Source organism: Camelus dromedarius, chromosome 11, assembly GCF_036321535.1.
Source record: "Camelus dromedarius isolate mCamDro1 chromosome 11, mCamDro1.pat, whole genome shotgun sequence".
NCBI lineage: Eukaryota > Metazoa > Chordata > Mammalia > Artiodactyla > Camelidae > Camelus > Camelus dromedarius.
The window spans coordinates 63,570,552-63,858,909 of record NC_087446.1 but is presented as its reverse complement, the minus strand read 5'-3'; the positions used below and the strand labels follow the sequence as shown (position 1 = coordinate 63,858,909).

The 288,358-nt window shown below is 38.4% G+C and overlaps 3 long non-coding RNA genes and 2 pseudogenes across 4 annotated transcripts; 2 read left to right on the top strand and 3 right to left on the bottom strand.

Annotated features, from left to right (window-relative positions):
• The first annotated feature begins 126,508 nt into the window (after window positions 1-126,508).
• On the top strand, window positions 126,509-243,115 carry LOC116150253 (uncharacterized). Of its 2 annotated transcripts, none has more exons than XR_010382965.1 (4): window positions 126,509-126,737; window positions 136,922-136,972; window positions 198,142-198,349; window positions 242,999-243,115. It is a non-coding gene; the product is annotated as an uncharacterized LOC116150253 (long non-coding RNA). The 2 variants fall into 2 exon arrangements; XR_010382966.1 differs by lacking the exon at window positions 242,999-243,115 and adding an exon at window positions 232,165-232,290.
• On the bottom strand, window positions 160,449-269,614 carry LOC135322408 (uncharacterized). The gene is made up of 3 exons (XR_010382968.1): window positions 269,516-269,614; window positions 168,703-168,779; window positions 160,449-161,323 (listed from the first exon to the last, which is right to left on the bottom strand). It is a non-coding gene; the product is annotated as an uncharacterized LOC135322408 (long non-coding RNA).
• LOC135322407 (uncharacterized) lies at window positions 213,346-226,015 on the bottom strand. Its single transcript, XR_010382967.1, has 3 exons — window positions 225,753-226,015; window positions 220,371-220,525; window positions 213,346-213,559 (listed from the first exon to the last, which is right to left on the bottom strand). It is a non-coding gene; the product is annotated as an uncharacterized LOC135322407 (long non-coding RNA).
• LOC116156585 (olfactory receptor 10P1-like) lies at window positions 261,144-262,167 on the top strand (annotated as a pseudogene).
• Window positions 269,615-273,376: 3,762 nt separating the features above from the next.
• On the bottom strand, window positions 273,377-274,312 carry LOC105105380 (olfactory receptor 10P22-like; annotated as a pseudogene).
• Between the last annotated feature and the right edge of the window lie 14,046 nt (window positions 274,313-288,358).

The following is a 288,358-nucleotide window of genomic DNA, read 5'->3' as shown; positions in this document are numbered from 1 at the left end:
ACTTTTGGAAAACTGCACAGCTACATGCAAAAGAACCAAATTGGGTTTTCTCACATCATTAAGATAAATAAATTAAAAATGGATCAAAAACTTAAATGTAAGACCTGAAACCATACAACTTCTAGAATAGAACAGAGGTGGTGTGGCCTTTTACTTTGATCTTAGTAATATTTTTGGATATGTTTACTTAGGCAAGGGAAACAAAAGTAAAAATTAAAAAATGGGACTGCAACAAGGCTTCTGCACAGCAAAGGATATGATTATCCACAATTTCCAGTTCCATTTTCCTTAAACTGGATCCTTAGAAATTACTCTGAATGCAGACAATGTTTTGATTCATACGATTTATCCCAGTTACTTAATTTGGCAAATTTTTTCTCATTGGCAGCACTTTTATTTCAGCGCTTTGAACATGTTATCTCTCTGCCTTTGGTCTCCACCACTGCTGATGAGAAACCACCTGTTCATCTTATTGAGCATCCCTTATATATGATGAGTCGCTTCTCTCTAGTTGCAGTCAAGACTGTTTCTTGGCTATTTCATGCAGAAATCTGAGTTTTGTCTATGTGGAATTCACTGAACTTCTTGGATGTGTAGACTAATAATTTTTATTAAATATGAGAAGTGTTCAGCCATTAGTTTATCAAATAATTCTTTCCTTAAAGGCTTGGAATCAGTAAGCACCCAAAGTCTTTGCTGATTGGCTCAATGTGGCCATTGAGGCATACCCTCAACTCTGCGTTAGCCTTCCTCTCATGCCTGTGCAGAGTCTTAACGTCAGCCAGGGGTGAGAGCATAAGCCCTACTTACATCATTCTTAGCATGCGCAGAGCCAGGGTTGAGTGCACAGACCTATGCATGTTCATAGCCCACTAGTTTCCCTGGAATGTGCTGGAGATTTTCACACTGTCTTTGGACTTCTCATTCCCCTGCTTTTCTTTTTAAGCTTGTTGCTTAGCTTAAAATTTTATTTGATATCCAATGCTTCAAGCACCATTTAAAAAAATTCTTTATGACATACACCCTTGGATAGCTAAAGGGCTTTTCACACTGGGAAATTCCTAGTTGATAACTTTTGGAAGCATAATTGTTATGAAACCTTCATTTTCTTAATAGAAAGTTATTTTACGTAATTAACCAATTAAAAATTTATACTATATTTTTTCACAATGTAAAGGTGATGATAAGAGCAAATATATTACCCCTTGGGGAATCCAATGGAAAAGCAAGTGGTAGATAAAGAGTTTTTAATTGATGATTGGAAGAGAGTAGGTATGCGGATAGTTAAAACATAAAATGCGAGGTTTGAGCATAAAATAGTGGATTGATGCATGACTGAAAGTTTCAATGTATATATATACTATATCATTACATAAATTATGATAATTTATTACATATTATTTAGAAATTAGCATAAATGGATATCTATGTGTTATTATACAAATTAAGATAAATTACAGCAATATAAACATTAAAACCTAATAAGTTAAACACCAGCTTTGCATTTATAAGTAAAGAAGTCTGTTTTCTACTTACGATTGTGACTGGAATTACCTGTCCTTTTAAACATGAAGAACATTTATAACAATCAGTTATTTACCGTTATAACAGGAAAAAGCATATTCATCATACAGAACATACAGAAGAACTGATTTTCAATGGTCAATTAAAAGTAAAATGTATTCTGAAAACGGAAATTCTCTATTTATTGTGTATACTTCAAAGTGAAAATCGATCATTTTGTAATAACATGAAAAACAGATATGTATGAAATTTCAAAAGTTTTAACTTATAATAGTATTTTTATATGCAGTTGCTTTTTAGTTGATTTTGAAGAAGGAATAGAAAGCTTCTATTCATAGTCAACTAATAGAAATCATATCAAAAAAAAAAAACCTTAAAATATTGGAACCAGTTGAGAAAGTACAAGTAATCAAATGCAGGAAATCATGATTTTATAACATAATAATGTGATCTATTCTTGGGATACAAAGTTAACCAAACCGTATTTCTGTACAGGAAATATTCCAGCATACATTTGCAATAATTTGTGGTGAAAGCTTACAGCTGCAGATTTATCACCTGCAAAGCCCCACTGTTATTGTGGCTTACTGCATTTCATGAAGACTGCCTTTCTATCTGGAATACCTTCTAAGGAAAAGAAGACACAAAGTGCAGATTTTATTTTCCCTTGGTATCAGAATATGGTAATTTAAGAGTCCTGAGAAATACTTTTTTAGCATTTAAAAGGAAAAGTGTAAGTTTATTTAATTAGGATCTTTGTTTGGTTTGGTTTTTCAAAAAAATCAACATAGACACGGTTATCTTATCAATTTATCAAGTTACCAAGTTTCAGGAAAATGCAGGTGTGTAATATGATGTCTTTCAAGATAATAGTTCCCATAAAGACAAATAATATAAATATATTAAGAACTTCTGAGTCAAAACAAACTTACTGCAGGGGCAAATGCTCTATTTTATCATTTCTTTTAATGAGACTACAAACCCTATATTCAATAGTGTGCTCTACTCTCAGCTCTAACTATTCAAGTATTTTACTCATCTGTATGGAATAGTCAGATATACACGGTACACTGTAAAGAACACTAACAAGGAAACAGGGGAGCTTAACTCTAATTTCAAATTAGTTGCACACTAGTTTTTAACCTTGAGTTGAAGTCAGTGACCCAATTTGAGCCTCACAATTCTTACCTATAAACAAAATTAGATGATGGATTAAGACAACTCCAGCTCTTTAAAATTTAAAGTGATAAAGATATATATATATTATATATAATATATATATAATATATATATATTACAAATACACATACAAATATATATTTTACATAAATACACACAAACACACACACACATATCAGCTATGGAAGGCACAGATATTGCCTCTCTACAAACAAAGTGGCAGCATGTTTGCCTCCTTTTCAAAAGATTCAGGTTCCCCACGTTTGGGGTTCCTTTATTAGAATGTAACTCACTGTGTGTTTAAGTGTCACCTGGCTGTCTTTCTGTTACTCAAAGGGAACTGAGCTTGGGGAACTAGCACATGTGCAGACACTCTGTTGTCGATAATACACTGTCCTTCATCTGTGATCCTGCATGCACCTATTTTCTACAAACGTCCATGAGACTGTGGCAGGCTAAGTTGTTTACTTGCAAATGGGGTAAACACTTCAAAATTTTTGACACCTACACTTTATTTAGCATATATTTTTCTATGTATCATATATATCCTATACAGACATAAATGTATATGTAAAAGTGAGATTAAATAGCCTACCAATTATACTTTGTTTGTTCACCAAATATTTATTGTTTCTAGGATAAGGGCAATCTCAGGATACAGCGGTCAACAAGGGAGACACACGTGGTTCGTGACTTCATGGAATTGATAATAACGAACATAGAGTTAAGTACTTAACTTTGCCAGACACGACTTAAAGTGTGTGAAAACAATTTTTTTCACACAATTACTCCGTACTTTTCTAGTAAATTTGAATCCATCTTTAGAGTCCAAATTAATGTGGTTTAACTATTTATAAGTGGGAGGATTTATTTTCTCAAAGCCTAATAAATGTAATTAGGGAGGTGAAAGAATTCTACTTGGAAAACGGTAAGGTACTGATGGAAGAAATTGAAAATGATGGAAACAGATGAAAAGATATACCATATTCATGAACTGGAAGAATTAATAGTTTTAAATGACCACAATATGCAAGACAACCTACACATTTAATGTAATATCTATCAAATTACCAAGGCCAATATTCAGAACAAATAATTCTAAAATTTATCTGGAAACAAAAGACCCTCAATAGCCAAAACAATCTTGAGAAAGAAGAAGAAAGCTGAGGGTATCATGCACCCAGATTTCAAACTAAATCACAAAGCTATAGTTATCAAAACAGTATGGTACTGGCACAAAAACTGATGCAGAGATCAATGGAACAGAACAGAGAGCCCAGAAATAAGCTCTCACTTCCATGGGCAATAAATCTACAACAAAGGAGGCAAGAATATACAATGGGGAAATGATAGCCTCTTCAATAAATGGTGCTGGGAACTTTGGGAAAACTGGACAGCTACATGCAAATAACCAAATTGGATTTTCTCACACCATTAAGAAAAATAAATTAAAAATAGATAAAAAACTTAAATGTAAGACCTGAAACCATACAACTTCCAGAAGAAAACATAGGCGGTGTTTTGACTACTACAGTGATCTAGGTAATATTTTTGAGATGTGTTTACTTAGGCAAGGGAAACAAAAGTAAAAATTAAAAAATGGGACTGCATCAAGGCTTCTGCACAGCAAAGGAAATGATCAGCCACAATTTCCAGTTCCAGTTTCTTTAAAGTGGATTGTTAGAAAGAAATCTGAATGCAGACAATATTTTGATTCTTATCATTTATCCCAGTTACTTAATTTGACAAATTTGTTCTCGTTGGCTGCCCTTTTCTTTAAGCACTTTGAATATGTTATCTCCCTTCCTTTGGTCTCCACCACTGCTGATGAGAAACCACCTGTTCATCTTATTGAGTATCCCTTATATATGATGAGTCGCTTCTCTCTAGTTGCAGTTCAAGACTGTTTCTTGACTATTTCATGCAGAAATCTGAGTTTTGTCTATGTGGAGTTCACTGAACTTCATGGATGTGTAGACTAATAATTTGTATTAAATTTGAGAAGTTTTCAGCCATTAGATTTTCAAGTAATTCTACTTTGTTAAAGGCCTGGAATCAGTAAGCTCCCACAGTCTTTGCTGAGGGGCTCTATGTGGCCGTTGAGGCTTACCCTCAACTTTGCCTTAGCTTTACTCTCCTGCTGGTGCACAGCCTTAAGGTCAGCAAGGGGTGACAGCATAGGCCCTTCTTACATCATTCTTAGCACGCCAAGATCCAGGTGTTAATGCCCAGACTTATGCATTTGTATATCCCACTAGTTTCCCAGGAATCTGCTGGAGCTTTTCACACTGTCTGTGGACATCTCATTCCCCAGCTTTTCCTTTGACGCTTGTTGCTTAGCTTAAAACTTTATTTGTTATCCACTGTTTCAAGCACCATTTAAAAAAAATTCTTTCTGACATACACCTTTGGATAGGTAAATGGCTTTTCACACTGGAACATTCCTAGTTGATAACTTTTGAAAGAGTAATTTTTATGAAAGCTTCATTTTGTTAATAGAAAGTTATTTTACCTCATTAACCAAGTAAAAATGTATACTATATTTATCACAATGTCAAGGTGTTGATAAGATCAAATATATTCCCCCTTGGGGAATCCAATGTAAAAGCACGTGGTTGATATAGAGCTTTTAATTGACAATTGGAAGAGAATAGTTATGCGGATAGTTAAAACATAGAATGTGAGGATTGAGCTTAAAATAGTGGATTGATGCGTGACTTAAAGCTGCAATGTATATATACATTTTATCAATACATGAATTGGGATAATTTATTACATATTATTATAGAAATTATGATAAATGTATATCTATATAATATTATATAAACTATGGTTAACATTCAGTAATATAAACATAAAAACCTAATAAGGTAAAACACCAGCTTTGCCTTTATAAATAAAGAAGACTGTTTTCTACTTATGATTGTGACTGGACTTAACAATCCTTTTAAACTAGAAGTACGCTTATTACAATCAGTTATTTATGATTATAAGAGGGAAAACATATTCGTCATACCGAACTTAGAGAACAACTGATTTTCAATGGTCAATTAAAAGTAAAATATATTCTGATAATGGCATTTGTCAGATTTTTTGTCAACTTCAAAATAAAAATGGATCATTTAGTAATAACATGAAATATGGATATGTAAGTAATTTCAAATATTTTAGCATATAAAATTATTTTTATAGGTATTTGCTTTTTAGTTGATTTTGCGGAAGGAATAGAAAAGAGTCTATACATCTTCAACTAATAGAAATCATACAAAACAAAAAAAAAGTTAAAATATTGGAACCAGTTGAGAAACTACAAGTATTCAAATGCAGGAAATCATGATTTTATAACATTTTAATGTGATCTACCCTTGGGAAACAAAATTAACCAATCTTTATTTCTCCACAGGAAATAGTCCAGCATAAAGTTATAATACATTGTGGTGAAGGCTTACAGCTGCAGATTTTTCACATGCAATGCCCCACAGGTATTATGGCTTACTGCATTGCATCAAGACTACCTTCCTATCTGGAAGACTATCTAAGTACAAACAAGACACTAAGTCCAGATTTTATTTTCCCTTGGTATCAGAATATGGTAATTTCAGTGTCCTGAGAAATACTTTTTTAGCCTTTAAATGGAAATGTGTAGCATTCTTTTATTAAGATCTATGTTTTGGTTCGATTTTCAAAAAACTTAACATATGACCAAGTTATCTTATCAATTTATCAAGCTACCAAATTTCAGGCAAATGCAGGTGTGTAATATGATGTATTTCATGATAATATTTCCCATAAAGACAACTAATATTAATATATTAAGAACTTCTGGGTCAAAACATACTTACTGCAGGGGCAACTGTTCTAATTTATGGTTTCTTTTAAAGAGACTACAAACCCTAAACTCAATAGTGTGCTCTAGTCTCAGCTCTAACTAATCAAGTATTTTCCTCATGTGTATGGAATAGTCAGATGTACACGGTGCACTGTAAATTATGCTAAATAGGATCTGGGGAGCTTAACACTAATCTAAACTAAGTTGTGCACTAGTTTTTAACCTTGAGTTGAAGTCAATGAAACAATTTGAGTCTAAATAGTCTTACTTTTTAAAAAAAAATCAGATGGTAGTATAAGACAACTCCAGCTCTTTAAAACTTTAAAGTGATAAAGATAGATATATATATTATATCTATAATATATATACACACACACATTTATATTATATACACACACACGCATACTAATTATATTTTATTTGTTCACAAATATTTATTGTTTCTAGGAAAATGGCAAGCTCAGGATACACAGGTCAGCAAGGGAGAAAGACGTGGTTCGGTACTTCATGGAACTGACAAATAACGGACAAAGAGTTAAGTACCTAATGTTGTCAGACACGATTTAAAGTGTGTTAAAACAATTTTTTTCACACAATTACTATGTACTTTTCTAGTAAATTTCAATCCATGTTTAGAGTCCAAATTAATGTGGCTTAACTAATTATAAGTGGGAGGATTTATTTTCTCAAACCTAATAAATGTAAATAAGGAGGTGAAAGACCTCTACTTGGAAAACTGTAAGGTACTGATGAAAGAAACTGAAGATAATATAAACAGATGAAAAGGTATACCATCTTCATGCACTGGAGAATTAATTATTTAATGACCATAATATGCAAGACAACCTACAGATTAAATGTAATATCTATCAAATTACCAATGGCATAATTCAGAACAAATAATTCTAAAATTTATATGGCAACAAAAATCCCTCAATAGCCAAAACAATCTTGAGAAAGAAGAGGAAAGCTGAGAGTATAATGCACCCTGATTTCAAACTACATCACAAAGCTATAGTTATCAAAACAGTATGGTACTCTCACAAAAACAGATGCGGAGATCAATGGAACAGATCAGAGAACCCAGAAATAATATTTAATAAATTTTGCTAATTTATGTTAACATATAATGTATATATACATTGCATCTATCAGTCATGCATCAATCCATTATTTTATACTCAAACCTCACATTCTATTGTCATACCTACTCTCTTCCAGTCATCAATTAAAACCTCTTTATCTACCTCTTCGCTTTGCATTGTATTCCTAAAGTGGGAATATACTGTGTCTTATCACCACCTTCACATTGTAGCATATATTTTTTCTTGCTTAATAGGTAAAATAACTTTCTATTAACAAAATGAAAGTTTCATAACAATTAAACTTTGAAAAGTAATCAACAAGGAATGTTCGAGTGTGAAAAGTCCTCTAGCTATCCAAAGGTGTATGTCAGTAAGAATTTTTTTTAAATGGGGCTTGAAGAATTTGATATCAAATAAATTTTAACCTAAGGAACAAGCTTCAAAGTCAAATCTGGGAAAAGAGATGACCACAGACAGTGTGAAATGCTCCAGCAGATTCCTGGGAAACTAGTGGGATATGCACATGCATAGGTCGGTGAATTCACCCCTGGTTCTCTGTGTGCTAAGAATGATGACAGAAGGGCCTATGCTCTCACCCCTGGCTGACATTAAGACTCTGAAAAGACAGGACAGGAAGGCTAAGGCAGAGTTGAGGGTATGCCTCAACAGCCACATAGAGCCCCTCAGCAAAGACTGTGGGTGCTTACTGATTCCAGGCCTTTAAAGAAAAAAGAATTATTTGAAAAACTAATGGCTGAACACTTCTCAAATTTAATAAAATATATTAGTCTACATATCCAAGAAGTTCAGTGAGCTCCACAGGACAAAACTCAGATTTCTCTATGAAATAGTCAACAAAGAGTCTTAACTGCAACTAGAGAGAAGTGAATCATCATATATAAGGGATACTCAATAAGATGAACAGGTGGTTTCTCATCAGCAGTGGTGGAGACCAAAGGAAGGGAGATAACATATTCAAAGTGCTTAAAGAAAAGGGCAGCCAACGAGAACAAATTTGCCAAATTAATTAACTTTGATAAATGGTAAGAACAAAAATATTGTCTGCATTCAGAATTTTTCTAAGAATCCACTTTAAAGAAGCTGGAACTGGAAATTGTGGCTGATCATTTCCTTTTCTGTGCAGAAGCCTCAATGCAGTCCCATATGTTAAATTTTACTTTTGTTTCCCTTGCCTAAGTAAACATATTCCAAACATATTACTAGATCAATGTAAAAGAGCACACCACCTATGTTTTCTTCTAGAAGTTGCATGGTTTCAGGTCTTACATTTAAGTTTTATAAACATTTTTAATTTATTTTTCTGAATGGAGTGAGAAAATCCTATTTGGTTCTTTTGCATGTAGGTGTCCAGTTTTCCCAAAGCTCACAGCACCATTTATTGGAGAGGCTATCCTTTCCAAATTGTATATTCTTGGTTCCTGTGTTGTAGATTTATTGCCCATGTAAGTATGAGTTTATTTCTGGGCTCTCTGTTCTGTTCCATTGATCTCTGCATCTGTTTTTGTGCCAGTACCATACTGTTTTGATAACTATAGCTTTGTGATGTAGTTTGAAATCAGGGTGCATGATACCCTCAGGTTTCTTCTACTTTTCCAATATTATTTTGGCTATTGAGGATCCTTTGTTTCCATATATATTTAAGAAATATGTGTTCAGAATAATGCCCTTGGTAATTTGATAGATATTACATTAAATCTGTAGGTTGTCTTGCATATTATGGTCATTTAAAAATATTAATTATTCCAGTGCATGAATATGGTATATATTTTCATCTGTTTCCATCATCTTCAGTTTCTTTCATCAGTAACTTACTGTTTTCCAAGTAGAGATCTTTCACCTCATTATTTTCATTTATTAGGCTTTGAGAAAATAAATCCTCCCACTTATAAATAGTTAAACTACATTAATTTGGACTCTAAAGATGGATTCAAATTTACTAGAAATGTGAGGAGTAATTGTGTTAAAAAAACTTGTTTTAACACAATTTAAACCGTGTCTGTCAACATCAGGCACTTAACTCTGTGTTCGTTATTTGTCAGTTCCATGAAGTCACGAACCACGTGTGTCTGCCTTGTTGACCGCTGTATCCTGAGATTGCCCTTATCCTAGAAACAATAAATAGTTGGTGAACAAATAAAGTATAATTGCTGAGCTAATTAATCTCACTTTTACATATACATGTATGAATGTGTTGTATATATGTGATACATAGTAAAATATATGCTAAATAAAGTGTAGGTGTGAAAAATTGTGAAGTGTTTAACCCATTTGCAAGTTAACAAGTTAGCCTGCTACAGTCTCATGGACGCTGGTAGAAAATGGGGGCATGCTGTATCAGAGACAAAGGATAGAGTATTACCGACAAAAGAGTGTCTGCACATGTGCCAGTTCCCCAAGCCTCAGTTCCCTTCGAGTAACAGGAGGAGAGCCAGGTGACACTTAAACACACAGTGAGATAAATTCTAAGAAAGTAACCCCAAACTGGGGGATCATGAATCTTTTGAAATGGAGGTAAACATGCCTGCCACTTTGTTTGTAGAGAGACACTATCTGTGTCTTCCATAGCTGATATATGTGTGTGTGTGTGTGTGTGTGTGTGTATAATATATATATATGTGTGTGTATATATATATTGTATATATAATATATATATCTATCTTTATCACTTTAAAGTTTTAAAGAGCTGCAGTTGTCTCATTCCATCATCTTATTTTTTTTATATGTAAGGAGAGTGAGAGTCAAATTGGGTGTTTGACTTCAACTCAAGGTTAAAACCTGGTGTGCAACTAATTTGACATTAGAGTTAAGCTCCCCTGATACCTAGTTAGCGTTCTTTACAGTGTACAGTGTACATCTGACTATTCCATATAGATGAGTAAAATACTTGAATAGGTAGAGCTGAGACTAGAGCACACTATTGAATTAGGGTTTGTAGTCTCTTTAAAAGAAACCATAAATTAGAACAGTTGCCCCTGCTGTAAGTATGTTTTGACTCAGAAGTTCTTAATATTTATATATTATTTGTATTTATGGAAAATATTATCTTGAAAGACATCATATTACACACCTGTATTTGCCTGAAAATTTGTAGGTTGATAAATTGCTAAGATAACTGGGTCATAGGTGAAGATTTTGAAAAACAAACTCAAACATAGATCCTAATAAAAGAATGTTATACATGTCCTTTTAAAGGCTAAAAAGTATTTCTCAAGACTCTTAAACTACCATATTCTAATACCAAGGGAAAGTAAAATCTGAACTTAGAGTCTTGTTTTTACTTAGAGGGTCTTACGAACAGAAAGGCAGTCTTGATACAAAGCAGTAAGCAACAGTGACAGTGTGGCATTGCAGGTGAAAAATCTGCAGATGTAAGCCTTTACCACAATGTATTACAAGTGTACGCTGGAATATTTCCTGTACAGAAATAAGGTTTCGTTAGCTATGTTTTCCAAGAGTAGATCACTTTAAAATATTAAAAAATCATGATTTCCTGAATTTGAAACTTTGTAGTTTCTCAACTGGTTCCAATATTTTAAGGTTTTTTTTTTTTTGTTTTCTGGTATGATTTCTATTAGGGGAAGATGTAAAGAAGCTTTTCTTTTCCTTCTTCAAAATCAACTAAAAAGGAAATACCTATAAAAATAGTTTTATAAGCTAAAATATTTGAAATTACATACATATGTGTATTTCATGTTATTACTAAATGTTCGATTTTTACTTTGAAGTAGACACAGAAAACTGACAAATGCCATTATCAGAATATATTTTACTATTAATTGACTATTAAAAATCAGTTGCTCTGTATGTTCTGTATGAAGAATTTGTTTTTTCCTGTCATAATGATAAATAATTGATTGTAATAAATTTTCTTCATACTTAATAGGACAGTTAAGTCCAGTCACATTCATAAGTAGAATACAGTGTTCTTTATTTATTAAGGCAAAGCTGGTGTTTTTGCATGTACAGATGTTTTGTTTATATTGCTGTAATTTTATCTTAATGTGAATATTAATATATAGATACAAATTTATCCTAATTTCGATAATAATATGTAATAAATTATCCTAATTTATGTAATGATATAATGTACATATACATTGCAACTTGCTGTCATGTATCAATCCACTCTTTTATGCTCAATCCTCACATTTTATATTCTAACTATCCGCATACCTACTCTCTTCCAGTCATCAATTAAAAACTTTTTACCTATCTCTTGCTTTTCCATTGGATTCCCCAAGGGGGAATATATTTGATCTTATCACCTAGACATTGTGATAAATGTAGTACACATTTTTACCTGGTTAATGAGGTAAAATAACATTCTATTAACAAAATGAAGGTTTCATACAATTACTCTTTCAAAAGTTATCAACTAGGAATGTTCCAGTGTGAAAAGCCCTTTACCAATCCACGGGTGTATGTCAGAAATTGTTTTCTTTAAATGGTGCTTGAAGCATTGGATAACAAATAATCTTTTTAGCAAAACAACAAGCTTCAAAGGAAATGCTGGGGAATGAGATGTCCACAGACAGTGTGAAAAGCTCCAGCAGATTCCTGGGGTGTTAGTGGGATATGCAAATGCATAGGTCTGTGCATTCATCCGTGGCTCTGTGTGTGCTAAGAATGATGTAAGAAGGGCTTATGTTCTCCCCTCTGGCTGACCTTAAGCCTCTGAACAGGTAGGAAAGGAAGACTAAGGCAGAATTGAGGCTATGCCTCAACGGCCACATAGAGCCCCTCAGCAAAGAATGTGGGTGCTTATTGATTCCAGGCCTTTAAGGAAAGTAGATTTATTTGAAAAAATAATGGCTGAACACTTCTCAAATTTACTAAAAATTATTAGTCTACACATCCAAGAATTTCAGTGAACTCCACACAGGCAGAACTCAGATTTCTGCATGAAATAGTCAAGAAACAGTCTTGACTGAAAGTAGAGAGTAGCGACTAATCATATATAAGGGATGCTCAATAAAATTAACAGGTGGTTTCTCATCAGCAGTGTTGGAGACCAAAGTCAGAGAGATAATATATTCAAAGTGCTGAAAGGAATGGGCTGCCAATGAGAAAATTTGCCAAATTATGTAACTTGGTAAATGGTAAGAATCAAAATAGTGTCTGCATTCAGAGTTCTTTCTATGAATCCACTTTAAAGAAACTGGAACTGGAAAGTGTGGCTGATCATTCCCTTAGCAGTGCAGAAACATTGATGCCGTCCCATTTTTTATTTTTACTTGGGTTCCCTTGCCTAAGTAAACATATCTCAAAAATATTACTAAGAGCAATGTAAAAGAGCACACTGCCTATGTTTACTTCTAGAAGTTGTATGGTTTCAGGTCTTACATTTAAGTTTTTGATCTATTTCTAATTTATTTTTCTTAATGGAGTAAGAAAATCAAATTTGGGTCATTGCACGTAGGTGTCCAGTTTTCTCAAAGTTCCCAGCACCATTTATTGAAGAGGCTATCCTTTCCCCATTGTATATTCTTGCCTCCTTTGTTGTAGATTTATTGCCCATGCAAGTCCGAACTGCTTTCTGGGGTCTGTGTTCTGTTCCATTGATCTCTGCAAATGACTTTGTCCCAGTGCCATACTGTTTTGATAATTATAGCTTTGTAATATAGTTTGAAATCAGGGTGCATGATACCCTCAGCTATCTTCTTCTTTCTCAAGATTGTTTCGGCTACAGAGGGTGTTTTGTTTCCATATAAATTTTAGAATTATTTGTTCTGAATTTTGCTGTTGGTAATTTGATAGATATAAAATTTAATCTGTAGGTTGTCTTGCATATTATGGTGATTTATAAATATTAATTCTTCCAGTCCGTGAATATGGTATATCTTTTCATCTGTTTCCGTCATGTTCAGTTTCTTTCATCAGTAACTTACCGTTTTCCAAGTAGAGTTCTTTCACCACCTTATTTGCATTTATTAGGCTTTGAGAAAATAAATCCTCCCACTTATAAATAGTTAAACCACATTAATTTGGACTCTAAAGATGGATTCAAATTCACTAGAAATGTGCAGAGTAATTGTGTTAAAAAATTGTTTTAACACAATTTAAATCGTGTCTGGCAATGTCAGGTAATTAACTCTGTGTTCGTTATTTGTCGGTTCCATGAAGTCACGAACCACGTGTGTCTCCGTTGCTGACCACTGTATCCTGAGCTTGCCCTTATCCTAGAAACAATAAATACTTGGTGAACAAATAAAGTATAATTGCTGGGCTAATTTATCTCACTTTTACATATACATTTTTGTATGTGTTGTATATATGTGATACATAGTAAAATATATGGTAAATAGAGTGAAGGTGTCAGAAATTGTGAAGTGTTTACCCCATTTGCAAGTTAACAACTTAGCCTGCTACAGTCTCATGGACGCTGGTAGAAAATAGGGGCATGCTGGATCAGAGATGAAGGACAGAGTATTATCGACAACAGAGTGTCTGCATATGTGCCAGTTCCCCAAGCCTCAGTTTCCTTCGAGTAACGGTTAGAGAGCCAGGTGTCACTTAAATACACAGTGAGATACCTTCTAAGAAAGGAACCTCAAACTTGGGGAACATGAATCTTTTGAAATGGAGGTAAACATGCCTGCCACATTGTTTGTAGAGAGACACTATCTGTGTCTTCCGTAGCTGATATATGTGTGTGTGTGTGTGTGTTTGTGTATAATATATATATGTGTGTGTGTATCTATTTTATATATATAATATATATATATATATCTTTGTCACTTAAAAGATTTAAGGAGCTTTTTTGTCTTATTCCATCATCGGATTTTTTTTATAGGTAAGAAGATTGAGGCTCAAATTGGATCTTTGACTTCAACTCAAGGTTAAAAACTGGTGTGCAACTGATTTGATTTAGAGTTAAGCTCCCCTGATTCCTAGTTTGTGTTCTTTACAGTGTACAGTGTACATCTGAGTATTCCATATAGATGAGTAAAATACTTGAATAGGTAAAGCTGAGACTAGAGCACACTATTGAATTAAGATTTGTAGTCTGTTTAAAAGAAACCTTAAATTAGAACAGTTGCCCCTGCTGTAAGTATTTTTGGACTCAGAAGTTCTTAATATTTATATATTATTTGTCTTTATGGGAAATATTATCTTGAAAGACATCATATTACACACCTGCATTTGCCTGAAAATTTGTAGCTTGATAAATTGATAAGATAAGTGGGTCATATGTTAAGATTTTGAAACACCAACTCAAACATAGATCCTAATAAAAGAATGTTGTACCTTTCCTATAAAGGCTAAAAAAGTATTTCTCAGGACTCATAAATTACCATATTGTAATATCAAGGAAAAATAAAATCTGAACTTAGAGTCTTCTTTGTATTTTGAGGGTCTTCTGAACAGAAAGGCAGTCTTCATGCAATCCAGTAAGCCACAGTAACAGTGGGGAATTGTAGGTGAACAGTATGCAGATGTAAGCCTTCAACACAATGTATTAAAACTGTATGCTGGAATATTTCCTGTACAGAAATAAGGTTTGGTTAACTATGTTTCCCAAGATTAGATCACATTAAGATATTATAAAATCTTGACTTCCTGTATTTGAAAATTTGTATTTTTTCAACTGGTTCTAATATTTTAAGGTTTTTTTTTTTGGTATTATTTGTATTTTTGAAGATGTATAGAGCTTTTCTTTTCCATTTTCAAAATCAGCTAAAAAGCAAATAGTTTTAAAAGAGTAGTATTAGCTAAAATATTTGAAATTTCATACATATCTGTATTTCATTTTATTACTAAATGATCAATTTTTACTTTGAAGAAGACACAATAAACTGACAAATGCCATTATCAGAATACATTTTACTTTTAATTGACCACTTAAAACCAGTTGTTCTGGGTGTTCTGTATGAAGAATTTGTTTTTTCCTGTTATAATGATAAATAACTGATTGTAATAAAAGTTCTTCCTGCTTTAAAGGACAGTTAAGTACAGTCACAATCATATGTAGAATACAGTCTTCTTTATTTATAAAGGCTAAGCTGGTGTTGTAGCTTTTAGGTTTTAATGTTTATATTTCTGTAATTTTATCTTAATGTGTATAATAATATATGGATGCACATATATCATTATTTTGATAATAATATGTAATAAATTATCCTAATTTATTTAATCATGTAATGTATATATATTACATCTTTCAGTCATGCATCAATCCACTATTTTATGCTCAAACCTCACATTCTATGTTTTAACTATCCGCATATCTACTCTCCTCCAGTCATCAGTTAAAAACTCTTTATCTACCTCTTGCTTTTCCATTGGATTACCCAAGGGGGAGTATATTTATTCTTATCACCACCTTGACATTGTGATAAACGTAGTATACATTTTTACTTGGTTAATGATTTAAAATAACTTTCTATTAACAAAATGAAGGTTTCATAACAATTACTCTTTGAAAATTATCAACTAGGAATGTTCCAGTGTGAAAATCCCTTTACCAATCCAAGGCTGTATATCAGAAATAAGTTTTTTTAAATTGTGCTTGAAGTATTGGATAAGAAATAAACTTTTAAGCAAAGCAACAATTTTAATAGGAAAAGCTGGGGAATGAGAAGTCCACAGACAGTGTGAAAAGCTCCAGCAGATTCCTGGGAAAATATTAGGCTATGAAAATGCATAGGTCTGTGCATTCATCCCTGTTTCTGCACGTGCTAAAAATGATGTAAGAAGGGCCTATGCTATCACCTATGGCTGACCTTAGAACTCTGCACAGGCAGGAGAGGAAGGCTAATTCAGAGTTGTGGCTATGCCTCAATGGCCACATAGAACCCCTCAGCAAAGACTGTGTGTGCTTACTGATTCCAGGCCTTTATAGAAAGAAGAATTATTTGAAAAACTAATGGCTGAACACTTCTCAAATTTAATAAAAAATATTAGTCTACACATCCAAGAAGTTCAGTGTACTCCACATAGACATAACACAGATTTCTGCATGCTATAATCAAGAAACAGCCTTGAATGCAACTAGAGAGAAGCGACTCATCTTATATCAGGGATACTCAATAAGATGAACAAGTGGTTTCTCATCAACAGTGGTGTATACCAAAGGCAGAGAGATAACATTTTCATAGAAGTGAAAGAAAAGTTCTGCCAATGAGAAAAAAATTGCCAAATTAAGTAACTGGGATAAATGGTAAGAATGAAAATATTGTCTGCATTCAGAGTTCTCTGTAATAATCCACTTTAAAGAAACTGGAACTGGAAATTGTGGCTGATCATTTACAATGCTGTGCAGAAGCCTTGATGCAGTCCCATTTTTTAACTTTTACTATTGTTTCCCTTGCCTAAGTAAACATATCTCAAAAATATTACTAAGATCAATGTAAAAGAGCACACAGCCTATGTTTTCTTCTAGAATTTGTATGGTTTCAGGTCTTACATTTAAGTTTTTAAAAAAATTTTAATTTACAGTTCTTAATGGTGTGAAAAAATCCAATTTCATTCTTTTTCGTGTAGCTGCCCAGTTTTCCCAATGTTCCCAGCACCATTTATTGAAGAGGCTATCCTTTCCCCATTGTATATTCTTGCCTCCTTTCTTGTAGATTTATTGCCGATGTAAGTGTGAGCTTATTTCTGGGCTCTGTGTTCTGTTTGATTGATCTCTGCATCTGTTTTTGAGAAAGTAACATACTGTTTTGATAACTATAGCTTTGAGGTGTAGTTTGAAATCAGGATGCATGATACCCTCATCTTTCTTCTTCTTTCTCAAGATTGTTTTTGCCATAGAGTGTCTTTTGATTCCATACAAATTTTAGAAATATTTGTTCAGAATAATGCCCTTGGTAATTTGGTAGATAGTACATTAAATCTGTAGGTTGTCTTTCAAATTATGGTCATTTAAAAACATTAATCCTACCAGTCCATGAATATGGTATATCTTTTCATCTGTTTCCATCATGTTCAGTTTCTTTCATCAGTACCTAACCGTTTTCAAAGTAGACATCTTTGAACTCCTTATTTACATGTATTAGGCTTTTAGAAAATAAATCCTCCCAATTATAGATAGTTAAACCACATTAATTTGGACTCTAAAGATGGATTCAAATTTACAGAAAAGTACGGAGTAATTGTGTGAAAAAAATTGTTTAACACAATTTAAATTGTTTCTGGCAATGTCAGGTACTTAACTCTCTTTTCGTTATTTGTCACTTCCATGAAGTCATGAACCACGTCTGTCTCCCTTGCTGACTGCTGTATGCTTAGCTTGCCCATATCCTAATAACAATAAATATTTGGTGAACAAATAAATTATAATTGGGAGTCTAATTAAACTCACTTTTACATATACATTTATGTATGTGTAGTATATATGTGATACATAGAAAAATGTATGCTAAAGTGTATGAGTCAAAAGTTGAGAAGTGTTTATCCCATTTGCACGTTAACATCATAGCCTGCCACAGTCTCATGGACGCTGGTAGAAAATAGGGGCATGCTGGATCAGACATGAAGGACACTGTATTATCGACAACAGAGTTTCTGCACATGTGCCAGTTCCCCAAGCCTCAGTTCCCTTTGGGTAACAGGAAGACATCCAGGTGACACTTAAACACACAGTGAGTTACATTCTAAGAAATGAACCCAAAACTTGGGGAACGTGAATCTTTTGAAAAGGAGTTAAACATGCCTGCCATTTGTTTCTAGAGAGACACTATCTGTGTCTCCATACCTGATATGTGTGTGTGTGTGTGTGTGTGTATGTATGTATAATATATATATGTGTGTGTGTGTATATATTATATATATATAATATATATATCTATCTTTACCACTTTAAAGTTTTAAAGAACTGGAGTTGTCTTATTCCATCATCTGATATTTTTCACAGTTAAGAAGAGTGAGGCTCTAATTTGGTCATTGATTTCAAAACAAGTTTAAAAAACAGCGGGCAACTAAGTTGAGATTAGAGTTAAGCTCCCCTGATTCCTAGTTAGCATTCTTCACAGTTTACCTTGTACATCTGAGTATTCCATACAGATGAGTAAAATACTTGTGTAGTTAGAGTTGAGACTTGAGGGCACTATTTAATTTAGGGTTTGTTGTCTCATTAAAAGAAACCATAAAATAGAACATTTGCTCCTGCTGTAACTTTATTTTGACTCAGAAGTGCTTAATACATTTATATTATTTGACTTTATGTGAAATATTATCTTTAAAGACATCATATTACACACCTGCATTTGCCTGAAACTTGGCAGTCTGATTAAATGATAAGATAACTGTGTCATATGTTAAGATTTTTGAAAAACCTAACAAAACATGATCCTAATATAAGAATGTTATGCATTTCCTTTTTTAGGCTAAAAAATTATTTCTCAGGACTCTTATATTACCATAATCTGATACCAAGGGAAAATAAAATCGGCACTTATGGTCTTGTTTGTTCTTAGAGGGCCTTCCAGAAAGGAAGGCAGTCTTGATGCAATTCAGTAAGCCACAATACCAGTGGGGTATTGCAGGTGAAAAATCTGAAGCTGTAAGCCTTCACCACAATGCATCACAACTCTATGCTGGAATATTTCCTGTACAGAAATAAGGTTTGGTTAACTTTGTTTCCCAAGTGTAGATCACATTAAAATGTTATAAAATCATGATTTCCTGCATTTGAATACTTGTAGTTTCTCATATGGTTTCAATATTTTAAGGTATTTTTTTTTTTGGTATGATTTCTATTACTTGACAACGTATAGAATCTTACCTTTTCTTTCTTCAAAATCAACTGAAAAGCAAATACATACAAAAATAGTATTATAAGCTAAAACGTTTGAAGTTACATACATATCTCTATTTCATGTTATTACTAAATGATCGATTTTTACTTTGAAATAGACACAAAAAACTGACAAATGCCATTTTCAGGTAACATTTTACTTTAAATTGACCATTGAAAATCAGTTGTTCTGTATGTTCTGTATGATGAATATGGTTTTTCCTGTTACAACGATAAATAACTCATTGTAGTAAATGATCTTCTTGTTTAAAAGGACAGCAAAGTCCAGTCACAATCATAAGTAGAAACAGTCTTCTTTATTTATAAAGGGAAAGCTGGTGTTTTAGCCTATTATATTTTAATGTTTATATTGCTGTAAGTTTATCTTAATTTGTATAATAATATATAGATATCCATTTATCATAATTTCTAAATAATATGTAATAAATTATCATAATTTATGTAATGATTTAATATATATATACATTGCATCTATCAGTCATGCATCAATCCACTCTTTTATGCTCAAACCTCACATTCTATGTTTTAACTATCCGCATACCTACCCTCTTCCAGTCATCAATTAAAAACATTTATCTACCACTTGCTTTTCCATTGGATTCCCCAAGGGGGATTATATTTGTTCTTATAAACACCTTGACTTTGTAATAAATTTAGTATACATTTTTACTTGATTAATGAGGTAAAATATCTTTCTATCAACAAAATGAAGCTTTCATAACAATTACTCTTTCAAAAGTTATCAAGTAGGAATTTTCCAGTGTGAAATTACGTTTTCCTATACAAGGGTGTATGTTAGAAAGAATTTTTTTTTAAATGGTGCTTGAAGCATTTGATAACAAATAAACCTTTAAGCAAAACAACAAGCTTCAAAGGAAAAGCTGCACATGAGATGTCCACAGACTGTGTGAAAAACTCCACCAGATTTCTGGGAAACTAGAGGACTATGCACATGCATATGTCTTTGCATTCATCCCTGGCATTGTGCGTGCTGAGAATGATGTAAGAATGGCCTATGCTCTCACACCTGGATGACCTTAAGACTCTGCACAGGCAGGAGAGGAAGGCTAAGGCAGGGTTGTGGGTATGCCTCAACGGCCACATAGAGCCACTCAGCAAAGTCTGTGGGTGCTTACTGATTCCAGGCCTTTAAGGAAAGAAGAATAATTTGAAAAACTAATGGCTGAACACTTCTCAAATGTAATAAAAAATATTAGACTGCACATCCAAGAAGTTCAGTGAACTCCACATAGACAAAACTCTGATTTCTGCATGAAATAATCAAAAACAGCCTTGACTGCAACTACATGGAAGTGACTAATCATATATAAGGGATGCTCAATAAGATTAACAGCTGGTTTCTCATCAGCAGTGGTGGAGACCAAAGGCAGAGGGATAACATATACAAAGTGCTGTCCTAAGGAATGGGCTGCCAAAGAGAAAATATTTGCCAAATTAAGTAACTTGGTAAATGGTAAGAATCAAAATATTGTCTGCATTCAGTGTTCTTTCTACGAATCCACTTTAAAGAAACTGGAACTGGAAATTGTGGTTGATCATTTCCTTTGCAGTGCAGAAACATTGATGCAGTCCCATTTTTACATTTTTACTTTTGTTTCCCTTGCCGAAGTAAATATATCTCAAAAATATTACTAAGATCAATGTAAAAGAGCACACTGCCTATGTTTACTTCTAGAAGTTGTATGGTTTCAGGTCTTACATTTAAGTTTTTGATCCATTTTTAATTTATTTTTCTTAATGGAGTGAGAAAATCCAATTTGGTTCTTTTACATGTAGCTGTACAGTTTTCTCAACGTTCCCAGCACCATTTATTGAAGAGGCTATCATTTCCTCATTGTATATTCTTGCCTCCTTTGTCGTAGATTTATTGCCCATGTAAGTGTGAACTGATTTCTGGTGTCTGTGTTATGTTCCATTGATCTCTGCATTTGTTTTTGTATCAGTGCCATACTGTTTTGATAACTATAGCTTTGTGATTTAGTTTGAAATCTGGGTGCATGATACCCTCAGCTTTCTTCTTCTTTCTCAAGATTGTTTTGGCTATTGAGGGTATTTTTTTCCAATATAAATTTTAGAATTATTTGTTCTGAATATTGCTGTCGGAATTTTGATAGATATTACATTACATCTGTAAGTTGTCTTGCATATTATGGTCATTTAAAAATATTAATTCTTCCAGTCCATGAATATGGTATATCTTTTCAACTGTTTCCATCATGTTCAGTTTCTTTCATCAGTAACTTACCGTTTTCCAAGTAGAGATCTTTCACCTCCTTATTTACATTTATTAGGCTTTGAGAAAATAAATCCTCCCACTTATAAATAGTTAAACGACATTAATTTGGACTCTAAAGATGGATTAAAATTTACTAGAATTGTGTTAAAAAATTGGTTTGACACAACTTAAATCGTGTCCGGCAAATTCATGTAGTTAACTCTCTGTTCGTTATTAGTCAGTTCCATGAAGTCATGAACCACGTGTGTCTGCCTTGTTGACCGCTGTATCCTGAGATTGCCCTTATCCTAGAAACAATAAATATTTGGTGAACAAATAAAGTATAATTGATGGGCCAATTAATCTCACTTTTACATATACATGTATGTATGTGTTGTATATACGTGATACATACTAAAATATATGCTAAATAAAGTGAAGGTGTGAAAAATTGGGAAGTGTTTACCCCATTTGCAAGTTAACAACTTAGCCTGCTACAGTCTCATGGACACTGGTAGAAAATAGGGGCATGCTGGATCAGAGAAAAAGGACAGAGTTTTACCGACACCAGAGTGTCTGCACATGTGCCAATCCCCCAAGCCTCAGTTCCCTTTGAGTAACAGGAAGAGAGCCAGGTGACCCTTAAAAACAGAGTGAGATTTATTGTAAGAAAGGAACCCCAAACTTGGGGAACATGATTCTTTTGAAAAGGAGATAAACATGCTTGCCACATCGTATGTAGATAGACACTATCTGCGTCTTCCATAGCTGTTATATATGTGTGTGTGTGTATATATATATATTATATATATATATATATATATTTCTTTTTTCACTTTAAAGTTTTAAAGAGCTGGAGTTGTCTTATTCCATCATCTGATTTTTTTTATAGGTAAGAAGAGTGAGGCTCAAATTGGGTCTTTGACTTCAACTCTAGTTTTAATATAGTGTGCAAGTAATTTGACTTTAGAATTAAGCTCCCCTGATACCTGGTTAGCGTTCACTACAGTGTAAAGTGTACATTGAATATTCCCTACAGATGAGTAAAATACTTGAATATGGAGAGCTGAGACTAGAGCACACTATTGAATTTGGGTTTGTAGTCCCTTTAAAGAAACCATAAATTAGAACTGTTTCCCCTGCTCTAAGTATGTTTTGACTCAGAAGTTCTTAATATTTATATATTATTTGTCTTTAAGGGTAATAGTATCTTGAAAGACATCATATTACACACCTGCATTTGCCTGAAAATTTTTAGCTTGATTAATTGATAAGATAACTGGGTCATATGTTAAGATTTTGAAAAACCAACTCAAGCTTAGATTCTAATAAAAGAATGTTATACATTTCTACTTAAAGACTAAGAGGAGAGACGGAGAAGTTGGCGGAGTAGAAGGACGCTAACAGGTCACCCTCTCACACAAATACACCAAGACCCACATCTACAGACCCAGTCAGCCAACCAGAGCACCTGTGCAACTCCGAGAGAACATCGCCCTCTTCAAAAGATTAAGACGCCAAAAATCTGGTAGGAGAAAAGGAAAAAAGAAAGAAGAAAAGGCAAAGCAGCGCAGGATGGGTCCCGCGGGGAGGGAGCGGCAAAGGAGGACTGACGCTCACTCACTGGGTCTCCCCTCTCCAACTGAGAGGCCAGCGGGACGGAAGTGGAGCCTCCAAGGTTCGTATCTGTACAGAGCAGACCTTGACTAACAGATCTAAGTTAAACTGGCACAGAGCGTCCCCCCCGACACCCAGCCTGAGACGCGGGCTGGCAGCGGAGGGCAGGGCCAGGAAGGACAAGCAGGCTGAGGATGGAAGTGGCTGCACGGAGGCAGCCCCAGGGGAACGCAAGGGGCTGCACGCCATGGCTGTGGGTGCACAGGGCAGAACAACCTGGGTCCTCCATAAAACAGCAAGGTTGATGTGCTCTCGAGGGAAGGGTGCACACCCCCATCTCTGAAAACCCGCAGAAAGTTTTTAGGGGAAGAGAGGCGGGGCTCATGCACAGCCGCCATATCCTCCCCGCTGAGCACCCAGGCCGAGGCGGGGGCGAAACCTACATCCGCACCAAAGGGATTAGCAGCCTCAAAGGCCAGACTGAGACTGACCTGCAGCCCGCGGCAGATAGGATCCTTCCATCCTGGTCCCTCATAGAACTTGCTCCACAAAGACAAACAGGGAGCTGGGTTTTGGCTCGGAGCAGGGACAAGGCAGTCTGTCGGTCTACCCCGAGACCACACGCGGAGTGCCGACCAGGGCGGAGCGCTGACCAGGGCGGAGAGCGCAGCCGCACAGAGCAGCAGAGCGAAAAGCGGCGCAGGTAGAGTGAGAGCGGCCCCCAACCTTTCGAGCATGAACACAGCCCCTGACCTAGGGGCTGGGAGGGGGTACGACACGCCCTCCTACCTGCCCAGTCTGCAACATCGGACTGCGGAATTGGGAGGGGCAGCGACCCACCAGCCCACAGCAAAGGACAGCTGCAGCTGACCCAGTGTTGGGAGGAGGCGCAATCTGCTTGCCGACAGGTGCTGGGAACAGCACAGAAGAGGGCCCCAACGGAGGGCCTCTGAAAACAGCAAGCTGAGCTTCCAAAACAGGACGAAGACAGAAAGACTTCACATTAAAAGCACACAGACTCCAGGAGAACACCGACAAACCCCCCACCTTTTTTTTTTTTTAAATCTGATTTTACCTGTTCTATTTTCTATTACTCTCTTAATCTTTACTTCTTAATTCATTTCTATTTCTCTTGGGTTTTGATGTCCTGCTATTGATCAGACACAGGTTTCAAATACATCTATTCATCCCCCCCTTTTTCTGTAAAGGTTTTAAAAGGACGTCTCAACCCGATTAATACTCTGCTTCAACTCACTCTTCTATTATTCATTATACACTGTTTTCAAACCCTCTTTCTCCCTTCTTTTAAAATTCTTTCTCTCTCTCTCTTATTTTTTTTTCTTTTTTTCCTAAGTCCTATTCCTAAATAGGCATCAGATAGATAAAATCCTTAAGGACCAAAATAAACAACTGATACTCCATAAACCACAGTGCCAAAGAGGTATGAGCAAGATGAAGAAGCAGAAAAACCTTTCCCAATTAAAAGAACAAGAGAAATCCTCTGAAAGAAAGATCAACAAAATAGACATCGATAGCCTACTAGATCAAGATTTCAAAAAAGGAGTGATCGAATTGCTGAAGGAATTAAAAGAGATAGTGTCTAGAGATATAAAATATGTCAAAAATGAAATTGAAGCTATAAAGAAGAGCCAAGTAGAATGGGTAAACCCATTGACAGAGATGAGGAATGATCTAATAGCTGTGCAAAGCCAACTAGATAATGCAGAGGAATGAATTAGTGATCTAGAAGACAGGGCAATAGAAAGCACCCATTCAGAAGAACTACAAGAGAAGCAAACAAAAAATAATGAAAATAGCATAAGGGACCTATGGGATAATATAAAGCATCCCAATCTTCACATAATAGGGGTCCCAGAAGGAGAAGAAAGATCAAAGGGGATTGAAAAGGTTTTTGAAGAAATCATGACTGAAAACTTCCCAAACTTAAAGAAGGAATCAGATATCTGAGTACAGGAAGCTCAGAGGGTCCCAAACAGGAAGAACCCAAATAGACCCACTCCAAGACATATCATAATCAAGATGGCCAGAGTCAAGGATAAGGAAATGACTCTAAAGGCAGCAAGAGAAAAGCAAAGAGTAAGTTACAAGGGAACCCCCATAATGCTCTCAGCTGATTTCTCTACACAAACACTACAGGACAGAAGGGAGTGGCAAGATATATTCAAAGCCCTGAATGAAAAAAAGATGCAGCCTAGGATCCTTTATCCAGCAAGGCTATCCTTGAGGATAGAAAGAGAAACAAAGAGTTTCACAGACCAAAAAAAAAAAAAGCTGCAGGAGTTTAGCAACACTAAACCCATGCTAAAAGAAATATTGAAAGGGCTATTCTAAATAGAAAAGCAGCAGGATGCTACAGAAATGAGAAACACACAACTGGAAAGGTGATAACTCATGAATTACAAATAAAGTAAACATGAAATTATAAAAGAAGACATACAAATCACTGAGAGTGGGAGAGGGAGGCAGGGAAATATAGAATACTTTTTTCTTTCTTTTTTAAATTTTTTTAACAGTAGGATGGGTTTGAGATCATGTTACTATCAGTTTAATAAAAACACTTATAGTAATGGGTTGATAGATTTACAAAAAAGGGTAACCACAAGCCAAAAATTTACAAAGGAGTCACAAAAAGTAAATAAAATCCATGATAATACAAACGAAAATTACCAAACCACAAAAGGAAGAAGAAAGGAACAAAGAGGATATACCAATTCAACTGCAAATATAAGTTCAAAATGGCAATAAACACACATCTATCATTAATTACTGTAAAAGTTAATGGACTAAATGCTCCAGTCAAAAGACAGAGAGTGGCAGACTGGATAATAAAGCAAGAACCTTCAATATGCTGCATACAAGAGACCCACTTTAGGGAGATGGACACATATAGATTGAGAGTGAAAGGATGGAAAAGGATATTCCATGCAAATGGAAAAGCCAAAAAATCAGGTGTTTCAGTACTGATTTCAGACAAAATAGACTTTAAAACAAAGGCCATAAAGAAAGATAAAGAAGGACATTTTATAATGATTAAAGGAGTGATACAAGATGAGGATATTACACCCGTTAATATATATGCACCCAATATAGGAGCACCTAAGTACATACAAGAATTACTAACAGAGATGAAGGGGGACATTGATGGGAATACAATCATAGTTGGAGATTTTAACACTGCATTAACATCACTAGACAGATCTTCCAGACAGAAAATAAACAAGGCAACAGAGAAATTACATACTACAATAGAAAAACTAGATTTGGTGGATATTTTCAGAGCATTACACCCCCCAAAAGTAGGATATACATTCTTTTCAAGTGCACATGGAACATTTTCCAGGATCGATCATGTACTTGGGCACAAAAGAAACCTCAACAATTTTAAGAAGATAGAAATTATCTCAAGCATCTTTACTGACCACAATGCCATGAAACTGGAAATCAACAACAGAGAAACAAAGGAGAAAAAAAGGAAAGCATGGAGATTAAACAAAATGTTATTGGAAAAACAATGGATCAATGAGGAAATCAAAGCTGAAATTAAAAAATACCTTGAGACAATTGATAATGAAAGCACAACCACTCAAAACCTATGGGACACAGCAAAGGCAGTGCTAAGAGGGAAGTTTATAGCGATACAGGCCTTCCTCAAAAAAGAAGAACAATCTCAAAGAAACAATTTAACCCACCACCTGAATGAATTTGAAAAAGAAGAACAAAAAGCCCCAAAAAGCAGCAGAAGGAAGGAAATAATAAAGAATAGAGAGGAATTAAATACAAAAGAGATTAACAAGACCATAGAAAAAATCAACCAAACCAAAAGCTTCTTGTTTGAAAAAGTAAACAAAATCGACAAACCTCTGGCCAAACTCACAAAGAATAAAAAAGAGAGAGTGCAAATTAGCAAAATAAGAAAGGAAAACGGAGAAATTACAACAAACAAAGTAGAAATACAGAATATCATATGAGAATATTATGAAAAAGTATATGGAACCAAGTGGATAACCTAGAGGAGATGGACAAGTTTCTGAAAATATATTGTCCTCCAAAACTGAATCAAGAAGAATCTGAACACTTGAACAATCTGATCACTAGAAAGGAAATAGAAATAGCAATTAAAAACCTCCCTACAAATAAAAGTCCAGGACCGGACAGCTTCACAGGGGATTTCTACCAAACATACGAAGAAGAACTCATACCAGTCCTTCTCTAACTCTTCCAGACGATTGAAAAGATGGAATACTCCCAAACTCATTCTATGAAGCCACCATCACCCTGATACCAAAACCAGGCAAAGACACTACAAAAAAAGAGAATTATAGGCCAATATCACTGATGAACATAGACGCGAAATTCCTCACCAAAATTTTAGCAAATAGAATCCAACAACACATAAAAATGATTATACATCATGACCAAGCGGGGTTCATCCCAGGGACACAAGGCTGGTTCAACATATGCAAATCAATCAGTGTAATACATCACATCAACAAGAGAAAGGACAAAAACCACATGATCATCTCAATCGATGCAGAAAAAGCATTTGATAAAATTCAACACCCATTTATGATAAAAACTCTCACCAAAGTGGGTATAGAGGGAACATATCTCAACATAATAAAAGCTATATATGACAAACCTACAGCCAGCATAGTACTCAACGGTGAAAAACTCAAAAGCTTCCCACTAAAATCTGGGACAAGACAAGGATGCCCACTATCACCACTCCTATTCAACATAGTCCTGGAAGTCCTAGCCACAGCAGTCAGGCAAGAGAAAGAAATAAAAGGGATCTAAATTGAAAAGAAGAGGTAAAAGTGTCATTATATGCTGATGACATGTTACTATATATAGAAAACCCTAAAAGGTGCACACAAAAGCTACTAGAGCTGATGGAAGAATTCAGCAAGGTAGCAGGTTACAAAATTAACGTTGAAAAATCAGTTGCATTTCTTTACACTAACGATAAATCAACAGAAGAAGAAAATAATGAAACAATCCCCTTTAAAATAGCACCCAAAGTAATAAAATATCTGGGAATAAATCTAACCAAGGAGGTGAAAGAATTATACACAGAAAACTATAAACCATTGACGAAGGAAATTAAAGAAGACTTTAAATAATGGAAAGATATTCCATGCTGTTGGATTGGAAGAATCAATATTGTTAAAATGGTCACACTGCCCAAGGCAATCTACAGATTTAATGCAATCCCTATCCAATCACCCAGGACATATTTCACAGAACTAGAAAAAATCATAATAAAATTCATATGGAACCATCAAAGACCTAGAATTGCCAAAGCATTACTGAAGAGAAAGAAAGAGGCTGGAGGAATAACTCTCCCAGACTTCAGACAATACTATAGAGCTACAGTCATCAAGACAGCATGGTATTGGTACCAAAACAGACATATAGACCAACAGAACAGAATAGAGAGCCCAGAAATGAACCTACAAACTTTTGGTCAACTCATCTTTGACAAAGGAGGCAAGAATATACATTCGAATAAAGACAGTCTCTTCAGCAAATGGTGTTGGGAAAACTGGACAGCAGCATGTAAAACAATGAAGCTAGAACACTCCCTTACACCATATACAAAAATCAACTCAAAATGGATTAAAGACTTAAACATAAGACAAGATACAATAAACCTCCTATAGGAAAACATAGGCGAAATATTATCTGACATACATTTCAAAAATTTTCTCCTAGAAGAAATAAAAGCAAGAATAAACAAATGGGACCTAATGAAACTTACAAGCTTCTGCACAGCAAAGGAAACCAGAAATAAAACAAGAAGAAAACCTACGGAATGGGAGAAAATTTTTGCAAGTGAAACCGACAAAGGCTTGATCTCCAGAATATATAAGCAGCTCATATGACTCAATAAGAAAAAAATAATCAACCCAATCGAAAAATGGCAGAAGACCTACACAAGCAATTCTCCAAGGAAGACATACAAATGATCAAAAAGCACATGAAAAAATCCTCAGTATCACTAATTATCAGAGAAATGAACATCAAAACTGCAATGAGGTATCACCTCACACCAGTCAGAATGGCTGTCATTCAAAAATCTACAAATGACAAATGCTGGAGAGGCTGTGGAGAAAGGGGAACCCTCCTACACTGCTGATGGGAATGCAGTTTGGTGCAGCCACTATGGAAAACAGTGTGGAGATTCCTCAAAAGACTAGGAATAGACTTACCGTATTACCCAGGAATCCCACTCCTGGGCTTGTATCCAGAAGGAAATCTACTTCAGGATGACACCTGCACCCCAATGTTCATAGCAGCACTATTTACAAAAGCCAAAACATGGAAACAGCCAAAATGTCCATCAACAGGTGACTGGATAAAGAAGATGTTGTATATTTATACAATGGAATACTACTCAGCCATAAAAACTGACAACATAATGCCATTTGCAGCAACTTGGATGCTCCTGGAGGATGTCATTCTAAGTGAAGTAAGCCAGAAAGAGAAAGAAAAATACCATATGAGATCGCTCATATGTGGAATCTAAAAAACAAAAACAAAAACAAACAAACAAAAACAAAGCATAAATAAAGGACTGACATAGACTCACAGAGAATACAGACTTGTGGTTACCAGGGGGGTGGAGGGTGGGAAGGGATAGACTGGGATTTCAAAATTGTAGAATAGACTACATTGTATAGCACAGGGAAATATACACAAAATGTTATGATAACTCATAGAGAAAAAAATGTGACAATGAGTGTGTATATGTCCATGAATGAGTAAAAAATTGTGCTGAACACTGGAATTTGACACATTGTAAAATGATTATAAATCAATAAAGTATGTTAAAAAAAAGAAAGTTATTTTACCTCATTAACCAAGTAAAAATGTATACTACAGTTATCACAATATCAAAATAATGATAATATCAAATAAATTCTCCCTTGGGGAATCCAAAAGAAAATCAAATGATAGGTAAAAAGTTTTTAATTGATGACTGGAAGAGAGTAGGTATGCGGATATTTAGAACATAGAATGTGAGGATTGAGCATAAAAGATTGGATTGATATATAACAGAAAGATGCAATGTATATATACATTATATCATTACATAATTTAGGATAATTTATTACATATTATTATCAAAATTAGCATAAACGTGTATCTATATATTAATATACACATTAGGAATAAATTACAGAAATATGAACACTAAAATCTTACATGGAAAAACACGAGTTTTGCGTTAATAAATAAAGAAGACTGTATTCTACTTATGATTGTGACTGGACTTAACTGTCCTTTTATGGAAGAAGGAAATTTATTACAAGCACTTATTTATCATTATAACAGGAAAAAACAACATCTTCATACAGAACATAAGAACAGCTGATTTTCAATAGTCAATTAAAACTAAAATTTATTCTGTTAACGGCATTTGTCAGTATTTTGTGTCTACTTCAAAGTAAAAATCGAACATTTAGTAATAACATGAAATACAGAGAAGTATGTAATTTCAAATATTTTAGCTTATAATACTATTTTTATAGGTATTTGTTGTTTAGCTGATTTTGAAGTAGGAAAAGAAAAGCTTCTATACGTCTTCAACTAATAGAAATCATACCAAAAAAAAAAAAAAACCTTAAAATATTTTAACCAGTTTAGAAACTACAAAATTTTAAATTAAGGAAATCATGATTTTATAACATTTTAAAGTGATCTACACTTGGGAAACATAGATAAACAAACCATATTTCTGTACAGGAAATATTCCAGCATACAGTTGTAACACATTATGGTGAATGTTTACATCTGCAGATTTTTCACCTGCAATGCCCCAGTGTTACTGTGGCTTACTGCTTTGCATCAAGAATGCCTCGGTTTGGAAAACAGTGTAAGTACAAACAAGACTCTAAGTCCAGATTTTATTTTCCCTTGGTATTAGAATATGGTAATTTAAGAGTCCTGAGAAATACTTTTTTAGCCTTTAAAAGGAAATTTATAACATTCTTTTATTAGGATCTATGTTTGAGTTGGTTTTTCAAAATCTTAACATATGACACAGTTATCTTATCAATTTATCAAGCTACAAATTTTCAGGCAAATACAGGTGTGTAATATGATGTCTTTCAAGATAATATTTCCCCAAAAGACAAATAATATATAAATATTAAAAACTTCTGACTCAAAACATACTTACAGCAGTGGCAAGTGTTCTAATTTATGGTTTCTTTTAAAGAGACTACAAACCCTAATTCAATAGTGTGCTCTAGTCTCAGCTCTACCTATTCATGTATTTTACTTATCTGTATGGAATAGTCAGATGTATACTCTACACTGTAAAGAACGCTAACTAGGTATCAGCGGAGCTTAACACTAATGTCAAATTAGTTGCACACTAGTTTTTAAACTTGAGTTGAAAACAAAGACCCAATTTGAGCCTCACCCTTCATACCTATAAAAAAAATCAAATGATAGAATACGACAACTACAGCTCTTTAAAAATTAAAGTGATAAATATAGATATATACATATATATTATATATATAAAATATATACACACACAAACAGACACACACCCATATATCAGCTATGGAAGACACAGATAGTGTCTCTCTACAAACAAAGTTGCAGGCATGTGTAACTACTTATCAAAAGATTCATATTCCCCAAGTTGGGGTTCCTTTCTTAGAATGTATCTCACTGTGTGTTTAAGTGACACATGGCTCTCTTCCTGTTACTTGAAGGGAACTGAGGCTTGGGGAATTGGCACATGTGCAGACACTCTGTTGTCGGTAATACTCTGTCCTTCTTCTCTGATCCAGCATGCCCCTATTTTCTACCAGCATCCATGAGACTGTAGCAGGCTAAGTTGTTTACTTGCTAATGGGGTAAACACTTCACAATTTTTGACACCTTCACTTTATTTAGTGTATATTTTAGTATGTATCACATATATACAACACATACATACATGTATATGTAAAAGTGAGATTAATTAGCCCATCAATTATACTTCATTTGTTCACCAAATATTTATTGTTTCTAGGATAAGGACAATCTCAGGATACAGCAGTCAACAAGGCAGACACACGTGGTTTGTGACTTCATGGAACTGACAAATAACCAACAGAGAGTTAAGTACATGACTTTGCCAGACACGATTTAAATTGTGTGAGAACAATTTTTTTAACACAATTCTAGTAAATTTGAATCCATCTTAAGAGTCCAAATTAATGTGGTTTAACTATTTCTAAGTGGGAGGGTTTATTTTCTCAAAGCCTAATTAATGTAAATAAGGAGGTGATAGTTCTCTACTTGGAAAACGGTAAGTTACTGATGAAGGAAACTGAAGATGATGGAAACAGATGAAAAGATATACCATATTCATGGACTGGAAGAATTAATATTTTTAAATGTCCATAATATGCAAGACTACCTTCAGATGTAATGTAATATCTATCAAATTACCAAGAGGAATATTCAGACCAAATAATTATAAAATTTATATTGAAACGAAAGACCCTGTATAGCCAAAACAATCTTGAGAAAGAAGAAGAAAGCTGAGGGTATTATGAACCCTGATTTCAAACTGAGTCACAAAGCTATAGTTATCAAAACAGTATAGCACTGGCACAAAAACAGATGCAGAGATCAGTTTAACAGAACACAGAGCCCAGAAATAAGTTCACACTTACATGGGCAATAAATCTACAACAAAGGAGGCAAGAATATACAATGGGGTAATGATATCCTCTTCAATAAATGGTGCTGGGATATTTGCGAAAACTGGATAGCTACATGCAAAGGAACCAAATTGGATTTTCTCAGTCCATTAAGAAAAATTAATTAAAAATGGATCAAAAAGTTAAATGTAAGACCTGAAACCATACAACTTCTAGAAGTAAACATAGGCAGTGTGCCCTTTTACATTGATCTTAGTAATATTTTTGAGATATGTTTACTTAGGCAAGGGAAACAAAAGAATAATTACAAAATGGGACTGCATCAATGTTTCTCCACTGCAAAGGAAATGATCAGCCACAATTTCCAGTTCCAGTTTCTTTAATGTGGATTCTTAGAAAGAACTCTAAATGAAGAGAATATTTTGATTCTTACCATTTACCAAGTTACTTAATTTGGCAAATTTTTCTCGTTGGCAGCCCATTCCTTTCAGCACTTTGAATATGTTATCTCTCTGCCTTTGGTCTCCACCACTGCTGATGAGAAACCACCTGTTTATCTTATTGAGGATCCCTTATATATGATGAGTCACTTCTCTCCAGTTTCATTCAAGACTTTCTCTTGACTATTTCATGCAGAAATCTGAGTTTTGCCTATGTGGAGTGCACTGAAATTCTTGGATGTGTAGACTAATAGTCTTTAGAAAATTTGAGAAGTGTTCAGCCATTAGTTTTTTAAATTATTCTTCTTTCCTTAGAGGCCTGGAATCAGTAATTTCCCACATTCATTACTGAGGGGCTCTATGTGGCCTATGAGGCATACCCTCTTTTCTGCCTTAGCCTTCATCTCCTACCTGTGCAGAGTCTTATGGTCAGCCAGAGGTGAGAGCATAAGCCCTTATTACATCATTCATAGCACATGCAGAGCCAGAGGTGAATGCAGAGACCTATGAATTTGAATAACCCACTGGATCCCCAGGAATCTGCTGGAGCTTTTCATACTGTCTGTGGACATCTCATTACCCTATTCTCCTTTGAAGCTTGTTGCTTTGCTTCAAAGTTTATTTGTTATCCAATGCTTCAAACACCATTTAAAAAAAACAATTTCTGACATACACCCGTGGATAGGTAAAGGGATTTTCACAATGGAATATTCCTAGTTGATAACTTTTGAAAGAGTAATTGTAATGAAACCTTCATTTTTTTAATAGAAAGTTATTTTACCTCATTAACCAAGTAAAACTCTATACTACATTTATGACAATGTCAAGCTGATGATAAGGACAAATATGTTCCCTCTTGGGGAATCCAATGGAAAAGCAAGAGATAGGTAAAATGTTTTTATTTGATGACTGGAAGAGAATCGGTATGCGGATTGTTAGAACATAGAATGTGAGAATTGAGCATAAATAGTGGATTGATACATGACAGAAAGTTGCAATGTATATATACATCATATCAATATATAATTTAGGAAAATTTATTTTATATAATTATTGAAATTAGGGTAAATGGGTATCTATATTAATATACACATTAAGATAAAATTACAGCAATATAAACATTAAAACCATACACGCAAAACCACCAGTTTGCCTTAATAATTAAAGAAGACTGTATTCTACTTACGATTGTGACTGGGCTTAACTGTATTTTTAAGCATGAAGGAAATTTATTACAATCAGTTATTTATCATTATAACGGGAAAAATCAAATTCTTTATACAGAACATAGAGAACAACTGATTTTCAATACTCAAAAAAAAGTAAAATATATTCTGATAATTGCATTTGTCAGTTTTTGTGTCTACTTCAAAGAAAAAATCGAACATTCAGTAATAACATGAAATACAGCTATGTATGTAATTTCAATTATTTTAGCTTATACTACAATTTTTATAGGTATTTGCTTTTTAGTTGATTTTGAAGAAGGATTAGTAAAGCTTCTATACATCTTCACCTAATAGAAATTATACCAAAAAAAAAAAAAAACCTTAAAATATTGGAACAATTTGAGAAACTACAAAGTTTCAACTACAGGAAATCATGATTTTATAGCATTTTAATGTGATCTACTCTTGGGAAACATTGTTAACAAAACTTATTTCTGTATAGGAAGTATTCCAGCATACACTTGTAATACATTGTGGTGAAGGCTTACATCTGCAGATTTTTCACCAGCAATGCCCCACTATTACTGTGGCTTACTGCTTTGCATCAAGACTGCCTCTGTTCAGAAAACCATCTAACTACAAACAAGACTATAAGTTCAGATTTTATTTTCCCTTGTTATTAGAATATGGTAATTTAAGAGTCCTTAGAAATAATTTTTTAGCTTTTAAAAAAATGAATAACATTCTTTTATTAGGATTTATGCTTGAGTTGGTTTTTCAAAATCATAACATATGAACCAGTTATCTTATCAATTTATCAAGCTACAAATTTTCAGGGAAATGTATGTGTGTAATATGATGTCTTTCAAGATACTATTACCCTTAAAGACAAATGATATATAAATATTAAGAACTTCTGAGTCAAAACATTCTTACAGCAGGGGCAACTGTTCTAATTTATGGTTTCCTTGAAGGGAGTACAAACCCAAATTCAATAGTGTGCTCTTGTCTCAGCTCTACGTATTCAAGTATTTTACTTATCTGTATGGAATATTCACATGTACACTGTACACTGTAGAGAACACTAACTAGGTATCAGGGGAGCTTAACTCTAATGTCAAATTAGTTGCACACTAGATTTAAACTTGAGTTGAAGTCAAAGACCCAATATGTACCTCACTCTTTTTACCTATAAAATAAATCACATGATGGAATAAGACAATTCCAGCTCTTTAAAACTTTAAAGTAAAAAAGTATATATATATATATAATATATATGTAATAAATATACACACACACAAATATAGAATACACACACACACACACACACACACACACACACACACATATACCATCTTGGAACACACAGATATTGTCTCTCTACAAGCAAAGTGGCAGGCATGTTTACTTCCTTTTCAAAAGAATCATGTTCCCCAAGTTTGTGGTTCCTTTCTTAGAATGTATCTCACTGTGCGTTTAAGGGTCAGCTGGCTCTCTTCCTGTTACTCGCAGGGAACTGAGGCACGGGGAACTGGCACATGTGCAGAAACTCTGTTGTCGGTAATACTGTGTCCTTCATCACTGATCCAGCATGCCCCTATTTTCTACCAGCGCCCATGAGACTGTAGCAGGCTAAGTTGTTAAATTGCAAATGGTGTAAACACTTCACAATTTTTGACACCTACACTTTATTTAGCATAAATTTTAGTATGTATCACATATATACAACACATACGTACATGTATATGTAAAAGTGAGAGTAATAAGCCCAGCAATTATACTTTATTTATTCACCAAGTATTTATTGTTTCTAGGATAAGGACAAGCTCAGGATACGGTGGTCAGCAAGGGAGACACACCTGGTTCGTGACTTCATGGAATTGACAAATAACGAACACAGAGTTAAGTACCTGACGTTGCCAGACACGACTTAAATTGTGTTAAAACAAGTTTTTACACAATTACTCCGCACATTTCAAGTAAATTTGAATCCATATTTAGAGTCCAAATTAATGTGGGTTAACTATTTATAAGTGGGAGGGTTTATTTTCTCAAAGCCTAAAGAATGAAAATAAGGAGGTGAAAGATCTCTATTTGGAAAACGGTAAGTTACTGATGAAAGAAACTGAAGATGATGGAAACAGATGAAAAGATATATCATATTCATGGACTGGAAGAATTAGTATTTTTAAATGACCATAATATTAAAGACAACCTGCAGATTTAATGGAATATCTATCAAATTACCAAGAGCAATATTCAGAACAAATAATTCTAAAATTTATATGGAAACAAAAGACCCTCAATAGCCAAAAGACTCTTGAGATAGAAGAAGAAAGCTGAGGGTATCATGCACCCTGATTTCAAACTAAATCTCAAAGCTATAGTTATCAAAACAGTATGGCACTGGCACAAAAACAGATGCAGAGATCAATGGAACAGAACACAGAGCCCAGAAATAAGTTCACACTTACATGGGCAATAAATCTACAACAAAGGAGGCAAGAATATACAATGGGGAAAGGATATCCTCTTCAATAAATGGTGCTGGGAACTTTGAGAAAACTGGACTGCTACATGCAAAATAACCTAATTGGATTTTCTCACACCATTAAGAAAAATAAATTAAAAATGGTTCAAAAATTTAAGTGTAATAATGAAACCATACAACTTCAAGAGTAAATATAGGCTGTGTGCTCTTTTACATTGATCTTAGTAATATTTTTGGGATATGTTTACTTAGGCAAGGGAAACAAAAGTAAAAATTAAAACATGGGTCTGCATCAATGTTTCTGCAGTGCAAAGGAAATGATCAGCCAAAATTTCCAGGTCCAGTTTCTTTATAGTGGGTTCGTAGAAAGAACTCTGAATGCAGAGAATATTTTGATTCTTAACATTTACCAAATTACTTAATTTGGCAAATTTTTTCTCATTGGCAGGCCATTCCTTTTAGCACTTTGAATATGTTATCTCTCTGCCTTTGTCTCCACCAGTGGTGAAGAGAAACGACCTGTTAATCTTATTCAGCATCCCTTATATATGATGAGTCGTTTCTCTCTAGTTTCAGTCGAGACTGTTTCTTGACTATTTCATGCAGACATCTGAGTTTTGCCTATGTGGAGTTCACTGAACTTCTTGGATGTGTAGAATAATATTGTTAATGAATTTGAGAAGTGTTCAGCCATTACTTTTTCTAATAATTCTTCTTTCCTTAAAGGCCTGGAATCAGTTAGCACCCACTTTGTTTGCTGAGGGGCTCTATGTGGCCGTTGAGGTATACCCTTAATTCTGCCTTAGCATACCTCTCCTAACTGTGCCGAGCCCTAAGGTCAGCCAGATGTGAGAGCATAAGTCCTTAAATCATCTTTAGCACACGCAGAGCCAGCGGTTAATGCACAGACCTATGAATTTGCATATCCCAATAGATCTCCAGGAATCTGCTGCAGCTTTTCACACTGTCTGTGGACATATCATTACCCTGCTTTTCCTTTGAAGCTTGTTGCTTTGCTTAAAAGTTTATTTGTTATCCAGTGATTCAAGCACCATTTAAAGAACTCAATTTCTGACATACACCCGTGGATAGGTAAAGGGCTTTTCACACTGGAACATTCCTATTTGATAACTTTTGAAAGAGTAGTTGTTATGAATCTTTTATTTTCTAAATAGAAAGTTATTTTACTTTATTAACCAAGTAAAAATGTATACTACATTTATCACAATGTCAAGTTGATTATAAGATGAAATATATACCCCTTGGGGAATCCAATGAAAAGCAAGAGATAGCTTAAAATGTTTTTAATTGATGCCTGGAAGAGAGTAGGTATGCGGAGAGTTAAAACATAGAATGTGAGGATTGAGCATGAAACTGTAGATTGTTGCATGAGAGAAAGATGCAATGTATATATACATTATATCATTACATAAATTAGGATAATTTATTACATATTATTATCAAAATTAAGAGAAACGTGTATGTATATATTAATATACACATAAAGATAAAATTACATCAATATAAACATTAAAAACATACATGAAAAACACCAGCTTTGCCTTAATAAATAAAGAAGACTGTATTCTACACATGATTGAGAGTGGACTTAACTGTATTTTTAAGCATGAAGGAAATTTATTACAATAAGAAGTTATTTATAATTATAACAGGAAAAAACAAATTCTTCATACAGAACATACAGAAGAACTGATTTTCAATAGTCAATTAAAAGTAAAATATATTCTGATAGTGGCATTTGTCACTTTTTTGTGTCTACTTAAAAGTAAAAATTGAACATGTACTAATAAAATGAAATACAGATATGTATGTATTGTCAAATAGTTTAGATTATAATAATATTTTTATAAGTATCTGCTTTTTAGTTGATTTTGAAAAAGGAAGAGAAAAGCTTCTATACATCTTCACCTAATAGAAATCATAGCAAAAAACAAAACAAAACAAACAAAACAAAAAAAGAAACCTTAAAATATTGGAAACGGTTGAGAAACTACAGACTTTCAAATACAGGAAATCATGACTTTATAACATTTTAATGTGATCTATCCTTGGGAAACATAGTTAAACAAACCTTATTTCTGTACAGGAAATATTCCAGCATACACTTGTAATACATTGTGTTGAAGGCTTACATCTGCAGATTTTTCACCTGCAATGCCCCACTGTTCTTGTGGCTTACTGCATTGCTTCAAGCTTGCCTTTCACTTCGGAAGACCCTCTAAGTACAAGCAAGACACTAAGTTCAGATTTTATTTTCCCTTGGTATTAGAATAATGTAATTTAAGATTCCTGAGAAATAACTTTTTAGCCTTTAAAAGGAAATGATTAATATTCTATGATTCGGACATATGTTTGAGTTGGTTTTTCAAAATCTTAACATATGACCCAGTTATCTTATCAATTTATCAAGCTAGAAATTCTCAGGAAAATGCAGGTGTGTAATATGATGTATTTCAAGATAATATTTCCCATAATACAAATAATATATAAATATTAAGAACTTCTCATTGAAAACATACTTCCAGGAAGGGCAACTGTTCTCTTTTATGGTTTCTTTTAAAGAGACTACAAACCCTAATTCAATAGTGTGCTCTAGTCACCGCTCTACCTATTCATATATTTTAGTCATCTATATGGAATAGTTAGATATACACTATACACTGTAAAGAATGCTAACTAGGTATCAGGGGAGCTTAACGCTAATGTCAAATTTGTTGCACAGTAGTTTTTAAACTTGAGTTGAAGTCAAAGACCCAATTGGAGACTCACGCTTCTTACCTATAAAAAAAATCAGATAATGGAATAAGACAACTCCAGCACTTTAAAACTTTAAAGGGATAAGGATAGATATATATATTACATATATATACACACATATGTATATATATTATATATACACACAAACACCCACACACACATATATCAGCTAAGGAAGACACAGATAGTGTCTCTCTACAAACAAAGTGGCAGGCATGTTTACCTCCTTTTCAAAAGATTCATATTCCCCAAGTTTGTGGTTCCTTTCTTAGAATGTATCTCACTAAGTGTTTAAGGGTCATCTGGCTCTCTTCCTGTTACCCTCAGGAAACTGAGGCTTGGGGAACTAGCACATGTGCAGAAAGTCTGTTGTTGTTAATACTGTGTCCTTCATCTCTGATCCAGCATGCCCATATTTTCTACCAGTGTCCATGAGACTGCAGCAGGCTATGTTGTTAACTTGCTAATGGGGTAAACACTTCACAATTTTTGAAACCTACACTTTATTTAGCATATATTTTACTATGTATCACATATATACAGCACATGGTTACATGTATATGGAAAAGTGAGATTAATTAGCCCAACAGTTATAATTTATTTGTTGACCAAATATTTATTGTTTCTTGGATAAGGGCAAGCTTAGGATACACTGGTTAGCAAGGGAGACACACGTGGTCCATGACTTCATGGAACTGACAAATAACGAACGCACAGTTAATTAGCTGACGTTGCCAGATATGATTTAAATTGTGTTAAAACAATTTTTTTAACACAATGACTCCGCACATTTCTAGTAAATTTGAATCCATCTTTAGAGTCCAAATTAATGTGGTTTAACTATTTATAAGTGGGAGGATTTATTTTCACAAAGCCTAATAAATGTAAATAAGGAATTGGAAGATCTCTACTTGGAAAACGGTAAGCTACTGAAGAAAGAAACTGAAGATGATGGAAACAGATGTGAAGATATACCATATTCATGGACTGGAATAATTAATATGTTTAAATGACCATAATATGCAAGACAACCTACAGATTTAATATAAAATCTATCAAAATACCTAGAGTAACATTCAGAACAAATAATTCAAAAATTTATATTGAATCAAAGGCCCTCAATAGCCAAAAGAGAATTGAGAAAGAAGAAGAAAGCTGAGGGTATCATGCACCCAGATTTCAAACAAAATTACAAAGCTACATTTTTCATAACACTATTGCACTGGCACAAAAACATATGCAGAGATCAATGGATCACCACACAGAGTACAGAAATAAGTTCACACTTACATGGGCAATAAATCTACAACAAAGGAGGCAAGAATATACAATGGGGAAAGGATAGCCTTGTCAATAAATGGTGCTGGAACTTTGAGAAAACTGGACAGCTACATGCAAAAGAACCAAATTGGATTTTCTCCCTCCATTAAGAAAAATAAATTAAAAATGGATCAATAACTTAAATGTAAGACCTGAAACCATACAACTTCCAAAAATAAATTTAGGCGGTGTGCTTTTTTATATTGATCTTAGTAATACTTTTGAGATTATGTTTACTTAGGCAAGGCAAACAAATGTAAAAATTTAAAAATGGGAATGCATTAATGTTTCTGCACTGCAAAGGAAATGATCAGCCACAATTTCCAGTTCTAGTTTCATTCACATGGATTCTTAGAAAGAATTCTGAATGCAGACAATATTTTGATTTTTACTTATTACCAAGTTACGTAATTTGGCAAATATTTTCTGGTTGGCAGCCCAATACTTTCAGCACTTTGAAAATTTTATTTCTCTGCCTTTGTTCTCCACCACTGCTGATGGGAAACCACCTGTTAATCTTATTGAGCATCCCTTATATATGATGAGTCGCTTCTCTCTAGTTTCAGTCAAGACTGTTTCTTGACTATTTCATGCAGAAATCTGAGTTTTGCCTATGTGGAGTTCACTGAAATTCTTGGATGTGTAGACTAATATTGTTAAGAAATTTGAGAAGTGTTCAGCCATTACTTTTTCAATTTACTCTCCTTTCCTTAAAGGCCTGGAATCAGTAAGCACCCACAGTATTTGGTGAGCAGCTCTTTGTGGCCATAGAGGCATACCCTTAATTCTGCCTTAGCCTTCATCTCCTACCTGTGCAGTGTGTTAAGTTCAGCCAGATGTGAGAGCATAAGCCCTTCCAACATCATTCTTAGAACACTCAGAGACAGGGGTGAATGCACAGTCCTATGCATTTGCATATCCCACTAGCTCCCCAGGAATCTCCCAGAATTTTTCACACTGTCTGTGGACATCTCATTCCCCAGCATTTCCTTTGATGCCTGTTGTTTTGCTTAAAATTTAATTTGTTATCCAATGCTTCAAGCACCATTTAAAGAAAACAATTTCTGACATATACCCATGGATAGGTAAAGGGCTTTTCACACTGGAACATTCCTAGTTGATAACTTTTGAAACAGTAATTGTTATGAAACCTTCATTTTGTTAATAGAAAGTTATTTTACCTCATTAACCAATTAAAAATGTATACTACATTTATCACAATGTCAAGGTGATGATAAGATCATATATATTCCCCCTTTGGGAATCCAATGGAAAACTAAGTGATGGGTGAAATGTTTTTAATTGATGACTGGAAGAGATTAGGTATGCGGGTAATTCGAACATAGAATGTGAGGATTGAGTATAAAATAGTGTATTGATTCATGACAAAGATGCAATGTATATATACATTATATCATTACATAAATTAGGGTAATTTATTACATATTATTATCAAAATCAGGATAAATGTGATCTATATATTAATACACACATTAAGATAAAATTACAGCAATATAAAGATTAATACCATACACGCAAAAATAGAAGTTTGCCTTAATATTTAAAGAAATCTGTATTCTACATATGAATGTGACTGGACTTAACTGTATTTTTAAGCATGAAGAAAATTCATTACAATCATATATTTATCATTATAATGGGAAAAAACAGATTCTTCATAGAAAACCTACTGAACAACTGATTTTCAATACTCAATTAAAAGTAAAATATATTCTAATAATGGCATTTATCAGTTTATTTGTCTACTTCAACGTAAAAATCGAACATTTAGTAATAACGAAACACAGATATGTATGTAATTTCAAATATTTTAGCTTATAAAACTATTTTAGTAGGTATTTGATTTTTAGTTGATTTTGAAAAGGAAGAGAAAAGCTTCTATACATCTTCACTTAATAGAAATCATAGCAAAAACCAAACCAAACAAAAAAAATACCTTAAAATATTGGAAACAGTTGAGAAACAACAGATTTTCAAATAAAGGAAATCATGATTTTATAACATTTTAATGATATCTACTCTTGGGAAAATTAGTTAAGTAAACCTTATTTCTGTACAGGAAATATTCCAGCATACATTTGTTATACATTCTGGTGAAGGCTTACATCTGCAGATTTCTCACCTGCAATGCCCCACTTTTCCTGTGGATTACTGCATTTCTTCAAGCCTGACTTTCTCTTCGGAAGAAATTCTAAGTACAAACAAGTCTCTAAGTTCAATTTTATTTTCCCTTGCTATTAGAATATTGCAATTTAAGAGTCCTGAGAAATAATTTTTTAGCCTTTAAAAGGAAATGTTTAATATTCTATCATTAGGAACTATGTTTGAGTTGGTTTTTCAAAATCTTAACATATGACCCACTTATCTTATCAATTTATCAAGCTACAAATTTTCAGGAAATTACAGGTGTGTAATATGTTGTCTTTCAAGATAATATTTCCCATAAAGACAAATAATATATAAATAGTAAGAACTTCTGAGTCAAAACATACTTACAGCAGGGGCAACTGTTCTAATTTATGGTTTCTTTTAAAGAGACTACAAAACCTAATTCAATAGTCTGCTCTAGTCTCAGCTCTACCTATTCATGTATTTTACTCATCTGTATGGAATAGTCAGATATACACTATACACTGTAAAGAATGCTAACTAGGTATCAGGGGATCTTAACTCTAATGTCAAATTAGTTACACACTAGATTTTATCTTTGAGTTGAAGTCAAAGACCCAATTTGAGCCTCACTCTTCTTACGTATAAAAAAAATCAGATGATGGAAGAAGACAACTCCAGCACTTTAAAACTTTAAAGGGATAAGGATAGATATATATATTACATATATATACACACATATGTATATATATTATATATACACACAAACACCCACACACACATATACCAGCTATTGAACACACAGTTATTGTCTCTCTACAAACAAAGTGGCAGGCATGTTTACCTCCTTTTCAAAAGAATCATGTTCCCCAAGTTTGTGGTTCCTTTCTTAGAATGTATCTCACTGTGTGTTTAAGGGTCACCTGGATCTCTTCCTGTTACTCCCAGGGAACTGGGGCTTGGGGAACTGGCACTTGTACAGAAACTCTGTTGTCGGTAATACTGTGTCCTTCATCACTGATCCAGCATGACCCTATTTTCTACCAGCGTCCATGAGACTGTAGCAGGCTAAGTTGTTAACTTGCAAATGGGGTAAACACTTCACAGTTTTTGACACCTTCACTTTATTTAGCATATATTTTAGTATGTGTCACATAAATAGAACACACACTTTCATGTATATGTAAAAGTGAGATTAGTGCATCAATTATACTTTATTGGTTCACCAAATATTTATTGTTTCTAGGATAAGGGCAATCTCAGGATACAGCGGTCAACAAGGGAGACACACGTGGTTCGTGAATTCATGGACCTGACATACAACGAAAAGAGAGTTGAGTACATGAATTTGCCAGACACGATTTAAATTGTGTTAAAACAACTTTATTAACACAATTTTCTGCACAATTCTAGTAAATTCGAATCCATTTTAAGAGTCTAAAATATGTGGCTTAACTAATGGTAAGTGCGAGGATTTTTTTTTCTCAAGACTAATAAATGTAAATAAGGAGGTGGAAGATCTCTACTTGGAAAACGGTAAGTTACCGATGAAAGAAACTGAAGATGATGGAAACAGATGAAAAGATATACCATATTCATGGACTGGAAGAATTAATAATTTTAAATGACCATATTATGCAAGACAACTTACAGATGTAATGTAATATCTATCAAATTACCAACAGCAATCTTCAGAACAAATAATTCTAAAATTTATATGGGAAAAATAGACCCTCAATAGCCAAAACAATCTTGAGAAATAAGAAGAAAGATGAGGGTATCATGCACCCAGGTTTCAAACTAAATCACAAAGCTATAGTTATCAAAACAGTATGGCACTGGCACAAAAACAGATGCAGAGATCAATGGAACAGAACACAGAGCCCAGAAATAAGTTCACACTTACATGGGCAATAAATCGACAACAAAGGAGGCAAGAATATACAATGGGGAAATGATAGCCTCTTCAATCAATGGTGCTGGGAATGTTGAGAAAACTGGACAGCTACATGCTAAAGTACCAAATTGGATTTTCCCACTCCATAAAGAACAATATATTAAATATGGATCAAAAACTTAAATGTAAGACCTGAAGGCATACAACTTCTAGAAGCAAACATAAGCTGTATGCTTTTTTACATTGATTTTAGTAATATTTTTGAGATATGTTTACTTAGGCAAGGCAAACAAAAGTAAAAATTAAAAAATGTGTCTGCATCAATATTTCTACACTGCAAAGGAAATGATCAGACACAATTTCCAGTTCCAATTTCTTTAAAGTGGATTCTTAGAAAGAACTCTGAATGCAGACAATATTTTGATTCTTACCATTTACCAAGTTACATAATTTGGCAAATATTATCTCTTTGGCAGCCCATTTCTTTCAGCACTTTGAATATGTTATCTCTCTGCCTTTGGTCTCCACCACTGCTGAAGAGAATCCACCTGTTAATCTTATTGAGCATCACTTATATATGATGAGTCGCATCTCTCTAGTTTCAGTCAAGACTGTTCTTGACTATTTCATACAGAAATCTGAGTTTTGCCTATGTGGAGTTCACTGAACTTCTTGGATGTGTAGACTGATAGTTTTTAGTAAATTTGGGAAGTGTTCAGCCATTAGTTTTTCAAATAATTCTTCTTTCATTAAAGGCCTGGAATCAGTAAGCACCCTCAGTCTTTGCTGAGGGGTTCTATGTGGCCGTTGATGCCTACCCTCAATTCTGCCTTAGCCATCCTCTACTACCTGTGCAGTGTCTTAAGGTCAGCCAGCGGTGAGAGCATAAGCCCTTCTTACATCATTCTTAGCACACGCAGAGCCAGCGTTGAATGCACAGGCTAATGCATTTGCATATCTCACTAGATCCCCAGGAATCTGCTGGAGCTTTTCACAATAACTGTGGACATCTTATTACCCTACTTTTCCTTTGAAGCTTGTTGCTTTGCTTAAAAGTTTATTTGTTATCCAATGCTTCAAGCACCATTTAAAGAAATCAATTTCTGAAATACAGCCATGGATAAGTAAAGGGTTTTTCACACTGGAATATTCCTAGCTGATAAATTTTGAAAGGGTAATTGTTATGAAACCTTCATTTGTTTAATAGAAAGTTATTTTACCTAATTAAGCAGGTAAAAATGTATACTACATTTATCACAATGTCAAGCTGATGATAAGATCAAAAATTCCCCCTTGGGGAATTCAATGGAAAAGCAAGAGATAGGTAAAAAGTTTTTAATTGATGACTGGAAGAGAGTAGGTATGCGGAGACTTAGAACATAGAATATGAGGATTGACCATAAAAGAGTGGATTGATTCATGACAGAAGGATGCATTGTATATATACATTATATCATTACATAAATTTGGATAATTTATTACATATTATTATCGAAATAATGATAAACATGTATCTATATATTAATATACACATTAAGATAAAGTTACAGCATTATAAACATTAAAACCGTACATGCAAAAACACCAGCTTTGCCTTAATAAGTAAAGAAAACTTTATTCTAGTTAAGATTGTGACTGGACTTAACTGTCCTTTTAAGCATGAAGAAAATTTATTACAATCAGAGATTTATCATTATGACAGGAAAAAACAAATTCTTTATACAGAACATACGGAACAACTGATATTAAATTGTCTTCTAATAGTGAAATAGGGGTGACGGAGATGATGGCGGAGTAGAAGGGCGCTCGCAGGTCACCCTCTCCCACAAATATCAAGACCCTCATCTACGGACCCACTCAGCCAACCAGAGCACCTGTGGAACTCCGACCGAACATCGCCCTCTTCAAAAGATAAAGACGCCAAAAATGTGGTAGGAGAAAAGGGAAAAAGAGAGAACACTAGGCAAAGTAGCGCGGGATGGGTCCCGCGGGGAGGGAGCGGCAAAGGAGGACTGGCTCTCGCTCGCTGGGTCTCCCCTCTCCAACTGAGAGGCCAGCGGGAAAGAGGGGGAGCCTCTGAGGCTCGGATCTGTACAGAGCAGCCCTTGACTAACAGAACTAAGTTAAACGGGCACAGAGCGTCCCCCCCAGCACCCAGCCTGAGACGCGGGCCAGCAGCGGCTTGCAGAGCCAGGCTGCACAAGCCCGGAAGAGGACGGAAGTGGCTGCACGGAGGCAGCCCCGGGGGAATGCAAGGGGATGCGTGCCGTGGCTGTGGGTGCACAGAGCAGAACAACCTGGGCCCTCCATAAAACAGCAATGTTGATGTGCTCTCGGGGGAAGGGTGCACACCCCCATCTCTGAAAACCCTCGGAAAGATTTCGGGAGAAGAGAGGCGGGGCTCAGGCACAGCTGCCAGATCATCTCCGGCGCTGAGCACCCAGGCGGGGGCGGGGGCGAAACCTGAATCCTCACCTAAGGGCTTAGCAGCCTCAAAGGCCAGACTGAGACTGGCCTGCAGCCCGCAGCAGATAGGATCCTTCTATCCTGGTCCCACAAAGAACTTGCTCCAAAAAGACAAACAAGGAGCTGGGTTTTGGCTCGGAGCAGGGACAGGGCTGTCCCTCGGTCTTCCCCGAGCCCACGTGCGGAGCGCCGACCAGGGCAGAGCGCGAAGCCGCACAGAGAGCGGAACTACCGGCGGTGCAGGTAGAGGGAAAGCGGCACCCCCGCCTTTCGGGCAGGAACACAGACCCTGACCGAGATGCTGGGAGGGGGCACAACTCGCCCTCCTACCCGGCCAGTCTGCAACATCTGACTGCGGCATCCAGAGGGGCAGCGACCCACCCGCCCACAGCAGAGAGCTGCACCTGACCCAGTGTTAGGAGGAGGCACGATCTGCTTGCCGACAAGTGCTGGGAGCAGCACAGAAGAGGGCCCCAACGGAGGGCCTCTGAAAACAGCAAGCTGAGCTTCCAAAACAGGACGAAGACAGAAAGACTTCACATTAAAAGCACACAGACTCCAGGAGAACACCGACAAACCCCCCACCTTTTTTTTTTTTTAAATCTGATTTTACCTGTTCTATTTTCTATTACTCTCTTAATCTTTACTTCTTAATTCATTTCTATTTCTCTTGGGTTTTGATGTCCTGCTATTGATCAGACAAAAGTTTCAAATACATCTATTCATCACCCCCCTTTTTTTGTAAAGGTTTAAAAAGGAAGTCTCAACCCGATTAATACTCTGCTTCAACTCACTCTTCTATTATTCATTATACACTGTTTTCAAACCCTCTTTCTCCCTTCTTTTAAAATTCTTTCTCTCTCTCTCTCTTATTTTTTTTCTTTTTTCCTAAGTTCTATTCCTAAATAGGCATCAGATAGATAACATCCTTAAGACCAAAATAAACAACTGATACTCCATAAACCACAGTGCCAAAGAGGTATGAGCAAGATGAAGAAGCAGAAAAAGCTTTACAAATTAACAGAATAAGAGAAATCCCCTGAAAGAAGATCAATGAAATAGGCATCAATAGCCTACTAGATCAAGATTTCAAAAAAGGAGTGATCGAATTGCTGATGGAATTAAAAGAGATAGTGTTTAGAGATATAAAATATGTCAAAAATGAAATTGAAGCTATAAAGAAGAGCCAAGTAGAATGGGTAAACTCATTGACAGAGATGAGGAATGATCTAATAGCTGTGCAAAGCCGACTAGATAATGCAGAGGAACGAATTAGTGATCTAGAAGACAGGGCAAAAGAAAGCACACATTCAGAAGAACTACAAGAGAAGCAAATAAAAAATAATGAAAATAGCATAAGGGACCTATGGGATAATATAAAGTGTCCCAATCTTCGCATAATAGGGGTCCCAGAAGGAGAAGAAAGATCAAAGGGGATTGAAAAGGTTTTTGAAGAAATCATGACTGAAAACTTCCCAAATTTAAAGAGGGAATCAGATATCCGAGTACAGGAAGCTCAGAGGGTCCCAAACAGGAAGAACCCAAATAGACCCACTCCAAGACATATCATAATCAAGATGGCCAGAGTCAAGGATAAGGAAATGACTCTAAAGGCAGCAAGAGAAAAGCAAAGAGTAAGTTACAAGGGAACCCCCATAATGCTCTCAGCTGATTTCTCTACACAAACACTACAGGACAGAAGGGAGTGGCAAGATATATTCAAAGCCCTGAATGAAAAAAAGATGCAGCCTAGGATCCTTTATCCAGCAAGGCTATCCTTGAGGATAGAAGGAGAAATAAAGAGTTTCACAGACCAAAAAAAAAGCTGCAGGAATTTAGCAACACTAAACCCATGCTAAAAGAAATATTGAAAGGGCTATTCTAAATAGAAAAGCAGCAGGATGCTACAGAAATGAGAAACACACAACTGGAAAGGTGATAACTCATGAATTACAAATAAAGTAAACATGAAATTATAAAAGAAGACATACAAATCACTGAGAGTGGGAGAGGGAGGCAGGGAAATATAGAATACTTTTTTCTTTCTTTTTTAAATTTTTTTAACAGTAGGATGGGTTTGAGATCATGTTACTATCAGTTTAATAAAAACACTTATAGTAATGGGTTGATAGATTTACAAAAAAGGGTAACCACAAGCCAAAAATTTACAAAGGAGTCACAAAAAGTAAATAAAATCCATGATAATACAAACGAAAATTACCAAACCACAAAAGGAAGAAGAAAGGAACAAAGAGGATATACCAATTCAACTGCAAATATAAGTTCAAAATGGCAATAAACATACATCTATCATTAATTACTGTAAAAGTTAATGGACTAAATGCTCCAGTCAAAAGACAGAGAGTGGCAGACTGGATAATAAAGCAAGAACCTTCAATATGCTGCATACAAGAGACCCACTTTAGGGAGAAGGACAAATATAGATTGAGAGCGAAAGGATGGAAAAGGATATTCCATGCAAATGGAAAAGCCAAAAAAGCAGGTGTTTCAGTACTGATTTCAGACAAAATAGACTTTAAAACAAAGGCCATAAAGAAAGATAAAGAAGGACATTTTATAATGATTAAAGGAGTGATACAAGATGAGGATATTACACCCGTTAATATATATGCACCCAATATAGGAGCACCTAAGTACATACAAGAATTACTAACAGAGATGAAGGGGGACATTGATTTGAATACAATCATAGTTGGAGATTTTAACACTGCATTAACATCACTAGACAGATCTTCCAGACAGAAAATAAACAAGGCAACAGAGAAATTACATACTACAATAGAAAAACTAGATTTGGTGGATATTTTCAGAGCATTACACCCCCCAAAAGTAGGATATACATTCTTTTCAACTGCACATGGAACATTTTCCAGGATCGATCATGTACTTGGGCACAAAAGAAACCTCAACAATTTTAAGAAGATAGAAATTATCTCAAGCATCTTTACTGACCACAATGCCATGAAACTGGAAATCAACAACAGAGAAACAAAGGAGAAAAAAAGGAAAGCATGGAGATTAAACAATATGTTATTGGAAAAACAATGGATCAATGAGGAAATCAAAGCGGAAATTAAAAAATACCTTGAGACAAATGATAATGAAAGCACAACCACTCAAAACCTATGGGACACAGCAAAGGTAGTGCTAAGAGGGAAGTTTATAGCGATACAGGCCTTCCTCAAAAAAGAAGAACAATCTCAAAGAAACAATTTAACCCACCACCTGAATGAATTAGAAAAAGAAGAATAAAAAGCCCCAAAAAGCAGCAGAAGGAAGGAAATAATAAAGAACAGAGAGGAATTAAATACAAAAGAGATTAACAAGACCATAGAAAAAATCAACCAAACCAAAAGCTGGTTTTATGAAAAAGTAAATAAAATCGACCAACCTCTGTCCAAACTCACAACGAAGAAAACAGAGAGAGCACAAATTAGCAAAATAAGAAAGGAAAACGGAGAAATTACAACAAACAAAATAGAAATACAGAATATCATACAGGAATATTATGAAAACCTATATGGAACCAAACTGGATAACCTAGAGGAGATGGACAAGTTTCTGGAAACATACTGTCCACCAAAACTGAATCAAGAAGAATCTGAACACTTGAACAATCCGATCACTAGAAAGGAAATAGAAATAGCAATTAAAAACCTCCCTACAAATAAAAGTCCAGGACTGGACGGCTTCACCGGGGAATTCTACCAAACATACAAAGAAGAACTCATACCAGTCATTCTCAAACTCTTCCAGACGATTGAAAAGATGGAATACTCCCAAACTCATTGTATGAAGCCAACATCACCCTGATGCCAAAACCAGGCAAAGACACTACAAAAAAAGAGAATTATAGGCCAATATCACTGATGAACATAGACGCCAAAATCCTCACCAAAATTTTAGGATATAGAATCCAACAACACATAAAAAAGATTATACATCATGACCAAGTGGGGTTCATCCCAGGGACACAAGGCTGGTTCAACATACACAAATCAATCAGTGTAATACATCACATCAACAAGAGAAAGGACAAAAACCACATGATCATCTCAATCGATGCAGAAAAAGCATTTGATAAAATTCAACACCCATTTATGATAAAAACTCTCACCAAAGTGGGTATAGAGGGAACATATCTCAACATAATAAAAGCTATATATGACAAACCTACAGCCAGCATAGTACTCAACGGTGAAAAACTCAAAAGCTTCCCACTAAAATCTGGGACAAGACAAGGATGCCCACTATCACCACTCCTATTCAACATAGTCCTGGAAGTCCTAGCCACAGCAGTCAGGCAAGAGAAAGAAATAAAAGGGATCTAAATTGAAAAGAAGAGGTAAAAGTGTCATTATATGCTGATGACATGTTACTATATATAGAAAACCCTAAAAGGTCCACACAAAAGCTACTAGAGCTGATGGAAGAATTCAGCAAGGTAGCAGGTTACAAAATTAACGTTGAAAAATCAGTTGCATTTCTTTACAGTAACGATAAATCAGCAGAAGAAGAAAATAAAGAAATAATCCCCTTTAAAATAGCACCCAAAGTAATAAAATATCTGGGAATAAATCTAACCAAGGAGGTGAAAGAATTATACACAGATAACTATAAACCATTGACGAAGGAAATTAAAGAAGACTTTAAAAAATGGAAAGATATTCCATGCTCTTGGATTGTAAGAATCAATATTGTTAAAATAGTCACACTGCCCAAGGCAATCTACAGATTTAATGTAATCCCTATCCAATTACCAAGGACATATTTCACAGAACTAGAAAAAAATCATGATAAAATTCATATGGAACCATCAAAGACCTAGAATTGCCAAAGCATTACTGAAGAGAAAGAAAGAGGCTGGAGGAATAACTCTCCCAGACTTCAGACAATACTATAGAGCTACAGTCATCAAGACAGCATGGTATTGGTACCAAAACAGACATATAGACCAATGGAACAGAATAGAGAGCCCAGAAATGAACCCACAAACTTTTGGTCAACTCATCTTTGACAAAGGAGGCAAGAATATACATTCGAATAAAGACAGTCTCTTCAGCAAATGGTGTTGGGAAAACTGGACAGCAGCATGTAAAACAATGAAGCTAGAACACTCCCTTACACCATATACAAAATTCAACTCAAAATGGATTAACGACTTAAACATAAGACAAGATATAATAAACCTCCTAGAGGAAAACTTAGGCGAAACATTATCTGACATACATTTCAAAAATTTTCTCCTAGAAGAAATAAAAGCAAGAATAAACAAATGGGACCTAATGAAACTTACAAGCTTCTGCACAGCAAAGGAAACCAGAAATAAAACAAGAAGAAAACCTACGGAATGGGAGAAAATTTTTGCAAGTGAAACCGACAAAGGCTTGATCTCCAGAATATATAAGCAGCTCATATGACTCAATAAGAAAAAAGAAAACAACCCAATCGAAAAATGGCAGAAGACCTACACAAGCAATTCTCCAAGGAAGACATACAAATGATCAAAAAGCACATGAAAAAATCCTCAATATCACTAATTATCAGAGAAATGCAAATCAAAACTGCAATGAGGTATCACCTCACACCAGTCAGAATGGCCGTCATTCAAAAATCCACAAATGACAAATGCTAGAGAGGCCGTGGAGAAAGGGGAACCCTCCTACACTGCTGGTGGGAATGCAGTTTGGTGCAGCCACTATGGAATACAGTGTGGAAATTCCTCAAAAGTCTAGAAATAGACTTACCATATGATCCAGGAATCCCACTCCTGGGCTTATATCCAGAAGGAAATCTACTTCAGGATGACACCTGCACCCCAATGTTCATAGCAGCACTATTTGCAATAGCCAAACCATGGAAACAGCCTAAATGTCCATCAACAGGTGACTGGATAAAGAGGAAGTGGTATATTTATACAATGGATTACTACTCAGCCATAAAAACCGACAACATAATGCCATTTGCAGCAACATGGATGCTCGTGGAGAATGTCATTCTAAGTGAAGTAAGCCAGATAGAGAAAGAAAAATACCATATGAGATCGCTCATATTTGGAATCTAAAAAACAAAAACAAATACAAACAAAGAAACAAAAACAAAGCATAAATAAAGTACAGAAATAGACTCACAGACAGAGAATACTGACTTGTGGTTACTAGGGCAGTGGAGGGTGGGAAGGGATAGACTGGGATTTCAAACTTGTAGAATAGACTACGCTGTATAGCACAGGGAAATATACAAATATGTTATGATAACTCACAGAAAGAATGTGACAATGAGTGTGTATATGTCCATGAATAACTGAAAAATTGTGCTGAACACTGGAATTTGACACAACAATGTAAAATGATTATAAATCAATAAAAAATTTTAAAAAAGTGAAATATATTCTGATAATGGTATTTGTCAGCTTTTTGTGTCTACTTCAAAGTATAAATCGAACATTTACTAATAACGTGAAATACTGATATGTATGTAATTTCAAATATTTTAACTTATAATACTATTTAAAAAGGTATTTGCTTTTAGGTGATTTTCAAGTAGGATAAGAAAAGCTTCTATACATTTTCAACTAATAGTAATCTTACCAAAAAAAAAAAAAAAAAAAACCTTAAAATATTGGAACCAGTTGAGAAATTAGAAAGCTTCAACTACAGGAAATCAACATTTTATAACATTTTAATATGATCTAATCTTGGGAAACATAGTTTACCAAACCTTATTTCTGTTCAGGAAATATTCCAGCATACACTTGTAATACATTGTGGTGAAAGTTTACATCTGCAGATTTTTCACCTGAAATACCCCACTGTTACTGTGGCTTACTGGATTGCATGAAGAATGCCTTTCTGTTCGGAAGACCCTCTAAGAACACACAAGACTCTAAGTTCAGATTTTATTTTCACTTGGTATTAGAATATGGTAATTTAAGAGTCCTGAGAAATACTTTCTTAGACTTTAAATAGAAATGTATAACATTCTTTCTTAGGATCTATGCTTGAGTTGGTTTTTCAAAATCTTAAAATATGACCCAGTTATTTTATTAATTTATCAAGCTTCAAAATTTCTGGGAAATTTTGATGTGTAATATGATGTATTTAAAGATAATATTACCCCTAAAGACAAATAATATATAAATATTTAGAACTTTAGAGTCAAATCATACTTACAGCAGGGACAACTGTTCTAATTTATGGTTTCTTTAAAGGGAGTACAAACCCAAATTCAATAATGTGCTCTAGTGTCAGCTCTACCTATTCAAATATTTTAATGACTTGTATGGAATACTGAGATGTACACTGTACACTGTAGAGAACGCTAACTCGGTATCAGGGGAGCTTAACTCTAATGTCAAATTAGTTGCACACTACATTTAAACTTGAGCTGAAGTCAAACACCCAATTTGAGCCTCACTTTTCTTACCTATAAAAAAAATCAGATGATGGAATAAGGAAACTCCAGCTCTTAAAAACTTTAAAGTGAAATATATATATATATATATATAATATATATATATATTATATATATAATATATATACACACAGAGATATATAGAATATATATATACGCACACATACACACATATAACAGCTATAGAACACACAGAAAGTGTCTATCTACATACGATGTGGCAAGCAATTTTACCTCGTTTTCAAAAGAATCATGTTCCCCAAGTTTGGGGTTCCTTTCTAACAATATATCTCACTCTGTTTTTAAGGGTCATCTGGCTCTCTTCCGGTTACTCAAAGGGAACTGAGGCTTGGTGAATAGGCACATGTGCAGACACTCTGTTCTCGGTAATAGTCTGTCCTTCATCTCTGATCCTGCATGCCCCTATTTTCTAGCAGGGTCCATGAGACTGTAGCAGGCTAAGTTGTTAACTTACAAATGGGGTAAACACTTCACAATTTTTGACACCTTCACTTTATTTAGCATATATTTCAGTATGTATCACATATATACAAAACGTACACACATGTATATGTAAAAGTGAGATTAATTAGCCCATCAATTATACTTTATTTTTTCACCAAATATTTATTGTTTCTAGGATAAGGGAAATCTCAGGATACAGCGGTCAACAAGGGACACACGTGGTTCGTGAATTCATGGAACTGACAAATAACGATCAGAGAGTTAAGTATATGACTTTGCCAGACATGATTAAAATTGTGATAAAACAATTTTTTAACACAATCCTAGTAAATTTGAATCCATCATTAGAGTCCAAATTAATGTGGTTTAACTATTTATAAGTGGGAGGATTTATTTTCTCAAAGCCTAATAAATGTAAATAAGGAGTTGAAAGATCTCTACTTGGAGAACGGTAAGTTACTGATGAAAGAAACTGAAGATGATGGAAACAGATGAGAAGATATACCATATTCATGGACTGGAAGAATTCATATTTTTAAATGACCATAATATGCAAGACAACTTACAGATGTAATATAATATCTATCAAATTACCAACAGCAATATTCAGAACAAATAATTCTAAAATTTATATGGGAAAAAAAGACCCTCAATAGCCAAAACAATCTTGAGAAAGAAGTAGAAAGCTGATGATATCACGCACCCTGATTTCAAACTAAATCACAAAGCTATAGTTATCAAAACAGTATGGCACTGACACAAAAACAGAACCTGAGTTCAATGGAACAGAACACAGAGCCCAGAAAGAAGTTCAAACTTACATGGGTAATAAATCTACAACAAAAGAAGCAAGAATATACAATGGGGAAATGATAGCCTCTTTAATAAATTGTGCTGGGGGAGTTGAGAAATGTGGACAGCTACATGCAAAAACCAAATTGGATTTTCTCACTCCATTAAGAAAAATTAATTAAAAATGGATCAAAACTTAAATGTAAGATCTGAAACCGTACAACCTCTTGAAGTAAACATAGGCGGTGTGCTCTTTTACATTGATCTTAGTAATATTTTTGAGATATGTTTACTTAGGCAAGGCAAACAAAAGAAAAATTATAAAATGGGACTGCATCAATGTTTCTACACTGCTAAGGAAATGATCAGCCACAGTTTCCAGTTCCAGTTTCTTTAAAGTGGATTCATAGAAAGAACTCTGAATGCAGACAATATTTTGATTCTTACCATTTACCCAGTTACATAATTTGACATATATTTTCTCGTTGGCAGCCCATTCCTTTTAGCACTTTGAAAATGTTATCTGTCTGCCTTTGGTCTCCACCACCGCTGATGAGAAACCACCTGTTAATCTTATTGAGCATCCCTTATATATGTTGAGTCGCTTCTCTCTAGTTTCATTCAAGACTTTTTCTTGACTATTTCATGCAGAAATCTGAGTTTTCCCTATGTGGAGTTCACTGAACTTCTTGGATGTGTAGACTAAAATTTTTAGTAAATTTGAGAAATGTTCAGCCATTAGTTTTTCAAATAATTATTTTTTCCTTAAAGGCCTGGAATCTGTAAGCATCCACATTCATTTTTGAAGGGCTCTATGTGGCCATTAAGGCATACCCTCAATTCTGCCTTAGCATTCCTGTCCTACCTGTGCAGATTCTTAAGGTCAGCCAGTGGTGAGAGCATAAGCCCTTCTAACATCATTCTTAGCACATGTAGAGCCAGGGATGAATGCACAGACCTATGCATTTGCATAAACCACAAGCTCCCCAGGAATTGGCTGGAGCTTTTCACAGTGTCTGTGGATATCTCATTACCGTGCTTTTCCTTTGAAGCTTGTTGTTTGCTTAAAAGTTTATTTGTTATCGAATGCTTCAAGCACCATTTAAAGGAAACAATTTCTGACATACACCCGTGGATAGGTATAGGGTTCTTCACACAGGAACATTCGTATATGAAAACATTTGAAACAGTAATTGTTATGAAATATTCATTTTAAAATAGAAAGTTATTTTACCTCATTAACCAGGTAAAAATGTATACTACATTTATCACAATATCGAGGGGATTATAAGGACACATATATTCCCCCTTTGGAAATCCAATGGAAAATCAAGAGATAGGTAAAAATTTTTACTTGATGAGTGGAAGATATTAGGTTTGCGGATAGTTAGAAGATAGAATGTGAGGATAGAGCATAAAATAGTGGATTGATACCTGACAAAAGGATACAATGTATATATACATTATATCATTACATAAATTAGGATAATTTATTACCTATTTTTATCGAAATTAGGATAAACGTGTATCTATATAATAATATACACATTAAGACAAAATTACAGCAATATAAACATTAAAACCGTATATGCAAAAACACCAGCTTTGCCTTAATAAGTAAAGAAAACTTTATTCTACTTAAGATTGTGACTGGACTTAACTGTCCTTTTAAGCATGAAATAAAATTATTACAATCAGATATTTATCATTATGACAGGAAAAAACAAATTCTTCATACAGAACATACAGTACAACTGAATTTCAATAGTCAATTAAAAGTGAAATATATTCTTATAATGTTATTTGTCAGATTTTTGTGTTTACTTCAAAGTATAAATCAAAATTTAGTAATAACATGAAATAAAGATATGTACATAATTTCAAATATTTTAACTTATACTACTATTGTTATAGGTATTTGATTTTTAGTTGGTTTTGAAGTACGAAAAGAAAAGCTTCTATACATCTTCACCTTATAGAAAACATACCAAAAAAAAAAAAAAACAACCTTAAATTATTAGAACCAGTTCACAAACTACAAAGCTTCAAATACAGAAACTCAAGATTTTATAACATTTTAATGTGATCTACTCTTGTGAAACATAGTTAATGAAACCTTATTTCTGTACAGGAGATATTCCAGCATACACTTGTAATACATTGTGGTGAAAGTTTACATCTGCAGATTTTTCACCTGAAATACCCCACTGTTACTGTGGCTTACTGGATTGCATCAAGAATGCCTTTCTGTTTGGAAGACCCTCTAAGAACAAAGAAGATTCTAAGTTCAAAAATTTTTTTTCACTTGGTATTAGAATATGGTAATTTAAGTGTCCTGAGAAATACTTTCTTAGCCTTTAAATAGAAATGTATAACATTGTTTATTAGGATCTATGCTTCAGTAGGTTTTTCATAATATTAACATATGATCCAGTTATCTTATTGATTTATCAAGCTACAAATTTTCAGGCAAATGTATGTGTGTAATATGATGTCTTTGAAGATAATAGTACCCTTAAAGACAAATAATATATAAATATTAAGAACTTCTGAGTCAAAACATACTTAAAGCAGGGGCAAGTGTTCTAATTTATGCTTTCTTTAAAGGGACTACAAACCCAAATTCAATAGTGTGCTGTAGTCTCAGCTCTACCTATACAAGTATTTTACTCATCTGTATGGAATATTCAGATGTACACTGTACACTGTAGAGAATGCTAACAAGGTATCAGGGGAGCTTAACTCTAATGTCAAACTACTTGCACACTAGATTTAAAATTGAGTTGAAGTCAAAGACTCAATATGTGCCTCACTCTTTTTCCCTATAAAAAAAATCAGATGATGGAATAAGACAACTCCAGCTCTTTAAAACTTTAAAGTGAAATATATATATATATAATATATATATATATATTATATATAATATATATACACACATACATATATAGAATACACACACATGCAAACACACACACAGACACACACACACACACATATAACAGCTATGAAAGACACAGATAGTGTCTATCTACATACGATGTGGCAAGCATGTTTACCTCCTTTTCAAAAGAATCATGTTCCCCCAGTTTGGGATTCCTTTTTTAAAATATATCTAACTCTGTTTTTAAGGGTCACCTGGCTGTCTTCCTGTTACTCGAAGGAAACTGAGGCTTGGGGAATTGGCACATTTGCAGACACTCTGTTGTCGGTAATAGTCTGTCCTTCATATCTGATCCAGCATGCACCTATTTTCTACCAGCGTCCATGAGACAGTAGCATGCTAAGTTGTTAACTTGGAAATGGGGTAAACACTTCACAGTTTTTGACACTTTATTTAGCATATATTTTTGTATGTATCACATATATAGAACACATACATACATGTATACGTAAAAGTGAGATTAATTAGCCCATCAATTAAACTTTATTTGTTCACCAAATATTTATTGTTTCTAGGATAAGGGCAATCTCAGGATACAGAGGTCAACAAGGGAGACACACGTGGTTCGTGACTTCATCTAACTGACAAATAATGAACAGAGAGTTAAGTACATGACTTTGCCAGACACGATTTAAATTGTGTTAAAACAATTTTTTAATACAACTCTAGTAAATTTGAATCCATCATTAGAGTCCAAATTAATGTGGTTTAGCTATTTATAAGTGGGAGGGTTTTTTTTCTCAAAGCCTAATAAAGGAAAATAAGGAGGTGATAGATCTCTACTTGGAAAACTGTAAGTACCTAATGAAAGAAACTGAAGATGATGGAAACAGATGAAAAGATATACCATATTCATGGACTGGAAGAATTAATATTTTTAAATGAACATAGTATGCAAGACAACTTACAGATGTAATGTAATATCTATCAATTTACCAACAGCAATATTCAGAACAAATAATTCTAAAATTTATATGGGAAAAAAAGACCCTCAGTAGCCAAAACAATCTTAAGAAAGAAGAAGAAAGCTGAGGGTATCATGCACCCTGATTTCAAACTAAATCACAAAGCTATAGTTATCAAAACAGTATGGCACTGACACTTAAACAGATGCAGAGATCAATGGAGCAGAACACAGAGCCCAGAAATATGTTCACACTTACATGGGCAATAAATCTGCAGGAAAGGGGGCAAGAATATACAATGGGGAAAGGATAGCCTCTTCAAAAATTGTTGCTGGTTAATTTGAGAAAGCTGGACAGTTACATGCAAAGAACCAAATTATATTTTCTCACTCCATTAAGAAAAATTAATTGAAAATAGATCAAAAACATAAATGTAAGTGCTTAAATCATACAACTTCAGAAGAAAACATAGGTTGTGTGCTCTTTTACATTGATCTTACTAATATTTTTGTGATATGTTTACGTAGGCAAGGCAAACTAAAGTAAAACTTAAAAAATGGGACTGCTTCAATGTTTCTGCACTTCAAAGGAAATGATCAGCCACAATTTCCAGTTCCAGTTTCTTTAAAGAGGATTCTTAGAAAGAACACCTAACGCAGACAATAGTTTGATTCTTACCATTTACCACGTTACTTCATTTGACAAATACTTTCTCTTTGGCAGCCCATTCCTTTCAGCACTTTGAATATGTTATCTCTCTGCCTGTGGTCTCCAACACTGCTGATGAGAAACCACCTGTTATTCTTATTGAGCATCTCTTATATATGATGAGTTGCATCTCTCTGCTTTCAGTCAAGACTGTTTCTTGAATATTTCATGCAGAAATCTGAGTTATGCCTTTGTGGATTTCACTGAACTTCTTGGAAGTTTAGACTAATAGATTTTAGTAAATTTGAGAAGTGTTCAGCTGTTAGTTTTTCAAATGATTCTTCTTTCCTTAATGGCCTAGAATATGTAAGCACCCACAGTCTTTGCTGAGGGGCTGTAATTGCCCGTTAAGGCATACCCTCATCTCTGCTTTAGCCTTCCTCTCCTTCCTGTGCAGAGTCTTCTTGTCAGCCATTGGTGAGAGAATAAGCCCTTCTTACATCTTTTTTAGCACACACACTGCCAGCGGTGAATGCACAGACCTATGCATTTGCATATACCTCTAGATCCCCAGGAATCTCCTGGAGCTTTTCACACTGTCTGTGGACATCGCATTACCCTGTTTTTCCTTTGAAGCTTGTTGCTTTGCTTAAAACTTTATTTGTTATCCAATGCTTCAAGCACAATTTAAAGAAACAATTTCTGACATACACCCGTGTATAGGTAAAGGGCTTTTCACTCTGGAACAATACTACTTGATTTCTTTTCAAATAGTAATTGTTATGGAACATTCATTTTGTTAATACAAAGTTATTTTCCCTCATTACCCTAGTAAAAATGTATAATACATTTATCACAATGTGAAGGTGTTGATAAGATCAAATATATTCCCCCTTGGGGAATCCAATGGAAAAACAAGAGATAGGTAAAATGTTTTTAATTGATGACTGGAAGAAAGTAGGTATGCAGACAGTTAGAACATAGAATGTGAGGATTGACCATAAAAGAGTGTATTGATACATGGCAGAAAAATGCAATGTATATATACATTATAACATTACATAAATTAGGATAATTTATTACATATTATTATCAAAATTAGGATAAATGTGTATCTATATATTAATATACACAGTAAGATAAAATAACAGCAATATATACATTAAGACCGTACATGCAAAAGCACCAGATTTGCCTTAAAAAATAAAGAAGACTGAATTCTACATATGATTGTGACTGCTCTTAACTGTTTTTTTAAACATGAAGGAAATTTATTAGAATCAGTTATTGATCATTATCACAGGAAAAAAACAGATTCTTCATACAGAACATACACAACAACTGATTTTCAATTGTCAATTGAAAGTGAAATATATTCTAATAATGGCATTTGTCAGTTTTTTGTGTCTACTTCAAAGTAAAAATAGAACATGTAGTTATAACATGAAATACAGTTATGTATGTAATTTCAAATATTTTAGCTTATAATACTATATTTATAGGTATTTGCTTTTTATTTCATTTTGAAGAAGGAAAAGAAAAGCTTCTATACATCTTCAAATAATAGAATTCATACCAAACAAAAAAACAAACACCTTAAAGTATATGAACCATTTGAGAATATACAAATTTTCTAATACAGGAAATCAAGATTTTATAACATTTTAATGTGATATAATATTGGGAAACATAGTTATCTAAACTTTATTTCTGTACAGGAAATATTCTGACATACAGTTGTAATACATTGTTGTGAAGGTTTACATCTGCAGATTTTTCACCTGAAATGCCTCACTGTTACTCTGGCTTACTGCATTGCGTCATGACGGCCTTTCTGTTAGAAGGAACCACTAAGGACAAACAAGACACTAAGTTTAGATTTTATTTTCCCTTGGTATCAGAATATGGTTACTTAAGGGTCCTGAGAAATACTTTTTTAGAATATAAAAGGAAATGTATACCATTCTTTTATTAGGATCTATGTTTGATTTGGTTTTTCAAAATCTTATCATGTAACCCACTTATCTTATTAATTTACCAAGTTACAAATTTTCAGGCAAATGCAGGTGTGTAATATGATGTCTTTCAAGACAATATTTCCCATAAAGACAAATAATATATTAATATTTAGAACTTCTCAGTCAAAACATACTTACAGCAGGGGCAACTGTTCTAATTTATGGTTGATTTTAAAGACACTACAACCCTAATTCAATAGTGAGCTCTAGTCTCTGCTCTACATATTCAAGTATTTTACTCATCTGTTTGGAATACTCAGATATACAGCGTACACAGTAAAGAACACTAACGATGTATCAGGGGAGCTCAAATCTAATATCAAATTAGTTGTACACTAGTTTTTAACCTTGAGTTGAAGTCAAAGACCCAATTTGAGCCTCATTCTTTTTACCTATAAAAAAATTAGATGATGGAATAAGACAAATCTAGCTGTTTAAAAGTTTAAAGTGAAAAAGATGTATATATATGTATATATATATATAATTTATATACACAAAAACACATATATATTATACACACACACACACACACACACACATATCAGCAATGGAAGACACAGATACTCTCTCTCTGCAAACAAACTGGCAGGAATGTTTACCTCATTTTCAAAAGATTCATGTTCCCCAAGTTTGGGGTTCCTTTCTTCAAATGTATCTCACTGTGTGTTTAAGTACCCCCTGGCTCACTTCCTGTTACAGGAAGGGAACTGAGGCTTGGGGAATTGGCACATCTGCAGACACTCTGTTCTCGGTAATACTCTGTCCTTCGTCTCATATCCAGCATGCCCCTATTTTCTACCAGCGTCCATGAGACAGTGGCAGGCTAAGTTGTTAACTTGCAAATGGGGTAAACACTTCACAGTTTTTGACATCTACATTTAATTTAGCATATATTTTTCTCTGTATCACATATATACTACACATACCTACTTGTATATGTAAAAGTGAGATTAAATTGCACAGCAATTATACTTTATTTGTTCACCAAATATTGATTGTTTGTACGATAAGGGCAAGTTCAGGATACAGTGGTCAGCAAGGGAGACATACGTGGTTCGTGAATTCATGGAACTGACAAGTAACGAACACAGAGTTAAGTACCTTATGTTGCCAGACAAGATTTAAATTGAGTTAAAATATTTTTTTAACACAATGACTCCGCACATTTCTAGTAAACTTGAATCCATCTTTGGAGTCCAAATTAATGTGGTTTAACTATTTATAAGTGGGATGATTTATTTTCTCAAAGCCTAATAAATGGAAATAAAGAGGTGAAAGATCTCTACTTGGAAAACGGTAAGTTACTGATGAAAGAAACTAAAGATGATGGGAAAAGAAGAAAGATATACCATATTCATTGACTGGAAGAATTAATATTTCTAAATGACCATAATATGCAAGACAACCTACAGATTTAATGTACTATTTATCAAATTACCAAGACCATTATTCAGAACTATTAATTCTAAAATTTATATGGAAACAAAAGTCCCTCAATAGTCAAAACACTCTTGAGAAAGAAGAAGAAAGCTGAGGATATCATGCACCCTGATTTCAAACTAAATCACAAAGCTATAGTTATCAAAACAGTATGGCACTGGCAGAATAACTGATGCAGAGATCAATGGAACAGAACACAGAGCCCAGAAATAAGTTCACACTTGCATGGGTAATAAATCTTCAACAAAGGAGGCAAGAATATACAATGGGGAAAGGATAGACTCTTCAATAAATGGTGCTGGGAACGTTGAGAAAACGGCACAGCTACATGCAAAACAACCAAATAGGATTTTCTCACTCCATTAAGAAAAATAAATTAAAAATGGATCAAAAACTTACATTTAAGACCTGAAACGTTGCAACTTTTAGAAGAAAAAATAGGCGGTGTGTTCTTTTACATTGATCTGAGTAATAATTTTCATTATGCTTACTTAGGCAAGTGAAACAAAAGAAAAAATTAAAAAATGGGACTGCATCAATGTTTCTGCACTTCAAAGGAAATGATCGGCCACAATTTCCAGTTCCAGTTTCTTTAAAGTGGATTCTTAGAAAGAACTCTGAATGTAGACAATATTTTGATTCTTACCATTTATCCAGTTATTTAATTTGGCAAATTTTTTCTCATTGGCTGCCCTTTTCTTTCAGCACTTTGAATATGTTATCTCTCTGCCTTTGTTCTCCACCACTGCTGATGAGAAACCACCTGTTAATCTTATTGAACATCCCTTATATATGATGAGTCGCTTTTCTCTAGTTGCTGTCAAGACTTTTTCTTGATTATTTCATGTACAAATCTGAGTTTTTTCTATTTGGATTTCACTGAACTTCTTGGATGTGTAGACTAATACTTGTTATTAAATTTGAGAAGTGTTCAGCCATTAGTTTTCAAATAATTCTTCTTTCCTTAAAGGCCTGTAAATTGTAAGCACCCACAGTCTTTTCTGAGAGGATCTATGTGGCTGTTGATGCATACCCACAACTCTGCCTAAGCCTTCCTCTCCTGCCTGTGCAGAGTCTCAAAGTCAGCCAGGTGTGAGAGCATAGGCCCTTCTTACATCATTCTTAGCACACGTATTGCCAGGGATGAATACACAGAGCTATGAATGATCATAGCCCACTTGTTTCCCAGGAATCTGCTGGAGATTTACACACTGTATGTGGACATCTCCTTCCCCAGTTTTCCTTTTAAACTTGTTGCTTATTTTAAAAGTTTATTTGTTATCCAATTCTTCAAGCACCATTAAAATTTTTTTTTTCTGACAGATACCTTTGGATATGTAAAGGGCTTTTTACACTGGAATATTCATAGTTGATAACTTTTGAAATACTAATTGTTATGAAACTTTCACTTTGTTAATCGAAAGTTATTTTACCTCTTTAACCAAGTAAAAATTTATACTACATTTATCAAAATGTCAAGGTTATGATAAGACCAAATATAATCCCCCTTAGGGAATCCAATGGAAAGCAAGAGTTAGATAAAGAGTTTTTAATTGATGACTGGAAGAGAGTAGGTATGTGGATTGTGAAAACATAGAATGTGTGGTTTGAGCATAAAATAGTGGATTGATGCATGACTGAAACACGCAATGTATATATATATAATATCATTACAAAAATTATAATTTATGACATATTATTTAGAAATTTGTATAAATTGATATCTATATATTATTATAGATATTAAGAAAAACTTACAGCAATATAAACATTAAAACCTAATAAGATAAAACACCAGCTTTGCCTTTATAAATAAAGAAGACGTGTTCTACTAATGATTGTGACTGGACTTAACGGTCCTTTTAAACTTGAAGAAAATATATTAAAATCAGTTATTTATCGTTATAACAGGAAAAACCATATTCATCATACCGAACATACAGAAAAACTGATTTTCAATGGTCAATTAAAAGTAAAATGCAATCTGATAATGTTATTTGTCAGTTTTATGTGTCTACTTACAAGTAAAAATCAGTCATTTAGTAATAACATAAAATGAAGTTATCTGTGTAATTGTAAATATTTCAACTTATAATACTATTTTTACATGTATTTGCTTTTAAGTTGATTTTGAAGAAGGAATAGAAAAGCTTCTAAACATCTTTAACTAATAGGTAACATACAAAAAAAAAAAAAAAGAACCTTCAAATATTGGTACCATTTGAGAAACTACAAATATTCAAGTGCAGGAAACCATGATTTTATAACAATTTAATGTGATCTACACTTGGGAAACAAAGTTAATCAAACCTTATTTCTGTACAGGAAATATTCCAGCATAGAGTTGTAATACTTTGTGGTGAAGGCTTACAGCTGCAGAATTTTCATCTGTAATGCCCCAATGTTATTGTGGCTTACTGCATTGTATCAATAATGCATTCCTGTCTGGAAGACCATCTAAGTACAAACAAGACTCTAAGTCCAGATTTTATTTTCAATTGGTATCAGAATATTGTAATTTAAGAGTCCTGAGAAATACTTTTTTAGCATTTAAGAGGATACGTGTAACGTCTTTTATTAGGATCAATGTTTGGGTTGGTTTTTCAAAAATCTTAACATATGACTCAGTTATCTTATCAATTTAACAAGCTACCAAGGTTCAGGCAAATGCAGGTGTGTAATATGATGTATTTCAAGATAATATTCCCCATAAATACAAATAATATAAATATATTAAGAACTTCTGAGTCAAAACAAAGTTACAGCAGGGACAACTGTTCTATTTTATGATTTCTTTTAATGAGATTACAAACATTAAATTCAATAGTGTGCTCTAGTCTCAGCTCGTAGTATACAAGTATTTTACTCATCTGTATGGAATAGTCAGATGTACACGGTACATTTTAAAGAATGCTAACTAGGAATCAGTGGAGCTTAACTCTAATCTCAACTTGGTTGCACTCAAGTTTTTAAACTTGAGTTGCAGACAATGACCCAATTTGAGACTCACTCTTCTTACGTATAAAAAATTCAGATGATGCAATAAGACAACCCCAGCTCTTTTAAACTTTAAAGTGATAAAGATACATATATATATAATATATATACACACACACACATATATTATATAAATACACACACACACACACAAACACACACAAACATATCAGTTATTGAAGAAACAGATAATATCCCTCTACAAACAAAGAGGCAGGCATGTTTACCTCCTTCTCAAAAGATTCAGGTTCCCCAATTTTAGAGTTCCTTTCTAAGAAAGTAACTTACTGTGTGTTTAACTGTCAACTGGCTCTCTTCCTATTACTTGAAGGGAACTGAGGCTTGGGGAACTGGCACATGTGCAGACACTCTGTTGTCGGTAATACACTATCCTTCATCTCTGATACAGCATGCCCCTATTTTCTACCAGCATCCATGAGACTGCGGCAGGCTAAGTTGTTAACTTGCAAATGGGGTAAACACTTCACAATTTTGGACACCTACACTTTATTTAGCATATATTTTTCTATGTAGCACATGCATACAACACATACATACATGTATATGTTAAAGTGAGATTAATTAGCCTCTCAATTATACTTTATTTGTTCATGAAATACTTATTGTTTCTTGGATAAGGACAATCTCAGTATACAGCGGTCAGCAAGGGAGACACACATGGTTAATGACTACATGGGACTGACAATTGTTGAGCACAGGGTTAAGTACCTGACATAGACAGACACGATTTAAAGTGGGTTAAAACAATTTATTTCACACAATTACACCGTACTTTTCTAGTAAATTTGAATCCATCTTTAGAGTCCAAATTAATGTGGTTTAACTATTTATAAGGGGGAGGTTTTATTTTCTCAAAGCCTAATAAATGTAAATAAGGACGTGAAAGTTCTCTATTTGGAAAACGGTAAGTTTCTGATGGAAGATACTGAATATGATGGAAACAGACAAAAAGATATACCATGTTCATGGTCTGGAAGAATAAATATTTTTAAACGTTCATAATATGCAAGACAACGTACAGATTTAATGTAATATCTATCAAATTAGCAAGGGAATTATTCAGAACAGATAATTCAAAAATTCATATGGAAACAAAAGGCACTCAATAGCCAAAACAATCTTGAAAAAGAAGAAGAAAGCTGAAGGTATCATGCACCCTGATTTCAAACTACATCACAAAGCTATAGTTATCAAAACTCTATGGTGCTGTCATAAAAACACATGCAGAGATCAATGGAACAGAACACAGAGCCCAGAAATTAGCTCACAATTACATGGGAAATAAATCTACAACAAAGGAGGCAAGAATATACAATGGGGAAAGGATAGCCTCTTCAATAAATGGTGCTGCGATCTATGGGAAAACTGGACAGCTGCATGCAAAAGAAACAAATTGGATTTTCTCACTCCATTAAGAAAAATAAAATAAAAGTGGATCAAAAAATTAAATGTAAGTCCTGAAACCATAAAACTTCTAGAAGTAAACATAGGTAGTGTGCTCTTTTACAATTATCTTAGAAATATTTTTGAGCTATGTTTACTTAGGCAAGGGAAACAAAAGTAAAAATTAAAAAATGGGACTGCATCAAGGCTTCTGCACTGCAAAGGAAATGATCAGCCACAATTTCCAGTTCCAGTTTCTTTAAAGTGGATTGTTAGAAAGAAATCTGAATGCAGACAATATTTTGATTCTTATCATTTATCCCAGTTACTTAATTTGGCAAATTTGTTCTCATTGGCTGCCCTTTTCTTTAAGCACTTTGAATATGTTATCTCCCTTCCTTTGGTCTCCACCACTGCTGATGAGAAACCACCTGTTCATCTTATTGAGTATCCCTTATATATGATGAGTCGCTTCTCTCTAGTTGCAGTTCAAGACTGTTTCTTGACTATTTCATGCAGAAATCTGAGTTTTCTCTATGTGGATTTAACTGAACTTCTTGGATGTGTAGACTAATACTTGTTATTAAATTTGAGAAGTGTTCAGCCATTAGTTTTTCAAATTATTCTCCTTTCTATAAAGGTCAGGAATCAGTAAGCACCCAGACTCTTTGCTGAGGGGCTCTATGTGGCCGTTGCTGCATATCCTCATCTCTGCCTTAGCCTTCCTCTCCTGCCAGTGCAGAGTCCTAAGGTCAGCCAGGCGAGAGAGCATAGGCCCTTCTTGCAACTTCCTTAGCACATGCAGAACCAGGGATGAATGCAGAGACCTATGCATGTGCATAGACCACTTGTTTCCCTGCAATCTGCTGGAGATTTTCACACTGTCTTTGGACACCTCATTCCCCAGCTTTTCCTTTGAAGCTTGTTTCATACATTAAAGATTTATTTGTTATCCAATGCTTCAAGCCCCATTTTGAAAAAATTCTTTCTGACATACACCCTTGGATTGGTAAAGGGATTTTCACCCTGGCACATTCCTTGTTGATCACTTTTGAAAGAGTAATTTGTATGAAACATTCATTTTGTTACTAGAAATTTATTTTAACTCATTAAACAAGTAAAAATGTATACTACATTTATCACAATGTCAAGTTGATGATAAGAACAAATATATTCCCCCTTGGGGAATCAAATGGAAAAGCAAGGTATAGATAAAGAGTTTTTAATTGATGACTGGAAGAGAGTAGGTATGCATATAGTTGAACATAGAATGTGAGGGTTGAGCATAAAATAGTGGATTGATGCATGACTGAAAGATGCAATGTACATATACATTATATCATTACATAAATTAGGATAATTTATTACACGTTATTTTCAGATTAAGATAATGGATATCTATATATTATTATACAAATTAAGATATATTTACAGCAATATAAAAATTATAAGCTAATAGGCTAAATCACCAGTTTTGCCTTTATAAATGAAAAAGACTGTTTTCTACTTATGATTGTGACTGGACTTAACTGTCCTTTTAAACCTGAAGGACATTTACTTCAATCAGTTATTTATCATTATAACAGGAAAAACCATATTCATCATACACAACATAGAGAAAAACTGAGTTTCAATGGTCAGTAAAAAGTAAAATATATTCTTATAATGGCATTTGTCAGACTTTGTGTCTATTTCAAAGTAAAAATCTATCATTTAGTAATAACGTAAAATACAGATATGTATGTAATTTCAAATGGTTTAGCTTATAATACTATATTTATATGAATTTGATTTTAGTTGATTTTGAAGAAGGAAAAGAAAAGCTTCTATACATCTTCAACTAATAGAAATGATACCAATAAAAAAAAACCACAAAAAAACGTTAAATTATTGGAACCAGTTGAGAAATTACAAGTATTCAAATCATGATTTTATAACATTGTAATGTGATCAACTCTTGGGAAACAAAGTAAAACAAACCTTATTTCTGTACAGGAAATATTCCATCATACAGTTGTAATACATTGTGGTGAAGGCTTACAACTTCAGAATATTCACCTGCAATGCCCCACTGATATTGTGGCTTACTGCATTTCATCAAGACTTCCTTCCAGTCCAGAATACCATCTAAGTACCAACAAGGCTCTAAGTCCAGATTTTATTTTCCCCTGGTATCAGATTATGGTATTTTAAGAGGACTGAGAAATACTTTTTTAGCCTTAAACAGTTAATGTGTAACATTCTTATATTAGGATCATGTTTTGGTTGGTTTCTTAAAAAACCTATCATATGACCCAGTTATCTTATCAATTTATCAAGCAACCAAGTTTCAGGCAAATTCAGGTGCATAATATGATGTCTTTGAACATAATATATCCCATAAATAAAAATAATATAAATATATTAAGAACCTCTGAGTAAAAACAAAGTTACATCAGGGGCAAATGTTCTATTTTATGCTTTCATTTAATGAGACTACATAAACTAAATTCATTAGTGTGCTCTAGTCTCAGCTCTAACTATTCATGTACTTTACTCATCTGTATGGAATAGTCAGATGTACACGGTACATTGAAAAGAACGCTAACTAGGAATCAGTGGAGCTTAACTCTAATCTCAACTTAGTTGCACTCTAGTATTTAAACTTGAGTTGCAGTCAATGACCCAATTTGACGAACACAGAGTTAAGTACCTGACGTAGACAGACATGATTTAAAGTGGGTTAAAACAACTTATTTCACACAATTACATCGTACTATTCTAGTAAATTTGAATCCATATTTAGAGTCCAAATTAATGTGGTTTAACTATTTATAAGTGGGAGCATTTATTTTCTCAAAGCCTAATAAAAGTAAATAAGGATGTGAAAGATCCCTACTTGGAAAACGGTAAGCTACTGATGAAAGAAACTGAAGATGATGGAAACAGATGAAGAGATATACCATATTCATGGACTGGAAGTATTAATATTTTTAAATGACCATAATATGCAAGACAGTCTAGAGATTTAATGTAATATCTATCAAAATACCAAGAGTAATATTCAGAACAAATAATTCTAAAATTTATATTGAATCAAAAGACCCTCAATAGCCAAAACAATCTTGACAAGAAGAAAGCTGAGGGTATGGTGCACCCTGATTTCAAACTAAATCACAAAGCTATAGTTATCAAAAAAGTATTGCACTGGCACAAAAACAGATGCAAAGATCAATGGAAGAGGACACAGAGTCCAGAAATAAGTTCACACTTACATGGGCAATAAATGTACAACAAAGGAGGCAAGAATATACAATGAGGAAAAGATATGCTCTTCAATAAATGGTGCTGGTGACTTTGAGAGAGCTGGATAGCTACAGGCAATGAATCAAATTATATTTTCTCACTCCATTAAGAAAAATATATTAAAAATGGATCAAAAACTTAAATGTAAGACCTGAAACCATACAACTTCTAGAAGTAAACTTAGGCGGTGTGCTCTTTTACATTGATCTTAGTAATATTTTTGAGATATGTTTACTTAGGCAACTGAAACCAAATTAAAAATTAAAAAATGTGTTTGCATCAGTTTCTGCACTGCAAAGGAAATGATCAGCCACAATTTCCAGTTCCAATTTCTTTAAAGTGGATTTGTAGAAAGAACTCTGAATGCAGACAATATTTTGATTCTCACCACTTATGAAGTTACTTAATTTGGCAAATTTTTCACGTTAGCATCCCATTTATCTCAGCACTTTGAATATCTTCTCGCTCTGTCTTTGGTCTCCAACACTGCTGATGAGAAATCACCTGTTAAACTTATTGAGCATCCCTTATATATGATGAGTTGCTCCTCATGTAGTTTCAGTCAAGACTGTTTATTGACTGTTTCATGCAGAAACCTGAGTTTTGCCTATGTGGAGTTCACTGAAATACTTGGATATGTAGACTAATATTTTCAATAAATTTGAGAAGCGTTCAGCCATTATTTTTTCAAGTTATTCTTCTTTCCTTAAAGGCCTGGAATAAGTAAGCACCCACAGTATTTGCTCAGGGGCTCTATGTGGCCTTAGACGCATATCCTCAATTCTGCCTTAGCCTTCCTCTCCTACATGTGCAGAGTCTTAAGTTCAGCAAGATGTGAGAGCATAAGCCCTTCCAACATCATTCTTAGCACACTCATAGACAGGGGTGAATGCACAGACATATGCATTTGCATATCCCACTAGCTCCCGAGGAATCTGCCAGAACATTTCACACTGTCTGTGGACATCTCGTTCCCCACTCTTTCCTTTGATGCTTGTTGAATTGCTTAAAATTTAATTTGTTATCCAATGCTTGAAGCACCATTTAAAGAAAACAATTTCTGACATACACCCGTGGATAGGTAAAGGGCTTTTCACACTGGAACATTCCTAGTTGATAACTTTTGAAACAGTAATTGTTATGAAACCTTCATTTTGTTAATAGAAAGTTAGTTTACCTCATTAACCAATTAAAAATGTATACTACATTTATCACAATGTCAAGGTGATGATAAGAACATATATATTCCCCCTTGGGGAATCCAATGGAAAACTAAGTGATAGGTAAAATGTTTTAAATTGATGACTGGAAGAGAGTTGGTATGCGGATAGTTACAACATAGAATGTGAGGATTGAGCATAAAATAGTGTATTGATTCATGACAAAGATGCAATGTATATATACATTATATCATTACAGAAATTAGGATAATTTATTACATATTATTATCAAAATTACGATAAATTTGTATCTATATTTTAATATACATATTAAGATAATATTACAGCAATATAAAGATTAAAACCATACATGCAAAAACACGTTTGCCTTAATATTTAAAGAAATCTGTATTCTACATATGAATGTGACTGGACTTAACTGTATTTTAAAGCATGAAGAAAATTTATTACAATAAGTTATGTATCATTATAATGGGAAAAAACAAATTCTTCATAGAAAATATACTGAACAACTGATTTTCAATACTCAATTAAAAGTAAAATATATTCTGATAATGGCATTTATCAGTTTATTTGTCTACTTCAAAGTAAAAATCCATCATTTAGTAATAACATGAAATACAGATATGTATGTAATTTCAAATATTTTAGCTTATAATACTATTTTAATAGGTATTTCCTGTTCAGTAGATTTTGAATAAGAAAAAGAAAAGCTTCTATACATCTTCACCTAAAAGAAATTATACAAAAAAAAAATCCTTAAAATATTGAAACAAGTTGAGAAACTACAAAGTTTCAAATTCAGGAAATCATGATTTTATAAAATTTTATGTGATCTACTCTTGGGAAACATAATTAACCAATCCTTATTTCTGTACAGGAAATATTCCAGCATATAGTTGCAATACATTGTGGTGAAGGCTTACATCTGCAGATTTTTCACCTGCAATGCCCAACTGTTACTGTGGCTTACTGCTTTGCATCAAGACTGCCTCTGTTCAGAAACCCTCAAAATACAAACAAGACTCTAATTTCAGATTTTGTTTTCTTTGGTTTTAGAATTTGTTAATTTAAGAGCCCTGAGAAATACTTTTTTAGCTTTTAAAAGGAAATGTATAACATTCTTTTATAAGGATCTATGTTTGAGATGGTTTTTCAAAACCTTAACATATGACCCACTTATCTTATAAATTTATCAAGCTACAAATTTTCAGGCCAATGTAGGTGTGTAATATGATGTCTTTCAAGATAATATTTCCCATAAAGACAAATAATATATAACTATTAAGAACTTCTGAGTCAAAACATACTTACAGCAGGGGCAACTGTTCTAATTTATGGTTTCTTTTAAAGAGACTACATACCCTAATTCAATAGTGTGCTCTAGTCTCAGGTCTACCTATTCAAGTATTTTACTCATCTGTATGGAATAGTCAGATGTGCACTGTACACTGTAAATAACGCTAACTAGGTATCAGGGGAGCTTAAATCTTATGTCAAATTAGTTGTAAGCTAGATTTTCACCTTGAGTTGAAGTCAAAGACCCAATATAAGCCTCACTCTTCTTACCTATAAAAAAAATCAGATGATGGAATAAGACAACTCAAGCTCTTCAAAACTTTAAAGTGATAAAGATATATATATGTAGTATATATAATAAATATACACACACAAATATATATATTACACACACACACACACACATATATATCAGCTATGGAAGACAGAGATAGTGTCTCTGTACAAACAAAGTGGCAGGCATGTTTACCTCTTTTTCAAAAGATTCATGTTACCCAAGTTTGTGGTTCCTTTCTCTAGAATGTGTCTCACTGTGTGTTTAAGTGCCACCTGGTAATCTTCCTGTTACTCAAAGGGCACTGAGGCTTGGGGAACTGGCAGATGTGCAGACACTCTGTTGTCGGTAATACACTGTCCATCTTCTCTGATCCAGCATGCCCCCATTTTCTACCACCGTCCATGAGACTGTAGCAGGCTAAGTTCTTAATTAGCAAATGGGGAAAACACATCACAGTTTTTGAAACCTACACATTATTTAGACTATAATTTACTAGGTATCACAAATATACAACACATACATACACGTACATGTAAAAGTGTGATTAATTAGCCCAGCAATTATACTTTATTTGTTCACCAAACATTTATTGTTTCTAGGATAAGGGCAAGCTCAGGATACAGCGGTCAGTAAGGGAGACACACGTGGTTCATGACTTCATGGAACTGAAAAATAACGAACATATAGTTAAGTAACTGACATTGCCAGACACGATTAAAATTGTGTTAAAACAGTTATTTTAACATAATTACTCCGCACATTTCTAGTAAATTTGAATCCATCCTTAGAGTCTTAATGAATGTGGTTTAACTATTTATAAGTGGGAAGATTTATTTTCTCAAATGCTAATAAATGTAAATAAGGAGTTAAAAGATCTCTACTTGGAAAACAGTAAGTTACTGATGAAAGAAACCGAAGATGATGGAAAGAGATGAAAAGATATAACATTTTCATGGACTGGAAGAATTAATATTTTTAAATGACCATAATATGCAAGACAACCTAGAGATTTATTGTAATATCTATCAAATTACCAAGAGCAATATTCAGAACAAATAATTCTAAAATTTATATGGAAACAAAAGGCCCTCAATAGCCAAAAGAATGTTGAGAAAGAAGAAGAAATCTGAGGGTATCATGCACCCTGATTTCCAACTACATCACAAAGCTATAGTTATCAAAACAGTATGGCACTGGCACAAAAACACATGCAGATATCTTGGAACAGTACTCAGAGCCCAGAAATAAGTTCACAGTTACATGGGCAATAAATCTACAACAAAGGAGGCAAGAATATACAATGGGGGAAGGATAGCCTCTTCAATAAATGGTGCTGGGAACTTTGAGAATACTAGATAGCAACTTGCAAAAGAATCAAATTTGATTTTCTCACTCCATTAAGAAAAATTAATTAAAAATGGATCAAAAACTTAAATGTAAGACCTGAAACCATACAAATTCTAGAAGTAAATATAGGCGTTGTGTTCTTTTACATTGATCTTAGTAATACTTTTGAGATATGTTTACTTAGGCAAGGGAAACAAAAGTAAAAATGTAAAAATGGGACTGCATCAGTGTTTCTGCACTGCAAGGGAAATGATCAGCCACAGTTTCCAGTTCCAGTTTCTTTAAAGTGGATTCTTAGAAAGAACACTGAATGCAGACAATATTTTGATTCTTACCATTTACCAAATTACTTAATTTGGCAAATATTTTCTCGTTGGCATCTCATTCCTTTCAGCCCTTTCTATATGTTATCTCTGTGCCTTTGGTCTCCACCACTGCTGATGAGAAACTCCCTGTTAATCTTATTGAGCTTCCCTTATATATGATGAGTCACTTCTCTCTAATTTCAGTCAAGACTGTTTCTTGACTATTTCATGCAGAAATCTGAGTTTTGCCTATGTGGAGTTCACTGAACTTCTTGGATGTGTAGACTAATAGTTTTTAGTAAATTTGAGAAGTGTTCAGCCATTAGTTTTTCAAATAATTCTTCTTTCCTTAAAGCCCTGGTATCAGTAAGCACCCACAGTCATTGCTGAGGGGCTCTATGTGGCCGTTGAGGCAAACCATCATCTCTGCCTTAGCCTTCCTCTCCTACTTGTGCAGTCTTAAGGTCAGCCAGTGGTCAGAACATAAGCCCTTCTTATATCATTCTTAGCACACGCAGAGCCAAGGGTGAATGCACAGACCTATGTATTTGCATATCCCACTAGCTCCCCAGGAATCTGCTGGAGATTTTCATACTGTCTGTAGACATATCATTACCCTGCTTTTCCTTTGAAGCTTGTTGTTTGCTTAAAAGTTTATTTGTTATCCAATGCTTGAAGCACCATTTAAAAAATCAAATTCTGACATACACCCATGGATAGGAAAAGGGAGTTTCACACTGGAATATTCCTAGTTGATAACTTTGAAAGAGTAATTGTTATGAAACCTTCATTTTGTTAATAGAAAGTTATGTTACCTCATTAACCAGGTAAAAATGTATACTAAATTTATCACCATGTCAAGGTGATGATAACATCAAATATATTCCCATTTGGGGAATCCAATGGAAAAGCAAGAGATAGGTAAAATGCTTTTAATTTATGACAGGAAGAGAGTAGGTATGCGGAGATTTAGAACATAGAATGTGAGGATTGACCATAGAAGCGTGGATTGGTAGAAGACAGAAAGTTGCATTGTATATATATTATATCATTATATAAATAAAGATAATTTCTTACATATTATTATCAAAATTAGGATAATCATGTATCTATATAATAATATACACATTAAGATAAAATTACAGCAATAAAACATTAAAACCGTATATGCAAAAACACCAGCTTTGCATTAATAAGTAAAGAAAACTTCATTCTACTTAAGATTGTGAATGGACTTAACTGTCCGTTTAAGTATGAAGGAAATTTATTGCAATCAGATATTTATCATTATGACAGGAAGAAACAAATACTTCACACAAAACCTACAGAACAACTGATATTCAATAGTCAGGTAAAAGTGAAATATATTCTGATAATGGTATTTGTCAGCTTTTTGTGTCTACTTCAAAGTATAAATCGAACATTTAGTAATAACGTGAAATACAGATATGTATGTAATTTCAAATATTTTAACTTATAATACTAGTTTTATAGGTATTTGCTTTTTAGTTGATTTTGAAGTAGGAAAAGAAAAGCTTCTATACATCTTCATCTAATAGAAATCATACCAAAAAAAAAAAAAAAAGAAAACCTTAAAATATTGGAACCAGTTGAGAAATTACAAAGCTTCAAATACAGGAAATCAAGATTTTATAACATTTTAATGTGATCTCCTCTTGGGAAACATAGTTAACCAGACCTATTATCTCTACAGGAAATATTCCAGCATACACTAATAATACATTGTGGTGAAGGCTTCCATCTGCAGATTATTCACCTGCAATACCCCACTGTTACTGTGGCTTACTGGATTGCATGAAGAATGCCTTTGTGTTCGGAAGAACCTCTAAGAACAAACAAGAATCTAAGTACAGATTTTATTTTCACTTCGTATTAGAATATGGTAATTTAAGAGTCCTGAGAAATATTTCCTTAGCCTTTATGTAGAAATGTATAACATTCTTTTATTAGGATCTATGCTTGAGTTGGTTTTTCAAAATCTTAACATATGACCCATTTATCTTATCAATTTATCAAGCTTCAAATTTTCAGGCAAATGTAGGTGTGTAATATGATGTCTTTTAAGATACTATTACACTTAAAGACAAATAATATATAAATACGAAGAACTTCTGAGTCAAAACATACTGACAGCAGGGGCAACAGTTCTAATTTATGGTTTCTTTAAAGGGACTAGAAACCCAAATTCAGTAGTGTGCTCTAGTCTCAGCACTATCTATTCAAGTATTTTTCTCGTCTGTATGGAATATTCAGATGTGCACTGTACACTGTAGAGAACGCTAACTAGATATCAGGGGAGCTTAACTCTAAAGTCAAATGAGTTGCACTCAAGGTTTAAACTTGTGTTGAAGTCAAAGATCCAATTTGAGCCTCACTCTTCTTACCTATAAAAATAATCAGATGATGGAATAAGACAACTCCAGCTCTTTAAAACTTTAAGGTGAAAAATATATATATATATACACTCACACATCTATACAATGTATATATACTCACAGATACACACACACACACATGTAACAGCTATGGAAGACACAGATAGTGTCTATCTACATGCGATGTGGCAAGCATGTTTACCTCCTTTTCAAAAGAATCATGTTCCCCAAGTTTAGGGTTCCTTTCTTACAATGTATCTCACTCTGTTTTTAAGGGTCCCCTGGCACTCTTCCTGTTACTCGAAGGTAAATGAGGCTTGGGGAATTGGCACATGTGCAGACACTCTGTTGTCGGTAATACTCTGTCCTTTCTCTCTGATCCAGCATGCTCCTGTTTTCTACCAGCGTCCATGAGACTGTAGCAGGCTAAGTTCTTAACTTGCAAATGGGGTAAACACTTCACAATTTTTGACACCTTCAGTTTATTTAGCGTATATTTTAATATGTATCACATATATACAACACATACACACATGTATATGTAAAAGTGACATTAATTAGCCCATCAATTATACTTTATTTGTTCATCAAATATTAATTGTTTCTAGGATAAGGGCAGTCTCAGGATACAGCAGTCAACAAGGGAGAGACACGTGGTTCGTGACTTCATGGAACTAATAATTTACGAACAGATAGTTAAGTACATGACTTAGGCAGACACGATTTAAATTGTGTTAAAACAATTTTTTAACACAATTCTAGTAAATTTTAATCCATCTTTAGAGTCCAAATTAATGTGGTTTAACAATTTATAAGTGGGAGGATATATTTTCTCAAAGCCAAATAAATGTAAATATGGAGGTGAAAGATCTCTACTTGGAAAACGGTAAGTTACTGATGAAAGAAACTGAAGATGATGGAAACAGTTGAAAAGATATACCATAGTCATGGACTGGAAGAATTAATATTTTTAAATAACCATAATATGCAAGAGAACTTACAGATGTAAAGTAGTATCTGTCAAATTACCAACAACAATGTTCAGAACAAATAATTCTAAAATTTATATGGGAAAAAAAGACCCTCAATTGCCAAAACAATCTTGAGAAAGAAGAAGAAAGCTGAGGGTATCATGCACCCTGATTTCAAACTAAATCAGAAAGCTATAGTTATCAAAACAGTATGGCACTGACAGAAAAACCGATGCAGACATCAATGGAACAGAACACAGAACCCAGAAAGAAGTTCACACTTACATGGGCAATAAATCTACAACAAAGGAAGCAAGAATATACAATGGGGAAATGATAGCCTCTTCAATCAATGGTGCTGGGAACGTTGAGAATACTGGACAGCTAAATGCAAAAGAACATAATTGGATTTTCTCACTCCATTAAGAAAAATAAATTAAAAATGCATTAAAAAACTTAAATGTAAGGCCTGAAACCATACAACTTCTTTAAGTAAACATAGGCGGTGTGCTCTTTTACATTGATCTTAGTAATATTTTTGAGATATGTTTACTTAGGCATGGCAAACAATAGAAAAATTAACAAATGGGTCTGCATCAATGTTTCTACACTGCAGAGGAAATGATCAGCCACAATTTCCAGTTCCAGTTTCTTTAAAGTGGATTCTTAGAAAGAACTCTGAATGCAGACAATATTTTCATTCTTACCATTTACCAAGTTAGTTAATTTGGCAAATATTTTCTCTTTGGCAGCCCATTCCTTTCAGCACTTTGAATATTTTATCTCTCTGCCTTTGGTGTCCACCACTGCTGATGAGAAACCACCTGTTAATCTTATTGAGCATCCCTTATATATGCTGAGTCGCTTCTCTCTAGTTTCATTCAAGTCTTTTTCTTGACTATTTCATGCAGAAATATGAGTTTAGCCTATGTGGAGTTCACCGAACTTCTTGGATGTGTAGACTAACATTTTTAGTAAATTTCAGAAGTGTTCAGCCTCTAGTTTTTCAGATAATTCTTCTTTCCTTAAAGGCCTGGAATCAGTAAGCAACCAGATTATTTGCTGGGGGCCTCTATGTGGCCGTTGAGGCATACACTGATCTCTGCCTTAGCCTTCCTGTCCTACCTGTGCAGAGTCTTACAGTCAGCCAGTTGTGAGAGCATAAACCCTTCTTACACCATTCTTAGCACAGGCAGAGCCAGGGGTGAATGCACAGACCTATGTATTTTCATACACCACTATATCCCCAGGAATCTGCTGGAGCTTTTCAAACTTTCTGTGCACATCTCATTACCTTATTCTCCTTTAAGGCTTGTTGCTTTGCTTCAAAGTTTATTTGTTATGCAATGCTTCAAGCAGCATGATAGAAAACATTTTCTGACATACACCCATGCATAGGTAAAGGGCTCTTCACAGTGGAACATTCCTAGCTGATAACTTTGAAAGAGTAATTGTTATGAAACCTTCATTTTGTTAATAGAAAGTTATTTTACCTCATTAACCAGGTAAAAATGTATACTAAATTTATCAGCATGTCAAGGTGATGATAACATCAAATATATTCCCATTTGGGGAATCCAATGGAAAAGCAAGAGATATGTAAAATGCTTTTAATTGATGACAGGAAGAGAGTAGGTATGCGGAGATTTAGAACATTGAATGTGAGGATTGACCATAAAAGCGTGGATTGGTAGAAGACAGAAAAATGCATTGTATATATATATTATATCATTACATAAATAAAGATAATTTCTTATGTATTATTATCAAAATTAGGATAAACGTGTATCTGTATAATAATATACAGTTTAAGATAAAATTACAGCAATTAAACATTAAAACCGTATATGCAAAAACATCAGCTTTGCATTAATAAGTAAAGAAAACTTCATTCTACTTAAGATTGTGAATGGACTTAACTGTCCGTTTAAGTATGAAGGAAATTTATTGCAATCAGATATTTATCATTATGACAGGAAGAAACAAATACTTCACACAAAACCTACAGAACAACTGATATTCAATAGTCAGGTAAAAGTGAAATATATTCTGATAATGGTATTTGTCAGCTTTTTGTGTCTACTTCAAAGTATAAATCGAACATTTAGTAATAACGTGAAATACAGATATGTATGTAATTTCAAATATTTTAACTTATAATACTAGTTTTATAGGTATTTGCTTTTTAGTTGATTTTGAAGTAGGAAAAGAAAAGCTTCTATACATCTTCAACTAAGAGAAATCATACCAAAAAAAAAAAAAAAAAACCTTAAAATATTTTAACCCGCTGAGAAACTACAAAGCTTCAAATACAGGAAATCAGGATTTTATAACATTTTAATGTGATCTCCTCTTGGGAAACATATTTAACCAGACCTTTTATCTCTACAGGAAATATTCCAGCATACAGTAGTAATACATTGTGGTGAAGGCTTCCATCTACAGATTATTCACCTGCAATGCCCCACTGTTACTGTGGCTTACTGGATTGCATCAAGAATGCCTTTCTGTTCGGAAGACCCTCTAAGAACACACAAGAACCTAAGTTCAGATTTTATTTTTGCTTGGTATTAGAATGAGGTGTTTTAACTGTCCTGAGAAATACTTTCTTAGACTTTAATAGAAATGTATAACATTCTTTTATTAGGATCTATTCTTGACTTTGTTTTTCAAAATCTTAACATATGACCCATTTATCTTATCAATTTATCAAGCTACAAATTTTCAAGGCAATGTAGGTGTGTAATATGATGTCTTTCAAGATACTATTTCCGTAAAAGACTAATAATATATAAATATTAAGAAATTCTGAGTCAAAACATACTGACAGCAGGGGCAACAGTTCTAATTTATGGTTTCTTTAAAAGGACTACAAACCCAAACTCAATAGTTTGCTCTAGACTCAGCACTACCTATTGAAGTATTTTACTCTTCTGTATGGACTATTCAGATTTACACTCTACACTGTAGAGAATGCTAACTAGGTATCAGTGGAGCTTAATTCTAATGTAAACTTAGTTGCACACTAAATTTAAACTTGAGTTGAAGACAAAGACCCAATTTGAGCCTCACACATCTTACCTATATAAAAAATCAAATGATGGAATAAGACAACTCCAGCTCTTTAAAACTTTAAAGTGAGAAAAATAATATATATATATATATGTACACTCACACATATATACAATATATATATAACACAGAAACACACACACACACATATAACATCTTTGGAAGACACAGATAATGTCTATCTACATACGATGTGGCAAGCATGTTTACCTCCTTTACAAAAGAATCATGTCCCCCAAGTTTAGGGTTCCTTTCTTACAATGTATCTCACTCTGTTTTTAAGGGTCCGCTGGCTCTCTTCCTGTTACTCGAAGGTAAATGAGGCTTGGGGAATTGGCACATGTGCAGACACTCTCTTGTCGGTAACACTCTGTCCTTCATCTCTGATCCAGCATGCCCCTATTTTCTACCAGCGTCCATGAGACTGTAGCAGGCTATGTCGTTAACTTGCAAATGGGGTAAACACTTCACAATTTTTGACACCTTCACTTTATTTAGCATATATTTTAGTATGTATCACATATATACCAACACATACATACATGTATATGTAAAAGTGACATTAATTAGCCCATCAATTACACTTTATTTGTTCACCAAATATTTATTGTTTCTAGGATAACGGCAGTCTCAGGATACAGTGGTCAACAAGGGAGACACACGTGGTTCGTGACTTCATGGACCTGACAAGTAACGAACAGAGAGTTAAGAACATGAGTTTGCCAGACACGATTTAAATTGTGTTAAAACAATTTTTTAACACAGTTCTACTAAATTTGAATCCATCTGTAGAGTCCAAATTAATGTGGTTTAGCTATTTATAAGTGGGAGGATTTATTTTCTCAAACCCTAATAAAGGTAAATAAGGATGTGAAAGACCTCCACATGGAAAATGGTAAGTTACCGATGAAAGAAACTGAAGGTGATGGAAACAGATGAAAATATATACTATATTTATGGCCTGGAAGAATTAATATTTTTAAATTACCATAATATGCAAGACAACTTACAGATGTAGTGAAATATCTGTCAAATTACCAACAGCAATATTCAGAACAAATCATTCTAAAATTTATATGAGAAAAAAGGACCCTCAATAGCCAAAACAATCTTGAGATAGAAGAAGAAATCTGAGGTTATCATACACCATGATTTCAAACTAAATCACAAATCTATAGTTATCAGACAGTATGGCACTGACACAAAAACAGATGCAGAGATCAATGGAACAGAACACAGAGCCCAGAAATAAGTTCACACTTACATGAGCAATTAATCTACAACAAAGGAGGCAAGAATATAAAATGGGGAAATTATAGCCACTTGAATAAATGGTGCTGTGAATGTTGAGTAAACTGGACAGCTACATGCAAAAGAACCTAATTGGATTTTCTCACTCCATTAAGAAAAATAAATTAAAATGGATGAAAAACTTAAATGTAATACCTGAGACCATACAGCTTCTAGAAATAAACATAGGCGGTGTGCTCTTTTACATTGTTCTTAGTAATATTTTTGAGAAATATTTACTAGCCAAGGGAAACAAAAGTAAAAATTACAAAATGGGACTGCATCAATGTTTCTGCACTGCAGTGGAAATGATAGGACACAATTTCCAGTTCCAGTTTCTTTAAAGTGGATTTGTAGAAATAACTCTGAATGCAGACAATATTTTGATTCTTACCATTTACCAAGTTACTTAATTTGTCAAATTTTTTCTCATTGACAGCCCATTACTTTCAACCCTTTGAATATGTTATCTGTCTGCCTTTGCTCTCCACCACTGCTGATGAGAAATAATCTGTTAAACTTATTGAGCATCCCTTATATATGATGAGTCATTTCTCTGTAGTTCCAGTCAAGACTGTTTCTTGACTATTTCATACAGAAATCTGAGTTTTGCCTATGTGAAGTTCACTGAACTTCTTGGATGTGTAGACTATTAGTTTTAGTAAATTTGAGAAGTGTTCAGCCAGTAGTTTTTCAAATAATTCTTTCCTTAAAGGCCTGGAATCAGTAATCTCCCACAGACTTTGCTGAAGGGCTGTATGTGGCTGTTGAGGCTTACCCTCAATTCTGCCTTGGCCTTCCTCTCCTACCTGTGCAGAGTCTTATGGTCAGACAGATGTGAGAGCATAAGCCCTTCTAACATGATACTTAGCACACGCATATCCAGTGGTGAATGCACAGACCTATGCATCTGCATATCCCACTAGCTCCCGAGGAATCTGCCTGAGCTTTTCACATTGTCTGTGGAAATCTCATTACACTGCTTTTATTTTGAAGCTTGTTGTTTGCTTAAAAGTTTATTTGTTATCCAATGCTTCAAGCACAATTTAAAGAAACAATTTCTGACATACACCCGTGTATAGGTAAAGGGCTTTTCACTCTGGAACAATACTACTTGATTTCTTTTCAAATAGTAATTGTTATGGAACATTCATTTTGTTAATACAAAGTTATTTTCCCTCATTACCCTAGTAAAAATGTATAATACATTTATCACAATGTGAAGGTGTTGATAAGATCAAATATATTCCCCCTTGGGGAATCCAATGGAAAAACAAGAGATAGGTAAAATGTTTTTAATTGATGACTGGAAGAGATCATTTCTTCAAGCACCATTTACAGAAAACAATTTCTAACATAAACTCCTGAATAGGTAAAGTGTTTTTCACACAGGAATATTCCTATTTGATAACTTATGAAAGAGTAATTGTTATGAAACCTTCATTTTGTTAATAGAAATTTATTTTACCTCATTAACCAAGTAAAAATTTATACTACATTTATCACAATGTCAAGCTGATGATAAGATCAAATATATTCCCCCTTGGGGAATCCAATGTAAAAGCAAGAGATAGGTAAAACTTTTTAATTGATTACTGGAAGAGTGTAGGTATGTGGATATTTAGAAGATAGAATGTGAGGATTGAGCATAAAAATGTGGTTTGATAGAAGACAGAAAGATGCAATGTATATATACATTATATCACTACATATATTAGGATAATTTATTACATATTATTATCGAAATTAGGATAAATGTGTATCTATATATTAATATACACATTAGGATAAAATTACAGCTATATATATACATTAAAACGGTACATGCAAAAACATCAGCTTTGCCTTAATAAATAACGAAGGCTGTATCCTACATAAGATTGTGACTGGACTTAACTGTATTTTTAAGCATGAAGAAAATTTATTACAATCAGTTATGTATCATTATTACAGGACCAAAAAATTCTTCATATAGAACAACAATTTTCAATAGACAATTAAAAGTAAAATATATTCTGATAATGCTATTTGTGAGTTTTTTGTGTCTACTTCAAAGAAAAAATCGAAGATTTAGTAATAACATGATATACACATATGTAAGTAATTTCAAATATTTTAGCATATCGTAATATTTCTATAGGTATTTGTTTTTTAGTTGATTTTGAAGAAGGAAAAGGAAAGCTTCTATACATCTTTACCTAATAGAAATCATACCAAAAAAAACCTTATAATATTGGAACCAGTTGAGAAATTACAAATTTTCAAATACGGAAATCAAGATTTTATGAAATTTTAATGTGATCTACTCTTCCGAAACATACTTAACCAAACCGTATTTCTGTACAGTAAATATTTCAGCATAGAATTGTAATACATTGTGGTGAAGGCTTACATTTGCAGAATTATCTCCTGCAATGCCCCACTGTTACTGTGGCTTTCTGCATTGCATCAAGACTGCCCTTCTTTTTGGAAGAACCTATAAGTACAAACAAGACTCTAAGTTCAGATTTTATTTACCCTTGGCATTAGAATATGGTAATAAAAGAGTCCTGAGAAATAGCTTTTTATCCTTTAAAAGGAAATGTATAACATTCTTTTATTAGGATTTATTTTTGAGATTGTTTTTCAAAATCTTAACGTATAACCCAGTTATCTTATCAATTTATCAAGCTACAAATTTTCAGGCAAATGCAGGTGTGTAATATGATGTCTTTCAAGATAATATTACCCTTAAAGACAAATAATATATAAATATTAAGAACTTCTGAGTCAAAGCATACTTACAGCAGGGGCAAATGTTCTAATTTATGATTTCTTTAAAGAGACTACAAACCATAATTCAATAGTGTGCTCTAGTCTCAGCTCTACCTATTCGAGTATTTTACTCATCTGTGTGGAATAGTTAGATGTACACATTACACTGTAAAGAACGCTAACTAAGTATCAGGGGAGCTTAACTGCAATGTCAAATTAGTTGCACACTAGTTTTTAAACTTGAGTTGAAGTCAAAGACCCAATTTGAGACACACTCTTCTTACCTATAAAAAAATCAGATGATGGAATAAGACAACTCCAGCTCTTTAAAACTTTAAATAGAAACAGATAGATATATATATTATATATATAATATACATACACACACACATATATATATTATACACACACACACACACACACACACACACACATATATCAGCCAGGGAAGACACAGATAGTGTCAGTCTACAAACAAAGTGGCAGGCATGTTTACTTCCTTTTAAAAGATTCATATTCCCCAAGTTTGGGGTTCCTTTCTTAGAATGTTTCTCACTGTGTGATTAAGGGTAACCTGGCTCTCTTCCTCTTACTCTTAGGGAACTGAGGCTTGGGGAATTGGCACATGTGCAGACAATTTGTTGTCGGTAACACTCTGTCCTACATCTCTGATCCAGCATGCCCCTATTTTCTACCAGCGTCCATGAGACTGTAGCAGGCTTAGTTGGTCAATTGCAAATGGGGTAAACACTTCATAATTTTTGATACATACACATTATTTAGCATATATTTTACTATGTATCACATACATACAACACATACATACATGTATATGTAAAAGTGAGTTTAATTAGCCCAGTAATTATACTATATTTGTTCACCAATTATTTATTGTTTCTAGGATAAGGGGAAGCTCAGGATACAGCGGTCAGCAAGGGAGACATACGTGGTTCATGACTTCATGGAACTGACAAATAACGAACACAGAGTTAAGTACCTGACGTTGCCAGACACGATTTAAATTGTGTTAAAAAAATTTTTTTACACAATAACTCCGCACATTTCTAGCAAATTTGAAGCCATCTTTAGAGTCCAAATTAATGTGGTTTAACAAATTATAAGTGGGAGGATTTATTTTCTCAAAGCCTAATAAATGTAAATAAGGAGGTGAAAGAACTCTACTTGGAAAACAGTAAGTTACTGATGAAAGAAACTGAAGATGATGGAAACAGATGAAAAGATATACCATATTCATGGACTGGAAGAATTAATATTTTTAAATGACCATACCATGCAAGACAAACTACAGATTTAATGTAATATGTATCAAATTACCAAGAGAAAAATTCAGAACAAATAATTCTAAAATATATATGGAAACAAAACACCCTCAATAGCCAAAGCAAAGTTGAGAATGAGGAAGAAAGCTGAAAGTATCATGTACCCTGATTTCAAACTAAATCACAAAGCTATGTTTATCAAAACAGTATGGGACTTGCAAAAAAATAGATGCAGAGATCAATGGAACAGAACACAGAGCCCAGAAATCAGTTCACACTTACATGGGCAATTAATCTACAAGAAAGGAGGCAAAAATATACAATGGGGAAAGGATAGCCTCTTCAATAAATTGTGCTGGGAATGTTAAGAAAGCTGGACAGCTACATGCAATGCATCAAATTATATTTTCTCACTCCATTAAGAAAAATAAATTAAAAATGGATCAAAAACTTAAATGTAAGACCTGAAACCATACAACTTCTAGAAGTAAACATAGGCGGTGTGCTCTTTTACATTGATCATATTTTTGAGATATGTTTACTTAGGCAAGGGAAACAAAAGTAAAAATTACAAAATGGGACTGCAACAATATTTCTGCACTGCAAAGGAAATGATCAACCACAATTTCCATTTCAATTTTTTTTAAAGTGGATTCTTAGAAAGAACTCTGAATGCAGACAATATTTTGATTCTTGCCATTTACCAAGTTACTTAATTTGGCAAATTTTTTCTCGTTGGCAACCCATTCCTTTCAGCACTTTGAATATGTTATCTCTCTGACTTTGGTCTCCACCACTGCTGAAGAGAAACCACCTGTTAATCTTATTGTGCATTACTTATATATGATGAGTCTCTTCTCTCTAGTTCCAGTCAAGACTGTTTCTTGACTATTTCATACAGAAATCTGAGTTTTGCCTATGTGGAGTTCACTGAATTTCTTGGATGTGTAGACTCATAGTTTTTAGTAAATTTGGGAAGTGTTCAGTCTATTGTTTTTCAAATAATTCTTCTTTCCTTAAAGGCCTGGAATAAATAAGCACCCTCATTCTTTGCTGAGGGGCTCTATGTGGCCGTGGATGCCTACCCTCAATTCTGCCTTAGCCATCCTCTACTACCTGTGCAGTGTCTTAAGGTCAGCCAGCGGTGAGAGCATAAGCCCTTCTTACATCATTCTTAGCACATGCAGAGCCAGCATTGAATGCACCGACCTATGCATTTGCATATCCCACTAGATCCCCAGGAATCTGCTGAAGCTTTTCTCAATAACTGTGGACATCTTATTACCCTGCTTTTCCTTTGAAGCTTGTTGACTTGCTTAAAAGTTTATTTGTTATCCAATGCTTCAAGCACCATTTAAAGAAATCAATTTCTGAAATACAGCCATGGATAAGTAAAGGGCTTTTCACACTGGAATATTATTAGCTGATAAATTTTGAAAGGGTAATTGTTATGAAACCTTCATTTGTTTAATAGAAAGTTATTTTACCACATTATCCAAGTAAAAATGTAAACTACATTTATCACAATGTCAAGCTGATGATAAGATCAAAAATTCCCCCTTGGGGAATTCAATGGAAAAGCAAGAGATAGGTAAAAAGTTTTTAATTGATGACTGGAAGAGAGTAGGTATGTGGAGAGTTAGAACATAGAATGTGAGGATTGACCATAAAAGAGTGGATTGATAGAAGATAGAAAGTTGCATTGTATATAGTCATTATATCATTACATAAAATATGATAATTTGTTACATATTATTATCGAAATTAGGATAAATGGGTTTTTATATATTAATATACACTTTAAGAGAAAAATACAGCAATATAAACATTAAAACTGAACATGCAAAACACCAGCTTTCCTCAACAAATAAAGGAGACTGTATTCTACATATGATTGTGACTGGACTTAACTGTATTTTTAAGCATGAAGAAAATTTATTACAATCAGTTATTTATCATTATAACAGGAAAAAACAAATTCTTCATATAGAACATACCAAACAACTGATTTTCAATAGTCAATTAAAACTAAAATATATTCTGATAATGGAATTTGTCAGATTTCTGTGTCTACTTCATAGTAAAAATCAAACATTTAGTAATAACATGAAATACAGACATGTATGTAATTTCAGACATTTTAGCTTATAATACTATTTTTTTAGGTATTTGCTGTTTTGTTGATTTTGAAGAAGTAATAGAAAAGCTTGTATACATCTTTAACTAAAAGAAATCATATCAAAAAGAAACTTAAAATATTAGAACAATTTGAGACTATACAAATTTTCAAAAACTGGAAATCAAGATTTTATCCCAGTTTTATGTGATCTACCTTTTGGAAACATATTTAAACAAACTTTATTTCTGTACAGGAATAATAAGGAATAATACCAGCATAAAGTTGTAATACATTGTGGTGAAGGCTTACATCTGCAGATGTTTTACCTGAAATGCCCCACTGTTACAGTGGCTTACTGCCTTGCATAAAGACTGCCTTTCGCTTCGGAAGACTCTCTAAGTACAAACAAGACTCTAAGTTCAGATTTTGTTTTCCCATGGTATAAGAATATGGTAACTTAAGAGTCCTAGGAAATACAGTTTTAGCCTTTAAAAGGAAAGGTATAACATTCTTTTATTAGGATCTATGTTTGAGTTGGTTGTACAAAATCTTAACATATGACACACTTATCTTATCAATTTAACAAGCTAAAAATTTTCAGGCAAATACAGGTGTGTAATATGATGTCTATCAAGATAATATTTCCCATAAAGACAAATAATATATAACTATTAAGAAGCTCTGAGTCAAAAAATACTTACAGCAAGGGCAACTCTTCTAATTTATGGTTTCTTTTAAAGAGACTACAAACCCTAATTCGATAGTGTGCTCTACGCTCAGCTCTACCTATTCAAGTATTTTACTCATCTGTATGGAATAGTCAGATGTACACTGTACACTGTGAAAAATGCTAACTAGGTATCAGGGGAGCTTAACTCTAATGTCAAATTATTTGCACACTAGTTTTTAACATTGAGTTGAAGTCAAAGACCCAATTTGAGCCTCACTCTTCTTAGCTATAAAAAAAATCAGATGATGGAATAAGACAACTCCAGCTCTTTAAAATTTTAAAGGGATAAAGATAGATATATATATTACATATATATATACACACACATGTATATATATTATATATACACACAAACACCCACACACACATATACCAGCTTGGAACACACAGATATTGTCTCTCTACAAACAAAGTGGCAGGCATGTTTACCTCCTTTTCAAAAGAATCATGTTCCCCAAGTTTAGGGTTCCTTTCTTAGAATGTATCTCACTGTGTGTTTAAGGGTCAGCTGGCTCTCTTCCTGTTACTCACAGGGAACTGAGGCATGGGGAACTGGCACATGTGCAGAAACTCTGTTGTCAGTAATACTGTGTCCTTCATCACTGATACAGCTTGCCCCTATTTTGTACCAGCGTCCATGAGACTGTAGCAGGCTAAGTTGATAACTTGCAAATGGGGTAAACACTTAACAATTTTTGACACCTACACTTTATTTAGCATATATTTTACTATGTATCACATATATACAGCACATACTTACATGTATATGGAAAAGTGAGATTAATAAGACCAACAGTTATACTTTGTTTGCTGACCAAATATTTATTGTTTCTAGGATAAGGACAAGCTCAGGATACAGCGGTCAGCAAGGGAGACACACGTAGTTCGTGACTTAATGGAACTGACAAATATCGAACACAGAGTTAATTACCTGATGTTGCCAGACAAAATTTAAATTGTGTTAAAACAATTTTTTAACACAATGACTCCGCACATTTCTAGTAAATTTGAATCCATCTTTAGAGTCCAAATTAATGTGGTTTAACTATTTATAAGTGAGAGGATTTTTTTCTCAAAGCCTAATTAATGTAAATAAGGATGTGAAAGATCTCTACTGGAAAACGGTAAGCTACCGATGAAAGAAACTGGAGGTGATGGAAACAGATGAAGAGATATAACATATTCATGGACTGGAAGAATTAATATTTTTAAATGACCATAATATTCAAGACAACCTACAGATTTAATATAATATCTATTAAAATACCAATAGTAAGATTCAGAACAAATAATTCTAAAATTTATATTGAATAAAAAGTCCCTCAATAGCCAAAACAATCTTGACAAGAAGAAAGCTGAGGGTATGGTTCACCCTGATTTCAAACAAATCACAAAGCTATAGTTATCAAAACAGTATCACAGTGGCACAAAAACAGATGCAGAGATCAATGGAAGAGGACACAGAGTCCAGAAATAAGTTCACACTTACATGGGCAATAAATCTAAAACAAAGGAGGCAAAAATATACAATGGGGAAAGGATAGCCTCTTCAATAAATGGTGCTGGGGACTTTGAGAATGCTGGATATCTACATGCAATGAATCAAAGTATATTTTCTCACTACATGAAGAAAAATAAATTAAAAATGGATCAAAAACTTAAATGTAAGAGCTGAAACCATACAACTTCTAGAAGTAAACAAAGGCGGTGTGCTCTTTTACATTGATCTTAGTAATATTTTTGAGGTATGTTAACTTAGGCAACTGAAACAAAAGTAAAAATTAACAAATGGGACTTCACGAATGATTCTACACTGCAAAGGAAATGATCAGCCACAATTTCCAGTTCCAGTTTCTTTAAAGTGGATTCTTCGAAAGAACTCTGAATGCAGACAATATTTTGATTCTTACCATTTACCAAGTTACTTAATTTGGCAATTACTTTCTCTTTGGCAGCCCATTCCTTTCAGCACTTTGAATATGTTATCTCTCTGCGTTTGGTCTCCACCACTGCTGATGAGAAACCACCTGTTAATCTTACTGAGCCTCCCTTATATATGCTGAGTCGCTCCTCTATAGTTTCATTCAAGACTTTTTCTTGACTATTTCATGCAGTAATATGAGTTTTGCCTATGTGGAGTTCACTGAACTTCTTGGATGTATAGACTAATATTTTTAATAAATTTGAGAAGTGTTCAGCCGTTAGTTTTTCAAATAATTCTTCTTTCCTTAAAAGCCTGGAATCATTAAGCACCCAGATTCTTTGCTGAGGGGCTCTATGTGGCCGTTAAGGCATACCCTTAATTCAGCCTTAGCATTCCTCTCCTACGTGTGCAGAGTCTTAAGGTCAGCCAGTGGTGAGAGCATAAGCCTTTCTAACATCATTCTTAGCATATGCAGAGCCAGGGTTGAATGCACAGACCTATGCATTTGCATATACCACAAGCTCCCCAGGAATCGGCTGGAGCTTTTCACACTGTCTGTGGACATCTCTTTACCCTGCTTTTCCTTTGAAGCTTGTTGTTTGCTTAAAAGTTTATTTGTTATCCAATTGTTCAAGCACCATTTAAAGAAAACAATTTCTGACATACACCCGTGGATATGTGTAGGGTTCTTCACACAGGAACATTCATATATGAAAACTTTTGAAACAGGAGTTGTTATGAAATATTCATTTTATAATAGAAAGTTATTTTACCTCATTAACCAGGTAAAAATGTATACTACATTTATCACAATGTCAAGGTGATGATAAGGACACATATATTCTGCCTTTTGAAATCCAATGGAAAATCAAGAGATGGGTAAAACTTTTTAATTGATGAGTGGAAGATAGTAGGTTTGCGGATAGTTAGAAGATAGAATATGAGGATTGAGCATAAAATAGTGGATTGATTCCTGAAAGAAAGATGTAATGTATGTATACATTTTATCATTACATAAATTAGGATAATTTATTACATATTATTTTCAAAATTAGGATAAACGTGTATCTACATGTTAATATACACATTAAGACAAAATTACAGCAATATAAACATTAAAACGTACATGCAAAAACACGAGCTTTAGTATAATATGTAAAGAAAACTTTTTCAACTTAAGATTGTGACAGGACTCAATTGTCCATAAAGCATGAAGGAAATTCAATACAATCAGATATTTATCATTATGACAGGGAAAAATAAATTCTTCATACAGAACATATAGAACAGCTGATATTCAATAGTCAAATAAAGTGAAATATATTCTGATAATGGTATTTGTCAGCTTTTTGTGCCTACTTCAAAGGATAAATCGAACATTTAGTTATAGTATAAACTAGAGATATGTATGTAATTTCAAATATTTTAACTTATAATACTATTGATATAGGTATTTGCTTTTTAGCTTATATTGAACTAGGAAGAGAAAAGCTTCTATACATCTTCACCTAATAGTAATCATACAAAAAAAAAAAAAAAGAACCTTAAATATTGGAACCAGTTGAGAAACTACAAAACTTCAAATACAGGAAATCAAGATTTTATAACATTTTAATGTGATCTACACTTGGGAAACATAGTTAAACAAACCTTATTTCTGTACAGGAAGTATTCAGCATACAATTGTAATACATTGTGGTGAAAGCTTACATCTGCAGATTTTTCACCTGCAATGCCCCACTGTTACTGTGGCTTACTGCATTGCATCATGAATGCCTTTCAGTTTGTAAGACCCTGTAAGAACAAACAAGACCATAAGTTCAGATTTTATTTTCACTTGGTATTAGAATATGGTAATTTAAGAGTCCTGAGAAATACTTTTATAGCATTTAAGAGGTTACATGTAACATTGTTTTATTAGGATCTACGTTTGGGTTGGTTTTTCAAAAATCTTAACATATAACTCAGTTAACTTATCAATTTATCAAGCTACCAAGGTTCAGGCAAATCCAGGTGTGTAATATGATGTCTTTCAAGATACTATTTCCCTTAAAGATAAATAATATATAAATACTAAGAACTTCTGAGTCAAAACATACTTACAGCAGGGGCAACTGTTCTAATTTATGGTTTCTTTAAAGGGACTACAAACCCAAATTCAGTAGTGTGCTCTAGACTCAGCTCTACCTATTCAAGTATTCTACTCATCTGTATGGAGTATTCAGATGTGCACTGTACACTGTAGAGAACGCTAACTAGGTATCAGGGGAGCTTAACTGAAATGTCAAAATAGTTGCACACTAGATTTAAATTTGAGTTGAAGTCAAAGACCCAATTTTAGCCTCAATCTTCTTACCTATAAAAAAAATCAGATTATGGAATAAGACAACTGCAGCTCTTTAAAACTTTAAAATGAAATAGATATATATTATATATATATATATTATATATATAATATATATACACTCACACATATATAGAATATATATATACACACAGAAGCACACACACAAACATATAACAGCTATGGAAGACACATATATTGTCTATCTACATACGATGTGGCAAGCATGTTTACCTCCTTTTCAAAAGAATCATATTCCCTAAGTTTCGGGTTCCTTTCTTACAATGTATCTCACTCTGTTTTTAAGTGTCACCTGGCTCTCTTCCTGTTACTCAAAGTTAAGTGAGGTTTGGGGAATTGGCACATGTGCAGACAATTTGTTGTCGGTAACTCTCTGTCCTACATCTCTGATCCAGCATGCCCCTATTTTCTACCAGCATCCATGAGACTGTAGCAGGCTTAGTTGTTAACTAACAAATGGGGTAAACACTTCACAATTTTTGACACCTTCACTTTATTTAGCATATATTTTAGTATGTATCACATATAAACAACACATACATACATGTATATGTAAAAGTGAGATCAATTAGCCCATCAATTATACTTTATTTGTTCACCAAATATTTATTGTTTCTAGGTTACGGGCAATCTCAGGATACAGCGGTCAACAAGGGAGACACATGTGGTTCGTGACTTCATGGACCTGACAAATAACGAACAGAGAGTTAAGTACATGACTTTGCCAGACAAGATTTAAATTGTGTTAAAACAATTTTTTAACACAATTTTAGTAAATTTGAATCCATCTTTAGAGTCCAAATTAATGTGGTTTAACAATTTATAAGTGGGAGGATTTATTTTCTCAAAGCCAAATAAATGTAAATATGGAGGTGAAAGATTTCTACTTGGTAAACGGTAAGTTACTGATGAAAGAAACTGAAGATGATGGAAACAGATGAGAAGATATACCATATTCATGGACTGGAAGAATTAATAATTTTAAATGACCATAATATGCAAGACAACTTATTGATGTAATGTAATATCTATCAAATTACCAAGAGCAATACTCAGAACAAATAATTCTAAAATTTATATGGGAAAAAAAGACCCTCAATTGCCAAAACTATCTTGAGAAAGAAGAAGAAACTGAGGGTATCATGCACCCTGATTTCAAACTAAATCCCAAAGCTATAGTTATCAAAACAGTATGGCACTGACACAAAAACAGATGCAGACATCAATGGAACAGAACACAGAGCCCAGAAATTAATTCAAACTTATATGGGCAATAAATCCACGAAAAAGGAGGCAAGAATATACAATGGGGAAATGATAGCCTCTTCAATCAATGGTGCTGGGAACTTTGAGAAAGCTGGACAGCTACATGCAAAGAACCAAATTATATTTTCTCACTCCTTTAAGAAATATAAATTAAAAATGGATCAAACACTTAAATGTAACACCTGAAAACATACATCTTCTAGAAGTAAACATAGGCGGTGTGCTCTTTTACATTGATCTTAGTAATATTTTTGAGATATGTTTACTTAGGCAAGGCAAACAGAAATAAAAATTAAATAATGGGGCTGCATCAATGTTTCTGCACTGCAAAGGAAATGATCAGACACATTTCCAGTTCCATTTTTTTTAACTTGGATTCTTAGAAAGAAATCTGAATGCAGACAATATTTTGATTATTACCATTTACCATGTTACTTAATTTGGCAAATATTTTCTCTTTGGTAGGCCATTCTTTCAGCACTTTGAATATGTTATCTCTCTGTCTTTGGTCTCCACCACTGCTGATGAGAAAACACCTGTTAATCTTATTGAAAATCTCTTATATATGATGAGTCGCTTCTCTCTTCTTTCAGTCAAGACTGTTTCTTGAGTATTTCAGGCAGAAATTTTAGTTGCCTTTGTGGAGTTCACTGAAATTCTTGGATGTGTAGACTAATAATTTTTGTAATTTTGAGAAGTGTACATCCATTAGTTTTTCAAATAATTCTTCTTTCCTTAAAGTCCTGGAATCAGAAAGCACCCACATTCATTGCTGAGGGGCTCAATGTGGCCATTGAGGCATACCCTCAATTTTGCCTTAGCCTTCCTCTCTTACCTGTGCAGAGTCTTATGGTCAGCCAGAGATGAGAGCATAAGCCCTTCTTACATCATTCTTAGCACATGCAGAGCCAGAGGTGAATGCACAGACCTATGCATTTGCATAACCCACTAGATCCCCAGGAATCTGCTGGAGCTTTTTTTGTTTTTTGTTTATTTTAACATTTTTTATTGATTTATAATCATTTTACAATGCTGTGTCAAATTCCAGTGTTCAGCACAATTTTTGAGTTATTCATAGACATATATGCACTCATTGTCACATTTTATTCTCTGTGAGTTATCATAACATTTTGTGTATATTTCCCTATGCTATACATTGTAGTCTGTTCTTCGATTTTGAAATCCCAGTCTATCCCTTCCCACCCTCCACCGCCCTGGTAACCACAAGTCTGTATTCTCTGTCTGTGAGTCCTTTTCTGTCCTTTATTTATGCTTTGTTTTTGTTTGTTTGTTTGTTTATGTTTTTGTTTTTTAGATTCCACATATGAGCGATCTTATATGGTATTTTTCTTTCTCTTTCTAGCTTATTTCACTTAGAATGACATTCTTCAGGAGCATCCATGTTGCTGCAAATGCCATTATGTTGTCGATTTTTATGGCTGAGTACTAGTCTGTTGTATAAATATACCACATCTTCTTTATCCAGTCACCTGTTGATGAACATTTAGGCTGTTTCCATGTTTTGGCTTTTGTAAATAGTGCTGCTATGAACATTGGGGTGCAAGTGTCATCCTGAACTTGATTTCCTTCTGGATACAAGCCCAGGAGTGGGATTCCTGGGTCATATGGCAAGTCTATTCCTAGTCTTTTGAGGAATCTCCACACTGTTTTCCATAGTGGCTGCACCAAACTGCATTCCCACCAGCAGTGTAGGAGGGTTCCCCTTTCTCCACAGCCTCTCCAGCATTTGTCATTTGTGGATTTTTGAATGACGGCCATCCTGACTGGTGTGAGGTGATACCTCATTGCAGTTTTGATTTGCAATTCTCTGATAATTAGTGATATTGAGCATTTTTTCATGTGCTTTTGATCATTTGTATGTCTTCCTTGGAGAATTGCTTGCTTAGGTCTTCTGCCCAGTTTTGGATTGGGTTGTTTATTTTTCTTATTGAGTCATATGAGCTGCTTATATATTCTGGAGATCAAGCCTTTGTCGGTTTCACTTGCAAAAATTTTCTCCCATTCCGTAGGTTTTCTTCTTGTTTTATTTCTGGTTTCCTTTGCTGTGCAGAAGCTTGTAAGTTTCATTAGGTCCCATTTGTTTATTCTTGCTTTTATTACTTCTAGGAGAAAATTTTTGAAATGTATGTCAGATAATGTTTTGCCTATGTTTTCCTCTAGGAGGTTTATTGTATCTTGTCTGATGTTTAAGTCTTTAATCGATTTTGAGTTGATTTTTGTATATGGTGTAGGGGAGTGTTCTAGCTTCATTGTTTTACATGTTGCTGTCCAGTTTTCCCAACACCATTTGCTGAAGAGACTGCCTTTTTTCCAATGTATATTCTTGCCTCCTTTGTCAAAGATGAGTTGACCAAAAGTTTGTGGGTTCATTTCTGGGCTCTCTATTCTGTTCCATTGGTCTATATGTCTGTTTTGGTACCAATACCATGCTGTCTTGATGACTGTAGCTCTATAGTATTGTCTGAAGTCTGGGAGAGTTATTCCTCCAGCCACTTTCTTTCTCTTCAGTAATGCTTTGGCAATTCTAGGTCTTTGATGGTTCCATATGAATTTTATTATGATTTTTTCTAGTTCTGTGAAATATGTCCTGGGTGATTGGATAGGGATTGCATTAAATCTGTAGATTGCCTTGGGCAGTGTGACCATTTTAACAATATTGATTCTTCCAATTCAACAGCAAGGAATATCTTTTCATTATTTAAAGTCTTCTTTAATTTCCTTTGTCAATGGTTTATAGTTTTCTGTGTATAATTCTTTCACCTCCTTGTTTGGATTTATTCCGTTATTTTATTATTTTGGGTGCTATTTAAAGGGGATTTTTTCTTTACTTTCTTCATCTGTTGATTTATCATTAGTGTAAAGAAATGCAACTGATTTTTCAACGTTAATTTTGTAACCTGCTACCTTGCTGAATTCTTCCATCAGCTCTAGTAGCTATTGTGTGGACCTTTTAGGGTTTTCTATATATAGTAACATGTCATCAGCATATAATGACACTTTTACCTCTTCTTTTCCAATTTGGATCCCTTTTATTTCTTTCTCTTGCCTGACTTCTGTAGCTAGGAATTCCAGGACTATGATGAATAGGAGTGGTGATAGTGGGCATCCTTGTCTTGTCCCAGATTTTAGTGGGAAGCTTTTGAGTTTTTCACCGTTGAGTACTATGCTGGCTGTAGGTTTGTCATATGTAGCTTTTATTATGTTGAGATATGTTCCCTCTATACCCACTTTGGTGAGAGTTTTTATCATAAATGGGTGTTGAATTTTATCAAATGCTTTTTCTGCATCGATTGAGATGATCATGTGGTTTTTGTCCTTTCTCTTGTTGATGTGATGTATTACACTGATTGATTTGCGTATGTTGAACCAGCCTTGTGTCCCTGGGATGAACCCCACTTGGTCATGATGTATAATCTTTTTTATGTGTTGTTGGATTCTATTTGCTAAAATTTTGGTGAGCATTTTGGCGTCTATGTTCATCAGTGATATTGGCCTATAATTCTCTTTTTTTGTAGTGTCTTTGCCTGGTTTTGGCATCAGGGTGATGTTGGCTTCATACAATGAGTTTGGGAGTATTCCATCTTTTCAATCGTCTGGAAGAGTTTGAGAATGACTGGTATGAGTTCTTCTTTGTATGTTTGGTAGAATTCCCCGGTGAAGCCGTCCAGTCCTGGACTTTTATTTGTAGGGAGGTTTTTAATTGCTATTTCTATTTCCTTTCTAGTGATCGGATTGTTCAAGTGTTCAGATTCTTCTTGATTCAGTTTTGGTGGACAGTATGTTTCCAGAAACTTGTCCATCTCCTCTAGGTTATCCAGTTTGGTTCCATATAGGTTTTCATAATATTCCTGTATGATATTCTGTATTTCTATTTTGTTTGTTGTAATTTCCCCGTTTTCCATTCTTATTTTGCTAATTTGTGCTCTCTCTGTTTTCTTCGTTGTGAGTTTGGACAGAGGTTGGTCGATTTTATTTACTTTTTCAAAAAACCAGCTTTTGGTTTGGTTGATTTTTCCTGTGGTCTTGTTAATCTCTTTTGTATTTAATTCCTCTCTGATCTTTATTATTTCCTTCCTTCTGCTGCTTTTTGGGGCTTTTTATTCTTCTTTTTCTAATTCATTCAGGTGGTGGGTTAAATTGTTTCTTTGAGATTGTTCTTCTTTTTTGAGGAAGGCCTGTATCGCTATAAACTTCCCTCTTAGCACTGCCTTTGCTGTGTCCCATAGGTTTTGAGTGGTTGTGCTTTCATTATCAATTGTCTCAAGGTATTTTTTAATTTCAGCTTTGATTTCCTCATTGATCCATTGTTTTTCCAATAACATATTGTTTAATCTCCATGCTTTCCTTTTTTTCTCCTTTGTTTCTCTGTTGTTGATTTCCAGTTTCATGGCATTGTGGTCAGTAAAGATGCTTGAGATAATTTCTATCTTCTTAAAATTGTTGAGGTTTCTTTTGTGCCCAAGTACATGATCGATTCTGGAAAATGTTCCATGTGCAGTTGAAAAGAATATATATCCTACTTTTGGGGGGTGTAATGCTCTGAAAATATCCACCAAATCTAGTTTTTCTATTGTAGTATGTAATTTCTCTGTTGCCTTGTTTATTTTCTGTCTGGAAGATCTGTCTAGTGATGTTAATGCAGTGTTAAAATCTCCAACTATGATTGTATTCCCATCAATGTCCCCCTTCATCTCTGTTAGTAATTCTTGTATGTACTTAGGTGCTCCTATATTGGGTGCATATATATTAATGAGTGTAATATCCTCATCTTGTATCACTCCTTTAATCATTATAAAATGTCCTTCTTTATCTTTCTTTATGGCCTTTGTTTTAAAGTCTATTTTGTCTGAAATCAGTACTGCAACACCTGCTTTTTTGGCTTTTCCATTTGCATGGAATATCCTTTTCCATCCTTTCGCTCTCAATCTATATGTGTCCTTCTCCCTAAAGTGGGTCTCTTGTATGCAGCATATTGAAGGTTCTTGCTTTATTATCCAGTCTGCCACTCTCTGTCTTTTGACTGGAGCATTTAGTCCATTAACATTTACAGTAATTAATGATAGATGTGTGTTTATTGCCATTTTGAACTTATCTTTGCAGTTGAATTGGTATATCCTCTTTGTTCCTTTCTTCTTCCTTTTGTGGTTTGGTAATTTTCCTTTGTATTATCATGGGTTTTATTTACTTTTTGTTACTCCTTTGTAAATTTTTGGCTTGTGGTTACCCTTTTTTGTAAATCTATCAACCCATTACTATAAGTGTTTTTATTAAACTGATAGTAACATGATCTCAAACCCATCCTACTGTTAAAAAAATTTAAAAAAGAAAGAAAAAAGTATTCTATATTTCCCTGCCTCCCTCTCCCACTCTCAGTGATTTGTATGTCTTCTTTTATAATTTCATGTTTACTTTATTTGTAATTCATGAGTTATCACCTTTCCAGTTGTGTGTTTCTCATTTCTGTAGCATCCTGCTGCTTTTCTATTTAGAATAGCCCTTTCAATATTTCTTTTAGCATGGGTTTAGAGTTGCTAAGCTCCTGCAGCTATTTTTTTGGTCTGTGAAACTCTTTATTTCTCCTTCTATCCTCAAGGATAGCCTTGCTGGATAAAGGATCCTAGGCTGTATCTTTTTTTTCATTCAGGGCTTTGAATATATCTTGCCACTCCCTTCTGTCCTGTAGTGTTTGTGTAGAGAAATCAGCTGAGAGCATTATGGGGGTTCCCTTGTAACTTACTCTTTGCTTTTCTCTTGCTGCCTTTAGAGTCATTTCCTTATCCTTGACTCTGGCCATCTTGATTATGATATGTCTTGGAGTGGGTCTATTTGGGTTCTTCCTGTTTGGGACCCTCTGAACTTCCTGTTTTTGGATATCTGATTCCTTCTTTAAGTTTGGGAAGTTTTCAGTCATGATTTCTTCAAAAGCCTTTTCAATCCCCTTTGACGTTTCTTCTCCTTCTGGGACCCCTATTATGTGAAGATTGGGACGCTTTATATTATCCCATAGATCCCTTGTGCTATTTTCATTATTTTTTATTTGCTTCTCTTGTTGTTCTTCTGAATGGGTGCTTTCTATTGCCCTGTCTTCTAGATCACTAATTCATTCCTCTGCATTATCTAGTCGGCTTTGCACAGCTATTAGATCATTCCTCATCTCTGTCAATGAGTTTACCCATTCTACTTGGCTCTTCTTTATAGCTTCAATTTCATTTTTGACATATTTTATATCTCTAGACACTATCTCTTTTAATTCCTTCAACAATTCGATCACTCCTTTTTTGAAATCTTGATCTAGTAGGCTATCGATGTCTATTTTGTTGATCTTTCTTTCAGGGGTTTTCTCTTGTTCTTTTAATTGGGAAAGGTTTTTCTGCTTCTTCATCTTGCTCATACCTCTTTGGCACTGTGGTTTATGGAGTATCATTTGTTTATTTTGGTCCTTAAGGATTTTATCTATCTGATGCCTATTTAGGAATAGAAACTTAGGAAAAAAAGAAAAAAAAATAAGAGAGAGAGAGAAAGAATTTTAAAAGAAGGGAGAAAGAGGGTTTGAAAACAGTGTATAATGAATAATAGAAGTGTGAGTTGAAGCAGAGTATTAATCGGGTTGAGACGTCCTTTTAAAACCTTTACAAAAAAAGGGGGGGGGAGATGAATAGATGTATTTGAAACCTGTGTCTAATCAATAGCAGGACATCAAAACACAAGAGAAATAGAAATGAATTCAGAAATAAAGATTAAGAGAGTAATAGAAAATAGAACATGTAAAAACAGATTAAAAAAAAAGGGGGGGTTTCGGTGTTCTCCTGGAGTCTGTGTGCTTTTAATGTGAAGTCTTTCTGTCTTCGTCCTGTTTTGGAAGCTCAGCTTGCTGTTTTCAGAGGCCCTCCGTTGGCGCCCTCTTCTGTGCTGCTCCCAGCACCTTCCGACAAGCAGATCGTGCCTCCTCCTAACACTGGGTCAGGTGCAGCTCTCTGCTGTGGGCGGGCGGATCACTGCCCCTCCGGATGCCACAGTCAGATGTTGCAGCCTGGACGGGTAGGAGGGCGGGTCTTGCCCCCTCCCAACACCTCGGTCAGGGGCTGTGTTCCTGCCCGAAAGGCGGGGGGGCCGCTCTCCCTCTACCTGCACCGCCGGTAGTTCCGCTTTCTGTGCTGCTGTGCGCTCCTCCCTGGTCGGCGCTCCGAGGTGGTCTCGGGGAAGACCGAGGAACAGCCCTGTCCCTGCTGCGATCCAAAACCCAGCTCCTTGTTTGTCTTTGTGGAGCAAGTTCTTTGAGGGACCAGGATGGAAGGATCCTATCTGCCCCGGGCTGCAGGCCAGTCTCAATCTGGACTTTGAGGCTGCTTAGCACTTCGGTGCAGATGCAGGTTTCGCCCCCATCCTCGCCTGAGTGCTAAGCACGGAGGATATGGCGGCTGTGCCTGAGCCCCGCCTCTCTTCCCCCAAAAACTTTCCGCGGGTTTTTTGAGATGGTGGTGTACACCCTTCCCCCGAGACCACATCAACCTTGCTGTTTTATGGAGGGCCAAAGTTGTTCTGCTCTGTGCATCCACAGCCACAGCGCACAGCCCCTTGCGTTCCCCAGGGACTGCCTCCGTGCAGCCATTCCGGTCTTCCGCCCGGCTGGTGCAGCCTGGCCTTGCCCGCTGCTGCCGGCCCGCGTCTCATGCTGGGTGTTGGGGCGACGCTCTGTGCCAGTTTAACTTAGTTCTGTTAGTCAAGGGCTGCTCTGTACAGATCCCAGCCACGGAGACTCCTCCTCCGTCCCACTGGCCTCTCAGTTGGAGAGGGGAGACCCAGCGAGCGAGCGCCAGTCCTCCTTTGCCAATCCCTCCCTACAGGACCCGTCCCACACTGCTTTGCCTTTTCTTCTTTCTTTTTTCCTTTTCTCCTACCACATTTTTGGCGTCTTCATGTTTTGAAGAGGGCAATGTTCTGTCGGAGTTCCACAGATGCTCGAATTGGCTGAGTGTGTCTGTAGATGTGGGTCTTGCAGTATTTGTGGGAGAGGGTGACCTGCGAGTTTCATTCCACTCTGCCATATTTCACATTATCTAAGAAATGCATTCCTGATGCAATCCAGTAAGCCACAGCAACAGTGGGGCATTGCAGGTGAAAAATCTGCAGATGTAAGCCTTCACTACAATGTAATGTAATGTATTACAAGTGTATGCTGGAATATTTCCTGTACAGAAATAAGGTTTGGTTAACTATGTTTCCCAAGAGTAGATCACATTAAAATGTTATAAAATCTTGACTTCCTGTATTTGAAGCTTTGTAGTTTCTCATATGGTTCTAATATTTTAAGGTTTTTTTTTTTTTTGGTATGATTACAATTAGGTGAAGATGTATACAAGCTTTTCTTTTCCTATTTCAAAATGAACTAAAAAGCAAATACCTATAAAAATAGTACTATAAGTTAAAATATTTGAAATTACATACATATCTGTATTTCACGGTATTACAAAATGCTCGATTTATACTTTGAAGTAGACACAAAAAGCTAACAAATACCATTATCAGAAAATATTTCACTTTTAATTGACTATTGAATATCAGTTGTTCTGTATGTTCTGTATAAAGAATTTGTTTCTTCCTGTCATAATGATAAATATCTGATTGTAATAAATTTTCTTCATGCTTAAAAGGACTTTTAAGTCTAGTCACAATCTAAAGTAGAATAAAGTTTTCTTTATTTATTAAGGCAAAGCTGGTGTTTTTGCATGTACGGTTTTAATGTTTATATTGCTGCAATTTTATCTTAATGTGTATATTACTATATAGATACACATTTATCCTAATTTTGATAATAATCTGTAATAAATTATAATAACTTATGTAATGATATAATATATATATACATTGCATCCTTCTGTCAGGTATCAATCCACTATTTTATGCTCAGTCCTCATATTCTATCTTCTAACTATCCGCATACCTACTCTCTTCCAGTCATCAATTAAAAACTTTTACCTATCACTTGCTTTTCGATTGGATTCCCAAAGGGAGAACATATTTGTCCTTATCATCACCTTGACATTGTGATAAATAACCATTCTTACCTGGTTAATGAGGTAAAATAAATTTCTATTACTAAAATGAGTATTTCTTAACAATTACAGTTTCAAAAGTTTTCAAATAAGAATGTTCCTGTGTGAAAAGCCCTTTACCTATGCACGGGTGTATGTCAGAAATTGTTTTCTTTAAATGGTGCTTGAAGCATTGGATAACAATAAAACTTTTAAGCAAACAACAAGCTTCAAAGGAAAAGCAGGGTAAAGAGATGTCCACAGACAGTGTGAAAAGCTCCAGCCGATTCCTGGGGAGCTTGTGGTGTATGCAAATGCATAGGTCTGTGCATTCAACCCTGGCTCTGCATATGCTAAGAATGATGTTAGAAAGGCTTATGCTCTCACCACTGGCTGACCTAAAGACTCTGCACAGGTAGGAGAGGAATGCTAAGGCCGAATTGAGGGTATGCCTTAATGGCCAGATAGAGCCCCTCAGCAAAGAACCTCGGTGCTTACTGAATCCAGGCCTTTAAGGAAAGAAGAATTATTTGAAAAACTATTGGCTGAACACTTCTCAAATTTACTAAAAATGTTAGTCTACACATCCAAGAAATTCAGTGAACTCCACATAGGCAAAACTCAGATTTCTGCATGAAATAGTGAAGCAAAAGTCTTGAATGAAACGAGAGAGAAGTGACTCATCATATATAAGGGATGCTCAATAAGATTAACAGGTGGTTTCTCATCAGCATTGGTGGAGACCAAAGGCAGAGAGATAACATATTCAAAGTGCTGAAAGGAATGGGCTGCCAAAGAGAAAGTAATTGCCAAATTAAGTAACTTGGTAAATGGTAAGAATCAAAATATTGTCTGCATTCAGAGTTCTTTCAAAGAATCCACTTTAAAGAAACTAGAACTGGAAATTGTGGCTGATCATTTCCTTTGCAATGTAGAAACATTGATGCAGTCCCATTTATTAATTTTTCTTTTGTTTGCCTTGCCTAAGTTAACATATCTCAAAAATATTACTAAGATCAATGTAAAAGAGCACACCGCCTATGTTTACTTCTAGAAGATGTATGGTTTCAGGTGTTACATTTAAGTTTTTGATCCATTTTTAATTTATTTTTCTTAATGGAGTGAGAAAATCCAATTTGGTTCTTTTGCATGTAGCTGTCCAGTTTTCTCAAAATTCCTGGCACAATTTGTTCAAGAGGCTATCATTTCCCCATTGCATATTCTTGCCTCCTTTGTCGTAGATTTATTGCCCATGTAAGTGTGAACTTATTTCTGGGCTCTGTGTTCTATTCCATTGATCTCTGCATCTGTTTTTGTGTCAGTGCCATACTCTTTTGTTAACTATAGCTTTGTGATTTAGTTTGAAATCAGGTTGCATGATACCCTCAGCTTTCTTCTTGTTTCTCAAGATTGTTTTGGCTATTGAGGGTCTTTTTTTCCCATATAAATTTTAGAATCATTTGTTCTGAATATTGCTGTTGGTAATTTGATAGATATTACATTACATGTGTAAGTTGTCTTGCATATTATGGTCATTTAAAACTATTAATTCTTCCAGTCCATGAATATGGTATATCTTTTCATCTGTTTCCATCATCTTCAGTTTCTTTCGTCAGTAACTTACTGTTTTCCAATTAGAGAGCTTTCACCTCCTTATTTACATTTATTAGGCTTTGAGAAAATAAATCCTCCCACTTATAAATAGTTAAACCACATTAATTTGGACTCTAAAGATGGATTCATATTTACTAGAATTGTGCAGAGTAATTGTGTTAAAAAATTATTTTAACACAATTTAAATCGTGTCTGGCAAAGTCTTGTACTTAACTCTGTGTTCGTTATTTGTCAGTTCCATGAAGTGACGAACCACGTGTGTCTCCCTTGTTGACCATTGTATCCTGAGCTTCCCCTTATCCTAGAAACAATAAATATTTTGTGAACAAAGAAAGTATAATTGATGGTCTAATTAATCTCACAGTTACATATACATGTATGTATGTGTTGTGTATATGTGATACATAGTAAAATATAGGCTAAATAAAGTGAAGGTGTCAAAAATTGTGAAGTGTTTACCCCATTTTCAAGTTAACAAGTTAGCCTGCTACAGTCTCATGGACGCTGGTAGAAAATAGGGGCATGCTGGATCAGAGATGTAGGACAGAGTATTACCGACAACAGAGTGTCTGCACATGTGCCAGTTCCCCAACCCTCAGTTCCCTTTGAGTAACAGGAAGAGAGCCAGGTGACCCTTAAAAACAGAGTAAGATACATTGTAAGAAAGGAACCTCAAACTTGGGGAACATGAATCTTTTGAAAAGGATGTAAACATGCCTGCCACTTTGTTGGTAGAGAGACACTATCTGTGGCTTACATAGATGATATATGTGTGTGTGTGTGTGTGTGTGTGTGTATAATATATATATATAATATATATATCTATCTTTATCACTTTAAAGTTTTAAAAAGCTGGAGTTGTCTTATTCCATCATCTGATTTTCTTTATATGTAAGAAGACTGAGGCTCAAATTTGGTCTTTCACTTCTAAAGAAGGTTAAAACTAGTGTGCAACTAATTTGAATTTAGAGTTAAGCTCCCCTGATTCCTAGTTGGCATTCTTTACAGTGTACAGTGTACACCTGGCTATTCCATACAGATGAGTAAAATACTTGAATAGGTATTGCTGAGACTAGAGCACACTATTGAATTAGGGTTCTGTAGTCTCTTTAAAAGAAACCATAAATTAGAACAGTTGCCCCTGCTGTTAGTATGCTTTGACACAGAAGTTATTAATATTTATGTATTATTTGTCTTTATGGGAAATAGTATCTTGAAAGACATCATATTACAAACCTGCATTTGCCTGAAACTTGGTAGCTTGATAAATTGATAAGATAACTGTGTCATATGTTAGGTTTTTTGAAAAAACAACCCAAACATAGATCCTAATAAAAGAATGTTATACATTTCCTTTTAAAGGCTAAAAAATTATTTCTCAGGACACTTAAATTACCATATTGTAATACCAATGGAAAATAAAATCTGAACTTAGAGTCTTGTTTGTACTTTGAGGGTCTTCTGAACAGAAAGGCAGTCTTGATGCAATGCAGTAAGCCACTGTAACAGTGGGGCATTGTATGTGAAAAATCTGCAGATGTAAGCCTTCACCACAATGTATTACAAATGTATGCTGGAATATTTCCTGTACAGAAATAAGGTTTGGTTAACTATGTTTCCCAAGATTAGATCACATTAAGATATTATAAAATTATGATTTCCTGTATTTGAAAATTTGTAGTTTCTCAACTGGTTCTAATATTTTAATTTTTTTTTTTTGGTATTATTTCTGTTAGTTGAAGATGTATAGAAGCTTTTCTTTTCCTTCTTCAAAATCATCTAAAATGCAAATACTTTTAAAAGAGTGTTATAATCTAAAATATTTGAAAATACATACATATCTGTATTTCATGTTATTACTAAATGATCGATTTTTACTTTGAAGAAGACACAAAAAACTGACAAATGCCATTATCAGAATACATTTTAGTTTTAATTGACCATTTAAAACCAGTTGTTCTATATGTTCTGTATGAAGAATTTGTTTTTTCCTTATATAATGATAAATATCTGATTTTAATAAAATTTCTTCATGCTTTAAAGGACAGTTAAGTACAGTCACAATCATATGTAGAATACAGACTTATTTATAAAGGCAAAGCTGGTGTTTTTGCTTGTTAGGTTTTAACGATTATATTGCTGTAATTTTATCTTAATATGTATAATAATATATAGATACACATATATCCTTATTTTATTAATAATATATAATAAATTATCCTTATTTATGTAATTATGTAATGTATATATATTACATCTTTCAGTCATGCATCAATCCACTATTTTATGCTCAAACTTCACATTCTATGTTTTAACCATCCGCATACCTACTCTCCTCCGGTCATCAGTTTAAAACTCTTTATATACCTCTTGCTTTTCCATTGGATTACCCAAGGGGGAGTATATTTGTTCCTATCACCACCTTGACATTGTGATAAAATTAGTATACATTTTTACTTGGTTAATGATTTAAAATAACTTTCTATTAACCAAATGAAGGTTTCATAACAATTACTCTTTGAAAATTATCAACTAGTAATGTTCCAGTGTGAAAATCACTTTACCAATCCAAGGCTGTATATCAGAAATAATTTTTTTAAATGGTGCTTGAAGTATTGGGTAAGAAATATACTTTTAAGCAAAGCAGCAACTTTAATAGGAAAAGCTGGGGAATGAGAAGTCCGCAGACAATGTGAAAAGCTCCAGCAGATTCCTGGGAAAATAGTAGGCTATGAAAATGCATAGGTCTGTGCATTCATCCCTGTCTCTGTGTGTGCCAGGAATGATGTAAGAGGGGCCTATGCTCTCACCTATGGCTGACCTTAAAACTCTGCACAGGCAGGAGAGAAAGGCTAATTCAGGGTTGTGGGTATGCCTCAATGGCCACATAGAGCCCCTCAGCAAAGACTGTGTGTGCTTACTGATTCCAGGCCTTTATGGAAAGAAGAATTATTTGAAAAACTAATGGCTGAACATTTCTCAAATGTAATAAAAAATATTAGTCTACACATCCAAGAAGTTCAGTGTACTCCACATAGACATAACACAGATTTCTGCATGCTATAGTGAAGAAGCAGCCTTGAATGCAACTAGAGAGAAGTGACTCATAATATATCAGGGATGCTCAATAAGAGTAACAGGTGGTTTCTCATCAACAGTGGTGTATACCAAAGGCAGAGGGATAACATTTTCAAAGTGCTGAAAGAAAAGTGCTGCCAATGAGAAAAAAATTGCCAAATTAAGTAACTGGGATAAATGGTAAAAATCAAAATATTGTCTGCATTCAGAGTTCTTTGTAAGAATCCACTTTAAAGAAACTGGAAATGGAAATTGTGGCTGATCATTTCCTTAGCTTTGCAGAAGCCTTGATTCAGTCCCATTTTTTAACTTTTACTATTGTTTCCCTTGCCTAAGTAAACATATCTCAAAAATATTACTAAGATCAATGTAAAAGAGCACACCGCCTATATATTCTTCTTGAATTTGTATGGTTTCAGGTCTTACATTTAAGTTTTTGAAAAATTTTTAATTTACATTTCTTAATGGTGTGAAAAAATCCAATTTCATTCTTTTTCGTGTATCTGCCCAGTTTTCCCAATGTTCCCAGCACCATTTATTGAAGAGGCTATCCTTTCCCCATTGTATATTCTTCCCTCCTTTCTTGTAGATTTATTGCCGATGTAAGTGTGAGCTTATTTCTGGGCTCTCTGTTCTGTTCGATTGATCTCTGCATCTGTTTTTGAGAAAGTACCATACTGTTTTGATAACTATTGCTTTGAGGTGTAGTTTGAAATCAGGGTGCATGATACCCTCATATTTCTTCTTCTTTCTCAAGATTGTTTTTGCCATAAAGTGTCTTTTGTTTCCATACAAATTTTAGAAATATTTGTTCAGAATAATGCCCTTGGTAATTTGGTAGATAGTACATTAAATCTGTAGGTTGTCTTTCAAATTATGGTCATTTAAAAATATTAATCCTACCAATCCATGAATATGGTATTTCTTTTCATCTGTTTCCATCATCTTCAATTTCTTTCATCACTACCTAACCGTTTTCAAAGTAGACATCTTTGAACTCCTTATTTACATTTATCAGGCTTTTAGAAAATAAATCCTCCCAATTATAAATAGTTAAACCACATTAATTTGGACTCTAAAGATGGATTCAAATTTACAGAAAAGTACGGAGTAATTGTGTGAAAAAAAATTGTTTAACACAATTCAAATCGTGTCTGGCCATGTCAGGTACTTAACTCTGTGTTCATTATTTGTCAGTTCCATGAAGTCATGAACCACGTATGTCTCCCTTGCTGACCGCTGTATCCTGAGCTTGCCCGTATCCTAGTAACAATAAATATTTGGTGAACAAATAAATTATAATTGGTAGGCTAATTAAACTCACTTTTACATATACATTTGTGTATGTGTAGCATATATGTGATACATAGAAAAATGTATGCTAAATAAAGTGGACGACTCAAAAGTTGAGAAATGTTTATCCCATTTTCAAGTTAACATGATAGCCTGCCACAGTCTCATGGACGCTGGAAGAAAATAGGGGCATGCTGGATCACAGATGAAGGACACTGTATTACCGATAACAGAGTTTCTGCACAAGCTCCAGTTCCTCAAGCCTCAGTTCCCTTTGGGTAACAGGAAGACAGCCAGGTGACACTTAAACACACACTGAGTTACATTCTAAGAAAGGAACCCAAAACTTGGGGAACATGAATCTTTTGAAAAGGAGTTAAATATGCCTGCCTCTTTGTTTCTAGAGAGACACTATCTGTGTCTTCCATACCTGATATGTGTGTGTGTATGTGTGTGTGTGTGTATATATATAATATACATATGTGTGTGTGTATATATATTATATATATAATATATATATCTATCCTTATCACTTTAAAGTTTCAAAGAGCTGGAGTTGTCTTATTCCATTATCTGATTTTTTTCATATTTAAGAAGCGTAAGGCTCTAATTTGATCATTGAGTTCAAATCAAGTTTAAAAAATAGCAGGCAACTAAGTTGAGATTAGAGTTAAGCTCCCCTGATTCCTAGTTAGCATTCTTCACAGTTTACCGTGTACATCTGACTATTCCATGCAGATGAGTAAAATACTTGAGTAGTTAGAGCTGAGACTTGAGCACACTATTGAATTTAGGGTTTGTTGTCTTATTAAAAGAAACCATAAGATAGAACATTTGCCCCTGCTGTAAGTTTGTTTTGACCCAGAAGTGTTTAATATATTTATATTATTTGACTTTATGTGAAATATTATCTTCAAAGACATCATATTACACACGTGCATTTGCCTGAAACTTGGCAGTCTGATTAATTAATAAGATAACTGGGTCATATGTTAAGATTTTTGAAAAACCAAACAAAACTTGATCCTAATATAAGAGTGTTACGCATTTCCTTTTTTAGGCTAAAAAATTATTTCTCAGGACTCATATTACCATAATCTGATACCAAGGGAAAATAAAAATCGGCACTTATGGTCTTGTTTGTTCTTAGAGGGCCTTCCAGATAGGAAGGCAGTCTTGATGCAATTCAGCAAGCCACAATACCAGTGGGGTATTGCAGGTGAAAAATCTGAAGCTGTAAGCCTTCACCACAATGCATCACAACTCTATGCTGGAATATTTCCTGTACAGAAATAAGGTTTTGTTAACTTTGTTTCCCAAGTGTAGATCACATTAAAATGTTATAAAATCATGATTTCCTGCATTTGAATACTTGTAGTTTCTCAACTGGTTTCAATATTTTAAGGTTTTTTTTTTTTTGGTATGATTTCTATTACTTGACGATGTATAGAATCTTATCTTTTCTTTCTTCAAAATAAACTGAAAAGCAAATACATATAAAATAATATTATAAGCTAAAACGTTTGAAAATACATACATATCTCTATTTCATGTTATTACTAAATGATCGATTTTTACTTTGAAATAGACACAAAAAACTGACAAATGCCATTTTCAGGTTATATTTTACTTAAACTGACTATTGAAAATCAGTTGTTCTGTATGTTCTGTATGATGAATATGGTTTTTCAGGTTATAATGATAAATAACTTATTGTAATAAATGTTCTTCTTGTTTAAAAGGAAAACAAAGTCCAGTCACAATCATAAGTAGAAACAGTATTCTTTATTTATAAAGGGAAAGCTGTTGTTTTAGCCTATTAGATTTTAATGTTTATATTGCTGTAAGTATATCTTAATTTGTATAATAATATATAGATATCCATTTATACTAATTTCTAAATAATATGTAATAAATTATCATAATGTATATAATGATTTAATATACATATACATTGCATCTATCAGTCATGCTTCAATCCACTATTTTATGCTCAAACCTCACATTCTATGTTTTAACTATCCGCATACCTACCCTCTTCCAGTCATCAATTAAAAACATTTATATACCACTTGCTTTTCCATTGGATTCCCCAAGGGGATTATATTTGGTCTTATCATAACCTTGACATTGTAATAAATGAAGTATACATTTTTACTTGGTTAATGAGGTAAAATATTTTTCCATTAACAAAATGAAGGTTTCATAACAATCACTCTTTCAAACGTTTTCAAGTAGGAATTTTCCAGTGTGAAAATCCCTTTACCTATGCAAGGGTTTATGTCAGAAAGAATTATTTTTAAATGGTGCTTGAAGTATTGGATAACAAATAAACCTTTAAGCTAAACAACAAGCTTCAAAGAAAAGCTGCACATGAGATGTCCACAGACTGTGTGAAAAACTCCAGCAGGTTTCTGGGAAACTATTGGGCTATGCACATGCATATGTCTTTGCATTCATCCCTGGTGCTGCGCGTGCTGAGAATGATGTAAGAAAGGCCTATGCTCTCACACCTGGATGACCTTAAGACTCTGCACAGGCAGGAGAGGAAGGCTAAGGCAGGGTTGTGGGTATGCCTCAACGGCCACATAGAGACCCTCAGCAAAGACTGTGGGTGTTTACTGATCCCAGGCCTTTAAGGAAAGCAGAATAATTTGAAAAGCTAATGGCTGAACACTTCTCAAATGTAATAAAAATTATTAGACTACACATCCAAGAATTTCAGTAAACTCCACATAGACAAAATACTGATTTCTGCATGAAATAATCAAAACAGCCTTGACTGCACCTACAAGGAAGTGACTAATCATATATAAGGGATGATCAATAAGATAAACAGGTGGTTTCCCATCAGCGTTGGTGGAGACAAAACGCAAATAGATAACATGTACAAAATGCTGAAACAAAAGGTCTGCCAATGAGAAAAAATTTGCCAAATTAAGTAACTGGGTTAAACAGTAATAATCAAAATACAGTCTGCATTCAGAGTTCTTTCTAAGAATCCACTTTAAACAAACTGGAACTGGAAATTGTGGCTGATCATATCCTTTGCTGTGCAGAAGCCTTGATTCAGTCCCATTTTTTAATTTTTACTTTTGTTTCCCTTGCCTAAGTAAACATATCCAAAAATATTACTAAGATCAAACTAAAAGAGTACACCGCCTCTGTTTTCTTCTAGAAGATGTATGCTTTCAGGTTTCCATTTAAGATTTTAATCAATTTTTAATTTATTTTTCTTAATGCAGTGAGAAAATCCAATTTGGTTGTTTTGCATGTAGATGTCCAGTTTTCTCAACGTTCCCAGCACCATTGATTGAAGAGGCTATCATTTCCCCATTGTATATTCTTGCTTCCTTTGTTGTAGATTTATTGCCCATGTAAATGTGAACTTCTTTCTGGGCTCTGTGTTCTGTTCCATTGATCTCTGCATCTGTTTTTGTGCCAGTGCAATACTGTTTTGATAACTATAGCTTTGTGATTTAGTTTGAAATCAGGGTGCATTATAGCCTCAACTTTCTTCTTCTATCTCAAGATTTTTTTGGCTATTGAGTGCCATTTGTTTCCATATGAATTTTAGAATTATCTGCTCTGAATAATGCCCTTGCTAATTTGATAGATATTATATTAAATCTGTACATTGTCTTGCATATTATGAATATTTAAAAATACTAATACTTCCAGTCCATGAACATGGTATATCTTTTAATCTGTTTCCATCATCTTCAGTTTCTTCCATCAGTAACTTACCGTTTCCCAAGTAAAGAACTTTCACCTCCTTATTTACATTTATTAGGCTTTGAGGAAATAAACCCTCCCACTTATAAAAAGTTAAACCACATTAATTTGGACTCTAAAGATGGATTCAAATTTACTACAAAAGTATGGAGTAATTGTGTGAAATAAATTGTTTTAACACACTTTAAATCGTGTCTGGCAACGTCAGGTACTTAACACTGTATTCGTCATTTGTAAGTTCCATGAAATCATGAACCACTTCTGTCTCCCTTGCTGACCGCTGTATAGTGAGCTTGCCTTTATCCTAGAAACCATAAATATTTGGTGAACAAGTAAATTATAATTGGTATGCAAATTAAACTCTCTTTTAGAAATACATTTATGTATGTGCAGGATATATGGGATACATAGAGAAATATATGCTAAATTAAGTGTAAGTGTCAAAAAATGTGAACTGTTTACCCCATTTGCAAGTTAACAACTTATCCTGCCACAGTCTCATGGACGCTGTTAAAAAATAGGGATATGCTGGATCAGAGATGAAGGACAGAGTATTACTGACAACACAGTGTCTGCACATGTGCCAGTTCCCCAAGCCTCAGTTCCCTTCGAGTAACAGGAAAAGAGCCAGGTGACACTTAAACATACAATAAGTTACATTCTAAGAAACCAACCCCAAAATTGGGGAACCTGAATCTTTTGAAAAGGAGATAATCATGGCTTCCCCTTTGTTTGTAGAGAGACACTATCTGTGTCTTCCATAGCTGATATGTTTGTGTGTGTGTGTGTGTTTGTGTGTTTGTATATAGAATATATATATATGTATGTGTGTATATATAGTATATATATAATATATATATCTATTTTTATCACTTTAAAGTTTGAAAGAACTGGAGTTGTCTTATACCATCATCTGATTTTTTTATAGGTAAGAAGATAGTGGATCTTATTGGGTAATTGATGGCAACTAAAGGTTAAAACTTGTGTGCAACTAAGTTGAGATTAGAGTTAAGCTCCCCTGATTCCTAGTTAGCGTACTTTACAGTGTACCGTGTACATGTGACTATTCCATACAGATGAGTAAAATACTTGTATACTAAGAGCTGAGACTAGAGCACACTATTGAATTTAATGTTTGTATTCTCATTAAAAGAAACCATAAAATAGAACATTTGCCCCTGCTGTAACTTTGTTTTTACTCAGAAGTTCCTAATATATTTATATTATTTGTCTTTATGGGAAATATTATCTTCAAAGACATCATATTACACACCTAAATTTGTGTGAAACTCGGTAGCTTGATAAAGTTGTAAGATAACTGGGTCATATGATAAGTTTTTTGAAAAAACATTCAAAATATGATCCTAAAATAAGAATGTTACACATTAACCTTTTAAGGCTAAAAAAGTATTTCTGAGGACTCTTAAATTACCATAATCTGATACCAAGGGAAAATAAAATCTGGACTCAGAGCCTTGTTGGTACTTAGAGGGTATTCCAGACAGGAAGGAAGTCTTGATGAAATGCAGTAAGCCACAATATCAGTGGGGTATTGCAGGTGAAAGTCCTGAAGCTGTAAGCCTTCACCACAATGTATTACAACTGTATGATGGAATATTTCCTGTACAAAAATAAGGTTTGTTTAACTTTGTTTCCCAAGAGTAGATCACATTACAATGTTATAAAATCATGATTTCCTGCATTTGAATACTTGTAGTTTCTCAACTGGTTCCAATATTTTAAGGTTTTTTTTGGTATCATTTCTATTAGTTGAAGGTGTATAGAAGCTTTTCTTTTCCTTCTTCAAAATCAACTAAAAGCAAATTCATATAAATATAGTATTATAAGCTAAAACATTTGAAATTAAATACATATCTTTATTACATGTTATTACTAAATGATCGATTTTTACTTTGAAATAGACACAAAAACCTGACAAATGCCATTATAAGAATATATTTTAGTTACCATTGAAAATCAGTTGTTGTGTATGTTGTGTATGATGAATATGGTTTTTCCTGTTATAATGATATTAACTGATTGATATAAATGTCCTTCAGGTTTAAAATAACACTTAAGTCCGTTCACAATCATAAGTAAAAAACAGTCTTCTTCATTTATAAAGGCAAAGCTGGTGAATTAGCCTATTAGTTTATAATTTTTATATTGTTGTAATTATATCTTAATTTGTATAATAATATATAGATATCCATTTATCTTATTTTAAAAATAATATGTAATAAATTATCCTAATTTATGTAATGATATAATGTATATATACATTGCATCTTTCAGTCATGCATCAATCCACTATTTTATACTCTCCCTCACATTCTATTTAAACTATACGCATACCAACTCTCTTCCATTCATCAGTTAAAAACTCTTTATCTATATCTTGCTTTTCCATTGGATTCCCCAAGGGGGAATATATTTGTTCTTATCATCTTGACATAGTGATAAATATAGGATACATTTTTACTTGGTTTATGAGGTTAAATAAACTCCTATTAACAAAATGATGGTTTCATAACAAGTACTCTTTCAAAAGTTATCAACAAGGAGTGTGCCAGTGTGAAAATCCCTTTACCAATCCAAGGATGTGTGTCAGAAAGAATTTTTTTTAAATCAGGCTTAAGCATTGGATAACAAATAAATCCTTAATGAATGAAACAAGCTTCAAAGGGAAAGCTGGGGAATGAGATGTCCAAAGACAGTGTGAAAAGCTCCAGCAGATTCCAGGGAAACTAGTGGTTTATGCACATGCATAGGCCTGTGCATTCATCCCTGGCTGTGCTCGTGCTGAAAATGATGTAAGAAGGGCCTATGCTCTCTCCCCTGGCTGACCTTAAGACTCTGCACTGGCAGGAGAGGAAGGCTAAGGCAGAGATGAGGGTATGCTTCAAGGCCACATAGAGCCCCTCAGCAAAGACTATGGGTGCTTACAGATTCCTGACCTTTATGGAAAGATGAATAATTTGAGAAACTAATGGCTGAATACTTTTCAAATTTAATAAAAGTATTAGTCTACACATCCAAGAAGTTCAGTGAAATCCACATAGAAAAAACACAGATTTCTGCATGAAATAGTCAAGAAACAGCCTTGACTGCAACTAGAGAGAAGCGACTCATCATATATATGGGATGCTCAATAATATTAACAGGTGGTTTCTCATCAGCAGTGGTGGAGACCAAAGGCAGATAAGTAACATATTCAAAGTGCTGAAAACAAGAGCTGCCAATGATAAATAATTTACCAAATTATGTAACTGGGATAAATTTTAAGGATCAAAATATTGTCTGCAGTCAGAGTTCTTTCTAAGAATCCACTTTAAAGAAACTGTAACTGGAAATTGTGGCTGATCATTTCCTTAGTTGTGCAGAAGCCTTGATGCAGTCCCATTTTTTAAATTTTACTTTTGTTTCCCTTGGCTAAGTAAACATATCCAAAAATATTACTAAGATAAATGTAAAACAGCACACCACCTATGTTTTCTTCTAGAAGTTGTATGGTTTCAGGTCTTACATTTAAGTTTTTGATCCATTTTTAATATATATTTCTTAATGGTGTGAGAAAATCCAATTTTGTTCTTTTGCTTGTAGCTGTCCATTTTTCTCAAAGTTCCCAGCACCATTTATTGAAGAGGCTATCATTTCCCCATTGTATATTCTTCCCTCCTTTCTTGTAGATTTATTGCCCATGTAAGTGTGAACTGATTTCTGGGCGCTCTGTTCTGTTCAATTGATCTCTGTATCTGTTTTTGTGCCAGTGTCATACTGTTTTGATAACTATAGCTTTGTGATGTAGTTTGAAATCAGGGTGTATGATACCCTCAGCTTTCTTCTTCTTTCTCAAGATTGTTTTGGCTAATGAGGGTCTGTGTTTCCATATAAATTTTAGGATTATTTTTTCTGAATAATACCCTTGGTAATTTGATAGATATTACATTACATCTGTAAGTTGCCTTGCATATTATGGTCATTTAAAACTATTAATTCTTCCAGTCTATGAATATGGTATATCTTTCCATCTGTTTCCATCATCTTCAGTTTCTTTCATCAGTAACTTACCGTTTTCCAAGTAGAGTTCTTTCACCTCCTTATATACATTTATTACGCTTTGAGAAAATATATCCTCCCACTTATAAATAGTTAAACCACATTAATTTGGACTCTAAAGATGGATTCAAATTTACTACAAATGTGCAGAATAATTGTGTTAAAAAACTTGTTTTAACACAATTTAAATTGTGTCTGGCAACGTCAGGTCCTTCACTCTGTGTTCGTCATTTGTCAGTTCCATGAAGTCATGAACCACGTGTGTCTTCCTTGCTGACCGCCTTATCCTGAGCTTGCCCTTATCCTAGAAACAATAAATATTTGGTGAACAAATAAAGTATAATTGCTGGGCTAATTAATCTCACTTTTACCTATACATGTATGTATGTGTTGTACATATGTTATACATTGTAAAATATATGCTAAATAAAGTGTAGGTGTCAAAAATTGTGAAGTGTTTACCCATTTGCAAGTTAACAACTTAGCCTGCTACAGTCTCATGGACGCTGGTAGAAAATACGGACATGCTGGATCAGAGATGAAGGACTGAGTATTACCGATAGCAGAGTGTCTGCACATGTGCCAGTTCCCCAAGCCTCAGTTCCCTTTGAGTAACAGGAAGAGACCCAGGTGACACTTAAACGCACAGTGAGATATATTCTAAGAAAGGAACCACAAACTTGGGGAAACTGAATCTTTTGAAATGGAGGTAAACATGGCTGCCACTTTGTTTACAGAGAGACACTATCTTGTCTTCCATAGCTGATATATGTGTGTGTGTGTGTGTGTGTATAATATGTATATGTGTGTGTGTATACATATTATATATATAATATATATCTCTATCTCTATCTCTTTAAAGTTTTAAAGAGCTGGAGTTGTCTTATTCCATCATCTTATTTTTTTTATAGATAAGAAGAGTGAGGCACTAATTGGGTCTTTGACTTCAACTCAAGGTTAAAAACTAGTGTGCAACTAATTTGACATTAGAGTTAAGCTCCCCTGATATCTAGTTAGCGTTCTTTACAGTGTACAGTGTACATCTGACTATTCCATACAGATGAGTAAAATACTTGATTAGGTAGAGCTGAGACTAGAGCACACTATTGAATTAGGGTTTGTAGTCTCTTTAAAAGAAATCATAAATTAGAACAGTTGCCCCTGCTGTAAGTATGTTTTGACTCACTTCTTAATATTTATATATTATTTGTCTTTATGGGAAATATTATCTTGAAAGACATCATATTACACACCTGCATTTGCCTGAAAATTTGTAGCTTGATTAATTGATAAGATAACTGGGTCATATGTTAAGATTTTGAAAAACCAACGCAAACATAGATCCTAATAAAAGAATGTTACACATTTCCTTTTAAAGGCTAAAAAGGTATTTCTCAGGACTCTTAAATTACCATATTCTAATACCAACGGAAAGTAAAATCTGAACTTAGACTCTTGTTTGTACTTAGAGGGTCTTCCGAACAGAAAGGCAGTCTTTATGCAATTCAGTAAGCCAAAATACCAGTGGGGCATTGCAGGTGAAAAATCTGAAGCTGTAAGCCTTCACCACAATGTATTACAACTGTATGATGGAATATATCCTGTACAGAAATAAGGTTTGGTTAACTATGTTTCCCAAGTGTAGATCACATTAAAATGTTATAAAATCATGACTTCCTGCAGTTGAATACTTGTAGTTTCTCAACTGGTTTCAATATTTTAAGGGTTTTTTTTTTTTTTTTGGTATGATTTCTATTACTTGACGACATATAGAATCTTATCTTTTCTTTCTTCACAATCAACTAAGAAGCAAATACATATAAAAATATTATTATAAGCTAAGACATTTGAAATTACGTATATATCTGTTATTTCAAGTTTTTACTAAATGAGCGATTTTTTCTTTGAAATAGACACAAAAATTGACAAATGCCATTTTCAGGTTACATTTTACTTTAAATTGACCATTGAAAATCAGTTGTTTTGTATGTTCTGTATGATGAATATGGTTTTTCCTGTTATAACGATAAATAACTCATTTTAATAAATGGTCTTCCTGTTTAAAAGGACAGTTAAGTCCAGTCACAATCATAAGTAAAAACAGTCTTCTTCATTTATGTGTATATATCTGTATATTTCATAGATGTTAATGTGTATATTTCTGTAAGTTTATCTTAATTTGTATAATAATATATAGATATATTTATCCTAATTTCTAAATAATATGTAATAAATTATCCTAATTTATGTAATGAATTAATATATATATATACATTGCAACTTTCAGTCATGCATCAATCCACTATTTTATGCTCAGACCTAACATTCTATGTTTTAACTATCCGCATACCTACCCTCTTCCAGTCATCAATTAAAAACATTTATCTACCACTTGCTTTTCCATTGGATTCCCCAAGGGGGAATATATTTGCTCTTATCATCACCTTGACATTGTAATAAATGTAGTATACATTTTTACTTGGTTAATGAGGTAAAATATTTTTCCATTAACAAAATGAAGGTTTCATAACAATTACTCTTTCAAAAGTTATCAACTAGGAATTTTCCAGTGTGAAAATCCCTTTACCTATGCAAGGTTGTATGTCAGAAAGAACTTTTTTAAATGGTGCTTGAAGCATTGGATAACAAATAAACCTTTAAGCTAAGCAACAAGCTTCAAAGAAAAGCTGCGGAATGAGATGTCCAGACTGTGTGAAAAACTCCTGCAGATTTCTGGGAAACTAATGTGGTGTGCACATGCATATGTCTGTGCATTCATCCCTGGTGCTGCGTGTGCTGAGAATGATGTAAGAAGGGCCTATGCTCTCACCCCTGGCTGACCTTAAGACTCTGCACAGGCAGGAGAGGAAGGCTAAGGCAGAGTTGAGGGTATGCCTCAACAGCCACATAGAGACCCTCAGCAAAGACTGTGGGTGCTTACTGATTCCAAGCCTTTAAGGAAAGAAGAATTATTTCAAAAACTAATGGCTGAAAACTTCTCAAATGTAATAAAAAGTATTAGGCTACACATCCAAGAAGTTCAGTGAACTCCACATAGACAAAACTCAGATTTCTGCATGAAATAATCAAGAAACAGCCTTGACTGCAACTACATAGAAGCGACTGATCTTATATAAGGAATGCTCAATAAGATAAACACGTGGTTTCCCATCAGCATTGGTGGAGAACAAAGGCAGATAGATAACATGTTCAAAATGCTGAAACCAAAGGGCTGCCAATGAGAATAAATTTGCCAAATTAAGTAACTGGGATAAATGGTAATAAACAAAATATAGTCTGCATTCAGAGTTCTTTCTAAGAATCCACTTTAAAGAAACTGGAACTGGAATTTGTGGCTGATCATATCCTTTGCTGTGCAGAAGCCTTGATGCAGTCCCATTTTTTAATTTTTACTTTTGTTTCCCTTGCCTAAGTAAACATATCCAAAAATATTACTAAGATCAAAGGAAAAGGCCACACCACCTCTGTTTTCTTCTAGAAGTTGTATGGTTTCAGGTCTTACATTTAAGTTTTTGATCCATTTTTAATATATATTTCTTAATGGTGTGAGAAATCCAATTTGGTTCTTTTGAATGTAGCTGTCCAGTTTTCCCAAGTTCCCAGCACCATTTATTGAAGAGGCTATCCTTTCCCCATTGTATATTCTTGCCTCCTTTGTTGTAGATTTATTGCCCATGTAAGTGTGAGCTTATTTCTGGGCTCTGTGTTCTGTTCCATTGATATCTGCATCTGTTTTTGTGCCAGTGCCATACTGTTTTGATAACTATAGCTTTGTGATGTAGTTTGAAATCAGGGTGCACGATACCCTCAGCTTTCTTCTTCTTTCTCAAGAGTGTTTTGGCTATTGTGGATCTCTTGTTTCCATATAAATTTTAGAAATATTTATTCTGAATAATGCCCTTGTAATTTTATAGATATTACATTAAATCTGTATTTTGTCTTGCATATTATGGTCATTTAAAAATATTAATTCTTCCAGTCCATGAATATGGTATATCTTTTCATCTGTTTCCATCATCTTCAGTTTCTTTCATCAGTACCTTTCAGTTTTCCAAGTAGAGATCTTTCACCTCCTTATTTACATTTATTCCCAGGTATTTTATTCTTTATGATGTGATTGTAAATTAGATTGTTTTCTTAACTTCTCTTTCTGGTAGTTTGTTGTTAGGGTATAGAAATGTAATGGATCTCTGTATATTAATTTTGTATCCTGCAACCTAACTGAATTCATTGATGAGTTTTTTTTTTTTTTTTTGGTGTTATATGTAGGATTTTCTGTGTGTAGTTATCATGCCATCTGCAAACAGTGATAGTTTTACTTTTTCCTTTCCAATTTGAATTCCTTTTATTTCTTTTTCTTGTCTGATCTCTGCGGCTAGTACTTCCAATACATCAATTGGGAAGAGTGTGCATCCTTGGCTTGCTCCTAATCTTAGCAGAAATTCTTTTTTCACAGTTGAGTATAATATTAGCTGTGGGGTATAAATGACTGGGATAAATTGTAAGGATCAAAATGTACTCTGCATTCAGACTTCTTTCTAAGAATCATCTTTAAAGAAATAATCACTGGAAACTTGAAATGATACATTAACAGGTCTATTTTTCTTCTTTAATCTAAAAGTGATTAGTTTATAGAGCATAGGATTTATAGCCAAAAGGTCTGCCATTTACTAAATGTGTAATCTTGAAAATATTACTTTACTTCTCTAAGCCACAGTAACTTACCTGTACAATGAGAATAATTTTCTCTTCAATAAGATAATGTATAAGAACAATCTTTGTAAAGTATAAAAGGCTTTTTTTCTACCACAGCTTCTTCCATCAGTATTATTATTGCTCCTTCCAAAAACACAGGTGATGATGGAAGCTTTTCTTACCTCTATGATACACCTCTTAATTGGTGTCCTGGGAAATCTGGAAGTTTGGTGGGAGGGGTGATAAAAGATGGTATCTCCTGCTTTAATCAGGCTTTAAAAACTTATTCCTGAATGGAAGCTCTAGCTTTCTGCACACTAACTAGCCCTACACAGTCAGGTAGGCTGCCTCTATTTTGTCATAATATAAAAAAAGGACAGCTGAAGCAGATTGATTGATAGAATAACACTTGCTATAAAGTACCACCTCTTTATTATGTATGTGAATACAGAGAGCACACTTCCTCTGTATCCTTTCCCTAGGTTTCTTGGTGGCACTTAGTGGGCAAAGGGGCAGTTGCCCAGCTTCAGCAGCCCCTGCACAAAGAATTCAGAGCTATTTATCTATGAGGATAGATGGGCAGTTGCAACCCTGTTAATAGCCTTAGCAGTACAAGTTAGTAATAAAAACAAATTAATTGCCAAAATATTCTTTGTACCAAAAATATTTTTAAATGGCCAACACACATGCAGATCTTCCCAAATTAGCCATCAAATGGAAACAAATTGTGGAATCACATTTTAAATCCAAAAATGCATGTGCTCTTACCAACTGGCAGATATACAACTTAAAATATATTCTTATGCAAAGACCGCACATGCTTCTAGTACAGTTTATTATGTATGGCTGGCTAATTTTTTAGGTCCTGTCAAATAATGGGTAGGAAAGCAAAATGTAATAAAAATATATATGGCCTTGACCATCATTTGAAATGTACCATGTGTTACATGTGGAATGTTTTCCAGTGAAATCAATTTACTTGTTCCCACTTCCCATGACACAGTACTAGATAGTCAGGCTTTCTAAACTATTTTTTGGCAACCAGACTTTCTTGGAATAGTCATCTTTCTTTCAAGTTATTTAGTGCAGGCATTAATAATAAGTCCTCAGTTATAGATATGTAACTAAAGATCATTCATATCATCTCTTTCAAACCTAAAAGCACATAATAACGTTATTTTAAATAGATCACACAAAAGAGCCCAGAGTTATTCCTGAGAGTAATTAATTGCTACCATATGAAGCACAATGTGACTGCATTAGGTTTTCAGTTTAATTATGTTACTACTTTCCTAGAGATTAGTTGGGTAATGTCTGCTTCTAACTGAAAGGCAAAGGAAGATTAGTGAGCTGACGAGAAGTTTGTTAAAAGTGGGTGTGATTACAAAATCTGGAGGGAGGGCTCAGTATATAAAACAAGACCCTTTTAGAGTAGAAAGCTGTGAAGATTGTTGCCTTTTCAGCACCTATCTTCATTCATAAATTTAAAAACTATCAAGTGTGTACCATGTACCAGACTCTATTGGAGCAATAGGTCCAGTTTTTTAAGAATGCTCAGCAGAGAACACACGAACCAAGAGAGAGAAAGCAAAGAAAACTATTTCCTGAGAGCTGAGCTAGCACTATTTCTAAAATTCTTTGAGGAGACACAGGCAAGACTCTTTTTTTTTCTAGTTTGCATTGCAGTTTAAAACCGATTTCTCGGGGAGGGTAGAGCTCAGTGGCAGAGCACATGCTTGGCATGCACGAGGTCCTGGGTTCAATCCCCAGGACCTCCGCTAACAACAACCCCAAAATATAAAATCTGTTTCTCATGGAGTATCACTTCATAGCTACGAGGGTTTAAAAATCATTGGATTCAAACTTCTTTTCTAGAGGAAGGCCGTCAGCGCCGTGGGGCTGCGTTTCTTCAGGAGGCGCGGAGGGCAGCCTGACCCGGGGTCCTTGGAGAGGGCGCTGTGGCCACGCCCCCTTCATTGGGGCGGGCGTCGTGGCCACGCCCTCTTCCTGGGGGCGGGCCCCATCCCCGCCCCGCCTTGTTCCAGTGGCTTCCAGAAGGGACCTAAGCCGCCAAGGGGAAGCAGAGCGGTGCGGGCTGTGTGTTCTCCAGGCCTTTTAGCAAACGTGGAGTGGCTCCTGGGGCCCCATACATGCGGAGTTACAAGAAAAGGGGTGTTGGAGTCTTCGAGGGCATAGGTACTGTTCGAAAAGGCAGGCCCCGCGAACGGCACCACGAAGCGTTGGCGGCGGTACCCAGCGCGCTGCTGGCATCGCTGTGAACAAACAAGGGCCCGGTTCCCGCAGCGCGGAGAGGGAGCGCTTCCTGACTCGTGTGGGGGAAGTGGTCGGAGAAAGAGGGAAGCCAGAGAGGGCTCCGGTGAGGCGGCAGCCTGCCCCGGGCCAGAGGCGGGAGGCGTGAGAGCCGAGGGGAAGGAGCCAGTCCCGCGGAAGCCCCGCAGAAGCCCCGCGAAAACCCACTCCTGTGAATTCATGGCCCGATGGGTGTAAAGAAAGGAAAGACTTGCGAGGGACGGCCGAAGTGCCCTGTTTCAGGAGGTGCAGTTCCCGAGGAATCCTGAGTCAGCGATCGTCGCCAGGAGCTGGCCTTCCTGGACGGACGAGGGGACAGAGCACCGTGAGAACCAGGGCCCGGTATGGTTCCGTCCCGGGGGGCTCAGAGCCGGGAGAGCGGGGCAGAGGGGGCTGAGGAGCAGCCGGGCAGGGTCATGAAAGATCTGCTGTATACTTGGCTGCTTTGCTCTTTGCCAAAGTTATGAGGGGTGACAAACTTTCTGAAAAGGACCAGATAGTAAATATTTCAGACCTGGCAGGGAACATAAATCTCTGTCAAATATTCCTTTTTTATTTTTATTTTTTTACGGTTCTTTCTTTAATTGAAGTAGAGTTGATTTACAGTGTTGTGTTAATTTCATGTGTACATATTCGGATATATATATATATTTTTTGTATTCTTTTCCATTATGGCTTATTATAAGATTTTGAATATAGTACCCTTGCTCTGCAGTGGACCTTGCTGCTTATCTATTTTATATATAGTAGTTTGTATCTGCAAATCCCAAACTCCTAATTTATTTCTCCCTTCCCCCTTTCGCCTTTGGTAACCATAAGTTTGTTTTCTATGTCTGTGAGCCTGTTTCTGTTTTATAAGTAAGTTCACTTGTCATATTTTAGATTCCACATATAAGTGATAGCATATATTTTTCTTTGACTTACTTCAGTCATCTGGAGGCAGAGCCCTGAGGCCAGGGGTCAAGTTTCCCCAGGTCCCATAAGAGTCATCATGATTGGACTGGCTGGGCTATTACTCATCTTTGTATCCCTGGTGCCTGATACATAGTAAGTACTTGACAAAGGATGAAATTGCTTTTCTCATCTCTGATTTTTCTCATCTTCTAGATTGTTATCAGAATTCTCTCTTCAAAACACAAACATGATTGCCATTCTCTCCTCTTAAGAATTGTTGCTTGTGCCCCATTTACTGTAGCTGGATTTCTCAATCACAGTACTGTTTACATTTGGCCCAGATAATTCTTTAATGTAGGGGGATGTCCTGTGCCCTGTAGTGTGTTTAGCAGCATCCTGGGCCTCTACCTACAGATGTCAGTGGTACTCCTCCCCTGCTTTGGTGTAACAACCAAAAGTGGCTCCAGACATTGACAAATGTTCCCTGGGAGATGGGAGTGCTGTGCCAGATCACCCCTGGTTGAGAACCACGGGCCTGTGGGAAGAAGCCAGCACTGAGCATGTGTGTCATTGTGCTCTGTTACCTTTCCAGCCTTATGTACTGCCTCTCCTGAGCTTCCTGGCACATGCCGATCCCTTAGCCCCTGTGCAGCTTCTCACGTGCTGGACTGTCAGCTCTTCAGTGCTGAGCGAGCCCAACTGCCACGACAGACAGGCAAATGCGTGTTGGATTAGATGTAACAGAAGTTTACTTTTGCTACAGCTCTGTAGGGTTGAACATGTTGGGGAAGCAGCCTTCCATCTGTCAGTCCTTCAGAACCTAGAAGGGCTGAGGCTCTGCCATCCTTGATACACAGCTTCCAAGACAGCCCTGGGGATCATCTCCATCCTACCTGACAAAAGAAGAAAAGAACACTGGGGAGTCCATGAAAGAGATGCTTATGGCCAGGATTGAAAATGGTACACATGCCCTCTACTCCCATTCAGTTGGCTTGAACTCAGTCACATGACCACCCTTAAGTGCAAGGGAAGCTGGGACATGTAGTCTAGCAGATCATGGATTTTCAGATCTGCCAACACTTTCTGCCACAATCAGCTTATCAGTTCAGCAAAACCTTGACGGCCCAGCTCAACTCATAATTATGAATTATGATCTCTCCATGATCTCTTTTATACACTTTGCTTATACTAGTGTACATTATAGTATGATTGGCATGGTGTAAAAATCATTTTTTTCTCATTGACAACTAGGATATTTCCTGGTATATGGTGGGTATATATCTGTTGAAAAAAAGCAAATGGATAATATTGATTTATATAGTATTTCATGGCAATGCCTCCACCACTCACTGAGGTTTTTTTTTTTTCTGATCTCTGTTCCAGGAATCTGAAATACTACTACAGTTGTCTCACTAATAAAAAGGTGAGACAAGCTGATTTGCAATTTCTGGCAGAAAACTCAGCATCACTAGAGGCCTAGGAAAAGTGGAATGAAAGTCTGTCTTTCCTGCATGCCTCTTCTCCTGGTCTCCCCAAATCCCTTGTGCTGTCTACAGACCACTTTTCCACCAGCTCCCCCATACTGTCTCCAGCCCCCTTCCATCCAGTTCCTGGGGCTCAATGACTTAATCCTCCTGCCAGAGATTTGCATTTAAAAAGGAGTGATTGTTAATCCTGAGGAATCATTGACTGATGAGTTAGTTATATTGGGAAAGAACTTGGGATCCTGATTCTGAAAGGCTACCTTTTTTTTTTAATCTACATTTGTAATTTGACATTTTCCTAGGAAACACAAGCAATAGTTAAAGGGAGAAAAATGCCTACCATGTATAATTCTAGAAAGATTTTTTACAAATGGGAATTTTGTACCTTAGAAGTAAACAAGTCTTCTTTTGAACACTGGCTATATAATTGCCAAGGTAAACGGGAGTCAAGCCCTATGTGCCTAAGATGCCTGCTGTTCTTACTAACTAAGATGGGGTAGGAATGAAAGCATTTCTGCAATAAATGTTCAGGGGATTTGAGCACCCATTTAAGGCTGTAACCAGGCCAGAATTTCCTTTTTGAGGCCAAGCAGAATCTGGTCCAAAAACATGAGCCAACAGGAATGTTTCCGGTCATTTTTCTCAAATCCACCAGATGGTCCCCACCAAATTTTCCAACAAACTTAGCCTGTATACCGCATCTGCAAGACAAGGGAGCATTTATGTCAAATGTACCCCCCAACCCCAAGTTACTTTGACAGTTGCAACCCTCACTTTCTTCTCTGCTCGGATTGACATCTGAGAAGGAAGACCACAATTGCATACCATTTTATAGATCCACGTGATTAAAACCAGTTCTCCCTATAGGTCACATCGTGTATGAGAGGCACGGTTTTTGTCAAGAGACCAGCTACCAGCAGAAAGGGTTTTGATGCTATTGCTAGTAAGAAATTAGTAACTAGATCCTAGGTCTGTTTTAAGCCAGCTTTATAATTATACTGCTTCAGCGGTAAACCAGACCTTTGAGCCAAGGGTAATTTAGAAATTCTAGATCTGTATTCTTCTCCCCTCTTTCTTTAATATTCATCTTTGCTGTCTCTCCATCTTCTGCCTCCAAACATACAATTTTCCTCCATTCCTTCCTCACCCCTGGCTCCTTGTTTCTGTGACCCTCTGTCACAAAAGGACAGATGCATTCTGTTCCCCCTCATCCTGGGAGATCACGGGCAACAGTCAAGGCTGTGTATGAACACATCTAATTCTGAAACGTTTGCCACTTTTTGAGGGTGTCACCAGCTCAGGCTCCTAGTTTGCCTCTGGGATTGGAGGTTAAACTGGGGCCTTATCCTGTGTGCCCATGAAGTAACCTGTCTTCAAAGACTAGGACTACACTGGAGATGACTTTCTCCATCTCTTGAGCTCTTCCTGGTTCTGTAAACTTTTTGTACTCAGAGCTCTTTTGATATAGAAAGATTTATTAAATACTAAAAGTGAAAACCAGGGCTTCCCTGGGGAAATTTTTGTGTCTCACTTGCGTTTTCCATCATATTCTTTCTCCCAATTTACTCCCTAAACCCTCCTCTTTTTTTTTTTTTTTTTTGTGATTGTTTTTCTACTCTTTTAAGCTTCATTTTGGGATGGTTAAAAAAAAAAAAAAAAAAAAAACGCCTCTCGTAAGTACACCCTGAAAGCCTAAGTTTTCACTTCAGCTGCAAATCGTCCAAACCACATGCATCTCAGCTGAACACTCCTCCAGCTGGCCTCGTTCTGCCAAAGACCCTTTTTCATACCTGACCGAATTTCTTTAGAGTATGGCTAGAATTATTATCTTTAAGAGATCACTGTCACCAAATTCCAGATCGTTCTTTTGCACGGCCAGAGAGGTTCCTTTGTAACTAAACTTGATAGCGTTTTTTCCTCCAGAATTGCCTTCTTCTTTGTTTCTTCCTTTACTCTTTCTCAGTCCACCTTTGTACTCCTCCTCCTGTAGCCTGATCAGCACTTAGTCTGTCTTTCCATCTTTGTGGGTCTCTGTCTCCCTTGTCCTAATCCTCAGCTGCCCGTGGTACAGAGGGGCAGCCAAAGTTTCCTTCAGAGACAGCTGTTTCCCATTTCAGGAGTCTCAGCTTTGTGGCTTTGTTGATTGTCTTCTCACCTCTAGGTTCGGTCTGACTCGTAGCTAAAACATAACTAACCACTTTCGCTAAGACCTCCAGGGCCAGCGCCTGAGCTATCAGCTGCAGGCCCTCTGCGAGAGCATCCTGCCATGCAGATGCCACCGAAGCCCCATAAGCCACACACCACCCCCCGACCCGGGGGGAAATTAAGGCTATTTCACTAAGGCTCACTAGTGAGGAAAATTGGTTGATTGAGTTATTTCTAAATGGCTTTTCAAATCTTCTCATTATTCTGGGGAAGGGAGTTAGATTGTCAGGGCCTGGTCCCTTGCCCCCAGATAAAGCCAAATCCACAGGAATCCTGTGAGTGGAGAGGCTTGGAGGCTATACTTTGGAATAAAACCACAAGGCCCAGCTCAGCAAGGCTGTCCCTTGGTGCTGAATGCAACCAATTCTTGCCTGTTTTAAGTGAAACCATCCTGGGATGGGGAAGTGTATTTTGAGAGTGGAATGCTTTGTATGTAGTTCCTTGTACTTGGGGGACAGCATGGTGTGTTAATAAATGAGAGTGCTCCTTAAAAGTCTGCTCCTTTCAGCTCCCAGGCTGTGTCTGCTCAGGGAGCCCAGTGATAAAGATCATTAATAGCTTTTTTCTGTAAGTAACTGAATCAAAGGGAAGCTTCCTTATCTGCATTGTCTGGATGCCAAATTAGGTTGCATACTTATTAACTCTTTGATAGTCTCAGCTGCCAGAGAGACTTTTGCATATATTCACATATATATTTATATGCACACGCATACATACACATATATACATATGCACACAAATATATAGGGAAGTTATTAATATACAGCCTTTCCCTTTTATATATATAAAAATGAAATCTCCTTGTATATGTCCATCTGCCTGCATATTTAACCTGGCTCCATCATATCTGTACAATGGTGGACGTGTCATGTAATGTCTCTACATCCAGTTTGTCCATCTGTGAAATAAAGTAGTTGAGGTTTTTGTTTTTAAGCTGGTGTTTTTGGTAGGGCAATGCTTCCACTGTAATCCAGCACAGTTCTGGGCATGTGGTGACGCTCAGGGCAAAATGACATGCTGGTATGTAACAGGAAATATCCACTTCCTAGCGTTGTGTTGAGTCCTAAGATTCCATTATTCTGATATTTTTAGGGAGTTCTGTTGGGTCCTGGCAGCGAGAGGAGGGAAATGATCATCAGATCCTCATGCATACATACACTAAGAGTCGAGATAGAATACTGCAGATTGCAACTCACCTGGCTTTACAAACAAGACCTGGTCAGGTGAACTTCCTCTCTTCCTGGAGACCTAGGTTGGCCTGCTAGGTTAAAGGCAGTGAACAGAATTCATCTGGCTTGACAGTGAGACTTTCGACTCAGTCTTGGGCAACATGTTTATCAATAAACCTCAGTGGCAGGCCCCTTTGCCTCAAACCCAGGTTGCTGTGTTCACTGACCCCTGTGCACCATCAGTGTCTTCAGACACACGGCTGTTAGCTCACACGTCTTCAATGTCACTCTCTGCTTTAAAATCCAAGAGTGGCCTCTCAATTGCCTTTCTGATGATTTTCAGGGCCCTCAGCTTAGCATTCAGGCTTCACTGGGTTTTTGATCATCTTTTCCTTCCAGCTTTATCTCTAGGACAGACCCATCTCTCCAGTGAAAAGTCTTCTAATTGTTTCACTCCTCCCTGTGACACTCCCGCTCCACCCTACATTAGTTCTGTGCTAGGGTTGCTGTGTGGCAAAGCTGGAACACTTCTCATGCAAAGCCAGTGTCTCCTCTGCCCCATCCTGACCTCCCCTTTGAAGCCCAGATCAGGACCTGCCCCCTCCATTGAGGTGTCCCTGGTGGGCTTGCAGCAAGGGAACCTGCCTTCTTGGATTTGTCCATCTTGCATTTGTCAAGGCATTTGTAGTCTGCATGACACCATTTGCCCTTGTTCCTCCAAACCTTGTCCCTTCAGAGCCCTTCTGGAGGAGCCTGGCAGAACCTGGAGGGTGTTGGGAACCAGGGTGGGGATAAGAGGCTGGAGCCCAAGATGTCTGGGAGGGCTTAGAAGAAGTAGAGCTGCTTCACTTGAAGGAGAAAAAACAGAAGCTAATTTCACAGAAGTCTAAATATGTGATTAAGTATCCAGTCTGCATGTCCACTAACAGTGAGGGTAGGAAGACAGACGTGGTGTGCGAGGGGAAGCCGTGAAACTTCCTCAGCGGCAGTGTCTTTAAGATTGGCTCTGATGGTGTTGGTCAGACCAGAGACAGAAACTGGAAAATGTGCCTCACTCTCGTGGTCCATTGTAGCCCAGAGACTTAAAGCTTTTTAAATGTCAGGTGGATATTTGACTTGTTAAAGTGAAAATTAAAAAACAAAAACATACTGGTATTTAGAAGTCATTTTCATAATCCCATGAAAATTTTCCTATGTTTCTCTTAAGCTGGGAAATGGAAGCAGTCTTCAAGTTTGCATAGTTAACAGATCTTGTGTGAGTGTATAGTTGCTTATGGAAGTAGTTATAAAAACGGAGAAGTAGAAGGACTTGACAAAGTTAAGATCTTTTATTATTAGAAATCACCTTTTTTGACTTGGGTTTTCTCTAACTTGACCATCAGGCAAATAACAGTCTTCATAACCAGAGGGTAAGTTGGGCTGCGGGTGTCATTTCAAAGTGATTCCCCCTTTCCCTCTGCTTGTCTCTAGTCAAGGGTCATTGACCTAAATCTTTCATCTCTGGCAGGGGTCCTTCTAACCCATCAGACTGGATTCTTGGGTAAAGTTTTTCTCCATCAGTTACTTTGCTTCCTTTTTATAGGGAGCTCTCCTCTGAGATCAAAGACAATCTATAGCAATTTATGAGAAACAAAGGAAGTGGGAGAGGATGCTAAGCTATTTTAAGTGGGGGTGGGGTCTGAAACAGTGAACCTGTCAGAATATCTGGCCTCTGCTGTGTCTGAGAGCTGGGGCGAGGTGCAGCTTCTAGGTGTGGGAGGAGGGACATGCGAGCTTGCTCTGTGGAACTGGTCTTCACACCATCTGATCAGCGTCCCCAATGCTGACTGCATCCCCGGGTCACCTGAGTTCCTCTTGAATGAAGCAGATGACTGGGCCTTACTTAAATGATTTAACAGGTCCCCAGCAAGTCCAGTGCCTTACAGTTGTCCTGACACCATGGACCCAAACAGCACGGACAGCCATTGGCCCAGGTCCCTGATACTCAGTGGGTTTCTTTGTTCCTCTTCCCGCCAAATGCACTTACATTTTTCAAAGGGCTCCAAGACAAGAACCTGGTTAATCCCGACTCCAGTACATTCACTGGAGAAGAATAAAGGGGAAATTTACAAAAATGAGAAAGCTTCAGAATAAGACTACATAAATTATTTTGGAGCCAGTTTTTCCTTCTTGTACAATCTTCAGAGGGATTTTGTAACACACGTGCACACACAGTCAGGGAGATGAGTAAACAGGAAAGAAAAGATTGACTTTTATTATTTGCTGGTTTAAACAAATTTTTTTTTCTTTATATTTTGAGTTCTCCTTTTTTCCCCTTAGAAGATATCAAGCTGTTTTCAGGAAGAATAGGTGTTTGGTTTTGGGGGACGATGAAAAGCATGACAACACCATGCTATTTTGATAGAGTGAGAGAAATATGCCAGTTTTAGGGCAGCTTCATTTGGTTCTGTGTACAGAGGAGCTGAATTGTGTCTTTTTTGAATTTGGCTTCACTTGGGGCTGCAGCTCTTCACGGGAAGGATAACATTTATTCAGAGCTAATTTGTAAACTTCATTTTCAGTTTAATGTCTGGAATCTAAACTGCTGTTCTGTCCTTACAGGCGACAGCCCAGAGGCTCTGTGAGCATTTCAAAGAGGGTCAGATTTTCAGGATTCTGCCATTGGGCCCCAGTCTCCCCCAGCCCCCACTTGTCTGCTTGATTTTGGGTCAACTGTAGGCTATCAGTTTGGAAAGCAAATCCTTAACCTGGACTTTTTATTGCTGATAAAGTCTCTGTGGGTGGCAAAGTGGCAACTTATTTATTTAGAATTTGTAGTGGAATCTTTTTCTGCATGTACCTCATTGTCAGCAACCCCTGTTCTGCCCCCTTCCATGCCCCTGAGGTTTTGAAATGTTTCCCCTGAACATTAATATGTTTATAATATTTCTCAAATGGAAGTCCTCACTCCTCATAAACATTCAGCTTTTTGAAAGGAGTCACCCTCCCCACCTCTCCATTCCTGGAGACCAAAGCACACTTTCTGTGTGTTGTGGAAAAGGCTGCCAATTACAGCTGTAATGCTGTTTTCTAAACAAATTCAGATATCATTGTTTTATTGTTAAAAGAAGGATTTCACTCCAAGTTCCCTATCCTATATATGGGTCTCTGATAGATGGTGCTTTTTTGGCAGGCTGGAGATAAGCCCGGGTCAAGGAAACAGCTTTCACTTGTCTCTGTAAGTCGCTCTCAGCCTGGCCGTATCGTTTCATTATTTCCTTTCCTGTTATCTTCAAACATTTCCTCAAAGCAGAGCTTGACAAGAACAGGAAGGTTGGCAAAGGTCTGGCGAGGAGGTGGTTTTCCTTCGTGTTTGAAAATGGTCACTTTCCTCCCCTGACCCCCACCCTGACCTCTCTTCATTACCTGCTCTCTCTCTACAAAGCTGATGAAAAAAATTCAGAACTCCTTTCCCTCTTTAAAGTAGGTCCTCTAAGAAGTTTCTGATCAGCTCACTGTCAGCCTGTTTCCTCTGATCAGCTTAAATAGGTCCACTTGAAGTTCACAACTGCCAAAGCCAGCATGCAGATTGAAAGCAAAGGGAGCATTTGAGAAGCATTTATGAATGTGTCCACCCAGGATTACCTGGGATGCTGAAATCCCTGGGACAGTGCTAGGTCCACAAACCCTTTCTTCTTGATTAAATTAGTATTTCCCACTAACAGGAGAAGGAATTCCCTTTCCACAAACTGATTTCTTTTCCGACCCCCTCTTCCACCACTAAAATGTAAACTCGATTCCTGGGTCCTTAGCAGGAGACTGTTTGTGACTGAGGGTCCCTATAAGCAAGCCTGTACTGAACATCTTGGTACAAATGAACATTTTAACCTCTCATTGATGGCTTTCTGTCTAATTTTATACAGGAACAAAAAGCCCAAACAAAAGTAAGGCATGTTATCTCAGGTCGACAGACGTGTGGGGGCAGGAAGTTCGTTTCTGCACTGTGGCCTCCAGGTTCTTTTCTGAGATTTTCCTCCTCTGTCTTCAGAAAAGGGCGGCTTTGTTAATCATTAGCCCCTGATAAGAGTGTGTCCATTTCAGCAAAATTAATAAGAGATAGCATTTTTCTTCCTTCTAAATGGCCCATGTCGGTAATTAACATCGCTTTTCATTACTCAACTTGAAAGCTGCCTTCTCTGGCTCCCCTGACCTTGCCCTGGCTTTTTTAAACTGTGGCCTCCAGCCTGTGAGAGACCTAAATGCAGAAGAAGCACCCAGGACCCTCACTGAGGTGCCTTGAAAGAATCATTTGGCAAGTATTTATTGAGTGCCTACTGCATGGAACTACCAAGTTGAATCAGACAGAGACCCTTGTGGAAAGGAAACGGGCGAGAGCTAAAGTGGGGTTGTTTAAAGTCACCCTAATGCTACAGAAACTGATGGCTGCCACGAACAGAAGCAGATCCAATGAAGGCAGAACAGGATGGAGAGATGGCTGGGGTAGGAGTTTTATGGTGGAGGTGACCTTCGAGGGGGACATGCAGATGTTGGAGTTCATTGCATCAAAAAGGGATGTAAAGGTTCAAATGATCTTTCCTTGCACTTTTTGTGTGTTTTTTTAGAGAAAAGGAGAAAGAGTACTTTCATAGAGAATATATAATTTTTTTCCTCTTTGGTGGGTTTTTTCCCAGTATATTTAGCCAATGAGCTGTTGACATTTTAGTAATGACACTACTGTCTAGTTTACCCAGCTCCCCAGTGTGTAAAATGTTTTCCTGTCCATTTTTCCCATCAGGTGTGTGCCCCAGGAGGATTCTTGGTCTCAGAGATGGAAATGTCACTTGGGGTGAGTTAAGATACATTTTATATCATTCACATCTTTAGCGGTGAACTCCATGCTTTAAAGAGCCACCAAGAAAAACCCAAATAAGAGGAGGTAGGTTGAAAAAATTATGGTACATCATGGGATGAGATCTCATTGCAACCAAGATGGTGAGGATTTTTAACTGTTTATGACAAAGCAAAAGTGGCATGTTCTCATTTTTGTGAAGAATATGACTATGTACATTGAGAAGTACAGGCTAGAAGACTCATCATTAAAATATTAATAGTAGTTATTGATGGGTGCTGGAAAAATGCATGATTTAAATTGTTCTTCCCTATGATTTTCAGTGTTTCCCAAAATATCTACAGTGTCTACATACATTACTTTTGTAGTCAGCTGAAATGCTATTAAAGAATAAAGATGCTGAGGGGGGTAAAAAGGACTTTATTAAGGTGGGAGTTTAAACATGGATTATGAAAATGACAAGGAGGATATTCTCCCTTCTCATGCCATTTCTAATGTCATCAGTTGTGAAAAAAGGAAAAAGCACTCTCACCCAGATTCAGAACGAAAAGCAAGAGTCTGTTTTAAGTAACAATGAATGACGTTCAGTAAATCCGATGGAAGAGTTCTCTTTCAGCTACTTGGGTTGAAATTTTGTCAGTTGACTCTTAGAAATTTTTCTAGTCAAAGAATCATTTCTGTCTCTGTTTCTGGTAGACTCTAGGTTCTGAATTATTCAAAGGTCAAAAACCTGTTGCAAAAGTTGTCCAGATCACTTTTGGCTGGGGAGGGGTAGGGGGATGGAGGCATAGGGATGGGGAAGAAGGGTGTAAATCCTATGTTATTGTTCTCTTGTTCAAGCTTAACCATATAAAAATCTAAAGGTCAGTTGTTGTTCTGGTAATTTCCTTCACAGAGGCACAATGAGCCTCTTTATTTTTACCCATTACTTTGCAATTTTCTTTTACTCAAATTACATGCATCAGATAAGCTTATTTATTTCACAATTGGTAATAAGTGTTCAGCATATCTAAACTAGGGTGCAGTCATCTGCAGGTCCAGGAGCAGAGGAAATAGCTTTGGCTTTTATTCAAATCCCATCCCTGGTCATTTGCAATAGAAAAGCTTAGTTGGAGGGTGTGGGGTGTGGATGGTGGGAGTGGATGGTGGGGGTGGAGACAGGGAAGGAAAGGCAGAGAAATGGAAAAAAAATGTAAACCTGTAGTTTAGGTTAAAATCCCAGCTTCTTTTGGTATTTTGTGTCATCTGGGCCTCACAGTTTGAAGATCTGCTAAATTAGAGCAACAACCCATGGGGGCCCCTCCTCCAGAACGGAATTGTCTTTTGACATCTGACTCACTCAAAATTGTGGGGCCAAAACATATAAGCAGAACAGAGAAGCTGTTTGCCTTGAGCACGCAACTTTAAAACTGTTTTGGGTCTTTGACAGAAGGTTCCTCCTCACTTTTTTCTTCCTTTCAAACACTCAAGAAAAACAAACAAACAAAAAAACAACTCCAGAAAAAACTGCCTACGTGATGAAAGGATTCAGGACCTGTCTCTCGTTTGTGCCTTGATGACAATTTAGCTACTGGCTGAAAAGGCAGAAGTAACCTTGGGGAAAGAGGCAGAGCTGAGTGACCTTGTCCTTCGAGGTCTCAGCAGTTCAAAAGAAAGGTCGCCTTCAAACCTGTTTTATACCAACTGGTGTCCTCGATGACTTTGAAATATTTTCTCCTCTTCTTTCTGTGCCTTGCTTCTTAGGAGATCAAGCAGCTTATAGCCAATACAAATTAAAAACATAAAGAAAGCAAACTCTGCCTCAGTAGGTGGGGAGAGAAGAATCAGAATATTGAAGTCGCTGTGCTTGACTGAGCAAGTTAACGCTAAACTTTCTGGCAACAAATGCAGAGAAAATGTGGGTTGGGGGAAGAAACATGGCAGTTGCTTATTTTTGATTCTTTGTGAGGAAAAAGCATATGACCACAGGGAAAACACAGGCTTTCAGTAGTGAAAAAATTTCCCCCATGTGACTTTGTGTAGAAGACACTAGAAATGTGGTTGAAAATATATTCAAGAAGGTTTTCTAAACATTTTCCTTTTCTTTTAAACTTTCTGACCTATGTATCAATTTGTCTTGGTTATTAAACTTATTCATTAATATTTCTTCCTGGAGCTTTTCATGTGGAGATGAACAGTACTGCTACCTTAATTAAACAAGGAGCCATGAGACTGAGGTGGCTCCTGTGCCAGGAGCCTAAGTGAGCAAAGTGAGACCTAAGCCTTTCATGCCAGAATTAAGAATGGGAAGCCTGAGAATAGCCAATCACAAACAGCCAATAGGCTTTCCAAATGAGGCGAACGTTTCCGCTACTGTAGCCAAACAAATAAATTGCTTGCCTTGCTTCCACATCTTCTGAGTAAAAGGGCCCCACTCCCTCTAATTGGTGGAGCACTTCTAACCCTTGCTGTGTTGGCAGCCCGATTAGAATTGATTTTTGTTTAAATAAACTCTTGACAATTTTAATATGCCTCAGTTTATCTTTCAACAGTACAAAAATCCATGATTTGTACACCTACAGTAGACAGGATTGCATGTACCCCACACAATGAGCATTTAACAAGTACTTGCTGAATGAATAAATGAAAAATTAGTAGTCCAACATGCTATCAATAAACAATTAGAGAATGTCATGAAAATGTTTTAATTACAGTAGTAAAAGAAATCTAGAAATAAACCTAATTTGAAGAAATTCATAACATTTTATTGAAGGACAAATGAAGACCTGAATAAGCAGACACATACCAGGTTTGCAGTAGACTCAAAATTGTGAAGGTGTCAGTTCTTTGCCATATAATCCATTAATTCAATGCAATCCTAAGAAAAATTACAAGGGGGATATTTAATGGAACTTCACAAGCTGATCTGCAAGTTTATATAGACTAGAAAATGCACAGATCAAAAAAAGTTCATTGAAAAAGGGTTAACAGTGATAGGAGATTTATCCTGTTTTATGTCAAAACATACTTTAAAATGACAGTAATTAGAACAGTGTGTTCTTAACACAAGAATAGAGAAATGAATCTGTGGAACAAAGAGTCTATAAATACATCCATGTATGTTTACGTAGGAATTTAGTATTTACAACAAAGAAAACACTTCAAATTATGGGTAACTGAGGACCTACTTGATAAATAATGTCAGGATAATGAGAAGAAAAGAAAATTTCAGTCTCACTGTAAATATAAATACATGCTTCGTATGGATTAAAGAACTAAATCTAGAGAAAAATCTGTGAAGTATTAGAAGAATAGCAAAACTGTTTTTTTTTTGTGAGTTTTTAGGTGGGTAATACCTCTTTTAAGGAAGATATAAAACCCAGAAACCATATAGGATAAAGTTTTTTTTTAAAGCTACATTAAACATTTTAAGCTTTACTACAGTGAAATATATAAAATGTGAGCAACAGTCTAGGGTAAAATATTTGCAAGCTAACTAGTAGGTAAAGATTAAAATTCACAATATATAAAGAGCTCATACAAATAAATAAGAGAAAGAAAAAAGTAGAAAGACAGGCAAAAATATAAACAGTCTAAATAAAGTGAACAATTTACATGTGAAAAAGTGCTTAAGCAGTAAGTAAAGTACAAAGATCAAAGTAATGATGATAGATCATGTTTTACCCATTAGATTGGAAATTAAAAAAAAATTGTGTTGCTTTCAATGTTGAAGGAGCATAAAATGCAGTGGTCTTTTGGAGGTCAATTTGGAAGTATATATCAACAGTGAAAATGTCGATATACTTTGAACCATCACTTCCACTTCTACATTTCTTTCCAAGGGGATTCCTCCCTCATGTGTAAAGAGAAGCATCAATCAATGCAGTATTATTTGTAATGGCAAAAAATTAGAAGCCATTTAAACATAGAAGGTAACATGGATAGTGAAATAAACTATGCTCCTTTCTGATACAGCCACTATTACATAATAGTGTGCAGCAGTAAAGAGAATAAGGTAGAAGAAGAGCAGACTTATAGTGCTCACAAGGGCAGATTTATAAGGTATATTTCTGTGTGAAAAACTACAGACAGAACAATACATACAGTTTAATCCTGTGTTCAAGCAGACCTCAGAGATGTTGTGGATTTGGTTCCAGACCACTGCAATAAGGCAAATATCACAGTAAAGTGAGTCACATGGATTTTTGGTTTCCCAGTGCTGTAAAAGTTATGTTTACACTAAACTGTAGTCTGTTAAGTGTGCCATAGCGGTATGTTTTAAAAAAGCAATGTATATACCTTAATTACAAAATGCTTTATTGCAAAAGAAAAAAAAAATGCTAACCATCATCTGAGCTCTCAGTGAGTCCTAGTAGTAACATCAAAGATCACTGATCACAGATCACCAAACACATGTAATAACAGTGAAAAAAAATTTAAAAATGTGCAACAGAGGCAGGAAGTGAGTAAATGCTGTTGGAAACGAAAGGCCAATAGACTTGCTTGATGCAAAGTTGCCCCAAACCTTCAATTAGTAAAAATCGCAGTATCTGTGAAACGCAGTAAAGCAAAGTGCAATAAAGTGAGGTATGCCTGTAATTCTGACTGTAGGAACATTTAAAAGAATATATTCATTCTTAGTTAAGTAATTAAACATTGTTTTAAGAAGGTAACATATCATTAGACAGTGCATTTTTCACGAAGAAGATTCTTTATCCCAACTTAGGCAATGTAAAGGGCCTCAGGAATTCCCAGTCATCAGGGTAAATGGAGTCCTTCTTGGCCCTCTTTTATGGAAGGATTTCCTTCCTTTAAATATCACAATCTCTGGTCCCCCCCAAGGCCTTTTTCCTTCCTAATAAGAGTGAGGAAGTCTCCCCTCTGGTGCAAGGAAGGGATCAGGGCACTGCGGATAGCTGTAAATCCTCTGCCTGTAACTCCCGCTCTAGCTGGTGGATTTTCTTCCTTGCTACCCAAACCGATATATTAAAACCTTACATTCTTTCCTCTTCTGTGCTCCCCTCAGGATGACATAATTGTACAAAGTGGTCAACAGGGAAAAGGATTGGGGCAGTTCACACCAGGACAGTTAGTCCCTGCGTGATTGGAAGCAGGCTCATTGGGTTTCGTTCTCCTAACAAAGTCACAAGTTGTTACATTAGGTGGTCTGGTGCATAAATCAGTGTCTGACAAACCTCCCCCTCCTTACAATGTGTAATGCTCAAAAAATGAGACACATTTGTTGACCTCTTGGGTATCCCTGTTTGAATGACCCTCCTTTTTTTCTCCTGACCTCTACTCTCCACACTATGTCAAAATCCAGAGGCTTTTTTATTTTTCCCCCTTTGGGAAATTCATTTGGTTTCCATTCATTCCATGGAAATCCTGCTACTACATTCTAAGCAGAAGAAAGAGGGTAGTGTTGAAAAAATGGCCCTTGGGCAAGACAGCACAGAAACCAATGCCCATGCCTTCTGCCAGCCCAAGGAGTGTTTCCCTTACAGTTTATATGTAGGTGTTAAAAACCAGAAGGATCTGATCTGAGTTCCAGTAAAGTCATGCTTGATCCCTGTGAAAATGCTTTTCCGACACCCCTTCAAATAAAATTTTGAGTTAACACTTGCTGGAGTGTGTGTATGTAATAGGGAAATTTTGTTTGCACACATTGAAATATCTGTCATAGTTTGAGACAGTTTGTGTACAGACACATTATGATGCCAACTGCGAATCACAGAGAAAACTTCGTTGTGTCAGAATGAAGACCTGTGCAGCGAATAGCTCTGGCTCTTCTGTCTGATCCAGATTATTCCTCCCTTTTAGGACTCAACTACTCTTGCATTCTGTACCATTTGGGTGAGTCAGTTAAGTACCTGTGACACCTCCCACTTCAGGGTGACATGTGACCTGTCAGGCCAGACAGAACCCTTTTTCAGAGACTGATCTGGATGCTGAGAGGGTGTAGTCTCATAGATAAAATTTCAGAATTGCTGGTGGCCAGCTTTCTGGCCACGTGGGTAGAATCTGCCTGAGAATAACATCAACACAGAAGAAAGCAGAGCCAACAGATAAATGGATGGAGGGAAGGAAGGAAGGATGGACAGGTAGATGATGAATGTATCGTCGGTGGACAAATGGATGGATGGATGGATATAGAATGCCACAGCTGCTCTCCAGGTATCCAGGGGTTGTCCACGATTCAGTGACCGAACCACAGGATCTAATGAGGGAGACCTGTCATCTACAAAATTCTGCCCGACAAGTTCGCTCCTTACTGGAGGGAGACAAACTGATTTGAAAAGACTTCTCCAGGACCGGGAAAATCAAGTGGCATAGGTCTAGAGTTCAGGACATTCTGAACAGCACCAAGCCAGCACTGTCTCAGCTGTCCCTGAAGCCTGACATACGTCTCAGGCTTGGCAGCACTGCAGTTCTTACGCCTGTCTGGCTGCTGAGACTGCTGTCTAGTGGCCTCAGATCCCGATGTATTTTTCGAGTCAGGTCCCATCACTCAGGATGATCTATGAGTATTATCCTTGCAACATCAGAGTCTAAGTCAGGAGATGATTTTTTTTAAATGTTTTATAAGCTCACTAATAGTTTGTAGACATTGCAAGGTATGAATTTGAGAGAGAGAGACCAGAGATGAACAGCTAGGGATGCAGAAAAATAGGAAGTCATTCAAATGTGGATGGTCATCGATGACACACCAGCGAACACTTCTGCCTTGTGAGAGAAGGAAAGTCAGCTGAGTGTTTGAGGGAGCGGGGTGGGGTCAGGTTGAAAGAGCACTGGAGAGAGATCCCGGAGGACCCACGTATTCCCACTAATGAGCTGTGTGACCTCTGGTTTGGCCCCTGTTTCAGTTCCATTCTAAGTCCTTCAATGGGCCAGATCCTGTTTCATTAGGCTCTGGAGGATACAGTGTGAGTCAGGCATTTCCCCTTTTCCTCATGAGCCCAGCAGGGTGGAGAGGCTGGGACTTCAAAGATGAGTATACAACTCAGCTTACTTCAAGGAGAGCAAGACTGAGATGCATGCTCTGTTTGTGGAATAGGTTAAGTGCTATTGAATGCCCACAATGGTGGTGGACCTTGAAGGGTTTCTCTAGCTCCTTGTGAATTTGCAGCCTTTGCTTTTCTCTACTGAAGCAAATGTTATTTTCATCTGCCTCCAGATACTGTTGAGGTAGAAGGCTCACCAGGCAGAAGGCAGGCCAGGGGTGGGGGTCTGTGGGATATGGTAAGTGTCTGTCTGCTTTCAGGCCAATGGAGCCTGGGAGATACATGCAGGGAGCTGCCACAGGGCAGAGAAAGGATGTGGGCAGTGCTAAGCTGGAGCTTTTGGCTGGAGCTGGTGTCAGTCAATGAAAGAAACCTCAGCGAGAGCGCAGGAATCCTCCCTCCACTTAATGTATTTGAAATGTTTTACAACTTCCTTCATCCTCTCCTCTTCCAGCTTCCCTCTTACCTCCTTATCTGTTCTTCCCAGGACTTAAAAAGAGAGACAGACAAACCTCGAAGATATCGGGTGTCTTCCCCTTTCCTCCCCAGGCTGGTCAGGAGCACATTCCTTAGCATACTCGCTCCGTTGCTCCATCAGAGTCTCTGCATCTACTTCTAGCTTTCTCTTTCTTCCTCTTTCCTTCCCTCTCAATTCTCTGTTTTCTCTTTCTCTCCACCATTAGCTTTTGACTCTACTTCCATTCCCCCTTCCCCATAAGCCACAAGATCTGAAAGCCCAGACTGTTTTATCTGAAATTCACAGACAGCAAGCTAAGTTGTTGCAAGAGAAATGAAATGTCTTCATGTCAATTCCATTTCTTTGGCTGTATCTTCTTAAACACACATTGTACAGAATAAGAAAATGTTTGATTCTAAGTTTGCTTTGATTTTAAACCATAGGCAGAGTGTGTAATTTTTTTTCCTGAGGAGTCCCTGTCAGCATCACCCAAATTTCAACCCATCCAAATGCCTTCCTTAAGCAAGAATGCTAAGGTTTCCTCCTTAAAGTCACCATTTTTCAAGGGAGGGAGAGGATGCTCCTTTAATGGAACAGATAGATGGGATAGATTCTTTTGGTTCTGTTTTTCTAGGTTATAACTTCATAGTTTTGTTTGAGAATGAAAAAGAAAAATACAAAACAACAGTGGCACTGTGGCTCCTTTATTCACCAAAAGCTATTATGACTGGGTGTCTGTCCATTCAGGCAGTCAGCTGGGTTGGGTGGATGGGTTCATCCATCCATTCATTGGCTGTTTGGACAGTAATTTACTTAGTGACTACAAAAGCCAGGCTCTGGGACTCAAAGAGGTCCCCAATCACACGGAGTGTCTCCTTGCTGATGGGACAAATAATCAAATTTTTCAAAAGAATAAATAGGACAATTCTAGAAGTGATGTGCCATGAAGACAATTAAAGAAATAGATGTCACCCTGAGTGCAGAATTTAGAGGGAGGGGCAGGAGGCCTCTTTGTGGAGGAAAAAGCACATACTGAGAACCTCTGACGAGAACGAGGACCGCTATTGTACGCTTATCTGGGTGAGGGATGGATGGTGGGGAAAACCAGGAATCATTGAAAAAAACGTTCTGAAAGGAGTTGAGATGAATTTGACTTAAATTTTTCTGCTTTAGCAAATGTCCTTCTTCTTCTCCATCCTTTTCCTCTCCTCCTCCTCCCTCTTATGAGAGGGCAACACAAGCTAAGAGTCAGCCTCACCCTCAACCCCAAAAGGCCAATTTCTGTTTTGCCACATGTGGCCAGAAAGTCCATTTCTGTTCAGAGATCAGTTATCTTTCTCTCTTTTGGACTCTTCCTGGAGGCCTGGCAGCATCACATTTCATACCCCGAGGAAGAGACTGCAGGGGGTTTATAAGTCCATGGGAACAGGTTTTCCCCTCAAGGTCAGGTAGGTGTGATTTTCAAGATTATGGAATGGAAAGAACCCACGTCATCTGTCCTGTTGACATTTTGGAGAAGTTTTTACATTTCTTTGTCTTTCGCTGGCCTGAAAATATGTTGAGTGAAAAAGGCTTTTTGGTAGTGTTTCAACTAAGATCATAGAACTACATGTGGCTTCAAGAGGTTTATTTATTTATTTAATCACTTGAGCTGGCCAGTGATTAGCCTGTGTCTGAACGACTTAATCTAAGAGGCACTTAAGTCATGGAGAGATAAAGAAAAAAGCAAATTATAGAGCGTGGAGGTAAGGGGAAAGTTGAAAGAAAAGCGGCATTTCACCCTTCAGAGATGGTGGATAGATTGTGATCAAGCTGTAGAGTCTGTCTACCTGATAAATGGCTTGGAGTTCATTTTATTACTTAACTAGGTCGGTATGCTGGAGTCCTCAGTGGTCAGGTCGATGGGACTACATCAGGACAAACTAGCCTTAAGGGCAAAAATAATTTATTAGAGAGTTTCAACATACTGGTGGAAGTTTCAGTGAAACAGGGAGCTCTGATTCTAAATTTGTAGGCACCTAATCATATATGAAGCCAAAATTGACTGCTTTAAGAAGATGTTTGATAATGTTTTAAAGTGTAAAGATAATGTTTTACCTTCAGCAATTGATAGATGCAGTAAGAATATCAAGGACATTGATGATTTGAATAGCACAATTACATTCACCCACTGAGACAAATACATACATATATGTGTACACATGTCTGTATGTGTTCAGATGTGTATGTGTATGAATAGCACCTAGCCACTGGAAATCAGTTTTTTAAGCACCAGTTAAAAAATTTATTACTTAATGGTCATAAATCAAGCTTACACATTTCAAAGTCCCTAGCTGCAATCCCTCTAAAATTGAAATTAACAGCAAAAAGATAAACTTAAAAAGGAACCGCATCTATTTGGAAGTTAACAACAAAAAAAAGGCCTATGGTTCAAAGAAAATATCATTATGGAAACAAAATAGTTGAAGTTGAATGATAATGAACATAGGAAGACTATGAAAACTTGGTAGACATGGCTAAAGTAGATCTTAGAGTGACATTTGTAGCTTTAAATGCTTATATTGGGAAAGAAGAAAGACTGGCAAGAAATTAGCTGTGTGTCCATCTTTAGAAGCTAGAAAAGAAGAAATAACTGAATAAACCCAAAAACAGTAGAAGGAAAGTAAAGAAATGAGTAGGAACAAATAAAATAAAAAACAAACCCACAAAATTATCAAAGGCAAATCTGCTGAAACTTTTGACAGATCCAAAAAAGAGAGAAATCACAAACAATATCAGGATGAATAAAGGTCATAAATACTGATGAGCAGAGATTAAGTTTTAAAGGAATATTATGATCAAGTTCATGTCAAATATTTAAAAACACCTGTGAAGCTGAAGAATTCCTAGAAAAGTTTAAATTATTAAAGCTGATTTAAGAAGTAATAAACACCTGGAAGATCCTATAATTGTAAAGAATTTGAGTCAGTAGTTAAAAATCTTTCCACTAAACACCAGTCCCAGATGTTTTCACAAGTTGTTTCTACTATATATTCAAGGTACAGACAGTTCGAAGTTCACACAAGCTCTTTTGAAGAAGTGGTAAGAGTGCGTGCCTGGTGTGCACCAGGTCTTCCTTGGGTCTAATCTGCCAAATCTCCATTTTAAAGAATGTGAAAAATACAAAAGGATGGGAAAAGAGAGAACACTTCTCACCCATGAAGCTAATATAGTCTTGATTCCAGACATGGACAAGGACATTTAGTGGGAAGGAAAGCCTCAGACCAGTCTGATCCATGAATCTAAAGGCAAGAATCTGAAATAAAGTATTTGCTAACTAGAGCCAGCAATGACCAAATAGCATTTATTTCTGGAGTGATTGATTTAATATTATAAAATGTGTTATGTAAATCAGCATTTAAAGGAGGAAAACCTTGTGATCACAGAAGATTCAGATAAACATTTGATGAAATTCATCAACCATTCATGATAAAACCTTAGCAAGCTAGGTTTAGTGGAAAATTTATGGAAAGCAGTGCCTTTAACATTAGGGATGAAACAAGAGTGGCTACTCTTAGCACTCCTAATTAACATTGCTCTGGAGTACAAGCAAGTGAAGTAAAACAAGTGGAAAAACAAAATATAACTATTTGCAGACAATGTGATTTTCCATATAGAAAAAGCAAAAGAATCTGCAAATAATGAGAAATCACAGACACACACACACACACACACACACACACACATACACTGTTGTATCTAGTCACAGTCTCCATAGGGAATAGGTAGCATCCTCAAGGTAGAGTTTGATGACTAGAAAGATGCAGGCTGGGTGAAGGGATGCCAACAAAGATGGTCAAACCCCCAGGGTAAGTAACACCAGGGGACCCTCAGATCTTCGGTGGGTGAGCGTGGAGAGTGGCTAACAGAATCTGGAGGGGGAGCTGCAGCTTTAGGCAACTACTGAAAGTGGGAGGTGAGTGTTTCAGTAGAAGAGCACAGCCCTGCTGACCAGTTGCCTGAAGAGAGGGGGCAGGAGGACAACGCCTAGTCTTACTCTCTTCCTGTGATCTCCTGACCATTGCTTATTTCCATCCCTCTTCGGAGTCAGGATGCAGGGACTTCCTGATGTAGCATCTACAGAGTTCATCTCCTGGGCACAGGGCATGATGGGAATGGTGAAGGGTACATTCGAGGGCAAAGGGAGAATGCCCAGCACATGTTTAACAAATGCCCTGCAGGTCCTTTAATGTAGACACATACAGTTGTATTCAACCACAATAAAGGAAACTAAGTAAATGGAGAAAGAACCATATTCATGGTAGGAAGACTTATCATAAACATGTCAGTTCTCTACCACTGATTATTAAATTCTCAATTGACGCAAATTCTGTCAATTCTCAATCTCTGATTAGAGACTGAAAGCAATTTAATAAAAATTCCAACAGGATATTTTTTGTGGGACTTGACTAGCAGATTCTAAAATTTAAATAGAAGGGTAAATTGATGAAAATAACCAAGGCAGTCTTAAGAAGATCCAGGCAGAACATATAACTCTATAAGATAACAAGTCTTTTTATAAAGTTTTAGCAGTTAAGACACAATTAGCACAGTGAGACCAGAGGAATAGAATAGATAACCCAGAAATATGCCTGTAAAACAGAAATCTCATAAATAGCAGAGCTCACAATTGCAGGTCCACATGGAAATGATGGGTTATTGGACAAATGGTACTGGGGTCTGTTATGTATATGGGAAAATCATAAAAGCTATCTCGTAGTCCAGATTCAAATGACAATCCTGAAGCCAGAGGGCAAGGTGGATTAAAATCCAAAATGTGAAAGGCAAAACTTTAACATACTTAGAAGAAAACATAGAAGAATATCTTTACGACTTTGGGACTAGAGCAGGATTTCTTAATCAAGTACAAAAGGCAGGAACCATAAAGGAAAAGTGGATAAATTAAACCACAGTACAATTAAGACCCTCTGGCCTTCAAAAAGCACCAGTGAGAGAGTGAAAAAGCAAGTCACAATCTGGGATATTTCAACACATACCTGGCAAAGGATTAGTATTCTGAAGATACGTACAAATGTTTACAAATTAATAGGGAAATGATGAATACCCCACTTAAAACAGAGACAGAAACTATGAAGAGGGAAGACACAGAAGAGGAATGAGGAACTATTGAACATGTGAAAAATGTTTGGCCTCACTAGTTATCAGGACAGTCGGCAATGAGATGTCACTGTACACCCTCCACTGGCCCCAATTAAAGTGTCTCATGATAGCAAGCGTTTGGAACAAAAGGAGCTTTCAAACACTGCTGTTCCTGAGTGAGTTGATGAAACCAATTTAGGAAACTATTAGGAGTTAGGTCTAACACATGTATATCCTACAAGCTAATCACTCAACCACTTTTAACGTTCAAAAATGATCATTTCATGTGGGCAGATCTAAGCAATATCCTAGGGGATCTCTTGCACTGTTTGATTGGGAGGCACTTGGAGGATTATTCACAGCCATATTGCTTGTGGCAGCTCTGAAGAGAAAATGCCCTAAATCTCTGTGTCCACTGACAGCATGATGGATATGCATATTGGGGTGCGTTATGCAATGGAAGACTTTAGATCAGTGGAAATGATGAACCTGTAGTCAACACAGATCAGGTAAAAACACAGTGTATGCAAAAGCCAAATAGAACAAAACAAACAAAATACTAATTTGCGGAAGAACTTACACACAATTCAAAGCCAGGCAAAACTCAACAGTATGTTATTCAGGGATACCCTCACATCTGGGAAAATTTAGAAAGAAAATGAAGGAGTGGCTTATATAAGATGCAGCAGCTAACCTCTTGGAAGGAAGGAGGGGCAGGTGGAGGCATCATAGGAGGGCTTCAGGGTAGTCAGCTGTGTTTGTTTCTTAAGCTGGGTGATATGTGTGTGGGCATTTGGTTCATTTATTTTCAAATTATAGTTCTTTAAAATGTTAACTTGTATGTATTTTGTCTTATGTAGTATATGTACAAAACAAAAAGTTTAAAAAGAGATTACAAGAAGAAAAAAATGCATCGGATCCAATTTCCTTTTCATACTGTAGCTCTTGAAATAACCGTCCCTTCTAAGTCTTATTTGCTTTGTGTTATGTCTCCTAGTATTTCATTATTCTTCACATGATTTGCAAAGCACTAATCTTCCCCAGAGCCTAGAACTGATCTGTAATATTATAGGTACTCAATAAGTGCCTTTTATTGTTGATTGAAGGAACAAGCTAGCCAAATGAGAAAAAGCTCAATTTCCCTAATAACTGAAAACACTGCAGGTCAAAATGATGTGTCATTTTTACCTAGCAAATTGATAAAATTTGAAAAAAGGATCAGTTTTTGGAACAGAAATCACATACTGTTGGTGGGAATATAAAATATAAGTATTGGATAATTTGGTAATAAGTTTGGAAAATCCTTTAAAAAACGTGTTCTTTGATATAGTAAGCTTACCTATAAGAACTTATGATCATGAAACTGTCATAGATGTGTATACAGCTTCCATTTAGCACAGTACTTTTAATTACATAAAAGGCATATGCTTAGCAATCATAGTTTGTTTAAATAATGGTCCATCAATACATTTAATAGAATATTATATAGCTATTAATATGGTATACAGTAGGTGATATAAAATGTTCTTAATATATTAGTATATATCAGCTTAAAGTTCTATGTAGAAAATATTTCCATGTTTTAAATATATGCATATTTATCTATAGATAAAGAACAGAAAGGATATATGTAGTTCTGGCCCTTAATTGGTGCTAAATAAAGAACTGAGTAACAAAGGAGTAAAGGAATGAGTGACATACGCCAGAATTCTAACATTGGTTACCTCTGTGGGCTAAGATCAGAGATGACACCAATTTTCTCCTTTTTGCATATATATATCCTAAGATTTTATATTACGTTCATGTATTCCTGTTACAATAAGAAAAGTTGCAAATAATTAGAATTAAAATGAAAGACTAGTATTCTCTGTACATAACCATCTTGTTTTGTATCACAGCGAGCACAGCATTCTCACAAATGAATGTATTGAGTGTCTCTGAAGTTGAGGTTTGCATTCAGATTGGCTTTTCCCCAACCTTCTTAACTATCTGTTTATTCAATATCCTGCAGGTTTGAAATCTTTAAAAGAAATAATTACATGTTCATACCCAGATCCTGAAAGTGCCCTCTTTAAGGTTACTATTTGGCCAAAATTTAACTAGCTGGCTCCATGTGTGCTTGCTCTGTGGGGCTGCCAACCCACATCAGCAGAGAGGATTGGGAGGCAGTTACCACCCAAAGATCCAGCTCTGGATTTTCACCCAGAGGCTGAAAATGGCCCCTAAGTCTGAGAGTTTCAATGCAGGACCTCCATCCCCCTGCTGTGGGTCTCAATTAGCAATTGGGTGCTGCCTAATACTGCTTAGAAAATATTGAAAGGTCTAAACTTTCTTACACTCCCTAGCTTGGATGCCCTTAAATCAACCTGCGTAGATCTTTCCAGATCTGATTTCTATTCATGTGGCTATTGTTTTCAAATACATTCATGGCAAGACTTGAAGAAGTGTTTGATTCTTATTGAGAATCATCTTACTAGAAACATTTCTGTGCTATGGAACACACAGGAAACATAGGAAATCATTCAGGATCTCAAGGTCTGTCCTTTTCTGTGATGTCATATGCACACCCTTGGGTGCTGCCTTTCTTCTGGAGTTTTTGTGGGTTTGAGGCAGGGCCAAACGTTTCCACACCACCCACAGTTTTCATGTGCATTAGTTCTATTATAATTTGAATCTTCCAGCAATTTACTTAGGAAGAGAAGGAAAAGACAGGGGCTCTGTGGTACTCAAGATTATGGGTTGTCTTGAGTGATAGGAATTCTCAAACCTGAAAGGGCATTATCGTTGAGTGGTTTGCTAAATTATGCTGAAGTTTGGAGAACTATCAAAAGCTTCCATCTTGAAAGGGTTGCACCTGTACTAAAAATACATCAGAAAACTTGACTCTCCTTTGATGATTTTAGTATATCCTTTCTGGGTTTTAGAACAAATCTCTAACTTAAAAGCCAAACTTAAGTAAACCCTTGGAGTCCAGTGACAAATTTTAATTGGTACCCCACAAACCCCTTTTGGAAAACCTATGAATTTTCAGTTACTTGTGTAGGCATGGAATTCTTTTGGACATTAAGGAAAAAACCCTGCTACAGACAGCCTGGGGTGAAACACTAGCTGAAAAACACAACTGTCTTACAGGAAGTACTAAAAACATGAGCTCCAAACAGCATCAACACCAGTGGCTGCATCCACTGTGATGGCTTGCTATGGTGCGCATCCAGAAGACACGCTGGGAGTCTCACAGGATTCTGGTGATCCGTGCTAATCACTTCCCAGAGGAAACTGCACGGATGTGGAGAGGGGAGAACTTTCCAGTGGGTTTTATTTAAAGAAGCTAACATTTAACAGATTAGCTGAGCCTAGGAAAACATGTTGAAATACAGTTCCTACAGTGTGGTCTCATATCTGCAAATCTTTGGGGATTATAATTAAAGCCAGTTCATCAGACTATGGGTTGGGCCTGCTGGAGGATGTGGGATGAGGAAGTCTGGCAAAGTGGAACTCCACAGGCAATTAACATTAGACACCAAAAGAAGTGGTGCTTCAGAATTAACAGGTACCTATGTCTACTCACAGGATTCCTGCTAAGCAAGAAGTGATACATTGAATAGTCTATTTTCCTTTTCTAAATCTGAGGCCATGTTTTGCTTCTTGTGGCCCTGATGGCACATCTGAAAGGTAGGAGTCCAGGTTTTGCCTGTAGGCAGATATTTGCAGCCAGATCTGTCTTTGCTTTGCCATATTGTTAACCCCCCTTTTCCCTGCCACATTTGTTTTCTTTTTATTAAATTTCCCGTCTGGATCCTCACATCCACATTTCTAATGTCAACAACTGCTTTTATCACAGATAATAACTTCCTTTTACAAAAAGGCTGTTTATCATCCGACATGTATTTCAAATTATGTTTTATGAACAAACACTGAAATATAGTATTTGGCAGTATGTGCAGTGGAGTATATTTATAGTAGTCTAAATCTAATTTTTGCAAGAGCCAAGAACCATGTTGGTTGCTGTTCTCTTATTTCTTGAGAGTGTTGTTGCTTCTCACCAGACTTAATTAAGTTCACATTGGGATGTTTATGAAGTAAATTATGCAGTATGGCCAAACATGCTGTGAAAAGTTATCAACACACCCAGCCAATTCCTTAACACTCCAGAGTTTTCTCAACCACGATCATGAAATGTTCCCAAATTGGTTATTTGTTAATAAATAAGTAGAATAAAATGATAAAAAGAATGGCTGAGGAATAGGATGGAAAGCCCGACTTTTACAGCCTTCATGGCACAGGACTAAGAAAGGGCCAAGATGTCTCTTGTTGTGCCTGATTTATTGCCCTCATCACAGCATAGACACACATTGGGAAGGGTGCTAAGTTCAGGTTCTAGGCTCTGCTGCTGACCTGCTCTGGGCTTTGCCAATGTCTGGTCCTTGTGGACCACTGGGAGGAAAATAGAGGACAGTTAGGAAGCTATTGGCCAAAATGAGATTAAAATGACTTTCTTGTTCCTATTGCTAAAGGTGTTGAGTGTTTATTTACTATATAGTGTATTTAATCTAGTGAATAATCCTTCATAGCCATGTGTTGCTGCCTGTAGCCCACACTGAAAACTGAGTGAATGACAGATAATTAGATTGAAAACTTAAGCGTTGAGTTTCTGATGTTTCCAGTTTTGAGAAGTGGCCTGAAAAGATGATGATGATGATCGTGCAGGAAAAAATACACAAGCCATTTCAGTATGGAAACAGTTGGCAGAACAGATTACATATTTTAATCTTAGATTTATGTAATAATATTTCAAGTGCAGACTTCTGTTTTCATTGCTTTCTTGATGACTCCAGGTATATTTTGAAGAAAGAGACAATGGAAATTCCTGATAGATTGGATATAGGGTGTGAGAGAAAGAGGAGTCAAGGGTGAGTCCAAGGAGACTTCAGTTTTAGACTAGAGTAGCCAGAAGGATGGAATTGCTGTCCACTAATATGGGAAATGTTGTGGCTGAGCAAGCTTGGTGGGGGAAGCCAGCTCAGTTGCGGATGTGTGAGTTTGAGACATGTATTATATAATCAAGGGAAAAAGATGAATAGACTACTGGATGTCCAGTTCTGGAGTTCAGGATAGAGGACAGGACTGGAGATACTCATTTGGGCATCATCGGTGTGTGGATGGTATTTCTGGCCATGAACTTGGATGAGATCTCCAGGGAGCAAGTAGAGACAGAGACAAAAAGAGGACCGATTACTGAGCCTGGGGACTTTCCAGTACTTAGAAGTCCGGAGGGGCAAAGCACCATAATAACTGGTCATGACGAGATGTGGGTGTGTCTGTGGAAATCAGCGGCTGTTTATGTGAAGAAGGAAGTCAAGGTGATGGGAGGGTAGAAGTTCAGTGGAATGGAAGGGTGGGGCACAGGAAGGATTATTACCCTTGTATTGGACATGCTAAGAGAAGGCAGGAGGTATGGTAGAGAGGGCACCAATGAGCCAGGAACTGATATTGCTGGAAAAGGTGGGGAATAATGAGGGGCAATGATGTGATTTAAAGTAGAAGGGAGGGAGAAGGATCTGGAAGTGGAAGGAGATTGAGGAGGGAACCTCTATCATCTCCAGGTCTGGTGTGTGATAGACGGGAGAGCTTTCTAGTCACTGGGATGTGGGGTGAAGGGTGAGGTTTCTTGAGAGGCAGGTAGAAAGGGCCTGGATGCAAATATAAAGCACTTAGCCCACTGTCTGCAACAAGGTGAGCTCTCCATAAATGCTCAGTTTTAATTGTTTTGTCAGGAATTGATGAATTATTGAGGAAAAGTATATATCAGAAAAGGATCAATAATAGCAATACTTCTAACTTCTAATCCATACATTCAGTCAATGTTATCAAAACCTGTGTTAACTCAAAGGATTAGATAAAACTGTTTTCTGATCTAAATGTCTTCCTAAAAGCTTGGAGCTATAAAACTCAGGCAATATTGGACTTTCCAGTAATGCTTATATACTGACTTGCAGAAATAACATTAGAACATTTTTAAAATTCACATTTCCCATCAGGATAAGGGAAAATGGTTTTATTTTTACATTCCCCCTTGAGTGAACATGGTTTACTTTCTATAGACTCACAACTTCACAAGGTTTTTGAGGACTACAAAGGGAATGGAGACACGGCACAATGATAATTCTTGGCTTCTTAACAGCATCTTCCTTTTGTATAGCAAACTGTGTCTTGCCATAACTAATGTTGTGAGTAGAATATCTCTCAAGAAATGTTTTCACTCTGAGTTCCTGAGCTCAGAATCTGATCTGGCATATTTTACTACTGGAGTAAACCCTTAACCTCAAAATATTAAGTAAGAGTGAGGTCTTTTGGATTTAAAAAGTGGATTGAAAGATACTCTGGAAAGGATTAAGCCTGCCTCTATTCAGTGAAATTTATTAGACATTTTCAGAACTCTGAGACACTGAGGTATTCTCTTTCCCCAGTTATGATTTCCAGTTGCACAGGATCATCCTAGCTAGTGTTTCACAGACGAGGTCATCTGACAGTTATACAGCTCAGGGATGCAGAGGGCAACATCCTAGTTATAGGAATAGCATCTTCCTCTGGTGGAAGGGCACCTGACACTTCATCTTACATAAATTCTCTGCAGCACTGTGTAACACTTCCTCCTTCTTCAACCTTTCTTCTCTCTTGGCTTTTGTGACCATGGTCTCTCAGTTCTACTCTGATTTCTTAATTTTCCATCATAGTTTCCTTCATTGGGCTTATTCTACTTTTGTGTCTCTGAAATTACTTAATTAACCCATTTAGTTATTACTGTGGCCTGAATTGTGCCCCCCCCAATTTCATACTTTGAAGTTCTAACCCCCAGTGCATTGAAATGTGATTATATTTGGAGATGGGGTCTTTAAGGAGGATAGTTAAGTTGAAATGAGGTCATTAGGGTGGGCTTAATCCATTATGACTGGTGTCCTTATAAGAAAAGGAGATTAGGACACAGACAGATACAAAGGGTAGAGCTGAACCACTGGCCATCTTCATTCCTCCTTGGATGTTTTTCACAGACATCACCCCAACTCCCAATCTCTTGCCCTTCTAACTCAGCCTCACTGTCTGCTTTCCTGGGGACTGACCCATCAACACAATGCTTTAGTCAGCTCACTGTAGTCTGTTTACCCATAGATGAAGCAGTAGGATGCATAAATGGCTAGCAGAGTCATGCTAACACATGGAAATGTTTTGCCCGTTTAAAAAGTTGATTCACAAAGTAGTACCAGATTTTCTCATTACCAGTTTTTATTTATTTTTTATTCAGGGGCTTTTACAGTTAAAATATTCTGGAAGTTGAACAGGAAAACTAAATTGAATATAAATCTAAGTTAATTGCAGATGCAAAATTTTTGTTTGAAATGTAAGCACTCCTCCACTTCCTTTACCCAGAGTTGGGTTAGTGTTCTGTGAACTGCACACAGACTTTTCTTGCTTATTATGGAATTTGCTTTTTATATTTTTGAAGCAGCTAAATTGAGAGGAAACAAAACCAAACTGGTCTCACATTTAGATTAAGTACCTTCTGTGGCTGAGCTACTTCCTCTTGGATGTTTGATTGTCACCCAGACTTAAAGATGATGGTGAATAAACTCTGCCTTCCACTTTGACCCTCTCTTGCATTTCTGATTTCCCGCTATGGTTTGTGACACCACGGGTATAATCTTCAGTGGATTTAGATATTGGCATTACAAGTGGCTATCATTTTTTCCTATATTCATAGTCCTTGACAGTAGCTCCCAGAAGACATCATGTGGCTCCTTACAGTGCTCGAGACAAGAGCAGGAGAGGATAGCCCTTCTGTTTATTCACTCAGACACTTACTAGATGAACTCTATTTCCCAAATAACTTTTATACAAAGAACTTAATCTTTTATTTCAGATCCTTTAATTGGCTTCCCATCACCCATTTTTTCCTTCAAATCTTCAAACTGTGGTGTCTTAGGATGTTCAGGCTGCTGTAACAAAATTCCACAAACTGGGTGGCTTATAAATACCAGGAATTTATTTCTCACAGTCTGGCATCTGGACATCCAAGATCAGGGTGCCAGCATGGTGGGGTGAAGATCCTCTTCTGGGCTGCAGACCCCTCGTTGTGTCCTCACATGGTGGAAAGGGCAAGGGGGCTCTCTGGAGTCTCTTCTATAAGGGCACCAATCCCATTCATGAGGGCTCCACCCTCATGTCCTAATCACCTCCCAAAGGCCCCACCTCTGAAAACTGTCACACTGGGCATTAGGATTTCAACATGTGAATTTGAGGGGGACATAGATGTTCAGACTATAGCACATGGACTTTGAGATTTATTGCATCTTTAGCTGTCATTCCCCTTTTTTTCTCCTTATTAACAAGTTTTCTCAGACCTTCTGTTCCTCCCAGGCCAACATCTTCAACATCCCTTCCCCATCTTCTCTGATACTAAAGATTACCAGACTGCTTGCCAGTTGTCCTTGATTTACCAATATCTCTTGATCTTCAGATTCCTTCTTAAGACCTATTTCCTCCTAAAGGCCTATTCTAACTGCCTTCAAGTGATTTCTCTTTGTTTGGTCATTGTCATAACACTTTCTTATCAGTGACCTTATTTGTGCAAGTGTAATAAGACACGTACCTGGTGGGAGCATAATGCCTGCATGAGAGAGAAGCAATTGGCATGTTCACCAATTTCTGCTGTTCCATACAACTTCAGTCAGATTACCCTGTCTTTGTTACCATCCCAGGTGTGTGTGAATAAATGAGAATATGCCCCCAAATCACCATCTTCCATTTGCAGATTGAGGGAATAATTTGGCTTTTTTGTGAGTATTAAATAGTTATTTGCTGTCAGAATTAAGGAGTTTATTTAAGTTAACAAATAATTATACTACAAGTAGTCAGAGTGCTGAGTCCAAAACTTGCTAATTCTTCTCTTGCCCTGAAGGGTTAGCCACCCTTTGTCCTGTAGCTAGAACAGATCTATGAGAATATCTATAAGGGAACCTCATTCATACCAGGCTGTTTGTAGGTACCTGCTCCTTTATCTTCCTGCTAACCCAGACCTCTAGCATCCTTTATTGTCTTTTTGTTCCTGTTTCCTGATGCTGTCTGCCACAGACAGAATATTTGCACTGCCTCCCCAAAAATTAGTGCTAAAATTTAACCCCCAATGTGATGGTACTTGAAGATGGAGCCTAGAGAAGGCGATTAGGTCACAAAGGCAAAGTTGTCAGGAATGGGATTAGTGTCCTTATGAAAGAGGCCCCAGAAGACTCCCTCCCTTCTGCCTTGATATGAGGACACAGCAAGAAGATGGCCAGCTATGAACCAGGAGGAAGACTCTTACCAGACACTGAACCTGCCAGTGCCTTGATCTTGGACTTCCCAGCCTCTGGAACTGTGAGAAATAAATTTATGTTGATTATAAGCCAGTCAGTCTGTGATAGTTTTGTTGTAGCAGCCCAAACAGACTAATACATTATAGAAATTCGATAAATGTTTACTTCTAAATTATTTGGATTTTGTTCAGTGTAACATTCTCTTATTCTTCACATCAGAACTGTCTGAAAGTCAGCTGGAAGTTTCACAGAAATTTATTCGCAGTGTTTGCTCACAGCTGTGCCATCTGCACCTTGGGTAGAGAAGGCAAAAGTCTTCATTGTTCTGTCAGCTGTCATTGGATGAAATGATAAGTCACTGTTGAGACTGTCAGGTGATGCTCCTTCTAGGTCTGGCTTCTGGGTGACTGCAGTGCACACACTTCCTTTCCTGGTTTGTCCTTTCAATAAGGAGGTCTCAATCAGAGTGCTTTTATTCCATGCTAAACTGTTCTCTTTGCCTTTTGGCTATTGTAATAATCGGTGCATTGGGTGAGGATTAGATTGGATTTGTGTGTTGTGGCCTATTTCAGAGCAGGAGAGGAAATGTTAGTCTTCTTAAGAATCACCACTCTGTGAGCCACTTAAAACTCCAGTAGACAAAGTGCCGGAGAACATTCCATGGAGGGCTGTTTCAGTTGGTGACCTTAGCATCTAGGGTCTAAGGTGGATCTGCATTACCCAGCCTTTAGGCTGCAGACCTCTTTTAACTCTCAATCCCCAAATCCTAATGACACTAAATAGTCTTTTGTTTTAATAAGTATGTAGAAGCTGTACCAAAACTTTTAGATTTCATGGACTAGTAAATTTCCACACACAAAAAATATTTTGAACACTAGCTTATAATGGTTCCTTTTTTTTTTTTTTTTTTTTTTTTGGCCAGGTGAGAGTAGTCAAAAAAAAAAGATCATCAAACTTACATTTTTTCTAGAAATACCTATTGTAGCAGATACTGTGTCCTCCTTCCTTGCTGGAAGAACTCCAGTTTTGTTTTGGAGTCTCCCGCTCTGCCATGTGAGTCATTGTTAAATATTGACCAGTCTAGGGTTCTGAGTCCATGCCCTTGAGAGTGATTGGTTTAAGGACAGGCACATGATCTTATTCTGGATAACAATGTACATGAAGAGGGGTCTTGAAGGCTGTGCGATCATTTTCCACTTGCGTCTCTCCATCCAGAACCATTCTCTGTTTTTCATGGCCTTTCTGGCCCCTAAGGATTGCCCCACAAAGGCTTCCCTGCCTGCCGGCTTCCCACTGAGTTTGGCTAATGGGGGCACTGCTAGGAGCTAAGAGTATTTACCACTCTCCCTCCTGACCCCTGTCCTCCTGGCAGTGATCCTGCCAGCAGCTTAATTCCTCTGAGGCACAGGGCCTGTCTGACAACCTCTTCCTTTGCAACAGCTCTCTTGATTACATTTCCGCTTGTCCCTTAAGGACCGGAAGTAGTAATAGCTTCCTGCTGTTACTAATCCTTGGCACTTCACCATCTTTCATTGGTCTGTCCCCTTAACACTTCTGCTCAAGGTCTTTAAATGGTCCCTCTGTCAAATTCACTTCAATTAAATTCTGTGAGAGTACCAGCTCTTCCCTATCCAAACCTTGACTGCTATAGGGGGCTCTTGGGAATGGTTCTTAAAAAGAGACATAGAGGAAGACCTAGACCTCTGGTACTGGAGGTGGTTGTGTCAACAGGTGACACCAGGACCTTTGTGGCTGCCACCTGGAATAGTGAGGGGGCCTAGGCTGAGGGAAGCCAACATGACATGGATGGCAGAGAGGGAGACCCAGGGAGCTGTGTCCTTAAGGCTGCTGTGATCTTTGAGTGAACCAGTTCTGGAGATGCTGGGAAGCATGCTATTGAGTTAAGATGTTTCCTTATTGGTTATGCTGCTTTGAGTTTTGGTCTTGTGTTCCGTGAGGCTGAAAATTTTCTTAAGTTTAATAAAGAAAATAAGTATGGTGCAATAACAAAATCATGGGGTGGATATGGGGAGATCTACTTAATGATCACTCAAATCTGGGTGACAGCTGTGTTTCCTCAGGGGCACCCGCTCCACAGTGGACAGTCAATCTGTCAATTAGAGTGAAAAGAGGTACGTTTAAAATGATTTGAACAATGAAAAGAGATGATGAACAATGTGCATTAAGATCCTGCTCTCTGCCTCACCTGCTCTTGGTCCCTCTTGTGGTCCTGCTCACGGCCGTGGCTTCTCCTGCCCTGGGCCTCCAGGCCAGCTTGCTCTGTGCTCCGTGACACGTGACCTCGGACTGGGGCTTCCCTCTGTTGTTCTACCTGCTTTTGCCCCCTAGGATTCTCTAGAGTGGAACCTCCCACCATCTGTGAACCTCCATTTCTGCCATTTTCATCTTGTTAAAGCCATTCTTTCTGAAAAATATCATAATTAAAAAAAAATCTTCTCAAGTCTGTTTTCAGAACATTTAATTTCAAAAGCTCTTGCCTATGGAGTTATTCTTCCTCAGTTGTAAATGCTATCACAGCTGATATAATGGGTTAAATTCCCCCTTTTTCCAGGCCTCCATCTTTTGGCCCCCTGCTTCTTTTTACTTCTTTGACTCTTTGCCTTCTCAAATCTGACTCCTTCCAACCTTTCCCTTCCAACTCTCACAAAGGAAGTAGGAAGGGGAAACAAGGAAATAGAGGGATGTCAAAATGATTATTTGCCAATGAAAGCAGGAGAGACTCAAGATAAGAGAGAAGGTCTTTGAGGACTGGTGTTTCCATGATCCTATTAACCTAATGCTAGCTTGAAAGGAGGACTTGTCATTTCTTCTTGGGTGAGCTGTTTGCATGAGTGATGCTGGAATTGGAGGCCATGGATGAAAATTATTCTGTGAAAATTACACAGTAATCCCCTGATTTACCCAACCTAGTGGGTAAGTCAGGGAAAATGGCCAGTTCATCTGCTGAAAATAAATTCTTTCCTTTGGAAGATAGTAAAAGGCATAGGAAGACACTGAATAAATGCTTTCTGATGGTGTGGGTGCAGGCCAGGAGCCACTGAGGTCTGGAGGCCTTTCTAGCTGAAAGGTTGGAGAGCTCTTAAGCAAGAACAGATGTGCTGAGAATTCACAGAGTCAGATATTTTCACTGTAAGGGGAAGACATTAAAAGGGTAGGGCTCTAAAATGAAAACTGGCTCCTTGCAACATATAAGGCTAAATGAGGTCCCCAGTCAAAAAGACCCTGGGCCCTGTTTTGGGTCTGTCCCTTTTCCCTGGATTTGGGAAATTAGGAAATTTACTCTGCCTTTCTAAGCTTTCAGTATCTTTATAACACTGAAATAATCAGTCCTGTTCTCCCCATCTTTCTGGGGAGACAGGATCATGTGATACAGAATGATAGTGTGCGGTGATGTGTACCACTCCACACATATGGTACCACTGAAGATTTACTCTCACATGTGACCTGATTGGCCGGCCACCAGGGATTGTGAACGCTACCAGTCAGTGCCTCCTGTAAGGGTGGGCTGGAGCTGGCACATCCCTCCCCCTGGGGATCTTAAGTTGGCTAGAAGAAATCACGTAACCAAAGCTATGCACCCTGCACTGTGCATGGTAGTGGAGGGTGAGGAGCGTGAAGACAGCTCAGCCAGGCCATTTATAGAGATGCCTGCTTTTACTGTCAGACTTGAGAGGACACTAAATTTAATAATAATTTGATCATATCTGGCACTTTAAAATCAAATAATGCTTATTTAAGAAAATTTTAAGTAGGTACATTTTTGATTCCAAGTCTGTTGGCCTCTCCTTTTAAGTATTTCTTAAATCTGCCCACTTCTGTCCATCACCACCACTGCTCATGCCAGGCCTGCATCACCCCCCATCTTGATCATCATGTCACCCCTGGCCTTGTCTCTTTCACTCTGGTCTTTTTCCACTGCCTCCTTAGGCCCCCAACCCCCAGAAAAGCTGCTATCCATGCCCACCCAGAATCTTCTCTAGGACTCTAGTCTGATTATGTCACTTCCCTGTTAACCTGCTCCAGAATCTCCCTGTCACCTTCGGGATAAAGTCAGAATTCTTTACAGAGCATACAGAGCCCCACCTTACCTCTCCAGCCCCGCTGCTAACTACTTCCCCATCCATACTCAGGCCAGCCAGCACACTCTCAGCACCCAGCCCTCCCATACCTGGCTGGCTTCTTTCCTGCTCTGCTCTTCACAGCCAGGTTTCACTCTTCTTCCCCTGACTGAGTTCAGACTTTGTGCCTCCCCACAGCTGGGTTAGGCTGCTCCTTGTGCTCCTGGAACATGCGTGCCCGATGTTCCCCCTTCACACTCAGCTGACAGGCTCACTTCTCACTTCTCTGAGAAATGGGAATGCTCTCTACTTCCTACCAGACCTCTCATCCAGCTTTCCTTTCTCCTCTTCCTTTCCTCCAGGTGCAGTTCTCAAACTGCCCCTTCCCCATTCAAGGTGAACCCCTCTGCTTATGCTCTGGACACTCCCCCACACCTTCTCAAGGACCGCAGCCTTGAACCTCCCCTCTATCTTCAACCTCGTCAAGCCCTCCCTTTCTTCTGGATGACTCCCATCAGCCGGCAAACATTCTTCTTGCTCTCCTTGGGCCTTTCAAGGATCTCCAGCTGCCCTTCCATATCTGTTTCATTCTTCAGGAGGTGTCTTCCTGCCTCAGCTCTTCTGCACACCGGTCAGGCATCCCCATCTGCTGTTTGAATGCAGTAGCCCTGCCCGAGGGAGGCAGTGACCTTCTCTTTGCACACCCAGGGCTGAGTTTCTGTCCTCATTGGGCTCCTCCCTCTGCAACTCTCACCACCTTGCCAGGGCTGCCTCCTGATTCCTTGCCATCTACCAAGCCCTCTCTGCCCTGTTCCTGTGCCCTTGTCTTTCCTGCCACTCTCAGTGGGTGGTCTCAGCTTGACCCACAGCTTTAAATAACATTTATTTGCTGGTGGTTCTTGAATTTACAGCCTCAGCCCGGACCACTTTTCTGCACTGCAGACTCTTGCATTCAGCTGCCTACTCCACATTCCCATGTTGCTGTTTCACAAGCATCTCAAACTTAATGTGTCCTGGAATGAACTCTTCATTCTTGCCACTTCAGTCTATGGCTTCCTGTCTTCCCCATCTCAGTAAATCACATCTTCACCTGCCCAGTTGCTCCATCCAGAAACCTGGACAACCTACTCATCTCTTCTTTTTTCCTACCCTGAGTCAGATTGTCAGATGTTCCCATTTAGCCCATCTCCAAAGCTTATCTTGAGCCTGGCCACTTAGCCCCAGCCCTTCTTCTCTCCCCATAGTCCAGGCTACACTTGGCTCTGGGAGTGGTCCCCTACTTCCACTTGGGGAAAGCAGCTCTGATCTATGCCTACAGAGCATCCAGGGAAACTGTGATGCCTGCCTGAAACCTTCAGTGGTTCCCCATCATACAGTTCACACAGCCCTGCATGGTCTGCTCTGGCCATTCTTCAAACCCTCCCCTTGCCCGGTCCTCACCCTTTTGCATCACACCCAGCCCATGGCCAGCTCCCCTCATGTCCACTTCCTTGGTTCACTGGTGTATACTCAGTCTCCGGGAGCTGCCGGTGACACAGATACTGTGTGAACAAATATTTGCTTTGATTGCTAAAATTATTGCTGTGTGCTAGATCCTGGAGTAACCAAGATGAGCCAGACAGAATGCTCTTAGTCTAGTGAATGATACAAATGTGTACACATAGAATATTGTTTGATATGATAGGTGTGATCATGAGGAGAAGGCAACCCTGGGGCTAGAAGAAGCTTAGAAAAGGTTTTCAGGGAAAGAAATATTTGAAGTGAGTTGATGAACCTCTACAGAAATCTAAAACAATATATGAAAACAGTAACTCAGGAAGTAGGATAATGGAAAAATATGTAGAAATATTAATATTTGGTGGCTTCTGGCTTTTAGCTTGGTGAAAAATGTTTTTCTATTTTAATATTTCCAAATACTCCATTATGAATTTTTTATTTTTTTAATTATTAAAAAAGTTTAAAAAAACTTGGTGGGAAATAGTTCTTTGACACACACATGTACACACACATAGTGATATCTTAACACAAGACAGGCAGGGATGTCTTGCAATGAGTTTTCTCATCTGTTTCTGGAAATCAGCTACAGTTCCTGAAAGTAAAACTTCTTGAAATAAATTTTCCCCAAACAGGAAAAAAAAAAGTAGAAGAAAGAAAAAGTGAGAAAAAGGATGAAATCCTTTTCCGCAGTTTACGAGTTGAGCAGGTAGCCAGTAAGGACAAGGAGGAGGACAGAAAATAGGATTTTCTTGTCATGTTCCACTTGTAAAAGTCAGTGGATATTTTTACAGGTACTAGCTACTCCTTCCTGAAAATCCTCTATGGGGACAGGCTGTGAAGCAGCAATAGGAAAGATAAATGCTATTCTGGAGATTAATTTTAGTGCAGGGTGGAGAACGTGAAGAGAAAAAAATTAAAGATCAAATGGAAAATCCATACACAAGCAAACCCACACCACAGAAGTGTCGAGCACCATGTTACCTAATTAGTCCCTGCACCAGGAGAGGCCTCTCTCTGCAAATGCCCCTCCCCTCATGGCGGGCTGCCTGGCAGGGAGCGTGTTTGTACCGCATGCCTTATGGGTGGCTATCATTTTGCAGGGAGCAGAAGGCTTGGAAAGACCACCAAGCTGTGACCTTTTCCCCTTATTCAACAATGCAAATATATTTTTCTGTGATGGGTGTCTAGATGTTTCTGAGCAGAGCATTCAGAATGCAGGTGTGTGTGTGTCTGTGTGTGTTGCAGGTGGGGTCTGCTTTCCACCTCTGATCTCTTTTCACCTCAGCTCCTCTTTCTGTCCGGGCATAGACTCACATAGACTCACTAAGACTTGGGTCTCCTCCTCCTGTTTTACTTCTGTGCTGAAATGATCCCCCTTTAGTGCCCTTCTGAAGTTTAGAGTTTTCCATGCTCCTTGTGGCAAGCTTTCATGTCTCCAGTTGCCCTGACTTGCAGTCTCCAGTAACCACCTAGCTGTGGGAAGCAAGAAGGGAAATGATGCTGTAATGAGATAAACTGGTTTGTGAGCAGGCTTCAGTTTTCTCCCCTCCCCTTTGCTCACACAGCAATGTCTTTCTCCATAGGAGTTTCAGAGTCAGAGAATGTGAAATGACAGAGACTGTCCTGAAGATTTGCTGAGAGCTCTATACTTGGACCTCCTTAGTAACCTCAAGAAATCTGAGGAAATGTGACTTCCCTCCTGGGACAGCTCACTGGATGATACAGACCTGTTCTAGACAAGGGCGGCCAGTGGCTGGAAGCAAGAGTCACACCCCACACCCAGCATTGAGCTATTTTTCTTCTGGTAAAAGGACCTTTCACTCCCACCCAGGCAATCAGTATTTTCTAATGGTTGGCTTTTAAGACATCAAAGCAGTAGGATCCATGGGCGTAATTTCACATTTAATTTAAAACAATAGACAATCCCAAGGGACTTTGCATAAAGGAGGTGGCCCCTGGTCTGGTCTTAAGATACCTACTGTATTATACCCCAAAGGCCCTTTTGGTAGAGGTTGTCCAGGCAGTAACTGGGAATGTTCGCTCTCCTTGCCTTCAACCCCCGGTCTAAGGATATGTCCGTTCCTCTATTTTAATTATTATCCTTTGAGAGATTTAGTCAGGTCTGGTTAGGTTTAGAATTAAGTTGGAACCTGGCTTGGAGGGGTTTTATTGATTTATTTATTTTTCACTTTGGCTATAATTAAAAATGGTACAAGGGGGTCAAGGAAATTCAGACAAGATCTCTATTTTGTCCTCTTGTTGCCGAGAACCTGACTTGATAAAGCAGTGATTTGAGATGATGACTGTTGAAATCATGAGTTCAGGGGAGCTTCCTTACAAAAAGCTGGCCTGAGCCTCAAGATGGCCAGAACCCACACCTGCCCAACTGACCTGGGGTGATCAAGGTCTTCCTCTGCCTAGGACTGTCTCAGTTTTAAAACTGAATGTCTTAAATCTTGGGAAACCCCTCAGTCTTGAGAAAATCAAAGTGGTTGGTCACTTACTTGGAATTAAAGTGTGAATGAATCAAAGCAATGAGATAACTGGGAAATACACTTGATACCTGGTTTTAGTTTCCTTTGTGTGTAGGATGGACCCTGCTCACACTTGTTTCACTAAAGGGCATGGGGTGGAGATGGAGAAGAAGTAGAGAAAAGAGGTGGACATGGACTATTTCTGTGCACTCAAGGCAGCTCATTTTTAATAGTGGCCAAATTTAGATTACCCAGGGGGACATGTGATAGCCACATAGGTTGAACCTAAGCTAAAGAAAGCAATTTCTGCTCAAAAATAATGGGATGGAGAATGAATCTTTGTGTAGAGAATCTTCCTGAATTCTTAGGCAGACATAGATACTTTTTCCCTGTGTGCACCCTGCTCCCCATCAGCAAACCTAAAAATTTTCAATTTATGTGTGCACACAGACCCCTGGTGAGGAGAGACTGTGTCTTTTCATATTGGCATTTCTGGCACCAAGCACTGTGACTTGTACATAGTGGGTGCTTAATAAATTGAAAAATAAAGTAATAAATGCACACCCGGGGGTCAGAGGATTGTTAAAGGAAAATGAGGTGTTCTCATCTTCACCTTCAGATCCTTGGTGGAGCAGGGTATTAACACTGGATTTGTGAGTTTTATTTTCACTTTACTTTTTTCCCTTTACTTTTTTCCCTTTTAGATTCCGTTAAAAGGTGTAATGCAATTGTTTATCTTTTTTTTTTTTTTTTGATGAGTTAGAAAACAATATTTTCACAAGTATCTGTCTTGCTCAGGGTGTCCGTCAGGAGAACCCACCAGCCCTTATCACCCTCGCAAGTTGGCTGTCTGGTCTCCATATCCTTCATGGGAAGGGACATAGTCCCACCTTCCCCAGGTGTGCTTGGTAACTGTTCACCTGGCTGCCATCACTGTCCAGCTGCTCCGTGAGGACACTATCCCTGATATATATGCCTCTGGGACCCCAGTAAGCCCAAGGGAGAGGGTGTATGGAAGGCTTCCATGTCCTATTGGGGAGTTGAGGTAAGCCCTATAGAGTCCTTCCTTCCTTTCTCCCTCCCTCCCTTCCTTCATTTTCTTCCTTTCCTTCCTTTCCTTCTACTGAGAAGACAGCCATCTATGAACCAGAAAAAGGGCCCTCACCAGACACTGAGTCTACTGGCACTTTGATCTTGGACTTGCCAACTTCCAGAACTGTGAGAAAGAAGTGTTTGTTGTTTAATTCACCTAGCGTGTGGTACTTTGTTGTAGCAGCCCGAACTAAGATGAGGGTCTTGCATATATCAAGGGCTCAGGAAGTATTTGCTGGATGAATGTGTCTGACATAGTGGGTGTGGTCCCTGGAGAAGGTTCACTCTGGCCTCAGCCCTCAGGATAGAGGCCGGCCTTGTGAAGGCTAGTGGTGAAGGCAGTGTCACCCTCTGAAGCATCACATATTGAAGCCAGGTCTTAACAATTTCTTGAATCTCCTCTCCTTTCCATTCCCACTGTGACTGCCTTTGTTTACCCTTTTCATATTTTCCCTGGACTCCAGCCAGGACAGTCTAACAGTGCTGTCCTCAAACTTCCCACTCTCCTGCTGTGGTACAGCTTTACTCCTCAGCACTCTCTCCTTGCAGGGTAAATCCTTCCAAAAGGTTGATCACCTCTTTATCAAAATAAGCAATGTGGTGAGCCCATTCTTCTGGTTTTCCTGATATTCCCAATATCTGAATCTTTGTGTTGTACTCACCTTATCAAGCTGAATACAGTTGACACTCACTGAGTCACTGAATGGATAGAGCAACCCAGCAGTGTATGAATGGTTGCCTGAAAAAACAAAAGAAAGATCCATTATTAACTGCTTTAGGATAGAAGTTGAAAACTGGAAGCTTGGGGGCTGGATCATATCTGCAGACATGTTTTCTAAAAAATATTTTGAATAGGGTGCCAGTTTAAGAAATTGGGAGATTTTACATTAAACAATCTGGATTTGTGGCTTCTCTTGGCATCGCTGCACTGGGCTTGTTCCTAAAGATCAGAGTCAGTTGCCCACCCCTGCCACAGCCGCCTCTTCTTGGTGGTCCCCCTTGGGACCGATCTTTATGTTACCTGCTCAGTGTGTTCAGCCTCAGAAGCGTGACCAATGCTCTGCTCTGATGTGTTCATGCTTGAGGCCACCATGTGTGGGATGTGTCTGAGGCCATCACTGCCCCAAGGCTGCATCCCGTCCCCTGCTGCCTACGTGCCTCCTTGTCCCTGCAGGACAACATTCAAAAACCTGGTTTCCAATTTGAACTCAGCCTTATTTAGAGAATTCATCTCCCTCTTCTGGGTGTCAGAGTCCTTATTTATAAAAATGATTGGTCCAGGCAGATGAGCTGTGAGGTCCTTGATTGCCTGAGATTCCTGTGAGTTTATTCTGAAGTGTTTGAGCATGCAGTGTCTTCCTGATGCAAGACCCAGGACTAGCAGGGAAGGGACCCTAGTGGGAGTCTTGTCTGACTTAGGGATAATGGCCTGTCGTCCACTGTCAAACCTCAGCAGCCAATGATTTTGTGGTCAAGGGCATTTCTGAAACACTGGATGTGCTCCCCCAGCTTATGGCTCTGTGTAAGCTGTAAAGTGCACACTCAACACTTGATGTTTGTCATGAAGATTAAAGAACTCTCAAGTGCAAGTGACAAGGTTGATATATGAGGATAGCTGTAACACTGCTTTTTTGTCTTCAGAAGCATTTTTCTCAGTCGTGGCTTTAACCAGACATCCAGACAACAAAGCTCCCTGGTTACATTTCATGAGAAATTTAATAACCCCCTTATTGAGTATTTTTGCTGCAGCCTTGGATTAACCTTTAACAAATGAAGCTTTAGTTACCACGCAGCCTCAAGAACGTTCTCCCTGTGATGAATATGTCTAAGTCTACGTGTACTTGAGGACGCTGGGGGCTGGGAGGTCACCCGGGTTGGAATGGCCCCCAAGAAGCCAGCTCTATCAAATCAACAATGCCAAGAAACCAGGAATGACTTCCAGGGCTCAGAAACCCCAACTGCCCTCTGTTGCTAAACTACAAAATATAGAAGATACCTGTTTCTCCAGAAATATAAATATTAAGACAATAAACAGCAGAATCATTCCCCTTTTCTTTAAAATGGTCATCTATTGACAAATTGGACAGTGGCTTACTGTGAGTCATAGCAGTTTAGGTGGGGGGCGATGCTGTGACTGAGCAGCTGGTGTTGTCATGGAAACTAATCTACATTGTATGGACAGGGAAAAATGGATCCAAAATATCCCTATTTCTTATGAATATCCCACCACTGTTACAAAGCAGTGCTTATTTACTGTTTAGCAAAGGCTAGTCCAGATGTACAAGTTTGAAGAGAATTCGAAAGAATTTGAAAGAAAACCTGTGGAAAGAATAGGATCTTTACAAATTGCTGTTCCAATGCTTTAAAAAAATTTTTTGTTTTAAATTGAAGTACAGTTGATTTACAATATTGTGTTAGTTTCTATGTGCAGCATAGTGATTCAGTTATACATACATATTTTTTCATTATAGGTTATTACAAGATATTGAATATAGTTTCCTGTGCTATACAGTAGGACCTTGTTGTTTATCTCTTTTATATGTAGTAGTTTGTATTTGCTAATCCCAAACTCCTAGTTTATCCCTCCCCTACCCCTTCCCCTTTGGTAACCATAAGTTTGTTTTCTATGTCTGTGAGTCTGTTTCTGTTTTGTAAACAAGTTCATTTGTATCATTTATTTAGAGTCCACATATAAGTGATATATTTGTCTTTCTCTGACTTACTTCGCTTAGTATGATCATCTCTAGGTCCAACCATGTTGCTGCTAGTGGCATTATTTCATTCTTTTTTATGGCTGAGTAGTATTCCAGTGTGTGTGTGTGTGTGTGTGTGTGTGTGTGTGTGTGTGTGTGTGTACACATATAACTACATCGTCTTTATTCATTCATCTGTCAGTGGACATTTAGGTTGCTTCCATGTCTTGGCTGTTGTAAATAGTGCTGCTGTGAACATTGGGGTGCTTGTATCTTTTCGAATTAGAGTTTTCTTCAGATATGCGCCCGGGAATGGGATTGCTGGATCATGTGATGAGTCTGTTTTTAGTTTTTAAAGGAATTGCCATACTGTCTTCCATAGTGGCTGCACCAAACTATGTTCCCACCAGCAGTGTAGGAGGGCTCCCTTTTCTCTACACCCCCTCCAGCATTTATTGTTTGACTGCTCTATTGCTCTTTTTCCTGATTTTGTTAGATGGTATTACAAAATCATCCTCCTGCATGATTTTGCCATGCTGCCCAGGCAGACCAACAGGAATTTTGATTGCCTGTCATTTTATTGTGATGGTTTTAAAGCTCTTTTGAGGAAATGAGTGTGTAATGCAAATTTGTATTTTTTGTGTGTGTGTGGTTATATTGGATAAGCACAAGGTTTGAGTTACTTTTAGTAACTCTATTTTTTAGAGTTTTATGACTTTTTTTCTCACTTTTCAGGTAAGCTAAGCCTAGAAATTTATGATTGACACAAAATGAAAGTAAATATGTAATACATGCTTCAATGTATTTGCATGATACATGATGTATTTTTATTACATAAAAAGTTTTTTAGTATATATATGTACATAGTATATATTTTATATATGTATATATCCTTAACAGTTACTTGTATTAACAAAAGCATTTATTCCTTAGTATACACTAGATCATATGTGCTAAAAGCTCTTTTTATACTCCTATATCTGTTTGAGATCAAGATCTCTGGCTTCCAGATATATTTTTAATTGAGACCAGCTGGGCCCCTGTACATTTTGAGGAAATTATTTTTGACCCTGGTGTGTGCTCCTCTAGACTCTGCACCCAGATGCCTTTTTTCTGCTTCCCCAGGGAGGTGACTGGTAAGGGGCCAGCACCAGGGTCCCAAGGCCTGGGGAGGACACGTTAGGTTTCAAACCAAAACTGCCCAGTAGCCTGTCCTCATGGCTGAGCATACACCAGGGATAGATGGCCTGGCCCCTCGAGGGGTGTGCACTAGTGTGTCTGTCCCTGTCATGTAAGCGAGATGACTTCTGCTGAGGCTGGACAGGCCCTGGACTAGGGTATCCCATTTAGCTTCCAGATTCAGCATTCCCATCACCAACTCAGGACAGTCTGTCGATGTGTTTCTGCAGGAGATGTGGAGATTCTTATGGCATGGCCCACATCCTGTGTTTTTTCTCTGTCAAGCCCGGGCACGTCCCATTGCAGGAGGAAGAGGAGGGAGTGGGGATGCTTGGGATTAACTGTTTTAGAGGAAAAGGAAAATCTGATCCGTGAAGACACATACTGTGGAAGCACCTTGGTTTCTTCAGTGCTTTGTGTTCTGTGGAAGATGGAAGTGAAATGGGCATTGATCTGGGACCTAAGTGTTCCCTTGCCCAGGACTTTGTGATGATCCCCATGGTGTCTGTGACAGCATCAGTGTCCAGTTAGGGACCACAGAAGGGCAACGTCTCCCAACTACTGACTCCATGTAGTGAAGTGAGGGGGTTATGGGCCCATGGAAGCTCTCAGTCCCCTCTTCTCCCACTTGGGGGGGCATGGGTGTACTGCCCATGGCCTCCCCAGGGACCACGATCTGCCCAGCTTCGCTCTTGCTGTTCCAGGTCATGTGCACTATATCAGAATTCCTTCTCCTCCTTCCTTTCCTACTGGGCTTAAAAAAAAAATCTCATTCCCTTGTTTAAGGACCTGAAAGGGCTGCTGTCATGAATGAAAAGGAGGGAGACTTTCACTGTCTCCCACATACAAGGGAACATGTCCTGAAGGTGACTTATCTTTGCATCTTTGGGACATTTTCACAGGACTGTGGGAGTCGAAGCCCAGACAAGTAGTCTAAGGTTATTCAACAAAGCGGTCCTGTCCTCACTGTGACTCAAACGTTTAGCACTTACTTTCCTCGGGGATCAACGCGGTGCTGCCTCTTTACAGTGAATTGTTGCCACACAGAGCACTGCCAGGGCCTCAGCATCCCATCCACGGCCTCAGGTGAGGTGCCTGGGGGCCGCAGTGTGCAATGCCACCGTGGGTGGGTGTGCGAAGGGGTCACCGCAGGCCCCTCATCCCAGCCATGTCTTCCCAGGCTCATTCCCAGTTGCCTGCTGTTTGTTAAACAGTCTGGTAAACAAAGCACCTGGGGAGAAGCAGTCATCTTATGGAGCGGAAGGCATTCACGAGTTGCCATAGTGATTCGATCTGAGTGGTTGGCTTGAGGTGGCTGCAGGAAAAATGATAAAGCTAAATGGGAGGTCCAGGTGGACATGAAACAGTGATGAACAGCTGATACTTCTTTGTGTCAGGCTCTCTCATCGTTGGCACGGACACTCCACTTGACTTTGCTTAGCAGTTTAAGGCTTGGGAGTCCAGGGACTTGGCTTCAGAAGATGTGTGAAAACTACCCACTGCTCAAGGGGAGGTTCAAACTCACATGGTTGATGCTGCAGCTTTATTTCAGTTTTCTTCCACATGGGAAGGACAGCACACGTGAATGGCAGTGCTTTACCATTTATCCATGAATGGTGCATGATGCTAATGCAGTCTGGCTGAAGCAATGGAAATGTTAAAATAAAGAAAAAAATTTTCAGTAATTACATATCTCTATATACACAAGTACATAGAGATACCTATGTATGAATACATAGATTTCGGATAGATAAATCTATCCGTCCAAAAGCAGCTGCGTTTTTTATGGATTAGCTGTTTAAGTGGTCAAGGGCAGTTAAGCTTAATTAACGTGAACTTAGCCTTACATTAATAAACTCCCATGGGGGCTATGAATTGAGAGGGTGAAAGAAAGTAGTCTATATAATAGCTAATCCGAAGGCTAGTGCTTTCTTGCTGCATTATTTTCTAGATTTTGCATACTGACAATGAAGTGTTGCTTTGACGTCCTTTTAAGTCGAGATTTAAACATCTTTTGTTTGGTAAAACTCAAAGAGGAATTAATACACCTTTTATGGGAGATGTGAGGGGTTTTTTTTTTAAATATTATAGCATTTTTCTTGTGCCTCTAACCCAGAATGGAAACGTCTTCTTATTGGATTCATAACAGTTTGACTGAGTCACATATAGATTTTGAGTTAATTCAGCTAAGATGGAGGAAAGTCTCATAAAAGTGCAGGGAAAGTCCAGGCTCCCTGGCCCCTAAGGCTGTTTTTAGTAATAAGTGAAGAAGTTAGAGATCTGGAGCCGGTGGCTTTGGCTTCTGACTTAATATTGGACAGAATTAAGAAGCTCCTTTAGGTACCTAATTTCCTGGCAGAAAGAAGGCTTAATGCTCAAAAACTTAAGGACTTAAGTGTATCAGTTGAAGTTCAGTTGTGGGAAAATAAAAAGTTTTGAGCATTCTCTTCATAATCACATGCCTGTCAAGATGAAAAAATTTTTGCAACAATTTCCTGGGGTAATGTGAACAAATCTAAGTATAAAGCTCAATGACATCAATAGCCATGTGACTGCCACACAGGTAAAAATTTAGAACCTTTCCTTCACCATGGAAAGTTCCCTTTCTCATTCATATCACGACCCCAATTTAACCACTCTTTTGAGTTATTTCCCCATAGGTAGGTTTGGTCTGTTTTTCAGCATTAGGTAAAAGGACTTGTACACTATGCTTTCTTGCATAGAAATGTGTCTGGTTCCTTTCACTAGATGTAAATAGTCTTAAATTTACATACAGTTGAATTCATTGTTTTTCTACGTATACATTTCTGTGAGTTTTAACACATAATAGATTCCTGTAACCACCACCATGGTCAGGATACAGCCCCCAAATCTCCTGTTAGAATCCAAATGCTCCTCCCCACAAAAGATCCTGGCAACCAGTGATCTGTTCTCCATCCCTAGTGTTCTACCTTTCCCAGAATGTCATATAAATCATACATATGCAACCTTTGATGCTGGCTTCTTTCATTTAGCAGAATGTGTTTGAGGTTCTTCTGTGTGCAGTAATAGCTTGTTCCTTTGTATCATATTCATTCTGCTGTTGATGGTCATTGGTGCACTTACCATTTTTTGTTTGTGAATAAAGCTGCTGTGAACATTTCTGTACACTTTTTTTGTGGACATATAGACTAACTTCTCTTTGTCATATGAGTGAGACTGCTTAATTTAAGTGTAAGTTCAGTTTTGTTAGCAACTGCTAACCAGTTTTCCAAACACAGGATGCCATTTTACAAGTAGTGTACCAAAGTTCCCACTTCCCTGTGTCCTCACCAACACTTGGCATCACCAGTCTTTTAGATTTTGTCCTTCTGGGAGGATCTCTTAATATCTCACTGTGGTTTAATTTATTTCCCTTGATAACTAATGATGTTGAGTATTTTTCATTCTTCTATTTTTATGATTATCTTTTTACTGTTGATTTGTAGTAATTCTTTATGTATTTTTAATACAGATCCTTTGTTAAATATATGTAATATGATTGTTTTCTACTAGTCGATAGATTGCCTTTTCACTCTCTTAATGGTGTTTCTGATGAATAAAAGTTTTGCCTTTTGATGAAGTCTATTATCATATTTTTTCCACTTTATAATTAGTGCTTTTTGCATCTTAACTAAGAAATCTTTGCCACAGTTCCCAAATACATCATTCTAGGGTTTCCTCCAAAAAGCTTTATTGTTTTAGCCATTGCATTTAAGTATTAGATCCATGTCCATTGAGAATTAATTTTGGGGGAGTGTGTACAGTGTGGAGTAATAAAGGCACTCAGTTACTCCCATACTATATGGAAAAGAGTTTTCTTTCCCCTGCTGAATTCCATTGGTGTCTTGTTGAAAATCAGATGGTCATATTGTCTGGGTGTATTTTTGGACTTTCTATTCTGTCCCCATTGGCCTTCTTGTCTATTCTTATGCCAGTACTACTTGCTCTTAATTACTATAGCTTTAGAGTATGTTTCAAAACATGGTAGTGTAAATTCTTCTCCTTTTTCATCTTCTTACTCCTTTTCATCCTCCTCCTCCTCCTCTTCCTCCTTCTTCAACATTGTTTTGGCTTTTTAGATCTTTTGCTTTTTGTGTAAATTTTATAATCAGCCTGTTTATTGAAAAAGCAGCTCCATGGAAAATGCAAACTCAAAGGCAAAAATCAAGGGGTTTTGATGGAGATGGCATTGAATCTATAGATCAACTTGGGCAGACTTGACATCTTAATAATAGAGTCTTTCTAATCATAAATGTAATTCTCTCCATTTATGCATGTCTTTAGAAAATTCTCTCAGCCATGTTTTTAGTTTTTAGGGTGGAGGATTTGCACATCTTTTATTAATTTTATTCCTAGGCATTTGATGATTTTATAAATGATATTTTTTATTGTGATACTATATATAATGCAAAATACACCATTCTAACCATTTTTGAATGTATAGTTCAGTGGCATTAAGTACATCCACATTGTTGTGCAACCGTCACTGCTCTCCAGCTCCAGAACTTTTTTATCATCCTACATTTAAACTCTGTATCCATTAAATAATAGTTCTCCATTCCCTTGCTTAGCCCTGGAAACTACCATTCTACTTTCTGTCTGTATGATTTGACTGTTTTATGCACCTCATATACATGGAATCATACAATATTTTTCCTTCTGCTTTATTTCACTTAGCACAGTGCCTTTAACACCTGTCCATGATGTAGCACGTGTCATAATTTCATTCCTTTCTCAGACTGTATAATAATACTCTACTATATATAATACCACATTTTGCTTATCCAGTCATGTATAGATGGACATTATTTTCATCTTTTGTTTATTATGAATAATGCTGCCATGAAGATTGGTGTACAGATACCTGTTCAAGTCTCTATTTCCAATCCTTTTGTTTACACATGTGAGGTGGAATTACTGAATCATATGGTAATCCTGTGTTTAATTTTTTGAGGATATAAATATTTTAAAATTTTATATTTCAAGTGTTTGTTAGTCTTTAAAAGTAAAATGAATATTCGGGTGTTGACTTTATACCCTGTGATACTGTTAAATTCACTCACTAGTCCTAACATTTTATAGATTCTTTTGGATTTTCTACATGGACAGTCATCATCTTTGAATAAAACAGTTTAACTTCATCTTTGATAATATTAATGCCTTTTTTTCTTTTTGACTTATTTCATTAGCTCAGACCTCCACTGCCATATTGAATAGAAATGGTGAGAGTGGATATCCTTGTTAAATTCTTAGCATTGGGGGAAGGAATGTAATATTTCACTATTAAATGTTACCTTACCTGTAGAATTTTTTTAAAGCTACCTTTGTCTGATTGAGAGAATACTCTAATATTTCTAGTTTTCTAAGGAGTTTTAAAAATATCATGAATAGATATTAAATTCAGTAAATTCTTAGTGGTTTTTGATGATCTGAATATAATAATTGAATGTTATTTGTTCAACAAATATTTATTATCTACTAGCCAGTATACAGAAGTAAACAAAATGTACAAAATCACTACCCTCTTGGAACTTATGTTAAAATATATAGAGACAAAGTATAAACAACAAAAAATAGATATTATATATTATACTAGAAGGTGGTAGTTGCTGTAAGGAAAACAATTAAACAAGGAAAGGGGATGGGGTGTCATGGTTAGAGGGAGCAGTTGCAATTTTAAAATAGAGTGGTCAGAGAAGGATGTACTGAGTGAGTAAGTATTTGAGCTGAAGGTGGTGAGTGAGGAAGTCCTGCAGATAGCCTGGAAAGGTCTGGATGATATCTGGGGAAAAGGGTGTTCTTGTCAAGGGGAAGAGTAAGTGCAGAGTGTAAAGGCAGAACTCCACTTTGTGTGTTTGGGGGCAGCAAGAAAGGTGGTGTGGCTGGAGGGGAGCAAGTGGTGGGTGACAAAACAGTGCTGGGAGTAGCAGTAGCAGTAATGGAAATAACGCTAGTGATAACAGAGCCCGATACCCATTGTCTAACAGCTGCCTTCTGCCAGACACTCTCCCAAGTTCATAAAACAGTAACAGCAAGAGATGAGGTCAGAGAAGTAAGTGAGATACATGGGTCAAGTCCCTCTTGTTGGCCAGAGTAAGAACTTGGGATTCTGAATGATGTGGAGCCACTTTTAGGTTTTGAGCAGATAAATGTTGATCTAACTTAAGCATTAGTAGAAGTGCTGAGGCTGCTGTGCTGACAGTAGACAAGGGTTGAACCAGCAAGGCCATTGAGGAAGCTGTTGTGATAATCTGCACAGTCCCTGGTGGGTTGGAGATGGTGAGCAGGTGTTGGAATCTGGATCCGGTTTAAGGAGAGAATGGGCAAGATTCTCTGTTGGATTGGAAGTGGGTGAAGGAGAAGGAACATACAAGAATGACTCTGAGGTTTTGGCTGAGGGGCTAGATGTGGAGTTTGAGGTGGAGTGCAGTAGGTTTATCTGAGTGGGGTGAGAACTAGATTTTGACACGGTAAATGTATTCTTTTGCTAAATTTTCAACTATGCTATGAGAAGGAACCATGGAAAGTTAGAAAAATAGGTTAAAAGTAATGGTGTTTAAATTCAGCACTTTTGAAAAAAAAGTCTTTAGATGGATTGTTTCTTTAGGAATCCAGGTTTGACCTTAGGATATTGGCTGCAACTTTCCCCCTCTCTGTTTCCTATGGCAGCTGTTTACTATTCTAATATTAAGTTTAAAACTTGCAGATTCAGAGATCTGAATTTCACAAACAAGTATCCTTTAAAAGGGTTTGGAGACTGATACAAGACTGCCAATGTTTTATTTTTCCAATTCCTTTTTTACTAAAAGTTTTATTTGATCTCAACCTCATGTCATGAAAGGAAGATTTTTTTGTTTTTTTTTTCCCCCACCAAAAACTAAAAGACAACAATGGAAGGACAAAGTGTCATACAGCCATTTAACTTTTGTGACTTCTCTTCAACCATATACGTTCAAAAGTACACACCTTAAAGAGTGTGGGACAGTCTGTCAGCTGTTTTGGTTCCACTTACTGAGCATGTACTCTGGACTGATGAAGGCATGGAAGGTGTGGATCTTCCCTTCTCCTAGCAGGCCTGGGTGTACAGTGAATCTTCTGTTCCCCTGAGTCTACAGTCCCATGTCCCTCAGCTATGTGCCATTCAGGTCTTTAAGAGGTTTGTTTTTAAAAACATCATGACACTTAAACGAAGCCCAATTATTTCATCAGATACACTCAACCATAAGGTTAGCAATCTATTCCATGCTGTAGGAAAATTAGGCTGTCATTGGCTTGGACTTCATTTTTGTAACTTCATAAGAAATTTTGAAGGATAATTTTGGCTGTATGCAATTTTTCCAATAAGGAATCACTTTACTCCATCTTAACATATTGTTCCACTGTGGTCTCAGAACAAAGGATAACCCTTTACATAGACTATTTTAGCCTATGGATAAATGCGTTTTGTTGCCCTTATTTTTCTTATTTTGTTGTAGATGGGTCAAATTTTCATTACAGATATTCATCAGTTCTCAGACCTGCAACTGAAAATCAGTAATTCAAGGAAGTGGATTAGTTTTCATGAATGAAAACACTTGGGATCTGGATGGAGAGAGTTATTTCCTAACCCAAAGTCACAGATAGTGGAATTATCATCTCCAGCCTCCCTGGTGTTCTTCAGAAGTAGAATTGAAAGATCTGATGTGTCAGGGCCAGGCCCAGAGCCAGGCACATAGTGGGGGAAAAACAAATGTTAATTCCTTTCTCCAGCTTTATCATCCTTCCCACCTTTATCCCATTTCTAAATGTCACAGTTGGGATTTTTATCCCTGGCTAGATCAAGAGATGTCAGATGGTAGAGACAGCTGAGTCTTGAGACAAAGCTGAGGTCTCTTTGAGGTATCAGAGTGGAGGACAGGCAAGTTCAATTTCTGGAAGGTGAGTTGAGCCAGTGTCCTGAGGTATAAATGCAAAAGGCAAAAGGCAAGAAAAGTATAAGTGATGGGTGGTTGTTGATATTAGGGAACAACTGGCTATCAGGAAACTGTAGGCCCTGCCTGAAGGCTGTAGAGAAGCAGCCATAGGCTGAACTGATAAACAAGCTGTGGGATATGTCAGGTAGCTGGCTGGATAAGAGATGCCTACTCAATGTGTCCAGCATGGACAGCTGGATAGCCAATGACAGGTAAGATCCTCAGAGGAGGACAACCTAAGACAGGCACAGCCAGCTGGAGAAGAGGTGGCCTACTCAGTGTGTCCAGTATGGACATCCCCATAGCCAATGACAGGTAAGATCCTCAGAGGAGGACAACCTAAGACAGGCACAGCCAGCTGGACAAGAGATGGCCTGCTGAATGTGTCCAGTATGGACAGCTGGATAGCAAATGACGGGTAAGATCCTCAGAGGAGGACAACCTAAGACAGGCACAGCTGGCTGGACCACAGATGGCCTACTCAGTGTGTCCAGTATGGATGGCTGGATAGCCAATGACGGGTAAGATCCTCAGAGGAGGACAACCTAAGACAGGCACAGCTGGATGGACAAGAGATGGTGTACTCAATGTGTCCAGCATGGACAGCTGGATAGCCAACGACGGGTAAGATCCTCAGAGGAGGACAACCTAAGACAGGCACAGCTGGCTGGACCAGAGATGGCCTACTCAATGTGTCCAGCATGGATGGCTGGCTAGCCAACGACGGGTAAGATCCTCAGAGGAGGACAACCTAAGACAGGCACAGCCAGGTGGAGAAGAGGTGGCCTACTCAGTGTGTCCAGTATGGACTTGGAATTGGAGAGAGAAGGCATCACTCGGTCCTTGAGGCCGTATGAAGTGGCCTTATAATCTAAGTGAATGAATGACAAAGGAGAGAGGGAGGGAGAGAGAAAAGAAGGAAGGCGGGATGGGAGGGAGGGGAAGGAGGAAGATGTGCTTAAATAACTCTTATGAGTCTGAATTCTGAGGTGGCTTGAGTGTTCAAAGGGGGAGACATTAACTTGGGCATTTAGGACAACAAGACAGAAATCACACCACAGGGCAGAGGCTGGCTTGGTGGGCAGTGCCGGGCAGCCAGAACTTTCTGTGTTGGTATTAAATGCTCCCTTAGGATTGGCGCCATCACCCACTCAACTCCCTGTCCCTAGGGACTCTGATTCCACTAAAGCCTGTCCTGGATGTTAACAGGTGTTCCAGGGCCGTTTTCCCAGGTACTGGTGTTTGATTTTGGGAGCGAAGTTTACGTCTGGCACAGAAGAGAAGTCACACTCGCACAACGGAAGATAACATTTCAGCTGGCAAAGCACTTATGGAACAGAACCTTTGACTATGAGAACTGTGACATCAACCCACTGGATCCCAGAGAGTGCAACCCGGTCATCCCCAGGTACCACGTGGCTCACAGCAGCCTCAGCTCCATCTGCACCACCAGGAACTGAACACATTGCTTCAACCATGGCCAGGCTGGCCCTGCGCCGGCCAGCTTGTCCTGCTCTCTGCACACTGTGTTGACCCCACAGCAGCCCAGGACCACCAGCACATGGAGCCGACCCCCTGCAGAGCTCACAGGCAGCCTGAGAGCAGCCAGGAGCCTTCTCTTTTGTGTGTTGCTGTTAAACCACGTCCTCCCCATCCTTGCTTCCCACACCGGGTAGCAGATTTATGGAAACAGTACACCTGAAAACACAAACAGCTTTGAAAATGATTCAGACAACCTCATGGTTGAGAGGCTCTTAATGGCTGATTATGGTAAAGCGGGATGTTCCGTCGCTCACTTCTTGCTCTTCCAGCTGATGACGGAGAGTAACTGTCTTGGATGAGATGGTTTCTGAAGCCCCTTCCAGCTCTCAAATTTTGTGATTCTTGGTCCTTCCACCAAATGTTCTTTGGTGCCACTGTTGGTCCCAGAATGATGCCAACTGGGCCGGGAGGCTGACTCAGTTGTGATGGTTTTTGAGAGGAAAAGAAGGTAGAGGAAAGAGAAAGGATGCAGCTGTAGCAAGATGCAGCATGACTGAAAATTCCCAGCATCTCCCAGTGTGAGTTGGACAAATGCTGTTCATGCCTCATGTCGGAGGCGAGGGCTGCTAATACCACCTCCACATTAAAACATAACTTGGTTTAGTTTACTTGTTATTTAATTTAATGTGAAACATATTCAGCTTAGAATTCTTAGAATTTTTAATGAAAAAGTCACCTATGACCAGCATTAACATTTTGCTGCATTTTTCCCAATCCTTTTTTAATGTCTATCTGTCTTTAGAACCACCCATCCACCCACCCATCCACCCACTCACCCTTCAATCCATCCATCCATCCATCACAGATGGCAACAGAAAAGGTGTTTATATACGATGTAATCCCTAGTTTCCATAGCTGTTTTTTTCCCTTCCATGGTATAGTGCTTTTCAGAGTACTTGTGCAATATATAAAATTCTTAGCTATGAGTAGGATGAGTTTATAATACCTTACAATGCAAATCACAACCAGGAAATAGAGTAGTGGTAAAGTATTACTAGAAAAATGACACTTTATTTACACAAGTGTATGAATAAACTGTTCCCAGAGGGAGTGGGTTTCCAAGGATGCAACTTTGTGATTTATGTTTTTGTACAGTCATGCTTTTACTACTAATTATTTTAAATTTAGCATTTAGCTCTACTATAGCTGTGATGATTTGCAGAACATAAAAGAAAACATGGCTCTTTTCCTCCAGCATTTTATGTAACACCTTTAAAAGGAGGAGACACGTGAGTTTACAAACATTGAACATATTTATATAGTTTCTGGCCAAAGGTGTTTTTACTTTATGAGGAATTTGTTTTATTTTTCACCTTGTAGGCATGTCCCCTTTTTCTAAGTGTGTTGTCTTGGCTCTTCTAAGGGTTTTTTCTTTCTTAGATAAGACTCTCTTGGTTGCAAACTAGAAACTCAGCCTGAGCTGCTTAAGAAAAAGGGGATTTCATTGGCGACATCTTGGGATATCACACAAGAATAATACCTTGAAACTCGGCAAACTAAGGAGTCAGCCCCAGGTCAGGAATAACGAGAGCCAAATATTGGGAACCCCTAAGGTGCTGTCCTCTTTGTCATCATCTGTTTGCTTCCATTTCTATGCTCAGGTCCTCTTCCTCCTCCTCCTTCTTCTTCTTTGTTTTACATCTGGATGGATTTTCTCTCTCTCTCTCTCTCTCTCTCTCTCTCTCTCTCTCTCTCTCTCTCTCTCTCTCTCTCTCTCTTTAATGTCCTACTTGACTCTCACTGAGATCACCTTTCTCTTTGTATCTGAATCTCGGCTATCACCAGTCTTTGCATTCCTATTGCTTGCTTGTGAAATTTGTAGAATGGTCAGGTTTGTATTTTAAAAGCATAATTTTGAGAAGAAAAAAGCATTTTGGTTGCAAAATTTCAAATAGTTTGGAAGAAACCAGAACAAATGACTGTAGACGAGTTCGACTGTATCAGCAGTTGGGGTAAGAGGAAGAAGTAGCTTGGGCCAGGGTGGTAGTGTTGGAGATAGCGAGGGCAGAAGTAGGCACACAGGGACAGAACTCGGTTGGATATTGAGGGTGAGAGAGAATATGTCTAAGGCGATGTCCAGGTTTCTGACTTGCATGATGGGTTGATTAGGGCAGTCATTCACTGAGGTTAGACCACCTCAGTTTGGGCGGTATGATTGTAATTTTGGTTTTGAATGTATTAATGGGAGGTACCTTTGAGGCATCCAGGCAGAGCTGTTAAGATGGTGTTTAGATACGAGTTTTGCAATCAGAGGAGAGTTTTTGGCTTTTGGTATAAATATTTGTATAGGCACTATTGCAAGTTGTTTAAGAGGATGGGCTTGGCATCAAATAAAGCTGACTCATAAAAGCTTGCTATGCTTCCCTTGGGTTGGCTACTTAAACTTTCAGTGTTATTTCTCATCCCTGAAGTATAATTGTACAATTGTACCTACTTCATAATTGTACCTACTTCACACAGCTACTGTGAGGATCAATTGATATGATCACAGATAAGGTGTTCAGTACCTTACCAAGTACACGGTATGCATCCAGTAAGTGCTAGGCGGTGGTATTGTTGTTTACACTTCTGTGAACAGGAATCATGCCTCATTCATTTTGCCTTTTCTCATAATACTAGGTATTAATGAGCCACTGTAGGAAGGAATGGGAAGTGCAAACAGTGTGAACAGTTGTCATGACTACAGTATAGTAATATTAACATGGCATGAATTGAAGAAGGAAGAGGTTGGGTTGGTGGGAGTGAATTTAATACAAGGACCAAGAAAAGGCCACTGGATTTGTTGATTAGGTGGGAAATGTTAATCTTCTTGAGTATAATTGGACTAAAGTTGTAGGACTATAAAGCAGATTGAAGCTGATTACAGAATGAATGGGTAGGGAGAAAATGGAGTCAACAGGTGTGTTTTTCTCATACTGTTAAAATTCTCAAGCAAGAAAAGAACTATGAAGACATTTGAAGTGTGTAGTGACAAAATGACCTTAAAATGCCTTGGGAGTATTTATTTTTTCCAATTTGAAAACTGTTCTCAAGACTGAAAAAAAAACAGGCTGTTGTCATCTGGCAAAATGGTAAGTAATCATCACAATTCTCTGAAGTGATCATTTCACAGTTTCGTATGTTGTGACTACTGGAGGCTTCTAGCAACACTGCTGCCAGAGCTGATACAGAGGACTTCTATTTCCACCCTTGCTGTGGACACATCGAAACTGTGGACAAAAATTTAGCAAGGACAAAGGCATCCCTGAGTCTGATAAACCAGGAGGTCCCAAGTGCCAGAAGTGAAGAGAGAATTCAAAGTGAAGGTATAATTGGGAGCTCAAGGCCTGTGGTGGTTTCAGATCTGGGTGTAGACCCCAAGAGCTTGGTCCTGAAGGTCTCATGAAGGAACATGGCTTTAGGTCTGCATAAAGAAGGAAGATGGAGTTGAGGTCCTCCTGTGTAAAACCTCAAAGGGTGTCTTATCTGTGAAAAGACTAGAAAAACCTTGTGCACTGGGCTGAGGAAGTGCAAAAAAACATGCTATCTTCCTGGAGTTGTGCATAATTAGGAATAAAAAAAAGAGAAAAGCTGTACTTCACAATATAGGTTAAAATTTAACATTGCTTACAGGGCAGCTAACCCTCAAACTGAGAATTTAGCACAAAATCGGGTCCAGAACTACAGGGACCAATGGAGCCCTCAGAAATTAAGTGTGAAACTGTCCTGCAGAGCAGATGAACAACCTAGGACTCTTGAAGAGACAACTCATGCTAAAGATAACCCTGCAATGAAATATTGTCAGCCACACAAGGAAACGAATCACTCCAAAGGAGACTTGGCAGATGTTGTATATAGGAGAATTGGTACTCCAGGTGGTGATCCTGGGACACAGGACAGAAACCATTGAGTTGAAATTACTAGAGACAAAGAGGGTAAGACTGCAATGAAAGAATGTCACGGATTAGGAAAAGTAACACAGAGATTTGGAAAGGAGCCAAATAGAATTCCTAGAAACCTCAACCTTGATGGACAGGTTAAACAGCTGACTAGGTATAATTGAAAACTATTAGTCATTGAGGAGTTCTGAGGAAGTTGCTTGGAATACAGTACTGATGGATAAAGAGATGGAAAATGAGTGGTTAAAACTCATGAACTGTAGTTTGAGAAAGTTCAATATTACCTTCTGTGAGCTTCCAGAAAGAGGAAATAGAGTGAGAGAGATACTATCCAAAGATACAGTGGCTGAGAGAGTTCCATAATAAATGCAAGGCTTGAGTTCTCAGGTCTAAGAAGCAAAGCAAACCCTGAGGAGGATAAATAAAAATAAATCCATACCTAGACATGTTGTAGATGAAACACAAGAACCAAGAAAGAAGCAACTTGAGGAAAGCCATTGTCTAGACTGGAAGACATTTTGGTAACAGAAGATGATCGAATATATCTTCAGAGTGCTTTGGAGGAGAAACAAACTCCAACCTGGCATTCTATATCCATATGAAGTAATATTCAAGAGTAAAAGTGAAATGAAAGCTTTGTAGATAAGGATGAAGTTGATCGCTTGAAGAGATTTGCAGAAGGAACTACTAAAAGATGTACTTCAAGAAGAAAGAAACTGAAAGCTGAAGAAAGGAGTGAAGTACAAACAGGCAAGTGCTAAGACAGAGGAGAATCTAGGAGATCAGCTTAAATAGCAGTTTAGTGGGGATACAAGCAGGCAGGTCGTGTTAGAGTCTGGGGATTCAGCTTAGCACTTGGGAACATGAAGGATTCAGGTAGAAAGAGACTGAGCAGCAGGAGTGAGGAAGTCAGTGTGTAGGTAATGACAGGATTCTCACTGGGAATGGACCAAACACCAAGACCTTCATGTTTAGACAACTCATTCCAAAATCACCTCCTCTACATTCCAAATTGGGGTCTTAGCTGTGGAAAAATGGGACTTGGGTCTTAGCTCTCAGAGAGCTAGATCAAATGCACAAGGGTAAAGTACATTTAACAACATTTGAAGTGAAGCATGCATATGCAGGTAGGACTGTGGTTCAGGTATGAAGTCACTCAATGATTGAGGATAAATGTCAGACAAGAATGTAGACATTTGCCACTTTGTGTCACCTTGATATGGTTGGCTGGTTGGTTTTGGCCAACTCCTGACCTTTGAAAATTACTTAAATCTAGTATCACTGTATTATAGTCAGAAAGCCAGTGGTCATCTACATCTTTAACTTTGCTGTTCTCTGTGGGATCACAAGTGTGGAACATAAATAGTGGTATGTTTCTATGTAGATTGATCCTTTGTAGCAACTTAAAATTCATAGTTTAGTATTTTAATAGCTGAAAATTAGGTAACATGAGTTTTTTTTTTAAACACAAGTTTTTTGCTTTATAATGTGCTCTTTCTTGAGGTCAATAAACTGAATTTCATCACAAATATTATTGGCAATAAAATATATTTAAAAAACCCAAAACAACCAAACCCCTTTTGCCCTGTGACTTCTTCCAGATCATTTAGTGGAGGAAATGTTGGGAGTCTTAACCTGCTCAGACTCTCATTCCCCTCTTTTCGGGAACAAGCTGGGTTGGTTGGAATCCTCTGCCCTATGTGTGATAGTGTCAGGCAACCCTGACCAAAATGGTGAGGATCTGAATTTTCCTGACATCTTTTCTAGTGGTTGATGTGGCACATGAGAAAACTGTTGTACTATGCTGGTATTAAAAAAATATTGCAGAACTGAATCTAATTCTAACAGCTGGAAGCTGTTGGTGATCTTTGCACACGGACGTGTTGGGATGTACTTATATTGATGGCTTTTTTTTTTTTTTTTTGTATTTCAAACATGAAACTCATTTTTTTAAATGTTTGCAAAATTTGTGCAAAGAGAGGAAAATCTTTAAATGAGTGATTCTTAAACTTTAGTAAGCATATCAGATGGGATTTAATAAGCGGAGGATGGGTTCCAAAGTTTGAAAAGCACCAATTTAAATAAATTTCCCCCAAGCTATTTTTCTTAGTTGCCCTGACACAGATCAGAAACAAGTCTATTGATGGTGTTATGGAAACGACAGACCAGTCAAGAAACAAGCACCACTCGGAGGGTTGGAGTACTCAGATGTATTACGCCGGCGGGCTCAGAGGGGCTTCTGCTCCGAAGCTCTGAGCACCTCCAAGACGTGCGCATGAGGTTTTATAGGGTAAAGTACAAGCTTGGGGTATTCGGCCAATAGGCATGGAACAGCTTTAGCAGCATTATCATCACAAAAGTGGAGGCAGGAAGGCAGCAAACCAACATTCCAAAGCCAGATATGTATCTTTGAAAACCCAGCTGGCTACCAAAAAAACATAAACAGCAAACCAACACTAATTAACTTAGATTTACAAGTTAGTCCAGCAGAACTCAGATCAGTATTCCAATACTTAGACTTGTGAGTTATCTTGTTAGCCCAGCCCAGCCTGTCCTTCACATTCCTAGACCTGTGAGTTATCTTGTTAGACCAGCCCAGCTTATCCTTCACAATGGTTTCATGCAGAAACTAATGTATTTTTACCATTTGTGGAAATTATAGTTTTGAAATTGGGAAGGCCTGCATATTACTGCCGGCTCTATTTTTGGAAGTAATGGCGGAAGTATTTCAACCTGATTACTGCCTGTGGAGTGAGGAATTTCTTAGTATTTGACTGATCACCTGCTGATACTTTATTTCCTTACAGCTCCTTAAGTCATTATAAGAATCACCCAACAGTTTGAAATCAAAACGATGTCTTACTGTAAAATGTCAGCTATCTGTCGTAAAAAGATTGCATGCCGTTTTGAATATAATTGCCAGTCCCCCTTACATGCAGACATTTCAGAACAACAGAATCCTTGCAAAATGAGGAGGTGCACCCAAGGTTTAAGCCTTGCAGATCTAAGGAATTGCCTTCTCTTTTTAGGCCTTTTAATAGTCCGGGTAGTTGTAACTCCGCTCACTGCCCTTTTCTTCCTTCCTACCTCCTGGTCATCCTTGTGACATTTTAATGATGCTGTTTGTGTGTGGCTGCTGATGATTCTGCCCAGTGAAGCTTATTTATTTTTTCCTAAGCTGGGGTTTTATCCTCTGTTTGCTTATCTTGGTGTTCTGGTTTCTTTCTGAGCTGCGACCAGACATTCCTTTCCAGGCCATTGTGTGGTGCACAGCACGCTGCTGGAGCTGGGGGCCTCCTGCTGTGGAAGCCCTGTTTAGGTAAATGTCACTGCTCTTAGACAAAAAAGAACTTGGTTAAGTCACAACTTCAGAAGCAGCTGAGATGACCTCATCTTCAATGTTTTATCTGGCAATTTGAAAGCATATGTTTACTGTATGCTTTTGGAACACTGGCTGGTATGGCCCAGGGTTTTTCAACTCATTGCTTATCAGTATACTTGGGGTGGAGGTGAAAACTAGCCAGGGGGGATGAGTAATCCAGAGTTGGTGCCCTCCCGCCCCTCTTCCCCCCACAGGCAGGCGGGGAGTGGAGGCAGGCAGCGGGGAGAGAGCTCATCCCAGCACGGTCACTGCACCAACACTTGTTCTTACTTGTCTTTTTGATTATAGCCATTGCAGTGGGTGGCCTGGAACAGGTCTTCTCACTATGATTCTGATTTTCATTTTCCTAATGACTGATGCTGCTGAACATGTTTCCTGTGCTTATTAGCTTAAATACACTGTTGAGTGTAAGGACAAGTTCTTACTGTGACAGAGATAACACAGCTATTAGAAATTTCAGTTCTTGCTTTTATAAAGTTTGCAATCATGGCGAGAGAGGAGTTTTTAAGTCAAGCGTACATTCGTGATTCTCATTAACAGTGAGAAAATGTAATTCGAGATAAAGCAAAGTCATCTTTGTTTTAGAGTTTAGAATTTCATCGTTTCCTAATAGGTTTATGTGTAGAGAGATCATTTTGTTTGATTTCATCTGTACTTGCTTTAGTTTGAAAAACTGGTGGTTAGTAACATGGAAAATACCCTTTTTGCCACCACAGTGAGTTACAATTTGTTCTCAGCAACTCTCAGAAGATTGGAGTCAGATGCAGCCAATTTTCTCCCAGTTGTGTTTTGTTTTGTTTTGTTTGTTTTTTCATCTTGCCTGAATGATGTAAGTTTTCAATCAGCTACGTAATAGTGGTTTTTCTGTAGGATAGGTGAGTTTATGTAATTTGGCTTATAGGAAATTATATATACTCATTTTGATGCCTCAGTTTGCCCTGTCCACTGGACTCTCCCTGCAGGAAGCATTTGGCTACGGCACTGATGATCTTTGACTGCTGTTGTGTTAATGCTTTCCTGCACATAGCTTCGTCTGGGGTGAGGGGCATGTTTGTGTGTACATTTTATGGATTTTGAAACAGAAACATGAGCCAATCTGCCTGATTTAAAGCTTGCCAACCCTAAGGTTGATGTTTAATCATGCAATTATATTTCTACCCACTTTTGGCTTACATTGGAACCAGAAGGGCGATGAGCCAACTGTATGGTGGTGGAATAAGTTAGGGACAGTGGTATTTGACCTTAACCCTACTAATTACTATGTGATCTAGACTGAATTACCTAACCACATTCTGTCTTAGTTTTTTTACCTGTATAATGGGCATTTAAAAATATGACCCATCTGATGGGGTTGTTGTGGGGATATCTGAGATATTATTTGTTCAAACATTCCTTCCTTGGTACGCAGTAGATGCTCTATCATTGTCAGGTTGGTAGTAGTACTGGCAGCATGAATAGAAGCTATAACCTTGTTGACTCCATGTGATTGGGAAGTAAGACATGTAAAGGGTTAAACAGCAATGGGAGAACTGGAAATTCAGGAGCTCTAGGCAATCTCATTAGCATGGCAGTTCAGGAGGGTGTGTCTCAAAGTGCTGGTGACCCCCAGAGTGGCCATCAGTCATTGCCTTAAAGCAGTTTGAGGCAGTAACTGAGAAAGGATTGTCTCTATTTCTGAGATGACAGATAGATGGCTGCCTTAAGGACTTTTGAGGTAAAATTTATAAATTCACAGATATCAAGTTTACAATTTGGTGAGTCTTGACAGATGTATAAACTCATGCCACCACCACCTCAGTCTGGAACTGGAACATTTCTGTCACCGTATCAAATTTCTTTAGGTCCATTCCAGTCAGTCTCCATCCCTGTAAGCAACCATTTTTCTGATCTCTTTGTACATAGATTGATTTTACCTGTGCTTAAATTTCATAGTAAGGGAATCATACAATATGGGCAATTTTGTGTCTGGCTTCTTTCACCCAGTATAATATCTGAAATTCCTCCACAGTGTTGAATTTACCAATTTGCTCATTTTCGGTGATGTGCATCTCTGTTGTTTCCAGTTTAGGGTGTTATAATTAACCCTACTGTGACTGTCCATGTAAAATTATTCATGTGGACATTTGCTTTCTTTTCTCTTGAATAAATATCTAGACTTGGAATCTCTGGGTCATTGAGTAGGTGCTTAATTTTATAAGAAATTGCCAAAACTTCTACTCAGGTGGCTGTGCTGGTTTTACACTCTGACCAGTGAGGAGGGGGAAGGTTGCAGTTGTGACATATTTGTCCACGTTTGGTGTCTGTCTTTTTCAGTTTGGCCATTATAGTTCCTACTGTCAGATAACATTACACACTTTCCTGTCTGCTCATTAGCTATTTGTATTTCTTCCTCTGTGAAGTGCTTTTCAAGTCTTTTGTTCATTTTATTTATACCTTTTCATCTTATCATGTAGTAGTAGGCATTCCTTATATAATCTGGCTATAAGTCTCTTCATGTATGTCACCAGAATATTTCCTCTTACTTTGTGGCTTTCATATTCATTATCTTAACAGAGCATTTGTTTTAATCAAATTTTTTGATTTTGAGGTAATTGTAGATTCACATGGAGTTCTTACACATCATACAGAGAGGAGCTGGGGGCCCTATACCGTTGACTCAGGGGTAATATGTTGCAGAGTTATTGTTCTCTGTTACAGCCAGGGTCCTGACACTGATGCCACCAAGACAGAACATTTATATCACGACAAAGGTCCCTCATGTTGCCCTTTCATTGACAAATCCCTGACCCTAGGAACCACTAATTTGTTTTCCCTTTGTGTAGTTTTGTCATTTCAAGAATGTTGTATAAATGGATCATATGTGACCGCTGGGGATTAGATTTTCATTTGGCAGAATTCTCTGTGATTCATCCAGGTTGTGGTGCATATGCATAGTGTGTTCCTTTTTATTACGGAGTAGTATGCCAGGACAGATGATGGTTTGCAAAACTGTTCACTTTTTGAAGAACATCTGGATGGTATCCAGTTTGGGGCTGTTATCACTAGAGCTGCTGTTAACATCTCGTCCAGGTTTTTGTGTGACTCTGTCTTCATTACTTTGCAATGAATGCTCAAGAGTGCAGTTACTGGGTTGCACGGTAGTTATACATCTAATTTTTAGCAGAAACTGCCAAACTGTTTTCTGGAATGGCTGTATTACTTTGTTTCTACAGCAATGGTTGAGTGAGTCAGTTTTTTTTTCTTACATCATCAGCATTTAGTGTTGTCACAATTTTTGAATTTAGCTGTTTTGATAGATGTGTACTGATAACTCACTGTGGTTTTAGTTTGCATTTTTCTGATGGTTAATGATGTTGAATTTCTTCACTTGCATACTTGCCATCTGTAGACCCTCTTCGGTGAAATGTCTGTTCATATCTTTTGCCCAGTTTCTATTTGGATTGTTCGTTTTGTACTGTTACTTTTTAGGGTTTTTTATATGTGTTAGGTACTATTCCTTTCTCATGTACATGGTTTGGACATATTTTCTCCTAAGGTATGCAAGTGTTTTCATCCTCTGCAGAGGGACTTTTGCAGAAAAGTTTTCAATTTTCATAAGGTTCAATTTGTCATTTTTTTTTTTCCTTTTCTGTGTTGTGCTTTTGGTGTCAGGTGTAAGACTCTCTGCCTAACTCTAGATTTTAAAAATTTTGTCCTACTTTTTAAATAAGAGATTTATAGTTTTACACCTAAATTCATGATCCATTTTGAGTTAATTTTTACTGTAAAATGTGAAGGTTGAGTAGAGGTTCATCTTTTTGTCTCTGGATGTTTAGTTTCTCCATCACCACTTGTTTAAAGGTTCCAGTTTCAGTTGCTCCGTGGAATTTATTTTTCACCTTTGTCAAAAACCAGTTGGCTGTGCTTTGTGCTCAGCTTTTCCTAGGTCCTCCTGCCATTCCTGGGACACACCAGGCTCACTTGCACGTCAAGCCATTGTTCTCACTTTTCCTGCTGCCTGGAATGCTCTCTATTGCCAAGTGCGTGACTCCCTTCCTTAGCTCCTTCTGATCCTCACCCAGTGCCACCTTCACCATGAAACCTCCCTTTTCTTCCTCGTAAAACTGCAGCCTCTTCCTCCAATTCTATTTCCTCTCATATTTTTTCTATAGCATTTATTATTACCTGAATAATGTGTTTTTCTTACTATTCCATATATGTGATCCTGAAAAATTCCTATGTTCTGTAAAATTGTACACTAATATAACAGAACCCAAGAGATCACCCAAAACCTATTGAACTTTGCAGCCAGGACACTAAGGCAAAATAATGTTCCTAGTAACTTTCTTCATCGATTGGCTGTTTTGATAAAAAGGAAGAAGCTGCCCGAGTTTATTTATCTGCACTAGCAGCTTCTCTGAATAGTGTGAAGTAGTGAGAGGTGAGGTGGTCTGCAGCAGCCATTGTGCGCACTAAACTAAGGAAAACACTTCTTTAATTTTAGGGTAGTCTTGTTTATTGTTACTGTTGTTGCTAATTGTTTCCGTATAGTTTGAAGCTTTACTCTTTAGTGAGTGAAAAAGATGATCTGTGATCACATTCCTCATTGCAACTCACCCTTCTGAAACTACCATTCATTCAGTTGTGGTGCAATATCAAGAATAGTCACAATTACCTGAAAAGGCTGCTAAAACACTCCCTTTTCCAACTACTCATCTGTGGGAGGCTGGATTTTTTCATATCCCTCAATTTGAAGCAACATAATTGCAAAAGACTAAATGCAAAAGCATATCTGAGAATCTAGTTTTGTTTTATTAAGCCAGACATTGGAGAAATTTGGAAAAAAATATGAAACTCTTGCCACTCTTTTCAGTAATATTTTTGGTTGGGGATAATAAAGTTATTTTTCAAAAAATTTTTTATGATAACATACAATAACTTTAATGTTATTATTTTAAATTAATTAATAAATATATTAAAAGTTCCCAGTTTTGCTTTCTAATATGAATATAGGAATCTGTAACTCACATAAACAAGAATTTTGGGGTTATCATGAATTTTTTTGTAAGTTGTAAAGGGGTTCTGAGACCAGAAGTTCTGAGAACCACTGCTCTAAAAAAAGTTGGGTTTGTTATTTTGTTGATTGGGAAACGCAAGTGTAGGAGGTTGAGTTACCCAAGGTCACAGAGCTGGTCTGGGTGGAGCTGGGGCGAAGCCAGCAGTTTCGCTCCAGGGCCCTTGCTCTGAGCTGCTGGGATGCACGGGCACTTCTCTGAGAAACCCCGATGGTTCGTCATAGCTTTGCTGATATCAGTGGGCCTTATCTATCTGAATTTAGATATCCTTCAGAAGTTCTTTTCCCATGTAATTTTCTTGGTTTAAATTGAAACCTTCACCATTTAGGGATCTTTTGAGTCCCAGTATTTATGACAGTGCACGTGTGACAGAGACTCACCAGTCACCATTGATCAGGGAAAGATAAATCTCATCTGAGTTTCTTTTCTTGGACTTTATGGCCTTTTATTTGATGAGTTGGGTTTTTAGGATTATATGAAAGAAATGCTGTACCATATTCAAGAAAAAGATTGGTTATTTCTGATAACCCTTCTCTTATTTTGGTCAGTCATGCTTTTTCACTACAAACCATAGAAATGACAATTTAGTGCAATTCTACTTTGAAGTAAAATATTGAGAGCTGGGAGCTTATTTCAGTTTGGAGAAATAGGGGAATTGTTTTTATCCCACTGCCTCTTATTATTAATTTATATGCTGAAATAGATTAGCAGAGCGCAGGATCAAACCAGTACATAAGTACAACCATTTATTGTTTCTCCCATCAGCTTCACTGTCGATTAATCTCTCTGAACGCTTGAATAGTTTCTTAGGGGAAGATATTGGAAGGGCGGTTTTACCCCATGAGTTCCCTTAAATATGCTGTTAATTCGCATGGATTTTAGGGAAAACAGAGATAATCAGTTTGACTTCCCCCGACTGAATGCATCGGCAAGCTGTTCACAGTACTGTTTAATGGAAATCTCTGGGACTCCTCCTGATTTCCTGTTTTCACATGCACAGACCCGAGTATCAGGAGAACATGCAGACAACTGCTCTACTCGGAGGAAATCCCACACTGGGCAGATGAACTTTTGAATCCAGAATGATGAGCTTACCCTGAGATCCAGGCATGTGCAGTGCCTGCTTTCCTCCACCTCCTCCGACTACAGCGCCCCCCAGAGGAGAGTGGGAAGAGAAGCGAAGAAGTCTCTTCCTTCCACTCACCAAGTACTCAGGTGTCCTGGCCCCCGGCCCCCCAGACTCTGTCCCCAGCCAAGCGTAGCCGTTGCTGCCACCCCCCAGGCCATTGCTCATGTCAGAGGCCTCGGGTCCTGCTCCCCTTTCACAGCTGGGCCTGGCACACACACACTGAGTCAAATCAGCTCATGAAAGTTCCCTCTGAGCTGGGATGAGGAGTGCATTTATTTAAAAAAATTCTCATCTGTACAAGGAGAGAGGCAGTTTTTTAACAAGACTTCCAAAGCCTTTGGCAGCCACCGTGTGGCCGCAGCAGCGTGCGGAGAGATGTAAGGCCAGAGCCCCAGCCCCGTGAGCCTGGGCCTGTCTGCATGCTCTGGGCTCCTGGGCGCAGGAGCCCCTGCAGCGTCTGCCCCAGCTGCCATGCGAACCCCTCCACCAGGGCCCCCTGAGCCCCTTCAGTGGCCACCTCAGACCTTCGTGCTCTCACCTCATGCAGTGTCTGTGGCCAGCCTCTTGCTCCCTGGGCCATGACTCCCCAGGGTGGGGACCAGCTGCATCCCCAGAGCCACCAGGAGATATCAACAAACCCTAACCCTAACCCTGACCCTAACCTTAAGGGTGATGAGGTATGGAGTGTCTCCAAGGCTGCTCCGTGTGCATGAGCATGTGTGTGCACACACGTGCACCCACTGATTGGTGCCACTGATCCATATCCACGAGTTATTCTGTCTTATAACTCAAGCATTGCTTTATTATATCCTAGAAAACTGCTTTTAGATCATTGATTGAACTATAGACCTTCCTCTTGCCCACATTAGGAGGTGACATCTTCCAAAAGACAGGTCTTGTATATATGTATAAGTAAGAATTAAATATGTATGTCATCCCCTCACATATTTAATTTGTGGCTTCCCAATCGAATGTGCACAGTAAAGGCTAACTTTCCATAACAGGAGAACTTTTAGGAAGTAAGAAGGAATTAGCCACCAGGGAGAAGACAGGGCATCAGGCAGGAGTTTGGTATAGAATCATTCTAAAGCTGCTATAGCTCAATAAATAAGTGGAATTGACATTGTATCATGCCAGAGCATCTGCTATTGAAGACCGATTTTAATATACTTTGATATAAGTGGAAAATTGTGTCAGAACAGCATGGGAAATGAAGCACACTGCATCTATCTGTACTCCTGCAGTGTGTCTCAGAGCTGCTCAGTTTTGAGGAAAAGTATCTTGTCAGGAGACAATAGAATTATTTTCCTTGTTGGAATTTTTGTAGCTTCCAGAAGCACATCTGCAGGTGATTCTGTAAAAGTCTAGAGTTGAATTAAGTAACAGGGAATTTTAGCCTATTGAAATCTAGGAGAACTGAAATATTTTTGTCTACCACCACCACCACCACCAGGCAAGCACATGTACACCCAGAGAGACTTCACATCAGAGGAAATGACAAAGCTGGTTCTGTTACTGAGGCCAAACTTGTTCTGCTCACTGCACAACAGTGATAAATAAATAAATCAGGAGACGAGGTTTTGGGGCAAGGAATAGTAACTTTCAGAAAGCTGGCAGACCAAGAAGATGGGGGACTAACGTCCTGGAGAACTATCTTGCCCAAGTCAGAATTCAGGCTCCTTTTAAACTAAAAAGGGGAGGGGGTGTGGTTGGTTGTGCAAACTTCTTGCTGCAGGCATTCCTTGTTCTTGCAGCCATCCATGTGGGTCAGGCTATGGTGTCCCTGTAAACCTCCAACAAAACATAGGTTATTATCTATTTTGCAACTTGCCATCTCTACTTAAGTGCAGAAGTGCTAACATCCTTAAAGGTCAGAGCCCCAAGAATAGGCTTTCCTGTAGATTCAGGCCAAAGGCAACGTTGTTTTACAAAAGGTGCAGAGCCAGCAAGATTAAGCCTGGAAAACAGGACACAGCGCTTAAAACTAAAGGAACAGATCCAATATGGCATCAGACTTGTTCTCCTTATTACAGTTCTAGTTTGGGGAAATTTTGCAATAGAAAATCCCCTTAGTTGTTTTTCTTGCTTTGCCTGAGATCTTATTGGTTTGTGGTCTCACAGTGTCTAAACCGTATGTTCAGATGAATACTATTAAAATCATATGGTGCAGAAAACATATCTGTTCTGCTTCAAAAAAAATGACTGAAACATTTAGCTTTGTTTATTCCCATAGAATTTGGATTGAATCTATTCTCGACTTTCCTCTTCCTTCAAACCAGTTTTTTTACTGGAGGGTTTAAAGCCCAAATTAAAGAATTTTGGAGAAAACTCATGTCATTCATAAGAACTTTACATCCGAATTTAACACTGACCCATATTTATACTTTTAATCAAGGAACACACTAAATTTTGTTAGTCGATCATTTATGACGTTTTTAACTTTGTCTATGTAATCTTTTGGAAGTTGAGAGGCTTAGACAATTTAACAAAACAGGTATCATTGCTTGACTCTGTGAATGGAACAATCCCAGTATAGCTTCCTGCTAGTATATTTTATTAGAAATAATAAAGAATTCTTGCTCTCTAATAAAGCAATAGACAGAAGCAATACTGAGTGTTTCAAATAAATCAGACTATGGGTTGACTTATCTAAACAAGTCAAGATAGTATAGAAAAAAATGTATGAATTTGAAGAAAAACATTTTATGCAATTAATATTCTATTTTTAAGAAGCAAATGATAAAAAAACAAATTTTTAATCATTTATCTACAAAGGAGTTATATAAAGCCAACTTATTTTCATAAGTGTTATATATACAAAAGGGCTATCTAAATGTACATTATTAAAGATTAAATTATACCAAATAGATCTCCAAGGTTGATTGATTTTCATATTTCTAATTTTTGAAAATATAAATTACATATAACATATCCAAGCAGCTCTTCAGTTATCCACAGTACCGTAGTCTACAGTTATACTTACTGTACTTAAAAAATGTAATAGGCAAGGATCAGGCCCTTGCATTTGAACTGCCACTGGACTTCTGGATATTCCCTTAGGTTAAAGACTAAAAGTAAAGTAACTACTCTACTTTAAAGCAGTTGCTCAAAGATTTTAAGATATTCACTAGCTATATCCAGTTTACAGGAAAGAATTAAGTTTTCTGAATCTTAAAAAAAAATCTACTGCTGAAAATGAAATTCTGTCATGTCTGTTGACCATAACTATAAAGGCTCTAAATTAATGCTCCCTTTACTCTTTTCCTCCCAGCATAAGCCATGATCATCGCTTTCACACCAGACACGATATCCTGCCCAGTGTATTACTGGTCCTTCTCCATCCCACCCTAGGGGGACCACCTGCATGACACCATGAAGGGACACATCAACAAAATACTCTGCTAGTTCAGCATCATGGACTTCAAAAGCAGAAGCAAGGAAAATCCATGCATTAGGGTTAATAACCATACCTCATGCAGGTAAGTCCTGTTTACAGGTGTTTAAAAATGCTTTTCATCTTCTATAGGACTTTTATTGTAATATAATTGTGTTTAGTATCACAGCTGCCAGAGGTTTTTTTTTTCCTAGTTTTCTTTTCAATTAAACTTAAAAAAGGAAAAGATAAAAGTTAATACAGACTAGGGTTAGAACCTTCAAACCAAACCATAAAGCAACATTTTAAAATGAGAGTTTCAAGGGATTACAGGGAGATGGATCCAGGAGAAAACTTTTTTTTTTCTGTTTTACATTTGAGTGCTTTATTTTGTGTTAAAAATGTTTTTTTCTTCTTTTTCTCTTTTTAAACGTTTTTATTGAGTAATAGTCATTTTACAGTGTTGTGTCAAATTCCAGTGTAGAACATAATTTTTCAGTTATACATGAACATACATATATTCACTGTCACTTTTTTTTCACTGTGCAAGAGAAAACTCTCATATGTTAGAAATGAAGAAACTCTTAAGAGTTCCAAAAAGTAAGATAATTCAATTGTTATGAGTAATGTTTTAAGCACACCCTGATGATCCTGAATGATGATCCCTGAGGATCCTGAATGATGACAAACTAGCACACTTAACAAAGCAACACAATGTAACCTGGTAACCACTAGTTTGTTCTCTAATAAGTCTTTCTTGTTATATTCACTAGTTTATAATTCGTTGTATTTTTTAGAGTCCACGCATAATTGATATCATGCAGTATTTGTCTTTCTCTGTCTGACTTATTTCACCAAGCATAATACCCTGCAAGTCCATCCATGTTGTTGTAAATGGCAGATTTTCATTTTTTATGGCTGATTAGTATTCCATTGTATGTATGTGTGTGTGTATATATGTATGTGTGTGTGTGTGTATGTGTGTGTATATATATATACACCAAGGAACATATGGTAGTTCCATTTTTAGCTTTTTGAGGAACATCCATACTGTTTTCTACAGTGGCTACACCAATTTACATTCTCACCAACAGCATATGAGGGATTCCTTTTCTCCATATCCCTGCCAACATTTGTTTGTGTTCTTTTAGATGACCATTCTGACAGGTGTGAGGTGATGCCTCATTTTGGGTTTCATTTGCATTTCTCTGATTATTAGTGATGTTGAGCATCTTTTCATGTGCTTGTTGGCCATCTGTATGTCTTATTTGGCAAAATGTCTATTCAGGTCTCCTGCCCATTTTTCAATTGAATTGTTATACAAATATAGTTTATAATGATATATGTAACAAACATCGAATCTCCTAAATATATGAAGCAAACATTGAAAAACTTGAAGGGAGAAGTAGACAGTTCTACAATAATAGTAGGAGACATCAATAACACACTTTCAATAATAGGTAGAACAACAAGACAGAAGGTCAATAAAGAAATAGGGGGCTTGATCAACATTAGAGATCAGTTGAACCTAAGAGATATATATATAAAACTCCACTTCACAACAGCAAAACACATTTTTCTCTAGTACCTATGGAATATTCTCCAGGTTACACTATGTCAGGCCACAAAAATGTCTCAATAAATTTAAAAAGATTGAAATCATATAAATAATCTTTTAAATCAAAATGGAATGAAACTAGATATCAATAGCAGAAGAAAAACTGGGAAGATCCACTAATGTGAGGAATTAACACCCTTAAACAACCCATGGGTCAGAGAAGGTATCATAAGAAAATTTAGGAAAACTGAGTCAAATGAAAATGAAAACATAGCATATAAAACTTAGGGATTCTGTAAAAGTAGTACTAAGAAGGAAATTTATACCTGCAAATGCTTACATTAAAAAAAGAAAGATTCCCAAATCAACAATTTACACCTTAAAGAACTAAAAAAGAACAAACTAAATGCAAAACTAGTGGCAGGAAATTAATAATAAAGATTCAAGCAGAGATATTCAAAATGAGAACAGAAAAGCTACAGAGAAAAATCAATAAAACCAAGAGTTGCTTTATTGAAACCATAAACAAAATTGACAAACTTTTCGCTAGGTTGACTATGGAAAAAAGAGACAGACTCAAATAACTAAAATCATAAATGAAAGAAGGGATATTACAATAAAATTTACAGAAATAAAGTGTTATAAGAGCATTATGAAAAATTGTACACCAACAAATTGGATATCTGAGATGAAATGGACAAATTCCTAGAATCACAAAACCTACCAAGACTGAACCATAAAGAAATAGAAAATCTAAACATCCAAAACTAGTTAGGAGACTGAATCAGTCATCAAAAATCTTTCAACAAATAAAAGCTCAGGACCAGAAGACTTCACTTGTGAAGTCTACCAAACATTTACAGAAGAATTAACACTAATTCTCCCCCAAACTCTTCCAAGAAATTGAAGAGGAGGGAACATTTCCAGACTCATTTTATGGTGTCAGCATTACACTGATACCAAATCCTGACAAGGACACTATAAAAATTGCAGATCAGTATCCCTGATGAAAATTCTCAAGAAAATGTCAGCAGAATTTAACAGCACATTTTTAAGTATTATACACTGTGACCAAGTGGAATATATTCCTAGAATGCAAGAATGGTTCAACATACAAATATTAATCAATTTAATATGCCACAGTAGCAGAATAAAGGTGAAGGGAACCCATGATCATCTCAATTTATGCAGAAAGAGCATTTACATAATTTAACACCTTTTAATGATGTAAACCCTTAACAAACAAGAATAAAAGATAACTACCTCAACATAATAAATGCTACATATGAAAGCCCACAGCTAACACACTGAATGGTGAGGCTGAGAGCTTTCTCTCTAAGAAAGCTTAATAAAGAGACTAAATTCTTCACAAGGAAACTCACAAAATACCATTAAATAGGATAATATTCAAGATTCTCTATGTCTTTTTTATAGACCAAAAAAAGCCACCCCCAAAGCAAAAAACTTACACCAGGAACATAATGATAAGAGTCCCTGGTTGAGGACAGCAATGAACAGGAGACTACAGTAGACAGGCGACTAGATTGTATAGTAGGAAATATTTAGGCCCATTACATAAAATTTATATTGGTCAATAGACACATTAGTCAATGGAATAGAATAGAAATCCCAGAAATAGCCCCTACCCAAGGACAGGCAACTGATTTTTGACAAATATACAAAAAGCAATTTTTGAAAAGTCTTTTCAACCAATGGTACTGGGACAATTGGATATGCATAGAAAAAAATTAACCTTGACCTAAGTCTTACACCTGATGCAAAAATTAACTCAAAATGAATCATACACCTTCATGTAAAACATAAACTGTAAAACTTTTAGATGATAGCATAGGAGAAACCATGGGGAGCTGATGCTGAGTGGTGACTTCTTAGACTTGACACCAGAAGCATGACCTATAAAGGGGAAAAAATCAGCATATTGGACTTCATCAGAATGAAAAATGTTTGCTATATGAAAGAGACTGTTGAGAGGATAAAAAGAGAAGCTAGAGCAAGGGAGAAAATATTTGCTAACCACACATCTGAACAAGGATTCATCTCTTAAGTCCATTATCAAAACTCCACAGTAAAATAAAGAAACAAAGACAATTCAATTCAAAAAATGGGCAAAAGTCATTAAAAGGCATTTCACTAATGATATAGGATTGGAAAATACACACATGAAAAGATAGGTGATATTAGTAGTCATTTATGGAAGAAGTGAGCTTTAAGCCTGACCTCAGAATTTCATAAATTAATAGGAGTGTAAAACATAAGCTCAGAGATCCCAATGGATCCCAGTAATGTTCTTTCATCTACCATTTACTTTTAACTTTGTTAGTTGATCATTTATGACGTTTTAAACTTTGTCCATGTAATCTTTTGGAAGTTGAGAGTCTTAGACACTTGATCTAACAAAACAGGTATCATTGCTTGACTCTGTGAATGGAACAATCCCAGTATAGTTTCCTGCTAGTATGTTTTATTAAAAATAATAAAGAATTCTTGCTCTCTAATAAAGTAACAGACAGAAGCACATACTGAGTGTTTAAAATAAATCAGACTGGGTTGACTTATGTAAACAAGTCAAGATAGTACTGGGAAAAAGTATGAATTTGAAAGAAAATACATTTTATGCAATTAATATTCTATTTTTAAGAAGCAAATGATAAAAAAACAAATTTTTAATCATTTATCTACAAAGGAGTTATATAAAGCCAACTTATTTTCATAAGTGTTACATATACAAAGGGGCTACCTGTTTTGTTAGTTTAAATTTTTCTGCAATAAACTAGCATTATGTCTAGTATAGTTCTGTTATATATATGTATATAGTTTATATATTTTTTCAGATATTTAGGAATACTTGAACACTACTTCATTTTATTGAAGTTATTTATTTAGACAATTTTAGGTATAGTAATGGTGTTTAAATGTCATGTTTTAGAGATAAATAAACACTAAAGTATTGACTAATAAAATATTATGCCTTTTTTTTTTTTTTTTTTTTTTTACAAATAACCCAGTGAGGGATGGAAGACATTGGGTGGGAGTGTGGATGAAGCAAGACTGAGGAAAAATTGAAAGAGTTCAATTTGGGTGAAAGGTATATATTGGCTCATTATAATATTCTAATTTCCACAACTTTGAAATTTTTCACAGTAAAGATTAAACTAAATTAAAATATATGTACATGCATGTTTCTATGTGAATAGGAAAATAAAATCTGAAAAGATACATGTCAAAATGTTAACCATGGTTATCTCTGGCATGTAAAATTGGAGAGAAGGAAAGAGAAATTTCTATTTTAACTTTACAGATGTTGAGAATTGCACAATGAACGTATTTTTAAATTAGAAACAATGACTATGAAATTCATGATTGCTTTTTATAATTAATCCCTTTAATCAGTGGATTATACATTATAGGAAGTTTTCAAGTTTGTAAAACTTTAAGAAGACTCAAATATTGCTAGAACTGTAAAGAAAGAAATGCACATAAAACATATTGATGAAGCTAAACTCGAACCTCTTGTCCACAATGTGATCCAGATATTATGATTCTTTTTAAAAAGAAAATAAAATAATCCAAATGCACTGGCTAATCCACCAGATATACATTTATTTCTTTAAGGCATAACAACAGAGTTGGGAAAATTACATAGTGGAAATATTCAACAATGATCCAGAAGAATGAATTTACCTTGGGCTCAGTTCTTGAAATTTGAGTCTTTGAAAATACACTTAATTATATTCATAACCACTAGGGCTCTGTGTCTTCTTTAAAATGTGAAACTAATGATGCATTTTTAGAAAACAAAAGAGATCACAAAACTTATTCTAACTTGGTGCTAAGTAGATAAGAAACTGTCTTTGGGACAGTCTCTGGTCTTACCTAAAACAAAATGCCAGGAAATTTGTGAAAGATAGGGATGGGTCCCCATTAAGACACTTCTTTTATTTACTCCTGAGATGACTGAGAAGAATGTTGTTTGTAAATTAAAAAACAAAACAATACTGCCCCTAGTGATGGATTTATATTTTCAGTCATTATTTGAATTTTTTTTTTTTTTCAAATGGAGGGACTGGGAATTGAACCCGGGATATCATGCATGTTAACGTGCTGAATCACTGAGCTATGTCCCCCACCCTGAACTGATGCACTTAGAATATTGATGTTCAAAGTGATCACTGATACAGCTGGGTTAATATCTATTACAGCCCAGGTTTTCTTGCTCCAGCACTGATTCCTGTGGCAGTTTCTGCTGGTGAGTCTCTGCTCTAGTGACCCATGTCTCCCTATATTTACCTGTATGTCTCTCCAAACTTGGAAGTAGCAGCTTGTCATGTGTCCTCTCTTTTCTTATGGATCCTAGAAGAGTTGCTGATTTCTCAATCCATTAAACTTTTTACTTATTGTTAGAATGAAGTAGTGACTTCCAGTCTCTTTGCATGTGGAGCTAGAAACTGGACATCTTTCTTAAGATTTTGAACAAAGAAATATGGAAAAAAGTCCAAGTCTGTGGGAGGCAGCTGAGCAAATAAGTTACAGAATTCAGCTGAGGTGGCTGTGCTGGTCAGTGTGGGAGAAAATTTACAACAGAAGGAGAGGAGGGTGATCGGTTAGAGGGATGGTGAGGCTCCCTGCAACCACCAAGACACTACATTTCCAGTTCTTTTGGCCAGGCAGTTTTATGCAGGAGCCAACCGGATCAGCAGCCCTGAACAAAAATATTTTGTTTACAGAACTATTCGAATTGGCTGAGAATAGTTTGCCTGTCAATAAATATTGAGGTAAAAGATACTACTGAATGCAAAGCAAAGTTCTAAGGTTGGAAGTAGAGTGGCACAAGAAGGAGAGAACCTATGGTTTTCCATAAAATCATAGGTCCACAGATGAGAGAGTTGAGAAATATGTATTTTGGGATCCTTAGAGTTTTGGACATAAATCAAGCCACTTTACCCAATCGTTAAATTCAAAGGTTTCTTTTTTTTTTCTTTAAGTAGTCTAAGTTACCTCTAAGTTTACCTCCAAGTTTACTTCAATAAACTTGATGTGTCCTTCACAAAAGTGAATATAGCTCACTTGTGTGGTATATGTTTGTGTGGCTAAAAAATCACTTTGAATTTATTTTTCTACTTCACTGAGTGCCTGTATGTGCTGGATTCTCTGTGCCAAAGATACAATGGAAAATAATCCAATTTCCAATTTCCAGAATTCGAATTCTCATCACTCTGTAAGTAAGTAAGAAGAGTAGGGACATACTAATTTTACACTGGAAAGATTTTGTCTCATGGAATACTAGTTGCAGATACAGAGTGGTGCTTGATTTATTTATACACTGTTTTTCCTGACCACTATTTTTATTCCACTTCTTCATGGTCCTAAGTTGCCTAATTACTCTAATTTTATGCCAGCTACTTGAGAGTGAATCTAGAAGTGGAAGGTAAAGCAGACAGTCACAAATTAGCTTCTAGGTAAACATATTGCCCACTGGTGATTTTTCTTGTAAGAACCTTAGGGTATTCAAAAGCTAAGTTACCTAGGGTATTCAAAGAATAAGGTGACAGTCCAGTGACATTTATAAATAGCCATTGCATGCAATCTGTTAGGTCTTAGGAACTAAGTAACACAGTCACTCTTCTTTTGCCATAAATATCAAGAGAAAACTTGACAAGTTTATAAGAAGTAAGTTTTTTAAATCTTTAAGAGAATAACATATTACATGGGAGGTATATCAAGGAATTATGTATTTAAAGTTTCACAGAAAGATGATACACGAGATAATGTTACTGAATTCCTCTACAGTAAATAGTGCTGGTCTTATGGATTTCAGAAAGGAAATATTTATGTGAATTAGGCTGGGTAAAGATACTCCCTAGAAACACTTACCATGGTTTCTCAGCAACTTTCCTACAGCCAGTTTCAAGTTAAAGGCAGTTTGCACTGGAAAACCTAGTAGGAGCAAGTGCCTCCCTTTATGTATATGGGTAGGCCAGTCAACCTAACACAGAAACTATGGGTTCCCAAGAAGCTGGGTGAAGGATGGCTTCCACACACATTCCGATCCCAGAATGGAACATGTGGAAAAGCTTTCAGTTAGCCTGAAAGGTAAGGGTACATCTAGAAACACTTACCCTGATATCCTAGCATGTTTCCTAGAGAAGGTTTCAAGGTAAAGGCAGTTTGCTCTGGAAAACTGAGTTCGAGTGAGTGCCTCCCCTTATGTTTATAGTTAGGCCTGTGAACCTACCACAGAAACTGTTCCCAACAAAGTAGGAGGACAGCTTCCACACACATTCGGATCCCAAACTGGAACATGTTAGGAAGCGTTCATTTAGCTACCATTAATGGCAAAGTTACATCTAGAGACACATACTCTGATTTCTCAGCATGTTTCCTAGAGAAAGTTTCAAATTAAGGCAGTTTGTGCTGGGAAATCGAGTTGGAGTGATTGCTCCCCTTATATATATAGGTAAGCCTGTCAACCTAACACAGAAATTCTATCAACAAGGTAGTTGAAGGACAGCTTCCAACACATTCGGATCCCAGATTGGAACATGTGGAGAAGCGTTCATTCAGCTAGCCAGAATAGCCATGTACATCTAGAAACAATTACCCTGAAATAAAAATCAAGCTCTGTAGAGATGGTTTGAAGGTAAAGGTTTGAGCTGGAAAGCCGACTTGGAGAGAGTGCCTCTCATTATGTATTTAGGAAGGCCTGTCAACATAACACAAAAAATGTGTTCCCAACATGGTAGGTGAATAACAGCTTGCACACATGTTCAGATCAAAAAATGGAACATATGGGGAAGCCTTCATTCAGCTAGACTGAAAGTGAAGGGTACAAGTATAAACAACACGAATTCTCAGCAAATTTCAAAGAGCTGGATTCAAGGGAAAGGACGTTTGTGCTGAAATACTGAGTTGGAGCGAGTGCCTCCCCTTATATATATATGTAGGCCAGTGCGGAGCCTCCCACTTGTAGCTCCTCCCCTCTCACCACCTACACAAGTGGGAACACTTGTAGTGTTTATATCTAAACTACAAAAGGAGGAAAGGTTTCTAAATAGACTGCATATTAAAGGCTGAGCCTGAAGTTCCCTTTCTATGAAAACAGAACGCCTGCGATGCTTTACCAGCATTCCTGCTAATGCCACAACCAGCACGATGAGACAGGCGCAGAAGGCAGATGAGCCACAGCACCCAGACTTGCTTATCCAGAGGCTGCCGACTTGTGTTGTCATTCAGGTGCTTTTTCTTTTTTAAGATATATCTGGTTTGGAATATTTTCCTGTTCACATGAAGATGGGCAGGGAATTAAAAAAAAAAAAAAAAGACATGAAATTTCCCTGCCTGTACTGCAAAATGTCACCTCACAGCATGTCACAGTACCAAGCCAAGAGATGGCTTAGGCAGGCTCTCTGCCAGCTGGCATGGGCCTGAGATTACTTGGCTTCCTGGAGGGCCATCTTTTCCCCACACAACGACCCTCACAATTTACCCTGCAATGGCCCCAATGTTAAAGCTATATTCCTTTTGTGTTGTAGAACAGGGGTCAGCAAACTTCTTCTGTAAAAGGCTGGATATCCAATTTTAAGCTCTGCAGGCCACTTGGTCTCTACTGTAACTCCTCAACTATGCCTTTGTAGGAAGAAAACAGCCATAGGTAATACATAAGCAAATGGTTTGGCTCTGTTCCAATAAAACATTATTTACAAATGGATAGACAATATATTAAGGAATGCACGTGGTTGAATGCCAATAAAACTTTATTTACAAACATGGGTGGTGGGCAGAATTTAGCCCAAGGGCCATAATTTTCTGATCCTTGAAACAACATAGAAATTCAGGATTAATTAAAATTTCTTCCATTACATAGTAGTGTAATGCATAGAACATAGTTAAGCCTCATTTTCATACATATATTTAACTATAGTCAAAATCTGTCCATGGAATTCATTCATTTCTCTAGTTATTTTTTTTTTAAAGTATTCTTTCCAACTACATCCCAGGCATTGTGCAAGAAAAGTAGACCTACTATCAAAATAAATAAAATAATAAATAAGGACTGGTGAACAGGACAGGCAGTCTCTGCCTCACAGAGTCTAAGGTCTGGGGACTATACTCTGCAAATATTACCAAGGTCCTACTATGTGCCGTGCACTCTTCTAAGAGTGATGTGTGCTGCAGGGAGCAAGACAGACAAGAACCTCTTGTGGTGTTGGCATTCTTAGTAGAGGGAGACAAAACAAATTATATGAAAAACAATAAGCAATAAAAGGTCACAGTGGTAAATGTCATGAAGAGATAATACATATGTTATGCTAGAAAGTCACTTAGCAAAGTGAGGGAAAGTGGTAGGTAATGGTGCCCAGAGAAGACTCTGTGAAGATTTCTGAGCAAAGTCCTGAATGAAGAGAAGAAGCCATCATGCGGAGACCTGGGGCAAGGATTTTCCTAGCTAAGTAAGCCATGTGAAGTCCCTGAGACAGGATGAGCTGCTCTGCTGGAGACATAAGAAGGTTAATGTCTTTTGAATGTCTGGAATGAGGGAAAGGCGGTGAATGGTGAATCCAGATGGGAGTGTGGAGGCGGATTATATAGGACCTCATGGTAAAGAATTTGGATTTTATTCTTATATGATGGAAAAGTGCAGGGGGATTTTAAGGAAAAGAATGGCACACTTTTTTATTTTAAATTACATTTAACCAATAATTACATATGACATAAATGCTACTAATGGCATAGTCAGAAGTAAGGAAGGTCTGCAATCAGCCAAGATAAGAACCTACTTGCCATGCTTCTGACACCTGAGATTCCCCAGTGGAGACAGTTTCGGGGAAGGCTTGCTCCTTCCCACAGAGAAACCTGAAAAGTTGTTATACACCAAATGCCCAGCTTCTGGGGCCCAGAAAGGCTTTCTGACTTCTTGAATCTTTGGATTCTAAAATATAACAAGCAAACAATAAAACCTATTTATTGAAAAGTTAATACAGAGGCATTAACTAAAGGGCTCCTACTTGACTTGAAAATCAGGTGTTATTCTCAAAGTTGGCAGGGAAATACTACTGAGTTTAAAAGACAATTATTCCTAGTAACCTTTCCTAGCAATTGCCTTTTTTTTTTTTTTGCTATTTCTATGCATAAATCACATATGAATATTTCCTTCAAATATAGTGACAATTAAAAAAAACATACTTATCAATTGTCTGCTTATTTCACACATTCTGGAAGTCCCTCCACATATTTATTTAAAACAGAGCACCTTCTCTGGTTTAGTTTTGCATAGTCACCAGCCACCAAAACAATGCATAGATAAGAAGTCACTCTTAGTTACTGAGGTTCACATGTGCAAATATTATATGTAAATATATGCCACTGTTATCTGCAGTAAATGTTTGCCTACTGATCTGAAGTATAAAATTCTTTGTCATCCCACAGGAAGATCAATTTCACCCTCAAGTAACTTAGAAGCAAACTTTAGCATCTGAAAGCAGTTACAAGGTCCCTTAACCTGCACTATTTTATACTTAGCACCACACACTTGAGCATTTAATGTTATTTGGAGTTTTCTTAATTTTCATATTATCATAACAGAGACACTGTTCACTTATTAAACATTATCAGAGACATAAAGATGGATAAAGAGATATTTGTTATAGTCTAAGGACTCAGTCTATAGGCAAACAGCCCTCAACACAAATACTGAAAATGACAACAGCCATACAACATGGAAATGCAGTGTTAACATGATACATGAAAGTGATAGCACAGGAGAACTTAGCCTGGGATGCTAAGTGGAGCATGGGAGTATGGGGACATTTCATGGAGAAACTGTCAACAAAGCTGACTCTTAATGAATAAAGAGGACAAATGGAGTGACTGTAGAAGTTTTTAAGATCCTAGACTAAGTACAATTTGGGTAATTAATAACCACCTAATCTAGACCCTTTATCTTTAACATTAGGACAAAAATAATTGTACGATGCAGTTGAATGGAAGCAGAATAAGTCACCCTAAAAAAAGCCTTTTTGACATAAGGATTATTTCAGGCTGATTATTTTTAAGAAACAGCAGACAGAAAAAAACTCTGAAAACCGAGTAGAAATTACACTTTCATAAAAGAAATTTACACTTATAAGGGAAATTTCCATTTGTAAGGGTGTCTACCTTTCTGTACCATGAAAAGGAGGGTGACTAAACCTCTAGCAACTCTATCAATGAAAAGACATGGACTTAAATCCTCATACCTTTGTTTACTGTGCTTTGCCTGAAAACCAGGCTCTCCTCACCAAATGCCTTTTTTTGTCTTTAGCTGGAAACAGTATTTAAGGTGGCAGGTTGGGTCATTCTGGGGAGTTACTCAGTTTTCCTGGGTATCTCCCATGTATACAGAAGGTATACCAGTTATTAAATTTTTATTTGTTTTTCTCCTGTTAATATGTTTTTTTATTACAGAAGGATCTTAGCCATGAACCTGGAAGTGTAGAGAGAAAATAACTTTTCCTCCCCCATGTAGTCCTTGCTTAAAAGACAACTTAAAATCTACTTAGGGAGGTAAGGTATATAATCCAAAATGTTAATGACATATAGTAAAGTGTAGATTGCAACACAGAGACAATGCATCCATTTATTCAATCAACAAATAATTATTATCTATCTGCTATGGATCATATACTATTCTAGGCCCTGAGAAAATGACAGCCTAGAATGGAAGCCACATTCTAGTGGATAGTAATATGAGTAAAATATGTGTAATACAAATATAATCTTTAAAAAGACTATCATCAGCAGCAACATATTTCAGGTAATGGCATGTTAAATCCTAATTCTCTGAAGCAAGAATATAATGAGACTACACAGCAAGAGGATGCTGTTAGTCCAAAAATGCTGTCAATGGAAAAACCCTCTAGTGTTCATATGACCTCTCTGATGACAAAAAGAGTGGGAAAGCATTCTCCCTCCTTGCACGATGAACACAATGTCACTCAGCACATATTCTATGCACATATTCTTAGAATATATTCTATATCCTAGGGGCATCAGATTCTATGGCTCTGCTCTGGCACTCAAATATCAGCAGGCTGTGTACTGGCAGCTCTGTCTAAAAGGAGGGAGCTTGGCTGAAAATCCTGGAGGCAGAACCAAGACCCCTTCACTGGACTATGTGACTATGCAGGCATCGAAGGTATCCGCCACAGATAGGAAAACCACAGGGGGCTAAAACAGAAAAGCAAACAGATGGAGGATGTCATCTGGTGACTGACAGCACTTTGTAAGTACATGTGAAATATCAGCTGGGAACTCTCAAACCAATTGGGAAGACTTTGCAAAGAGGTGGAAACCCTGCAGTGGGTGGAGACATAGGTGAGGAAATCAAAAGTATTACATAATATTCCTTTGCCTTTTAATGAGAGAAATTCCTGATAATTGGCAGGTATGCTGCTTGCTAAGTCAGTTTTTAGAGGCAGCTATGAAAGTTAGAAAGAGCTGAAACAGAATTAATTTGTTCTATTTAAGAAAGGAGAGAAAGGATTCAAGGAAAGATCTGGAAATGGAGGACTGGAACTAGAGAGGTTTAGAGAAGAGTCAAAAGAGAGAAAACGTGTGGCTCTGTGGCTGTGAGGAACTTGGGAATATAGATCAAGTCCACAGGTTTGGTGAGAAATGGTGTTTCCTGTCCTGTGAGATAAAAATCCCTCTTATTGTTTTCAGTAAAATACACGCTTGGGGGCAAGTGGCTTCTTTAGAGTGACTGAGAAAAATCATTGGCCCCTACTCCATGTGTGGGAATAACTACCTTCTGGGTTCCTTTGTTGACGTGAACTCAAAGTCACCTTTTCCATGTTGGTCTTCCACACTAGGTGAGAGCCTCCCTCGGGCTGGGGCTGTGCCGGCCATTGGTCACTCTGTCCCCTCTTCCTGGCACATAGGAGGCAACTGACAAGTATTTGTGATTCAGCTGTCTGGCTGACTCACTCACCTTTATCCTTGATGAAGAGATCTAAAGACAGGAAAGTATTATTCTCTCTTGGAGGTTTTCATGTGCTGATCTTGCCTAGGTCCCAAAACCTTACTTTCTGGAGAGACACGTAAGAGACTCAAGAGTCCACAGATTTCAAAGCAAATCCCAGAAGTGGCAGTGGAACAGAACCTAACACTCCCAGCCACTCACGAGCATTGTTGTGGTTGAAGAACCATTCAAGAAACACTGCAGAAATACTTTTCAGGGTGAGGTTACTTGTTAATTCCACAGTGGAGGTAACTTCTACAAGTACCCAAGTTAGAAAAGTAAACAAGCAGCTGGAGAATGTACCCAGCACACGTGCAGATGCCAGCACTCCCTTCCCACCAGGATGGAGGAAGATTTCCACTGGGGACCCAGTGCAATGAGATTTTATTACAGGAAAACATATATAGACCACTTTGCATCTACTGTCTCCTTTGCTTTTTTCCCTACATTAAGTCTTAATCCCTAGAGGAGAGAAAAACACAATGGCTTCTCTGCCCTAACTTTTCCAAATTCAAGAAAAAATACATATTTTACATGTTCTCCAAAACTCAGAACTAGTATGTATTTGAAAGGAATGGCTGGAATCCCCATTTGAAGACTCTTGTATCCAGTAGCACTTGAGTGGTGGCTAATCCTTGTAGCCAAAGTTGATAAGTGCCCTCCATTGAGCAGTGGCTTGAAAATACAGGACTTTCTGTGATTTTGCATTTGTGATTAGAAATATGTGACAACCTGTTGTCAGAGACGGGGAGGCGGGGGCAGATCAATCACAAATATTGCAAACTCAGATAAAAATATGGAAATAGGATCCCTGAATTTTTCTAAAATCTACCATTTTTTGATTTTTACTCTTGTATTCATACTCTGTGTTAATCTAATTTTTTCTCTTTCCCCCTGCCAGGATGGATGAACTGTTCTATGGTGGTTAAGTGGGGGGGCAGATTGCTTTTTGTTTTTATTTCTTATTTATGCCATTAAACAAGCTTGGATTACATTGGAAAAGACATTCAATTGTTTTAAGTTCAGTGTCCTCATCCATAAAATGAGGGTAATATAGTACCACTTATATAAGGGAGATGTGAAGATTAAATGAGATAATAAATACAGAGTGCTGAGCAAAGTGTCCAGAGCATATCAAGTGCTCTAAATGTTCATTCTTGTTGTCTTTAAATGAGTTCTCTTTCTTGTGCGCTACCTCTAAACTTGTTTAACTGAATTTTATGACCTAACTCTATTCCCAATCATTTCTTAATTGTTTAAAATCACTTCTGAACCTCTTGAAAATAAGAATATTTAAGAAGTACATTTTAATGTAGGAAGGTAATCATGTTCACAATGATAGTTCGCATAAACAGCTCTGGTTTCCTTGAGGGCAGGGACTTCAGTGGTTTTCCTCACTGCTACATCACCAGCACCTGAAACGGGAAGTGCCTGAAACATCAAAGGTGTGTCAATAAACATTTGTTGAACAAATGAAACAAGTTGAAAACAATTTAGTAAAAAGAATATATATACTACTTCACAGAGACAATAGTAGGGCAGATATATAAACCAGTCACATTTGGTAGTACGATGAGAATATTATTCCTTGGAAACCATGGTAGCGATGTGGATGCCATTTATGGCTTCGTCACCATGACTTGTTCTCTGACTCATTTCTGGCCAATTCAACTTAGAAGACCTTATTTTCAAGAGCTTCTTTTATGCCTGGACTTGTGGCATATATCACTCCATTCTGTTTCCTGGATTGGGGAGATAAAGTAGCCAGTTTTTGCTTCTGATAAAAAAGAACTGAAACACTACTATTAATCTTACATGAAACATACAGCTTGGCATGACTTGCACATAAGCAAAGAAAACTTATTTATTTTTTTTCCAGTACTAATTTTGCTTCCCTTCAGGATCCAATAAGATTAAGAATCTAGCCATTAAATTACAAAATAAATTCCAGTGCTACATAAAACATGTGAAAATATAATGGCTTGAGCCAGGCTCTTACTTCATAAATTGACAAGAAAGTCTGGTCATATTAATGGCCATCTTAAATGAAGTACCCATTAATCCAAAAATTTACACTTTCTTTTTCACTGAATATGTGTGTTGGTTCTTTCCTCTTTATCTTTCTTTTATAATTAGTAAAATCTTTAAAGGGGAGAATTGCGACAAATAAAGGAAAGCTGATATAGAAGATAACCATACATGAATGAAAAATTAGAAAAGACTGTCATAGCCATTTCATTCTCTACAGCTAAATGTTCCCCTACTTGTGATATATACAGATGGATCATTTTTAGCTCCTGAGGCACCAAACAGCCTGCATATTTTGCAACACGTTTCCCAAATTTGTATCACATTCACCTTCACTGTATTTATCAAAACTGCATACATGCCCCTTATACTATTGTTCACCTAATATTTCCTTACCTCAAATTTTAAGCTTTCTGTGTATCTTAGATTTACTTTAAACAAGAGTATCTGGGAAAACAAGCATGTGTGCTTTTTCCAAATGTATATTAAACACTGAATATTAAAATAAGTGCCTGTCCATTCACCACCCATCAAATATTTCATGTCCCCCGTGGGATGTGTACCAAACTTTAGGAAACATGACTGAGTGCTATCAGCAGCAGAGTCATCCTTTCCTGAGAACTGAATGAAGAAACACCCCCTGTTAATATATTTGTGGAAAAGACTTTTGTAGATGCTGCTGTGCCTCAAGGTCAGTTGGCATCACATCCAGAGCATTTGGGGATGGTTTCCATTCTGTAATCAAATTAAAATTACAAAAAACAAAAAAGCTTTTGAATAGAGGTGTCTGCACTTACACTGCCTGAGAGCATGTGAAGGACTTCCCTACATCCCAGCCAGGAAGCCACAGAGGGGGACCGGCAGCCCTGTTTGTAATGCTGTCCACTGACAGAGTGCCCAAGTGAGGGTCTGAAATGGAAACTAATGATTGACCAAGAGTTTCAACATCTCTTCTCTTGATTCTCGCAATGGAAATAATAGTGAAGTTATTTAGTGTCTGAAGAGTAACTCTTCACTCCTTCTCAGTCTTGCATTTAGAAGAGTGTTGCGGAAACAGTAAACAAATTTCTTCTCCAGAGTTGCATTCCCCATGGGGAATTTACATTCCTTCCTGACAAACCTCAGAGAACTATAAAAACACATCAGCTCAAAGAGGAAAATGAGTTAATATTTAAAGGAGCAGTTAGGAATCAACTACCCCTCAGATTAATAATAGTTAACATTTATTGAGTACCTAAGACATGCCCAGGACTGTCTAATCACTGCATTGCATTATCTGTTCTGTTACAATCACAATAATTCAATGTGTAGGAACTCTTATTACCATCACTTTACAGAGGAAAACAAACGTAGAGAAGTTTCAGACAGAACTCAAACCCTGGGTTTTCTGACTCCAGAGATGAAGCTTTTACCCACTACATACAACCAGTAAATACCCTCAGTCAGTTCTTTGAGAGCCTCAGCTGAACTCCCAAATTAATTATCTTGATTTTTAACATACATTTCCTTATTTGTTAACCAATAAGAAGAACAGAACTTGACAGCCAATTAGAATAAAGGAAAGTTGTGATAGTTGGAAATGAAAGCTATCAAGAAAAGTTAAAGATTCTACTTACTGTATGTCAATCACTTTACATATATTATCAAATTTAACACTTAAAACAAGCATATCATACCCATTTCACAGATGAAGAAAGCAGAGCTTTAAAAAATAAGAAACTGTAAGGTACTGGGTTCAATACCCAGTACCTCCATTAACAAAAAGAAAAAAGAAAAAGAAAGATATAAGAAATTTGACCAAAGTTACATAGAAGAAGGGGCATTTTTAATCAGGCCTTCTGACTGTAAGGCCCATCATCTTAATTAACATGCTAAAGGAAATTCTTCAAAATAGGTAAAAAGAATAATTTTCAAGGTATTTATATGGAGGACTTTGGCCAGTACTCATCGTCACTGAGAGAAAAGGACATTAATTCACTGTCCTCAAAATTGGGTCCTGGGCTAGCAGCATCAGCATCATTGGGGATCTTGTTCATCTCGTAAAACGTCAGGTCCCACCCAGAACCACTGAATCAGAATCCAAAGTGTGGGACCCAGCTTCTTTTTAACAAGTCTTGTAGGGAACTCTGATGCTCATCCAAGTTTGAGAACCACTGGCTTGAATCATTACTCCCTCACCCTGGTAGCATCTTAGGATCACTTGAGAATTTTACTTAAATAAGATGCTTGGGCTTGTTCCTAAAGACTGATTCAGTTGATCTGGGTGGCAGCATAGACAAAGGTATTTTAGGAAATGTACTAGGCGGTTCTGACATGCAGCATGGCTGGGAAAGCAATGGCTTCAGATTGAAAGCGCTAACCAGGAAGGAAGGCTGTGAAAAGAGCTGGACTGGTTCTGTACAAAGAAAGAGTAAACTTATTTGGCTATGCCTAAAAACGTTTCTGGAGAGTTATTTAGTTCTAGGATTAGAAAACAATGACTTTTAAAGTGTTATATATTTAATTTCTAAAGCATTTAAGGACACAAAGATGACCACATATTAAATAAACTGAACCCAAGAGGTTAAGCATCTCCATGGTTCACATTGTTTTATTGTTGAAGAACTTTATCTCCTATTTTATGTTTTTGAAGCCTTTAAAGAATAAAATATTTGTCTTGATCACTTATGAGAACAATGTTGACTCTCATCTAATAATTTATAATTGCTTTTATGATGACATTTTATCTCTGATCTCATAAAGTGTTCTTATTTGTTCCTCCCAAAATAAGCAGTCAGTGCCTGTGTTATCTCTAAGTGCTCCAATATTTGATTCACCTGGGATGAACGAATGACTAAGAAAACTGCAGTGACAGGTCATCTTTCCCAAATAAATGACAAAAGCTTAGAGTTACTGGTTGTAACCCACAGTATATAACCTACATGGATTCTACACCTTCTGCAAGGAAAGCATGGACTACTTTCTTGTATTAAATTGCCACCATATGTCTATAGCAAGACTATTCACAATAGCCAAAAGGTGGAAACAACCCAATTGTCCATCAACATATGAAAGGATAGACGAACCATGGTGCAAGCTTATAATAGAATATTATTCAGTCACAAAAGGAATGAAGTACTGATATAGTCCACATGGATGAACCTTGAAAACATTATGCCAAGTGAAAGAAGCATGTGACAAAGGTCCTATATTGTATGATTTTACTTATATGAAATATCCAGAGGAGGTAAATCTGTAGTAGAGACAGCAAGTAGATGACTGGCTTTCCAGGGGCTGCAGGTAGAGGGGAGTAGATCCTGGTAGTGAGTGCTTAATGAGTACAGGGTCTCCTTTCAGGCTGATGAAATGATTTGGACCTAGATAGTGATGATTGCACAGCTTTGTGTATTTAAAAGCCCCTAAGCTGTATGCTTTAAAATAGTTATTTTTTAATGTTATGTGATTTCTCCTCAATAAAAAATAGTTTTCAAAATAAGTGGCACTATATCTCTAAAAAGCATATTTGGCATCTGTATTTTCTTTAGATAACCATGATGCACTGGAATAAAACATGTATTTTTTTTTTACTTTTATTTTAAAATATAGATTAAACAGGAAACTGCAAAGGTAGTAATCAAGAGGACCCATGTACTCTTCACTCTGTTTCCCCACTGGCTGCATCTTACATAATTATAGTATAATATTATAATCAGGAATTGGACATTGCTACTATGTGCATGGATAGTTCTGTGTCATTTTTATTGTGATATTCACTTTATTGTAGTCTGGAATCAAACCCACAATATCTTCAAGGCATGCTCATATTTCTTTCCTCCAGGTGGGACAAACTCTGTGATTCGATTTACACCATTACCCCAGACCTAGACTTAGCTGAAAGCAAGCCTTTACTGGGATTTTTCCACTTTATTAAGTGTATAGATTTGTATAAGCATGACTGCAATCAAGAAATAGAAATATTCCACCAGCACAAACATCTCCCTTATGCTATTTCCTCACAGTCGTGCTCACATTCTCTGCTCAACACCATCCCTAACCCTTGGCAGCCACTAGTCTGTTTTCCCATTTCTATAACTCTGTCATTTCAAGAATGTTATATAGATATGACACAACATTGTAAAATGATTATAAATCAATAAAAAAAATGTTGTAAAAAAGAATGTTATATAAAGGGAGTTATGTTGCATGTGATCTCTTGAGATTGGCTTTTTTCATTCATTGTAATGTCCTTGAAATCCATCCAAGTTGTGCAGGCATTCCTTATCACTACTGAGTAATATTCCATGGTATGGATGTACCACAATTTGTTTAACTGTCACCTCCCAAGGGACAGTTTGGTTGCTTCTAGTTTGGGGCTATTACAAATAAAGCTTCTACAAATAACTGTGTACAGGTTTTTGTGTAGACATAAATTTCCAATAAATGTGCAATAAATGCCCAGAAATACTATTGCTGGATTTTATAATAAATGTATATTTAGTTCTTTTAAGAAACTGCCAAACCAGCAATATATGAGAGATCCAATTGCCCCACGTCCTTCCCAAATGCTGATTTGGTATTGTCACTATTTCTTATTTCAGCTGTTCTAAGAGGTGTGGCTTAATATATCATTGTTATCTAAGTTTGTATTTCGCTAATGGCTAGTGACATTAAACATTTTTTCATGTACTAATTTGCCATAATGTACTCCTGCCAGTGAAATTTCTCTTCTTCTCTATGCTCATATTCTAATTAGATTATTTGCTATTTTTATATTGATTTTTGAAAGTTCATTATATATTTTAGATGTGAGTCTGCTGTCAGATATATCACTTGCAAATATTTTCTCTCAGTCTGTAAGTCTTCTTTTGTCTTTTCAATTTTCTTAATAAGGTTTCCTAGAGCAAAAATCTGTAACTTTGATAAAGTTTAATTTATCATTTTTTGTGTGAATAATGCTTTTTGTGTTGTCCTTAATAAATCTTCACTTTAGGTACTGAAAATTTTCTCCTACGTCATCTTCAAAATGTTTATAGTTTTACATTTCACATTTAAACGTATTGATCAGTTTAAGTTAATATTTGTATAACATGTGAGGCTTAGGTTGAAACTTTTTTTTTTTTTTTTTTTTTGCTTGTGGACATCCAATTGCTCCAGCACTGTTTATTAAAAAGTTTATTCATTTTTCATCAAATTGCTTTTGCACCTTTAGAAAAAAATCAGTTGACTGTATTTGTCTGGGTTTATTTCTAAGTTCTTTATTCTATCCAAGTGATCTCTGGGCCTCTCTTTTCACCAGTACCACTGCAGTCTTGGTTTCTGTGGTACATCATCATTCTTGAACTCAGAGTGAGTTCTCCCACTTTATTCCTCTTTTTGAAAATTGTTTAAGCTATTCTAGTTCCTTTGCTTTTCAATATAATTTTGTCTACATCTATAAAAAATCTTCCTGAGATATTTATAGGATCTGTATGTTAATTTGGGGAGAATTGACATCTTTGCAATGCTCTACTATGTTGAGTCTTTCAATCAATGGACATGGTTTGTTTCTTCATTTGATTTATTTCATCAGTGTTTTGTAGTTTTCAGCATACAAGTCCTGCATGTTTTATTAAATTTACAACTAACTTTGAATGGATATAAATGGTATTTTTATATAACTTTGGTTTCTACATTTTCATTGTTAACATTCAGAAACATAATTGATTTTTGAATGTTTATTTTATATTCTAAATTCCTGAACTCACTTTTTAGTTCTTGAAGCTTTTTGTAGATTTCCTTGAATTCTGTACACAGACTATCATGTCACTTGCAAATGGGGACAGCATATTTCTTCCTTTCTAATTTATGTCTTTTATTTCCCTTTCCTGCCTTCTTTCCCCAGCTAGAACTTCTCCATAATCTCTTCTAGAAAACAGAGGAGGAGGCACCCTTCTCAACTCATTCCATGAAACCACTATTACCCTGAAACTGAAGTAAGACAAAGATAGTACAAAAACTATAACTTCAGACAAATATTCCTCATGAATATACAAGCAAAAATTCTTAACAAAATATTAGAAAATAAAATCCAGGAACATATAAAGAACATGTGGAGTTTATTTCAAGGATACAAGTCTGGCTCAATATTTAAAAATCAATCAGTATAATCCACCATATCAACAGGCTAAAGAAGAGAAATCATCTGATCACATCAACTGATGCTTAAAAAGTATCTGACCAAGTGTGACACCCATTCATGGTACAAACTCTCAGAAAACTCAGAAAACTAGGAATAGAAGGAATCATCCTCAACTTGAAATTTATGAAATCAATAAACTATAGATCAAATGAGATCAACTGAGATCAAATTAGATCATATCCTGTGTTATGAATAAGGCCCTATTATAAGGGCTAAGGATCCACTACGTCACTGTACACATGTGAAAGTCCAGTAAACTCCATTACTTATTATAAGTCCATCAGTAAAAGTAAATTTATGAATTCTACAATCAATCCATGGGGATACTAGCTCAAAATGTATTTCATCCCTTGATTTGGAAAGTTTACCTTAGAAACAAGGTAGGGATCCTTGGGTTTTAATCCCCACTCCTTCTTTCAACCATTTGTTCAGCAAGTATCTATTGAAGCTATCCTGAGGCACTGCTCAAGGCGTTGCAGGTAGAGCATGAAACAAACTTTGGCGACACCACACAGCTTACACTCTGATGAGGGGGGACAGAAAAAAGCAATTATTAATATATACCACACTGTATATTATATGGTGATTACTCTTATTAGAACAAAAAAATAGAAATGTAAGAGAGGGAATACTGTGATAGTGGTGGATCTAAATAGGAAAAGTGATCTATGAGCAAATATTAAAAGAGATGAGCGTGCTAAGCAAAATAATGGCCCTCCTCCCAAAGATATCCACATCCTAATTCCTGGAACCTTAACTGTGTTTAACTTACATAGCAAAAGGGAATTTGCAGATATTAACAAGGTTACCAACCTTGAGATAAAGAGATTATCCAAGTGGGCCCAATCTAACCACACTGGGTTCTTAAAATCAAAGCACCTTTCCCAGCTATGGTCACAGGGATATGCGACTATGGAAGATGATCAGAGAGATGCTATCATTTTTGCTTTGAAGTTGGAGAAAAAGCACCAAAAGCCAATGAATGTGGGTGACCTCTAGAAGCTGGAAAAGGAAAGGAAATGGATTTGCCTCTACAGCCTCCAGAAGAGAATACAGACATCCCAACATCCTAATTTTAGCCCAGTGAGACCTGTGTCAGACTTGCGACCTACAAAACTGTAAGATAATAAATTTGTGTTGCTTTAAATCACTAATTTTGTGATGATATTTTACAGCTGCAGTAGAAAATTAATACAGTGAGGGAGTATCTTGCTTATTAAACAAGGAGCAGTGGGGAGGTCTGTGAGTCTGGAGAAGTGCAGTATTAGAAGATGAGGTCAGAGTGAAAGGGTGGAGGTAGAAGATTATGAATGGCCTTGGCGGCCTGTGTAATAACATTGGTTTTAACTCTGAGGTGGGAAGCCATTGTGAATTTTTAATCAGAGGAATGTGATGTCTTACATCTTAAAGAGATAGCTGCTCTGTAGGAGGGCAAGGATAAAAGCCTAGAGCCCACTGAGTAGGCTCTTTCAGTGGCCCAGGCGATGGCGGCTTTGATGAGGGCAAAGGCTATGGGGATGAGTAGTCAGGCAAATATTCTGAAGCTGAGTTCAGAAGTATTTCCTTGGGGCTTGAATGTTGGGTGTGAGAGAGGTCTGAGCAAATGAGAAGTTAAGTTTGTTAAATGAGATGGAGAAAACTATGAACAGACTTAGAAAAGAGAAAGAATAGGAGCTTAGTTTCAGATATGTTAAATTTGAGGAACTTACTGAAGAGACATTTAGTAAGCATCTGAATAGATGACCCTAGAGTTAGTGGAATGACCCATAATGGAAATGTAAATCTGGGTATCATCTGGGAGGTTCAGGAGGTGAGAGACGTGAGAAGCAGAAGCTTTGAGAACAGAAGTAACCACCAAGGGAGTGAGGGTAGCTAGGGAAGAGAAAAGATTGGACTCCGAGGGGCCCTAGTGTCAAGAGATTAGGAATATAAGGAGGAGTCCGCAAAGCAGCCTGAAGAGAAGAAGTAGCCAATGAAGTCGGAAAGAAGCAGGCAAGTGTGTGTCCTGGAAACCAATGAAGTATGTTTCAAGGAGAAGGATGATCAATGACAAATGTAGCTTTCAGATCAATATGAGGACTAAGAATTGACCAGTGGTTTAAGCAACATGAAGGTGATAGATGCCCTTGAAAAGAGCAATTTCAGAAGAATAGTGGGAATGTAGGCTGCTGATTTGAAACAGAGTTGATTTAAGAAAGATTTGCAAGTGAAGAACTGGCATTAGCAAATGATGATAACCTTCTCAAGAAGATATGCTGCAAATATCTACATAAGTTTCAAAAAGGAAAAACCCATAAAAGTATTTGAAAAGGTCTTGCACTACAGTTTCTGCTAGTGTCATGGGAAAATGAGGGCACAAATTTAGCCTTCCACCAGTGCTGGTATGAAACATGCTAACCTGGAGACATTGAAATTTTAGATATTGGCTTTGATCTTATTTTTATACCTTGTTATGCCAATAGAAGAAAACATATCCTTAGGTTAGAGAAAGCCCTTCTAATTTAAAATCTAGAATCATTTTTAAATTGTAAAAAAAAAAATAATCATTTTGTCTACCAAAAAATATGTCTAAATACCAAATTAAAAAGAAACAAGGAGACAGACTGGAACTCGAAATTTGTAGATACTGACAAGTATATATAGAATAGATAAACAAGATTATACTGTATAGCACAGGGAAATATATACAAAATCTTGTGGTAGCTCACAGTGAAAAAGAATGCAACAATGAATATATGTATGTTAATGTATAACTGAAAAATTGTGCTCTACACTGGAAAATGACACAACATTGTAAACTGATTATAACTCAATAAAAAAATTATTGAAAAAGAAAAGAAAGAAACAAGTAGCAAAATCAAAAGACAAATGATAGAGGAAAAAATCTCAATTCATAGTGTAAAAGACAAATGTCAAAACAATCTTGAGAAAGAAGAACAGAGCAGGAGGTATCATAATCTCTGACTACATACTATACCACAAAGCTACAGTAATCAAAACAGTATGGTATCTGCACAAAAACAGACACATAGATCAATGGAAGAAAATAGAGAGCTTACATATTAACCCACACATTTATGGTCAACTAATCTATTACAAAGGAGGCAAGAATATGCAATGGGGAAAAGATAGTCTCTTCAGTAAGTGGTGCTGGGAAAACTGGACAGCTACCTGTAAAAGACTGAAATTAAAACATTCTCTGACAGCACGTACACAACGAAACTCAAAATGGATTAAAGGCCATTCACCATAAAACTACTAAAAGAAAACATAGGCAGAACACTCTTTGATATAAATCGTAGCAATACTTTTTTGGATATGTCTCCCCAGGAAAAGGAAACAAATCAAAAATAAACAAATGGGACCTAAGTAAACTTTAAAATTTTTGCACAGTAAAGGAAACCATCAACAAAATGATAAGTCAACCTATTAAATGGGAGAAAATATTTGCAAATGATATGACCAACAAGGGGTTAGTATCCAAAATATATAAACAGCTCATACAAATCAATATTTAAAAAAACAGATAATTAAAAATTGGACAGAAGATCTGAACATATTTCCAAAGAAGACACACAGATAGCCAACAGACACATGAAATGATGCTCAACATTGCTAATCAGAGAAAAGTAAATCAAAACCATAATGAGATATCACCTCACAACTGTCAGAATGGTTATCATCAAAAAAGACCACAAATAACATGTTGGTGAGGATGTTGAGAAAAGGGAACCCTTGTACACTGTTGGTGGGAATGTAAATTGGTGCAGCCACTGTGGAAAACAGTATGGAGGTTCCTCAAAAAAACTAAAAATAGAACTGCCATTTGATCCAGAAATTCTACTCCTGGGTATATAAGTAAAGAAAACAAAAACACTAATTGGAAAAGATACATGCACCCCAATGTTTATAGCAGCATTATTTACAATAGCCAAGATATGGCAGCAATGTAAGTGTCCAACAATAGATGAATGGATAAAGAAGGATGTGATTTATATATATAAAATGGAATGCTACTCAGCCATAAAAAAGAATGAAATTTTGCCATTTGCAACAACATGGATGGACCTGGAGAGTATTATACTTAGTGAAATAAATCAAACAGAGAAAAATATTGTATGTTATCACTTATATGTGGAATCTGAAAAAATAAAAACATGAATATAACAAAACAGAAACTGACTCATAGATAAAGAGAACAAACTGGTGGTTACCAGTGGGTAGAGAAGGGGGAGGGGAAATTCAGAGATAGGGAACTAAGAGGTACAACTACTACGTATAAAATAAATCAGCTACAAGGGCATATTGTACAGCACAGACAATATAGCCAACACTTTATGATAACTTTAAATGGAGTACAAACTATAAAAATTTAGAATCACTATGTTGTGCACCTGAAATTAATATAATATTGTAAATCACATATATTTCAATAAAAAATTAAAATCAAAAGGAGAAATTTCCCCAAAAAGGCAAATTAAGGTTACACCAAGCAATTAGCCTAAACAATCATAATGGCATAAATTCAAAGTTAGACAATACCAATTTGCAGGCAATTTTATGAAGAAACTGACGGTCTTACATATTACAGGTGAAAGTGTAAAATAGTGTAACTCCTATGAAGAGAAATTTGGCAATTTTTATTTAATTATAAATGCACTTATCCTCTGACCCAAGACTTTGCTTTGAGGAATTATCCTACAGAAGCATATGTATAAAATGAAATGATGTATGTGCAACTATTCACTAAAACCTTGTTTGTAATAGAAAAAAACCCAAATGTTATCAAACTCAAATTTATACCCTGTGAACCCTCCACCCAAGGGAGCAGCATACAGCGACACAAAGCAAGGAGGGGGCACTTTGTGCGTGGTCCTGGGAAGCGCTCCAGGATAAATTACTAACTGCATCAAAAAAAAGTCATAAAATAGGGTACATAGTATGGTATCTTTTATTTATAAAAGGGGGCGTGACTATAGTAGACATGGACAGGGGCTGGAGAGGGACTTCTTAATGCTGTTACAGTTGGATTTTTTAATCATGTGAATGTGTAAACTATCCAAACCAAAAAGAAACATAATAAAATAAAAGCAAAGAAGAACTGGAATCAAACCTTGATTCACTTACAGACTATGTAACCTTGAACAGTAACTTAACCATCATCCTGAGCTTGGTTTCTTAATCCACAAATTTGGAAAAACAAACCTTGTTTATCTCGTAATTTTTTCTTTTTATAAATGATGTAAAACATGTGAAAATGCTTTTGAACCATGGAATGGCATGAAAGGAAGACACATTATTTTTTATTTTCAGTTTTCTTAAAATGAGTTGCTAGCAAACATACAAAACAAGGCATAATCTAACAAGTCAATGGACACAGAGCCCTCTAATAAGTAATAAGTGTAAGTTCTTTACTCATTCTTCTCACTCGTCATTCATTCTTCCAAAATTCTGTTTCACTTGTAAAAGCTTTTCTCAAGGCCTAGATGCAGTTACAGAACAAAACAGGGACAACAGAGTGGAGTCCCTGGAACAACAGCCCCTCCAATTCTTCCCTCTGGGGTGCCCCTCAATTGCCTTGCTTCTCTTGGTGGCTAGGTGTTTATGGAGATACCCCTGGCCTCCTGTCCTGCTGCCGCTCAGAGAATCCCCTGCTACCCGCTGTAGCACCATATTCTTATTTCTGTCTACAACTTTTGCTATCTCTGCTGTCCCCTCCCCAACCAAATTTGCTACTTCCAGGCACCCACCTGTGAGGAAGGCAACCAGGTGCAGGGTCAGGAATGAGCCATGGGAACAGCTCCTCAGATTGGCCTCCCGCATGCTGAGGCTTCTCCTGCTTCCATTGGTCTCCACCGTGTAGAGTGGGAACTCCTCCTACTGGGGAGGGCCTGGGACTCGTAGTGCCCAGGCACACCAGTGATTATCTCTTGCCATAGCCTGGAGAGTGGGATTTTTCCCTTCAGATCTCCTGCATCTGTTCCCGCAAAGGAACAGCACTTCACATAAGGAAGAAATGTCTATCATCCCCCCACCTTATCTTTGGTTAGCAGTGAGCGGGCTTGGTGTCCCCGGTCATCATACCCCCAGCCTCACTCCCCCCCTGTCCTTTCACTTGTGTTCTGTCTAATTTCACAGTTGATGGAACCAGGCCTCCCTGTTTTCCTCCTGCAAGTATCACCAGCCTGTGGAACTTTCCTCTACAGACACAGCTCTCAATTCTGGCCAATTCTTCATTTAAAAAGAATGATTCTGGGGCAGCTACAAACACTGTAGACATTTTCTAAGATCACTGCTATGCAAAATTACAATTTCAGAACAGTAATCCCCAGCCTTGGTTGATGAGTATCAGATTTCCCAAAAGACAACATCCTCAAATTGACCAAAATTCCCTCTAAGAATATGTTTTCATTCATTTTAAGGATGATTGTCATATGACACCCTAAGACCCACTATAAGCAAAGCGACAATGTCCCTCAAATTCCACACAGGTACTATTACATATCTTGCAGTTACGGGGTCAGTCAGAAGTGAGAAAGAATGTTCATAAAATGTTTTAAAAATCAAATAAAGGTTTTAACATCAAAATTATTCAAGTCAATTTCTAAAAGGAAAGATCATAAAACCCATAAGATAAACACATTTCTAAACAGCAGAATTTAAAGAAATATACACATTACTTTGATGAATCCTGTATTAAAAAGAGGAAAAGCACAGATACACACCGCACCAGACGGCCACACAGCAAGGAAAGGAAAAGCCACCATCTCTAATACCAATGGGATATGACGTGTGATCCAAGGGTACGAGGCTCAGTAATACTTGAGAATTCAGAAATGCACAGCCATCTGCTGAATTACTTTTTGCTTGTCTGGAGCTCAGTTTGGTCAAAGTCTCTGTTTTTCATGTATACCCAAAGTCCCCACTAAGAACTGAGACCAAAGAATTACTGTGGTTTCACTACAAAGTTTCAATGACTGCCACAGAACATTTCCAGATTACACTGGAAATCGTTTGCTATAAATATTTCCTTATGTCTCTGTTTTCCACTCAGCTGAAAAGGTCTCTTTTCTTTCTGATCTTTAGCTATTGCTGAAGTGTTACCTGTCTGTCCTTATAATGATTCCCGGATGCCGTGTCCTGTAACCTTGTGCTGTGGCCTCAGCATGACAGCTGTTCTGGTGGCTTTTGGCTGAGGCTGTTGCATTTGCTCACCAAAAGCAGCAGGCTGTTGGCGCCCCTCACTTGCTGTGTGCCTATGTCCCTGGCTGGCGGCCTCCTCACAGGCTGCTCTGTCAGCTTCACTAGGTGACAGGTCCTGAGGGCCGCTTTTCTAGGCTGCACGATGTTTCTGAAATCTCCTCAGCAAGAGAGCAAGTGTCACTGCCCTGAACCTCCAGACTTCGTGCTCATGACCCCCAAATGGATCCATTTTCTACAAATAGCCACGGCAGTGAGGATAATTCTATCCATGTGATTCTAGGTGAATTATGAACACAAAATACAGGTTAGGTCCCCTTGTACACTTAGTCCAATCTTCAGATAGTAATTTTAAAAATAAAATATTTAAAAAGAATATTTAGAATATTATTTGAGTCATTTTAGAGGCTCAAAAAACATAACTTTAAACAAGGGAAATTTTAAAAGAACATAAAATTTGACACAGAATGATCTAAAATAAATTCCCTTATTTTGCAGACGAGGAAACTATAACTCAAGGATTTCCCCAGGTCACAGTGGCTTTCAACCAGAAGTCAGCTGACACACACTCATAATATTTTCACTGTACTTTTATAATTTGTATGTTGAAGGGCAGGCTCTAAATCAGGATTTCAGTAGCCGAGCACCTAAAGCAAATTTTATTTTTCACTTTTAACCTTTACTGCTGAAGTCTATTTAATAGAATCTTCTCTCACTTCCTTTTCTTCACTGTCTTACCTGATTTTCATAAAAATTACCTTCCAATCCCATGGTAGGGTTGTTTGACACCTTCAGGGGGTTGGAGATCTTCAGGATAAGTTCCTACTTGGCAAACCAAGTAAAACATGACTATAAATCATCACGGCTATAAAAGCCAGCCTGCGTGCCCACGGCCTGAGAGGAATCCAAGCAGGAAAAAGAAATTAGGCAGAAGATCCATATGGAGCCAGGCAAGGACGGACGGTAACATGACCTGTTATTCTATTTACATCCCTCTACATCCAGGCTGTGTGTGTGTGTGTGTGTGTGTGTGTGTGTGTGTGTGTGTGTGATGGGGAGAATGGTAACTCTATTTTCAGCCATCAGCACTATACTTGTAATTTCTCACCTGAACAATTTGATTCCTGTTAAAAAACATAAAGAATTCATGGACTCTGACTGTGACCCCAGAGACCTGGGTTCGAATCTCCGTTCTGACACAGCTGCTGTGTGCTTGGGGGAAGGCTCTTAATCTCTTCAGACTTGGGTTTCTTCCTCTGTGACAGAGAAGTAACCGTGTCTCCCTCCCAGGGATCATGGTGAGGTAAAATTAGACACCGCGGGCAGAAGGCCTGTGTTCACGGAGGCCCAGTTCGTGCAGTTCTCATTTGTGTTGATAAAGTAAGACTGCATTAATAAACAGGAGGGGAAATACAAACAGCACAGAGCAAAGGAGATTGTTTTAGTTTCTTTGCAGGCTAGAGATGTTTAAAAACTCTTTCCAAGAATACTATAAATTCTCCCCAGACTCCAGGTGGAAACCTTTCTAATGCCATTTGAAAGTTCACTGAGTTTAAGAAATTCTCTCTGGGGATGCCATGTCTCATACAAAAGCTAGGAAAAGCATTTTTCTGTCCTGGTTTGTTTTTGACCCCCTATCCTGAGATCCTTTTTCCCCCTCCCTCCTCCATTCTCTCTCACTCTGCTTTTCTCCTTCCTGGCACTGCCCCTGGTAACTCCTGAGGCAAAAGTCTTTCTTGTTGTTAGCCTGTGCCCTTCTTCAGCAGGTTCAGTGAGATCTGAAGGGGGTGAGGTATAAATGGACAAGAGAACATCACCCCTACATGCTCCCACTCCTCCCAGGCCCAAAGGGTGCTCTTCAGTGGCCTCTGTTGTGATCCTCCTTTCCTTTGGTTCAGCTTTATCATCTGTTCAGGGCAAAGGGAAAAGGCCACTGGGTGGAGCCACACTAATTGCACTCGGAAATCTCTCAGTAATGGAAGGACGTCAGGGAAAACCAAGAAAGGAAAAACAGAAGCACAGAGGAGAAACTGCTGCCAAAAATTGTCACTAAATCCCCTTGGATTTATTTAGAGCATATTGCTCTGCATACAAACATGAAACCAAACCTCTAGCCCAGCCTATTTAGACCAATTTGATATTTCAGTGGAAACTAAAGCTGCACCTCTGTCATGCCAAAGTATCCGGAAGAAAAGGGAAAAACTGTGTCAATAAACAAACATCTGTTAGCCTATTGCCTATATCCAGCCCTGTGCTCAGGCACTGATGACAGCATAAGAGAAACAGAACAGAGCACTTCTCTTCAAGCAGTTCACAATATGGCAGCAAACACTAATAATCATAAGTCCTGCTTGTCAGCCCACCTTCACCACACACGCTGATCACTCACTCGCATTTTCTTTATCTGCTACTATTATTATTTATTTCCTATTTTTTCTTATAGTCTTTATCAACTTTATCTCCATCTATCCATCTGTCCTTCCAGCCACCTATCCATTTCTATCTCTCTCTATCTATCTAAAGACAAAGAGATTATTTATTTTCTTACTCAATTTCTCCTCTAGAATGTAAGCTCTTTGAGAAAGGGGGCTTGGTTTTGTTCACTGCTATAACCCTGGACCAAGAATTGAGTCTGACACATAATGGACACTCAATAAATATATTTGGAATGAACTAATGATATAGAGCAATGAGATATTAACAAGAGAAGTCAGGAGAATCTTCATGGACAAAAGGCACCTTCAGCTAAATCATAAAGGACAGATAGAATCTGTATGGCTAAGAGGATGGGCACAGCATGCCCTTAGATGCCAGGCTGGACTGGCCCAGCACAATGTGGAGGAAATACTTCATCTCTAAAGAACGTGCAGGACACCAATGTCTGGCTGCCTGGATTTAGGTGGATAAAGTATTAGAACATTTCTTTAATTCGTGGATGTTGATATCATTCAAACATGGTTTCCCAGTATTTGTCTTCTCTTTTTAAAAATTTGCAACCCAAGGCTTTCATTTAAGGAATGGATCGTCATTGCCTATCTGAATAATTGAAACTCAAACTTCAGGGAGTTCAGAGAATGAGCAGCTACTGTCGACACCCAGCTTGTCCTCTGCTTTCCTGCTAGGCCTCTGATCTAGCTTATCTTCCCTGCTTTACAGACACTTGCAATAGAACTCGATACATGCTCCTTTCCTCTCTTTTTGCTAAAAAGCAATCTAGTGTGTGGCGGTATGTGACAATATGGCCAAACCACGAGGACATTTTGCTAAATAAAATAAGCCGGTCGTGGCAAAACAAATACTGCATGATTTCACTTATCCATGGTATCTAAAATAGCCTAACTTGTCGAATGAGACTAGAATGGTGATTGTCAGAGGATAGAGGGGAAGGGAAGTGGGGAGTTTCTAAGCAACAGGCATAAAGTCTCAACTATGCAAGACGACTGAGTTCTAGAGATTTGGTCTACAATATTGTCCCTGTAATCAACAATCCTGTATTGTACACTTAATTTGTTACAAAGATAGATATCATGTTAAGTGTTCTTACTAAAATAAAAATAAAGATAAATAAACAAAACTTGGGGCTAGAAACCCTGTCTTCTGCTCGTTCTAATGGCCACACAGTCCCCCCACACAAGGCCACACACTTACTCCTTGGTGATAATCTGAGATCTCAGGCGCAGGTCTTAGCGCAGCAGCAGCTATACAAGGCACAGTTAATTCTGAAGATGACGGATCATTGCTGAAGAAACACATGAGTTCACTAAAGAGTACAAAATTAGAATCCAAGGATCATCATCATTTCTTATTTAAGCAAGAGATCTCAAAAATAAAATAGTCATATTATTTCTATCTTGAAGCATGTTGGCTGCTATTATGTGCATGTAATGTGTCTAGCTATGTACAGTCATCACTATTATAGGCAAGAAGATCTAGGCTTAGTCTGAGCTATGTTAAAAATACACAGTAGGAATGGGTAACACTGGTAACAGGGTACTGTTGTTAGAGATAAAGAAGTTCAGTTAATCCTGACCTTGGGCCATTTATTCAAGCACATTTCAGAACAAACACAGCTTCCCACCTATCTTGCAACTTAAAGAGTTTGGTATTAATTCTTCTGTTGAGGCAGACATTTTCATATAAATAAATACTTGTTTGGCAGAACAAATTATACTAGTGAAAATATATCCTTTCATTCCATAGTCCTTCATTTCTTTTTTCTGAGTTTTTTTCTTTGAATCTGCCATGTCTTAATTCAAAGGTTCGTCTTTGTCCTGAATCCTCTTGTGCCCTACAGCTTTCCTGGTGGCTCTAGGTCAATTTGCCTACAGACGGTTTGCCAGTGTACAATTAGCCAAAAGGCAATTTCCTAAATGGATTAATTCTCTGAAAGCAATTCCCTGAGAAGGACAGCTTTTTGCCAATTGCTTTTTGGTAAAATGACCCATATTCCTCCCTGGATGAGTAATCTCATCCACTCACACGGACTGAACTACTGCTGTGTGCTCCTGTCTCCCGCATCCACTTAAATATTCAACTTGTTCCCTGGACACATTAACATTTATATGTCTAAAAGCCTACCTCCCAGCACTCTTAATTCCACGTTGTCCCTCTAGTATTTCAGGTCTCACTGAAAGTACCACTTGTCACCCACTTTCCCAGATCAGGAAACTGAGTCAGTATTGACTCACTCATCCTCTCCTCACCCTTCATAGGCCATCAATTGCCTAGTCCTACTGACTTTAACCTCCTAATTTAATGGGAGAAGGCAATCACCAGATCCGTGTTTCCCATAGATTCCAAAATGCTTTCAATCACCTGCTCTTCGTCTTTGTTGTCTACTAATGAAGGTTGGTTCAGCCCCGTCCCTCTCTAGGCCACTCCAGGACTATGACAATGAGATCATAATTAATCTGCCTCCATCTAATTTTCCCCTTTCACATTCTTCCTCTACTTTTCTACTAGAATGCACTTTTGCCAAAAGGGTTTTCCATGAAATGCAAATCCTGCAAGATGACCTACTGAAATAACTTTAGAAAATGCTTCAAATCCTGCAAGATGAAACACAAAAGCTACAAGATGATCTATGTCGAAGTAAGTTTAGAAAACGCTGCATGCTGTGTCCTCCTCTTGCAAAATCACAAAGGCCATCAACATAATAAAGGTCCTGAAAAGACCTGAAGTAAAGAAACACACAATATTGTATAACAAAACATGGCCCATAAGCGTTTGACTCATGATCTCTTGTTTTCCCCAAAGTAACAACTACTAACAAGCAGTGGAACACAGTTTGAAAATGCTGGCACATTGTGATTTGATCACACTAAGGAAATAAAGTAAACGGACTGACCCAGCCCACTGCCCTCATATTTTCTGCCCTCTCCCCCACCAACTGCACAACTCCTGAGGGTCCTGTGACTTGCATTTCCTCATGAGCAGCATGTCCCTTCCCACGTGTCTTTGGCTCCCTTTACCTGAAATGCCCTGTTCCACCTTCTAACTCCTACTCATCTTTCAAAACACGACTCAAGTTTCACCTCCTTTAGGAAACTTTTTCTGACCGCTGTGACCTATGCTTGGTTTCTCTTATAACGTCCTCCTACTCATCACAGCACTTACCGTCTTCTAACTAAAACTAGCTTTATTCCCCCATTTGTGCAAACACCTCAGGGACCAAATCATTAGTACAGAGTAAGTGCTCAAAAAATAGCTGTTGTGCTGAAATAAACCAACCCACGATAAAAGTGACAGATGATAATATAATAAAAGCTTCTAAGAATTTGTTAATTTAAGAATGTAAAATACCATAATCCCTCAATATTTCAAAAATATATGTGAAAAACTTCTTTTTCAAAAATTTATGATGTCATTTATTTTTAATGTCTTTTTTATTAATGTTATTAGTGATTTGCAATAAAATTGTCCTTATTTGCATTTGCATGCTTCAATCACTCATATCAGATATTCAAATATTTTTTCTTTATTAAGAATGAGGAAGAAAAAGAAATTACTGAAAATATTCACTAGGGCAACTTTCTACTGTGGAAATTAGCCAACAACACTTTGTATCTTGAAATGTAAACACCACCTAAAATCAACGTAGGGACACTGAATCCACGTCTCTGCATGACCTTATTTAAACAAGAGCTGTTCTTCATTTTATTTGCTTCGAACCTACCAGACCTCTTTTGACCATGAAGCCGGTCTGAGCCAAGACTTCTATGTTTAGCTGTACATAAAAATGACAGCTTTTCTTCTGGGTAAAATTACCTCATGCTGCGTTTGCCCCTAAACCTCAACTACCTTCTAGTCAAGGTCTAGAATTCCACAAAAGAGTAGAGATTACTGACCGAGTTTGACAACCTTATCAACTTACTTGGGAATATAGGTTGTGCCCGGAGGTGTTGTATAGCAAATGTCTGAGCTGACTGCACTCATTCTGATCGACTTTTCTCACAGTAGAGGAGCTGTCTCCCTCATTTATTCATTCACTCACTTGATAAATGTGGGCTGAGCACCCATTATGTGGCAGACACTACGCTGTCACAAAGGCCACAGTATGATAATCACATAATCGTGTTCTATGTAACAGCTGCATGAACTGAGCGCACACTGTGGGCAAGGAGCCATGCTAAGTTGTGCATGTGTGCTTTTGCATTTGACCTTTACACAAGCTTGTGAGGCCAGTGCATTGCTATCCCTTTTGATACAGTAGGAAACTGAGACTTAGAGACTCGTACACCACCAGAGATCTCAGAGCTAGCAAACATCACAGCCACGTTTGAACCCAGACAACCTTCTCCTGAGAAGCCCCTTTGTGCAGTTACCAGGCAACACAGCCTGTCAGTGGTCACACAATACCACTCTGCCATCAAAACTTCCACAGACATGTTCCTTGCCTGACCACTATCATGCTGTATCTTAAATAGCATTGAGCAGGAACTGTTTAGAGGATCCTGAAGTGACAATAAAGGCACAGGGAATCAAATTAAATTCTTTGTTTTTTAATTAAACAACTTTGGAGCATAGGTGCTGGCAAGTATTCCATGAATACTGACTGTAGTTAATGGTAAACTGTAGTTAATGTGGTTATACTGTGTGGCCTTTTGAGGTACCTTTCAAACAAGAGATTCTGTGATTAAAGAGGTAGCTTAATCTAGTTGTTTCTAGATTCCATCTCAAGACTGTCACTTGAAAATCACGTTTAACTCAAGCTATTTTCAAAGGAATGACTTGGGCTAAGCAAGACACTTATCCATATTTATACCAAATGAAAGAGGTCATCTGCAGAGGAATGGCCAGTTAGGACATATTTTGTCTCAACTTGCATCCCGTGAGAAAAAGGAACTCAAGATTAAAAAATAGAGCTAATTTGTTTTATGGCATCATGGAAGGATGTATAGGAAGAAGTATTAATCTATTCAATTATGTAACAAGTGATTTTCTTAGGCAGTAAGCTATTCTAAAAGAGTGATAAGTGTCTTTTATGGATCCAACATACTAGAAGTTGTTTTATAAGCATCTGACCAGTACAATGAATTATGGTGGATCCTGAATGCACAAAGAATGCAGTTCTCCAACATTCATCTTGCAGATTTCCTGCCCCACCCTCCCCCTGGATCACTTAGCCGTATATTCTCCCCAAAGGCCAAAACACAAGATTGCTTGAACAACGTATTTCCTGACTAATTTATTAAGATGGTTTCTTGGGTTATACAATATTCCCAATCCAAAAGCCACTCACTGGCAAGAGAAAATAATTCCTTTTTAATTAACAAGGAAAAAAATCAGACCGAATTCCAAGCGATTTGACCACTTTGACCTGGTTTTAGACCGTCTTCACATTTCCGTGAGCTCAGAGGTGAGCTCCAAATCCCACTTTGGGTTTAAGTTTTGTTTAAAGTACTGTTTAATGGGAAAAGAAATTTTTCTAGCTCTCCTGGAATTTGAATGTCAGTAAGGTGACACCCAGGTGACACAGTGGTAGACTTCTATAACATGACATGATCTAAAGCCCATTTATGCACAGAAGCCTGGGCTTTGTAGCAAGAATTAAAATGTTGTGCATCAATTCCTATATCCTGAATTTATCTTTTACCCATGGGAAGCGACATTTTCACAGGAATTTTTGGACCAGTGACCTGAAGTTACATTTAAGTCCAGTGTCCCTATGTTTCTTAAAGAGGCATTTATAGAAAACCAAATAAAATACCTTACATAAGCCAGTAAAACTGGCAGCAACAATATGACCATGCTATAATCATTACCATTAAAAAAAATAACAAAGTTTGTGTGAACAGGACAAGAGTTCACCAACAGTTTAGCTCCTGATAGAAACACTCCAACTTTAACCTGTTTTAAGGATTTGTATCCTAGTGATGAAAAGAACCCCCCTGGAGCACCAGACCTTGGATATGTAACAGAAGTCGTGTTTCCACAACCAGACCTCATAGAATTATCATGGATTTAAGTGTGATAATGCAGTTAGAAGTTCTTACCGTTTAGCACACAGAAAGTGCTCAATAAATCTTGGCTGCCAGGTTTTACCCATTCCACCAACAATTACAGAATGCCTACAATTACCAGATACTAAGCTATGGGTAGCAAATAAAAAATGACTAAAAGTAGGATGATAACATGGTTAAAATATTATTTTTAAGTTTTATTTTGTTTTTTAAATTTTTGTGAACTTGGTTATTTTTCCATTGGCCCTATTTCTGCCAGTGGCTTATGAGCTCCTCTAAAACTGTATGCCGCATCTGCAGTTCCCTTTGAGTCGCTCCTAGCATACAATTACTTTGTGGTTGACTAATTTTTCTCTGCCGCAGGCCAGTACTGAAAGTTTAGGGGGTACATACTCAACCAATAACGTAGTTAAGGCTCAGTCAGACTTTCTTATACATGAGTTTTATCACTGCTGAGATCATATTATGGACATCTGTATATACTGACCAGGTTAGGGGACTTTTATGAAAGCAAGGCCTCTAAAAACTAACTTGTCTTCCCAATCAGATGTTGTCACCCCAACAGACTGGACTTTTTCAGAACTGTTCAAGATATTAGGGGTCAGGATCTCAACAGGATTTAGCTGCTGTCCTGTCCTCACACTCCCAAATTTTCTGCTGTGACTCTAAACACATGGCAGGCATCATGGATTGCTTTAAAAACTGTGTGTGTTCATGTGTGTGCTTGTACACATGTGTGTGTTTTGAAACTTACCTGTGGAAACTGTCCATCTGCAAATAACAGAAGGGAGCCACAAAAATTGTATGCAATGCTGAATTAAAATATACAATATACATGTGTAGCTAAAATTAGTGGTGTGGCATAGTAAATCAATGACATAATCACATCTTCTGAACTTGATACTGCAATATTCATTATATGGTCCAACTTGCTGTTTTACCCAAATTAAAAACTATAAATTTTATCTTTGGCTCATTAGTTTGATCTAAAAAGAATTTTGAAACTAATTAAATTTTGAGTAGTGAGTCCATTTTATTTTTTACCTTTGAATAAAACTTGCCTTAGTTTTTATTTTCATGCCATGAGTACAATCCAGCACTGGCCTCATAAAACTGACTTTAACTTTTCCAAACTCAATGTCAGGTTATGACCCAGGTCACTACTCGAGGATTAGATCTGTTTCTAATACAAGTCATCTTAAATCCTTTTTGAAGCAGGGTAAGGGGAATGTTGCTTTCCTGGGTTAGAATGGTAGTTCTGTGCTGTCACTTAGTAATGATAGGAAATCAACCAAGTCAATTCCTCTGGGCCTCAGTTTTCTCACTAATAAACTAAGAGAATCAGACTTAATGAGTACTAAGGCCCACTGACTGCAGTTTTTAAACCCTATGATTGTTTCAGTTAACAGGTTCTGTTTAGATTATATGATGAGAAACATGGTTTCTATGTAAAAATTAACCATGTTTCTATGTAAAAATTAATATAAATTTACATAGAAAGAAAGAAAGAAAGAAAGAAAGAAAGAAAGAAAGAAAGAAAGAAAGAAAGAAAGAAAGAAACTTAATTGTGAATGAATATTTGAGTTGAAGGTTAGAAAATTTCCTTAAGAATTCTTGTTACTGAGTTAACTCCAAATAACTACTTGAGACACTTTTTATTTTTGAGAAACTGTTGAAAGAAATAATTGTGTAATTAGAAGCAGGATGACCATGAAGATTTTAAAATCAGAAAGATCTAGATTCAAATCCTGAGTTCATGTTATACCTTGGGTATATTGTATAATCTCCTGGGCCTCCATTTCTTCACCTGTAAAATGTGGATAATATGTACCTCCTAGGGCTGCTGTAAAGATTAAATAAGACATATAAGGCATCTAATGTGGTGACTGGCTCATGATAAACACTCAAATATTTTCCACTTTTCATTTTCCTTTCTAGAAGTCTTTGCACTAAGGACAAGAAATTCTTGTTTCAGTAGAAACAAGAGTGAAATTGATGGGCTGTGAATCTCCTGAGTCTAGTAAGGCAGTATTTCACAGTGGTTACCAGTGGGCACTGCAGGGTCTTAGAGACTTGCATTCAAATGCAAACTGTCAGTTACTACCTTTGGGACTGTAGGCAATTTATTTAAGTTCTCTGAGACACATACAGTTTTTCATCAGTAAATTAGCTATTGTAACCCTTAGGAAGAGAGAATGCATCACTGTGTCTACATCATCATAACAACACAATATATGGTAGCTATTTTTATTATGCTTCTGCTCTCCAAACTTGAAACAGTAACCAGAAGAGAGAAGGAAATCAAGTAACATTTTTTGAAGGAAAAGATTGGACAAGTGACTGTTCCTTGGCTGATGATGAGCATCACCTAGCATGTCTGTGTGTCTTCTAGGAGCAAGGATGGCCCTGGGGCCCCACAGCTTCCCATGGAAGGCATGTCATTTTCAAAGACATCTTTCCTGACATGAAAACAATGCCGTGAAAACTACTTGTGTTCTTTTTACGGAACCAGCTAGGGATTCCTCATGTTTTTTATTCTCAGTTAAAATATTATTCCATGACATTTTTCATGGGTGTGCCCTGGTTGTCTGCAGCCAACATTTTAGGAGATGTGTGTTTATGGAGATGTGGATATGACTAAAAACTTTTGGGAAATCTGAAATAAAGGTTAGATCTGTCCCATTAGGTAGCCTTGAATTGGTAGCATAAACAGATCTAAAAACTCTTTACTTACATAAACATAAGTTAAAAAATACTGGCACTTCATTAGATTTAAACATCAACAATAACAAAATGACATTAGAGGATTTACACTTTGCTGGGTAGTTATCTCTAGAGTCCCAAAATATCGAAAGTTCTATTACTGGAACTTTTAAAATTGTATCATCATTTTAGACTGACATTTAAAAAACAGCAGTAATGTGTGGGCTCCCTCTGCTGGATCTTCAGACTGTGAATGCCAGAAAGAGTTTTCAGTACTTTACATTTACCCAACCAACTGGATTACTCATGGTGATGAGATTAACACAAAGAAGTGATGTTGATCCATTTCAAAATCCACAGGAAAACAGTTTGCTAAATAAAGAAGCTGAAATTAGTTGGGAATGTTCTTCTGTTAGTGTTAAAAAACTGGGATTTTATTTTGTTCTGTTTTAAGTAGGAGACAGTAGACTTTGTTTTGTTTTATGTTTTAAAAAAGAGGCATAGATTTTCTTTGGAGAAGGGTCACATGTGGTCCATGGTACCTGTTGCCAGGGTAACCATGTCCTCTGTCTATACACATCAAGGCCAGTTATTTCATTTAGAGACAATCAGACTATCAGGTCAAAGGAAACAGAAAATGCAAATCATGATGTTCATGCTGTTTCAGAAAAACTACAATGTGATTGCCCTTCACCCCAACTCAGAGAAGTTTTCTCTTTAATAATGAATTTCTTTAAATGTTACAAATATTACTGTCTCCTTAACATAATTATTTTCTGGTGGATACATAGGCACTTCATGCTTTTGCACTGGGGGCCTTCTCTATTTATTGAACTTGGAAAGGAGATTTGAGGACAAAATGTTCTTTAATAAAATTAGAACTTCTCTCTTCTGAGAGTCATACATTTATCCAAAAGTCTATAAAAATATTACCCCATTTAGCTTATGGAGCATTTCTGAATAGGTTCTTTTTTTTAGTGCCCAATGATCCTGAATTTAGATGCTGTGTTTAAAACCTGTTTGCTGAAGGAAGGCTATAATTAATATAAGGAATACTGAATTCCACTTTGAGAATGGCAAGTTATTGGTTGACTATTTACATGAAGAACAAAAATAGAACTTGTTGCAGAAGACTGTAGTTTGATATATTCCTTAGTTTAGTGTAGGTTTTTACAGTGAGTTGCACAAAATGTAAATATACAAGTGAGCGCTCAAGTATTTACTAAAATGCAAAATTTATTTTGTTGTTTAATGAACATTATATTCTTATTATTTAGTTTTTATTATAAAATTCCAAACCCATTAAAAAAGTTTTTTTCAACCTTACTCCACAGGTATTGATAGTGATCCCCGTATCAAACACAGCCACAAATTTATCAATATATCTAAGATCTTTTTTATAATATCTCTGGAAAGGTAACCAAAATAATTCCTTAAGCTGAAAAGTCTCATTAATTTAGCATCTTCAGGGATACCTAATTCCTTATTTTGCTTGAAAAGGCTAAACACGTATTTCCTCGAAGTTTTCAATTTTAATTTTCTTTTTTTATGGTGCACTGCATTGCTGAGGATTTCAAAAGACCTCACTCCGAAAGGAGCGCAGCTATTCTGCCTCCTTTCACACAGGGCTTCCCCTGGACCCACCTCCCAAGGGAGCTGGAGAAACTAGAAAGTGTATTTGGGGGAAAGATAGGAATGTGCAGTAAACTGTAACTACAGCGACCACATGTTCTAATTTACTGGGATAAACTTGTTTGATTCCTGCTTTCCTGGCATAATTATTAACAGTGTCATTTCATTCTCAAAAATGTCTTAAATGATAAATTATATGACCTTCCTCTTTATAATCTAAATGCTTCTGTCTACATTACCATTTGTTTTTTAGAATATCATTTCCAAATGTACACTTACCTAAACTCTTAACTTCTCTATACATCAGGAGTTCTATGGTTAATTAATTTTAAGAAATGCTGTGTAATATATGCAGTAGTCTTCTTGGAGAGTCTAAGATACATTCACATATTTAAGACTGCTTGACTTTGCTCCAAAATTCAGGGGCTAACTACAAGCCCCACCATGTTGTTTGTATAGAACTATAACTATCCATAGTTACATAAGCTCTCAGTTCCAATTAGCACAGGATCCATACCCCACCCCTATAATTATTTCCTTGCACCCCATCAGAAGGACTAAAATTGTGGGGAAACAAAGGTACCCGTTAAAATGCCAGCCCCAAGAACTCTGCTAGAGAATATCAAAAGGGCTCCAATTTAACACAGAAAGTGTTCATAAAGTGCATGTCTAAACTGTTTAGTTAGAAATTAGATCTCATTTCCCCATGCGTTCCCACTGACTTCATTAGTTCTCTGTTTAGTCCTTATTATGTTCAAAGCACTAGTTACGTACTATTGTGAATGCATAAGAGAAACTGTTGTATCCAGGATGCTAACAGTGGGTAAGAGACTCCTCCCCTCCTCAGTCTCACTGACTCTGTTCTGTTTTTGTTTTTTCCTCACAGCACGATAGGCTTCTCCTATTCTTTATCATTCTCTAATTATGTTTACTCTTTGTTTTCTGTCTTCCCAACTAAAATGTCCATTTCTCAAGAGCAAATGTTTTTGTCTGTTTTATTCAGTAATTTATCTCAAGCGTCTAAAAAGAAGTCAGCACAAAGTCAATGTTTAATCAATTCGTCTTGAAGAAACAAACAAACAAGCAAATAAATAAATAAATAAACTCTAAGTAAAGTTTTAGTGATGGGGCCCAGCTCATAGTACGTGTTTTTTGAAGAATGAAAGTATGAAGGCATAGATGAATGAGAGCACAAGTCAGAGTGGGCACAAAGTTGGGAAGGTATATTAGAAACAGGTTGTGGAGAACCTTGAATGTCATGTTAATGGCCCAGTTACCATTTATTGTGACCTTACTATGGGTCATGCACTGTGCGAGAAATAATAGCAACATCTTCCTATAACAAACCCAGAAGGAAAGACTGTGTTCGCCATTTAAGATGAGAAAACAGACTCTCACGAAGGTTAAGTAACTTGTCCCAAATTGCATACAAATTAGCCTGAGCCTGGATTCAATTATCTGTTTAATTATCTGTGACTCCAAGATTTATGCTCATCGTGCTGCCTTTCATTCGGCAAGTAGAAAGCCATAAAGATATGTGAGTAATGGGGTAAAATCTTTGTCTCATATTTTTACAGATAATTGCTACCACTATGAGTGACAGATTATACAAGAGGATGAATGTTAGATCTTAGTAGCAGTTGGATTCCAGCTGTGGAACTCAGAATTCAGGACAGGTTTGTAGATTCCAGAGTTGGAATGCCCAAGACAGTGGCTACTAGCTTCATGAGACTAGCAAGTGCTTGAAATAAGACTAGTACCAGCTGAGATGTGCTCTAAGTGTAAAGTACACAATGGATATTGACAGACGTTACAAATAAAGGATGTAAAATATTTCATTAGTAATTTTTAATTGATTACATGTTAAAATGTATCATGGGTATATTCAATTAAAGTATGATAAATTAATGTTTCTTTTACTTTTCCTGTGGTGGCTACTAGGAAAATTAAAGTCACATAAGTGGCTTGAATTATATCTTTGTTGGACAATTATTCACATAAAGGAACCCTTTGAATTCTTAAGGGATCACAAAAGGAACAGCTTAGGGTAAGTAGGCCAAGGAAAGACTATTGATCATCTTGAGAGAATCCTACATTTAGGAGCCAGGAAAGAAGGAGGAGATGACAAAGGAGACTGGGGAGTGATCGAAGATGACAGCATTAAGATGGAAACTTGGCCAAAGGTTGCAGAAAGGCCAGGGAGAATGACAACAGGAAAGAGGCTGTTACATTTACCAGTTAGGAGGTTATTTGTTTTTAGGACTTTTCATAGAGTGGTTGTGGTGGAAGCTCGTTTAAAAAAGGAATAGGGGTGGGACTCAAGATACATTTTTAAGGAAATGGATGATGTGAACATGTATATAAGTTTAGTGGAGGGGAAGAGAGAAAAGATTCAAAAGAAAGAAGAGATTGTTGAGGTAGTGAAGTCCTATCACCAGTTTTAGGAAAGTAACTTGCCTAGGAGAGGATTCAGATACTTTTTCTCTGAGGCCACAGAGAAGGAAAAGAAATTCAGGAATTTCACATGATTTTATTTCTTATATTCTCTGAGATAGAAGAGATAAGGTTATAGCCCATGTTAGAAGATTGAGGCTAAATTTGAGAGCTTGAGAAGTATGAAAAAGGCTCAGAGAAGATACAGTTGCAAGTCATCAGTGTGAAGTAATAAACAAGTGGGAAGCGAGCAGTGAAGAGCCAGTGCAGTCTGGGCGGCATAAATACTCAGGAGCACAGCTGACGCAGTGATGTCCTGTCAGCGACAGAGCTAAGCTTTCTGAGGCTTACCCAAGATTAGGAAAGAACCAAGTTAGTGTGATTGAAGGTCACGGGGCTGCTTCTCTAGCTTGTGTGAAAGTAACGAAAACCGTAGAACATGATGTCCAAGTTGTATTTAAAAAAGCTTTCAAAGCCAGTCTGGGAACGGATCTCACTTGTATGAAGCAGTGCCTGGGTCAGGTGTGTGTGTCTGGCTCTGTGATGAAGGGTCTCAGCTTCTGCAGATTACCCACATCACCAAGTCAGAAGCAGCAAGAACGAACATGGATTTCCATCCATCCTTATGAGGTTCCAGCGCATCCTCATGTGATTCTAGTCTGCTTGGTGACTGTCGCTTCCCAACTGCCTGCCCTCTGAACGTCAGGCCAGCACCAGGCGCAGAGATGGCCTGGCAGGAACTGCTTATCCAGCCCCACAAGCTAACTCCCTGTAAGTAAGCCTTTGATTTGTAATATAAAAACAAAAAAATACATCGATATTGCTACTGTTTCTACTTCTCCAGTTTATTCCTTACTGATACTGAATTAAAAGACTAGGAATGATGGCAAACACTGCAGTTTATTTCTTCTTTTTTGTTAACTGAAGTATAATTGACTTACAATATATATAAGTATCAAGGCACAACACAGTGACTGGATATTTTTACACATTATGGAATGATCACAGCAGTAAGTGTAGTTACCATTGGTCACCGTACAAAATCACTACAATATTACTGGCTATACTCTCTGTGCTGTGCATTATATCCTGTTGACTTATTTTATAACTGAAAATTTGTACCTCTTAATCCTTTTCATCGATTTCATCCACCCCATGCCCCACCCTCTAGCAATCACCAGTTTTTTCTCTGAGTCTATGAATCTGTTTCTGTTTTGTCATATTTGTTCATTTGTTATTTAGATTTCACATATGAGTGAAATCATAAAGTATTTGTTTTTGTCTGGCTTATTTCACTTAGCATAATATCCTCTAGGTTCATCCATGCTGTTGCCAAGGAAAGACTTCATTCTTTCTAGAGCTGAGTAATAGTCTATTGTAGATTTATATACCACATCTTCTTTACTCATCTATCAATGATCACTTGGGCTGCCTCCATCTCTTGGCTATTGTAAATAATGCTGCAATGAACAATGAACTGGATGTATCTTTTCAAGTTAGTGTTTCTGTTCCTTTTGGATAAAAACCCGGGAGTGAAATTGCTGAATGTATGGTAGTCCTATTTTTAATTTTTTGAGGAACCTCCATATGATTTTCCGTAGGGGCTATACCAATTTATCTTCCCACCAACCGTGCACAAGGGTTCCCTTTTCACCACATCCACACTAATACCTGTTATTTCTTGTTTTTTGGGGTTTTTTTTTCCTTTTGATACAAGCCAGTCTGACAGATGTAAGGTAGCATCTCATTATGGCTTTGATTTGCATTTCCCTGTTGAAGTGATATTGAGCATCTTTTCATGTGCCTACTGGCCATCAGTATGTCTTCTTAGGAAAAATTGGTGTATAATTGTTCACAGTAGTTTCCTATGATTGTTTGCATTTCTGTGCTCAGTTGTAACTTCTCTTTCACTTCTGATTTTATTTGGGCCCGCTCTCTTTTTTCTTAATCTTTTCCCTTATGGTTTGACAAATCTCTTTAGTGTTATTTGTCATGTATCTATAGTACATTTTAGTTTGTGGTTACCATGAGGTCCGTGAATATCAACCTATTCATATAGCACTTAATTTAATAAGCTGATAGTCGCTTAAGTCAAATGCCTTCTAAAAGTACTACATTTTTACCTCCTTCCCCAGATCTTATGTTCTTGATGTTATATTTTACATCTTTTATTTTGTGCTTCCCTTAGCTACCTATTGTAGGTATCAGTGATTTTATTGCTTTTGTCTTTAAGTCTTCATGCTGAACGTGGTGATCACTGCCTTTGCTATATATGTGCCTTTACCAGTGAGTGGTTTTTTTTTTTTTCATTTATTTTCTTATTTCTAGTTATGGCCTTTTCTTTTCCACTTAAGATCCTTTAACCTTTCTTATAAGGCTGCTTTAGTGGTGATGAACTCCTCTACTTTTTGCTTGTCTGGGAAGTGCTCTCTCTTTCCTTCAGTTCTGAATGACAGTCTTACCTGGTAGAGTATTCTTGACTGTGTTTTCCTTTCAGCACTTTAAACACACCATGTCACTCCCTTCTGTCCTGCAAAATTTCTGCTAAAAAATTAGATGCTAACTTAATGAGGGCCCCCTATATGTGACTCTCTGCTTTTCTCTTGCTGCCTTTAAAATTCTCTCTTTAACTTTTGCCATTTTTATTATATGCCTTGGTGTTGATCCCTTTTAATTCATTTTATTTGAGACTCTGAACTTCTGACCTGAATATCTGTCTCCTTCCCCAGGTTAGGAAAATTTTCAGGAATTATTCTTCAAATAAGTTCTCTATCCATTTCTCTCTCTTCTTTTTCTGGGACCCCTATAATGAGAATGTTAGTATACTTATTGTTGGCCCAGAAGTCCCTTAAACTATTCTTATCTTTTTAAAATTGTCTCCCATTTCCAGCTCTCTGATCTGTTCTTCCATGTCATCTCTTCTGCTGTTGATTCTCTATAGTAAGTTTTTAGTTTCAGTTAGTATATTCTTCAGGTCTTATTGGTTCTTTCTTATATTTTCTAACTCTGTTGAAGATCTTTTCTCCTTCATTCTCCCAAGTTTGGTGAGCATTTTTATGAACATTATTTTAAACTCTTTATCAGGTAAATTGCTTATCTCCATTTCATCAGGGTTTTTCTGGGGTTTTAGCTTGTTCTTTTCCCAGAACATATTCCTCTCTCTCCTCATTTTGTTTGACTTTCTGTGTTTGTTTCTATGAATTAGGCAAAATAGTTACTTCGCCTGGTTTTGAAAGCATGGCATTGTATATGTAGGCACATTCCTGGTGTAGACTGCATGTTCTGGGCAGCTCTGGCTGGCTGGAGATGGAGTGTGTGCAAACCTGTACAGAGGGCCCAGGCATACTGCAACAGGGCTGCCTTGGTGGAATGGCTCGAGTTAGAAAAGATCTGGACCTGGGGTCCTGGGGTGTGCTGTGATGGGGCAGCCTTGGTGAGACAGATGGCGTTGGAATGGGTATGGGCAGGGGAGCCAAGGGCATGTTGTACCAGGGCTGCCTTGGGGGAATGGCTGTACCTGGTGTGTACCAGGGCCCTGGGGCACTCTGTGGTAACCTTGGCAAGCTGGATAGAGTACCTGAACCATGTTCCCCCTGGCACGATCAAGGTTTTGGAAGAATGCAAAACATGGTACTCCTGGCACCTCCAAGCCCAAAGAGACTTCTAGCAGCTCCCTGCCTGTTTGGCAGATAGTCTAGGGCTAGCAAATGGATTTCCTTCACACATAGTCTAGGTGCCCTTTAAATGACTGTTTTTTCCACTATTTCTCATGATGGATGCGTCCACATGCTGGCCCCTCAGTGATATCCCTTCCCACTACAAGTTGCAGCCTGAGGGTGGGGTTCCCACTGACACCATGGCTCTTTCTCGCCTACCCATCTCTGTGTGGTCCCTCTATCTTTCCTTGGGCAGAAGCTTTTCAATCAGCCCTCAAGTATTTCTCAGGATGAATTATTCTTTATGTAGGTGTAATTGTGTATGTCTCTGGGAGGAGGTTAGTTCAAGGTTTTCCTATACCACCATCTTGAACCAGAACCCAGCTTATTCATTCATTTATCCATTTATTCTGGGTGCCAAACTCATACATCATGTAAGATACAGGTCTTGACAACTTTTCATTAAAACAAACAAAAATAAAACTGTCTGCATGGAGTAGAGTGGGGGCCCAAGGCAGGGATGGTCATTCTGCCTCACTTAGATTCCAAAGGAACACTGAACTGAGATTGGTGTCTATTGTCTAGAAGGCACATTTGAGAATAAAATGAAAATCAGTCACTCCTTTGGGCCCCAAGATATGAAACAAGTAAAAGGAGATACTGAAACTTGGAAGAGATTTTCAGAAAATCATGTAGGCCCCTGAGTTTTAAAACTGTAATTCCACTCCAAGCATCACCTATTCATTATCTATCACTCCAAGTCAGCTCATTCTCTCATATTTCACGAGCACATTTCCTAAGCTCCTCAAACACAAATCTCTGCAGTATCCTCTACTCTTTTTTCCCATTTCTTCCAACACTGTTATCCTTCCTGTCCTCTGCCACTGCCTCCCTAGTTGGCCATCAGATTCTGATATGTCTACTTCAGGATTGTTTCTTGCATGAACAACCTCCTTTTCAACTCTGCTGCTGCCATTGCCAAAATAAGACTATCACTGTTTCACATCTGGACATTTTCAGGAGTTTTCTAATGGATATTTCTGCTCCCAGAGTTCCTACAAAAAAATCATACCCAGTCACTCTTCCGCATAAACTTCACTGAAGCCCTTCTTGAAATATTTTCACTCTTGATCATAGAACCTTTTCAGTCAAGGCTCTGACAACCGTTTTCTGCATCTCCCATCATTTCTCATTATTTATCACCACTGGATTTCTTCTGGTCATTTTTAAATAACACCATGCCTTTCAGAACTTTGTGGCTTTTGCATGTGGCGTTCCTCTGACTTAAAATGCTGCGCACACCCTTCTATTTAGGATAAATGCTTCCTAATTCTTCAAGATAGAGTCAAGTCTCCATTAGGCAGAGTCCCTCTTTGGTGCCCCAGAGCACTGCATGCTCACCTCTCCTCTCACACAAACTCTGCATTAAATCGTAATTATCAGTTTGTATAAGTGCGTCTCATTCTGGCGCTGCCATCTACCTGGGGCTCTAACAACCGCACGGTGATGATGCTCTAGCTGTGCATGGGAATGTCCTCATAAAAGTTCATTAAATTAGTGAATTAATTAATGAATATCAGAGAGAACCGTATTTCAGATGGAGGTTTACAATTATTGCTCAGGCTCCAACCTAGTCTATTTAACCTATAATGTAGACAGAATATGGTAGTTCAGATAAATTTGCCAAATGTTGATTCTAGAACTTTGAATGCAAAAAAGGTAATATGGCCATTTATTGAGTTAGATCTATACTGTAGGCTGGCCCAGGAAGCCAGTCAAGTGTATACTATTATTTCTATAGGAAAGTACCATCTTCAGTTTTCAGGGACAAGGGAACATAACCACTCCAGCAGTGGCGGTGCCCAAGCTGCAGCCATGCAACCTGCCTGGTAAATGGGAGGGAATGGAGAGCAGAATGCCAGAGATGGCATTTGTTTTTGCTTCACAGGGCATGGCTGCGTGGCCTTGGTGTATACTGAGAAGTTAAGCCTGTGGTTTGAGGTGTACAACTTCCCTTGCCATAATCCAGAATATGTGCAGCTGTATCAGAGAAGCAGGAGACATGGGATTCACAGAATAGCTCTTGTTTTCGGGAAATCCCTTTCTGCCCCTGCAGTCTAATGCTGTCTGTGCTATTATCTTTAAGTGTGGATATTTGTAACCCTGGTTACTGCTATTTTAAGGAGTGACTCTGAATGTTAAATTTACAGTGAAATTCTTTTTTTCTGAATAAAATTCTTCTGAATTATCTCAATAATAACATTTTTCATCTAAGCAGTCTTTTGACAAACCTGGGTTGAATGTCTACCATGTAACAGCTAATGTACTAAGCACTGAAAATAGAGATAAATGATTCCTATTCAAAGGAACAAGTAAATAGTCAATAAAAGTTTACTTTATGTGAAGTAACATAAAGAAATGACAGAGATAGACTACTTCTGTCCTCATGGAATTTATATGCTAGCAGGGAAAAAATATGTATAATTATAATGTGATTGATATACCCAATAACTGGGTGAGTTTAACCCATACAAAGGTAGCTCCTAACCCAGATGTGGGAGACACACAGGTGGGAAGAGCAGTTGTAGTTACAAGTTTAAAAATAACCACCAATTACTCTTGCCTTTTGACATTCATGAATTTGTGTAACGCCTTGACTTTATGAGTGTGGGTGGGACCTAATCCATAGACTATGGCAAAAGTGAGAGGTTATCACTTTTATGATTGTATATCGTAAAACTGTGTATTCCATCTTACTATTAGACATTCTAATGCATTCTTGACTTACACACGTTGACAAAGCGAGAAGCCGTTTTGGGCCCTCAGTCCAACAGGCCTAGAAGAACTAAACCCTGTCAACAATGATGTAAGCTTGGAGATATACACGTCCCAAGTTGAGTACTCACAGAAGACCCCAACCCTGGATGACGCCTTAGTTACAACCTCATGACAGACCCTGAAACAGGACTCAACTAAGCAACACCTGGATTCTTGACACATAGAAATTCTTAATAATATATAACAACAACAACAGCCAGCGGCACAGGGAGCAAGGGGCCTGCCCCGGTGAGTTGGTCGCTTTGCTCTAGTCTCCATGAATCCCTGGCCTGGGTGCGGCTTCAATCGGCCCAAGATCACCGGAGGCACATCTCCAGGTCAGTCAGCTCCCTGCAGGCAGGTGCAGTGCGGTCAGAAGGGGGGGGGGCGGACGCAGAGAGGGGGTCAGCGGGAGGCGGGGGCTACCCAGGCAAGCCTGTGGATTTCCTCCCAGTGTCCCCTTCAGCCTGCTCAAGGGGCGCCACCTGCTACTTCAGGGTGGCAATTGGCATCCCTCCAGGTGGGTCGAGTCCTGGGAGGCTTCCTCCATTAGACAGAAAGACAAACAAATAAATAGACAGACAGACACACTAGCCTCTTCCTCCATTTAGAAACAAACATATATCCTAACCTCCTCCTCCTCCTCCATTAGACAGGTAGACAGATACATACATAGACAGACAGACAGACACACACACACACACAAGCCTCCTACTACTCCTCAGGTAGGTAGAGAGACACACTAATCTCCTCTTTTATTAGATACTAGGTAGACAGAGTAAATAGACACTTTCACCTCTTCCATGAGATAGATAGTCAGTGAGACTGACGGATACACACACTAGCCTCTACCTTCTCCTCTTAGAGAGAGAGACACATACACAGACACACGGGCCTCCACCTTCTTCTCCATTAGATATAGATAGAGACAAACTCACACACAGACAGACACACTAGTCTTCTCCTCCTCTGACAGACAGAAAGATAGACACTCTAGCCTCCTCCTTCTTATCAATTAGATATAGGTACATATATACATATCTGATAGACAGACAGACAGACAGACATACTAGCCTACTCCACCTCCATTTGATGCATACATACAGAGATACATACACACATTGGCCTCCTCCCTATTTAGTTACAGATAAATAGATAGACAGACCCGCACGCAAACACACAGACATACACACACTAGCCTTCTCCTCCTCCTCAATTAGGTAGGAAGCTAGATAGACACACTAAATTCGTCATGCAACGAACAGACGGACAGATAAAAAGACACATTAGCCTGCGTATAGCCCTCCAAAACAGAGACAGAGACAGAGAGAGAGAGAGAGAGAGAGAGAGATAGGCAAAGAGGGACACATTCGAGTCGCCTCCTTCTACGTTACATAAACAGACAAACACAAACAAAAACTAGTCTCTCCCCTCCTCCAATAGATAGTCATCAGGCGGGCAGTCAGACAGACAACTACAGGCAACGTGTGGTCTGGGGACGTGGTTCGCGACAGCGACAGGGGAATAGTGTGCCCCTGGCAAGTCAGAGGATTTTCTCCCATATCCCTAGCTGCCTTTACTGGGGGCCGCCTATGCTCAACCAAGTTCGCCACACTCAACCCTTTGAAATCAGCCTGCTCCTGGGAGCGGGCGTGTTGTTGTCACGGGAAGAGGTCAGCTGCAAAGGCAGAGGCAGCACAGCAACAAAGGTGGATGCCTAGGCGAGTTTATCATTTTCCTCGCATCTCTCCCTCTCCTGGGCTCGGGGAGGCGTCTCATACCCCAAGTAAGCGGTATTTAATTCTCTTTGTCAGCCAGGTCCCAGGAGGCTATACAGGTGAGCTCAGGGGTAAGGTACGTCATGGGGAGCGAACTTCCTCCGATGAGCCAATCAGTTTGCTACCATCCCCAAATGGCCTGGCCTGGGAGCGGCCTCTCCCACCCCAGGTTCACAGTAGGCATATTTCCATGTCACCCTGCGCCCCAGAGGCAGGAGCGGTGTGATCAGGGGCTGCATTGAGGAGAAGGGGCTGCCCCAAAGAGCCAAAGTATTTGCTCAGATCGCCACCTTGGCCGATCCTAGGGTTGGTTTCTGCTACCCTAGGTACAGGAGGTGCTCATCTCTGTGTTTCCTGGCTCCCGGGAGGCAGGGGCGGGGTGGTCGGGGGCGGGGCGGGAGCGGGGCGTGGGCGGCTACAGAGAGGGTGGAAGTGGGAGGCAGGGGCTGCCCAGGCAAGCCTGTGGATTTCCATCCACTGTCCCCCTCAGCCTGCAATGAGGGCGCCCTCTGCTGCTTCAGAGTGGCAATTGGCATCTCTCCAGGTGGCTCGAATATGGGGAGGTTTCCTCCACTACACACACGAGAGACAAATTGATAGATTCACTAGCCTCTTCCTCCATTTAGAAACAGCCATATATCCTAACCTCCTCGTCCTCATCCATTATATAGGAAGACAGTTACATGCATAGACAGACACACACACACACACACAAACTAGCCTCCTCCTACTCCTCAATTAAGTACCTAGAGAGACACACTAATCCCCTCCTCGATTAGATAATAGATAGACAAACTTAATAGACTCTTTCTCCTCCTCCATTCGACAGATAGTCAGTGAGACTGACGGATACACACACTAGCCTCTACCTTCTCCTGCAGAGAGACAGACCGATAGACAGAGTCATTGGAAATCTTCTTCTTCTCCATTAGAAAATAATAGAGACAGGCTCACAGACACACAGACAGTCATACACTCTAGTTTTCTCCTCCTCTTACATACAGAGACATAGACACTCTAGTCTCCTTCTTCTCGATTAGATATAGGTACATATATTGATATCTGATAAAGAGACAGAGAGACATACTAGCTTACTCCTCCTCCATTAGATGCACACATAGACTGACAGACAGACACAGCAGCCTCCTCCCCCTTTACTTACAGATACATTGATACACCAGCACACACACACACAAACACACACACTACCATCCTCCACATCCTCAAATAAGTAGATAGGTAGATAGACACACTAACCGACTCTTCCAACAGACACTCAAATGCAAAGACACATTAGCCTACTGGTATGCCTCCTCTAGATAGGTAGGTAGGTAGGTAGGTAGATAGATAGATAGATAGATAGATACGCACGCAAACAGAGAAGCATACTAGTTGCCTCCTCCTCCATTACATATATAGACACACACACACACATAGACTATCCTCTCCCATCCTCCAGTAGATAGGCAGTCAGGCAGTCAGTCAGACAGACACACACACTGGAGGTGGGGTGCGGTCTGGGGACTGTGTTCAGCGGCGGCGACCGGGGACAGGAGTGCCACTAGCGAGGCATAGGATTCTCTCCCATGTCCCTAGCTGCCTTGCCTGGGGGCGGCCTCGGCTCCCCCAAATTCCACAGACTCAAACATTTGAAGTTAGCCTGCTCCTGAGAGCAGGCGTGGTAAGGACAGGGGAAGAGGTCAGCGGCAGATAAGCAGGCGGCAAAGCAGCTAAGGGGAATGCCTCGGCGAGTTGGTCATTTTGCTCCCATTCCCCCTCTCCTGGCCTCTGGGCGGCCTCTCTTACCCCAGGTGGGCGGGATTTAATTCTCCTTGTCACCCAGGTCTAGAGAGGCTGTTGAGGTGAGCTCAGGGGAGAGGGAAGTCGTGGGGAGCGGACTGTCTCGGGTGAGGTGATCAGTTTCCTACCATCTCCAAATGGCCTGGCCTGGCCTGCCCTGGGGGCGGCCTCTCCTGCCCCAGGTTCACAGTATGCATATTTCCATGTCAGCCTGCGCCCCAGAGGCAGGAGCAGTGTGATCAGGGGCTGCATTGAGGGGAAGGGGCTGCCCCAAAGAGCCAAAGTATTTTCTCCGATCGCCCCCTTTTCCGATCCTAGGGTTCGTTCCTACTACCCTAGGTACAGGAGGTGCTCATCTATCTGTTTTCTGGCTCCTGGGAGGCAGGGGCGGGGTGGTCAGGGGGCGGGGCGGGAGCGGGGCGTGGGCGGCTACAGAGAGGGCGGAAGAGGCAGGCAGGGGCTGCCCAAGCAAGCCTGTGGATTTCCATCCAGTGTCCCCCTCAGCCTGCAATGGGGTCGCCCTCTACTGCTTCAGGGTGGCAATTGGCATCCCTCCAGGTGGCTTGAATATGGGGAGGCTTCCTCCATTAGACAGACAGAGAGACAAATTGATAAGACAGATTCACTAGCCTCTTCCTCCATTTAGAAACAGCCATATATCCTAACCTCCTCGTCCTCATCCATTATATAGGAAGACAGTTACATGCATAGACAGACAAACACACACACACACACACACACACACACACACACACACACACTAGCCTCCTCCTACTCCTCAATTAAGTACCTAGAGAGACACACTAATCCCCTCCTCGATTAGATAATAGATAGACAAACTTAATAGACTCTTTCTCCTCCTCCATTCGACAGATAGTCAATGAGACTGACGGATACACACACTAGCCTCTACCTTCTCCTGCAGAGAGACAGACCGATAGACAGACTCATTGGAAATCTTCTTCTTCTCCATTAGAAAATAATAGAGACAGGCTCACAGACACACAGCCATACACACTAGTTTTCTCCTCCTCTTACATACAGAGAGATAGACACTCTAGCCTCCTTCTTCTCGATTAGACATAGGTACATATATTGATATCTGATAGACAGACAGACAGAGAGACATACTAGCTTACTCCTCCTCCATTAGATGCACACATAGACTGATAGACAGACACAGCAGCCTCCTCCCCCTTTACTTACAGATACATTGATACACCAGCACACACACACACAAACACACACACTACCATCCTCCACATCCTCAAATAAGTAGATAGGTAGATAGACACACTAACCGACTCTTCCAACAGACACTCAAATGAAAAGACACATTAGCCTACTGCTATGCCTCCTCTTGATAGGTAGGTAGGTAGGTAGGTAGGTAGATACATACATACATACATACATACATACATACATACATACATACATACATACATACACAGGCAAACAGAGAAGCATACTAGTCGCCTCCTCCTCCATTAGATATACACACACACACACATAGACTATTCTCTCCCATCCTCCAGTAGATAGGCAGTCAGGCAGTCAGTCAGACAGACACACACACTGGAGGTGGGGTGCGGTCTGGGGACTGTGTTCAGCGGCGGCGACCGGGGACAGGAGTGCCACTAGCGAGGCATAGGATTCTCTCCCATGTCCCTAGCTGCCTTGCCTGGGGGCGGCCTCGGCTCCCCCAAATTCCACGGACTCAAACCTTTGAAGTTAGCCTGCTCCTGAGAGCAGGCGTGGTAAGGACAGGGGAAGAGGTCAGTGGCAGATAAGGAGGCGGCAAAGCAGCTAAGGGGGATGCCTCAGCGAGTTGGTCATTTTGCTCCCATCTCCCCCTCTCCTGGCCTCTGGGCGGCCTCTCCTACCCCAGGTGGGCGAGATTTAATTCTCCTTGTCAGCCAGGTCTAGAGAGCCTGTCGAGGTGAGCTCAGGGGAGAGGGAAGTCCTAGGGAGCGGACTGCCTCAGGTGAGCCGATCAGTTTGCTACCATCTCCAAATGGCCTGGCCTGGCCTGGCCTGGCCTGGTGGCGGCCTCTCCTGCCCCAGGTTCACAGTATGCATATTTCCATGTCAGCCTGCGCCCCGGAGGCAGGAGCGGTGTGATCAGGAGCTGCATTTAGGATAAGGGGCTGCCCCAAAGAGCCAAAGTATTTGCTCAGATCTCCCCCTTGGCCGGTCCTAGGGTTGGTTTCTGCTACCCTAGGTACACGAGGTGCTCATCTCTGTGTTTTCAGGCTCCAGGGAGGCGGGGGCGGGGTGGTCAGGGGGCGGGACCGGGGCGGCGACAGAGAGGGCTGATATGGGAGGCAGGGGCTTCCCAGGCAAGCCTGTGGATTTCCATCCAGTGTCCCCCTCAGCCTGCAATGGGGTCGCCCTCTGCTGCTTCCGTGTGGCAATTGGCATCCCTACAGGTGGGTCGAATAGTGAGAGGCTTCTTCCATTAGACAGACAGATAGAGAAATAAATAGATATACAGATTCACTAGCCTCTTCCTCCATTTAGAAACAGCCATATATCCTAACCTCCTCGTCCTCATCCTTTATATAGGAAGACTTATACATACACAGACAGACAGACAGACAGACACACACACACACACACACACACACACTACCATCCTCCTGTTCCTGAATAGGTAGATAGGTAGAAAGACACACTAACCTACTCTTCCAACAGACACACAAATAAAAAGACACACTAGCCTCCTGCTATGCCTCCTCTAGATAGGTAGATAGGTAGATAGATAGATACGCAGGCAAACAGAGAAGCATGCTAGTCGCCTCCTCCTCCATTAGACATACAGACAGGCACACATAGACAAATGACTAGCTCCCAAGGGGCAGCCCCCCCTCCTCCTGCCACCACAACTGCCACCGCTGCGGTCATCCCAGCTCCTTGACCAAATCGCACAGGCCTCCAGGGAGCAGGCTAACCTAAAGAGGTGCATCTGGGGACCCTGGGGCAGCAGAGGCCACCCTAGGCCAGGCCACGGGGGAGATGAGAGCAAATGACTAGTTCACAAGGAGCAGCCCCCCTCCTCCCGACACCGCCCATACCTCTGTTGCCTTAGTTCCAGCCCCCGCCCATGGTTTTATTGAAGTGCGTATACAGGGAACATATCTCAACATTTGTCATAAAAGCTATTTATGACAAATCTACAACCAGCATAACACTCTACAGTGAAAAGCTGAAAGCCTCTCTTCACTAAAATTTGACAAGGATGCCCACGCTCACCATTTCAATAGAGTATTGAAAGTCCTAGCCATAGCAATTAGACAACAAAAAGAAATAAAAGGGATCCATTTGGAAAAGAGGTAAAATTGTCATTATATGCAGATGGCATGATGCTATATTGAGAAAACTCTAAAGGGTCCACACAAAAACTATTAGAGCTAAGAAAAGAAAGCAGCAAGGCAGCAGGACACAACAGCAACACACAGACGTCAGGGGCATTTCTTTACCTTAAAGTAATAAACACTTTTAAAATTGCATCCAAAAAAAAAAAAAAAAACAAACTTAGGAATAAATCTGACCCAGCAAGTGAAAGACTTATATGCGGAGAACTACAAAACACTAAGGAAATTAAAGAGAACTTAAAGAAATGGAAAGCTATCCCAGGTTCTTGCACTGAAAGAATTAATATTGTTAAAATGGTTATCCTGCCCAGAGCAATCTACAGATTTAATGTGAACCCTATCATATCACCCAGGACATTTTTCACAAAACTGCAACAAATCATCCAAAAGTTTATAAGGAATCGCAAAAGACCTAGAATTACCAAAGCATTCCTGAAGAAAAAGATCGAAGCTGGAGGAATAACTCTCCCAGACTTCAGACAATGCTACAGAGCTACAGCCATCCATGGTGTTGGTACAAAAACAGACGTATGGACCAATGAAACAGAATAGAGAGCCCAGAAATAAACCCACAGACCTTTGGTCAACTCATCTTCGACAAAGGAGGCAAGAACATACAATGGAGTAAAGAACATACAGGTGTAGGGAAAACTGGACAGCTTCATGTACATCAATGAAGTTAGAATACTCCCTTACCCCATACACAAAAACAAATTCAAAATGGCTTAAAGACAAGACACTACACACCTCTTAGAAGAAAACATAGGCAAAACATGATCTGACATACACCTCAGCAATGTTCTCCTAGGGCAGTCTACCCAAGCAATAGAAATAAAAGCAAGAATAAACAAACAGGGCCTAAATGAACTTACAATCTTTTGTACAGCAAAGGAAACCATAAGAAAAACAAAATGACAACCTACAAAATGGTAGAAAATACTTGCAAATGTTTCGACGGGCAAAGGCTTAATTGCCAGAATGTAGAAACAGCTCACACAAGTGAACAACGAAAAAACAAACCACCCAATCCAAAAATGGGCAAAGACCTAAACAAGCATTTCTCCAATGAAGACATTCAAATAGCCACCAGGCACATGAAAAAATGCTCAATATCACTAATTATCACAGAAATGCAAATCAAAACTACAATGAGGTATCACCTCACACCAGTCACAACGGCCATCACTCAAAAGTCCTCAAACAACAAATGCTAGAGAGGCCATGGAGAAAAGGGAACCTCCTACACTGCTGGTGGGAATACAGTTTGGTGCAGCCACAGTGGAAAACAGTATGGAGATTCCTCAAAACTCTAAAAATAGACTTGCCAAAAACTTTTGATCTCAGGGGCACGCCAACAAGCTCCCAAAGGCCCAGGCCTCGCCCATTATTCTGCCCCAGACCGCCTGTACCCAGGAGGGTCGGGCAGCCTGCGGTCGCCAGGCAGGCCCACCTACACAGAAAGGCCATGGCCTGAGGGCCAGTAGGAGGTGCTCCGGGGCCCATCCGGCGCCCTCCCTCCTCCCGGGGCTGCACCTTCTTTCCCAAACCCGCATAAGAGAGGCGGCCAAGATGCGGGGTTCAGTCACTACTGATGTGGGGTGGGGGGCACCACGAACCAGGCCGGCGGACCCCCAACACGCCTCAGGGTCCGAAAGGGCCACATGGCCCGGGCCTCACCCACGCACCCCTCCCTGTGCGCCTCCCCAACTGCGCAGCCCTGGCCTCACCCTCCGGCTCCCTGACCTGCGCGCCCCCACCAGCGCCCCCTTACCTGCCTGGCGGCTTGCAGCGGCGGCGAACACAAGCGGCGGCCCGGACCCCAGGCCGTGTTCCTCCTCGGGAAGCCGGTCCAGGAACACCTGGCTCCCGCCAGCTTCCACAAGCTCTGCGCCGGTTCCGTCGTCCCAGCGTGCGTGTCCATGCGCGTGCGCGCCCCTCCTCCTCCCTCCCGCAGCGGGGACCCCCAGGCCGTGGCTCCTGCTGTACCGGACTTGGCAACTGAGGCCTGGAGGAGCCGGGTGTGCCCGGTGGAGGGGCAGACCCACCCCTCCGACCCACCGCCGGCCCAGGCCCGGTCCCCATCCCCAAAACGGCCCCACTCCGCCACCAACGGGTCCGGGCACCCAACTAGAACCACCACCGGCCAGGGCCAGGCCACAACCATCAGCCCCACTCCCACTGCTTGCCTCCCCCGCCACCCCACCCCCATCACTGCCCCCTCAACGCTTAATTCTGTATTTTTATAGACATAAACTTCTTAGGCCAGTGGCCTTCACGTTGGAGCACACCTCGGGGTACACAGAGACTGAGCAGGGCACGTGGGAACAGGTAATATGGGAGACAGGATTTCCAGATCTCCATTTCCCACGTGTGTTACTCCTCAAAGCAGACCCGTGACATGAGGCTGTCCTCTGTCTGCTAGCCTTTCATGCTAGCTTTTTTCACACTCGATTAAAAGCACCACCAAATCTTCATCGTCTGCACTACACTGTCCCCACAATGTAAGGACAATGATCCAATGTGCAGTATGGATGTTGATATTGGTGTAGTCAGTCTGATGAGCAGTAAACACTTCTGTAGATTAGGTGATTTCCATTTTTTTTGCTTTTAGCAAAACTGAAGGGGGACCTAGTGACATTGTTTTCTGAATTTACAATAAGAGTAGTAATTAATATTATCATTATATATTATTTTTAAAATCACATAGCTATCACCAAAATAAAGTTATAGTAGTAATAGTTTATTACTTTATAAATAATACTTTATTATTGTTGGGTTTTTTTTGATGATAGGTCTCTGTGTGATTTTTTTTACCTCTATCTTGGAGGGGATATAGAAGAATTCTGTTACATTGTTGTAAAATATCTCTTTCTTGCCTTCTCTAGTTTTAAAACCAAAAAATTTGAAAGAACGATGATGAGTTGTCTGGCTGTGCTCCCCCAAATCTCCCTGACTTAATAAAGGCTGTCCTCCCCCTATTTCCCACATCCCCCAGCAGGCTCCAGAACTCCAGCTCCCTCGCCCACAAGATGACGAATCTCTCCCTCAAGGGCCGCTTCCTATTCCTGCGCCCCTTAGGAGCCTCTGCCCCTGCATTCAGGGCTCTCCGAGTGACCAGCAGCACAGCTAGCCAGCCACAACTTTGTCCGCTCACCCTCTGCCCACCTGGCCATTTATCCACAAATTACCTGTTGCTCCACTGATATACCCATTAACTGAGATGGATAGTTTATCCATCTCCCTGTCTCGTTAAGACTTACTGAAAGCATACTTGGAGATGGAGGAGGGTCTGCATTAAAAAGGGTCATGGGAAGGGAGAAATGGGGAGTTGCTGTTCAACTGGCATAGAGTTATATTCCTTTTTCAAAAGAGAAAAAGTTCTGGAGATGTGTTACACAACAAGGTGAAGGTACTAACACCACCAAACTATATGTGAAGAAATGGCTAGGATGATAAATTTCACCATGTATATTTTTTACCACAATAAAAAATAAATTTTATTTTAAAGAGAGCCTCATCCCCTCTCTATGACCCAGAAGGGCTCCCTGTCCTCTCTGCGAGACTTTGAAAAAGATAACTGTGGCCTCAGGGTCAGTGTCTCTCTGAAGATTGTCCCAACTCTGCCAGGATGCATCGGAGGTAAAGAGAAGCTGAAGAGGGAAACTGATGGAGGCAGAGTGGAAACAGGGGTGATGGGAGCTGAGGAACAGAGAAGGGAAGAGTCGATGACCCAGGAGAAACTCCTCTCTCCACCCTCACAGATGGTATCTTGGGCAGAATGTAACTAGGAGACAGAGGAGAAAGGCACTCACAGTGCGGCAAAGATGAGGCGGGTGAGGAGGCACAGGGCAGGGTGAAGAAGAATCGCAGCTTTACTCGGGGAAGGAGAGGAGGCTGGGATTGCCACTCGTGTCCACTTACAAGAAATCCAAAAATACATAGTACATGGCAAGACCCATTAAAAAGTCCATGCCCTTAGCCACTTATTCCCTTGGGCAGAATTTCCAGGAGTAGGATAAGTTAATAGAAACAAAATGAGGCATTTACGAAGATATTGTTTGCATCATTATCTAAAATAGCAAAGAAAAAAAAAAAAAGAAAGAAAGAAGAATCCAAGTTGCCCTGCAGGATCTTACAGTGGAGATTCTGCACCCAGGCACAAGTAATGTCTCATGAGAGCACGCAGGAAGATGCTTTCTTTAAATACTGGGAGGGCTGTCTGGTGCAAAAGGGCTTAGACATTCTATAAAATACTAAGAATTTAGCCAAGATCTATATAACGAAGACTCTTCCTACAGGCAGAGGAGGCCAAAGCTAAAGGGGGCTACCTCAATAGATGGTGAGTTCCTGTCCCTGCAGATGTTCAAACAGACACTACAGCAACCTTCTAAGATGTTGCAGATAAGACTGGAGCATTGTCATGCTGAACTGTATGACCTTTAAGGTCACTTTTAATCCTGAATTGCCTTGAGTAATTATTTCTAACCATGAGGAACAGAGAAGCTGCGATGGGGGAGGTAGACCTTGAGTTGAGCTTGAAGGATGAGTGGGATTTTAAGAGAATGCATAGTAACATGCCCTGTGGGGGGCACTCCCTAGGGAAATGCATGGAGACCTGGGAGAACAGAGTGTGGACAGCTGGTACAGCTGATCACAGGGCCCAGCTAAGAGGAGAGCAAAGGACAATGTGCAACATGGCCAGTCTCTGCCCAACTCCGCTCACAGGGCAGGTGACAGAAGCTGATAACCTACAAAAAGAGTCTGTAGAATCCCAAAGTGTGATACAACTGGGCAGTATTATCACACACAGTCACATCATAGCGTGGTATTCGAAATCCACAGCCCACCGCAGTGATCACTAGAGATAGGCTTGGGACAGTCCCTGACTCAGTCCACAGCAGAGGTTTCTGTATAGTTTCTTCCAGGCTGGGGTTTCCGTCCCAGGAGTACAAAGAGGGGTAGGACATGGCAGCTGCTCCATCCCTGCTCTGGAGAAAGATCCCAAGTATACACAGGAGTCGGGCCCTGCACACAGGACCCAGAGCACAGGGAACAGTGGGAAATTCATGGAACTTGGAGTCAAGAAACCTAGATTCAAGTCATGCCTGCCACGCCCTCCCTATTACCTCCAGCAAATTATTTAACCCCTTGGAGACCCATGGTCTCATCCATAAAGTGGGGATCCTAACCCTCTCCATTGATTCGAGAGGGACTATATGAAAAGTGCTTTACTAAGTTACACAAATGCTGATTGTTCCTCTATAAACTTCTCTTTATTGGCTGTGCCACAGGTCCTAGCCTGAAGTGATGGCTAATGCGAATCAGACTCTGCCTGCATTCCTCCTTCTGGGATTCTCTGACCTCAAGGCCCTGCAGGGCCCCCCTGTTCTGGGTGGCGCTTCTGGTCTACCTGGTCACCTTGCTGGGCAACTCCCTGATCATCCTCCTCACACAGGTCAGACCGGCCTGCTGTCGCCCATGTACTTCTTCCTGCGCCACCTCTCCGTGGTGGAGGTCCTCTACACCACCGACATCGTGCCCAGGACCCTGGCTGACCTGGCCTCCCCGCACCCCCAGGCCATCTCCTTCTGGGGCTGTGCAGCCCAGATGTACAACTTCATTGGCCTGGGCATCTCAGAGGGCTGCCTGCTCACAGCCATGGCCTATGACCGCTACGTCGCCATTTGCTGGCCCCTGCACTACTCCACCCTCATGAGCCGGCGGGCCTGCGTGGCCATGGTGGGCATCTCCTGGCTCATGGGCATCATCACGGCCACCACGCACTCCTCCCTCATCTTCACCCTGCCTTTCCCCAGCCGCCCAACCATCCCACACTTCCTCTGCGATATCCTGCCAGTACTGAGGTTGGCCAGTGCTGGGAAGCACAGGAGTGAGATCTCTGTGATGACAGCCACCATGGTCTTCATCATGGTCCCCTTCTCTCTGATTGTCACCTCTTAAGCCCACATCCTGGGTGCCATCCTGGCAATGGCCTCCACCCAGAGCCACCGCAAGGTCTTCTCCACCTGTTCCTCCCACCTGCTCGTGGTGTCCCTCTTCTTTGGAATGGCCAGCATCACTTACATCCAGCCCCAGGAAGGCTCCTCTGTCACCACGGACCGCATCCTCAGCCTCTTCTACACAATCATCACACCCGTGCTCAACCCCATCATCTACACCCTTCGCAAAAAGGAGGTGACAAGGGCCCTGCGGCACGTGGTGAAGAGGCAAGTCCCCTCACCCTGAAGGGACTCAGGAGTTGTCTGCTGACTCACTGTCTGCTCCTCCTCTCAGCCTTCAGGTGCTGGACTTAAACCCTAGCCTAACAGAAACCACGCAGCACCTCAAAGAGATGAGGCCTCCTCGCAGAAGGTGTTGGAGTTAAAACAGATAAATGTGTATCTTATCTCCTCTCCCACACTCCAGACTCACTATCAGAGCATGAGTTATTAGAACAGGGGAGAATGGAAGGGAATACTGCCAAGGGGGAAGAGCATTTAACATCTTCTAGATAATTCTGGATCCCTGAGCAAGCTGATTGCCATGGTATACCAGCAGTCGGAGGTCCATGTCAGTCATGAAGGCAGATGTCTATGAACTTGACATCCAACTAAGTGACCCACCCAGAACCCCTGGCAGAGTTTACCTGGCCCTTTGATCTAGTTTTCTCCCAGAAACACACTGCAGTCTTAGGCCCTGATGCCTTTTAGAAGAGAGGGAACTGCTACCTCCTTGAGACATTCCATGTGAATATTCTCCCCTGCTTTTCCCCATCCTTGATTTCTGACCTCATCCTTAACTGGTGATAACATGTCCAACTGGACAAGAGCATCTCTCCCTGGCTTCCCTGTCCTTCTCCCAACACGCACCATCAGCCGGATCCCCTGCGTTCCTAGACTAGGTGAAGCCCTGAGGCCGTCCTGGATAGGAACCAGAGAGTGGACACTTAACGGTCACTGTGGCCACCCAGCATTTGACCCTCCTTCAGTGTTCAGAGAATTTTCCACTTTACAAGTCCGCTGGGGAGAAAAAATCACCTCCCTCTGTGAGCTGAGAACATTTCCAAACCCCCACGTATGCGAGCTGGTACCACCAACTGGATACACCGCTGCCTGACCTTGAGTAGCCCGGGCCCACAAGAGGCAGAGAGCAGCGCTCTCGCTCTCGCTCTCTCTCTCCCTGTCTCTCTGGCAATAGCAAAGAAGGCTGCAGCAGCAGCAAGTTTCTGGCACACAAGTGGCATCTGGTCCCTAGCGGCAGCACCAGTGGTTTCCTCCACTGACCCAGTTCATGTTTGGGAGTTACTCCTGGAAGCTTAGCCTCTGACATGGTCCTCAACCCTCCCAACACTGTATTTTGCTAATAAATTACTTTTCAGTATCATCATCCAGACAGCTTGCTTCTGTTGCCGTCAAAAATTCTGACTGATACCATCAGCTGGGAGGCTGGAAGCAGCAGAGGGAAAACCTTAACCCTGGTGTCCTAGGAATGAAACATCTAGCCCCCGCTTAGAGAAAACAGCTCAAAGGAACCTGGGGTCAGAGAACATCCTCAGACAGCAAGACACAGAGTCAAGGAACCAAGAGCTATACAGCTCTCCTAATCTTCAGAACAAAACTGATAAGGTCCTTCCCTCATGGGGCTCCTAATCTAATGGGGGTGGCCATGGAGAGAACAGAGCGAAAACAAGCAAACCAGCAGAAACACGTAATGAGTAATTACAAAATGTGTAAACATGCACTAGAAGGTTAATGGTCGATTACAGTTCACAGGTGTTTCTGGAGGGCTTCCTGGAAGAAGTGACTCAGTGCAGTACTTCCAACCTTCCTCCCATCATGGCACACATAGGAAGTGCTGAGATTTGAGTGACACGCCAGGGTAAACAGAAGGGGTTTTGAAGGCATCTAGACAGGACTTCATGGACAAAAATTCATTGCACTTTTTATAATACAATCATAAGAAAAATAAAATATACAGTAATGTGGAAGTTTTTAAACACTGGTTTTACATAAAAGTTACAAATAAAAATTTAAATTTTTATAAGAAACTTGAGCTTTCTTCTGCAAACATAATTTTTATACTAGGTTTTGTGTTTGAAAATTGATACAATAAACACTTCCTGATCAAGATTTTTCAAGTATTGATTTCTTAAAATAACTATGGTCATCGTGAATGAAAATTACTCACAGAAATGGGTGATAAAAAAATGTAAAACCTTTTACAAAGTCATTCGAAATTTTGCAATACTTGAAATTATATATAAATATGAATTTATATTTACTAGATCTTCCTTTTCTTTCATGGACAAAGGTAGTGTTGAAAATTCTTGTTAATAATGAAAAAGAATTTCATATCCAATCATACTTTTTCACTCAAGTGCCTCGGTGCAGCACTGTTGGAGCGCTAACATGCAGAACGCGGGGCCGGCTTAGACACCACCACAGGGCACGTGGGCAGGCAACAGACAAGATTTGGGTCCACTATGGAGAGCTGAACTCTCAGGACACCCCTCGGACTCCCCACCCTCCGACCCCCGCAGGCCACACGCTGGGCTGTGGCACTGTGTTCCTCAGGCACGTGGAAGCCCACCTCCTCCACAGCTCCACAGGCCCCTCGCCCACAGAGGGTAAGGGGACACCGGGGAGCTGGCCCCAGGAGAAGACGTGAAGGCTTCAGAGCACTTCATGGGCTGCCTCCTCCTACTGAGGCCAAGCAATGGCTACGGCTCATTTTTCTCAGCAACCACAGGAAACTCAGAGTTTATTACCAAACCCCACTCCTTTTGGGCTTCCCTGTGAGGGTCCCAGGCAAGGCTGTTCATGACCAGATGCAGTGGGCCTGGGAGCTCCATCCATTCCAAGAGTCCACACGTGCAGAAACCAAGGCCTGAGAGGATCACTCCAATCCGTGTGGTCCCCCAGCGTGCCATGATGCACCCACTGGAAAGCTCAAGTTCAATAACTCACTCAGAAAATAACAGCCGATTGCAGTCTCACAATTTTATATGAGACTTGTGCCAAAGACAGCAGCAAGACGGGACGGTGATGAGCACAAGGGAAAGGTCCTAATCCAGCCTGAGAGGATGGAGCAGGCTTCACGGAGTAGGAGATATCTTAGCTGAAGTCTGGATAACGGGGAGGAGTTATCCAGGGAAAGAAGTAAGAAAGGGAATAGAATGTGCAACGGTCCATCAGTGACAAGGAGCATGGCACACACTCCAGGAACTGCAGGGCGATTATTACAGTTACATACATGTATGTATGTATGTGTGTGTGTATGTGGGGGGGGTGAGCAATGGGGAAGTGACAAGAGAGGAGGGAAATGCAAGCGGTGACCAAATTTGCTGGGGTTTGAAGAGGTCCAGTGAACCTCACAGCTCGCCCTTTTGGGTTCTCCACCAACGAGGAGAGTACACTGGAGTTAGAGAGCACAAGGTCAGCTTTATTACCAGGCAGGCTGAGCCGGGGGAGACGGCTTGAACCCAAGGTCAAAATGAGCTTCCTACTCCCCACATTTACCACCACCCCCAGTTACAGGCAGGGGTTCTGTACAAATTGCTGGTCACCCCAGCGGGCCTGCCCCCAGCTCACCACCTGAAGGAGAAGAGTGTGTGCAGCCTAAGGCAGGCCAGCCCGAGACAAAAGCCAAAGAGGGCTTAGGGCGTGCTTTCTACAGCATCATCAGGCCGTTCACTCCTCGTCCCCTGAAGAAGTGAGTGAGGGGCTAGAGAGAAAGGCAGGAAGTGTTTCCACCCCTGTTCCCTTCTGGGAGTGGGATAAAAAAAATCCTTTCATCTCACGGAAAACCTAAGGAGCCGGGTAACAGCTGTGCTCCCACCTCCACCCAGTACAGATCACGAAGGATGTGGGGTCAGTTTAGAATCTGAAGACTCATCCTGAGTGACATGCAGAATCTCTCTCTTCCTCTTAATAAATTTCAGCTTTTAATACAATTTGAAATTTCCATTATAATTTGTTTCTGAATGTAAGAATAACTTCATCACTCATTGTTATTGCTTTTGTTTCATATTTCATTATTTTCATCTAGATTTTCTCTTAGTTCTTTTAAAAATAAATTTGAAGATGACCAAAGCAGTTACCTTCATGTACATCCAAATCCATAAAAGTTGTTTTGGGTTTTGTTCTGTTTTTGAGCAGAGACAGGTTTATTCAGGGTCAGGCAAGGAGAACAGGTGGCTCAGCTCAGAAACCCAGCACTCTAAAGGTGGTTTTAATTTCTCACTTTTTAACTGAAACACTCAAAACATCTTTCCAAATTTCAGTTAAAATGAAGTATTTAAGTTTAATCAAATACCCCATTCCCATTTTTTAAAAAAAGAGTAAAATTAATGGTTTGTTTATAAGTGTATATGTTCCTGCATCATCAAGGATATTTCTGACAGGAGAGAACTTATTTTTTACTTAGAGGATGAAAATCAAATCCCACTGACAACTTTACACATGTGATGGTTGGAAGGGTTTTTTGCCAGAAACTAACTTGTCAATCCCTAGATCTCCAGCCTAGTTTCACCTCCACTTCCCACATATTTTCAGTGCCCGGCACCATCAGACACATTTTTGCTATATTAAACATCCAGTGCTAAACTTTGTGTCATAATGCGGCTGATACGGCACCGCGGGTAGAAGGTGTGTTCCTGGAAGTCATTCCTGCATCAGGACAGCTGGCAGTGACTTAACTATGCACAAAAGTGACCACACAAACCCAGATGCTACCATCCCATCAAACTTAAACTTAATCTATCGCCAACTCAACTTAGACTTAGATCCAGAAGTATCCATGGTCACTTCAACATCACCCATCACAAGGGGAAATGTGACAGAGAAAGTCAGAGAGGAGAAAGACAGAAGCTACAAAAGACTTCAGTTAAAATAGATCACTTTGCAATTTTTAAGAAAACTTGGCAATTTACATTTTAAAATGTGACCATAGGAACATAATTGCTAGCAATTCCTGGCCCTTTTAAGGAGCCCATACAAGTTTGGAGTCCCCAGAATTCAAGCTTCACAGTAAGTTCACCTCTAAGTAGGTTCTGTTACTATATCAATCTCAACAGGATGAGGAAACCAAGGCACAGAGATGTTGAACAACTTTCCCTAGGTAACACAGCTAGGAAATAACACACTTGAGTTTCCAACTCTACAGCCGGCACTTTCACTCTCTACATTATTAATTTCCCCTCTGATAATGTGAGTTTAGAGAAAGTACAAAGATGAGAACAAAGAGCTGATGAAAATAAACAGAACGACAGGTGGAAGGAGGTTAGTGGCACAGAGGAGGAGGAGAAGGATAGCCTGGGCCACCAGAAAGCCACTTCTCCTCACCTGGACCAGATGTGCAAATACTGGGTAAGAAAATGCATTTTTTCACTATCTTGTAAGTAGAAAACACTCCAGAATCAGTGCAGGGACAGAAGTTAGCCTTTCTTGTCCTGCCTCAGAGTCACACCAGCTCTAACTGTGCATCATCATTTAATCCACACCATCCTCATTTTCCTCTAGGAACCACACCAGTTCATTATTTTGATGAGGCTAAGCTGACAGCACCTGGTGAGAAACACACGGCAGGTATGCTAGGTTTACGTTCATACCAGAGGGTAGGAGATAAGCCCCATCAAATTCAAAGACCTGGCACCTCAGTGAAGGTTTTCCGGAAATGTCAAGACAGCTCCTCAAATGTTAAGGACAAGCTGCCTAGGGTAAGAAAACGACCTCCTGTGGGTCTCTGGATTTGGGAAGCAACATACAGCCCATTTGGGTGTGCTGCTTCAAACCCTCTAGCAGATGTCTCACAAGTCAGAGCAAGAAAAGGCTCTCTAGCTGGTCCAGGCTGCAGTTCTGCCATCTGGACCTCCTGAACACCCAGCAGACCCGAGGATGCTCAGCATCATGGCGCTGGAAGCTCTGATAAGTCCAAGAGGCAAATCACAGGTTTGGGAACCAAACCCAGGTTTTGAGAGCCACGCCTTGGCCTTTGGGGCAAATAATCAGTATCCTTTTGTGAAACTGTTCTTGGGCTCGTTGTAGGCAACAGTACATACTGAACACCTGACCACTGAAGACCAGGTGATAATCTATTGAACTGTTTTGGTCACCATAGCTGATCCATCCAGCCTAAAATTAGGAATTTCCAGTAGCACTTCACCAACAAGCAGAAGTGCTGAATTCAGACAGGGCCCAAGCACACGTCCTGAAGACACAAGAAAGTTGCGTCTACCTCCTTCCTCAACAAATCACACCTAGTTCGTTCTTAATGGGCCTGTGGACAGAACGGCCATAATGGCAGGAAAGGAGGCCGGGCATGAACTCCACAAAAGCAGCTTCTCCTCACCAGCCAACCCACTGACCCCTCCGCTGAGATTCCACTTTGGTTTTTTTTTTTTTTAATTCAAATGTTTTATTAAAAATGTTTCATACATATTGTGGTTTGGTGGGGGTTTTTTGTTTGGTGGGCTTTTTAATTTAATTATAGTTGATTTACAATATTGTGTTAGTTTCAGGTGTACAGCTTCAGATTCTTTTCCATTATTATTATAAGTTGTCACAAGACATTGAATATAGCTCCCTGAGCTATACAGTAAAACTTGTTTATCAATTTTGTATATAGTGGTGTTTATCTGTTAATCCCACACTCCTAATTTACCCCTCCCCCTCCCCTTCCCCCTTTGGTAAACATAAGTTTGTTTTCTACATCCATGAGTCTTTCTGCAAATAAATTGATTTGTATTTTTTTTAGATTCCACATACAAGTGATATCATATAATATTTCTTTCTCTGACATTTACTTTTATTTGGTAGTTAAGAGCTTTGCGAGAAGACAGAACTCCCCCATCCTCTACAGAAGCCAATAAGGCCAAAATACTGGCTTTCCCTAAATTCGGGCAGCCAAGACACAGGCCTGTGACCTTAGCTAGTCCCCGTGGATGTATTTGCCTCAGACTTTAAATCAGGGGCAAGTGATGCAGAGAGTAAAGTTTACAGTTCATCTTGGTGACGGCAGTGGGGGCACCCAGGACCTAGAGGCGGCAGCACCACACATGCCAAAGAAGCACCAAGAACCAATGGTGGCCGTGCCAGCAGCATCCTAGCCAGACCACCCCTGTGGTAAAAACTTGACTTGGCTCTCGTCTCTGGGTGTCTTGGTTCCAGATGGTTCCCTAAGCCTGGTCCTCCAGGATTCCTATTAGCTCTGCGACCAGCGGAGTCACTTTTTCTCCTCCCAGAACTGTTCACTTGCTACCCCTTTCCCTTCCTCCCAAGGCCCAGAGGAAGGGGCCCACATGCCCCCTGCTGAGTTGCCTGCACTCAGCCTGCACCAGGATTTCCGCATTTCCGAATCCCCTCTCTTTGAAAAGTCTACACACAGCTTCTCCCTGACATAACACATTTTCGGCTTTCCTGCAACTTTGGGAGAATCCTTTAGCGGAAAAGGTCCCAATGTTTTCGTCAAGTTAATCCTCGGCCCACTCACACGGGCGGTACACAAGTCCCAAGGCGAGTCCACCCCCAACAGCGCGGCTGCGGGCGAGGGAAGGCGCGGGGACAGTGGGACCAACCCTCGTCCGCCCGCGGCGACCGGGCCCGTCGAGAGTCGCGGGGCTTTCTTCTCACCACCGAAACCCCAACCACGTCCGTGCTTACCTCCGAGGCCCGCAGGAGGCCTTAACAGCGGCGACGCTTTCTTGTCCGGACGACGCTTCCCGCTCGCAGAAGATGTGCCGTTTAAAGCGCTGGGGACGCGCGGAGGAGGCCGGGCTCGGCGGCCCCGCAGCCCTGACGCCGCCGCCGCCGCCGCCGCCGAGGGTCGCGACCCGCGCGTTCCGGGCGAGCCTGCGAGGAAGCGGCGGCGGCACGAAGACGGGAGGGCGCGGGGCGCGCACCCCCGGCCCCCGGGCTCTGCGCTCACCCCGCCCCACCCGGAGCCTCCGCGCCGGCGCCCGCGGCCGCGGCCCGTGCGCCCCGAGGCCCATGCGCCCCGAGGCCGGACCCCCGCCCCCGACCCCGCGCGGCCCAGCACCCCCTCCACCCGCCCCGAGGCCGGCCTCCCGCCCCCACCCCGCGCGCGGGCCCTCCCGCTCAGCTGCTCACCCGGCCGCCGCGGGTCCGGGTCCCGGGAAGAGGCGTCTACGCCAACGGCATCAGGCCTACGCTTCCCCGAAATGTTTAAGACATCTAAAAACCTCAATGAAAGTTGTCACTGAAGTTCATAGAAACGCAAATGATAGCAGTAGCACTCCTGCTATTAATCAAAAGTAACTAACGCTTCACTACTTGCCATGCACTGCCAAGCAGTTTTTTTTTTAATCTATCCGACAAATATTTCTTTAACATCTACTATGTGTCAGGCACTAGGAAAACACTGGTAAACAAGACAAGCAGCAACCCTGCCTTTACGGGACATGTAGTGAGAGATGAGAAACCGTTAACAAGTTGATTTCCGATAATGTTAAGTGACTGCAATAAAGAATGCCTGGAGAGGTTCTACATTAAATTTTCACAACTATTCTGTGAAGCATAGAAACTATTGTAAATGCTGTTCTACAGATTGGGAAATTCAGGCATAAAAATGGTAAGAAACTCCCAAGATAGGAAAAATGTTAAGAAACCTCCAAGGATTCGATCTTGGAGCCCCCTAGCACCACAGCCGTGCTCTAAACCACTGTCATAGTGCCATCTGTATCCAGTCCTCTGGTCAGCCTTTCTTAGGCAGCTCCATATTCTCCACTCCTAGAATTTCCAATACAATAAGGGACACTATTCCACTCTTTAATGCCCCTTATTCCCAAGGATAGACACGGACTCCTCCATCCCTAGCCTCCCATATCCACTTTTGCACTTATAGGATGGCCAACATTCACACAAGTAACAAGAGTGAGTCTCTGGTCCAACAAAGGACTCATATCAGGGGAAATTACTCTATTTCCCAAGTAGTTTCCTTCTTCCTGAATGGAGGTGATCAGAGCTTTCGGCTTAGATCCTCACATCCAACTGTAGTTCCAGCCCTGCTTGAATAGCACCTGGGGATACAGTTGCCAGATTTAGCAAATAAAAATACAAGACATATAGTTAAATTTTATTTTCTCATGAATAATGAATAATTTTTAATGTACCTGTGTTTCAAACATTTCTTTCCCCAGAAAGATAAAGCAGTGCAAAATCCTTCTGCCCAAATATTTCATGGGACACACTTATACCAAATAATTACTTGTAGTTTATCAGAAATTCAAATTTAACTGAACACCCAGTATTTTCCTGGCAATTCTGTCTGGGGACCCTGTAAATAGGAAGCCTCAGCCTCCAGAACTGATGGTCACCATCTCAGGTGAGAGAAGCACAAAACCACTTAGGGACGAGCCAGTCGAATTTCATGTCTTCCTCCTGCCTCCGCCCTCAGCTCACAACAATGAGGAAAAAGCCTCTCCCCCTGTCTTGTTCAGATACCAACTCTATAGGAAGTCATTGCCTGAGTCTAACTTTGATGCCTCATGTTGCACTCTCAGTCCAAGTATGTCTCACACAGTCCTTGGTGGACTGAGGGTAGATGAGATCATGTCCTCCTTGTAAGGTCTTTTCTGCACTACAAGAATATTAAATATCCCATATCTCCCCCGTCCTGCTCTTCCCTGTGCTCCCTAACCCTAACTCCTTCCTGACTCTTCATCCATTTCCTTCCCCTGCAAATGGGACTGCCCTCAATTGGACTGTAAAGCTATAAAAACTCTTTTGGAGGACAGTTTGGTAATATGTTTCAAAAGCTCTAAAACTGTGCATATGTTTTCACTCAACAATTCCATTCCTAGAGGATGGTGCTCAGAAAAGCAGAAACATACAAAGATATGAGCGCAATGATATCTGTCTCAGCAATATTTATAACAAAAAATTGTAATTCCAATAATAGAAGATTGTGGGGTTCGTCTTTAGTTTTGTTTTTTTTTTTATTGAACTATAGTCAATTTACAATGTTGTGTTAGTTTCTGGTGTACAGCATAGTGATTCAGTTATACATATGTATATGTTCCTTTTCATATTCTCTTTCACTATAGGCTATTAGAAGATATTGAATACAGTTCCCTGTGCTGTACAGTAGGACCTTGTTGTTTATCTGTTTTGTATATAGTAGTTGGTATCTGTGAATCCCCAACTCCCTTTTTATCCCCCCCAATTCCTTTCCCCCTTAGTAACCATACGTTTGTTTTCTATGTCTGTGAGTCTGTTAAGATTGTTTAAAATTAGTACATTCCTATAGTAGGATACTATATGGATATTAAAATAACGCTTTAGAAGCCTAATTAATGTTACAATATAGTTTAATAAAGTGGAAAACAAAAGTTATGAGCAATTTAGACAATATCATCCCATTTTTAGTTTTTAAAAATATGTATATATATCTGCATACACGCACACGCACACGCACACACACACATAGAGGGAAACCAGACATAATTAACACCAAAATGTTAATAGTTATTTTCATTTCTTCTGGATGCAAAATTCTCTGCAATTAACAGTGTTACTTTTGTAAACTGGAAAAGAAAATCAATGCGATTTTAAAGGCCCTCATTTATTGTGCCTTTAGAGTGATTTCCCTGCTTATCCTCTCCCTCAGGCAGCTTATTGCTAAGGGAGAGTTTATGAACAAGCAAGAATGGGCTTCCCAGGGAAAGTAAAATGGTGCTAGGTTCTTCTGGCAGGCGAATGAAGGTGGCTCCAAGTAGAAAGAGTGGACAGTTTGCAAGAAACAAAAGCATCATCTTGGGAGTCCAGGGGCCAGATCAGCCCTTCTGATTGATCAGAGTCAGAGGCGAGAGATAAAGGTGCATTTCTACCCTAGGACCAGATGAGAAGATGACCAGCGAGTCAGGCTGCAGGTGAGAAAGAAGCTAAGGAGAGAATATCAGCATCTCAGGGATCCCAGGAGAGAAGCTGTAAGTCAGGAGAAAAGGGACTAGACAGATGCTTCCAGAACTAAAGCAGCACCGGGCAAGACTCAGCACCTGAACGGCCAAAGCCAGACCACCTATTCCCTGCCCCGTTCCTACCCCGGTCAGACCTCCCACCTGGAGCAAAGGCACTCATGTCCTATCAGGGGTGACTTATGCAAAAGAGAAAGGTTTGCAGTGAGGATTCTGGGAGAAGGAGGGAGAGCAATGTCTCCAGTAATCTTAGGCCCAGGAAGGCGCCCCAAGCCGCAGGAAAGACCAGGAATTGCTCAGTCATCACACAAGACGGGCACAGCACCTTCCCTTCTCAATCGCCCTTCAAGTGCCTGTCTCTCCAGCTTTGTACCTGCAAACAAGTCAGGTCAAGGCCGTAAGAACAGGCCCCAGAGGCTGATTTCTGAGCAGCATGTCAGAGCCCAGGGTCCTTGAGCTGGGCAGGCCCCGGAAGCCCCTACACAGACCACACAGAGTGGGCCAGACCCCCAGGGCTGCAGCCCCCAGCTGCTCCCTCCTCCTTGAGAATCCCCAAGAATCAAACCCTTATCTCCAAGAACCTGAGGGGTCAAGGGCTCCAAAGGTATCTCTTCGTGAGCCACCTCACTGCCACTGTGACCTCCTTGTTCCTCAGAGTGTAGACGAAAGGGTTGAACATGGGAGTGACAACCGTGTAGAAGAGGGCAAGAATCTGGTCCCTGTCCTGAGAGGAGCCTGCCCTGGCCTCGTATAGGCAATTGTCCCCGTCCCAAAAAAGAGCACGACCACAAATAGGTGGGAGGAACAGGTAGAGAAGATTTTCCGACGTCCCTGGGATGTCGCGACGCCAAGGATGGTGGCAAGGATACAGGCATAGGAGGCTACCGTCAGTGAGAAGGGCGTCAAGGATAAAGGCTATGGTGACGACAAGACTGCCCACTTCGCCCCAGAAGGTGCTGGCGCTAGGCAGCCTCAGCACGGGCAGGGTGTCACACAGGAAGTGCTGGATCGTGTTGGCACCGTGGAAGGGCAAAGCGAAGATGCAGCAGGAGTGAATGGTGCCGGAGACGGTGCCATGAGGTAGGAGGCGCCCGCCTCGCCGGCGCACGCTCGCGGGCTCATCAGCGTGGAGCAGCGCGGCGGCCGGCAGGTGGCAGCTTAGCGGCCACGGGCCATGGCCGTGAGCAGGCAGCGCTCGGCGACGCCAAAGAGGGCGAAGAAGCGCAGCTGGGTGAAGCACTGGCAGGCGGGATGGTGGGGCAGGGGCAGAGGAGACCGGCCGGCACCCTGGGCACGATGGTCGTGGTGCAGAGGATCTCCACCACCGAGAAGTGGCGAAGGAAGAGGTACAGGGGCGAGCGCAGGGCGGCGTCCGCCAGCGTGAGGAGGATGATCAGCAAGTTGCCCAGCAGAGTGACAGATAGACGCAGAGTACCCCCCAGAACAGAGGGCCCCGAAGGCAACCGGCACCTGAGAACCCTAGCAGAACAAACTCCGTCACTGCTGTGCCACTGCCACCCGCCATGTCCCCAACGTCAGGCTGGAAGAGGGAGTCGGGAGAGGGCTCAGACAGAGGGCTCGGGCAAAGACGGAGGCTCCGGAGGCAGCAGGAAAGGCGGGAATGGTCCACAGGAACATCCCAGTGATCAGGAGTGGGACGGGCCAGCACCCTGGGCGGCTAGCAAGTCCCTCCCAGAAAACCCCTCTGGGCGGAAAGAAGGTAAGTGAAGGGCGGGGAGGGACAGAGGCCAGTGGCAGACCTTCCTGGAAGCTGGGAACTTGCAAGACACCAGGATGGTTCACCCCCTCACCCAAGTTCTGGGTTTTGGGGGCGATGAGCTGGGACAGGCAGAACAGTTCCCTTTGAGAAACTGGTGGAGGACATGGGCAGAAAAGGGGATGCACAGACAGAATAAATAAAACTGGCAGGGGGAGACTGGAAGAAAAACGGATCCAGCATGAGGCAGAAGAGCTGGAGTGAGAGCAAAAGCCAGAGAGGGAAAAAGAAGATGCAGTATTAAAGGCTTCAGAGAGAAGGCAGATGGGGCTTGTACCTGTACATGGGTCCCCACGCCCGCCAGAATGCCCCTCCCAGCAGCACACGAGGGAAGCTCAGTGCCCCCAAGAGCCTGATTCTCAAAGCAGAGGATGGGGAAGGAAAAGGGGAGGGGGGCTGAAGGAGGGGGAAGGGAGTGTTGCCTGGGAGAAGGAAGTAGTAACTGAAGTAACTGAGCCTCTCTGAGTTCCCTGCTGTCCGGCCTGGGGTCTGGAGTCTGCACCCCAAGGACAACAGAAAGACCACAATGCAGAGGGGTCTGGGATGTACCCAGGTCCCTCAGCAAGGCCTGAGTGAAGCTGGGCTCAGAAATCGAGTGTTCTAGCTTCCTGTCTAGTGTCTACCTGTCGGTGCAAAGCATGGGATGAACATTTTCAGGATCGAAAACAGACATTTTGGTCCATCACTTGGAAACGTAAGGTTACAAATACAATCTAATTGACTTAAGATGAAATATTCTTCCTTGGAAATGCATCACCCCATCAGACATGAAATTACAGAGTGGAAGTACTTGATGGCAGGGTATTACAAGGTAACTAAGTTTGAGGAGACGGCAAAGACTAGGAACTGCCCACCATTTCTCAAGGGCTTTAACCTGAAAGACTTTTAACCTGATGCTGAGTGGAGCTGGCAGGATGGACCCTTAGGTCCAGCCCCCTTGCTCTCAGGACTGCACAGGTGAGCCCCCCAGGCCACGAGCAGAACCGCCTGCAGTGGGGGGCTGCTGGAGTGACTCCTCCTCGATTCGCTTTCTTTGTGATGAAGAGAGGACAGCAGTGCAGGAGACGTGCCTCTGGCCAAGGGAGGAAAGGACATTTACCACCTTTCCCACTATTATCTGTTTTCAATAATTTTTGTTGTTGTTGTTAGTATTATGGAATCTATTCTAGCTCATTTCTTTTTTAATAGAGGGACTGGAGATGAACCCAAGACCTCGTGCAAGCTAAGCGCCCTTCCCACCACTGAGCTCTGCCCGCCCCACTATTATCTATTTTTAAATCACTCATTAGTGTCTTTGAATCACAAGAGAATGGAATCCCTTCCGGGAAAGACCAGGGAGGCTCCTTCGGTGCCTCCAACACACACTCCTCTGTCTTGGCATCAGTGTTACCACTGGCGCACCCCAAGCCAACAGTGCCGAAGTGAACCCCCATTCCCCTCCCTTCTCCTGCAGCCCCTGCTGGTGGAGAGCGGGCTCTGCTGATCTTAGGAACCACACAGTCAGCACAGGGCCTGCTGGGCTGTTGTTAAGCCATTGTGTGTTTGTCGGAAGAAAAGGCAAATGGAGAAGGAAGATACCAGGAATAAGTGGGGTTTAAAACTGGATGCATGTTTAGCAAAGCAAACAGGAAAAGGACACTGTCGATACCAAGGCTGTCCCGCAGCCCGCAGCACCGAGGCAGCCTGCTAGGTCTTTTGTATGGCCAGCCAGAGCCATGGTCCTCCTTGGTGACACATGGTTTCCTATCAACATGCGCAGTTCATGCGCCCTTTAGCAGGGATCTCTGAAGGAGCCCTGGAAAATCTCAGCCTGGAGTAATCAAAATAAACGAGTGTTTGACTCGCTTAACTTAACACCACTGTTCCCACTCTGCCACCTGCCTCGTCTCCTCTGGGGACAGCCTCCGGGATGGATTTGTATCTACATTTCAGAATCTCACATGAAAGAAATGACTCTGACAGAGCCTATTCAGAGTGACATTAAATGACAAACACGCAGAGACAGGCTTCCTATGGATAAAAAACAAAGCGTTAGGAATAGGGTTTCCACAATAAGCGACCTTCATCTAAGATGGCTGTTTATCTTTCTACAGAGCCTGCGGAGTCCAAGATCACCATTCAGAATTTCCAAATAGGTCCTAAAGCTCGGAGCCTTCCACACCATCAAGGAGAGTCAAGTGTCTCACTTATATCCAGAAATTCGCTCTAATTTAATTCAGTAAACTGTCCTTCTTGCTATGACTGAGGGCGGCTCCATGAGTAAACGGAGTCCGGAAACAAATCGTCTGTTACACTCAGTAGTTGGATGAAATCTTGTAACAGGCTGTACTGGCACCTCCTTCATTCCCTTTCTTTTTTAATTGGCAGAATTTCAGATCACATTATGGGATGAAAAAGCAGCCCTCCTATCTCAACTTTATGATGACAAGATACAGAAAAAGTATGAATTTAACTTAAATTTTGTATCTGATATGTAAATATTTCCTAACCTTTTTAATCTGTCTAAGCAAAGGCCTGTGCGAACCCCACTTTTTGCATCCTCAAAGCACTTGTGTCATAGTTTCTTTCTCTTTTTAATTATTTTTTATTGAGTTATAGTTGACATACAATATTATGTTACAGGTATATATAGTGATTCACAATTTTTAAAGTTATACTCTATTTATAGTTATTATAAAATATTGGCTATATTCCCTGAGCTGTGCAATATTCCTTGTGGCTTATTCTATACGCAACAGTTTGTACCTCTTAATCCCCTACCCCTGTGTTGCCCCTCCCCACTCCCCTCCTGCCCCTCCCCCTCCCCCTCCCCGTAACCACTAGTCTGTCATCTGTGTCTGTGAGTCTGCTGGAAAGAAGCCTTCTTTGCCACAGGTTCACCCCCTGTTTAGAGTTCTGCGGAGACCCTCCTAATTCAAGGAAGTCTCTTGTTCATTTGGGTTATTTTCTTTTTTAGATTGCAGTAAGTTTATTTAGTAAAAATTTCAAACAACTTATGTAGACAGCCCACTCTCAAGGAAAGGAAGCATAACTCCCCACTCCTTAACTGTGGGCTCTGCATATAACTTTCTGGAAAGAAGGGGGAAAATGAGTAACTTGACAGAGAAGCAGCCTGACAAACACCTCCTCAACCAGGGGATTAAAGTGCACATCAGCCGTGGCAAACCAGGTGACAGTGCGTGCCTTTGATCTGACGTGATGAGAACGGCACGTCACCTGTGTGGTCTTCCTCCTAAAACCCCCTAATTTTGGTCTGATCATAAGAAAACACAGCAGGCAAATTCCAAGACAGGAACTGGCTACGAAATATCTGACCAGGACTCCTCGCACACGTCAAGGTCCTCCAAAACGAGGAGCACCTGAGAAACGAAGGAGACGTAACAACTAAACGAGCCGAGTGTCCTGCAAGAGAAGAAAGGTCATTAGGAGGAAACTGAGGAAATCTGAGTAAGTGTGGATTGTAGGTAACAATAATGTGTCAGTATTGGTTCACTAACTGGGACAAACGTATCAAATGTACTTTAAGGTGTGACTAATACAGAAAACCGGAGGTGGGGAGAATGAGAACTCGGTGTGTCATCTTCGCAGTTTTTCTGTAAATCTGAAACTATTCTAAAAGAAAATGTTTATTTTTAAAAGTTAATTGATGTGGGAAGATGTTCACAATGTATTATTAAGGGATAAAAGCAACGTAGAAAACAATTCTCAGTATAAAACATACATTCAGATAAACAGGTGGCTGGACAGACAGGCAGACAACATTAGACATACACCAAAGTATCAGGAATAATACGCTCTGGATGGGATGGGCTTGGCGTGTGCGTTGCGTTCTTTTCGTTTTGTGTTTTTGGTTAATATGTGTTTGATCCATTGATCACACAATAGGAAAAATCATACATGAAACATTTAAAGAAAAAGATGGAACTTGTTTTAACATATTTTGGTGTTTTTAAATATCTGATTTATTTTCAACCAATTATGCCTACTTATGCCTTTGGAAATGTCTTTATCCACAGTTTAATTTTGCGGTTGGGTCAGTAGTGAATGTTTCCAATTGTCAGCACACATCTGTCAAACATATACGTCATAGAAAAGCTGTGAGTGTAATCACACTGCACAGGGCAGGAAGAAGCTGTGAGTAGCACTTAGGTTGTTTCCAGATGTACAGTGTTGAGCACTTCTGCAATTTCCACTTTAAAAATATAAATGAAAAACAAGAAGTAGGTGGAAGAAAGTTTGGGAAATGGATCCGAAAAAAGCAGACCTTTTTCCTGAAGAGCAGTGTTAGTTCTGGGTTTGTTCAAAATAGGATCTCATCGCCCCCGTGTGGTGAGTCTCCAAATAGCCACTTTCAATGTCGTCCCCTCTATTTGAGCTCTGGGTGAGAAGATGGTAAAAGGAAGGGGCCTTGAAGATCTTCTACTTGTCCAAACTCCAGTCTACAGAGGAGGAAACTGAGGTCTAGAAAATCTCATTCGGTTTCCCCAAGATCGCTCAGTGACTTTAAGGCGGAGCTGAGCCCAGTAATAACACGCGTCACTCACATGCACGGCTCTGTGGCGTAAATCACTTCACCTGATCCTGACACAATGAGGTTTAATTAACCCCACCCTACTGATGAAACGGGAGAGGTGAAGTGTCTTGTCCAAAGTCACACAGACCGACAGCAGCAGAGCCAGAACTCAGTCTGTCTGTCCCCAGGGCCAGTGTAACTGAACAGTATAAACCCCCCTCCCAGCCTCCAAACCCAATACCCACCCTGAGTGTCCCTGTAACATGTCTTCATCTAAATCACAGAAAAAGATGCCTTGGAAATACCAGCTCTAATTCCTTCATGTTACAAAAGAGGAAACAGAGATGGAAGGGAGATGTGCTGTTCCACAGTCACCAAAGGTCAGAGCCCGTCTCCAGGCTCCTCGTCCAGTGCCGCCCCTAGGCCTCTGTCCTACTGCAGCTCTGCACACACACGTGTGTGCCTGCATGTGTGTGCATGTGCGCCTGTGTGTTACATACGTGTGTGTGCAGGGACCATTCTACAGTGGGAAGGGTAGCCAAGAAAACCCCAGGGTAATCCCCACCAGTACCAGGAAGTTCTCAGATCAGCACCTACCCCTTTGCAGAGCCTTGAGGTCCGAGTCCGAGATGAGCTTAAAGGAAGAAAGGGGCCGTGGGTGGGGCAAGGTTCCACAGCTGGGGCCCTGAGGGACGGAGGGTGCTTCAGTGGCTGTAGTGTCAGGGACCTACTGCCAAAAAGGCCAGTGTGTGAGACTTGGAGGGACACAAGAAGCCGCTAGACGGTCAGGCATCCTATTAATAGTCAGAGCTCAAGCCACACACCCCCTGCTGCCCCCAGGACAAGAAGCCCAGGGACACAAAAAAGGACCTGCCTCAACCAAGAAGCCTTCTCCATGCCCCCGCGCAGCAGCAGAACTCACTGTCTGGGCCTCTACGTGGATCGGCCCTGCACAATCGGTTAGAAGCGAGTCCCTAATTCTAGCCCCAGAAGGTCCAGGTTTAAAAAAGGCTCTCTCTCCCCCTCATTTACACAGAGGGAAGGCACCTGTCATGTGTAAGCCCCACATGACAGAAGTGACGTATCCATTTACTCAAGGGGAGCATTGCACGAGGGCCAGAGCATCAGGAGGCAGTGTGGCTGGGGGCCGGCTGCGGGGCTGCCTGCCACACGTGCGCAGCCCTGTGACGCAGACGTGGCCGGAGCATATACTGAGTCCAGCCCTAGGCTAGGTGATCACTGCGGCTAATTCTCATCCTCCACCTAGTTAGTGAGCCAATTAATTAGCTCTTTGCAGATGAGAAGGCTGAGGCCAAGGGATGCGATGGGTGTGACTTGCCGAGATCCCGCTGGTCAGGATCGAGCCAGGATGCGAACCCAAGCCTCTGACCCCAAGGCCAGTGCCGCTTCTACCTCAGCTGTCTGCCATTGACCCCTTCCCCGGCTAGCCTCCGGGCTTCACCACGGACAAGCGTGTGACTGTGGGCACGTGGTTTAAGCTCTCAGACACTTGGTCTTCTCACCTGTAAAACGAAGATAATTCCTGCCTCATCGGGTTGTTGTAGGAATTAAGTAACACAGTGTAGGAGGAGCGCCCAGCACGACGTCTGGGGTGTAACGAAGGTCAGCGTTGCGTCACTTCACGTGGCTCGGGGGAGACAGAGGAGGTGAGCTCACCAGCCCGTGTCCACCCTGGTCTGGGAAGACAGCAAGATTTCAAAGCCAAAAAAAAATTACCCAAAGGATACCAAGATCGAAGAAAGTATAGGATTGAAGGAAAAGTACCTTGAAAGTTACTACTTTGAGTGGAGAGAAGGTTTAGGAGGCCCTCCCCACCCAGCCTCGAGGGCAAGGAGCTGTCTTCCTTGGTCACGTCCTGCGATCTTCCTCGGAAGAATATTTTTACTCAGGTGAAAACAAGTTGGTTGGCTGCAGTATCTGGGGTGTGTGTTGATGGGGGAACCTGTGGAGAGCCAAGGAGAGGGAAAACGAACTGAAGAATAACATGAAAATGAGAGAAAGGGGACTCGTGGCTATCAGCCAACCCCAAAGATGAAGCTGGTCCCATGTTGTAGCTGAAAACGTCAGGATTAGACCCGGGAAACTAGAATTGTAGCAGCTTACACCCTAGAGATCATGACAACAACAACAACAACAACAACAACAACAACAACAACAACAAAAACCACGTGAGGCTAGGAAATCCGTGTACCCGAACCCCAGCCCTTTTTGACTCTCACGGGCCGAGCTCCCTCCGTGGAGAACACAGGGCGCAGCTCTCGGGGCGCCCAGAGCTCCTGAGAGAGAGCTTGGGCAGGAGGCCGGCCTCTCCAAGCCCCTGAGATCCTGTCGGCTCTGAAAGTCTCGGCACTCTCTTGCAGACATCCACACGCAACTTAATGACTAACAGAAACTTTCTCCCCAGAGTTGCTGAGTAAGTCCTAGCTCCCCAGGGTAAGCCAGGTCTCGCCCCAGGCCTGCTCCGTGGAGCTGGAACCCCCAGCGCGCCCGCGACAGTAATGACCTCCCAATGACACGTCTCCCCAAGTGCAGCGGTGATCACAGCCACAGTAACGCCTCCATTATTTTCATCCCTCAACATTAAAAAAAAAAAAGAAGAAAAGAAAAAGTTTTCAGCCTAGCAATGAATAGAGCACTTCAGCAATTTCCTTTCATCATCTCATTTGGGCCTCACATCAGCCCTAGAGACAGGCCCCGCAGGGGTGACCACCGTGTTTCAGTGGCAGGAAAACTAAGGAGCCACGTGGCTGCAAAGCCCCTTGGCCAACAAGGGTGGAGCCGGGACTTCAAACCAAGAAGCCAAATTCCTGGCTCCCGGTCCAGGACACCCTGATACACCACCCAGTCCTGCCCATCTTGGGGGCCCCTCTCCTACCAGCTCTGTCCCCATGTCTGTGACTTACCCTCTGAAAGCCCAGCTCCTTCCAACACCAAGAGGCCACAGTGTCCTACACAGCAGCCCAGGAACAGCCGGCCTCCCCTGAGGGTCCCCCGACTCCATCACCCCCTGCCCCCCGCACCCCCAGCCGGGCTTCTGGAGCAGGAACCAGGGCACCCCATGGGGAGGTCACTGGGCTCCCTCACTGCCTCCATCACACCCCCCCCAACTCTGCCTGATAAACGGCCTCTCCTGCCTCCCACTCCCCTCCCAGCGCTGAGAGACTCGCCGTTTACACGTGTCGAAGTCGTGCCTTGTTTTTCGCTGAACAGCGTAAATAGCTAACCCAAGACATGTCAACGAGACAAAACAAAAAGATGGTAAAAATTAAAAGTAGGAACAGAGGAAATAAAGAGAAAGAAAATAAATGTTAAAAAAGGAAAAAGAAATTAGGGATATAAAATGGAACCAGAAATAAAACTTAAAAAGGCAAAATATAAGGCCTACGCCCTTCCTAAGGGTGGGCTACAAGCTTGGCTCAACAGCGAACCCAAAAAGGAGAGTGCGGTCAGTCCCAGAGTTCACAGTGTCCGTGCGACAAAGCAGAGACAGGCTGCTCAGGGCAGGACAACCATTCTCGGAGCCAAGACCAGACAGAAGGTTCCCCCAAGGACACCCCTAGAGAGATGACTGTGCTTCACGTCCTTACCCTTGCCTTAGAAGTGAGTTTCTTGGGATGGTTTCTAATAACGGCCCTCGACCTAGGGGATGCCGTCGCACCAAAGGACCTCAGCAGCTGTGGGGGAGACGGGAGGCAGCGCGCGCCCTGCTCTGTCCTGCCGGAGCCTCATCTGTGCAGGAGCGCCCCGTCTCGGTGTGACTGACGTTTGGAGCCAGATCATCCTTTGTTACGGGGGCTGTTCTTGCCTTGCAGGACAATCAGCAGTATCCAGACGTCCCTCGGGGGACAAGATCACCCCCAGTTGAGAACCACTGATCCAAGGGTAGAAATCATTCCTTTTATTTCCTTTTTAATATGGAGCGGCAAAGAGGAACTTGGTTGCATTTTTATTATTTTTTACAGCTTTATGAGTATAATCTATGTACCCTAAAATCCTCTCATTTTTTAGGGTTTTGGGGGGGGTAGTAATTAGGTTTATTTATTTATTTTAAGAGGAGGTACTGGGGATAGAACCCAGAACTTCGTGCATGCTGAGCACACACTACCACTGAGCTACACCCTTCCCTTATAATCCACTCAGGTAAATTACGCAGTTCAGTGGGTTTTAGAATACTCACAGGACTGTGTAACTGTCACCACTATCTAATTTTAGAACAATTTTATCACTTCAAAAAGTAACTCCTTACCCCTTAGCAGTCACTTCCCATTCGTCCCTCCCCCTAGTGTCTCGTCCATGGATTTGCCTCTCCTGGACATTTCATATGAATAGAGTCATGCAATATGTGGTCTTCTGGGCCTGACTTCTTCCACGTAGCCTGACGTTTTCCAGGTTCATCCACATTGTAGATGTATCAGTATTTATATCCTTTTTATTGGCACATAATGCTCCACTGTATGGATGTATCATATTTTATTTATCCATTCATCAGTTTCAGGGGATTTGGGTTGCTTACTTTGGGACTACTGTGAATAACCCTACCATAAACGTTCATGCACAAATTTTTGAGTGGAGATGTGTTTTCAGTTCTCTTGGGCATATACATGGGAATGGAATTGTTGGTGTGGTAGATTAATATTTTGACCGATCGCCAGTTTTCCAAATTAGCTGCACCAATGAATGATAGTTCTAATTTCTCCACATCCATCTCAGTATTCTCTTTTTTTATTTCAGTCATCCTAGTGGGTGTGAAGTGATATCTCATGGTTTTGATTTTCATTTCCCTAGTGACTAACGATGTTTCGTGTGTTATTAACCATTTGTTTATCTTCTTTGAAGAAATGTCTTTAAATCTTTTTCCCATTTTTTCAATTGGGTTATTTGGCTTTTTATTGTTCAGTTATTTATTACATTTGTTTTTAATTGCTTTTTAAATTGCTATTCTTGTTCTTAATGGCTTTTTATTGGGAGGGGATTAGGTTTATTTATGTTTTTAATGGCAGTACTGGGGATTGAACCCAGGACCTCGTGCATGCTAAGCACGCGCTCTGTCACTGAGCTGTACCCTCCCCACTGTTGTTCAGTTATAAGACTTCTTTATAAATCTGGGATACAAGTCTCTTATCAGATAATGGTTTGCAAATGTTTCCTCCTATTATATAGGTTGTCTTTTCACTTCATTGATGGTGCCCCTAGAAGCACAAAAGGTTTTCATTTTGATGAAGTTCAATGTACAGATGTTTACATCTATAAATTCCCTTCTTTGGTGCATTGGTTATTTAGGAACATATTGTTTAATTTCCACATATTTGTAAATTTCCCAAATTTCCTTCTGTTATAGATTTATTTAATTCCATTGTGGTCAGAGAAGACACTTTGTATAATTTCAATCCTTTTAAATTGATTGAACCTTATTTCTGGCTTACTATGTGGTCTGTTCTGGAGGCTGTTTCATGTGCACTTGAGAAGAATGTGTTCTGCTGCTGGGGGACGCAGTCTGCAGGCGTCTGTTAGGTCTTGTCAGTTTACAGTGTTGCTCTGGCCTCTCTCCTGTTTTCTTGTTGATCTTCCAGTAATGAGAGCAGAGTGTCAGAGCCTCCAGCTGTCACTGCTGATTGGCTGTTTCTCCCTTCAGTTCTGTCTGGATTTGTCTCCTGTGTTTTGAGGCTCTGTTGTTGGATGGCTGTACTAACATCAGACAAAAGGGTTTAAGACGCAAGTTAATACTAGAGATAAAGAAGGCTCTTATAATGATGAGAGATTCAATGTATCATGAAGGAAATCATAGACATTAACTGGAAATAAATGAAATAGAGAGTGAAAAAAACGATTGAGAAGATCACGACAAAAAGTTGTCTTTGAAAAGGTCCACAAAATCGACAGACTTCTAGCTAGATTGAACAAGATAGAATCAAAGTATTAAAATGAGGAGTGAAAGATGGGACATCACCACCAACTTACAGGGGGGAAAAAGGATTGTAAGGGAGTGCTCTCTGTCTAGAAATTCCAACGTTTGGCCTTCCTGGGGGAACACCCTTTGATCACTTTTTTTTCCCTGCATATGGGCCTTTTTTTTGCATGTCTCACAATATTTTGTTAAACTCGACATTTTAAATAATATACACAGCAGCCCTGGAACTCAGGGTGTCATCCCCTCAAGGATTAGTGTTGCCGTTTGTTGCTGCTGCTGCTGCTGTTTGTTTGTTTGTGACTTTCCAGAAGTAATTCTATAAAGTCTGTATTCTGTGCCATGTGAGGCCACTTGGCTAGCTTAGGAGTCAGCTAATAATTGAAGAGCGATTTCCTTACATGCCTCTGACCATTACGTGTCCCAGCCCTTCCGAGGGGCTGTTCCGTGGGCTGGAGCAGCTTCCAGCTCTGCCTTAACCCTCCCTTCTGCTCACGCGCAGCCTCAGTTCCCCCGGAAGTGAGGGGTGTGCAGCCCTGAGCACGAATGTCGCTGACTGACCAGTGCCCTGAGGATAGGGCTCTCCTCACTGACCAAATGAGGACAGGCCCTGCGAGTGGGCTTTTCCGGGGATCTCCCAGAAAGGTCAACCCGTGACAGCTCTCTGGGGGTCAGCTCTCTGGGGCTGCCTCAGGAGCCAAGCAGGACTGGCGCTGCTTGGGTGAGGAGTGAGGTCACAAGTTTTTGTGATATGAATACGTTTTTCCATTGTTTTTAGTGCCTTTCTTGAAAAAGGAAATGCAATTTTCAAAGTGGTTCAGAACATACAGAACAAGAAGTTAACGTTCTACAATTGTCACAACTGATTGCACTTTCTGTCTACAACCTGCGTGTGGCAGGCAAGGCCACCCCGCAGGTGACAGAGGACTAGTCTTCTCCCATTTTTCAGACTGTGGGTATATTAGGAAATGAAGAAATGCCAGAACAGAGCTACTAAAATGTTCTTATATTTTAGGTATTTTTTCAACCAACCCAAACTTTGAATATAGCCAGTAGATACAAAGACACGGCGACCTTGTTTAGCAGTAACAGCAGTCTACAACTGAGCCCGTCACGAATGCAAAGCCCAGGTCAAAAAGCTCTCCCAGTTGCCGGAGTGATACGACCCTTCTTTTCTGTCCTGCTGGGGATTTCTCTGCTCCCATGGGAAGAAGGGAATGAGAATTCGGATAAATCAACCTCAAGGTCTCTCTTGCCAGGAGAGCACCTGCAGCTCAGTAGATCAGAGTGGTGGCTCCTCCCAGCAGACCCAAGGAGGTGGGGACAAGTGCGTCCTCCCCACCCACGGCCGTATCTCAGCCCCTGCCAGCATCCTCCTGCCCTCCCCCAGGCCTCCCCAGGGGAAAAAGTCACTCCCGGTGTCACAGCGGAGATCTGCACCATTCCTTGCTGCCTGGCCGGGGAACTATGACAGAGCAGTCGAGAATAAAAGGACTAGATGTGCTGCTTTATCTAAATAACTCATTTCCCTGTATCACACGAGCAAAGGAGCCCTTGTAGACCTAGATCTTAAGATAGAAAGGGTTTCTTGTGGAGCCTTCTTCTTTCTCAACCCATGTTCAAGCTTCAGATTTTAGCCAAAAGCTAATAGAAGTTTTCCTCTGTCCAGATTTTACCAGATCCAAAGTGGAGAGGAGCTCTCTGATTTCATAAACGGAGTAGATGCTGTGTGCTGTAGCCAATTTCCCCACAAGTTATCTAAAAAGCAAGCACGTCTCACCATAGCAGGGATTAATTTTTCTCCCAAGTCCACAAATTCTGGTTTCATATTGAGAAAACATATACTGCAATGGAAAAAAGACAGTCTCTTCAGCAAGTGGCGTAGGGAAAGCTGGACGGTCACATGTAAATCAGTGAAGTTGGAACACTCCCTCACCCCATATACAAAAATAAACTCAAAATGGATTGAAGACTTAAATCTGACATGACACCATAAAACTCCTAAAAGAGAACGTAGGCAAAACATTCTGAGACAGTAAATCGTAGCAGTATTTTCTTAGATCAAACAAATGGATTTAATCAAACTTAAAAGCTTTTGCACAGCAAAGGAAACCATCCACAAAATGAAAAGACAACCTATGGAATGGGAGAAAATATTTGCAAACAATGCGACCCAGGGGGAGAGGGTGTAGCTCAAGTGTAGAGCACATGCTTAACACACATGAGGTCCTGGGTTCAATCCCCAGTACCTCCTCTAAAAATAAATAAATAAATAAACCTAATTACGTCCCCCAACAACAACAACAACAAAAACCCAAACAGATGTGACCCACAAAGGCTTAAATATACAAACAGTTCATACAACTCAATTTCAAAAGACCAACCCAATTAAAACGCAAGCAGAAGACCTAAATAGACATTTCTCCAAAGAAGATATATACATGGCCAACAGGAACATGAAAAGATGCTTAAAATCAATAATTACTAGAGAAATGCAAACAAAAACTATAATGAAGTATCACCCCTCACACCTGTCAGAATGGCCATCATTAAAATTTTTACAAATAATAAATGCTGGAGAGGGTGTGGAGATTCCTACACTGTTGGTGGGAATGTAAATTGGTGCAGCCACTATAGGAAACACTATGGAGCTTTCTTTAAAAAAATAAAAATAGAGCTACCATGTGATCTAGCAATCCCATTCCTGGGCATGAATCTGGAAAGGACAAAAACTCTAATTCAAAAAGATGCATGCACCCTAATGTTCATTATATATATAATGGAATACTACTCAGCCATAAAAAATGAAATATTGCCATTTGCATCAACATTGATAGACCTAGAGATTATCATACTAAGTGAAATAAGTCAAACAGAGAAAGATAAATATTATATATCACTTACATGTGGCCTCTAAAAAAATTATACAAACAAATCTATATACAAAACAGAGACTCACAGACATAGAAAACAAACATGGTTGCCAAAGGTGAAAGGGAAAGGGGAGGGATAAATTAATAGTATGGGATTAACAGATCAAATTATGCATAAAATAGATAAGCAACAAAGATTTACTGTACAGCCCAGGGAACTATATTCAATATCTTATAATAACATATGATGGAAAATAATCTGAAAAAATGTACATATATACATAAATATACATATAACTGAATCACTTTGCTATACACCTAAAACACAGTATTATTTGTAAATCAATTATACTATAATAAAAAATTTTTAAAGATTATATTTTAATAAAAAGTAAAATTTTTTCCTAAAAAAATACATATTGTCCCTAATATTAAGATTTTGATGCTATTCCTTGAAAAATGATAACCCTAACATAACTGTC